The 288,358-nt window shown below is 38.9% G+C and overlaps 14 protein-coding genes across 18 annotated transcripts; 6 read left to right on the forward strand and 8 right to left on the reverse strand.

Annotated features, from left to right (window-relative positions):
• Positions 1-392: 392 nt before the first annotated feature.
• LOC127648159 (delphilin-like) lies at positions 393-31,256 on the reverse strand. The gene is made up of 23 exons (XM_052132748.1): positions 31,214-31,256; positions 29,146-29,399; positions 28,416-28,748; positions 26,637-26,791; positions 19,869-20,144; positions 18,065-18,150; positions 17,351-17,420; positions 16,286-16,573; positions 15,763-15,914; positions 15,460-15,600; positions 14,709-14,809; positions 14,418-14,592; positions 13,523-13,884; positions 11,629-13,314; positions 11,120-11,207; positions 10,178-10,267; positions 7,711-7,907; positions 7,346-7,501; positions 7,165-7,251; positions 6,906-7,035; positions 6,652-6,770; positions 5,976-6,140; positions 393-4,154 (listed from the first exon to the last, which is right to left on the reverse strand). The coding sequence occupies exons 1-23, from the start codon at positions 31,254-31,256 to the stop codon at positions 4,071-4,073; spliced, it is 5,238 nt and encodes a 1,745-aa protein (XP_051988708.1). The 3' UTR covers positions 393-4,070.
• Positions 31,257-36,265: 5,009 nt separating this feature from the next.
• On the reverse strand, positions 36,266-47,359 carry LOC127647736 (transcription factor E4F1-like). The gene is made up of 14 exons (XM_052132179.1): positions 47,232-47,359; positions 45,776-45,885; positions 45,421-45,511; positions 44,752-44,861; positions 44,103-44,223; positions 43,822-43,974; positions 43,524-43,639; positions 42,264-42,488; positions 41,968-42,082; positions 40,934-41,151; positions 40,658-40,856; positions 39,282-39,448; positions 37,273-37,335; positions 36,266-37,156 (listed from the first exon to the last, which is right to left on the reverse strand). Exons 1-14 carry the CDS (start codon positions 47,317-47,319, stop codon positions 36,806-36,808), a joined length of 2,127 nt encoding a protein of 708 aa, XP_051988139.1. The 5' UTR covers positions 47,320-47,359; the 3' UTR covers positions 36,266-36,805.
• Positions 47,360-51,612: 4,253 nt separating this feature from the next.
• LOC127648160 (putative nuclease HARBI1) lies at positions 51,613-52,750 on the reverse strand. The gene is made up of 2 exons (XM_052132749.1): positions 51,858-52,750; positions 51,613-51,739 (listed from the first exon to the last, which is right to left on the reverse strand). The coding sequence occupies exons 1-2, from the start codon at positions 52,748-52,750 to the stop codon at positions 51,613-51,615; spliced, it is 1,020 nt and encodes a 339-aa protein (XP_051988709.1).
• Positions 52,751-53,061: 311 nt separating this feature from the next.
• LOC127647147 (hexosaminidase D-like) lies at positions 53,062-73,473 on the reverse strand. Its single transcript, XM_052131226.1, has 14 exons — positions 73,266-73,473; positions 72,745-72,876; positions 72,351-72,624; positions 72,148-72,257; positions 71,925-72,012; positions 69,787-69,951; positions 65,673-65,856; positions 64,525-64,596; positions 61,860-62,064; positions 60,039-60,121; positions 59,843-59,918; positions 55,859-55,954; positions 54,088-54,177; positions 53,062-53,982 (listed from the first exon to the last, which is right to left on the reverse strand). Exons 2-14 carry the CDS (start codon positions 72,822-72,824, stop codon positions 53,784-53,786), a joined length of 1,722 nt encoding a protein of 573 aa, XP_051987186.1. The 5' UTR covers positions 72,825-72,876; positions 73,266-73,473; the 3' UTR covers positions 53,062-53,783.
• Positions 73,474-75,841: 2,368 nt separating this feature from the next.
• Positions 75,842-87,735, forward strand: LOC127648394 (cytosolic Fe-S cluster assembly factor narfl). 2 transcript variants are annotated; one of them, XM_052133057.1, is made up of 11 exons: positions 75,842-75,944; positions 76,282-76,377; positions 76,661-76,804; positions 80,339-80,474; positions 80,585-80,719; positions 81,709-81,827; positions 82,317-82,446; positions 83,116-83,188; positions 84,253-84,390; positions 84,769-84,926; positions 86,862-87,735. In XM_052133057.1, exons 1-11 carry the CDS (start codon positions 75,879-75,881, stop codon positions 87,101-87,103), a joined length of 1,437 nt encoding a protein of 478 aa, XP_051989017.1. In that variant the 5' UTR covers positions 75,842-75,878; the 3' UTR covers positions 87,104-87,735. The 2 variants fall into 2 exon arrangements, with proteins under 2 accessions (XP_051989017.1, XP_051989018.1); XM_052133058.1 differs by having other exon boundaries at positions 80,342-80,474.
• Positions 87,736-87,921: 186 nt separating this feature from the next.
• On the reverse strand, positions 87,922-96,304 carry LOC127647734 (hydroxyacylglutathione hydrolase, mitochondrial-like). Of its 2 annotated transcripts, none has more exons than XM_052132175.1 (9): positions 96,169-96,304; positions 93,073-93,205; positions 92,934-92,998; positions 92,718-92,835; positions 91,252-91,360; positions 90,954-91,057; positions 90,260-90,361; positions 90,089-90,168; positions 87,922-88,954 (listed from the first exon to the last, which is right to left on the reverse strand). In XM_052132175.1, exons 2-9 carry the CDS (start codon positions 93,175-93,177, stop codon positions 88,855-88,857), a joined length of 783 nt encoding a protein of 260 aa, XP_051988135.1. In that variant the 5' UTR covers positions 93,178-93,205; positions 96,169-96,304; the 3' UTR covers positions 87,922-88,854. The 2 variants fall into 2 exon arrangements, with proteins under 2 accessions (XP_051988135.1, XP_051988134.1); XM_052132174.1 differs by having other exon boundaries at positions 93,073-93,236; positions 96,169-96,279.
• Positions 96,305-97,237: 933 nt separating this feature from the next.
• LOC127648011 (acylpyruvase FAHD1, mitochondrial-like) lies at positions 97,238-98,312 on the forward strand. The gene has a single exon (XM_052132568.1). It carries the CDS (start codon positions 97,459-97,461, stop codon positions 98,116-98,118), a length of 660 nt encoding a protein of 219 aa, XP_051988528.1. The 5' UTR covers positions 97,238-97,458; the 3' UTR covers positions 98,119-98,312.
• Positions 98,313-99,999: 1,687 nt separating this feature from the next.
• Positions 100,000-107,177, forward strand: LOC127648387 (NADH dehydrogenase [ubiquinone] 1 beta subcomplex subunit 10-like). Its single transcript, XM_052133051.1, has 4 exons — positions 100,000-100,206; positions 101,122-101,257; positions 104,966-105,105; positions 105,393-107,177. The coding sequence occupies exons 1-4, from the start codon at positions 100,059-100,061 to the stop codon at positions 105,476-105,478; spliced, it is 510 nt and encodes a 169-aa protein (XP_051989011.1). The 5' UTR covers positions 100,000-100,058; the 3' UTR covers positions 105,479-107,177.
• On the reverse strand, positions 107,051-110,734 carry LOC127648386 (40S ribosomal protein S2-like). The gene is made up of 7 exons (XM_052133050.1): positions 110,574-110,734; positions 108,166-108,255; positions 107,972-108,079; positions 107,696-107,869; positions 107,461-107,620; positions 107,253-107,344; positions 107,051-107,174 (listed from the first exon to the last, which is right to left on the reverse strand). The coding sequence occupies exons 1-7, from the start codon at positions 110,706-110,708 to the stop codon at positions 107,094-107,096; spliced, it is 840 nt and encodes a 279-aa protein (XP_051989010.1). The 5' UTR covers positions 110,709-110,734; the 3' UTR covers positions 107,051-107,093.
• Positions 110,735-111,662: 928 nt separating this feature from the next.
• si:ch211-139g16.8 (immunoglobulin superfamily member 6) lies at positions 111,663-117,088 on the reverse strand. Its single transcript, XM_052132433.1, has 6 exons — positions 116,959-117,088; positions 116,332-116,676; positions 115,921-116,018; positions 115,436-115,489; positions 113,604-113,705; positions 111,663-113,440 (listed from the first exon to the last, which is right to left on the reverse strand). Exons 1-6 carry the CDS (start codon positions 117,029-117,031, stop codon positions 113,387-113,389), a joined length of 726 nt encoding a protein of 241 aa, XP_051988393.1. The 5' UTR covers positions 117,032-117,088; the 3' UTR covers positions 111,663-113,386.
• Positions 117,089-118,662: 1,574 nt separating this feature from the next.
• On the forward strand, positions 118,663-122,643 carry kdelr2a (KDEL endoplasmic reticulum protein retention receptor 2a). The gene is made up of 5 exons (XM_052131870.1): positions 118,663-118,882; positions 119,686-119,786; positions 119,934-120,092; positions 121,710-121,962; positions 122,266-122,643. The coding sequence occupies exons 1-5, from the start codon at positions 118,792-118,794 to the stop codon at positions 122,298-122,300; spliced, it is 639 nt and encodes a 212-aa protein (XP_051987830.1). The 5' UTR covers positions 118,663-118,791; the 3' UTR covers positions 122,301-122,643.
• A 2,740-nt stretch (positions 122,644-125,383) lies between these two features.
• Positions 125,384-165,121, forward strand: LOC127647562 (C-Jun-amino-terminal kinase-interacting protein 4-like). 3 transcript variants are annotated; one of them, XM_052131866.1, is made up of 31 exons: positions 125,384-125,892; positions 128,744-128,864; positions 134,264-134,334; positions 134,447-134,538; positions 135,035-135,185; positions 138,774-138,854; positions 140,873-141,032; positions 141,837-141,930; positions 142,389-142,510; positions 146,278-146,335; positions 147,442-147,594; positions 147,873-147,927; positions 150,363-150,493; positions 150,796-150,852; positions 150,990-151,151; positions 151,660-151,789; positions 151,960-152,049; positions 152,276-152,386; positions 153,898-154,069; positions 154,219-154,440; positions 154,717-154,903; positions 155,043-155,165; positions 155,394-155,474; positions 156,677-156,744; positions 156,835-156,983; positions 157,106-157,277; positions 157,359-157,472; positions 158,751-158,783; positions 160,159-160,338; positions 160,594-160,713; positions 162,749-165,121. In XM_052131866.1, the coding sequence occupies exons 1-31, from the start codon at positions 125,593-125,595 to the stop codon at positions 162,880-162,882; spliced, it is 3,894 nt and encodes a 1,297-aa protein (XP_051987826.1). In that variant the 5' UTR covers positions 125,384-125,592; the 3' UTR covers positions 162,883-165,121. The 3 variants fall into 3 exon arrangements, with proteins under 3 accessions (XP_051987826.1, XP_051987829.1, XP_051987827.1); XM_052131869.1 differs by lacking the exon at positions 158,751-158,783 and having other exon boundaries at positions 160,162-160,338; XM_052131867.1 differs by lacking the exon at positions 158,751-158,783 and having other exon boundaries at positions 162,749-165,120.
• A 63,140-nt stretch (positions 165,122-228,261) lies between these two features.
• LOC127647802 (protein Tob1-like) lies at positions 228,262-233,132 on the forward strand. Its single transcript, XM_052132271.1, has 2 exons — positions 228,262-228,531; positions 231,132-233,132. Exon 2 carries the CDS (start codon positions 231,318-231,320, stop codon positions 232,290-232,292), a length of 975 nt encoding a protein of 324 aa, XP_051988231.1. The 5' UTR covers positions 228,262-228,531; positions 231,132-231,317; the 3' UTR covers positions 232,293-233,132.
• A 48,790-nt stretch (positions 233,133-281,922) lies between these two features.
• On the reverse strand, positions 281,923-285,419 carry wfikkn2a (info WAP, follistatin/kazal, immunoglobulin, kunitz and netrin domain containing 2a). Its single transcript, XM_052132264.1, has 2 exons — positions 284,678-285,419; positions 281,923-283,437 (listed from the first exon to the last, which is right to left on the reverse strand). The coding sequence occupies exons 1-2, from the start codon at positions 284,882-284,884 to the stop codon at positions 281,923-281,925; spliced, it is 1,722 nt and encodes a 573-aa protein (XP_051988224.1). The 5' UTR covers positions 284,885-285,419.
• Positions 285,420-288,358: the final 2,939 nt, after the last annotated feature.

Here is a 288,358-nt window from a genome sequence, read left to right on the forward strand (position 1 = left end):
CTCAAACACTTTTTCAAAGAGTAAAAGTGGAGTAAAATTACTGGCAAATGTACAATAAGGCCATCATTGATTAATCAACAGAGAAATATAAGTGAGATAGACTAAAAAGAAAGACTCACCTGTATAATGGGTCAGCCAGGGATATAAAAGTCTTTATGCTTTTTTATGGTCCATTCAAACAGTATTGTAGGATCTCTTCATTAAAAGAGACTCGGCTCTTTCAAAATTGTAGTGATGGTCCGTCTCAGATCATAAGGATCAAACTCCACTCTCACTTTATGTGAGATTACACACGCTGGTTAAAATGTAAGGGTGTTTACCAAACAGTTATGACAGAGAACAACGTTGCAACATCATTTATACAGTTACTTATTAGAGGTGTCAACATTTATTAAACATGACACATTACGAAAGGAAAAATGTGTAATCTCTAAAATAACCTTTATGCAGTTTCTCAAATGAATGAATAATAGTAAAAATGCTGCACTGCCCAATAAGTTGTGTTTTTATTTATGAATTTATTTTTGCATTCATCAGCGGCAAACACTAATTTGTCATCTGTGGCCGTTTCAAGTTAAGTTAGATGTTCAAGATGTTCTCAGTTCTTTTGGCCATCACATTCAATATACTGTGAGAACACACATGAAGTGATCATTAACATTGTTGATCACTTCCTTAACAAAAGAAAAAAAGGAGAAGGTAAAGCACATACAGTAAGGCAATACGGAGTATATAATAATCAGTAAATCAATCATTTATAGAAGTTTGGACAGTATGAAAAATGCTAATAAAAATAAAAATGTGTGATTTGTAAATTATATTCACCCTTTGCTACATTGAAAGCACCAGAACTACACATTATATGATGTTTGACCTTGTGAATAATTTTTTTCTTTTAAATTTACAGTAATTTCAAATCAGATGATTGCAACACGCTAATAAAACGTTGGGACAGTCGAGTGTTTTCCACTGTGAAACATCACCATTTCTTCTAATAACACTTTGAATAAGCATTTGGGCACTGAAGACACAAGTTTATTAAGTTTAGAAAGTGGAATTTCCCCCGTTCATCCGTTATATGCAGGTCTTCAGCTGCACAATTGTATGATGTCTTCATTGTGCATAATGCACCACACATTCACAATTGGAGATGGTCAGGACTGCAGGCAAGCCAATCTAGCACCCGCACCCTCGGTTTACACAGCCATGCACTTGAAATCTGGGCAGTATATGGCTTGCAGTTGTCACTGGACATGTGCTGGATGGCAGTATATTTAAATACAATATATACATTTTGTACATATCTTTCTGCATTAATGGTGCCCTAACAGATGTGCTAGTTACCCACTGACACACCCCTGGCCCATACAGACACTGGCTTTTGGAGCTGGCGCTAATAACAGCTTGGATGGTCCTTTTCCTCTTTGAACTGGAGAACACAACAGCTGTGTTTTTAAAAAAACTTTTTGAAATGTGACTCTTCAGACCAAAAACTCTGTTCCACTGTTCTACTTCCCATCTAAGATGAGATCGAGCCCAGAGAGATGATGTACGGCTTCTCCTTTGCATAGTAATGTCTTAACTTGCATCTGTGGATGCAGCAGTGAGTGATGTTGACTAACAAAGATTTACTAAAGTAATCCCAATCCCATGTTCATGATATCCATTACAGGTGAATGATGTTTTTTAAGACGGTGACGTCTGAGGAATCAGAGATCACAAACATTCAGAAGTGGTTTTCGTCTGGCCCTTTATGCACCTGAGATTTGACCAGATTTCTTGAATCTTTTAACTATATTGTGCACTGTAGAGGGTAAAATGCCCCAAATCCTTCCAATTTGTCTTTGGGGATCATTGTTCTTAAAGTCCTGGATTATTTGCTGAAGCATCTGTTGGCAAATTGACAAGTCTCAAATGATCATTGCTCTTGAAGAACTGGGCTGTTTTTGGAGGCTCCTTATATACTATAACTTGATTGCCTCACCTGTTTAACATCTCATTGTAAAGGGATTAAAGGGAAAGGAGGTGGTGAGAACCGGCTTGAGAATATAAATAATATTTTAATAAGCAACTTAAACAAAAAGACACAAAGGTGTCGGACAGCTGCCCGTAAATCTCTCTCTCTCTGTCCCACTGCAGTCTCCAGTCGGCCTTTATCCCTCTCTGAGGCTTGATTGGACTGATTAGGGGCCGGGTGTGTCGAATCACAAACAGGCCCGCCCTCCGCCCTGCCACACTCCTGTTTCACATCGCCTTGTTATTTCAACTCGTCAAATTGTTAATAGTCTTAAATTGTCCCCGTCATTATTTTTTTAATTTCTGTACATTTTCATAAAAACATTAAAATTCACAAGTTAAAACATCATATTAAGTGTAGTTGTGGTGTTCAATATAGCAAAGGGTGAATATAATTTACAAATCACACATTTTTGTTTTCATTAGCATTTTTCATCCTGATCCAACTTTTTGTTCAGAATTGGGGTTGTAATTTACAAGCCCCTGGGTCTTTAAATTTGATTGTAAAATCCTCAAAATACAAAATCAAAGATGTGAAAATAATCAAAGATGTGAAAAAAATTAAATACATTGATTCACATGATAAATATTACCATATCAAGATTTGTCACATATGGGAAACCAATCAGCACTTCAACACTGTAGATGATATTTTCATCATTTTTACATTCGGATGGTTTAATACACAATCATATGGAAAGTCCCAAATAATCTTTTAAACATACTTGTGCAATAAACTCACAAGTACAAGAATATACTATGGTAATATTCACTATGGTAAAAAAATAAATAGAAGCAGGTTAGAAGCATAAAAGGTACAGTTACTTAAAAATAGCAAAAACATGTAGTAAATTCATCTATTTTATGTTCACGTTAATTAGGCTATGTTTGCCCACAACTAGCAAAGCAAATTAAGATATATCTATCTATTCCAGTTATTTATTAGAGTTCTTAATTTTGTAATATATTGCACTACATTGTATCAGTTGGTTACCATGTTTATTCAAATAATTAGTTGCTCAGTGATGCAACATTTTAACAACACCAGTGAATAAATCTAAACCCACATTCTGTTTAAAGACATTAAAGATGCGTTTTTAAACAAAGCACCTTTCCCTTTAACAACATGTATATTCATATTGTGATTTCAGTTCAATTGGGTCCCTTTTGACATGGACATGACTGTCTAAAAAGTGGCCAAATTTACCTGAATTCACCCTATGCCAATTTTGTTGAAATCCGATACTTATAGACCTAATTACATTTAATAGTATATATAAAATACTGTTTATTATCTAAATGCACTTATTAGGTTTACAAAATCCACGGAAAAAAATATGGTGGCAATTTGTGCCCCAACTTTTACCCTGGACATTTGCGAGTGGCAAAAAAAGTTCCAGGTTTTGCAGTGCCACAAACAATCATCTGCAGTTCATCCTGTAAGTGCAGTAATTCCTCAGACCATTTAACTGAACCTGAACAAGAGGAAACTTATGTTCTTTTTGGCTTTAAAAACATTTGTGCTGTTTCCGTGTAGCATTGATCCAACTATAGAAGCAGTCCAGTTTGTTAGCCGTTTCCAGAAATTACCACATCATCTCTAAATCCTTGTGGACTACCATATATTGGAGTGTATGTAAGTGAGCATTTGTGCACGTTGTGAACTTTTTAATAATAAGTGTGTGTGTGTGTGTGTGTGTGTGTGTGTGTGTGTGTGTCCAGGTATTCCCTACATTGTGGGGAACAAATGTCCCCACAAGGATAGTAAAACCTGAAATCATTAACTTTTTGGGGACAATCAGTCGGTCCCCATGAGGAAAACAGCTTATAAATCATACTAAATTATGTTTTTTGAAAATGTAAAAATGCAGAAAGTTTTCTGTGAGGGTTAGGTTTAGGGGTAGGGTTAGGTTTAGGGGATAGAATATAAAGTTTGTACAGTATAAAAACCATTATGTATATGGAGAGTCCTCATAAAACATGGAAACCCAACGTGTGTGTGTGTGTGTGTGTGTGTGTGTGTGTGTGCGTTGGACAGACGTGGGGGGATTTCTTCACCAGGCTAAAGGAGAGGCCGTGTGGTGACTCCTGGGACTGCGTGGAGGGTTTTCTGTGTTCTGGATGTCATTCAGAGCTCTCTAAATAAAACAAACACACAACATAAGGTCACCTTAGAAACACACTTCGATATATGCATACAATTGTTTGAATCCAACATCTTAAAGTCTATTTTTATTTTTACATGAGATCAGTTAAAAAAATATCCGTTTATGGATCTTGACCATGAAATCTGCCACTATAAACCACATTATGTTCATGTAAACTGCCTGAAGCAGTGTGGCTTTCTTTTTATGTGGCAGCTTTTCATTGTGCATGTTTATTTAGCAAGAAGTGCTTCAGTGTGTTGTAAACCTGAGGGCCAATTGCAGCTAGAATTACTAAAAAGTTAATGAATGTTAACCCTTAAATGCATGGGTGTGTCACCAAACATTATTACATAGTCAGATCTTTAGCGACCCGGCACGTATATCTATCACAAATGGATCTACACTTTGCCCAGATAGTCCAATTTTTAAAATATTTTCAATACGATTAGAAAATAATCAAATATATTCTGACATATTTTGATGTTTTATTTTTCATATATCAAAGAGAAGATGCAACAAATAAAGAACAGGATTAATTACTTCATTACTGAAATCTCACAAGACGCAACTGTCCGTCAAACACATATTGAGTTATATTATACACATAACACATAAACTACACATAAGCTACACATATGTATTTTCTCATGCACTTTTGAGTCTAAATAGACGCACAACTGACATAATTTCAGCAGTACACCCAAATAACAATAGCCAAATACCGTTCATGTGTTACACTTGCTATAGTTTACTTCCACGTTGCTTCTTTGTCGAATAGCAATGTCAAATGTAAACCAATTCAACCACTGAAACATCAGTACCACCTTGAGTAAGAAATAGCATGTATGTGTACACGCATATGGGACATTGATGATTCACCATCGTCACACAGAAAATAAACGTGATTTAATAGTCATTTGTATGAATATAGGACTCATCTGTCTTGTAATAAACAAAGATATAGATTTCCTGTGATAGTAAACTATGTGTATAAAAAAATATGATTTACGGAAGCGCAAAAAAAGTAACACTATTACATTTTTCAGGTCTTTAATGACTCTATACACATTTGGTAACTAATAAGTTATAAAATATATATATATATATATGACATTTTTTTATGCGATTTAGAAGAGAAAGGTGGAGGAATATTAATGAGGTGTGGGCATAGCTCCAAAAAATGCATAAGGTACAGGGGTTGGAATGAGGTCCCAGGTCTCTAAAGACCCGAGTTATGCATTAAAGGGTTAAAGGTGGAGTTTGTCATTTCTGTGCTACTATTGTCACAAAACAGATTTGCAAAAAAAAAAAACTGGTTTCCTTAACACTCCTTCAGTCATCGATTTGTCAGAAAAACTGTTAGTCCTACCCCAAACTCGCACTATTGGTTTAGCAAATGTTGGTGTGTCGGGCTGGTCGGTAAGCTCAGAGAGGTCATGTTTGGAGTGCAAAAGAGCCACAGGAATCAACCTATGAATGGTTTACTTAGTTGTCTCTGCATATTAAACTGGGATAAAAGAAAGTATTGTAGCATCAAAAAGAAAATTGCACACAGCACCAGATCATTTTTGACACTGTAATGGACATTGAAAGGTTTGCTGTGTTAAGAGAGTATGAGTGTACAGAAACAGATGTTTCTCAAAAGAGAGCTCAAATGAGATAAAAAAAAAATAAATGATGAAAGGAGTAACCTATTTTTGCCACCTGACTATCTTAAAAGCCTCAAAAATGTCTCTACTATCATTCGCCTCATTACTAGATTGTCCTACAAATTGAAACTAAAATAACATTATCTTAAAAAAATAAACATACCTCAAATTTATCAATGAACTCCGCAAAGATCCCGAAGAAGCTCTCTGTGGTGATGGCATTTCCATCCTCACCGAAGAAGGATGCAACTTTACCGAACTCTTCCATCGCTCTCTGCTGTACAGACTCTAGAGACTGCACTGCAGGGTGACTGTTTTCCAGAAAACCCTACATATAACTGTTAAGGTAGTTTGTGATAACTTCAGCAAAAAATATGAAGTGTTACCTGTATCTACTTTCGAAAGGTCTTTATTTATTTTGAAATGATGTGAAAGACCGTGTGACATAAACTTACAGTGCAAAGAACCTGTCGGGCCCCTTTTCTCTTCTGGTCATTTTCGTCTTTCCGGGGAAGAATGTCCCTCCTCTGTTGTTTTTCTTAACATGTCCGGCCAGAGACTGTTTTTGTGGTTCCTGTTTGGTTGGCCGTCACAGGCCCCTTCTCAGCCCAAGCCCTAGGGTGGCTTCCCACCCTGCCCTCCCTGTAGTTACACCACTGGAAGACCCAAGTGTAAATAATATAAATACTTATATACAAACAATTGCATATAAGTATTGTATATCTTGTATATAAGTGCCATCCATACTACAGTATGGTAGTGGAATGGCATAGTAACACTCCGTATAAGTAAATCTTCAGATCAAATATAGCCTTGTTGAAATTTTGGTTGAAGGATACACCCATAACAACAGCAAAACGATCCTCAGCAGTGGCTGGTATCTTCAGGCAGGCTAAACGAATGTCCTGGATTGTGGCATGTAGGTCATTAAAGTCAGAGATTATGTTTTTCTTATTCACTGTAGACAGATAAACAAAGAACTGATTCGGAAAAATATTGTGCTATATTGCATAGAAACATCGTATTAAATTTGAATTCATTCATTCATGGATACAATGGGAATCTGTGAAACTGAACTCAGGCAGATCTTCACCTTTGGCAGCTTGTCGCACTGTCATAAGCTCCTCGCCAAAGTCCAGAACCTCAGGAAAGTGCTGGCACAATGATTTTACCAGGATGTGAAGAAATGTTGACTTTCCATCTACTGTTTTGGTGGTGCTGAGCTACAAGCAGAATTCGGATAATGGAAGATTAAGTTTGCATAATGTAACAAGTAACTTTTATATTACCTAACTAAACATCATGAACTCTAATGTATCTACAAAAGATGTTTACGAAGCAAGGAGACCTACTTCAGTAAGAAAATTGATCTTAAAGCCAGTTGTTTTATTGGTCTTTGGTTGGCCATTGTTCAGGTAATTCCCCATGGCAAGTACAAACTAAAAAAACAAAACAAAAGAAAGTTAAGGTGGATGGGCACTTAATTTACTGAAGGACAACTTGAGACTGAACAATCTGCAAATAAAGTCATACCTCCAGAATCTTGGCTAGTTTTCTGCTGTTTTTCAGCTCCAGCGAAGCCTTGAAAACACAGTCATAGGCTCCTCTCATCTCTTCGGTTTTCTCTTGTAATGTAGTCTTAAAATGGAGACTTTTCAATCGAGTTTTATACTCTGGCACCGAAAGCATCTGAACACACACAAATAATGAGCAAGAACTTCCAAGTAACGGTATTCATATAGATATAAATTAATCTAAAATAATAATATAATAATTGTATCCAACTACATACCATTCATCATTTTCATCCATAACAATGAATAGCCGACTACATCAAAATTATTATTGATCATTTGTCAAATTCTGTACATTGAATACGCTTCTTATTTGTCCTTTACCTGAAGGACAAACTGGTCAGGCTCACTGAGTTTCCTCGGATCATCTCTGTACTGCTCATATTGTCTAACCTCATCATCATCTGGTGCATACAGCAGCAACTGTTTAATGTGTGGAGGCTCCAAATGCTCGCTTGACATCGTCATCAATACCTGCCGCAGCTCGCCTGGTGACAGCTTCAGATGGGCAATCAGGATTGCTGTGGAAAAAGGTAGAAGAATCACAGGGCAAGAAATTGTGTGGTCAGATACTTACAGGTTAACAGCTAATGATGAAAAGATCACAGCAGAAGCTCATAGGCTCACAACTAATGGTGAAAAGATCACAGCAGAAGCTCATAGGCTCACAACTAATGGTGAAAAGATCACAGCAGAAGCTCATAGTCTCACAACTAATGGTGAAAAGATCACAGCAGAAGCTCATAGGCTCACAACTAATGGTGAAAAGATCACAGCAGAAGCTCCAAGGCTCACAACTAATGGTGAAAAGATCACAGCAGAAGCTCATAGGCTCACAACTAATGGTAAAAGATCACAGCAGAAGCTCATAGGCTCACAACTAATGGTAAAAGATCACAGCAGAAGCTCAAAGGCTCAAACCTAATGGTAAAAGATCACAGCAGAAGCTCATAGGCTCACAACTAATGGTAAAAGATCACAGCAGAAGCTCATAGGCTCACAACTAATGGTAAAAGATCACAGCAGAAGCTCATAGGCTCACAACTAATGGTGAAAAGATCACAGCAGAAGCTCATAGGCTCACAACTAATGGTGAAAAGATCACAGCAGAAGCTCATAGGCTCACAACTAATGGTGAAAAGATCACAGCAGAAGCTCAAAGGCTCAAACCTAATGGTAAAAGATCACAGCAGAAGCTCAAAAGGCTCACAACTAATGGTAAAAAGATCACAGCAGAAGCTCAAAAGGCTCACAACTAATGGTAAAAGATCACAGCAGAAGCTCAAAAGGCTCACAACTAATGGTAAAAGATCACAGCAGAAGCTCAAAAGGCTCACAACTAATGGTAAAAGATCACAGCAGAAGCTCATAGGCTAACAACTAATGGTAAAAGATCACAGCAGAAGCTCATAGGCTAACAACTAATGGTAAAAGATCACAGCAGAAGCTCATAGGCTAACAACTAATGGTAAAAGATCACAGCAGAAGCTCATAGGCTAACAACTAATGGTAAAAGATCACAGCAGAAGCTCATAGGCTAACTACTAATGGTAAAAGATCACAGCAGAAGCTCATAGGCTCACAACTAATGGTAAAAGATCACAGCAGAAGCTCATAGGCTCACAACTAATGGTAAAAGATCACAGCAGAAGCTCATAGGCTCACAACTAATGGTAAAAGATCACAGCAGAAGCTCATAGGCTCACAACTAATGGTAAAAGATCACAGCAGAAGCTCATAGGCTCACAACTAATGGTAAAATGATCACAGCAGAAGCTCATAGGCTCACAACTAATGGTAAAAGATCACAGCAGAAGCTCATAGGCTCACAACTAATGGTAAAAGATCACAGCAGAAGCTCATAGGCTCACAACTAATGGTAAAAGATCACAGCAGAAGCTCATAGGCTCACAACTAATGGTAAAAGATCACAGCAGAAGCTCATAGGCTAACTACTAATGGTAAAAGATCACAGCAGAAGCTCATAGGCTCACAACTAATGGTAAAAGATCACAGCAGAAGCTCATAGGCTAACAACTAATGGTAAAAGATCACAGCAGAAGCTCATAGGCTCACAACTAATGGTAAAAGATCACAGCAGAAGCTCATAGGCTCACAACTAATGGTAAAAGATCACAGCAGAAGCTCATAGGCTAACTACTAATGGTAAAAGATCACAGCAGAAGCTCATAGGCTCACATCTAATGGTAAAAGATCACAGCAGAAGCTCATAGGCTCACAACTAATGGTAAAATGATCACAGCAGAAGCTCATAGGCTCACAACTAATGGTAAAAGATCACAGCAGAAGCTCATAGGCTCACAACTAATGGTAAAATGATCACAGCAGAAGCTCATAGGCTCACAACTAATGGTAAAAGATCACAGCAGAAGCTCATAGGCTCACAACTAATGGTAAAATGATCACAGCAGAAGCTCATAGGCTCACAACTAATGGTAAAAGATCACAGCAGAAGCTCATAGGCTCACAACTAATGGTAAAAGATCACAGCAGAAGCTCATAGGCTAACAACTAATGGTAAAAGATCACAGCAGAAGCTCATAGGCTAACAACTAATGGTAAAAGATCACAGCAGAAGCTCATAGGCTCACATCTAATGGTAAAAATATCATAGCAGAAACTCATATCAGCCAAACAATTAATGGCAAAAACATCATAAAAGTAGCTTATAGGCTAATAGCTAATTACAAAAAGATCATAGCAGAGGTTCATAGGCTAACAGTTGGGATAGTTAGCCAAAGGATCACACTAAACAAGGTCATTTACTCACAAGCATTGTAGGCCTTCTTATGGGAGAGAATCTCTACAACGTCTTTCTTTTTGAACGTCTCTGTCTGAGGTGAGGGCTCTGGAAAAGAAACTGAGACATTGAACCACAGAATGAGGGTGCTGTCTTGTGACTAGAAAGATTCTTTTGAAGGATGAAAGGACAGAGAGTTTCTAGCACCTAAAAGATGAAACAGCATGACTTGCAAGACAATTACAGCATGGATTAATATCCCTATATATTTCTTTATAATGTGATCAACTGATGAAAACTAAAATCTACAATTTCAAAAAACAATTCAAGTCATTCCACAGAAACTTAAATTGATTGCAGTCTGGGCTTTGGTCACTGCAGAACATTTAATCCTTTGGTTTTCAACCACTGTTTGTCTTTGCTGACCTGCTGTCACAGGTCATTGACAAACATACAGCATACTGTTGTAGCACTTAGCAGGGAGGCCCAGAATCTACCTCACCAGGCCTTAAAATCTTCTTTTAACTGTTTAATCTTTCACAATATGTGATATATAGATGTTATCTCAAGATCTCACAAGTTTTTTCCCCAACAAAGACATTCTTTCTGCAACCCTTCAGTACAAGGTAGATTAAATAAATTTTTTGTGCTATTGTTGTCTCAGACACAGTTTCTCCATGCCATGGAGGACTGCAACTCCTGTAAATCGGTCACAGGCAACTTGGTGTCCTCTTTTAAAATGGCTCTTTTTGTGCAGGCACTAAGTTTTGGAGGACAGCCAGTTCTAGGCAGATTCACAGTTGTTCCAATTTTCTTGCCTTTTTGATAATGGATTGCACTGTGCTTTCAAATATACATCTTCCATAAAGTATCAAATTATTGTAATTTTCTTTTGCAATCCTAACATGTGACAATGTTTGCGCTCATCTAAATAATTTGCTGAATTATAGTTATTTCTCACAGTTCACTCACCAGGGTTCTTTTGTGTCCCAAAATGAAGCTCCAAGTCGAGATATTTCACCATGTCACTCAACTTATCATAATCAGATTCTTCTTCCAACTGTAGTGAGAAAACATATCTATCCTTACACACTGCCTGATAATGGCTTAAGACAGACTCACAAGTTCTTGAAGGACAACATGAGATGATCAGAAGTGCACCATTCCACCATTTTTACATACCTCAAAATATTTCTATAAAATGTCTTAAACTGTTAGAGGAGGATTTTGTAGTCCAGCTCTCTCAGCAACCTAACATGAGAGTGCCTTATGCACACTGATCTGGCTAAAATTGCAAATATACTGTGCATCTTTGACTGAGATCTCCTTTGGCTAAAGCTAAGCAGAGCTAATGAAAACATTGTCTAAAATAGGATCATTGAGACTAAAACAGGTGCTAGAATTTGAGCCATTTGAGACACAAACTACTCTGAACCACACACAGAGCTCTGCAAATGTTTTAACTGTGTCAAACTCCTCACCTGTCCCCAAATGGTTCCCTCTGAGTTTTCCACCTGTTCCCAGCGTAACCTCTTTACACTCATATGACTGGAATCCAATTTTGGTTGCAAGGCCTTTGGGAGTGGAGGAAGCACGCAAGGTGGGGGTAAAGGTGGAGGAGGAGGTGGCTCTACAGTGGACTCTTCGATGAGGTGGTGGCTTTGAGGTCGGTTTGTACTTGGTTGTTGCACTTGGTACTGGGCTTCGTGATGGCCATGATGGTGGTGATGATGGCGATGTTCGTGGTACATGGGTTGAGGGCTCTGTCTGGCCTGTGCAATGGAGGGAGAGGAGCGGTGTTGCTGCTGCTGAATATGTTGTTGCTGCTGCTGCTGAATTTGCTGTTGAATCTGCTGTTGTTGAAGTTTATGCTGCTGTTGCTGTTGAAGCTGTTGTTGCTGCTGAATCTGCTCCTGCTCCTGTTGAATCTGATGCTGCTGCTTCATCTGCTGCTGAAGCTGCTGTTGTTCCTGTTGTGAAGGATGGGGCTGGAAGGTGGACAGAATCTGTTGGGTCTGGAGAGGTTGGTGGGGTTGATGGATCTGGTGGTACTGAGGAGCAGTCTGAATGGGCTGAACCTGGTGTATGTGTTCAATCTGGTGAATGTGGCAAGTTGGTTTTGGAGGCTGGGTTGGTGGGTAGACTTGATGAATCTGATGCGTCAGGTGGTGGTACTGTTGTTGAGTCTGATGAGGCTGCTGAGATGGATGAATAGCTTGAGAAATAGCTTGAGCCATGCGCCTCCCGTGCATTTGTCGGTCCGCTCTTTCCAGTCTCTCAATCTGCTCCATATGCTCCGAACACTGCATCTGTTCCAATCTGTCAAGCCTGTCCATGGAACTCGATAGGTAAGCCTGATGACTCTGATATGCATGGTGAATCTCTTGATCTGGATGCAAGGGTTGAGGCTGCATCTCATAGGTATGTCTATCTGAGCGTTCCTTTTGTTCAATCCTATCAAGTCTATCCATGGAGCTAGAGAGTTGAGTAGGAATAGTCTTGTGTGTGCGTTGACTTTGGTGCATTTGATGACTTGACTGAGATTGGTGACTTGGTTTATTTTGATGACCTTGAAGCATCTGATGACTCTGGTGGTGTTGATGAAGCTGGCGAGTTGGAAGAACCTGATGGTGCATCTCATACACTCTGCGGCCAGGGATGCATGTATCTGGAGAGGGTAAAGGGGGCAAAGACTGGTGCATCTGCTGCTTGGGTTGCTGGGAGTAGCAACCAGTGGGTTGTACTGGAAGTGAGTGATGTTCCTTAAGGTCTTGGTGCTGGGTGATCATCGTGTCACAGGTGGGCAACACCTTGTGAACGGACTGCCGTTTGGGTGGCAGGTTAGCCCTTGGCGGAGGTGGTGGTGGAGGTCCAGGGTGGCGATGGAAGGTGAGTTGATTGGGTGCATGGTCAGGGGTGAAGCCAGAAGGTGGAGGAGTTTCATTATATTGAATGGGGGGAGGGGGAGGAGAAGTCAGAGGGGGTGGAGGAATGTGCTCGGAGCTGGAGGAGTAGGTAAGAGAGCTGGCATCCTCACTGCTGCTATGCACTTCGCTCGGACTGCTTAGCTCTGGATGCATGTACAGACCCTCTTCCTCCTCCTCCTCCTCTTCCACATCCTCCTCTACCTCCTCTTCCTCATTTTGGAAGGTCATCTGGACAACATCCTGGTGTTAATTAAAAGCAAACATGCAAATTCCATTCAGTTAATGCAATAGTCCATGGAAAATTAGGCACTGTACATCTGTGTAATACTCTTATTGCTTACTAATAGTAACTTCTAGCCAATATAGCATGCCCAACATGCAAAAAAACACACAATTGTGAAGCAAATATCAATATACCTAAATCAAATACACTTTCTAACATGAATACCTCTTCATAGTCATTCTCAGGTGACAGAAAGTCATCCACAGATAACTGCTGTCCCAGCTGCTCATTCAGGGCCTCCATGAACAGATCTGTGTCTGGGGTATGGGGTGGCCGTGAGAAGGTGTAGCGCTTCTTGCGAATGTGTGGACTAGGGGGATAATCGGGAGGAGAGGGTGGAGAGTGAGGTGGGTTGTCCAAACTGATGTAAGGGTTGGACTCAGCACTTGATTGGGAGGGAAGAAGTGGAGGGTAACCGGGGCACTGGGGACTGAGGGGCAACTCCTCTGTCCAAGATTCATGCTGGGGAGGAGGTGGTGGGGGTGGATGAGGAAGTGCAGACTGCGCTGATGTACATTTGCGGCTACCTGGGAGATGAAAGGGGGAAGCCCAGAACATGCTTAACAAAACAAATAACAAGAATGTCTCTCTGGCATTAGTCACAGCTCTTACGACTTTCCCATGGACCATTTAAGGACTGATTTTTAAATATTGCATTACATACCGTTTTTTTTCCTTCGTTTTAATTCTTTATTTATCTTATTTGTTCTTAATATGTTTGATGTTGTACAGCAAAGTGGCCAATTACTGTTGTTATAATTGTGCTATTATATAATTAGGTTTGTGATATTGAATTATTAGAAGATATTCAGATATTTTATGCCGACAGTCAAACGTCTGGTTATGTGAAACTAGAGAAACTTTCAATCATTCAAGACTCTTTGATAGTGGTAAACTGATTGCCGAGGGCAGTAGCTTTAAGTATGTGATATACACCATCCAGTTACTTCTCATCTCTATCCCAAAGTGAATCAATTTACTACAACTAACTAATATTAATTCACACATTATGAAACTTTTCTTTATTCCCATTCAGAATTTCAGAACACCATTTGTGTACCTGAAGTGGCTCGAACAGATGGAGAGGATGAGTGAGCTCTTATGGACTGTGAGGAAGATTGTGGAAAGACATCCACATTAACCAGAGTGTCAGGTGCCAGAGGGGATCGACTCTTCAGGGATTTGGACCTTTTACCAACATAGACATTCTCCAGCTCCGAATATACTGCTGACAGCTAGATAGAGCACAAGGGCTGGGTTGTTAATATAAACCAAATAGTTGAGAATAACCTTGCATCATTTCCCAATCGTTTTATGTGTGCAAATCTGTATGAAACTGGAGAGTGCTCACATGATTGTTGACTGTCTCTGGTAAAGAAGTTCCATCCCCTGATTGCCTATTTCCAGGAGTTAGTCTCATAGGGACCACTTCCACCGGCTCAGTGCAAATCCCTCATGCATGGAGATATCACACTTTTATTCCAACATGCTCAGAAAGCTGTCTTTATTTAACTGATGGAACACAGGCTCTTATTAACTGTTAAAAATGTTTTTTTAGTGATATAAAGGCTTATAATGCTGTTTTTACTAATGTACAGGCTTTTATGTATGTGTACTCCAATGTGGAGCCCTGTGGATCCATATTACTGGATGTGTCCACAGCACATGTCAAGTATGTTGTCACCCAAAATTAGACACTATAACCTGTATATTGTACTAGGCTAGATGTGCAACGTGACTTAGCTTTAGCACAATGGAGCAAGTTGGACAAGTTCCTGTACCAGCATCCTTTGTTGGTCCTGGAACAACATTCTTCCCTTTCCCTAACATAAAAGCAACCATAATCCACCCCTAAAATCTGAGACAAATGATAGGTTGATAAGAATGATGAATGAAGCCCCTCACCTTTGCCCTCAGGCCCAAATCTAACCATTTGAATGGTTTGTTGAATGTTGTTCCAACACCAGCAAGGATGTTGATCTAGGATAATTTCCTACTTTATGAGACTGTGACAATAGTAGTATTATAGTACAAACATTACTTTAGAACAGCATAACTTTATGCACAGTGGAGCAACAACATATTGTTTGAAGATGACCTACCCATTCCCAGGTGCGTGCCGATAACAAGATCATCTGAGCTGCGTCCCCTCACACTGCTCCTGTTGGTGGTTCCTGTGACCTTCATAGAGCTGCTGCGCCGGGGAGGCTCATGGGCTGGATGTTCAGGTTCTGATGCTGGCACTGACCATAATGCATACAGTACTTAAATATCTTCATATATATCTGCATACATACTGTACATAGGCACAAAATCTTATGGTGCACTCAAGTCTTTTTTGAGTAACCATTTTTCAGGTATTGACATTTTTCAAAAGTACTTCAGAAAGTTTGTTTGTGACTCACGTGTGACTTTATAGCCAAGGAAGCGCGAGATCTTTTTCTGGCAGTGGTCCTGCTCCTCATAGGTGAGCAGTTGGTAAACAAACTGCCAGATCACCTGCTTTGCTGGGGTATCCAACACAGGAAACACATCCACAATCAAAGTATCTACATTTCTAAGAACAAGGAATAAAAGGAATTCAATCAGGTTCTGTTATCAGCAACAACAACGTTCTGGAATTTTCTCAGAGAAGCGATGAAAAACAATTCAGTTGAGAATATAGGCAACAACACTGTCAATGAAGATATCTGTTACAACCATTATATCCAATTATGTGCATTGTTGATTAGTGCTGTTCATTTTCAACTCAGTTTATGCAACAAAATCAAGAGTAATCTAATTGGAACATAAATCCATTCATCCATCTTATTCTTCTCCTACAAAACCAATAATGCTCCAATGGTAACAGCCATTCCTCCCCATTATTTTTCTCCAACTTGAAATGCATCATCAACTAAACTAAACTGTTACAGGCTTGTCCTCCACCTGTGCTGGAAGAATGCCTCCAGAGCTTTGCAGATGGTGTATCTCTCCTGGAGGGTAAGGAGGTGCTCAAGCTGCTGGCTGAAAGTGCGGCCATGTACTCGGATACTGGGCGGCAAGATCTCAGCAACCCACTGAAGAGAGCTGAGCACAGGAGCACAGGATCGAGGAGACACCTCTACCTGCTTGGTTTCGTTCATAGTGAAGGCCGGTGGTTCATCCTCAACCACTAGGCTGGGCATTGCTCCACTGCCCTGTAGCATGGACACCACCTTTTCATGTGAACAGCTCCTGGGAGGACATACAGTACATAAACACAAACAAATCAAGTTTACCATGATAACATTGACCGATAATTACGGGTGTTTTTGTGTGATAGGGTAACTTTACCAAACTTTTTACAATGAATGCTTGACCCTTACTAACCCCCACTTTGGTAAATTTCCATGAGTTTAATCTACAAGATATCAAGAAGTAACTAATTATATAGTTTTATGAAAGCTTAAGGCTCGGTCATACTCACTGTTGCACTGCGAAATTCTGCGGGCGAAATACAGTTTCAACGGCAATTGGCACGATCGAGAATTTTGCCTGATGGACTTCCGGGTGCGAAGAAATTTCCCCATGCATTTTTTTCCCCTTTGGCAGTGACCCCTTGTGTGCAGTCCTTTGTATTTATCTCATGCGGGATTCACTTTCGCTTCTTATCAGCCCACGCCTTCTTCGCCTGCAAAATTTCATACTGCAAGGGTGAATATGACCAAGCCTTTAGAAATGGTAACCAGCCTGATTAATCTTAAAAACACACACAAAAAAGTCTGGCTTGGATCTAGTTTGTAAGAAAGCATATATTTACATTTCCTGAAGAAAATGTGAGTGGTCCTTGCCCATTTAAAACTCACCACCCCAATGCTAGGCTGTCATGGGTGGTGACCAGGGCATTTCTATGTGGTTGCTCGGCGGCCTTAACGTGCGAGTTACAAGCCTAAATGTAATGCTAAGGGTCAGGGGTTTGTTCAAATCCCTAACGTCAATTATGAGCAACAGTGCTTGTGATGCAATCATCACCTCATATCCAACCCGTTGAGAAACAGGATGCGATCTCCAGGTTTGAGACCCGCCTTCTCAGCAGGGCTGCCTGCAGGGAGGATGGAACCAAACCAAGCAGAAAGTAACTATTGACAGCAAATCATATGGGCTCCAACTGAGATTAAGCTGTGCTCATGAGAGCCCATTTGGAATGACGTTAAATCTATAAAGGCACTCCAGCCCGATTGTTTGCCATATCTTGTCCAAGAATGGATGCCTCCTTTAGGCTTATGAGGGCTGGTAGTGGGAAAAGTGTGAATCTAATGAGATTTGCAGGGATAAAAACAAAGCTCTACCACCTGCGCCCCCTCTGACTCAGCCTGCGGTGACTGTTCCTGCAGTGTCTTCTCATTTCTCTCCCTCTCTGCCTTCTGCTGTTATTGCATACTGCCAGTATTTGCTGCATAACTTTTTAAATGCCCAATGAGTCAGATTTGACTTTCACCTCATCTTCTTTAGTCTTATAATTGACTCCGCGTCAATGGTTTCATGTCCAAAATATATGTTCTCGTCTTTCTGAAATTGTTTTACTCCAAAATAAAAATACTGGGAAAGACATGCCATCCCATAATGAAGAGGAGAGAATATGTTTGATGAATCTGACAACAAATAAAAAGAGGTAGCTTTATCTCAGCAAATTATCAATCTCACTAATATATGGAAACCATGTTGTTTTGAGTGTTTATTGTATACCTGGTATAACAGAGTCAATCCAGACTGGAGCATGACCACGAAGAGTGAACCCGAAACTCTGGTTCCCTTTGTACACACGTACTGTCCTATGGAAACACAACAGTGAAAAAGTAAAGAATACTGAGAACAAGGGGTAACAAACAAAATGTAGTTAGGCAAGAAGCAATATTATATGATTATGAAATATATCTTATTTCACAGCTCTCTAGAATCCTTCATTCTGGTCAACTTTGCTATCTGTGGTCAAATATTGGTCTATAATGACCACTAAACTCTAATAAAATAATTTAAAATAAATGCAATATTTTAATATACCTAATAATGTATTTGTTTGTAAAAATGCGGTGTACAGTCGAGGTCCTGATCATCCAGTCAGGGTTTATTTAGCAAAAATGACAGATGACATCATTATTCCTAATTAAACCTCATAACAAGGCATACTGTATTTAATCTATAATGAATGCAATATGAAACATCATAATACACAGACGAAAATACCTCTATTTGTGTCTGCTGTCATTATGTAAATAGCTACCAATTTTCCCATTCAATAAACAATACATTCAGCTTCATATAAACACCCATGTTTCACTGAAGTTAAATTATTTTGAAAAGGAACTACACCTGTATTCCTTGAGCCATATCATTAAGCTTGCCTTTATAGCACTAGTGATTGACAGCACTGTATTTTACCAGAAAATGATGGATCTCGCATCCCCCACCATTTATCTGTAAGTCTGTCTGTCTGTCTGTCTGTCTCTCTGTCTGCCTGCTTGCCTGATGTCTGTCCATCCATCCATCCATCTATCTGCAAGTCTGTCTGTCTATCTATCTATCTATCTATCTGTAAGTCTGTCTGTCTGTCCGTCCGTCCGTCTGCCTGCTTTCCTGATGTCTATCTGTAAGTCTGTCTATCTATCTGTCTATCTATCTGTCTGCCTGCCTGACGTCTGTCTGTCTATCTGTCTATCTATCTGTCTATCTATCTGTCTGCCTGCCTGACGTCTGTCTGTCTGTCTGTCTATCTATCTGTCTGTCTGTCTATCTGTAAGTCTGTCTGTCTGTCCGTCCATCCGTCTGCCTGCTTTCCTGACGTCTATCTGTAAGTCTGTCTATCTGTCTATCTATCTGTCTGCCTGCCTGACGTCTGTCTGTCTGTCTATCTATCTGTCTGTCTGTCTGTCCATCTATCTATCTATCTATCTGTCTATCTATCTGTCTCTCTGTCTGTCTGCCTGCCTGATGTCTGTCTGTCTGTCTGTCTGTCTGTCTATCTGTAAGTCTGTCTGTCTGTCATTCCATTCATCCATCTGTCAGTCTGTACATCTGTCTGTCCGTCCGTCCCTCCATCCATCCCTCCATCCATCCGTCAATCTTTAAGTCTGTCCATCCGTCCATCCATCCATCCATCCATCCATCCATCCATCTGTCTGTAAGTCTGTCTGTCTGTCCATCCATCCATCTATCTGTAAGTCTGTCTGTCTGTCCGTCCGTCCGTCAATCTTTAAGTCTGTCCGTCCGTCCGTCCGTCCGTCCATCCATTCATCAATCAACTTATTTATCTAAATACCTTCTCTTTTCCTGATTAAATATTAATGGGCACCAAATCAAATAAGATGACAGCATTTATATTGGTCTTATATTATAACTCAAAAAGAAAAATATTAAAACATTGTACATTTGAAAATTGTCAAAATATGAATTATGAAATCAAATAGCAAACTACGAAATAAGTTCCTATATCAATATTAAACCAATAAAGGACTGAAATCTTCTCAGAATGAAACTAGCTTCCATCACTGACCTGCGAGTTGAGAAAGAGCTGGAATGTCCTGCAATGAGCGAGGTGGTTTTGCGGTGCCCACGGGCAGGGGGCATCACCACTTCCTCATTGGCGGTCCGTGGAACGGAGCTAGCTCGAGTGGACACAGACAGCAGATGTTCATGGTGGTCTTCACTCCGGCTGCGACGAAGCTGATTGTTCCTGTGCTCGCTGAAACTTCGACCCCTTAACCGACTGATCAGACTCTTAGAGACCATCTCGTCAAAATGCCGCCTGTGCTTCTTAGGGATGAAGATCCTGACAAACATGGCACACAATAAGCAGACAGGCGTGTGTACATGCCTGCTGAGAGAGACCAGATAAAGATACACAGGCAGAGGAGGAGGAAAGAGAGAGAGCTATGAGAAAGTAGGCTATAATTACACTGGATTGCTGAAAAGTTTGTGTCCTGATATAAAGGAAAGAGATTTTGCAATGAAGCAATGAAGTGATTTTTCCTGTCCTGTGAAGAAGGAAAGGTACAAATATCCTGTTTCATCAGCTACTAAAGCTGACAGGTAAGCAGTCGATTTCTGAAGTCTAATGGGAATTTTGAAGTAGTCCGCGGATGAACGAGATAAAGACAGAAATCTTTTTGACCCCTTCATGAGATAAACTCCCTCTGAATGTGCCCATTTTTCATTCTCACCATGAGTCAACGTGACACCAAAATAGACCCTTATTTACTTCCTTACTGCACGTTCCTGGTGTTACCGAGAATAAGTAATCTGTGTATGTTATTCCTTTAAAAAAAAACATTTTCTCTTTTTATTTTTGGATCTGAATGTAATAATTTGCTTCGACTCTACAATGACTTCCCTTTGTCTAATGTCACCAAGCCCAAATTTTTCAACTGGCTCCATTCTGGCATGTAACACCCACTTTTCAAAACCCAATCAAGTCCCAGTGGATATAATGAAGTCTCATCTTATATTTTTCTTATTGTTTATCCTATTGCTCTCTGAAATGCATCTAAATATGAAAAACTAAATATGGGTTTCGAGTAGCGTTACTAAAACAATCACCCTTATTTTCTTACATGCACACAACTAAAGCGGCGCCTTGATTTTTCTGTATGAAATCACATCGTAAATACAGGTAAAACAATCAACAAGGTTAAGGTCGCTAAAACATACCTGGGCAGATTGCAAACCAAAATCAAAAGAGAAACTTTTACCCAATTTTTACCTTTTTTTTTTTTGGTTCTTTTTTGCTTCTTGCATTTGGAAATTTTGAGACGATTAAGCACATTGTGAGGTTTCATATATAGCCCAGTTCTTATTATTCTCCATGATGATTCACAATTTTTATGACTGTAATCTTGACATAAGACAGCAGCAGAAGGGCAGCACATCCACAACAGCACAAGCAAAAGCCAGATTAAGGACTAACCCTGCAGCTGCAATGCTCAGCTGAAACTTCTGAGCCTCTAGGAAACTCACATTGACCCTGTATTTACTTTGTTAATGAACATTCCTAGTCTATTTGTGAATGATTCATCATTGCGCATTATTCCAAAGAAAAAAAGTCAAATGTCTTTGTAATCTTTTGTTAATATGAACTGAAAATTGTAATACCGTTAAATTGACTTTAATAATTTGAGAGGGTAAACTCGTTCCCTCAACTAAACTGAGTAATGGCGTCTCCAAATCTTGTCTAATTAAGTTAACTTAACTTGGTGTTCATTTAGAAGGAACTTAACTATTTAAGTTAAGCTAACTAGATGCAAGTAGACTTAACTCAGATTTCCTTTTTTAAATGTTGTTATTTCTATACTCAAATTTAGATCATACAATAACACAGATCAAATAAAAGAAACATTTTACTGATTAAATAGTGTTAAAGGAATATTCCGGGTTCAAAACAACCTGGAATATTCCTTTAACAGGGTCCAATTTGACCAAAGGGGACACAGATCCCCTAATGGTGACATCACACGAAACTATATGCAACAAAACAACATAAATAATACTACAAAAGAACTAAAACCTCTATGAATTCTTAATAACAACTATTTAAATGCTCTCATAAGTGCCCTTGGTGGCACAACCGCATATGTTTTTCTCTACAAAACTAATTACAAACATTTAATCATACGCCTTCAGATCAAAAGATTTTTAAGACCATGAGAAACATTTCAGTCGTGTTTCAGAACTTTTGCCCTGTAGTGTATGTATTTGATCTATGAGACCAAAACTTAACATTTCAAGTAATGTTTATTTAAGTCAACTTGATTTTTACAATAATAACAACATTTTAGGTATTTTACGGTGTGTAATAACTTGCTCCGCCACTGAAAAAATGTTTTATATTCAGCTGACATCACCAAGCCCTGTTACTTTTCAACCACCTGTCATGTAGAAACCACTTTTTACAACCCAATGAATTCCCGATGAATAAAATCAAGGCCTGCTATACATTTCGTTAAATGCAAAGCAATTTATTTTACAAACTGACAGCACATGCTTGCACAGTTCCTCCAAACACTCTTGATGCAAGTCGATTCCCAATTTCTTTCAGAGTTAACTTTTATTTAGTTCAGGATGCCCTCAATTAGAAAGAGGTCACAGGAAATCTAAATTTAAATCAAAGTCAATAGGGGATGGAGACACAGTTCAAGGACACACTTAGCAAAATGAATGAAGGTAATTGCAAATGGAGAGCGAACTAGAAGTATCTTCATTGTCAGAGAAACCCATTAACACAAGTATGATCTCTAAACTGGTGTGAAGCAGTTTCCATTCCTCTTTGTGGTCGTCTAATAACATAAACAAAGCATGCAATGTGCTACACAAAATAATTAACATCCCTTTAGAAGAAATTCTGAAAGAGCTAAAACTAATGACATCAATTTAAATGACAGAATGTCCATTATGAAAGAAAGTGGTTTCCATGTAAACTGTCAACAATAAACAAAAAGAATTTAGCAAAAACTCTCTAAAAACTACGTATATAGAGGATTAGAATTTCCTCTAGATGTTTAATCAAACCTTAGCCTCTGAAGCATGATCCTAGAAGATCCATCTTACCGAAAACGCCTGGAGATACTCCTGTCGCGCCCCATGCCTCCTTTAAACCTCAAACAAGATAAAGAGATGTTCTTTGTGTACGCACAATGCAGGAGTCTTCATAAAGTTGGAATAGTCATTGACTAAACGCACCCACACAATCAAAAAAGCCATTATCTCCTGCATTCCAGATGAGAACTTCATAGTGCCAACCTGAGGACCAATGACGCCGTTCGGCCAAAGAAGGAATCTTGAGGTCGCGGCATTACTGAGTCAGCTTTGTTACTGTCGCCTTATCTCCATGCTGGGTTACTACCTCAGGTAGTCTACATTGAGAACTGTACACCATATCCCATCAACTGCAGGGAAAAGGTAATGTTACAGCTGCTTCAGAGGTGGAGAGAGAGAATAGAATGGAAGAGTTGAGCAGGAACGGAGAGAAAGAACAGAGAGCGTCCCACTGGAAATCGAAGGCAGGTCACCATGTAGGAGACCCAGAAAAAAGATCCACATGCTCACTTTGAGTTAGAAGCTCCTTGGAATATTCAAGTTCACTACACGAGAACAATGGGCGAAACCTATTGAGTTTTGAGCACACCTGATGCCAACTAGTTAAAGCCTAGTTCAATGCAAAATCTGATGCCACAAATAATCGGTTTTCTTTCAAACGAAAGGTAAGATATCAATCCATGTTAGGTGCTTCTTTATACCTCGGCTGGAAACTCATAACTTTACATCAGGAAAGTTGTCATGTGGATTTTGTGCAAACTTCTGGTGCATCACCGACCTAAGAGAGCCTAAATGTAGGCTGCTTAAAAATAGGGTGGCTCCATGGGAGTACTGGGCAAATTTTGCAAAGAGGAGCACGGCTTAGAAGCTGTTCAACATTCGAGTGGAATGAAGGACAGTGAAAATTCAATGATGCATATCAAAATGCAAGTGATATCATTGATGCAAATGGGGATATAAGGTCATGCTGTCAACTGTATGGTGGTGGCGTAGTCGGCTAAAGCACATATCTGTTAATCAGAAGGTTGCTGGTTCGAGCCCCACAGCCACCACCATTGTGTCCTTGAGCAAGACACTTAATCCAGGTTGCTCCGGGGGGATTGTCCCTGTAATAAGTGCACTGTAAGTCACTTTGGATAAAAGTATCTGCCAAATGCATAAATGTATTTATGATAAAAATTGTATTAATTATTATTTACCTGTTATACTGCAAAAGAGGACAGTGGAAGAATTTGGAGAGGGTAAAAAGATTGGCTATTACAGGAGGTGGTTATATAAGATTCTTCGACCATTTAGTTATTTTTATTATAAATAACAGCTTATCAACTGACTTGCTATAGCTAGTAAACAGTGTTGAAACAAACATTCAGTAGACTTTCAGTAGCCTGTATATAGATCTCTATTAATGACCTCCTTACATTATTGTTGAACATCAGTTCATTAAAAGGTCATTAATAAAGATTTATATACAGGCTACTGAAAGTCTACTGGATGTTTGTTGAAACACAGTTAGCTAGCTATAGCAAGTCAGTAAATAAGCTGCTATTTGGCTGCTGTTATACAGGCTATAAACCCACAGCCTAACCTGAAATGTCGATACAATAACTGTTAATACTAGTCATGATATGTGTGCCACATGATAAATATGATTAGTAATACTTGCATTCTCTAATTTAACAGAGCCTACATCCAAATCCTGACGCGAAACACAATTTCCATGCATATAAAAGGAGAGCGTCACTAGAAAAATGCCTGACATTCAACAAAGATGCAGTTAATGCACAAAAGAACACAAGTCCATGTTTTATTCTTCTAATTCATAGCAGAAAAAACACATTTACACTAGAAACTTCTTATGAATGTGCTCTCTTTGTTTATATCACTGAAGCTTGGCAGGGAATTTATATAATATATAATAGGATGCAGATGGTTTAATAAATTAAATTGGACTTAACCAAGAATATTACAGCATTGCACGCACAATTTTGCCAAACCCCTTTGTGCCAAGACTTATCACATGCTTGCAAGAAAAACAAAACTTCATGGCCATTCCCACTGACTTATCACATAGAGCTGCACTTAGCACTAGCGGTCTTATAAGCGAGGTTTATAAGAGTGTCTTATAGAGGTTATGTCCCTTTCTTGTTGGTGCCAAGAAATAGGGGGAAATTATGTCAATATAATTAAAAGATTATTTGAGGTCAAAAAGATAATAACCCTTAGCTAACCCTTACTATCCAAACAGAAGGAAAAAATTACACTGAAAAATGTTACGATTTATAAATTGTAATGTGTTATGACTGCAAACTAAATGTCAGAGTCCTAAATTGTATGACATTTTATTAAACTCCCATATTAGATATACACTCACTGACAAGGCCACCACTGGCCAAATTGATGCCCTACGACTGGGGGGGTTTGGGTTCGCATGACATGAGCGTGAAGCAATCATCCGTGATCCACAACTGCTTTCGGGTCCTTGATTAACATATAACGTGAGAGTAAGGGCAGCCAGTAGACTTATTGGTGGCCTCCTAGGGTAAGATGGTGCCCCCCTAGGGAGTTGGTGCCCTACGCAGACTGCGTAATATGCGTGTAGGGAGTGGCGGTACTGCTCACTGAGCACTTTATTAGGAACAATATACTAATACTGATAAGGGCATGGATTCCACAAGTTGTTGGAAACATTCCTTTGAGATTCTGGTCCATGTTGACTTGATTGCATCACGCAGTTTCTGCAAGTACATTACCTAGATTATGTAGTAACAGCACTGCGTCATATACGACTGAATGCATGACCTAATAACAAATGAATGATTTGAAAATGTCAAGAAGTTGCCAATATTCAGTGGAATTAGATGCTATTCTGCTCACTACAATTATACAAAGGTTATCTAATTTACTGTAGTCTTTCTGTCAGCTCAAACCAGTCCGGCCATTCTCTGTTGACCTCTCTCATCAACAAGGCATTTCCGTCCACAGAACTGACACTCACTGGATGTTTTTTGTTCTTGGCACCATTCTGAGTAAACTCCAGAGACTGTTGTGCATGAAAATCCCAGGAGATCAGCAGTTATAGAAACTACTCCAACCAGCCTGTCTGGCACCAACAATCATGCCACGGTCCAAATCACTGAGATCACATTTTTCCCCATTCTGATGGTTGATGTGAACATTGAGGGTCCTGACCCATATCTGCATGATTTTATGCATTGCACTGCTGCCACACGATTGGCTGATAAGGTAATTGCATGAATAAGTCGGTGTGCAGGTGTTCCTAAATAAGTACTCGGTATTTGTACAACCATAAATAAGCCAATGTAAAAGAAAATACAAGCCATTAACACTTAGAGCTGAAGTGTGTATTAGCACCACCGAAAGACATTGCAAAAATAGACATGGTTTTTTTTTTACAATATGACACCCATCTCCTGTTGATCAAACAAACAGATAATCCCGCCCCCAACTCACACCATTGGTTGAGTCAATGTTATTGAGTCGGGCCACTCAAACAAACAAACAAAATTATATAGAGAAACAGAGACACCGATAAATGACACAGAGAAATTTAATTTACAAATGGCTTACTTATAATTCTACATATTCTGCTGGGATAGGAGAGAGTATTTTAACACTGAAAAGGTTACACTCTTCAGTTTTAAAAATCAACATTTGAAACAGTGAAGATGAGAGACACTGGCCCTTAAGAGTATTCATGAAAGCTCGTTGGTACCTGATGCTGTCAATCAGTTGTTGATGGTCCTCAGTGAGCAGTATTTCTGGAAGCGTGGATGCCAGCCCCTCAACATCCCTCTCACTTGCATACTGCTTCAGCAAATCAAAAAGTCTCTCTTTCACTTCAGGCTCCTCCCCTAAAATCTCCTCGACCTATTAAAATGCAGAGAACATTCATTGCAAGGACAACCACAGCAACTTTACTGTTGACTCTTTGTGCTGTGAAAGTAATTTTAGCACAGCTATCTATCAGCTGGCCACCATTACACTCACCCCCATGCTGGTCACGGTACCATTGTGACGCTCCTTGTCTACCCGCTCCATACTGGACATGAACCGGCGTCTCTGGCATGGGTGGTGGGTGTGCTAACAATGAGGCTAAAGGCTACAGCTGGTGCACCTCTTGAGGTCAGGAGAGTGAGGTTTATACACATTGCACAGCTCTCTCTCTCTCTATAAGCTGGCCACCGTTACATAGGCTTACCCAAAATTTAGTTTTATTGTTATGCATTCGGTCTCAGACATTTGGCTTATTGGTCGCTTCCACCTGAAAGAGCCCCTCCCTGGTTTTGTATTGAACAGGATGCCCCTATTTTACCATTGCAAAGTCTTTCTATCAAACTCATCGGAGAAGTTAAGTTACACCCCGTTATCTTGCATTTGTATTCGGTATGGACAAAAGTGTCCAGAGTGTTAAAATCAGATCTTTATTTAAATGTTGCCTCGAACATATGGTTGAACCCCAAATTATGTATTAATAAGTCCCCTTTCTGCTGGTCAGAGTGGATTGTGAGGGGGGTTAATACACTCGGTGACCCATATGAGAGTGGAGTGTTGAGATCCTTTGAAAATTTGGTTCAACATTTTGGGACTCCCAGATCTCAGTTCTATAGGTATTTACAGCTGTGCCACCTGCTCTGTACTATTTTTGGGAGTAGCACAGACTCCCCTAAAGTGGCAGATACCCTAGGAGAGGTAATTACAGCTTTTGGAAAAGGTCACGAGGCATCAGTTTATTACACCCTGCTAATTCAGAGTCTGGGTGACGGAGCTTTAACTTCTATCAAGACATTATGGGAGAAAGATTTAAACTTGGTATTGGAGGAAGGAGTGTTGGCTAGGATTCCAAAAATCAAGTCTGTATCTAGAGATGCAAGGGTGCGCCTTATGCAATTCAAGATTTTTCATAGATTCAACATTGGACCCCCTCTAGATTGTATAGGCTTGGTATTAATGACACACCCACCTGCTGGCGATGCCAATTAGAAGATGGAGACACAACCCATATTTTTTGGTGGTGAGTTAAGATCCAAGAATTTTGGTTGAAGGTTTTAATTGTGACATATTTGGTACTCAAATTTAATTTTGCCCCAGACACTGTATTTTGGGCGATGGGGTGGTCATCAATATGGGCAGGGCTGGACTGGGAAGAGAAATCGGCCCGGGATTTTACATGGCAACTACATGGATAAACACGTAAAAAATAAGGTTCTGAATATTATTTTAAGGGGATGGAAGCCAGCTGGATCAATCCACCACACCAAACAACGATGATTTGCTAGGTGGTTGCAGGGGGAGGGACATTCTTACTCTCGAGAGGATTATATTGAACACAAATCTGTGTAGTCCAACATGAGTCATCCATATTTGAGAGAAAAGAAAGACTGTAAATATCTGGTTAAAGTTTGAGTGTCTTGCTTTAAGGAGTACACTAACATACTTGAAAGCCATAAAACTCACAATTTTTATTCACAGGAAATATAATCTTGAAACTAACCTTCTTGTTGAACTCCAGAGCTTTGTGCTTGCGGTCCTGTTTGACGATGTCTCCACTCTTAAAGGTCTCTTTCATACTGCTGCTGGTGCGTTTCTGCCAGCGGTTTATGTGGAGCACGCCCAGACGCAACATACGTCCCTGAGAGGCCTTGATCATGGCGGCTGCCGTCTCGTGCTGTTTCACTGGAATCCCATTCACCTCCATCACATAGTCACCTGCTTGCAGTCCACTTCGTCCTGCTGGAGAGCTGGGCATACAGTCCTCCACCAACAGGGGGCCATCTCCCATTATGGTGAAGCCAAAACGGCCATCAGGTCCCGGGGCAATGTCCATCTGTGGTGGTAAAGTGGACAAGGGTTATTGACCTGGTTTTCATGGTTGGAGCAAGGGGAAATGAAGAGAGATATGAACTTCTTGAAAACAACAAGGGCACCTTGAACAAATACATTGATGAATGCAACAACAACAAAAAATTAAATGAGAAAAAAATGCAACATGTAATGCAAAAAGTGGTCTCTGACTTCTGGACCATACATTATATAATAGATCTGAATTAAGGTAATTTATGACAACTGTTAAGTATTCCTTGTTAAAGTGGCATCTCTAGGTATTCATCAACTGAATTCCCCAACAACTGAAATTTACTTGCGAATTAGGTCAATTGCAATAGAACTGATGTCAGTTTTGTTGGTAACAGTAAATTACATGACCCCCATCAAGATTAAGTGACCTGTTCAATTCTTGACACGACTCCGATGCTGGGCGGCACCGTCTTGAGGGTCTGGGCCAAAGCAATGAGAGCTTTAGTGCTAAAAGAGGAGACGTTCTGTCCGTCGATCTCCAGAACCTGATCGCCTGGCTGCAGCCCGGCCATGAACGCACTGCTGCCCTCCACCACTGAGAGGATGTAACTGGGTCCATCTCCACCCAGTTTAAAGCCGAAGTCTTCTGGCCAGCCCTGGTTATTTGCAGGCAGGGCCAACTCTTTATAAAATCAATAAACAAAACCATTACTGTGAGAGATGTTTGAAAGAGCCTTTGAGCTTTTATTTTAAATCTGTCCGTCCATCCATCAATCTATCTATCTATCTATCTATCTATCTATCTATCTATCTATCTATCTATCTATCTATCTATCTATCTATCTATCAGTCCATCTATCTATCTATCTATCTATCTATCTATCTATCTATCTATCTATCTATCTATCTATCTATCTATCTATCTATATGTCTGTCTATCTATCTATCTATCTGTCCGTCCGTCCATCAATCTATCTATCTCTCTGTCCGTCCATCAATCTATCTATCTATCTGTCTGTCCATCAATCCATTTACCATCTATCTATCTATCTATCTATCTATCTATCTATATATCTATCTATCTATCTATCTATCTATCTGTCTGTATATATGTCTGTCTATCCATCTGTCTGTCTATCTATCTATCTATCTATCTATCTGTCTGTCTGTCTATCCATCTGTCTGTCTGTCTGTCTATCTAGCTATCTATCTATATATGTCTGTCTATCCATCTGTCTGTCTATCCATATATCTCTCTGTCCGTCCGTCCATCAATCCTTTACCATCTATCCATCCATCTATCTATCCATCCATCTATCTATCCATCTATCTGTTTGTCTGTCTGTCTGTATATATGTCTGTCTATCCATCTGTCTGTCTATCATCTATCTGTCCATCCATCCATCTGTATATTTGTCTGTCTACCCATCTATCTATCTATCCATCCATTCATCCATCTATCTGTCCATCTGTCCGTATATGTCTGTCTATTCATCTATCTGTCTGTATATCTGTCTGTCTCATCCATCCATCCATCCATCTATATATGCATCCAACCATCTTTCTGTCCATCCATCCATCCATCTATGCATCCAACCATCTTTCTGTCCATCCATCCATCCATCCATCCATACACCTGTCTGTTTTTGCATCCGTCCATCATAATGGAGGAATGGGAAAATGAATCTAGCTATGAAGGAATCGAAAAATGCCTAATCTAATCTCTATTTAAAACAAAGCTACACCCTTGCCCTTGAAATATAAGAGAACCTGAAAAGTACATAACCTAGATTATGTAGTAACTGCACTGCATCACATACAACCGAATGCATGACCTAATAACAAATGAATGATTCGGAATGGTCAAGCAGTTGCTAATACTTGCCAATATTCAGTGGAATTTCTCTCAATATGTTGGTGTTTGAGTCTGTGGAATTGGAGAAACATCATGAATTCTTATGTAGTGTATACCACACACACACACACACACACACACACACACACACACACACACACACAATGATTGTGCAGAATATGACAGTATATAAACAATGATATCTCATGCAAATATTTACTTGTACATTATTTTAATCTTAATAATTATTTATCTAAATAACAGTAATTACATAATAATACAAATTATTTGCCTTAATAGTTAATAAAAAAAAACTGTTTCGAAAGATTTTATATGATATTAATCCAAAAAAATTATCTTAACATCAAAAGATTAATATTATATATAATTGTAACTACAGGATAAAAATAACACTAGACAATAATGCACATCAATGGTACTGACAATATGAAACTTACAGAAGTCTTTGGAGGCACTTTGGGATCCCGAACGGCTTTGGCGAAGGGAGAAACGGCCCTTCTGGCTCTTCAAAAACCTTCTCATCATGGCTTCAGAGTCATCTAGTAGTGTCTACATCAAATTGTACGGAGTCAAGTTCCAAGGTCACCTCAGGTCAGCACCTCATCATCCCCTTGCTTCACCTCTTTCAATGACGCAATCAGTCCAGCAGGTCTTTAACTCCATTGATGATCTTTCAATGAGCAGATCTAGATCAAGAGAATTCTATCAGGCTCTCTGTAGCCGTGTGCACTACATCTCCACTTAGCATGGTTCTGCCCTAACCCTGTTGCAGAGCCCTGAGAAGAAATCTGGGACAAGTTAGCTGGGTCCTTAAATGATTCTTTTTCAAGGAAAAGGTACAGTGAAGCCCCATTTTTCTATAAATACCTCCCTCTTCCCCACTCACTCTCTCTCTCTCTCTCTGATGCTGGTGAATCGGGCCTCTCTACGGGCATAAGAGTGACCCAGAAGCTGCCTGTCACAAAAGCAAAGGACAACGCTCTGATTACAGATCCTCAGAGACCCTGTGGTAAAGTTAGATGTCTTTTAATTCCAGTTCTGCTTCTACGCTTCCAATCTAGGATCCTTCTTCCAACCTTTTCTTCCTTATGCAAATAAAACTGTCTCAGAACACCAAAAACAGTTAACATTTAGTGAGGTGAAAGTTTTACTGTAATATGATATTAATTGTATTATAGCACGTCATGAGAAGGTAATGGGGAGGGCCGTAGTTCTGGTAGCCAGAAGGTTGCTTGTTCAATCCCTGCAAAGTACCACCAATAGGCCATCAACATTTTGCCCTTGAGCAAGACACTTTCCCAAAGGATACTTCAAATAAGGTCCTTGTAAAAATATTCTGTCACTTTGAAAATTAAAATAAAAATATCTCACTAAACCTGTTAAAGGAATAGTTCACCCAAAAGTGAAGATTCTCTCATCATTTACTCACCCTCATGCCATCCCAGATGTTTATGACTTTCTTTCTTCTGCAGAACACAAATTAATATTTTTAGAAGAATATCTCAGATCTGTAGGTCCATACAATGTAAGTGAATGGGTGCCAGAATTTTGCTGCTCCAAATAGCACATAAAAGCAGCATAAAAGTATTTTAGTAAATAAAATCAATTTTTTTTTCTTCTAGAAATTCTTCTCCCTGCCCAGTAGGGGATGATATGCACGAAGAATGTGAATCACAAAAACAGAAGAAGAATGTGAACTTTAAAGTGGAGATTGACTGGGCAGAGAGAAGACTTTATAGTATAAAAAGGACTTAAATATTGATCTGTTTCTCACACACACCTATCAAATCGCATCTGAAGAAATGGATTTAAGCACTGGAGTCTTGCAGATTACTTTTAAGCTGCCTTCTGTGATTTTTGGAGCTTCAAACTTTTGGCACCCATTCAGTGGCATTATATGGACCAAAAGTGCTGAGAAATTCTTCTAAAAATCTTCATTTGTGTTCAGCAGATGAAAGACACTCAAACACATCTGGGATGGCATGAGGGTGAGTAAATGATGAGAGAATTTTTATTTTTTGGTGAACTTTCCCTTTAAGACAATGCCAGTGTTTTAAATATCACATTTAGTATATTTCCATGGCCCTCAATTCCAATTACTGTAATGCAAAACATATCTCGTTCTTTTTACTGTGATGCAAAAAATACTTAACGATACACTTTTGAAATGGCTAACTATTATACATTGACAGTATTTGTTGCAATTATGCTTTTATGCTATTGAGTCAGGATAACATGAAAATGAAGACAGTTTTTTTCAATGAAACTCTTTCAGGAGGGGAAAAGTTTGAATGTTTAAAAACATAACATGTTTTTTTTCCACTCATTTCTGTCACATCTTCTGCTGTCTCTTCTCCCATCCGGTTCAAACGATCTTCATCCCCTGAATACTAAATCCCTCACTGAACTACAACTCCCATCATGCATTGCATTCTGCCATTTTCTCTCATACCGGTTCATTATTTGCTAAATATCTGTGTATTTAAGCCCTGAGGTTCTACCACTCAGTGTGAAGGTCTTGCCAGTTCGGTCTCAGTCTGCAATTCAAAGCGTTTATCCTGTTTTTGCCTGTTTGGAATTTAACCTTTGCCTGATTAACGTGTATATTGCCTCAGTGTTTCCCCTGTTGGATTTGTCTGCCTTGCTATACTGTTTTCTGGATTTTTTGACCCTCTGCCTGCTTGACTACTCTATTAAATCTGCATATGGATCCTACATCTGCCTCTCAGTCTGGTCTGTCACAATTTAATTTTGAGGTGAAATATGACCTGGACATTTGTTGGTAAGACTCACCCAACTTTATGCAATAATGAGTGTCTTAAATGTCCTATGGCATTTGATACTACTAATAAGTAAATCTAGGTTTTCATCTTTAAGATAAATCTGAAAGATATCAAACCAGATGTGAATTACTCTAAATGGATCAGTAGCAAGTCAGGTCAGGGATTCATTTTAGTAGAAACGTGTAATAATATGGAGTAATATGGGCATATGTAAAGGCCTAAAGGGTAAAAATCAAGGCACTGCATCCATTGAAACAGCATGTGTAGTGATGACCTGACAGGGGGACAGAGGTGAGCAGAGCTCCATTATGGTCCAGATCTGCCAGAAAGATGCTTCTACAGCCACTGTCTATCGCCGAGAGCATGACTGGACAGGTGGACAGTAGAAAAATATGGCATCAATTTCCCACCTAAAGTATTGCTGTTGCAGATCAAAAAATAATAAACAAGAATCAAAAAATGTAAAACCCATTTAAAAATACAGTAAACTGCAAAAAAAAAAAAAAAAACAGAAAATCGGAAGCAAAATCATCAGAATTGCAAACCAAATAATTCCTTGGTTATTTTACTTTTTCTCTCTCTCTGACAGTTTTGCTCTTATTTAAAACATGTTATATGCTTTCACTGTGTTTTACTTCGCTCACGTTTCCAAGTTCGTTCACTTGCACTTCCAAATTTTGCAGGTAGAGTTTCATACAAAATAGTGCTGGGTTTAGCGTCACTATTGGTCCACTAGTTCTACATTCCCTAATGGAAGATCCAGCTTGCTGGTTGCTTTGTTTTGGAACATGGTAGCTGGTCATTAGCTGGTCCAAACTGGGAGACCAGCTTAGACCGGCTACCAACTTGTCATTCCATCAAGGAGGTCAAGCATTTATTTGGTAGATGGTTGCTGGTCGACCAGCTAAGGACCAGCTCGTGACACCAACACATTACTGTTCCGCAGAGACCTAAACTTGGAAAAGACCAGCTAAAACCAGCCTAAACTGGTCGCCCGGGCTGGTCAGGCTGGAAGACTGAGAAAAAAGTGCTAAAATCTCTTCTAAAACCAGGTTAGCTGGTCTTTTCAGCAGGGTAGCTTACAAGCTAAAAAAGATATCTGGCCGTGTCGTTTGATGTTCCTGGCATTAATCAGTCAGCGGTTTTAATCTTAGTTTCTGAACTGGTCTACATCATGGGAAATACCTGTTTGTGTCATAAAACATAGATCTTTAATGCTACAGTACATGTATGATCAAAATGCCTGACTTGACTGTCTAGAAGCTGGTGCCTGTATAAAACATGAATCACAATTTCAAAGGATCCGCTGAAGAACACATACGTATTAATACCTTAAATGTATTCATTAATTACCTGCTATGGCAATATTGGTCTACACATTGTTTATTTTAAAGAATTTATTTCAGTAAGGTATAGTTATGAATTTCAAAGATATATTTTGTTTTAGCCCTTTTGTGTACTTGTTATGGCACACCCTTAATGATCTTTTTCAGATGTTTGACATGTATTAAAAAAGCACATGGGGACAAAGATCTTACTATTTGGAGAAATGTCCTCTGGTCAAATGAAACAAAAATGTTATTGTTTGGCCATAATGACCATCGTTATGTTTGGAGGAAAAGGGTGAGGCTTGCAAGCCGAAGAACACCGTCCCAACCGTGAAGCATGGGGGCAGCAGCATCATGTTGTGGGGGTGCTTTGCTGCAGGAGGGACTGGTGCACTTCACTAAATAGATGAGCATCATGAGGAAAGAAGATTATGTAGATATATTGGTTAAAGCTCTGTAGCAAATGGGTCTTCCAAATGGACAATGGCCCCAAGCATACCCCCAAAGTTGTGGCAAAATGGCTAAAGGACAACAAAGTCAAGGTATTGGAGTGGCCATCACAAAGCCCTGACCACAATCCAAAAAATATGTGGGCAGAACTGATAAAGCATGTGCAAGCAAGGAGGCCTACAAACCTGACTCAGTTACACCAGTTCTGTCTGGAGGAATGGGCCAAAATTCCAGAAACTTATTGTGAGAAGCTTGTGGAAGAATACCCAAAATGTTTGACCCAAGTTAAAGGCAATGTTACCAAATACTTCTCTACTATTATTCTGAAATTTCACATTATTAAAATATAGTGATCCTAACTGACCTAAGACATGGTTTTCTAGTTTTGTACAATTAAATGTCAGGAATTGTGAAAAACTGAGTTTAAATGTATTTTGGTTAAGGTGTATGTAAACATCTGGCTTCAAACTGTACACTGATCAGCCACAACATTAAAACCACCTGCCTAATATTATTGACATGCTGCCAAAACTGTGCCAACCTGCATCTCAGAATAGCACTCTGAGATTATATTCTCACAATTGTACAGAGTGGTTATCTGAGTTACCGTATACATTGTCAGTTCGAACCAGTCTGGCCATTCTCTGTTGACCTCTCTCATCAACAAGGTGTTTCCGTCCACAGAACTGCCGCTCACTGGATGTTTTTTGTTTTTGGCACCATTCAGAGTAAATTCTAGAGACTGAGAAATACTCAAACCAGCCCGTTTGGCACCAACACTCACCCATGCAATTATCTAATCAGCCAATCGTGTGGCAGCAGCATAGTGCATAAAATCATGCAGATACAGGTCAGGAGCTTCAGTTAATGTTCACATTAACCATGAGAATGTGAAAACATTTTATCTTAGTTATTTTGATCCTGGCATGATTGTTGGTGCCAGATGGGCTGGTTTGAGTATTTCTGTAACTGCTGATCTCCTGGGATTTTCTCACACAACAGTCTCTAGAATTGACTCAGAATGGTGCCAAAAACAAAAAACATCCAGTGAGCGGCAGTTCTGTGGACGGAAACACCTTGTTGATGAGAGAGGTCAACAGAGAATGGCCAGACTGGTTCGAATTGATAATGTCTACGGTAACTCAGATAACCACTCTGTACAATTGTGAGAAGAATATCATCTCTGAATGCAATTTGGCACTGTTTTGGCGGCACGATGGGGACCTACACAATATTAGGCAGGTGGTTTTAATGTTGTGGCTGATCGGTGTATAAGTATATGCAAATCAACCTGACAGGAATTTGTTATGGGAGAGTCATTAAAATGACAGTTCAGTTGTACACAGAAGTTTATATATAATGACTGAAAATATATCAATAGAACAAACACATTAATTAGGTTTTACTATCTGTTGCAAACTACAATATGCTTATTTAGAAAAACATGTAGCCCATTTAAAACCCAAAGACAACCTTATTAATACTGACATTTTCCCCAAGCACAATTTACAAGACAAATGGGCTTCCACTTGCTTGTTTGAAGTCCAAAATATGTGTAGCACTATGAAGAATAAGGCCTCAAAAGAACTGAAATGCTTCACCCTGGCTGTTGACCTACCAAAAAAATAAAACCTTTTAGTTGTATGCCATCTTAGACCACTACCTCAGTCTGAATTTCCATTTCATCCGGCAAAGCAATGATGTATTGCTCCTCCTGTTCAATTGTCTCAATGTTCTCGCTCGCTACGATGGTAACTGTGGTCTGCGGAGTCTCATCAGTGCCCTCTGCGGTAGTGGTAAGAATGGTGCCTTCACTGATGGCATTAGCCAGGGTCATGGCCACCTGTTCAGTCAAGCTCTCCGGTGTGGCTATGGTGATGGTGTCTCCGCAGTCGGATATGCCGGGGGTTTCGTCGGGGGACACGTTACGCACGATGATCTGGTGGCCTCCATGTGATTGGCTCATGATCTGTTGCACCACCTTCATGATGTTGCTGTCCAACTGAGTTCAGACACAATCAACCAATCAGATAACAATACTGCAGTCACTTTATCTAGGTAGCATTTTATTTGGTTTGATGTGGACAAATCTGAAGAAAGAAATTATAATAAATTTACCGGCTGCTGATTGTCTTGGATTATTGCTACGGCCTCCTCATGAGTTGCTTCCTCAGATGGAGCCTACAAAAAATTTATAATTTTTTTTTTGTAATATTAGTGGCTATATTTCAATAACTAATCTCCCTAAATGAGAGGTTATTTTACAGCGGCAACACCCTATGATCTAGTCTAGTGTTGTGATATTATCAATGTTCATTTAATTTCATCGATGTTATGTATGTCTCACCAGAACGTTGGAACTAACAGTTGTATGAAGGTCACACACTTTTAATTTATTAAAAACAAATGCAATTCAAACAAAACAATTACTTGAAAACACCTCTTCAATGAAGAACATGTTTTCAATTGCTGAGTTCAATGTCATACTGATATTTATTTCGTGGCTTATATTAAGAAATGTCATGCAGTGTAAAGGCCAAAATATACTTTGGCTGTCCGTGTTCATGGTGCAAATTTCGTCATCAACACAGTCTGCGCAGACTGTCTACATGCGGACCAGATGCAGTCCTCCTCTGTGCACATCATCGGCCGAGCAGGGTCTGTCCTGCAAATCTACTACAAGGAACGCCCCTACAAGATACGCCTCCCTTCAAATAACCAGAAAAATGCCCAAATCTTGCAACAGTTGGATGTCAAATTCTTACCCTATGTTTGTTGTGTTTATTTGGAGTCCAAATTCACCTACACCCATCCCTACCCCTAAACCTAACCACAAAGATTAAAAATGAAAAGTTAGTAAAATTCTTAAATGTACGAGTTCTTTTGAATAGAATCATTCCACCGTATCACTAGGTGGCGACAGTGAGGGGAAATGTGATGAAAATGAAGAGGAGAAGAAGCTAACATTGTGCTAAGTTAATAGGCTAGCGGTTAGCTTGTGAGCTATCTTTGGTTTAAAAATATGTTATGTGACATTTTAAAAGTTATACATTTTTATATTGACACCGTTAAAACAATATGAATCATGCAGCGATAGCATAGGATTTTCATAGTTCATTTAGCCAATTGAATCGCCTTATAATCCAAGGAATGCGTTACATGAGGCGGCCGTGTTGTGTAGTGGATATTCCTTGTCGTGTTCCAGGACGCAGACAGATACACTTGAATGTGTAAGCCGTTGACTTTACAAAAAGAGTATCGCAAAGCAGTCCAAGTGTGCATGCGTCATTCGTATTTGTGCGTGATTAGAAGAGTATACTTGGCAATTTGGTCGACCGGGCACGATCCGATCAGGAACGCACAAAAACAAACTATACCTTGGGTTTAACCGTCCTGAAATTCTTGAAATTGAAATGTTGGCATAAGTAGTGTGGAATAATCATATTATTATTTCTGAAGAAAAAAAAAGCACAAACGATTTTATTTTAAAATATGATTTATATTTTAAAAAAGTTTGCAAAAATCAAAGTCATGTGGTGAAACAAACATGTAGGTAGCCATTTTGCTTTTGTGTGTGTGTGTGTGTGTGTCGGTCGGGCGTGGTGCTGGCCACCCACCCCCTTGTGTACCGTTCTGGCCTTCATAGGTGCTCGCTAACAGCACTTGCCCCTACAGTCTGTTAAGGCTAAATGGGGGATCTTTGTCTTTTTTTGTGTGTGTGTGTGTGTGTGAACTGAAATGAATGTTTAAGTTATGTACACTTGCATGTATTCAAGGTGCAAGAAAATTATTTTTAATACCTTTTACTTGAAGGTGTATGACATTTTTAGTAATTAAATACATTTTTGGTGAAAAATGCTATAAATGTCTAGTATTATTATTCTTGTGAAACCAACATGGACTCAAAGACTACATTTCTATGAACTTGATACATGTTTTGAATTAGATTTTCTTTTAAAACTTCTCATTGATATCACCTTGGATAACATTATTTGTTGATAAATTAATTTGTATTGCCAATATATCGGCCATTGAAGACCCATTTCGGTCAACAATTAGATCATGTCGTAAAACTCTGTACACTTAAAGCAAACAGTAACACACTGTAAGGGTGACGTGACGTTTACCCCTATGATGTATTCCTGAGTGTCGGCCACTACTGAGGAGAATGCCACCAGGACAGCGTGAGGATCCTCTGATACTGTGGTGGTGGAGATGCTTTCTGTGGTCACCTCCTGCTCCTCAGAGCTCCCTGTGTGTTCAGAGTCCTTCTGCTGCACAGCAAAACAGCCTCCTAACCACACACACAAAAATAAACCATTATGTGGCATAACTCGATATTTCGAAATTCGCAACATTTTCTGTCCATTGATATGACCAATCAAACATCATAATCTCTTTATTGCTTGACTTGACCCCTACTGCGCTTTCTTCTACGCTGTTTACAGGGTTCTTCAAAGTCCTTGAAGTGTTTGAATTTAGCTTTTAAAAACTGAAGTTCTGGAATACCTGGGAAATTGCCTTGTTTTGATGAAAATTGCTTGAGATTAAGCGGATAGTTTTCTCCGTGTAATGCGTGTCAAAGATGACGCACATAGGATCGCATGTGTCTTAATATCCTTTCTGTTCTTTACAGTCAGATAAACAAGTAAAAATGAATATTGGATGCACTAACAAAACCGAGAGATTCTTGTTGATGTTCGCTGAACCGAAACACTGTGAGGCGCTAAATGAACCCTTAAATTGACAGTAGCCTTTATTGTATTTCTTACACAAATTAATGTAAAATACACTTTCAATACTTTTTGTTCAGTTCTATTTCTTGTTCTGCACCTGATCAGCTTGAATGTAGCCCAATATTTATGAAAGCTTATTTGGTCTGTACTAGTGCTTTTTTAAGCTTAACGGTTTTCAAAGCGCTTTACACTGTGACTCAATCACCCATTCACACACACACACACTCATACACCAATGACGGCAGAGCTGCCATGTAAGGTGCTAGCCTGCCATTGGGAGCAACTTGGGGTTCAGTGTCTTGCCCAAGGACACTTCGGCATGTGGAGTCATATGGGCCGCGAATCGAACCACCAACCCTGTGATTAGTGGCCAACCCGCTCTACCACCTGAGCCACAGCCGGCCCATTTGTTTGTGATCTTTTCTTATAGAGAAAGGTACATGAAAACTCTTATTATTTAAACTTTGAGCATTTATATTGTGTTTTAAAAAACTTTATTTTGATGAGAAATTATGAGCATTTTGCTCAAAACATTTTTCAGAAAATAAAAAAATGTCTGTAATATTTTGTCATTTAAGTGTTATTATGTGGAATCGAGATTATATCGAATAACGAACCTCATATCGTAAATCGAACAGAATAGTGAGATAACCATAATGTCCCATCCCTATAAAAAATACTTTGTTTAAGTGCAGTGGAGGTCAATCACGCACTAATTAATCATTATTCGGATTATTTATTTATTGAACAGATACATATTCACAAACCTTTAGCTCGTATGTGACGGTTAAGCGTTCCATGTTCAGCAAAGCCCCGCCCACATTTCGAGCACTTGAAGGGTTTTTCTCCCGTATGATGTCGAATGTGCCGCACCAAAGAACTCTTTTCCCGGAACCCATGGGAGCAGTGCGGACACACGTGCGGCTTTTCATCCGCATGAGTACGATGGTGCACCTGCAGAGCATTCTGGTTCACAACAGATAAGATTTAAATATGACAATGTAGGATTATCTTTGCAGCTTTAGTCTTAGATTTAGTCTCACCTTGGTCTTGTAGCTCTTGTTGCAGAAGTTGCAGTGATATGGCCGTTCATCTGAATGAGCTCTTATGTGTTCCCGCACATGTCCAATGGCTTTAAACAGTTTGCCACATTCTCCACATTTGTAGCGCCGCTCACTAACGTGCGTCTCCATGTGTTTTTTTAGAACGTAGCCTGTCAGGAACTCCTTCTGACATATTAAGCATTTGAATGGCTTGTAACCTGTAAAAAAAGCACTTCATTGTGTAGTTTAAAAATTTATTTAGTTCAGCAACTATTCCATAGTACTGGGGAAACTAACAATACCAACTGCTTCACATCTACCGGTATCTCGAATTCCAGCAGAGATTTCTGGACATGCAACTTAAAAGCTTATGGCCAAATATGTCTACAAAACAACCTACAAAACAAAACAAAATTCTCCTTTCAAGGGGGAAACAAACAAAAACAAAACCATTTAAAAAAAACAACACAAAACAAAAAGGCAAAAGCAAAACAAAACAAAACTTTTCTTTTCAAGATGAAACAAAAATTAACCAAATCATAACAAAAATACATTTAAAAAACAAAACAAAAAACACCTTTTCATTTCGAGCTGAAATTTAGTATTAGTGTGAAGGGCATCATAGGCATGCAATGTTTCGTATTGTGTTTTATCTTGCCACCAAAATATACACCTTAATAGGACTTAACCTCAGTTTTACTCATAAGCTTATGAAAGGAGTGGTGGTGGCGTAGTGGGCTAAAGCTCATAACTGTTAATCAGAAGGTCACTGGTTCGATCCCCACAGCCACCACCATTGTGTCCTTGAGTAACGCACTTAACTCCAAGTTGCTCCGGGGGGATTGTCCCTTTAATAAGGGCACTGTAAGTCGCTTTGGATAAAAGCGTCTGCCAAATGTATAAATGTAAATGTATATCAGTAAAAATGACTTTGTAAAAACTATATACATACATTACTAAGTTTGAAGTGAAAGTCTGGGGAAATGATGTTGAAATGTTTTAAACAAATAGCCTTCAATCATTTTGAAACTTACCAACATGCCCTTTCACATGAACTCGCAGGTATGCCAATGTCTTGAACATGCACTCACAGTGAGGGCATTTGTGTGATTTCGATTCAGAAGGTTCTCCTTCCTTTATGGAGGAATCCTACAGTGAATTAAAAAAAAACACACATATGACATGAAAAATGCTGTAGAAGTGTGGAATTAATCAAACTTAATTCACAAATAAAACAAAACCAAATGAAATACAGCTAACTGGTTCTGTTCATAGTCTTATCTGTGTTTTCCTGCAAATCAGATGAATTTGAATGGCCAAAGAATCTCACCAGTGTCTCCTCGGCTACTGTCTCCACACACTCTTCTGTCACATGGATCTCTGTGAGTTTAGCCACAGCATCAGGAGTCTCCAGGGCTTCTATAGGTGACTGAGCCTCTGCCTGATTGGCCACCTCTGTGGTTTCTGTTTCCAGTATTATGCCAGAGTTGATAATGGCCTGGCAGATTAGATTGTCTGCGCCAACCACAGTTGCAGTCTGAGGCTGAGACACAATCTGTTGAAGGGTAGAGTAACTACATTAAACAAGACAACAATATGATATGAGCAAGCAACAAATATCTTAAAACAATTATCCTTGTGTATTTAAGTAAAAATAAATGTTTATGATAAATGCAAACAGTTATGTTAATTTGAATTGACCTCACCAAAATTAATATCTCTATTTAAATAGAGCTAGAGTGCTTGAGTGTTTCTGGTCACTTCTACACTCCAGATAGTCTAGGGTTATTAGGCATGTAACATTAATTGGGTTATACCATTTATCGGGGTTCATCCGAGATATGAACCTGTATATAAGACGAGTTCATAGAACATGCAGGTTCATATCCCGGAGGAGTCCCCAAAAATGTAACACCCCATATTTTATATTTGAAGAAACCTCACACCAAATTCTCTTCATGGAGACATCCAGACCGGGTTACTCCAAGACCATGATTGGGAAACACTGACTTAAACACAGAAATAAATGAAATTTGTGATTATTTTAAGTTTTAAAAAAATGTAACTTTAGAGTGGGTTCTAACATTTAGGGGGCTTGTCCGGATATTAACCTATATATACTGGGAGGTCCTTGAGTATGCAGGTTGATAACCCGGACGAGCCCCCATAAATGTTAGAACCGCACAAATGTTACACCCCTAATTATTTATTTAAAGAAGTTACCACAAAATATCTCATTACAACCATGTCACAAACAGTGGCTTTCAATCTTAGTACACCCAAAACTGCCCATTTTGGATGTCTTCCTTATCTGACATACACAATTCAGGTCATGAAGTCCAGGATTGGGGAAAAACTGATTTAAATGGTGGCAGAAAAGGTGTAACATGAGTAGAGTTATAACATTTATGAACATGCATTTACAAAGACCTCCCACTATAGGCACGTTCATATCCCGGAAAAGCCCCCATCTGGAGGACGTAAAAGTTACCAGATACACTCAAGCACACTGGCTCTCTTTATAAATGTCACTGTTTAATTGATGAGACATTTTCTAGTGATATCTAGTTCAATATTGTAAGTCTCAGACCTGTTGCACTTGTCCTGTATCGTCTACAACCTGAATCTGGATGATCTCCTGGCCAGCTTCCACCACACTCAACACAGGAAGCTGCTTCTTCTCTGGGTCAGGAGGAACCTGCTGAACTTTTAGAGCAATATCCAATGGAAAGAGAATCAGAAAAACACTTACTTCCAAAGAGTTTTGTGAATTAAAATCTAAATACTAATACGCATGAATAAGACTTCTTAAAATACTGGAGCATGCAAACAATATTTAAGATGATATTTTGATGTCTTCTTTCAGCGGTCTTTGAGATCTGAATTACCTTTACGAACTCCATCTTTGCTGACAAGTATCTCTTTACATTGGCTGAAACGAATCTTCTCGGTACAAGGTGTGAGAGACTTCTGATGTCTCGTTAGAGCTCCGGACTCTCTGAACGCCAACCCACACTGATTACAGCGGTATGGACGCTCATCTGCCAAAGAAAATGACATCATGATTCCCCAAAGGACAATACTGAAAACTAAAACGGCTACAAAATTACTTTTATTATACAATATAAAGTCCATATTAAGAACGCTGCCTCGCATTGTTTGGGTTTACCTGTGTGTCGACGTTTGTGGCGGATCAATGAACCCTTGGTCCTGAACGCAGTCTCACATATTTCACACTTAAAGTCCTTCTGATCGGTGTGCGTAAACACGTGCGTTCTCAGGATATTAGTCTGAAAGACATATAAATTAAGTTCATAACTGAATACGTCTTTGAGAGAGTTTCAAATGCAAACTTCCAAAGAAGACAAACACTGCTAATTTAGCTATATTAAAGCTAAATAAGTCAATATGAAGAGATGTTCACAACCAATCTCAACACCGTGATGTATTTCCAATAGAAACTGGAAAAAAATAGGATGGGACTTGATTTTTTCCATCTGGTTGGATTGTAAAAGTGGTATCAATATGACAGATGATTTAAAAAAAAATAAATGTACAATAGAGGGCTTTGTGATGTCAGCCAAGAAGGAAATGTATTACCAAGTCAACGCAAGTAATTACATTTTGATGAATGATTACGAAGTTAAACACTTTTCTTTTAATTAGTTGCACTGATGAATCATTCACAATAAGACCAGGACCGTGAATTAAAAAAGTGAACATGGTCAATTTTGATTTCAAGCATTGTTTTACTACACTTTACAGTATGTCAACAAAATATCCATATTCAAATACATCAATAATATCTAATACTGTACCGTTTTAAAAGTCTTATCACACATGTCACAGATGTATCGTCCCTCTTTGTTTAACTTTAAAACCAGTTTGGCGCTCCCATCCTCTCTTGCCGAACGGCCTCTCTTTTTACCTCCATTGTCCATAGGAACAAAGAGATTTAAATTAATACTCAACAAAGACAGCTGGATCGCTACGTATATAACTATGATGATCAGATTGTGCTTGGACCACACAAAAGGAGACATTTTTAAGTGACATGGGGCTGTCTAGCTCCAAAAAGGACAAAAAAGTACCATAAAATTAGTAAATAGGACTCATACATAAGGGTATTCCAAGTCACCAGAAGGCAATTAATAACTTCAGATGAAATGAAAGACGTCATTCTCTTAAAATATTGCCCTCCATCATAGATTTGAAATCTCATATATGCATTCCCAAACTTGGTCAAAAGCATTATGGACAACCCTCATGGTGCTTTTTTGTCCTTTTAGAAATTGACAGCCCCTTGTCACTGTCTGATTTAACCGAAGAGCAGTGTGAACACATAATCGTAATACATCACAAATTTCGAACAAGTCACATGAACAGGTTCTCAAATAGGGGCCAACAAAACAATTCCACATCTGGTCATCCAATGTAAATTAAACTGCTATGACTTTAATAGAAAGAAAACGTAATTCAAATTTCACCTGTGTTGGATGCCCCTGTCTCATGGGATGAGCACCCATTTTCACTTAGTGTCACCTCAGTAGAAACAACTTCATCATGATCAATATTTGTCTGAGACAGGAGAAAGAGAGATGAGTACCGATGTATAAATGCTTAATAAACATTATCTTACAACTCAAATGTGCTTTTAAGCGTGGTTGGCATGCTAAGGGGTTAAAGATTTGAGCCAGTAACCCAAAGGTATAGGTTCAAATCCCAGACATACTGAACAAATGAAACAAAAACAATTGCTTTCAATTTTGCACTTCTGTAACCTGTTTTGTTCCAGATCCAGTAGCCTACTCAAGAATCAGAGATCAATATCAATCCACAAACCTGATGGTCTGGAGTAGGACGCTTGCAGCTCCTGCTGAGTTTATGTTGGACAAAAGCATCAAGAGCAGAGAACTCCTCCAGACATCTGCCACATTTATGAATATCCTCATCTGAGAGGGAAAACAGTACCATTACTATAATCAGCCTTATATGCCACACTAAATCACATAAATTGCTAAATACTGGATGATGAAACTTTACTCGTATGACACCAAAACGACACAAAGATCAACAAATATATAAATCTCACAAAACCTGTCAAGAACACATCCGGGTCATATTTCACTCCAAAATAAAAAAAAACATATTTTGCTCAATATAAATGTAAGCTAATACTGTATTACATTAGAGATAATATAGCCTTATGAGATTCACAAATGAGAATAATAAGAATTATTTAAATAATAATAATAATAATAATAATAATAATAAAGCAAACAAGCATATTACAACAGTAATGAGAATTTATGGGAGGAAATTGCTTGAAGGAATAATCCAGTTCGATACAAGTTAAGCTCAGTCAATAGGCTTTGTGGCTTAATGTTGATTACCACACACACACATACACACACACAATTCTACTCGACCCATCTTTTCTTTAAAAAAGCAAAAATCTTGGTTACAGTGAGGCACTTAGAATGGAAGTGAATGGGGCCAATTTCTGGAGGGTTTAAAGGCAGAAATGTGAACCTTATCATTTTATAATAGCACTTGCATTAATTCTTCTGTTAAAACTCAAGTATTATTTGAGCTGTAAAGAAGTTTAAATGGACATTTTTACAGTCATTTAAGGATGTTATGGGTTACTGCATTACGTCGTAATGGCAACAGAGTTGTAAAATTGGATATAACTATACTCAGGAAAAGTTACTTAGAGATTTTATGATACTAAAATCATATTAACATGCATAATGTTTACATCCTGTGACTATACTTTCGAAACAGTGAGTATTTTAAGGTTTGCAGATTGGCTCCCATTCACTTCCATTGTCAGTGACTCACTTTTACATGCTGTCGATTGAGCTTTACTTGCATTGATCCCGGAATATTCCTTTAATTGTCGTGAAAATATCGTTATAATGCACAAAACACACGTATATATAATCTCAGAATATAATAATCTCACCATAATCTTTTGATTATGGGGTGAAATGTGACCAGGACATGTCTTGGTTAGATTCACCAACATTCATAATAAAAGTGCCTTGATCAATGTGCAACAAAGTATGACAAACATTAACATTACTGCCATGCAGTTATTTTTAATGTAAACAAACAACTATTCTTGCGTGATCACTTCAACTAATGTTGATCACATTTTCAAATCCTAAACCAAAACAGATCTGCGCTAGGCAGCATTAGCAGCCTAAAATGCTCCTGTAAAATAACATTAAAGCTAATGGAGGCTGCCCGCGAGATAGAAGCAGCCAACGAGTGATCGTGTCTCAGATGAAACCTTCGTGTCCAAGTGTGGTTGGAACAGTGATGTTGCTGTGCTCCGTTTGGTAGGTAACTGTTGCTGCCGTATTATTTTCTTCAGTCATGTCGTTCAAAACCTCCGTCTCTGTCGCAACGACAGGGACAACATGGCGGATTTACGACCTCGTAGTCATAACAACAAAAGAGCGGGCAGAGGAGGTGGGGAGCTCAGCGCATTCGAAATGGATTTAAAATCAAGGCGCGCGCCAATCTGTCATGCTCACACAGTGTCGTGTTTCTAATACCCGCATACATGGGCACCGAGCGTTCTTATACTCTATATTGTATTATAATGTTGTGTTTTACACATAATAGGCCATATTGTGCATTTTCATGTGCGCACTTTCAAGTGTTCACTGTCCCCTATATGTTGCATACACTGTAGACCTACCTACAATTTCCACCAGCCCTCCCATGCGGCAATAAAATATATTCTATTTTCAAAACATGGAGCCATCATTTCAGTTCATGTTTGAACATAGTCACAAATGCATTGTTTAAATGATTTTAATAAGAATCTGGTGAATAAATTAAAGTGATATTCCGGGTTCAAAACAAGTTAAGATCAATCGACTGCATTTGTGGCATAATATTGATTACCAAAAAAATGTATTCTAACTCGCCCCTCCTTTTCTTTAAAAAAAAAAAAAAGCAACAACAATCTGGGTTACAGTGAGTCACTGATAATGAAAGTGAATGGGGGCCAATTTTCAAATGTTAAAATATTTACTTGTTCAAAAGTATCGCCAACTTTCAGCTCAAAAAATGCATGAGTTTAAACAGAATATTTAAAGGGATAGTTCACCCAAAAATGAAAGTGCTCTCATAATTTACTCACCCTCATGATATCTCAGGTATGTATGACTTTCTTTCTTCACCAGAACACGTTTGAAGAAAAATATCTTAGCTCAGTTGATCCTTAAAATGCAAGCAGATGGTGATCAGGCATTTGAAGCTCCAAAAATCACAGACAGTCAGTATAAACGTCATCCATAGGACACCAGCTGTTAATTTAATGTCTTCTCAAGCAAAACAATCACTTTTGGTGCAGAAAAGATAAATATTTAAGTACTTTTTTAACTCTAAATCAAGCTTCCAGTCAGGTAAGCGTATGTGACAGAATCGCATTTGCATTTGAACCCCCCCCCCATTAATTCTCTTATCGCGAGTCAACTGCGTGCATTTTCCACGTGCATCCACTTTCTATTTTTATTCCGATTAAACAGTTTTTTTTAACCCGTTTTCTCCTCTGTGTTACACGGATTACTGCATCGATCTCAAAGCACCGCTTATCAAGAACAACCAACAACAACAAAAAAATTGCATGAGGGATTCACATCGATCTCAAACCCTCACCGCTCAGGAACAAACAACAACAACAAACAACTGTGTTAAGTCTTGGCATCCGCTCATGTTATTGCATGTCACATGTTTACTATAGCCTCTTCCGTCAGCAGTGAGGGATTCACATATGATAAATGTAAGGAATTAGTCATGCTGACAGAGAAGTTTAATGAGTTAGAGACATGCATCTGAACACTAGTGGAGGTCAGTGAGAAAGAGAAGCCAGTAGATACTGTTTCGGATGCAGGTAGCACAGAGAGCAACACACACACTCTGGCTGTAGAGCCCATGCAGCAGGGCGTTTGGGTGACATCTTAGCAGCATACTCGCTCAGCAATGCGACACCACTCTCCCATTCCTGTAAGGGTTCCCAATCGATTCTCCCCACTCAGTGACGCACCCATTGAGAATCATGTTGAAAGAGCCCTTGTTATTGGTGATTCTATTGTAATGAACGTGGAAATAGAGACTCCAGCCACTATTGTTAAATTCATTTTGTGTGCCAGAGCGTCTGACATCAAATCAAATTTACAAGTGCTGACTAATGCTAAACGTAGATTTCCTAAAATTAGTAATTAGTCATTAATCTTACAGTTCATACAAAATCTTTGTTTAAACACTGACCCTTAACACTTACTTAGTTTAATAATTTTAAACCATGACTTGCACTATACATAAGTAATATTTACATTATATTCATGACCTTAGCCAGAGGGGAACTGCCCCCCAGTGAGTGTTACAGGGGAAGGCGGTCACAAGATGAGGATCTAAGAGCACCACGCTTTAATTTAAGTAAAAACAAAATACAAACAGGATAAACGCAGAACAGGGCAAGACCAGGAAACGAAACAAAACAATCTATAATAAACAGGACGGAAACATGTAACAACTGACAAGGAATTAAACGCATTATTTTTAAGGCATTAAATACATGATGATAAATGAGGTAATAGAAGACAGGTGAAAACAATAGGGAACAGCTGGTAGTGATTGGCCGGTTTCACAAAGATAGACTTTGACTAAGGCTTAGATATAGTAGATAGTCAGACTTCAGATAGACATCTAAATTAGAGCGTTGCACAAAGCACTTAAGACTCTGACTATCTTAAGTAGTACTACACTGCAATGCATTCTGGGTAAAATAAGACACTTTTCAAAACAAAAAACATGGCGGATCGAGTAAGTGCATTCAACCGCTCAGTGCAGTTTACACCAGCGGAAAATATGTGTTTGTTGGAGGAGTATAATATTTACAAGGACATTTTATTTGGAAAATTTAACGGAGAATGTAGCAATAAAAAAAAGTGTTTAATTTGGAAAAAGATTGCGACGACAGTAAACAGCGTTAATCCGACCGTTGAGCGGAGCGTTAAAGACGTACAGAAAAGGTACAAAAACATGGTACAAGATGCCAAAAAGAAATATTCAGGAGAAAGTATCCAAAAACGGGAGGAGGACCCCAAGAGAAACTTAAGGACACCACTGAAATGGTGATGACTATTTATGGTGGACAGTCGCCTATGTTCTGGGGGATAAGCGGAGGACGGGAAAGTGGAGTGTGTGGCGTCAACATCGACGTCACCGGCGGAGTTCCCTCAGCCACTGACAGCAGCACCCCGCCTTGTCAAGAGGAAGAGCCAGACAGTCAAGAGGAGAATACAGGTAACTGCGGGTGATTGTTTTAAAGAAATCAGTTTGTTTTATACTTTTGCTTCATTGCCGTCGATTTGATGCTAATAAAGTCAAGTTGATGTATGCTTGTGTGAACCGGTAAGCTTGCTAGCCAGCAAATAAACGTGAACAACGTATGTTCTAAGTCTGCAATTTATATAATGTAGGAATCCGATTCATGAAGCAAGTTAGTAGGGCTGGGCGATATATCGCATCACATTGATATGCGCATCTCGTCAGTAAAGCCGGTTCCTTGATTAGTAGTAAATCACCTTCACCTGCTTTCAGATGGAGCGGCAAAAAGTGATCTAATGGTGTTGGTTATATTATGACAAGCATCATTTGAACTTTATGTTTGTGATTTATGCTGTTGGTTACAGTATAACTGTGATTCTGCATAAATATCCAGAATTTTGGATATAGGCCTACTATAAAGGATTTCTTAAAAGTTGTTTAAAAAAAAAACTTTCTTTTAGGTACATGCAAATAAAAGAAAACGCGTGCAAATAGAAAAAAAGTGTGGAAATAGAAAAAAACGCATGCAAATAGATCAAGGAACCGGCTTTACTGACGAGATGCGCATAACAATGTCATGCGATATATCGCCCACCCCTACAAGTAAGGTAATGTTATGTCTGTACTTATTTTTAGTGACCCTGTCTTTGACTTGGGACCGAAGCGAGGCAGTGGAGGAGGAGCCGGGTGAGAGACGGGAGGGGACGGGAGATAAAGAGTCTGAGTCAGCGTCAGCGTCAGGATCAGCATCAGCTACAGCTGCTGGTCCCGTGGTTTGCACATCAGTGTCGAGAGGAACAACTATGTCAATGGTGCTAGACAAACAATACAGAAATCTTGAACTGGAAGAGAGGAAATTGCTGCTCGAGATTGAAGTTTTACAGCTTCAGAGAGATAAATTAAAATTAGACTTGCACAAACAGTCACTGGAGTTGTAAATATCTTGAATACTTCCAATAAGACAATGAGGTATTTTAGGCTAATTCTTTTCTGTGTTTTTTAAAGCAGTTTTAAAAGTTAATATGTTGAGTAGGCCTGCTTCTAATCTGCCTTATTAGTTTTACACAGGTTAAGAGTTTGAACGGTAGATATGTTGTACTTTTAATAACCTTGATGATTTTGATATGAATGAAATGAGACACAAACGCTGTATAATTTATTGTACTAATTTATTGAATGAACAGTATGTCACTTGAGAAAACTTCAAAAAATAAATATATATTTATTAAGTTGGTTGCTACTCATTTAAGCCTAATAGGTAAAGACAGACAACATGGTGGCCCACTTTGATGTGATTTTTGTTGTTGTTTTAGACATTGAAAATCCTGTCAACATACATCTGACGCTACATATCGACCGGTTCCATTCTGCTCCTCTAAATCTTCTCTGTCCTCCAGTTCATTGTGATTGTCATCTCTGATATCCTCTCCTTGAGGGTCAGGTAGCCGGAGATCCCTAATGATTAAGAAGTAAACAATTATGATTATAGTTGTAGAATGTGGTAAATAGTTATTCAATTAGGCCTATTGAAAATGGCTAGCAATTTAAATTGTTTGTTTTCAGGTAGGCCTACCTCGCTATGTTATGCAGCACAACAGTCGCACAGATGATGTTACACACTCTGTCAGGTGCCATTCGCAATTCCCCATGTAGACAATGGAAACGCCTCTTCAGTACACCAAATGCCCGCTCTACAGTGTTACGAGTTGAACAGTGTGCTGCGTTGTAGTTTCTCTGTGCAGGTGTAGTAGGATTCAGGAAGGGAGTTAGGAGCCAAGGTTTTAGAGGGTAGCCAGAGTCCCCCAACAGGACCCCATCGATAATGCCTTGCTCAAATGCACGGAAAAGTTGAGAATTTTGAAGAATTCGAGAGTCATGAATTGATCCAGGCCAGCGCGCCACACAGTTGAGGAACCGGAGATCAGAATCACAAACAGCCTGAATGTTTAGGCTGTGATATCCTTTTCTATTCACAAACAAATGTTCATGAGCTGTTGGAGCCTGGATTCTGACATGTGTCCCATCAATTGCTCCAACAACATTGGGAAATCTTGCTATGCTGAAGAACCCTCTTTTGACTCTGTTCAGCTCAGCCAGTTGGTTTGGAAACTGAGGGAGCTTATTTGAAAGTGCCCTTGATACCCTGTATACCACCCGTGACACAGAAGCTTTGCTGAGGCCCACTGTGTCACCAACAGCATTCAGAAACGTTCCTGTTGCATAAAATCTCAACGCAGTGCAAACCTGTAGCACTGCTGGGATGCTGTGGCTTCTTGAAGTGGCAGGGCTCAGTACTTCAGCTAATTCATCTGTCAGACTCAGTATAGCTTCCTTGGGCAAACGAAACCGACCGATAAAGTCCTCATTATTATATATTTCCAGTAGGTTACTGCGGTCCCTAAAAACCCTTTCCCTTCTCATAGCTCTCTCCATAACGTCGTCATCAAACCACAAATTATGAGCCATTTTCCCTTTTCTTTTGGCTGTTTGTAATGTAACTGATTGCTACTGTTGGTTGCCAAGGTAACATAGAGTCTTAGACCTAAGTTAGCCTGGGGGTAAGGTGTCTAATTTTTTTGGTCTAAATTAAGTCAGTCTTTACTTTTGTGAAACTGTCTAAATTGCATTAGACTAGTCTATGAGCAAATTTTAGACTTGTCTAACACTATAGACCGGTCTAAAATAGCTTTGTGAAACCGGCTGCAGGGCAGGGAATCATGGGAAGTGTAGTCCAGGGTGAAAGAGATGACAGATGCTAAACACAAAGAAAACTCTGGTTTCTTTTTTTATTGTAAATTTTCATACCCAAAAAAAACACATAAAGAAAACATATCCAGCATACTTTGTTGAGTATTTATATATTGAAATAAAGATAAAATCTAATGTATGCTCCCAAGACCAAAAGTAATGCCACCAGGTTTCAGTTTTAAAGTGTTCTGTAGTAAAAGCTTCTGCAGTTAATGGAAAATTGTTGAAACAGTACAATAAAAGTGTTTTACTTTTAACTGAGGCTCTCAGTTGTCTGTATGACATAAGTGATTGCTCTTAGAACTACAAAAGTAAGTATTTGTATATTCCTGAAAGTAAAAAATGTATAAAATACTAACATTTAAAAGCTGAAACTTCATAGCGTTCCATCATTATTATATTAACAATAGAAAGACTGTATGTACCAATTTTACTGTACTCACGTACCAGTAAGGATAATAATTAACAGTATTTTCTAAAATAATTAAACTGGAATAAATATGAAACATATCTAACAATGAGTAGTAAGGTAAGACCACTTCTTAAAGAAGTAGATCCATTATTGTAATTAGGCAGCATCTGCATTTATAGAATTCGACAAATCTAAATAATATATGCATCTTTTCCAACAATGGCTTCAGGAAAAATAGAACATCCCTAAATTGGGAAAAAAATCCCTCATATTTAGAGTTTTCAATGCAGCAATCCACTCTTGGAACTTGGAATACCCTTCCTGACCTATTCTCTTGTTTCATCTCATTTTCAAGGAATCCATTTTTGGCTGTCCATTGAGTTTAATGATTCGTTCAACATCAATCACCATTTTATGAAGTCTTTCTATGTGCTCATTGACATTCTCTTCCAACCACTCCTCTAAAGTGTCTGGGTAGAAAATAGCTTCCATGCTTCGCCTGAAAGTCAGCAAAAAGGAATCCCATTCATCCAGCAATCTGACAACGCCAAAGAAAGAAAAGAAAATATGTATCAGTTAATGCACCTGCAGACAGTGACATTCCCAAATAAACAAGTAATAATGAGAGTGCTAAAAATCCTACTTTATCAGCGAATCTCTGAAAAATCCAAGATTTCGAGGGTTTGCAAAGTTGCGTTTGCGATTATAAGAACTGAATGATCCCCTGATGTGGCTGCATGACACCAAACAAACAAAATGTTAGTCAGCAGTAAGTTCAAAACAAAGAATTTAATGAAGGAGAATAAATATCTTCCTATGCTCTATGTACAGTTGAAGTCAGAAGTTAACATACACCTTAGCCAAATATCTTTAAACATATTTTTTCACAATTCCTGACATTTAATCGTAGAAAACGTTCCCTGTTTTATGTCAGTTAGGATCACTACTTTATTTTAAGAATGTGAAATGTCAGAATAATAGTAGAGAGAATGATTTCTTTCAGCTTTTATTTCTTTCATCACATTCCCAGTGGGTCAGAAATGTACATACACTTTGTTAGTATTTGGTAACATTGCCTTTAAATAGTTTAACTTGGGTCAAACATTTTGGGTAGCCTTCCACAAGCTTCTCACAATAAGTTGCTGGAATTTTGTCCCATTCCTCCAGACAGAACTGGTGTAACGGAGTCAGGTTTGTAGGCCTTTTTCAGGAATGTGGTCAGGGCTTTGTGGTGGCCACTCCAATACCTTGACTTTGTTGTCCTTAAGCCATTTTGCCACAACTTTGGAGGTATGCTTGGGGTCATTGTCCATTTGGAAGACCCAATTGTGACTGAGCTTTAACTTTCTGGCTGATGTCTTGAGATGTTGCTTCAATATATCCACATCATTTTCCTTCCTCATGATGCCCATTTATTTTGTGAAGTGCACCAGTCCCTCCTGCAGCAAAGCACCCCCACAACCTGATCCATGCTTCACGGTTGGGATGGTGTTCTTCGGCTAGCAAGCTTCATCCCTTTTCCTCCAAACATAACGATGGTCATTATGCCCAAACAGTTCAATTTTTGTTTCATCAAACCAGAGGAAATTTCTCCAAAAGTAAGATCTTTGTCCCCATGTGTCGATATAGGACTCATTTTGCTGTGGATATAGATACTTGTCCACCTGTTTCTTCCAGCATCTTCACAAGATCCTTTGCTGTTGTTCTGGGATTGATTTGCACTTTTCGCACCAAACTACGTTCATCTCTAGGAGACAGAATGAGTCTCCTTCCTGAGCGGTATGATGGCTGTGTGGTCCCATAGTGTTTATATTTGTGTACTATTGTTTGTACAGATGAACGTGGTACCTTCAGGTGTTTGGAAATTGCTCCCAAGGATGAACTAGACTTGTGGAGGTACACACGTTTTTTTCCTTTTGATTTTCCCATGATGTCAAGCAAAGAGGCACCAAGTTTGAAGATACATCCACAGGTAGATACATTAAAATACATCCACAGGTACACCTCCAATTGACTCCAATTAGCCTATCAGAAGCTAATTGGCTAATTGTCTAAAGGTATGACAAAATTTTCTGGAATTTTCCAAGCTGTTTAAAGGCACAGTTAACTTAGTGTATATAAACTTCTGACCCACTGGAATTGTGATTTAGTCAATTAAAAGTGAAACAATCTGTCTGTAAACAATTGTTGGAAAAATTACTCATGTCATGCACAAAGTAGGTAAAACGACTTGCCAAAACTATTGTTTGCTAATATTACATCTGTGGAGAGTTAAAAAATTTGTTTTAATGACTTCAACCAAAGTGTATGTAAACGTCTGACTTCAACTGTAAATGCTGTTTGAGGGCACATTTGTCTAATGGGTTATTCACTGCAAATCATTTTCAGAGACAAACAGACTGTGAATCACTTACTAGTTTTTCATGATCTTTTCAATGGAAATCTCGAGGTTGTTGTTGATCTTGCTCACCATGTCATAAATGTCTGAGCCTGGAAAGGATGTACCTTTACTGCAGAACATCAAAAAAAGTGACTCAAACTATGAAATGCAATACATCAATCCAGTCCAACAGCTTACAGCATATATAGTATATTGATATGTAAACTTGCAGGAAATGGTGCCAGTTGTGTGTCCTCATGACTTGCTACTGACAATATTCAACATTTGACTGTTTTGCGAGTAATGCAAATGTTTTTATTTAAACCCAGACACATTTCAAATGTAACCAGGTTGACCCAAATCATGTTTTAAAAATTTAATGATTACCATTACCATTAAAAATAAGCATACCGAAATTGAGTGATACGGCTAGAATTTGGTTCAACTATTTAATACAGTAAATTCCTAACTTAAATATGATTTCTTAAAAGGTTAAGCAGTAATATTATTACATGAAATTAAAAAATATATATATTTATAAATAAACATTTTATGCACAAAAGGCCAACCTAGTCTCAGAATGAATGGTACTGTAACTATATATTTGCAAACTGACATTTACGCTTTGCGCTCCCCATTTCGTTAAAGATTCCTGGTGAAATTAATACTAGAGGCAATACAATATCAAGGTAAATCTGTTGCAAAACTCGAGAGCTAGTAGATTTTAATTTTAAAAACGTGTACTATAAATAGAGTTAAAATGAACACTCACGGCAACAACGTAAATGCTTGTAAAATAAAAAATAATAGCTGACACTTGTGATCTGCACCCAGACAAAGAACAGCGTTGGCTCTGTTGCGTGACGTCATCGCGTTCTAGGATGATCCATTTTGATTGGTCCGGCATCAGTTGTTCCAGCTCTTAATACACACCTGTACACCATCCAACTTTTGCACATGTCCAGAGTTGCACTTTAATTCATTGTCACCTGGCTGCTACCTCAATAACTGCTATGTCCATAGAACGTAGTATGTTCTCATAGTATGTTATGTTTATATTTAGCATTTTAGAAACTGTCATCTTTTTGCAATATTCATTACAAATGTGCACTGGTCTCTTACTGTGCCCATTGTCCTGTTCCTTTAGTAATTTATGGTACTGTCCCGTACTTTTTGCACACGTTTGCTCGTGCACTTTATATAGGTATGTTATTTAGTCTGTGTAGTCTCATGTGGTTCTGTGTTTGTCCTAAGTTGTTTTATGTAGCACCATGGTTCTGGAGGAACGTTGTCTCATTTCACTGTGTACTGCACTAACTGTATATGGTTGAACGACAATAAAAACCACTTGACTTGACTTGACTTGTGATTGGTCATAATTTCACTGGCCCCAGCCCTGCTCAACACCGGTAGCCTGTGCTCTATTGCTTCTGGCTTTACAACTGCACAAGTGAGTTTTGCTACAGGTTTTGCGCTAAAGTTGTTCCAAATGTCAAGGCGGGAAGATTTGAAATTGCAGTGTCAGATTTGAGAGGTTGCAACTGCCAATTTGTGGTTGTATTGTGAAAGTGAATTAAAGTACAAAAGTAACTATGTAATACAAGTCGTTATAGTTATATGAATGTCATTTTACACATTTGTGACTATTTGTCTGCAACTCTGAATTCAAAATACAGGTTTTTAATTATTGTCTACTATAGACGTTTTTAACTATCATCTTCAGATTTTTAGCTTACAAGTTTTCATATCAGGCTGTTGGAGTAAATTTCAACTAACAAAAATAAATATTTGTAGTATACAGGTGAAACTCGAAAAATTAGAATATCGTGCAAAAGTTCATTAATTTCAGTAATTCAACTTAAAAGGTGAAACTAATATATTATATAGACACATTACAAGCAAAGTAAGATATTTCAAGCCTTTATTTGATATAATTTTGATGATTATGGCTTACAGCTTATGAAAACCCCAAATTCAGAATCTCAGAAAATTAGAATATTGTGAAAAGGTTCAGTATTGTAGGCTCAAAGTGTCACACTCTAATCAGCTAAACACCTGCAAAGGGTTCCTGAGCCTTTAAATGGTCTCTCAGTCTGGTTCAGTTGAATTCACAATCATGGGGAAGACTGCTGACCTGACAGTTGTGCAGAAAACCATCATTGACACCCTCCACAAGGAGGGAAAGCCTCAAAAGGTAATTGCAAAAGAAGTTGGATGTTCTCAAAGTGCTGTATCAAAGCACATTAATAGAAAGTTAAGTGGAAGGGAAAAGTGTGGAAGAAAAAGGTGCACAAGCAGCAGGGATGACCGTAGCCTGGAGAGGATTGTCAGGAAAAGGCCATTCAAATGTGTGGGGAGCTTCACAAGGAGTGGACTGAGGCTGGAGTTACTGCATCAAGAGCCACCACACACAGACGGGTCCTGGACATGGGCTTCAAATGTCAAACGTCTTACCTGGGCTAAAGAAAAAAAGAACTGGTCTGTTGCTCAGTGGTCCAAAGTCCTCTTTTCTGATGAGAGCAAATTTTGCATCTCATTTGGAAACCAAGGTCCCAGAGTCTGGAGGAAGAATGGAGAGGCACACAATCCAAGATGCTTGAAGTCCAGTGTGAAGTTTCCACAGTCTGTGTTGGTTTGGGGAGCCATGTCATCGGCTGGTGTTGGTCCACTGTGCTTTATTAAGTCCAGAGTCAACGCAGCCGTCTACCAGGACATTTTAGAGCACTTCATGCTTCCTTCAGCAAACAAGCTTTATGGAGATGCTGACTTCATTTTTCAGCAGGACTTGGCACCTGCCCACACTGCCAAAAGTACCAAAACCTGGTTCAATGACCATGGTATTACTGTGCTTGATTGGCCAGCAAACTCGCCTGACCTGAACCCCATAGAGAATCTATGGGGCATTGCCAAGAGAAAGATGAGAGACATGAGACCAAACAATGCAGAAGAGCTGAAGGCCGCTATTGAAGCATCTTGGTCTTCCATAACACCTCAGCAGTGCCACAGGCTGATAGCATCCATGCCACGCCGCATTGAGGCAGTAATTAATGCAAAAGGGGCCCAAACCAAGTACTGAGTACATTTGCATGATTATACTTTTCAGAGGGCCGACATTTCTGTATTTAAAATCCTTTTTTTTTAATTGATTTCATGTAATATTCTAATTTTCTGAGATTCTGAATTTGGGGTTTTCATAAGCTGTAAGCCATAATCATAAAAATTATATCAAATAAAGGCTTGAAATATCTTACTTTGCTTGTAATGAGTCTATATAATATATTAGTTTCACCTTTTAAGTTGAATTACTGAAATTAATGAACTTTTGCACGATATTCTAATTTTTCGAGTTTCACCTGTAAGTCCTCAAATTCAAATCTACAAGCTCTCCAGTTCTGCAACAGATTTACCTTCGTACACAATTATTCCATTGTGATTAACTACCACGGTAGCTATCCTGATAGAGATGTTTGGACTTTGAACCCTGAAATACCCAGTTTGAGATCAGCCAAGCACGCAAGTTGACATGTGAGGCGTGTGTCAAACATGAGATGACATAGTTGCTTCAGAAAACGGTTAGGTTTAGGCGTTGGTTTAGGTCTGTTTTGTGTCTACCTCTCATTTAAATTTAGATCACTATTGGTTAAGTTTAGGCAAAAAATCTTTGGTTAGGGAGGCACATTTTACTCATTAAACCTCCATCTAATTTTCACCTGAAAAACCTTGTCGGACCACGACATATTTTCACTCGCTTTTGGCACCACCACTGGGAAACTGCGGTCAAACGTCTTATTACACATTTGACCGCAGTTTTCCAGTGGGGGGCGCCAAAAGCGAGTGAAAATCTCAGTTTGAGAGTACGTAATTTCGTTTAGCAAAAATGTTGCCATGGTCACTTAATCTTCCTGAGATCAAGCCGCCAATGGGACTGTTTCCATTACATCCCTGATCAAGACATCAAAATAATGTTTGCCACCATTGACATATAAACAGCCAAGGAAAACCAGGCACAATTTCATACCAATCGTTTGTGTCAAGTTGAATTTCGCAGCCTAGGATGCGTTGTATCTCACTCCGTGCCATTTCATTAAATGAACCTAATGCACACACAAAACACAACAGCATTATCTTACTCTATTTTATTGTACACATAAAGCAGTCGTGTAGTAACACATAGTACCCATAACCTCCTGAAGTAAAATGATGTGAACGCTCACCATATTTCAATGTCTGAAGACAAACAGCCAAAGATGGGATGGCCACTGGGAGCAGCTCACACAACACAGTGTGATGCTCATACCTTAAACATGCATTGTTTTTAATTAACTTCACGTTCAATATCAATGACCACATTCATATCTCAATATTATGAACACGATTATAAGGGCGAATCTCACAAAATACATTTTGGGGTAAAATTAAGGTGTAACTCTTTATTTAAAATGTGTGTTTATTAACATTATTAAAAGCAGTAGGTATCATACACAAACAATGACCAATGACCTTTAACTAAATGTATTAGTCTGGTTTAATGTTAATGCTGCACTATGGAAATTGGTGCTCTCTAGTGACATCCGTGGTTGAAACAATTTGTCTTTTACAAAGAGAACAGGCGGCTCTCCTCAATCACCACCAGTTACCAGTATATTTTAGTATGATTGTTCAAGTTTTTTAATGATGGACTGGTTGAATTAATGAAAAATAAAGCACACCCGAGGTGATAATGTGGCCATGACGCGCAGCGGAGCAATGTAAGCTTCAACAATGCTAACAGAAAACATATCCAAGAATTATAGCAAATAAACTTCGCCAAACAATTAACAGATCCATCCAGACAGCAGTGATGCTGCCCTGAACTGTGTGACTGACTGAACAGTGTACTGTAGTTTCCCCAGCATGAACATGTGACAGCTGGTGCTTCTTTTCTGTGCTTACGGACATATCATAAAGCCTGCGATTTCACACCAAATCTGACCAGAATGCTCAAATTACAAATGACAAATTAAATTTTTATAAGCGTAGTGAATCGGGGTAAGGTAGGAACACTGTTTTGAGCACTATTTTTTATGCACTCCATTAATAATGGCATTTTGTTCATTTTTATCCAAAAGATCTTCCGTAGCGCAGCTTTAATTTATAAATAAAGTATTGTTCATTGTTAGTTCAAGCTAATTCATAATGCATTAACTTATGTTAACATATACAACTTTTAAAGGAATATTCCGGGTTCAATACAAGTTTAATCGACAACATGTGTGGGATAATGTTGATTATCACAAAAATGCATTCAGACTCATCCCTCTTTTTCTTTAAAAAAAGCAAAAATCGAGGTTTCAGTGAGGAGCTTACAATGGAAGTGAATGGGGGACAATTTTTGGAGGGTTTAAAGGCAGAAATGTGAAGATGATAATTTTATAAAAACACTTGCATTCATTCTTTTGTTAAAACGTGTATATTATTTTAGCTGTCAAGTTGTTTAAATCAGTGTGTTTACGCTCGTTTAAGGGTTTACGGCATTGAATCTTAATGGCAACGAAGTTGTAAAATTGGCTATAACTTCACACAGAAAAGGTTAGTAAGAATTAGCTCACACTAAAATCATGTTAACATGCATATTGTTTATGTCTTGTGGCTATGCTTTTGAAACATTGAGTATTTTAATGTTTACAGATTGGCCCCCATTCACTTGCACTGTAGCGTAAGTGACTCACCGTAAGCCAGATTTTTTTATTTCTTTATTTTATTTTAAGAAAAGGAGGGAAAAGTCAAAATTATGTTTTGTGGTTAATCTCATTATGCCACAAATGCTGAAGATTTCATGTTAAAAATTAACCTTTTTGTAATGTGTTACCAAACAATGTTACCATGTCATGAATCTTAGACAAATAAATAAATACTCATTTATAATGTAACCTACTCATTTGAAAAACAATAGATAAAAAAATGTGTTTTGTAGCTCTGGTGGATGCTTAACCCATTCCCAGTTTGTGTGTTTTTAAAGATTGCGTGTTTGATGGTTAAAAAAGGACAGTACTTACCTCTGCCAGCCAGTCACTGTAATACCTTGGAAGCTAATAGACTTGTACTGCGGCATTGAAGCAATGACTTCCTGCCACTGCAGATGGTTTTTTAAGTGGTGATCTATTGGAGTCCATCTCTGGTCAATTCCAGAGGCTCCTTTAAAGGCACTAGCAAACCACACACCTTTAAATCCAGCCTGCTCATACTTGGAGATTAGGTTACCTTTAAATACAAAGTACATATGTACATTCAAAATCAAGAAATTAATTATAATATGGTTTGTTTGACAAATAAAGTATTTTAATTAATTATCTAATGAATTCTATGAAGTATAATTTTTTATAATTTAGGGAATTATTCATTATTAATTTAGGAAATAATAGTATTTTTAATATTATTAAAATATAAAAAACATTTACATATTTAAAGTCAATATGAAATGACTTTCACAGCCAATTTTCTTGTGTCATCTGATGCATTTTCCAAATAGGATATTTTGGCAAGAAAAGAAAAATAATGATGTGACTTAATTTTATCCAAAAGGAATTTATTAGATTGTGAAAAGTGGGTGTTAAGCCCAAAGTATACTTGGGTGTTGATGCGAACACTTAGCATGCGCGTACAGTCGAATGCCAGCCATTCAAAGTATACTCCATTTGCATACACAGGCAGTTCCTGCATGTGCCAACCACCAGTTTCATGAGACACAATTTCTCTTCGGGAGTTTAGACCCATATGATGTCCTTATATTCCTTCAGACTCAAGTTGTACAAATTCAGGTATTTCCTGATCTCTTCACACATGTGCTCTTCACGTGCACATCCACTGTTGTTTCCATCTTTGTCTCCTGCTGTTTACCAGCGATTGCATCTTCTTCTAGTACTTCATTGTGACAACAACAGCTCCAAAGTGAGTATTGCCACCTATAGTGGACCCACTAATTTGTGCAAATAGTTTCTCATGCGTGCGCATACTGCACGTTCAGAGTACGAGCAGTTAGAAAAATCAGGGCTCACATGTTCAGTGACAGAGCACTCTGCTGATGACAAAATTTGCATTGTGCTTTCTGTATGTATATGCCAAGCATTCGTGTCTGACTGAAGTCTACACTGATGAGCCAAAGCATTATGACCACCTGCCTAATATGATGTTGGTCCTGCACGTGCCGCCAAAACAGCGTCAACCCGCTGAGGCATAGACTCTGCAAAACCCCTGAAGATGGCCCGTAGTATCTGGCACCAAGAAATTAGCAGCAGATCCTTTAAGTCCTGTAAGTTGCGAGGTGGAGTGGTTGGACTGGTTGGTCCAGCACATCCCACAGATGCTCAGTTAGATTGAGATCTGAGGAATTTGGAGCTCAGGGCAACAGCTTGAACTATTCATCATGTTACTCAAACCATTTCTGAACATTGTGTGCAGTGGCCACTGCTATCAAGGAATACCACTGCCATGAAGGGGTGTACCTGGTCTGCAACTATGTTTAGGTAGGTCCAAATGAATGATGAGCATCACACTCCCTCCACTGGCTTGTCGTCTTCCCAAAATGCATTCTGGTACTTCCCCAGGTAAATGACGAACACGTACACGGCTGTCCACATGATGTTAAAGAAAACGGGACTCACCGGACCAAGCAACATTCTTCAACTGCTCCAAGGTCCAGTTCCGATGCTCCCGTGCCAATTGTAGGCACTTTTGACGGTGGACAGTTGTCATCATGGGCACTCTGACTGGTCTGTGTGACTTATCTTCTGACTCATTCCTCCCATAACCATCATTAAAACTTTCTGTGACTTGTGCCACAGAAGACCTTCTGTCAGTTCGGACCAGACGGGATAGCCTTCGTTGCCCTCGCGCATCGATGAGCCTAGGGTGGCCAACACCATGTCTCCAGTTTGTCCCTCCTTGAACCACTGTCGGTAGGTACTAACCACAGCTGACCGGGAGCACACCACAAGCCTTGCCCCTTCAGAGATGCTCTGACCCAGTCATCTGACCATTACAATTTGTCCCTTGTCAAAGTCGCTCAGGTCTTTACTCCTGCCCATTTCTCCTACATTCAACAAGTTGACAAGTAGAACTGATTATTTGCTTACCATCTAATCTACCCAGACCTTAACATATGGCCTTGTTAGGATATGATCAATGTTATTCACGTCCCCTGTGAGTGGTCATAATGTTTTGGCTCATCAGTGCAAAGGGGGTTGAAAAAGTAAGATGAAGGATTTATGACATCAGCCGGAAAGGAAAATAATTTCAGAGGCAGAACAAGTTATGATCAAACTGTCATATTCCCTGTTGTCTTTTGTTTTTGTGCTTTTATGTTGGAATTCTTGTTTAGTTTCCGGTGTTAGTTTTGAAGTCCTTGTAGTTTTGTTCCTTGATTGATTCTCCCTGATTGCTTCCCCAGGTGTTCCTTGTTTTCCCTTGTGTATTTAAGCCCTTGTTTTCCCTGTTTCCTTTGTCAGTTTTTGCATGTTTTGTCTGTGCTAGGTTCCCTGCGTTTTGCGTTTCCTTTTATTCTGCGTTAGCTTGTTTATTTTTAAGTTTAATAAACCTGCGTGTAGATTCCTTGCCACACAAACATTTTGATGAAAAAGTAAGAAACTTTTTTTTTTCTAATAGGTTCAATTTCTAATTCATGTTGGCTTTATAGTCATTATAATACATAAAACAAGTCCTTACCAATCTCACCCACGTCCATGTTGGGAAGGTAGTTCCAAATCATGGGGGATGCAATATTTTGCAAACCTGATTCTAAAAAGGGACCAAAAAAGCAGATACATTATTGGACTTTTTCAGCTTTTTTTGGATTTATGAAACTTTCAAGGTGCACCAAGTTACCTTTTCCACTGTAAAAAGTTTTACCCCTAAAGAAATGAGTATTACTTTGACAAATATGTTTAAAGCGATGTACACTTCCACACTCAAAAATTATTTTGCCTATTTATCAGATTTACGCATTTTAATTTCATAACCAATCAGATTGAATTGTGTGATTTTTAACAAAATTAAATAAATGAAACTTAAAATATATACATAGTTTTATTATATTTTGCTAAAGATTACTCAATTCAATTGGAAGGAAAATTGTCATGAAACTGAAATGTGTCAATTAAAAAAAAGACTAGAAAAAACTATTTGAGTATTGAACGGGTCACCCCTTCCTGACCAGCCACATATTCCTCACTTTATCTTGGTAATCTCTCCTGTTATCGGACACTTTTGATTGTAGAACAAATTAATAATTGATGACAAATACACATGCAAATGCATTCTGCATTAGCATCAATAACCGACAATATTTGCGTGATGACCATCAACCGACAGCCTGAATGTCAATATAGCACAATACAACCTATTGTCTATTTTATATATACTATTTATATTGTAAACTGTGTATTACATATAGTGTGTATGTGTATTCTATATTGTGTGTATTGTATACTTTACATTATATATTATTATTATTTGTAATGCTGAAAAACACTAAATGTCAGTATAAAATCCAAGTTGTATTGGATAGCGAAATCTGACCAAACAAATTCACTATGTGAACCTTTAAGAAAATCTTTTGTATTTAAGTATTGCAGGTTATTACACATTTGTTAGTTTAAATAAACAATGCTGAAGTCATGTTTTCTTTTACTGTAACAAGGTTTAGCATTTTACTCATTCCCATAAAGAGCACAGAAATACACACAGTAATGTGTGTAATAGCTGTAACTGTTCAGCACTAAATAATAACATGTCAGCATCACACTGGTTTCTCAGACCCCTGTGGTTTACTTAATGGCAAAAACTAACATCAAAGACAAACTGTCTTATTATACCTTGCATAGAGTTGGAGTTAAGTTTCCTAAGCATGTCATCCCACAAGATTAGCTTGATTTTTGGCCTCGTCTCTTTCATGAAACGCCCCACTGCCGTTACATGATTCAGAAACAACTTTCCCATGTCTCCATTGTTGGCTTCCAACCAGCGTTTTGAATCTTCGCTTTCACCCAGGACACGTACCTACATGTATTACATCAACAGCTGGCATACGTTTATATTTTCACATAAGGTTAAAAGGATTGTTCAACTAACTCATGTTGTTCCAAACCCAAAGTGACTTCCTCTCTTCCGTTGTTGGAGAAGGTACTTCGAAACTGTAGCTTCTCAAGCAACAAGCTACACTTATCTTAAAGTACAGTAGTTAAACAACAGTCGAGCTGCTCTTAACGTAAAGCACAGTATTTAAACAACAGTCGAGCCGCACTTAACATAAAGCACAGTAGTTAAACAACAGTCGAGCCGCTCTTAACGTAAAGCACAGTAGTTAAACAACAGTCGAGCCGCTGTTAACGTAAAGCACAGTAGTTAAACAACAGTCGAGCCGCTCTTAACGTAAAGCACAGTAGTTAAACAACAGTCGAGCCGCTCTTAACGTAAAGCACAGTAGTTAAACAACAGTCGAGCCGCTCTTAACGTAAAGCACAGTAGTTAAACAACAGTCGAGCCGCTCTTAACGTAAAGCACAGTAGTTAAACAACAGTCGAGCCGCTCTTATCTTAAAGCACAGTAGTTAAACAACAGTCGAGCCGCTCTTATCTTAAAGCACAGTAGTTAAACAACAGTCGAGCCGCTCTTATCTTAAAGCACAGTAGTTAAACAACAGTCGAGCAGCTCTTATCTTAAAGCACAGTAGTTAAACAACAGTCGAGCCGCTCTTATCTTAAAGCACAGTAGTTAAACAACAGTCGAGCCGCTCTTATCTTAAAGCACAGTAGTTAAACAACAGTCGAGCCGCTCTTATCTTAAAGCACAGTAGTTAAACAACAGTCGAGCCGCTCTTATCTTAAAGCACAGTAGTTAAACAACAGTCGAGCCGCTCTTAACTTAAAGTACAGTAGTTAAACAACAGTCGAGCCGCTCTTAACGTAAAGCACAGTATTTAAACAACAGTCGAGCCGCACTTAACGTAAAGCACAGTAGTTAAACAACAGTCGAGCCGCTCTTAACGTAAAGCACAGTAGTTAAACAACAGTCGAGCCGCTGTTAACGTAAAGCACAGTAGTTAAACAACAGTCGAGCCGCTGTTAACGTAAAGCACAGTAGTTAAACAACAGTCGAGCCGCACTTAACGTAAAGCACAGTAGTTAAACAACAGTCGAGCCGCTGTTAACGTAAAGCACAGTAGTTAAACAACAGTCGAGCCGCTGTTAACGTAAAGCACAGTAGTTAAACAACAGTCGAGCCGCTCTTAACGTAAAGCACAGTAGTTAAACAACAGTCGAGCCGCTGTTAACGTAAAGCACAGTAGTTAAACAACAGTCGAGCTGCTGTTAACGTAAAGCACAGTAGTTAAACAACAGTCGAGCCGCTCTTAACGTAAAGCACAGTAGTTAAACAACAGTCGAGCCGCTCTTAACGTAAAGCACAGTAGTTAAACAACAGTCGAGCCGCTTTTAACTTAAACTACAGTAGATAAACAACAGTCGAGCCACTCTTATCTTAAAGCACAGTAGTTAAACAACAGTCGAGCCGCTTTTAACTTAAACTACAGTAGATAAACAACAGTCGAGCCGCTTTTAACTTAAACTACAGTAGATAAACAACAGTCGAGCCGCTCTTAACTTAAAGTACAGTAGTTAAACAACAGTCGAGCCGCTGTTAACGTAAAGTACAGTAGTTAAACAACAGTCGAGCCGCTCTTAACGTAAAGCACAGTAGTTAAACAACAGTCGAGCCGCTCTTAACGTAAAGCACAGTAGTTAAACAACAGTCGAGCTGCTGTTAACGTAAAGCACAGTAGTTAAACAACAGTCGAGCTGCTCTTAACGTAAAGTACAGTAGTTAAACAACAGTCGAGCCGCTCTTAACGTAAAGCACAGTAGTTAAACAACAGTCGAGCCGCTCTTAACGTAAAGCACAGTAGTTAAACAACAGTCGAGCCGCTTTTAACTTAAACTACAGTAGATAAACAACAGTCGAGCCACTCTTATCTTAAAGCACAGTAGTTAAACAACAGTCGAGCCGCTTTTAACTTAAACTACAGTAGATAAACAACAGTCGAGCCGCTTTTAACTTAAACTACAGTAGATAAACAACAGTCGAGCCGCTCTTAACTTAAAGTACAGTAGTTAAACAACAGTCGAGCCGCTCTTATCTTAAAGCACAGTAGTTAAACAACAGTCGAGCCACTCTTATCTTAAAGCACAGTAGTTAAACAACAGTCAAGCTACTCTTTTGAAAAAGCAGTTAGCTACACTACAAGCAAATCAAAGTAGCTAACTGCATTGAAGCTATTTAAAGAAGCAAATATATCTTTAGATGTATAAAATCGGATTATATTATTTAATTCTACAATCAGTTCTGAGTTATATATTTATGTAGGCTGACATAAACAAGGGTTTTATAACAGTAACTGTAGTCTAACTATGGTATTTGGAGTAAAACCATATGTGGCAGGGCGGAGGGCGGGCCGGTCGTGATCCTACACACCCTGCAATCAACCTTTATACCTCGGAGGCTTGATCCAGGATCATGACCCGGCCACGCCCTCCCACACCATAGTAACCACAAAATGAACCATGGTTACTACAGTCGTGGTTACTACAATATTACCATAGTTACACCATGGTTTATTTTCATAAGGTTAAACAGAGTGACAAAATGAAACTGAACATAAATATAAACTTAAACACTAATAAAACACCTATTTTATATAACCGTACCAAAACACGTTTAGAAACAGCAGTAATACACTAAACATTTCTCTTAAAAAAAAAAGAAGGCAAACTCCTTTTAAAGGAACAGTTCACCCAAAAATTCTCTCATCATTTACTCACCCTCATGCCATTCCAGATGTGCATGACTTTCTTTCATCTGCAGAACACAAATGAAGATTGTTAGAAGGAAATGTCTTGGATCTTCTTATGCAAGTGTATGGTGACCAAAACTCGGAAGCTCCAAAAAGCACATAAAGGCAGCATAAAAGTAATCCAAGAGACTCCAGTGCTTAAATCGATATGAGAGGTGTGGGTGAGAAACAGATAAATATTATAAGTCCTTTTTTACTATAAATCTCCGCTTTCACTTTCACTTCTTGTATTTCTGGCAATTTGCATTCTACATGCATATCGCCACCAACTGGGCAGGGACTAAAAAAGGACTTAAATATACATTTGTTTCTTACCAACACCTATCATATCGCTTCTGAAGACGTGGATTTAACCACTGGAGTCGTATGGATTACTTTTATGCTGCCTTTATGTGCTTTTGGAGCTTGAACATTTTGGACACAACTCATTTGCATTATGAGGACCTACAGAGCTGAGATATTCTTCTAAAACTTTTAGTTTGTGTTCAGCATAATGAAGAAAGTCATAAATATCTAGCATGAGGGTGATTAAATGATGAGATCATTTACATTTTTGGGTGAACTATCCCTTTAGGTTAGTAGTGTCGCTACTTTAATTTAACTACACCCCAACACTGCTCTCTTCAATGGAACAGAGGAAGTGTTAAGGCTCAGGTATAAGTTTTTATATGTGTGCCTTTTCGTCACGCACTTGATTCAGCTTTTCAAAATAAACTCTTGACCGTGAGCGCAAATGGTGCAAATGAGGACTGTCCACTTGTCTGGACAAACTGGGTCACATGCAGACAGGCTATTCGGACTGTGCTGATGATGAAAATTGCGTACCGGAACATGGAAAACCAAAGTGTACTTTGACCTTTAGCCAGTATGATGGTTTTAGTCACCATTCACTTTTTTTGCATATTTTTTTTTCCATGCACTTAAAGTGGATGGTGACTGATTCTTTTGTGTCCCATAAAAGAAAGCTAGCCAAACAGGATTGGAACGACATGAGGGTGAGTAAATGATGACAGTTACTGCAGCACTGTAATCTAAATCACACAACCTTTGAACTGGTTTACAAAGGATAAGAATACACCAACCTCATCAGCACCGATGTGGAACCATTTTGCTTCTGGGTGCTTCCTCATAACCTGTGTTAACATTTCTTTAACAAGATCCAGGCTTCCTGGGGCCAGAGAGTTTAGGCTATTGGGATACTCAGCCACTTCTCTCAAGCTGAAATACTTCTGGTGTTTTAAGACAAACTACAGAGAAAACAGAAGTGTGAGCAGGAGTGTTAAACCTGCAAAATAAAGCTGAGTGAAAGCACATCTGAATGATTTTGTTAAAACACCTCCCACAAAAACCACTACATCTAAAAAGTAGCTAATACTGTATTTCAGGAGTTTCGGTTTTCAGGACAGTTTTACACATTAAACATATTCATGTTTAATATTGGGTTAGGTTAGGGGATGTTTAGGTTAGGGTAAGTTTGATACATGCTTCATTAATTGTTTTATAAACATCATCAATAAAGTTGATACTTTTTTCAATATATTTGAATATTTGCTTAAATTTTGGTCTGTTATAATCCGTTACATGTTTTTGTCATTTTGCACATTATCGTCAACCAAAACACGTGATTTTCGTAAAATCCATTATATGCGAATTTAGAGTAAAATGTACTTCAATGAATGAATATGACACGATAGAATATTTTAATATTTTCTCAAATTAACCCCTTAAACTCTGTATATGTGACTGTATAGTTTATTTTGTTGTCCTACTACCACAGATCGAAAGATTTTCAAAAGAATCACTCATTTATGTAACAATCACTGCTGCTGTAAGCCCCAAATAACTAAAAACTTTATATCTGATTTTACCTTAGGCTGTTTTCTAAAATATTAGCCATTTTTTTACTTGTCTGTGAGCTTGCTTGGCTGAATAATCTAATGTTATATCTTAGATGTCCAGAACAAAATATGCCATTCTGTAGGAAAAGCATCAGAAAAATTAGTTTTTGACTATTGATGATAAACTGTTATACATCATCATGTATAACAAGAGGAGCTAAGGGGAGCTTTCTAATGACACTTAAATTGAGCTTCTAGTCCACTCAGAGGCCAAGATGTTCAATGTAATATTTGAGGTGGTGCATGAACTAAAAAGTAGACTGAATGTCTATGGACGAGCACATCTGTGAGGGCTAAAATGCATTATAGAGCGCCGCCTACATTTCAGATCTGTATATTGTGATGGAGAAAAAAAAAACCTTTTCAAAGTGAGCTAAAGTGAACAGATTCAGAATTACATGTTTACAAATTCAGGACAACAGCAACTATATATGTTGAGTGGTGGTGACGTAGTGGGCTAAAGCACATAACTGGTAATCATAAGGTTGCTGGTTCAATCCCCACAGCCGCTACCATTGTGTCCTTGAGCAAGGCACTTAACTCCAGGTTGTTCCGGGGGGACTGTCCCTGTAATAAGTGCACTGTAAGTCACTTTGGATAAAAGCGTCTGCCAAATGCATAAATGTAAATGTAAATATATATCATTTTTTTAATACTATCTGTTTATCTGTTGACCAATTTTGGGCATTTAGTCCACGGTATGTGTGAATGGTGAGCTTTTAAATTTGAGTGTGAAAAATTGCGGACGTCAGTCTAAAAATTATATCAGAGTTTAATAGGTCAAAGGATATTTTTTGTCAAAAGACAAAAATAATGTGTAAAATAACCCTCTGTCTAGGTGTACAGTAGCTATACAGTAACTATAACTAGCAACTTTATTACTGGCAGTGTTGCGCAAGTTATTAAATAAATAAATTAACTAATAATTACCAATTACTACTATAAAATTGTAATCAGATTTCTGACTTTCCCGTAATCACATTACTAGTTACTTTTAAGTAATTTTTTAGTTTTTCCACTCAACATATACGTCTAAATGTACTCCTTTGTTCATTGATTTGTTACGGGGCACACACCCTTTAGCCGTCACATACTGTATACATAATTCATGTATTAAAGGTGCACTCTGTATATTTTTTGTTTGTGGTCTTGTACTTTTGCGGTTACTGAGGATAAGCGAGTACTACTCAGCTGGTCATGCGATCCTAACATGGCAGCCCCCATGAGGGGACCCTCTCCATGAGGGGATTTGTTCAAATTGCTAATCCCAAGAATGAGTTATAGTGATAGAATAGCCACAAATTAGGTTCTTCTAAACTTGCCTCCAAGTGTCCGAACACCTGCACCAGAGGAATCAGCTCAAGATGGTGCCGTTTAGCCAGAGACTTAATTTCCTCTATATCTTCCGGACTTCTCCATTAACCACAAAATAAGGGATGAATATATAAAGAGACACAATCAAACAGGGAGAAAAGAGTCATCAAAAAGTCATCAAAATTCTGAATCTATTCACAGTCAATCAGACGCTCGGATTCAGAAACACACCTGTACGCAAAGCTTGATTTGAGTATTTCAAGTTCACCCTCATATGGGAACATATCCTCATATTCCAGTAATATCCCATTAGCGCCCAGAGATGCAATCAAAGGGAAGAGCTATAAGAGAAAATGTTCACTTAATGTTAAAAAACGAAACATTCAATGAGCAGCGTGTTTACGACACACCCGTTTGCATAGATCCATCCCCACCTGTTCAAGATATTTGACTTTGGGTGGGGCACCTTTCAAATCTAAATGGACAATCTGAAATGGAGTTGCCACTGAATTATCAGGCTCTTCTTCTTGCATTGACAGGACGTCCACTGGTTTCTCCGGCTGAACATTTAAGCTGTCTGGGTTTACTTGTTGGCCTGGTTCTTTTTTTAGTGGATCAATCTGATTATCCACCGGGAAACGGTGTTGAGCCCAGAAAGCACCACCTTGTCTGATTTGTTGGCTCTTTTCCTGAGTGCCACTGCTTGAGCTACAAATAAAAGATAAATTAACTGCAATGACAAACTTTTGGGGGGACATTTAAGCTTGATTTGAGTGATGCATGGATGTGCACGTGTAGATGGAGACCCATGTTAGGTGGAATCCTCACCTGGATCTAAATAAGTATTTCACCGTGGCAACAATCACCAAGCAGCCGACAATAAACCTCATCAACTTAAGATGGTTCATGTTTGTTTCTTTGAATGGGACAAAACTAAGCCAGGCAATAAAATCTGGTGACCTGCATAATACAAGATATGCATTGAAAATCACAGCACAAAACGACATGCATAACACCTGTTGCAAAAAAAAAATAATAATAATAATATAATAATAATAATAATAATTATTATTATTATATATATATATATATATATATATATATATATATATCAGTATATTTAATGCATGTTAAAAGTTTAACTAAACAAGACAAATTTGAAAACGCCATTTTCACAAAACCTGTTGTAATGTATTACATCGACAATCAACGTAGATTATAATAATACTTGCGTTTCATGCTTGCTATTTTTAATCAGTTCTAACATGCTCATCAATAGAAGATGGGTCGCTTTATAAATGTATGCATATTGTTATTACTCAAAGACAAAGGTCGAAATGTCTACTTACTTTGATAAAGAGCATTAATCTTATGGGTTAAAGGAGTTTAAAAGGTGTAAATGTTAGCCACACATTAACGTCCGCGTGTTGTTCCTTGGTAAAACACATCATCTGTGTGGTTGCAAAGTAAATCCTGACAAGCTCAACCTGTCTAACGTGACTTCCCTAAAACATCTTGTTTGCATGTGTAATTCACGCTGAATAAAGTCGAAAGGCAGGTATAAGCACCTGTACGCGCACCTGACAGTGACAGCAACGTTCACGTCACTTTTCGAAGCTTTACGGCACTTGGTTACCGTATTCTGTTGTATATATGGTAATACAAATAAGTCTGACCTCGATTCAAGGAATACTTTCCGAAGGTTTTCACAGCTTGATAAAATCACATTGTCTTTGTTTAGACTGTAAAATTATATTTTGAAATACGACATATAACCAGAGATTTTTAACCTCTGCGTTTTTACCATTGGAGACCCTGCTGAAAAATCCAGCTAAAACCAGCCTAAGCTGGTTGGCTGGTCTTAGCTGGTTTAAGATGGAAGTAGCTGGTTTTAGTTGGTCTCCCAGCCTGGCTTAGCTGGTTTTAGCTGGTCTCCAGCCTGGCTTAGCTGGTCAAGCTGGTCTCCCAGCCTGGACAAGTTGGTGGTCAGCTGGTCTCCCAGCCTGGCTTAGCTGGTCAAGCTGGTCTCCCAGCCTGGCTTAGCTGGTTTTAGCTGGTCTCCCAGCCTGGCTTAGTTGGTCAAGCTGGTCTCCCAGCTAACTAAGACCAGCTAAAACCAACACTGACCAGCTAAGACCAGCCTGACCAGCTAAAACCAGCTAAGACCAGCCTGGCCAGCTAAGACCAGCCTGACCAGCTAAGACCAGCTAAAACCAACACTGACCAGCTAAGACCAGCCTGACCAGCTAAAACCAACACTGACCAGCTAAGACCAGCCTGACCAGCTAAAATAGTGTTCAAAACCCCTCTAAAACCAGCCTGATAAACCAGCTATGACCAGGCTGGGAGACCAGCCAAAACCAGCCTGACCATCTTAGGCTGGTTTAAGCTGGATTTTTCAGCAGGGGAGATCGTTACCAAAGTATATAGCCTACAGTTGAAGTCAGAAGTTTACATAGACTTAGGTTGAAGTAATTAAAACTATTTTTTTTTAATCATTCAACAGATTTCATATTAGCAAACAATAGTTTTAGTAAGTCGTTAGAAAAGATAAATGCCTGAATGACAATTTCCAAATGCCTGAATGTACCACGTTCATCTGTACAAACAATAGTACGCAAGTATAAACACCATGGGACCATGCAGCCATCATACCGCTCAGAAAGGAGACACAATCTGTCTCATAGAGATGAACGTAGTTTGGTGCGAAAAGTGCAAATCAATCCCAGAATAACAGCAAAGGACCTTGTGAAGATGCTGGAGGAAACAGGTGGACAAGTATCTATATCCACAGTAAAACAAGTCCTATATCAACATAACCTGAAAGGCTGCTCGGCAAGGAAGAAGTCACTGCTCCAAAACTGCCATAAAAAATCCAGAATACAGTTTGCAAGTGCACATGGGGACAAAGATCTTACTTTTTGGAGAAATGTCCTCTGGTCTGATGAAACAAAAATTGAACTGTTTGGCCATAATGACCATCGTTATGTAAGGAGGTTAAAAGGTGACGCTTACTAGCCGAAGAACACCATCCCAACCGTGAAGCATGGATCAGGTTGTGGGGGTGCTTTGCTGCCGGAGGGACTGGTGCACTTCACAAAATAGATGACATCATGACGAAGGAAAATGATGTGGATATATTGAAGCAACATCTCAAGACATCAGCCAGGAAGTTAAAGCTCAGTCACAATTGGGTCTTCCAAATGGACAATGACCTCAAGCATACCTCCAAATTTGTGGCAAAATGGCTTAAGGTCAACAATGTCAAGGTATTGGAGTGGCCATCACAAAGCCCTGACCTCATTCCTGAAAAAGGCCTACAAACCTGACTCCGTTACACCAGTTCTGTCTGGAGGAATGGGACAAAATTCCAGCAACTTATTGTGAGATGCTTGTGGAAGAATACCCAAAATGTTTGACCCAAGTTAAACAATTTAAAGGCAATGTTACTAACCAAGTGTATGTAAACTTCTGACCCACTGGGAATGTTATGAAAGAAATAAAATATGAAAAAATAATTTTATCTACTATTATTCTGACATTTCACATTCTTAAAATAAAGTAGTGATCCTAACTGACCTAAGACTGGGAATGTTTTCTACGATTAAATGTCAGACATTGTTTAATAGGTGTACGTAAACTTCTGACTTCGGCTGTATATCTGTATCGGTGTGTGTGTGTGTGTGTGTGTGTGTGTGTGTGTGTGTGTGTGTGTTATTTGTTTATTTATTTGCAACAGTTTGACCTCTGACAAGAAAGATGAACTGCGCTCGTTACATCAGCGTTATTTGTTTTCCCGCCTATATTCCGACAAGTCCCGCCTCTCGCTTGAGAAGTTTGCTGTGATTGGTCAGGGCTACTAACAGCCAGTCTGCAATTAGACAGTTGAGAAGTCAGTCACACAGTTGTACCAACCATAGCAAAGGGCGGGGCTTGTCAGAAAACAGGTAGAGAGTGTAACAATGGCGTCGCACTTCAGCGGAGTGCTGCAACTCACAGATCTGGATGATTTTATTACTCCGTCTCAGGTTAAATGTCTATTTCTGTCTTATAATATAAATAATTGACATTAGCATACATTCCAAATATTTACTTTAGCTTCGCTTGATGTGTCAGAAACAAAACAAAAACGGTGACAGAGTTCACGTGATCATACGAATTTAACATTGAGTCACGTGTTTTCCACAATTAGTTGTTAATATTGTTTGTCAGAGCAGGAATGACAATTCCTACAAAGTCAGATGGACAGAGTTTGGTTCTGTCTTTAAACCTAGTGTGCTCCTTAGCTAGAGGGCATTTCTGAGCTAATTTTGAGCCAGTGGGTCGGGTTTGGGAGTATAAATACATTTCATTTTCATTTGACAGGAATGTGTGAAACCAGTGAAGGTGGAGAAGAAACAGGGAAGATCTGTGGCCAAAATCCAAATTGAAGATGATGGCAGTTATTTTCAGGTCCAGCAGGTGAGTAGAAATCATGTGACTTTTATTTTGAGTCATTATTGTAGAGCTGTGTTGTGTCTGTTCAATTTATACCCAGAAACTTCTGAATTCATTATCCTTTTTTTAGTTGTCCTTTTAGTTTTCATTGTTGTTAAATTGATGATATCTGTCTTATCTATCTATCTCTCTCTCTCTCTCTCTCTTCATTCATATATATATATATATATATAACTGTGTCAATCTTTTGTATGTCATGTTTGTGATTTGTAATAGACATGAAATCAAATATTTGCTCCTTTCACAGGATGGGCAAAGGCAAAAGTTGGAGAAAGCAAAGATTACTCTGAACGACTGCCTCGCATGCAGTGGCTGCATTACATCAGCAGAAAGTGTCCTTATAACCCAACAGAGCCATGAGGAACTATATCGTGTGCTACGTCATAACAAGGTACATTATGTGCATCAAGTGTACATTGTTGCTCGTCATACCTGCATTTAAATTCAAACGAAACAGCATGCACAACCAGGGCCATAGCCAGGGTTTGAAAATGAGTGAGGTGTCAAGAGTTTTACCAAATGACACCTACAAATGCAACATTCTATACATCAAAATTAAAGGACAGAAACCAATAATATTGACAATAAATTGAAAATGCAAAATGTACTCATTAACTACAGAAAAACAGCAAAAGTTAATTAACAACTACTTTAACTAGGGCTATGTTAAATCTGTTTAAATCTATGTTTTCTTTTTTCCAGACTCTTAATTATTTAAAGGTACACTCAGTAATTATTTCTCATTTTAAAAAGTTTTACTCCTGAAGAAATTAATTATAAGTTTGAAGCATACAGTATGTATAAAATCATGAGCACTCATATGACTAGAGTCCTCATCTCATATTAGTCACCTTATAAAAGCTGTTTTATGCTACATGGGGCAGGGGCGCCCTCATGGGGGCTGCCATTTTAGAATCACATGATCAGCTGAATACTACTCTTAGTCTTGTTATTGGACACTTTCACTCTTGGATTAAATGAATCATGGCTGATTGTGAAAAGTGAATTTCTACAATGGCATCTGCACCTGAACACTATTGATTTTGAATGATGCTGCATCCACACCACTAGATGTCACTGTGAGACCAAGATGACATGAACAGAGTTACTGAGTGTAAGCTACCTTTTAATTCACATTTTTCAATTAAAGTTCATTAGAAGTAAACATATTTACAAAGGAGGAAAAAGTCATAACTTCATACTTAATTCATGAGTGTCCAGGCTTTAAAGCTTTTTAGTTAAATTCTGCTTTGTATTTGCCTTTATGACAACTTCCCATTGTTAGTGCATACAGAGTTTAACTATGGAATTAGTAAGATCATGTTAATCACATGTGTGTGATATATATATATGTGTATATATATATATATATATATATGTATATATATATATATATATATATATATATATATATATATATATATATATATATATATATTAATCTATGGAATTTGTAATGAAAAGCAATATCCTAAACACATGTAGAAATAATAAAAACAACCTCCATAAAAGTGACTTTTATTGCCCTAATATACAATATATCATATTTTTGTAGGCTAATAATATTAACATTTATTACAAATATATATACACTATTTCTGGCAAAATACCATAGTTACTACTGCAGTTAATGTTCCTACAGTAACATTATATTTCTATAAGGGTGCGGATTTGTGTAATGAAAAGCCTGTAATTAACCGCTGTGAATGGAACAATGTGTTCCTGTTTACCTCGTCACTGTGGTTTAATATGACGGGCTGTTTAAACTTGTTTCAGCTAGCTTCAGCACAGAGCCTTTAAGTGTCCTGTATCAGATGTGTTTATAACAGAGAATTCTGTGTCAAATTAAAATGGGTTGTACGTGACTCGCACTGTGTTAACCTCGGGACAGCATGCCGCATGCGCAGTGCAGGTTCATCAGATTAGTGAGACCGGTCCCACTTTTACTCTGCTCTGCCCCGAAAAATGTGCTGCGCTCTTGTAGTATTTGCGGACACTACAGAATTCATCCAACTGTCCAAACTAAATTATACATGCACGCAAACACTCAAAGGAGTTATCAACAGCTTTTTTTTATTTATTCAGTTGTACATGGCATCAACATTTATTTTTGAATATGAAAACATGACAGAGGTCCAGACCTTGGTGGCTTCATAGCGGGCTACGGCCATGTGCACAACATATTTTACTTCCGTAATATGCAGGGTTGAATAAGAGGTGATTTCAAAGATTACATTGATTCATATTTTATTTCTTTGCGGTAACATGCACAATAAGACCAGGAACATGTATTAAAACGATAGTTCACCCAAAAATGAAAACCTCAGAAAATCTCCATATTAGGAAGTGCAATTCACCGTGGAACATATTCAAGTACTGTTCAGCCATTCTTTATGGCAAAGTCAACCAGTTTACTTTCTTAAAGGGACAGTTCACCCAAAAATGAAAATTCTTTCATCATTGACTCGTCCTCATGCTATCCCAGATGTGAATGACTTTCTTCTGCTGAACACAAATGAAGATTTTTTTAAGAATATTTCAGCTCTGTAGGTCCACACAATGCAAGTAAATGGTGGCCAGAGATTTTAAGCTCAAAAAGCACACAAAGGCAGCATAAAAGTGATCCAAACGACTCCAGTGGTTAAATCCATTTATTCTGAAGTGATATGATAGGTGTGGCTGAGAAACAGATCAATATTTAAGCACTTTTTTCACTATAGTTCTCCTCCCTGTCCAGTAGGTGGCGATATACATGAAGAATGCGAATCGCCAAAACAAAAGAAGAAAAAAATGTGACACTGGAGATTTATAGTAAAGGACTTTAATTGTCGTTCAAAAGTTTTGAAACACATGACTGAAATGTTTCTCATGATCTTAAAAATCTTTTGATCTTAAGGCGTATGATTCGATGTTTGAAATTAGTTTAGTAGACAAAAATATAATTGTGCCACCATATTAATTTATTTCATTATACAATTAAAATTGTATTTAAAAACAAAAAAGTTTTTGAAATTGATGACTTGGACCAAATAATAAAGAAAAGCCGCCAATAAGTGCCCGACATTGATGGGAACTCCTTAAATACTGTTTAAAAGCATCCCAGAGTGAATCCTCAAGAAATTGCTTGAGAAAATGTCAAGAGTTCATGTCTGCTAATTCTAGGCAAAGGGGGAATACTGTGAAGATGCTCAAATATAACACAGTTTTGATTTATTTTGGATTGTGTTTAGTCACAACACAATTCCCAAAGTTCCATTTATGTTATTCCATAGTTTTGATGACTTTACTATTATCCTTAAATGTGATAAATAATAAAGAAGTGGAGGTGGCGTAGTGGGCTAAGGCACAAAACTGGTAATGAGACGGTTGCTGGTTCGATCCCCACAGCCACCAGGTTCAGGTTGGTCCGGGGGGGATTGTCCCTGTAACTGTAAGTCTCTTCGGATAAAAGTGTCTCCCCAATGCATAAATGTAAATTAATAAGTGACCCTAAACTTTTAAGTTGTAGTGTAAATATTGATCTGTTTCTCAGCCACACCTATAATATCACTTCTGAAGACATGGATTAAACAACTGGAGCCATATGGATTAGTTTTATGCTACATATATGTGCGCTTTTTGAGCTTCAAATCTCTGGCCACCATTCACTTGCATTGTATGGACCAACAGAGCTGAAATATTCTTAAATAAATCTTCATTTGTGTTCAGCAGAAGAAAGTAATTCACATCTGGGATAACATGTGGACGAGTCAATGATGACAATTTTCTTTTTGGGGTAAAATATTCCTTTAAGAAAGTAAACTGGTTGACTTTACCATAAAGAATGGCTGAACAGTACTTGAATATGTTCCACTGTGAATTGCACTTTATAATATGGAGATTTCCTGTCTGAAATCACTGCAGCAAAATTACATCCGTCTCTTAGCAGCAGGTTATCAGTAGTGAGCAGAAAGTGGTGGTGGTGTCTGTATCGCCGCAGTCACGAGCTTCACTCGCCGCACATTACGGTCTTGGCAGCAGCGATGTGGCCCGTAGACTCACCAGCTTCCTGAAGAACTTGGGTGAGAAGAGAAAAACCAAGAGTTTTTGTTCGGAATGGATATAACGGGTCATAAACTTGCAAAGAGATTTGTCAGATAACTTGCATGGAATCTCTATTCTGTTTTTTCAGGGGTCCATCATGTGTTCGACACTGGCTTCAGTCGGACTTTCAGTCTGTTAGAGAGCCAGAGAGAGTTTCTAGAGCGATTCAATCGGAAGGATGAGGACAAGAAGGCCTTACCGATGCTGGCCTCTGCCTGTCCAGGTAATCTTGTCTCATTCTGTATGACCTTCCATGTCATACACAAACACACACACACACACACACACACACACACACACACACACACACACACACACACACACACACACAGTGCTGTGAAAAATTGCTCCAATTGGAGAACTTGGCACAGTAGTGAACCTTCCCAGAAGTGGCTGTTCATGACTCCACTATCAGAAAGACACTGGCCAAAAATGGCATCCATGGAAGAATCACGATGCGAAACCACTGCTAACCCAGAAGAACATCAAGGCTTGTCTGGATTTTGCCAAAACACACCTTGATGATCCTCAAACCTTTTGAGAGAATGTTCTGTGGACTGATGAGTCGAAAGTGGAACTGTTTGGAAGACAGGGGTCCCGTTACATCTGGCATAAATCAAACACAGAATCCCACAAAGAGAACATCATACCGACGGTCAAGCGTGGTGGTGGTAGTGAGATGGTGTGGGGATGCTTTGCTGCTTTAGGGCGACTTTGAGGGAAACATGAATTCTGCTCTGTAAAGGAGAACGTCCGGTCATCAGTCCGTGAGTTGAAGCTCAAGCGCAGCTGGATTATGCAGCAAGACAATGACCCAAAGCATATGAGTAAGTCCACCTCTGAATGCCTCAAAATAAGCTAAATTAATGTTTTGGAGTGGCCTAGTCAAAGTCCTGATTTTAACCCGATTGAGTTGCTGTGGCAGGACCTTCAATGGGCAGTTCATGCTCGAAAATCCTCCAATGTGGCTGAACTAAAGCAGTTCTGCACAGATGAGTGAGATAAATCTCCCCCACAGCGTTGTGAAAGACTGATCTCCAGTTATCTGAAGCGTTTGGTTGCAGTTGTTGCTGCTAGGGTACTTTTTCACAGTACTGTGTGTGTGTATGTATATATATCATATGGATCTGCAAAAACTTAAACAACATTAACTTAACATATGTTCCTGCTGAGATTTTATTCTTGTTAAATGACCTTTTTATGTTCATTCAGGGTGGATTTGTTATGCTGAGAAGACTCATGGTGAATTTATCATCCCTTACATCAGTACGACCCGCTCACCTCAGCAGATGATGGGATCTGTAGTCAAGGGTTACTTCGCCACTCAGACGGTACTACAAAACTGGTCCAAAAAGCCTGATACCAATAATGAAAATGCTGCTATTTTGCTTTCCTGTATGTGCAAAAGTTTTATCACTTAATTGTCGTGGAGTGTGGAGTGTAGATTGATGTGGAAAAAACCCCCCAATAATTTAAAGCATTTTAGCATAAGGCTGCAACATAACAAAATGTGAAAACATTAAGGGGTCTGAATACTTTCTGAATGCAATGTACTACATTTAATTGTGCACATCCACACAGTTGATCGGTGGATGCACACTATGACTGCGACAAGATACTGGACCATTTCTTTTCTGCATTCAGAGTAAGTCCAGCTAAATCGGGCTGCATGCAGGTAGTGTTTCCCCTTATGCAGTGTCATGGTCCTGTACACCGATGCCAAGCGTTCATGTCTAATCGAAGAATACTTTGGGTTATAGTGTTTCCTTTTGTATCTTTACAAAATTGTATGTGTGGATATTAATCCTCTGATTTCACAGGGGGTTTCTCCACAAATGATTTACCATGTGACTGTGATGCCCTGCTATGATAAGAAACTGGAGGCTTCGAGACCAGACTTTTACCTCAGCGAGTTTGAGACCAGAGAGGTAGACTGTGTCATCACTTCAGGTGTGTGAATCTTAAAACATTAAAGGGACAGTTCACTCAAAAATTAAAGTTCTCTCATCATTTACTCACCCTCATGCCATCCCAGATGTGTATGACTTTCTTTCTTCAGCAGAACATAAATTAAGATTTTTAGAAGAATATCTCAGCTCTGTAGGTCCATACAATGCAAGTGAATGGTGACCAGACCTTTTAGTAGCTCCACAAATCACATAATGGAAATATAAAAGTAATCCTTAATACTCTAGTGGTTATATTTATATCTTCTGAAGCAATATAATAGGTGTGGGTGAAAAAGCAATTTTTTTTACTCTTAATCTTCACTTTCAGTTTCACAATTTTTTTTTATTTTTGTATAATCTGTTCCTCACCCACACTTATTTTATTGCTTCTGAAGATACGGATTTAACCACTATGTACGCTTTGGGGTTACTTTTATGTTCCCTTAATGTGATTTTTGTCGCTACAAATGTCTGATCACCATTCACTTGCATTGTATGGACCAACAGAGCTGAGATATTCTTCTAGAAATCTTCATTTGTGTTCTGTAAGTAAATGATGAGAGAATTTTCATTTTTGGGTGAACTATCCCTTTAAATATATGAACTCTGTGAAACTGTTTTTGGCTTCAAGAATGAAGCTCGGCCCCTCATCGGTGTGGTTGGTTCACAGGTGAAGTTCTGAAGATGTTGGAAGAGGAGAACGTGTCTTTGAGGGATGTGGAACCGGCACCTCTAGACACAATGTGAGTTTTTAATGTTACAACAGTTTTGACAGTGAAACCCAGCTGCCACTATATGATGAGGAATCAAATGTTCCTTTATCTTTAGAGAAGGGCTGTCGATTTAATGCATTCATTTAGTGTGATGAATTATATAAAAAAACAACGTGTTAAAAAAATTAACACAATGAATTATGCCCCATGACGCGTATGTAAATCCTGTAATAAAAGTATGGATTTTCCTACCATACGACCACTTCAAGCCTAAAGTATTTCTGTTTTTAAGTGCCTAAACAAACTGCACAATGACCTCTAATTTGAACTTGACAGCTCATTCTAAAACATTTGCCATTTATGACACTGAATACCAGTGAGACGGTCCAAATGCATCCATCTTAGGCAGGCATGTTACATAGAGCAACCATTAATAATAGCGAAGACGGAGCGCAAAAACGTGTACTGTGAGAGCAGAACAATTTGGGAAACTCGCTGCAAAACGGATTGCTAACCACTGTAGGCTTGTTCAGTGATATGAGAATAAAACAAACAATATATTGTATTCTTAAGCCACTTTTTGTATCGTCTAATCAATGCTTTAATCATCTGCCACAATTTATTTCATACTGAATTTCATAGTATATTTATAATAATGCAGTTATGCATTTTTTATTATTATGTTTATTTGGGGGGCCTTTCTCAGCAAATAATGATATATGCAATTATTTATGATTAATTCAATTAATTAATAAGTCCTGTGAATAATTTAATTAAAACAAATTAGCAATTTACAGCCCTACTTTAGAGGATAAAATAGCTTGATGACTCAGCACACAAAACCACCTCCCAGTCTAGTTGCAACAAACAATCTTTTCTGGACATTGTGACATCACAGGCGAAATAGTTCTAAACACCAGAAGAACTTATTCAGTTTCTTTCAAAGGTCAGAGAGGATGTGTTACATGGTCAGGAAAAGCTGAAATATTTGTGACCGTTATAAGTGGAAGATTTATGATATACGACCCAGTTAAGGAAGAAAATAGTAATGGGAAGACATGGGTATTTGTTGGTTTGTATGTGTGATGCTTTAGGTTCAGTAAAACATGTGGAGAGGAGTTGCTGAGTCATGAAGGAAGTGGATCGGGAGGGTATCTTCATCACATCTACAAACATGCCGCCAAACAACTCTTCGGGGTTGAAATAGAGGAACTCGCATACAAGACAATAAAGTAAGTCTGAATTGACCAATTAAGATCAAGTTACAAAGTCATTTGTCATTTTGAGGTTTTAGACATATTTTGGAATTTATAACACTTACAAAAGTTCTGTACCATTGTTGTAATATGCATGTGTCATAGTAATACCACTGTATTCTTTGAAGTACCTTGGAGTACCATTTAAATACTAATACTTAAATACGAAAAGGGTAATAATATCTGTGGTATACATTATGGTGTATCACCTGATACCATCATTGTAACATTGTAGCACTACAGTAATTTTCAAGGGAATATGATTGGGGCAATTGATTATTTTAAATGATTGTATTTAGCATGTCCTTGTCATCCTTAGCTTGTATTTGTAAATTTTTCTGTTGTGTCCAACAGAAATAAGGACTTCCAGGAAGTGACTCTAGAGAAGGACGGTACGGTTCTGTTGCGGTTTGCTGCTGTCTATGGCTTCCGGAACATTCAGAATCTGGTGCAGAAGCTGAAAAGAGGGAAATCCCCATATCACTTTGTAGAAGTGATGGCATGTCCATCAGGTGAGAAGGAATGAAAAGCTGCAAAGATCTTAAAGGGATAGTCACCCAGAAATGAAAATTCTCCCATCATTTACTCACCCTCATTTCATCCCAGATGTGAATGACTTTCTTTCTTCAGCAGAACACAAGTGAAGATTTTTAGAAGAATATCTCAGCTCTGTAGGTCCATCCAATGCAAGTGAATGGTGATCAGACCTTTTAGTAGCTCCACAAAACACATAATGGAAATATAAAAGTAATCCATAAGATTCCAGTGGTTTAATCCATGCCTTCAGAAGCAACATAATAGGTATGAGTGAGATCAGATCAATATATATATATATATATATATATATATATTTTTTTATTTATTTATTTTTTTTTTAACTATCAATCTCCACTTTTACTTTCACATCCATCTTCTTTTATGTTTGGCAATTAACCTTTTTTCTCCCCACTTTGGAATACCCAATTCCCAATGTGCTCCAAGTCCTCATGGTGGTGTAGTGACTCGCCTCAATCCAGGTGGCGTAGGACGAATCTCCGTTGCCTCGGCGTCTGGTGCGTTCAGACTAGAGGCGTCGAGAGCGTCAAATCGACCGGAAGTCATTAATTTTCTATGGCAGCCAGCATCTCTCTTGGGCGGTGTGGGCGTCAGAGGAAAGTTTAAGTGCGGGCAACATTATGGTAATGAGCTTTGACGCGGTTCAGCGGTAACCTATTGGAGTATAGAAGTGCTCCGAAGACTAAATGGAGGAGAAACTGATTATTGCCGTGGCGGGTTTTACTGTAATATTTGATCTGTCCCTGTTTGCTTAAAGGGATATCATTTTTTTTTCAAAAAACGATGCATGGGGTGAGTTGATGAAGCTGAAATTATGGTTTATATAATATTATATAATAACATATTAAAAGACTCCATGATATACGCTACTTGTGATATGTCAGCAAAAAAGATACCGGTCGACGTGTCTGGATGTTTTGCGGCCCCTTTAAATATAGTTCACAAAACCAAGCATTCTGAACGAACATTGCCGCCTATTTCAACTACGTCAGAGCGTCCACGAATCTTCCATAGCGTTGTTGGCAGGGCAGCCAGAGCGAATTTTCACTCTCTGCCTCTGGTTTGAACGCACGGTCAGACCGTCAATCCGCGCATCTATCACGTGGCATGTTGAGCGCATTACCGCGGAAAAATAGCACATGTGGAGGCTCACGCTATACTCCACGGCATCCACGCACAACTCGCTACATGCCCCATCGAGAGCGAGTACCACATTATAGCGACCACGTGGAGGTTACCCCATGTGACTCTTCCCTCCCTAACAACCGGGCCAATTTGGTTGCTTAGGAGACCTGACTGGAGTCTCTCAGCACGCCCTGGATTCAAACTTGCAACTCCAGTGGTGGTAGTCAACGTCTTTTACTCACTGAGCTATGGGTTACTTTTATGCTGCCTTTTATTTGCTTTTTGGAGCTTCAAAGTTTTGGTCACCATTCACTTGCATTAGATATTCTTCTAAAAATCTTTCTGCAGAAGAAAGTCATACACCTCTGGGATGGCATGAGGGTGAGTAAATGATGAGAGAATGTTCATAGTTGGGTGAACTATCCCTTTAAGGAAACATTATTTTAACAAAAGGTTTAGAGTTTCTGAAGTAAATGACTGGGAGTTGCCCATGCAATGTTTGCCATTGATTGCTTAGCACACTTCACCTCGAAGCACAAGTTAGCTAAGGCTTATGGATAGAGATTTAAACAAACCCGTAGCCCTAAGTATGAGCAATAATAACACACCACAAAAATAATGGTAGGACCATGCGTTCAGTGTTTGAATAATCTATTCATCCAGTTATTTTGGATGTCTATTCCAAAATTTGGATAGTGTTTATTTAGTGGGTCAGTGGCTTAAATATCTTGATCCGATTCAGTCATTCTTTCTTATGTACATTTTAGGATGCCTTAATGGTGGAGGGCAGCTCAAGCCGTCTTCAGATCAGTCCAGTAAGGAGTTGCTTCAGCAGGTAGAAGAGTTATACCGCGCTGAACGCACCTCGACACCTGAGGAGGACACACAAGTGGCTGAACTTTACCACAGCTGGTTCGAGAGTTTTGGAGAGGAGAAAGCAAGACAGTTGCTTCACACACAGTACCACGCAGTACAAAAAAACACCAATGGGCTCAGTATAAAGTGGTGAAAAGCCGAGATGTGCCGAGACACTGATTATGTTTTGTGCTGTTTGTTTAGACTCAAAAATGATTTTGCTCACCATTTTGTTGTTCAAACCCCATTTAACTTCCTTCTATGGAATGGAAAGGAAATGTTAGGCAGAAGGTTAGCCTCAGTCACCATTCACTTTCATACAATGGAAAGCAATGCTGAAAATGTCCGGTTGAGAAACACTTTTCTTTCTTTTGTGAATTCTTCAGCCATACTTGAAAAGACAAACCATTACCCTGAATTTTTTTCATGTATAATTTCTTCCCCTTGTCTTCATTGATCTTACAGGAATCTATTGTAGAATAGAATAGAAGCCTTTATTTTGGTCACACATTACACATCCATTTTTGGATATATACAGTGAAATGTGTTTGTGAGTGCAGGGTCAGCCATGATACTGCGCCCCTGGAGCCGATAGGGTCGAGGGCCGTGCTCAAGGGTCCAACAGGGGCATCTTGGCGGTACTGGGGCTTGAACCCCCCAATCTTCTGGTCAGTAACCCAGAGCCTCAACCGCTGAGCCACCACTGCAGTATTTATGATAATATTATAATTACGTGTTGCCATGTTTGTAATCATTCCATGTATATAATATTTAATGAGAAATTAAACTACATTTATTTTACTAAAACAAATGTCATGTACTTTTATGTATTTTCTGTTATCATATTTTTATATTTTTAATTATAAAATGCCTGATTTTATGTATATCTTAAATATATTGATATATACTGTACAGATACTGTAGTTTTTAGAGGCCACAGTTACACAATCCAGCCACACACATCAACCCTTAAAAATAGTTTTAATGTTTGCATCGTTTTCAGTTAGAATATTGCAAATATATATATATATATATGATATGCATTATTTATATTATATATAAACAGGTAATACATTTAAAATGTTAATAATATTCAAAACAAAAGCAAACCGCAGTCACTTTTACATTTAAGACTTTAATTTAGTTTGAACACAACTAGATCATCTCTTTTGATGACGGAAAGTGCCAGATCAGCTGAAACAACAAACAGGACGAGCCAAAACAAAACTAGACGAAAAAGCTGAAACGAGTATTTGCAGTGTTCAAAAAAACGGTCGACATTCTAAATCAACCGGAGACAATGAAAATAAAGCAATTCAATCACAAACAATCTTGAGATGGATTTGATAATACATCATATTATTTTGTAGCAACACCCTCTTATTGACAGTTGTTCATAAAACCCCATGACATCTCATCATATAAAATATTTCTTTTTGATTTACAAAATAAAACATTGCACATTAAGACAAACCTTTTTAAAATGGAACTATAATATAACAATCTAATGTTGGCTCAAACATGGCCTGGAAATTAGAACCTACATAAATCAACTGTCGCCTAGAACACAGAGCTAGTGCAGCGGAACTTCTTTTAGAACACTCAAAACATTCTAAAAAGATTTTGATTACATGTATTGCTTGCAACAATCATTTACATACATTGTACAGGTAAACACTCCTGTGTATTGCTCATTTTAGACCATTAGTTGACTTTAGAAAAAATGAATGAAGATATACAGGTCAGTAAATTTGCTTTTGCTTTAGAAAAATAGCACATAACTGCAGCTAGAGTTCCCATGTGTCTTGTGTCTGCATGAACTTCTGCTATTGTAAGTGAAATGTCGAGTAGTGATAATCGTAGTGGAGATAGTTAATGTAAAGACGAGCCTGAAATGACATGAGCTCAATCCTTCGGAACTCTAAAGCTGTCTTTTTCCTTACGGATGCGCCTCATGGTCTCAATCGGGTCTCTGGTCCCGGCGTGCTCCTGTACCGACTTCTCCCTGAAGCGCAAAACAAGGAATTGAGAAAGAAATCTATATTTATTCCAAAACAATCATTGCTTTATTATTTTTAAAAATAGATATTTTTATATATGTGTTTTTGTAGTCTTAGCATTTCAAGGTAAAACTTTACAATAACGTTCCATTTGTTAATATAAATTAACTACGGTAGTTAACATGAACAATAACATTTAGTAATCTTGGTTAACAATTGTATTTGTGTAAACTAACATTAAAAAAATTTATAAATGCTGTAAAAAAAAAAACACTATTGACAATTGATATTTCGTGGTACTTAATGCTTTAATGTTATCAAATGGAACCTTAAACAAGGAAATTTGAAAGACATAAAAATTTATTTTTTAAAACAATCAATGCTTTATTGTTTTAATAAAAAAAAATATATATATATTTTATTTTTATGTGTTTTTGTTTTAAAAAAATATCAGTTTTTGCAAATACAAGGAAATGCGAAAGTAATCAAAATTGATTTGGAAGCAATCTTTGTTCTAGTTCAAGCCAATACAAGTTTATATATATAAAAAAAAAATAACATTTCTGGGGGTCTGGGTAGATCAGCAAGTATTGACACTAACTATCACACCTGGAGTCACAAGTTCGAATTTATGGTGTGCTGAGTGACTCCAGCCAGGTCTCCTAAGCAACCAAATTGTACCAGTTGCTAGGGAGGGTAGAGTCAAATGTGGTAACCTCCTCGTGGTCGCTATAATGTGGTTCTCGCTCTTAGTGGGACATGTGGCGAGTTGTGCGTGGATGCCGCAGAGTATAGCGTGAAGGCTCCATATGCGGTACGTCTCCACGGTAACGTGCTCAACAAGCCACGTGATAAGATGCGCGGATTAACGGTCTCAGATGCGGAGGCAACTGAGATTCGTCCTCCGCCACCCAGATTGAGGCGAGTCACTACGCCACCACGAGGACTTATTGGAAATTGGGCATGCCAAATTGGGGGAAAAACAACGTCGCTAACCATTAACTCCACTTCCTTATTGCCCAAAAGCATAATTCCAAGTTCAATCAAAGTTTGTATTACTCCGCTGTCAAGATGTAAAATGCCCCGACAGGCAGTGCGAGCTGGTAATGCAATGTTAGGAATAATTGCACATGCTCTACCTCACTCTCATGAACGGGTTAAACGTGAACTCATCTGCCACCGTGGAAGGAATGGTCGGCTCTCCGTTGTCATATTTCTCCTATCCGTATAAAATAAAGGTTATTCTTTTGTACACTTTGGAATGGAAATATCTGTAAAGAAAATAATGGTCAAAGAAGAGACTTAAATACCTTGGCCCATACTAATTTTTTTCGAATGGCCTCATTATTTGGCTCAACGTGACGTGCAAATTTCAGATTGTTGATGGTGTACTCGTGACCACAGTACACACGCTGAAACAAACAAACAAAACAGAATGGTGAGAGTTTAGATATACTTTTAAGTACTTATAGTGGCATTGTTAAATAGTCATTAACATTTTATAGAACAAAAACAGTGTTTATGACACTGTTGATAGTGTAACATTAAGGGCCTGCTCGACTTGATTTTCAAGGGTATTTCTTTTTACCCTAATGAGGGTGTATGTTTTCTAATCATATGTGTGCCATCTTTATATGCCAAATGCTTCAATGTATTAATATAGCACAGAATATGAAGAAATATGTAAGATGACAAATACAATTCATTACAGAGCATTGAAGGGCAATGAGTGGTGGTGGCGTAGTGGGCTAAAGCACATAACTGGTAATCAGAAGGTTGCTGGTTCGAGCCCCACAGCCACCACCATTGTGTCCTTGAGCAAGGCACTTAACTCCAGGTTGCTCCGGGGGGATTGTCCCTGTAATAAGGGCTCTGTAAGTCGCTTTGGATAAAAGCGTCCCAAATGCACAAATGCAAATGTATTTTTGCCCCGAGCCCACTTACATTTCTGACCCTGGTGTAACAAAGTAGAGAAGCTTTCAGTTTAGGTGATGAAATCCTTACCGTTTCTGGAGGAAGACGGCCTAAAACCTCTATCAGGGCTTTGTACATCTCTTCAGCGGTTCCCTCGAAGAACTTTCCACAGCCGGCCACAAACAGAGTGTCCCCTGCGCACAAAATGTATAATGTGAACATAACAGGAAACAGAGATCATAAGTGGTGCACTACTCACATTTTCTTCAAAATATGTACAAATGCGGTCATATCAAGCAATATAAGCTCTCTTACTTCTTATTGAAGTCTTATCTGAGGTTGTGGCATTAAAATAAATACAAATTAATACAATTATTGCATGTTCTACCTGTGAACAAAGCTGGCGGTTCGGTGCGGTTTTCATTCGTAACAAAGTAGCAGATGTGACCGGTGGTGTGACATGGCGTAAACAGGCACTTAACATTCAGTGAGCCCACCTGAGATGATCAAGAATATAAGATCACGGTTTAATCAATTTGACAAATCCTATGATCTGAAACGGGCCTCCTGAACATGTTCTGGATTGAAGACCATCAAACAACATTCTTTAAAGGGATAGTTCACCTAAAACTGTATATCCTCTGTACCCATCATTTAATCACCCTCATGCCATCCCAGATGTGTATAACTGACTTTCTTCTGCAGAACACAAATTAAGATTTTTAGAAGAATATCTCAGCTCTGTATGTCCATACCATAGACTGTAAAAAAAGATGGACGACGCCCCTTCGCTCTTTTCCATTGGTGAGAACTGAAGCCGCCAGTGTCCCGATATGGCGCTGACATCTTGGGACTTGAGTCTGTGCAGTTGCGATTTCGGGACCAGACCTGCGCAGTAGTGAGCAGGGAGTAAAGCCGCGAAATCAAGGCCCCGCCCTCACTCTCGCTGAATCAATCGCAAGCACACGCCCCTGCACTTTTGACTGTGTGAAATAATTAATTATAGAAATTTTGATATTAAATTTAAAGCTCCAATCTCCTCAGTCCTCCAACGATCCCGAAAAAAAGTCAGTTGGTGCTTCAGTGACTACTTCGCTCAGAGAACCTGTCAATCACAGCTGTCAATCATGATGTCACAGCAGCGTTTTTATAACTAACTAAAAACAAACTTATTTTGAAAACAAACACTTGAAATTACATCAACGTGATAGAAACGACAGTAAATGACAGAAACTATCTTTGGAAAAAAGATATGTGAAGTGTAATTTAATTGTTTATTTGGTCTCACGTCCCATTGAATAACATGGGGAGGCGGGGTTTATGACCTATACTAGGACCAGTCACCGGGGCGATCGAGACGTTTTGGCTTCACTTTTGAGGGCTTGTGCGGCACACTTGGTCCATACGATGGTGACCAAAACTTTGAAGCGCCAAAAAGCACATAAAGGCAGCATAAAAGTACCCCATAGACTCCAGTGGTTTAATCCATGTCTTCAGAAGTGATATGATAGTTGTTGGTGAGAAACAGATCAATATTTAAGTCATTTTTTACTATAAATCTTCACCTTCACATTCTTCTTCCGTTGTTTTTTGGAGATTTGCATTCTCCGTGCATATCGCCACCTACTGGACGCTTCAAAACACATGTATTAAACCACTGGCGCCGTATGGATGCTGCCTTTATATGATATTCGGACCTACAGAGCGGAGATATTCTTCTTAAAATCTTCATTTGTGTTCTGCAGATGAAAGAAATACATACACATCTGGGATGGCGTGAGGGTGAGTAAATGATGAGAGGATATTCACTTTTGGGTGAACTGTCCCTTTAATACAGTCAGAAATCAGGCTCACCTTGAAAGTGTTGCAGTGTGTAACTTTCTGAGTTAACGCCCCAACTCTGTCATCTCCTCCATACACAGTAAGTCCTGGCATTAACTTCACTAACTTCTCATTACCTCCAGCATGATCCCTGCAAGTGATTTAGAACCATTTACATCAACTTTCCTACTGGTTTCCTAATTTGTTGCATTTAACAAGTGCATCTAGTTTATTCCAGGCCTGACTCACCAGTGATGATGAGTTGTTAGGACGGTTTTGAGTTTCACGCCATGCTTTTTGGCCGCATCTACAACCTGAGACAAAAGCCAGAGATGAGTCTATTGGGTGCAGTATGTAATGTGCAGTACACACATTTAAGCATTCTTACTTTCTGTGGCTCTACCGGATCAACAATAGCAGCTTCCTTCGTGTCCTCATCAATGAGAAGGTACATGTAATTGTCGGTGAGGGCAGGCAGCAGTTCTACCTTCATGTCGGACTGTTCCACCAGAGATGATTTCCTAAGAGCGGAGTGAAAGAAGGCTGTAGGAACTTGAAAAACAGATCAGTATCATGCTTAGTTAATGTTCTAGCTTTATAAATTAAGATAAATATGTATTATGGCAAACAGCTTCCATTGTATTGTTTATGATGGCATTAATGGATATAAATACGTTTCATTTGGGATCTTTCTGGTGATTATTCCATGTTCATGGAGCATAGTGGGAAAATGCAGTTTTCCCCAGATCTGTCACAACCCGTGGTGCATTATAAAGAAACCCCTTGGAAGAGCGCAGTTGATAATTACCAATGCGGAGACAGAGAAGGTAACAGAGGTAGGCTGGAAGTTTATCTAGTATAGCTTTATAGATAAAAATATACAAATGCTGTTGTCTGCGATTGGTCAATGATGTCCACCCCACTAAATCATAAAGAATACAGTGGTGAGGGGGTCTGGGTAGCTCAGTGAGTATTGTCGCTGACTACCACACCTGGAGTCACGAGTTTGAATCCAGGGTGTGCTGAGAGACTCCAGCCAGGTCTCCTAAGCAACCAAATTGGCCCGGTTGCTAGGGAGGGTAGAGTCAAATGGGGTAACCTCCTCGTGGTCGCTATAATGTGGTTCTCGCTCTCGGTGGGGCGTGTGGTGAGTTGTGCGTGGATGCCACGGAGAATAGTGTCAAGCCTCCACATGCACTACGTCTCCGCGGTAATGTGCTCAATAAGCCACGTGATAAGATGCGAGGATTGACGGTCTCAGACGTGGAGGCAACTGAGATTCGTCCTCCACCACCCGGATTGAGGCGAGTCACTACGCCACCACGAGGACTTGGAGTGCATTGGGAATTGGGCATGTAATGAAATGCAGAGATGCATGATGCACTGAATCAAGGCTTTGTAACATTGAGGCGGCTGCATGCATATACAATATATCACCAAAATCAATCACAGGCAGAAACGTAACTTCCGCAAGTTGTTTCTTGGCATTAAAATTAAAGCAAGATTTATTTCTAAAATAAAAGCCGATCTTTACTTTGAGCCCCCCCTAACTAGATTAGCAATATGTACATTAAATAATAGCTTGTCATTTATCCAATAATTCATCTGTTTTATTTCTTTATGTTCTAACTAGTGAAAGTGAATGTTAGCATGCTAAATACATGCTGGTTGGAAGCACTACAGAACGTAGTTTAGTAACTATGTTGTGGTTAGCACAGCATTTGGTCAAAGAAGCAAGCAATCGCTTTCATGTGCGACATCTACTTGTCCTATTCATGCAGTCCCAACTCAAATAGATCAAGTAAACTTACATTTAAATGGATATTAACACAATGAAATCAAGTTGAGAAAAAATGTTGTAGGATTGGGTTGCTTTGGCTCATTTTATTTTAGTTAATTGTACAAGCAGCAATAATAATAATAATAATAATTATATATTTTTTTTATTATATATATATATATATATATATATATATATATATATATATATATATATATATATATTTATATATATACACTTATTTTTATATATATATATATATATATTTATATATTATTATTATATATATATATATATATATATATACATATATTTATATATATATATATATATATATATACATATATTTATTATATATATATATATATATATATATATTTATTATATATATATATATATATATATATATATATATTTATTTATTTATTTTTTTTGAGTGTAGTCACTATAATAAAACTGCCCAGCAGGAAAACTCAAGCTGGTCTTTTTTTTATTATTATTAGCTGGTCAGAGCTGGGATAAACCTGGTTTATTTGGTTGATCAGCTTGACTAGCACCTTGGCTAAGCTAATGGTGACCTGGTTAAGCTGGTTATGTTCCAAAACTGGTATGATTTGGATTTTCCAGCAGGGTGTGATAACTTGGTATTAGCCAGCACTACGTATTTAAGAGAAATTAAAATTACAGACATATTCTGAAATTTTGTACACAATGTGAGGAAATCCCATTTTGATGTATTATGATTTTACAGTAATCACATTAACAGTAGTAACTACAGTATTTTAATGGAAACTATAGTTCCTATCATAGATTTGTGTAAGGGTTAATTTCGCTTGCAGATAAAAGATGTTTTAGTAGCAACGTGATCATTAAGATTATTTATTTTGGAAACATCAGCATACAGAACACATGTATTATGTTTGTTCAAGTATGGTCACTGATATAAAAAGTGACATACCTGTACATATACATATATATTATTATTATTATTATTATTTTAAATACTACAAAGTTGGCCACTTTCAAATATATAACATATATTTTCCTAAATCATATTGGAATTTGAATATGTACATAGTGTATATGCTCAAAAATGTGCATTATATTTGCATCTATGGCCATAATAAATCATATTTCTGTATAGGGTGAAACTGTGTGTTTTTAGATGTCACAAGTGAACAAGATAACACTTATCTTCTGTATTGTTTTCTGAATGTTTACCATATATGTTAGGATCATCTGTGACTATGTCGAATGCTCTGATCGTTGCTTCTAATGCAATATTGATATTGTAACATATTAAAGCCTGGTATAATTGCATTACAATGCACCAAACGAAAGAATTTGACGTCATTATGAAATTACAATTGTGTATTAAGGAACATTTGATACATGGTTTTGTAACTTTTTATTGCACCACCCATTAAACAATGGTATGTTATAATGCACGACATTTCAAGTGTTGCGTTCACGCCTATTATTATGTCATATGATCACGGTTACATGCATTAAATGCATTCAACATGCCATACTCGATGACGTGTGTCAACAGCTCTGGTCGCATAAACGACAGTTTTCTCTGGTTTCTAACAACTCTTCTAGCAGATCAAAACCAGGTGGTGTGACAGCATTGGCTGATGGTTTCACTTCGATAAATAAGCCATTGTGCCGCATGCAAGAATAAAGATATTTATGTGAACATACCGAATTTCTGCGAGACAGCTCCGAGGACACCGAGAGTGCACGCACTCGCTAGCAATGACCTGGACAACATATCACGACTTGAGCTGTCAGAGATATTACACCAGCATAGGGAGGAAGTAGGACGTGTGGTTTAAAGTGCATCGGCCCACTTTTTAACTTTGACCCCTAGTTTAACCAATCCGACCGGAGGAGTGTGAATTCTAGTTTCGAATGCGCGAATCCTACTATGGCGCAGGCTTATTTTTAATATTCATGAGCCCCGTCTTCGTCATTGGAAGGCTGACAAATAACGTCAGCAGAATCGAATTACTATTCAGGAACAAGACTTCGCCATTGGACGGCTCAACAAGCAACGTCATTAACACCCTCATTAATATTCCAGAGCGCAGCTTCCGCTGTAGAGCGGTAGACTGTTAGAAATGGACTGATCTAATGTTCCTTTTTTTGTTGTTAAGTGTAAAATACTTTATTCATAAAAACAAATTACTTGATTCTTTAACCAGTTACGAAGTCTTTTCAGTAAAAATATCACATACAATCTCTTACCCTCATAATAACACATTTCTAAAGTAGTATGACCATGTTTTTCTTTCTGACTGAGAATGTTATTTTTTATATAAATTATTAATATTAATGTACAATAAATTATATTATTTATCTATTACTCTTAATATCCCCCCAATTTTCCTGTATTTTAGTGCATTCCTAATTGTTCTCTGATTATTTAATGCACAAATAAATAAAGACCAAGTGATCATTGATGCCTTGTATGTTTACACTATTTTAATTTTTAATAATATTTTTTAATACTGTTATTATTATTATTATTATTATTATTATTACAAATACTGTCACCTTGTTTATTTATATAAATAAAATTAAAAATATTATTAATTATTATTATTATTGTAGTTATTTATTAGTTTGCTTTTGTTGAGAGTACTGATGCTTTGGCAATAATGTATGTAAACACTCATGAAAATAAAGTACTTTGAAAATAAAAATAGGAAATTCATTAATATTCATAAGCTAAGCCTTCGCCATAGTAATATTGTCGATTTCGCTCTCGGGTTTTGTGAATGTCATGTGACGACCTGCTTTAAAATCAATGATGCTTTCTGGAATTAACGACTGTAAATGTATGCCAGTCTAGGAAAATGTAGTAGCATCAGATACATTTCAGTGTTTCTTAGGACTAGATTTACATATTGCGTATTGTAGGCAATTAACGCCTCCGTGTGAAGCGATCAAAGGTCATTTATTTCCGGTTACCAGGTGTCGGACTCGAAAATGAGCGCAAGGAATATCGCTCGTTTCTGGGAATGGGGAAGGAAAATCATCTGTGTCGGAAGAAACTATGCAGACCATGCCATCGAGCTCAAAAACGCCATTCCCACCGAACCTGTGCTCTTCCTGAAACCCACTTCTGCTTACATCAGGGAAGGGTCTCCCATTCTGGTTCCCTACTACTCCAGCAATCTCCACCATGAGGTTGAGCTCGGCGTGGTCATTGGTAAAGGAGGAACGGCTATTGCCCAATCTTCAGCCATGGACCACGTGGCTGGATATGTCTTGTGCCTGGACATGACAGCTCGGGACATTCAGGAGGTATGCAAGTCCAAAGGACTTCCGTGGACCCTGGCCAAAGCGTTCAACACCTCATGTCCCATCAGTGACTTCATTCCCAAGAAGAAGATTCCAGACCCTGGGAGCATCAACCTGTGGTTAAAGGTGAACAATATCACGAGACAGAATGGGAGCACATCTCAGATGATCTTCTCTATTCCATACCTCATAAACTACATCAGTGAGATTATATCATTGGAAGAAGGTGATCTTATTCTCACCGGGACCCCCAAAGGAGTGTCAAGTGTCCAGGAGGATGATGAACTTCAAGCTGGGATTGATGGCATTGTCACCATGACTTTCAAAGTTCATAGACAAAGTTAAATTTGCCCAGAATTGACATGGCTGGAAAGGACAGTCATTGCAAATATTAATCTGATGTGTATTAACTTTAGAATGGAAATATCATATGACAATGTTCATATACAATGATTTAAGAATGGGTGCTGCTGTCGCCTGTCAAATCCAACATCTAAATAAAAGAGTTCAATGAGGCAACATAAGACCTATTATGTGTTTTTTTTCTATCTTAAATGAAATTATATATATATATATATATATATTCATTTAGTTAAAGACAACTCAATTCAATTTGATGGATTTTATTTAAATAAGTAATATAAAATTATTTTAATTAATTTAACACTGTTAAAAAAAAATGTCATAGCATGCGTTTGAGGATATAGGCCTAAAATAATAAATATAATAAATACTACTATAACAGGTATTTGTAATTGTTGTTCACTTTTAATAAAAGAGAATTCCAAGTGTTTTAAAGATCAGATGGGGTGTAAATTCCTCTTACAGTTCATGCACTTTATTTCTTTTTATTTCTGACTGATATTTGTCTTTATTTATAATCCTGCATGTCATTCTAACACACAACACACATAAAAAAAAATGCAATAATTGAATTCCTCACAAAAATCCTTAAACAGGTTCCTTTTTACTGGCAGTGACCTCTACAGACATTATAAAAGTGTCAAAAGTTACATTACATATTAATTCACGCAAGCTATTTATTTAAGTCTTTATATGTAGGTCTTTAAAGAGGAGTTCAGACTTTAAGCAGCCTCTAAAATACTTTCAAAAAGTAACAACAGAAAAATATTAGAGTTTACAGGCAATATAAGCTTATTAAACGATAGTTCAACCAAAAATGTAAATTCTCTCATCATTTACTCAGCCTCATTTCATCCCAGATGTGTGAGTTTCTTTCTTCTGCAGAACACAAATTAAGATTTTTAGAAGAATATTTCAGCTCTGTAGGTCCTCATAATGTAAGTCAACAGGGTCCAAAACTTAGAAGCTCAAAAAGCACATAAAGGCAGCATAAAAGTAATCCATAAGACTCGAGTAGTTTAATCCATGTCTTCAGAAGTGATATGATAGGTGTGGGTGAGAAACAGATCAATATTTAAGTCGTTTTTTTACTATAAATCTCTACTTTCACATTCTTTTCATTTGTTGTTGGTGATTGCAGTATGTCGCCACATACTGAGCAAGAGGAGAATTTATAAGAAAAAAAGGACTTATAATATTGATCTGTTTCTCACCCACACCTCTCATATCACCTCTGCGTTTAGTTTAGTCTAGTCTATCGCTAAACGAAATGAACACTTTTTTGCTAATCTTAAATATTTTGGAGTGAACTATGTGTTAGTTCACTACGATAAACTAGCCGTTTTATAAGAGAGGTATTTTGCGACATGCAGATGCCAGTTTACGACTCTCCCTGTTCATTTGTATCGTATCCGTAAACAGTTATTTACTGTCGTAACATGCTAGTTGACCGTTACGCGCTCTCTTATTGTTGATACGGTGCAGAACAATTAACCAGCTCTGGTTAACTAAGGTTTTAGTGCTTTCTCATCATGTTCAGTCAGCTTAGTTAAAGATGTGATGATGACAGACAAATAAATGCCTTTTGTTTTTTAGTTTTATTCAAATGCACCGTTGTACATTTATTTCATGAAATCAATGTAATGAAAACTAGTGGCAGACAAAATTGCGTGTAACCTTTTACATTTGACCTAATCATTTATCAATGAAATAAAGAATAAAAACAATATTTGACGATTTTACATATAAAACCATTACATTTACAACATAGAGCCACAAAAACAATAAAGACACGTTTTTCCTTCGCGTTAATTCATCGCTGCTGACCTTTCGCCATGTTGTATGAAGAGCGCATGCGCAATGTGGGGATTTAAGGTCGAGTAAAGGTGTTTTGAAATTTCCCTTCTAGTTTATGCCTGAAAATGCCGCGAGATTACGATAAAGATGTGTATCCCGAGCCTCCCCGTCAGACTCCAGTGGTGGATAAGCAATCGGCACTGCCAAATCCAGCGTTAATATTGTCAAAGCTCTTTTACTACTCTGTCGATCTGCCAGTAACCACATTAAGAGGTAAGATCCTCTGTGCACTTGATATTGTTTACATCGGCTTTGATCCACCCAGATGATATTGTATCGAGTATTAGTTGTACTGAAAAATGGTCCCATATAAAACGTTCTGGAAGTTTGTTTGTAAAAATAAACCCTAAACACAACCATCATAGAAGGTTCTGTGTAAACCTCCCTGCAACGTTCTAGGAACGTTAGTTTGTGGTTATTAAAAATAAAATCTAAACAACCATTATAGAATGTTCTGTGTAAACCTCCCTGCAACGTTCTGGGAACGTTAGTTTTTGGTTATAAAAATAAAACCTAAACATAACCATTATAGAATGTTCTGTGTAAACCTCCCTGCAACGTTCTGGGAACGTTAGTTTGTGGTTATAAAAATAAAACTTAAACAACCATCATAGAAGGTTCTGTGTAAACCTCCCTGCAACGTTCTGGGAACATTAGTTTGTGGTTATAAAAATAAAACCTAAACAACCATTATAGAATGTTTTGTGTAAACCTCCCTGCAACGTTCTGGGAACGTTAGTTTGTGGTTATAAAAATAAAACCTAAACAACCATTATAGAATGTTTTGTGTAAACCTCCCTGCAACGTTCTGGGAACGTTAGTTTGTGGTTATAAAAATAAAACCTAAACAACCATCATAGAAGGTTCTGTTTAAACCTCCCTGCAACGTTCTGGGAACCTACAAATTTGTGGTTATAAAAATAAAACCTAAAAATAACCATTAGAGAGCCTTCTGTATAAACCTCACTTAGTTTCACTTAATTTTTTGTTTATTGTCATTCTAGGTAATGGGCTTTATTTTATTATTTTTTTATTTGCCAGGTCCATAGTCCAAATAAATGACAGGACACCGAAAACCGGTTGTAACCCCTGATTCTTATTTTGTGATTCTGTTTCATGTGCTACCAGGTGTTATCGAGGGCATCCAGGGCAATAAGTCCCAATACTTCCATCAGAAGTTCCGTCGTGTTCCAGAGCTGACCGAATGCCAGGAAGGAGATTACCTGTGCTACTATGAAGCCGAAATGCAGTGGAGGAGAGACTAGTATGTTACATCCACAAAAATTAATATGGCTGTCCCAGGGCCATTGTGAGAACGTTTCGGGCCAGTTGATGGTTGATTGGGCCAGTACTGCGTTGTCGCTAAATGTTACTAATGTTGCAAACTCAAATATTCTGAATTCTGTTATGTATTAAACATAGTTTTGGCGAATTCTGACGATTCAAACTTCTCACCACAGGTAACCAAAGTATTTAACTGGCCATCATACAAGTTTTTGCAGAAATAATCATAATACCATTAGTAAGAATGGCCTAAAAATGACAAAAATCAATGTTCGTTTTAATAGTGGTGGGGGAAAAAATTGTTTCAGCGATGCTTCAGCTCGATTCTTTCTCAAACGATTCTGAATCGATTCTAAAAAGAATCAGAATCGATTCTGAGTTCAGTTTAAACTGCGGCAGCACAGTGACGCACGCCAGAGACCGATATATGCGTGTTAAGGGCATGCACTAATGTCTAGCGCACAAACACGACTGTTTACAGACTAGGTGTATCAAACACATGATCATTTGTGTCCGAATGAAACTACGATCCAACGGGAGAGTTTATTCATGATAGTATGCCAAAAAAAAACATGAAAAACGAGCTTGCACCAGTTATTGCACTGATTTGCACAGGCAGCGGTTCGTGAGATGTGGGTGATGTTTTCATTTTAAAACAAATTTCCGATGCCTTTCTCTACTCTTACGTGCTCTCCATTTCATTGGCTTTGAACTTGAATTACATCCAACTTGAAATAGGTCAGGTCTGGATTGGAAGGTCGGTCAGAAAAGATGAATGTATCCCCTGGATGTTATGTAGAGCATTAATAAAAAATGAAATGATGAAAAACAGCAGCAAAGATATGCTAACTGCCTTGTAGTTACAACACTAGTGGCAAACATTGATCTGATAATGAAAAGTAAACACATCAGATGACTGCTAAACATCTATTTAATGCATCGAACAGCCTGTTTACCAATCGCACTAATTACGTCTGGAGTTTGCATCGGGGCAGAACAAGTAACTTACACTAGAGAGAGGTGGTGACTCGCGTTCAGTCATGATCCCATCTTGGCACTATTTCACAGCAGACCCTTCGTCTTGTAAATGTGAATTGTGAGCTACGTTTGATTACATGCAAGCTTGATTGTTCTTTCTTAGTACCCTGAATGTCTTCGTCCAATTTACCTGAATCTGAATATAAAACCTGGCCCTGGGTAGCTCAGCAAGTAAAGACGCTGACTACAACACCTGGAGTCGCAAGTTCGAATCCAGGGCGTCCTGAATGACTCCAGTCAGGTCTCCTAAGCAAACAATTGCCCTGGTTGCTAGGGAGGGTAGAGTCACGTTGGTGTAACCTCCTCGTGGTCGCTATAATGTGGTTCTTGCTCTCAGTAGTGCGCGTGGTGGGTTGTGTGTGGATGCCGGCGGAGAATAGCGTGAAGCCTCCACGCGTACTATGTCTCCACGGTAACGCGCTCAACAAGCCACGCGATAAGATGCGCGGATTGACGGTCTCAGACGTGGAGGAAACTGGGATTCGTCCTCCGCCACTCGGATTGAGGCGAGTCACTAATTGGTAATTGGGCATTCCAAATTGGGAAGAAAAGGGGAAAAGAAACAATCTGAATTCATGCCACCTACATTTGAATTTAAATTTTGATGTAGTTCAAGTTCAAACTGCTTATTCAATTTCTAGTAAACATGTTCAAATTCAAGTCCCATTGGCACCTATTTAATTCCATACTTTTGTTTATTGCCAGTCACTCGCTTGTCAGGTCAGTGCACACACATGCTGATAAGGGTTTGAAATCCTTCATAGCGTTTGCGACAGGGTCGTGCGATCTACTCGTAGAGCAAACAGACGGAACAGTGCATACGAGACGTTTGATACATTTCTGAAGCAACAACTGCGCTATTTAAACTGCTTAACAATCACATGTGCAGGTGAGGAGAAGCTGAAAGCTGCACTCTCATAGAGATATATCTCACAGCAATGTAACCCACAATAGCTATGTTTCCATCCAAGTTGCGAATTTCATTTAAATCAAAATATTGCTAAAAAAATATGCGAATAAAACCACGTTTCTATCCCATGTGTTCAAAAGAACAAAACTGTCACTTAATAAAATACTCGCGGCTTAGATCACACAGACAAAACTTTCAAAATAACTTTTTCTCCCGTCTGGGAGCGACAGCGTGTCACACACACACACACACACACTGGGAGCACTATGTATGTGCTTTCCTCCCTTATGTCTTAACCTAATATTTTTCAAAAGTGTCAATAAACCTGCTCTTCGGCACAGTCCAAGTTTGTATTTGATTGATTTGCTTTGCAAACTCTTTGCTGGCTTTGGATGTTCAGGACACCGTTCTTTCAGGATGACCAGAGCAACGTTTCATATGTCTTGAATAGGTTTCATTCAAGCTGTCAAACCACAAAAAGACATACTTGTACTGAAAATACGTTGTGTAGGTTATATGAAAGAAACACAATATATTATCCGGTGATGGCTAGAGTAAATAATCTGTGTCCTTTGATCATTATTTGGGTCAAATTTAATGGCAAGCTATGCGATTTGTACTCCATGGCGCTGCAGAATTTTGAGCAGCCTTCAAAGTTGTAGCTAGGCGCCGCGGACAAATGGCAAGCGGCGGCGTGTGGACGTTCATATATTTTTTTTAAATGTTAGAATTCGCCATGTCGTCCACCAGACACGTCCGGTGTGCGACCCTGTTAAGTAAAACAAGACTTGTGCTGAGTATCATGACTTTCAAATATTGATGCATTCATGCATGTTTTAATTTACACAGAATTAAAAGCTGAAGTTTGACATTTCTGTGCCACCAAACGGGATTGCAAAAATAAAGGTTGTTTTCAAAAACAGCTTTCCAAAAAAAAAACCCTGTATGCCGCTGATCAAACAGACAGTACTGACCCCAACTCGCGTCGTTGGTCGAGTCAATGTTGATGTCTCTCTTGAGACGGGTCGCTAAAAAAATTACGTTTTCATAGTGCCACAGAGACACAGTGTTTACAAGAAAATGTACCTATTAATGGCTTACTTATAGTTGTCTCTGCATATAAAGCTGGGATAGGAGAAAGCATATCTGCTTTAAAGGTGCTTTTAGTGATTTTTTTCATGGAAAAGTATACAAAACAAGATATTAATGAAATAAGTGTCCTGAGATTTCTCACTGGTCTCTGTGACAGCTGTAGATTTTGTAAACAGCAAACAAGAATGTGTCTGCAGAATCACAGACATTGACGCTTTCCACCTGTCAGTCAATCAATTTGCTCGTTCTCATAGTGTTGTGTTTGAAGTGAGGCTATTATTCATGTTTGTCAGGTGAGGGCGCTATTGTGCCACTGTTGAATTTGACAGCCACAGGAAGAAACTATGCTGCTCTTTTGCTCAGTTTTGGTCTAAAATGATGTTTGGAGGGTGGGGTTTTGGAATGAGGGGGCGTGGCTAATTCAACAGGTCAGTCATGTGAAAGCTTCAGAAAGCGAAGATCGCTTACAGCACCTTTAAGCCTAAAATCTAAATTTGCCTTGCTAACACTTATATTTTGAGGAAATGCAAGCCTAGTATTAACATTAGAAGCATAGTATGACATAATCAAGTTCATATATTATGAGGTACACCTTTTCTGCACTGGCACACATGAAGTAATCTTTTATTTATTATATTGTTTCTGCAGTAAAGTGGATCAGGAGATTGTGAAGGCAATCCAGGAGCGTCTCAGGGCCTGCCAGCAGCGAGAGGGACACAGTTACAGACAGAACTGTGGCACAGAACTGCAGCAGTTTAATCAAGTTTCCAAGTCCTTTCAATCACGCTGTGAGTGTCCGCTACTATCATCCTGATACATGTAATATGCAAAACTAAGTTCTGTTTGAAACATGCAGATTTTAAAACTCTTAGAGAGCAATATTTTATACTACAGTATATTTCAAATATCACTTGAAACAGGCAAGAATTGACAGATAGTACCTGACCGTGAGAAAAGCCGTTACGGTGATTTTTCTAGAATGCTTTACAGTTGACAATGAAACAAAAATGACGTTCATGTATTTCAATGTACAGTGGCTCATTTTCAGGTTATTAACATTATTCTTGTCTTCCAGATGGGGATCTTGGTGCATACGCCAGTGCAAGAAAGTGTTTGATGAAACAGAAGGAGAGAATGATGGAAGAGACAGAAAAGGCATAACATTTCCTCTGCTTGATCTCGCTCTCATCTATGTATCAAAGTGTAAAATAAAGTTATTCAAAAGTGACTTTGTAGTGGTTGTTTTGGCTTGATATGGAAAAATGAAGTTTATTACTTTGCACTTAAGATCTGCGTTACACATTTTAGGTTGTTTTAAAGGTCAAGTCAGTGTTTTATTTTTAGATAATTGGTTAAAGGATGTAATTTTTGAAGAAATTAAATTACACACGCACTTGAGATGCAGAAAAGCTGCTTGTACCTTGTATTTTACTTTATGGATCATAATATGGACGGGACAGGCGATACTTGTATTCAAGGCAAGAACTTTTTGCCCAGCACGTTTAGATTTTTAATGATGTGAAAATGATTGTAATAAACGGGCTTCTTGTTTGAGCACCTTTAGATCAGGTTTACACTGACTATATAGTGGAGGTCCAGAATTTACACCCAGCTAATCAAACCAGAATGATCATTGCACTAAAATTGGATTGCCTATATTTCAAGTGATGTAACAGAAATTGGACAAATTATACTGCCAACATTAACTTGAAGCCATAATGCCAGCAGATGTAAAACCAGAGACTCACTAATGGTCAATCAATATATCAGTTTCACCAATTAAACTGTGCCGATAGTTGCTTTTTAGAACGATCACGTTATCTCAAATATAAACAATGATTTTTGCATTTTATTCATGTTACTTGAGTTACACTTCAGATTCTACACTATAACAGCAGCCTCTTAAAGTGAAATAAAAACACTGACGTCTCGTGGGGATTTGCTGCATCCAAATCTGTCATAATTGACATTATTCTTCCATAATTTTAACCTAACTTCAATGCACATTTTGATAAGATAATCAAGTTTTATAAATAGAAGCTTAGGGTAACATGTTTGGCAACATGCTCCATCAGCACACTGTGTCTCAGACTTGATATATTTTCAATAACAAACCTAATCAATTAAACATTTACACATTTGGCCGACGCTTTTATCCAAAGCGACTTGCAGTGCACTTATTACAGGGACAATTCCCCCGGAGCAACCTGGAGTTAAGTGCCTTGTTCAAGGACACAATGTGGCTGTGGGGATCGAACCAGCAAACTTCTGATTACCAGTTATGTGCTTTAGTCCACTACGCCACCACATAAATATATATACGCACACTAAAAGATTGTGTAGCCTCTAAATGCTCATCAGAAAAACTTGTAACATTTTATAAATAGATCTTAAAAACGATCGGCCAATTAATTGGTTATCTGCCTTCTCCACCATCTCATTTATCTGTATCAGCAAAATCCACTGTCATCCTCTACCAGAGACCACCATTGTTTTTCCCTCTCAAATGAGAGATTACCATAATCCTAAATTTTACCAATGGACAGAAAGTTGTCTGTCCATTGAGGCCATTATGCAACAAGTGAGCTTAATCAGAAATCTCATATTGAAAACTTAAAAATCCAAAACCCATTCTAGAATTATTTACTCCTAGCATATCTTTTTAAGAGAAGTTCAACATATATTTTTGATTGAAGTTGGGAAGTTTCAAACAATGGAACACGCATTCATAGATGGGTTTTCTGTCTGGACTTTATTTCAAACCATTGTACAAAGTTTAGGAGGCTGCTGGAAGATCTCCCTGGGTTCTCTGAACAGAGACCCTTGTGTGAGTCTTGGCCAGATGATCAGTAAATTCCTGAAACAAGAGAGATAAACTTTAATTCAAAGAATCAAATACACTTTGAAAACTATAAAAATGCTACAAATGTCATACCTGGTAAGGAGACTTGGCAAACACGGTCTCCTTCCAGAGATCAGGGGTCAGGTAGCTGTAAGTCTTGGAGATGGCATCGAAGGTGGCCTTGGCTGCAATGACAACACAGGAGTTGTCAACTCAGAAACAGTGGTTTATATTTAATATATTCTACTTGCTAATAAAGCAGGGAGAACCTGTACATCAGTCTTCTATAAAAGGCTCATACCAAAGTTGCCCAGGGTGGCGGTACATCCCCTTGCAGAGGTGTAGCAGTCATCGATACCAGCCATCATTAGCAGTTTTTTGGGTACAGGAGCAGACACGATACCAGTACCACGGGGGGCGGGAATGAGCCGTACCAAAACTGAACCACAGCGACCAGTCACCTAAGCAGAAACATCATGTTTAGTCAATCAGAACAAATGTTCAAATTCAAACAGAGGCTTTAACAGACATCTTACCTTGCATGGCACAGTGTGTGGTTTGCCGATCTTGTTACCCCAGTAGCCTCTTCTGACGGGAATGATGGACAACTTAGCCAGAATGATGGCTCCGCGGATAGCTGTGGCTACCTCTTTGGAGCACTTCACTCCCAGACCAACGTGGCCATTGTAGTCACCGATAGCAACAAAGGCCTGTAAAATTTGAGGAAATGTGTCAGGGCCCAAGTTTTCCAATAGACTGCAAAGTTAAATGACAAGTATTGAACATTCAATAGGGCAAAAATAGGAAGTCACCTTAAACCTGGTGCGTTGCCCAGCTCTAGTCTGTTTCTGGACGGGCATGATCTTCAGAACTTCATCCTTCAGTGCTGATCCCAGGAAGAAGTCAATGATCTCAGACTCCTATGAAAAATACAATGGCTGAGTTTCAGAAAGAGCCAAGCATCATCACAACACGTTGCGGAGTTCAAGACTTGCAAATTTAGTACCTTGATTGGCAGAGAATACAGGTAGATTTCCTCCAGGGTCTTGATTTTCATATCCTTTACCAGGCGACCAAGTTTGGTCACGGGCACCCACTAAATGAAAAACGAAAAATTGTTATCATCATAGGACATAGCCAGTGTAAATTGAAGTACAGGAATGCAACATGTTAGTAAATATGGATGGGTAAAAATATCGATTTTCTAATGGATCGCAATCTTCATTTTTAACGATCTCGATTCTTAAATCCCAAGATCAACCTTATACCCCATGCACCATACCTCCACTAAAATGCCAAGTAATCACCCAAGTTTGCAACCAAATTTTGTGCCATGTGGCTACAATGTATATATTTGACAATGAGCTGGTAAATGTTTAGATTTCCCTCACCAGTAATTGTGAAGTTTAGTTGTGAAGTATTCAGCACAGAGATCCTTTCAATGCATGTTGAATGTAAAAGTTGTAATTGAATTCCAATCATGCGTACCACAGATGAGGTAACGCAATTGCAATGGCTTACAGAGGCTATTAGAAATGCCGGTTTTCTTAAAGAGACAGTACCGATTTTAGCACGTGTTCAACAAATAATTGTAAATCCTTGTAAATGGTACACATTATCAACACCATTTTTTATTTTATTTATTGAATTCATCGATTTGCTTCTTTTTTAAAAGCCAAAATGTGACCAAAATGACAAAACAATTTGTAAAAGTTATATTTATATAGAAGGCCCCCTGTACAATTAACGGCATTAGTGGAGATAATTATTTTTTATATCTATTTCAAATCGAATAGAAAGCTTGTAAATCAGAATCAAATAATCTGTATCAATACACAGCCCTATTAGTTAGTCTAGTGCAGGGGTCGGGAACCTGTGGCTCTTTGTTAAAAAAAAAAAATCAAGTGGCTCGCTGGGTGTCTCACCATTCACACATGGATCATTTAATATAGCTTTAAATGTTGGACAAAACAGCGCAAGCGCATAAACACAGCGCGCAAGTGAATTAAAACAGTGTGAGCACCATGACACAGTTCGCACGTAAAATGTAAACCTGCAGAACTTGCAAATCCCAAACTTGAGCACAAAAAACATGATTGTGCACACAAATTAACAACTCACGAGCAGAAATAACCAAACCGCGAGTCATGATAAGTCTCACACACACGCGCGCGCGCGCAGATCTGAACATACGCTGAGCTTTTTGCTCAAGTATAATCTTAACCGCACTTATAGAGAATATAATAAAAGCAATACCGTTATTACAGTTAATCCAAAATTACATGACAGTAAATGTAATAACAAATTATTAATGATTTTTTGGATTATTATAGAGGATTGTGTGTACAAGTCCCAAATATGAATGCCTTGTCCATAGATAACCCACATTTCTAATTCATCAAATGGCCCATTTCCCCTAAAGTCAAAGAGACTCACTTTAAAATGATTTATAAAATATATCCGGTTGCTGACTTTCTTAGAAAGAGGTTTAAATTGGAAGTAGATCCCTGTGTGTATTTTGTGAGGCAGCTGATGAGACTCTGGAACACTTGTTCTTGTTATGTCCTAAGGGCAAAAGCTTCTGGTCTGATTTACTTAATTGTCTGTCATTTAAGATTGATGTGTTGATTGGGGGTGTTCACTGTACTTTTCTGCAAATCGCAGCGCCGTTTTGTTGTCCGTTCTGCATAACGCAGCTCATATATATTCAGAGGGGAACTGGCCCCCCACAGTGAGTCTGGTTTCTCCCAAGGTTATTTTTCTCCATTAACCAACATCTGATGGAGTTTTTGTTCCTTGCACAGTCGCTCGCCTTCGGCTTGCACAATGGGGTTATATATACACACACACACACACGTATTTAATTTCTATACACATTTCCCAATCATATCTAATCGAACTACACAATGATCAATCTTAAGACTTAGTAGATATTACGGTTTCATTATTTGTTTTGTTAATGCATGATTTTCTGTAAAGCTGCTATGAAACGCTGTGTACACGAATAACAATGACTTGACCCAGCACAAAAGGGAAGTGAACTTTTCATGTTCAGCTGTAAACTTCAGTAATTTTATGAAAGCCAGCACAAAACAGTAAATTATTAGTTTGTGCTATGGCACTTTCAAAAAATGCATCAACCATATTTTTTTTATTTTTTAAATTGGCTCCTTAGTGAAAAGTTCCCTACCCCTGATCTAGTGGATATCCAACATGCAAGTACAGCTGAAAACCAATAAAACCTTGCAGCTCTTAATGTGCAAACATATTCTACACTCAAGATCCTGTACTGATAATACACAGAAATTGACACTTTCAGTATAAAATGCATAAATGCATTTGCACTTTTGGCATCTGTGATGAAGTATTAACCTATGACAATTCAAAGAAATGCTAAATATGTGGACATTTTACCTCCTTATCCTCAGATTTGCCTCCCCGGGCACCGCGGCCTCTTCCACGGCCTCTGCCACGACCACGACCGCGACCCCGGCCGCCAGTGCCGAAACCTCCGCGAAAACCTCCTCTACCACCGGCGTCGTCCGCCATTTGCTAGAGACACCATAAAGAGTCTAATTAACAACTAATATATTACACAACATAAAAATACAAACGTGTTTAATATCAGATTCATGTTTAGTACAGGTTGCTAAAATAATCCCAAATTCTCAGATAACGTGACATGGCAGATAGAACGCAGCATATTCATGTATAAAAATAATTACATGTATGTAATACTACAATTAACATGAATCATATATAACGCAAATTATTAGTAATAAACGTTTGGCTTCACCGTTGCCACCATTTTCTTTAGATAATCTCTCAATAACGCCGTAAAATGTCTTTCTGCTCAATACATATATTTAATATCAGTATTAAAGTGTTACTAAACGGCACACACATAACTCCGTTATAGTTATTATGCTTTTTACTTTGAGATTGCGATGATTTAAACAGATAAAATTAAGCAATCCCTGATGCACATGATGACTTACGTGATGTATTCAGGAAGAAGAAGGCCGCACGAGAGTTCGCGAGGTGCTTATTCAGAGCGAACCCTCGCGATATTTCGTGTCAGCTGTTGTCATGACAACCTCAGAACTCGAACTCGAACTCAAAGCGTAATTTTTCACATTTAAAACATAATTAGCTCATAATTTCACACGAGAATGCCAGTAACAGCACTCATGCTTATGTTATAATGAAAGGACATAACCTCAAATTAATGTATTTGATTTAATAGGCTAAATAAAAAAATTTTTGAGAAAAGACCAACAGAAAGAAATATAGGCGGGGGATGGTACTGTTTGTATAATTAGAATATAAATACTAAATAGGCAATTTGTAAATGAGTTTTTTTTAACCATCTATGGCAATCTGGTGCATTGTATTTATCTGTATTGATCCGGAAACAAATTATGAATGTCATCAGGTTTTTACAGTAACTAGCTGGCAATATTGTTGCCAGTATGTTACTGTAGAAAGCACGGTAAGGTCTAATAGTGTATGTAACTATATCTTCGTCTCACTTTGCCAGTCTTCTTTTAAAAACTGATTTGATTTGTCCTGTCTCTCTTTTCAAAAAGTATATATTTAAAGGAAATCTTCGGGTTCAACACAAGCTAAAAAGAATTCCATCTTGGCTATCCTTTATTTGATAATAAGCAAAAATCGCATTAAAATTTTTCTCCCAATTCAATTCCCACTACTTAGCAGGTCCTCGTGGTGGCACGGTTACTCACCTCAATCTGGGTGGCAGAGGACAAGTCTCAGTTTCCGCTTCTGAGACCGTCAATCTGCACATCTTGTCCAGTGGCTCATTGTGCATGACACTGCGGAGACTCACAGCATGTGGAGACTCATGCTACTCTCCGTGATCCACTCACAACTTACCACACGCCCCACTGAGAGCGAGAACCACTAATCGTGACCATGAGGAGGTTACCCCAAGTGACTCTACCCTCCCTAGCAACCGGGCCAATGTGGTTGCTTAGGAGACCTAGCTGGAATCACTCAGCACACCCTGGATTCTAACTCGCGACTCCAGGGGTGGTCGTCAGCGTCAATCCTCGCTGTTTTCACTGTTTGAAAGGTATAGCCACAAGACATAAAGGATAAATGTGTAAACATGATTTTATCTATTACATTTACATTTATGCATTTGGCAGACGCTTTTATCCAAAGTGACTTACAGTGCACTTATTACAGGGACAATCCCCCCGGAGCAACCTGGAGTTAAGTGTCTTGCTCAAGGACACAATGGTGGTGGCCGTGGGGCTCGAACCAGTGACCTTCTGATTAACAGATATGTGCTTTAGCCCACTACGCCACCACCACTCCTGTATCCAATTTTATAACTTTGTTGCCATGACGACGTAACGCCGTAAACCCTAAAATGACAATTTAAACAACTTGCAGCTCAAATAATACACTCGTTTTACCAGAAGAATTCATGCAAGTGCTTTTATAACATTTGAAGCTTCACATTTCTGCCTTTAAACCCTCCAAAAATGTGTCCCCATTCACACTTCCATTGTAAGTGCCTCGCTGGCGCTGCAACCTCGATTTCCACTATGACCAGTCACTTTCGGTTGTTATTCGATGAAATCAGTCCTTCAAAACATGCGTAAGTACAAGTAGCTTTAAATGAAATTAAGATAAAGATGAGAGATAAGAGAAAATAAATGGGGTCACTTGTTGAATGGTTTTTTTATTACACTAAACCATCTGCCCCCCTCTCTTATGAAATAATCTTTATGCCCTTGAAGAACAGACAACACAAAATCAAAACTGAGGGGGTAAAATGCCTCCATATGAATCCGTCCCTACAAATAACAATAGCTCCAGTAGCTTTAGTTTAAATACATTACACATAACAAATGAAGTCAATTAACAATGTAGTCTCAAATTTATCAATGCAAAACAAGATGACTCACACTTTTGAGTGGAAAACTTTATGTTGTCGCCAACAGAGACATCACAACATGTAGCAATGTTGTGTTTCCCAGCCACAATTTTACAAAATGGGTTTTATTTCTTAACTAAAAATAACACACGAGTAAAAGCGTGAGCATTATTACGAAATGTCACATACAATAATGCGGTCAACTGAATTTTGGCATTGCACAGTCCTTTTTCTTGAAGTGGAAGTTTCCAGTTTTGCTTTCAAGCTGATGGTTTTGCAGATCAGGGGGACAAACATGGATCAGAGGTTTAGTTGTGTTTCACTCATCAAGATTTTGGTAAATATCTTCACTCTTGTCCTGGGTTTGAGGATACTAGGGGAGATTTGAAGCCAATTTAGATCATAGTAAGCACTTTTTGTCACATTGAACAGCAAACTTGCCAGCTAGAAATTGCACTAGGATGTGTTCAGTACAAATAAATGCATGTTTGCTAAAAAAAAATGCTTGCAGGTTATAAAAGAGTAATGTGAAAAACCTTTTCTTGCGAAACTTTGTATTGAGCCCGAATTTTGTCACTGAGGTTCCTCTTGCACAGTTCTTGCACCACACCACTGAAAATCACTTGTTTAGCTGAGTCCTGTTAACAACACGAATTAATACATTTAACACATTTTGAGACTATTATATCATTCAAGTTTAATAAAAAACACTGTTGTTAACCATTACTGTATTTAAAGGGACAGTACACCCAAAAATGAAAATCATTTCATCATTTATTCACCCTCATGCCATCCTAGATGTTTATGACTTTTTTTCTTCTGCTGATCACAAAGATTTTTAGAAGAATATCTCAGCTCTGTAGGCAAGTGAATGGTGACCAGAACTCTGAAGCTCCAAAAAGCACATAAAAGCAGCATAAATGTAATCCAGATGACTCCAGTGTTTAAATCAATGTCTTCAGAAGTGATATGATAGGTGTGGGTGTGAAAAAGATACCCATTTGTTTTTAATTTTTAACTATTAACCTCCACTTTCACTTTCAGATTTGTATACTTTGTTTTACCCGATTCACATTCTTCGTGCATATCGCCACCTACTGGGCAGGGAGGACAATTTAAAATAAAAAGGACTTAAATATTGATCTGTTACTCACCCACACCTATCATGTCACTTCTGAAGACATGGATTAAACCACTGGAGTCTTATGGATTACTTTTGTGCTGCCTTTATTTGGGGCGGCTGTGGCGCAGGTGGTAGAGCGAGTTGGCGGTTCGATTCCTGGCCCACACTACTCCATGTACCGAAGTGTCCTTGGGCAAGACACTGAACCCCAAGTTGCTCCCAATGTTAGGCTAGCACCTTACCTGACAGCTCTACCATCATTGGTGTGTGTGTGTGTGTGTGTGTGTGTGTGTGTGTGTGTGTGTGTGTGTGTGCGTGTTTTTGTGATTTACGAGGACAATTTTGTAAGTTACAAACTGGTAATTACAAGGTTATTATGCTATAAATGTGATTTATGAGGACATTTGTAGTGTCCCCATAATTCAAATCGCTTAAAAATCATACTAAACAATGTTTTATTGAAAATGTAAAAATGCAGAAAGTTTTCTGTGAGGGTTAGGTTTAGGGGCTGTGTTAGGTTTAGAGGATAGAATCTATAGTTTATACAGTATAAAAGTTATTATGTCTATGGAAAGTCCTCATAATGATAGGTAGACCAACATGTGTGTGTGTGTGTGTGTGTGTGTGTGTGTGTGTGTGTGTGTGTGTGTGTGTGTGAATATAAGTGCAGACCATTTATGTGATTTTTAGAGCTTCGAAGTTCTGGTCACCATTCACTTGCATTGTTTGGACCAAAAGAGCTGAAATATTCTTCTTAAAATCTTAATTTGTGTTCTGCAGAAGAAAGAAAGCCATACACATCTTGGATGGCTTGAGGGTGACTAAATAATGAGAGAATTTAAGTTTTTGGTTGAACTATCCCTGTAACAGGTTAAATAATTGTAAAACCAGTAAATTACTATAATATAATCGTACAGTATTTAACTGTAATATGAATTGCAACATGTGACATCACTCATTAATACCAGTAAATTATTTTTAATATAACAGTAAATTGCTGTAATTGTACATCAGTGTGGATCCCACAACGTCTTTTCCCTTTTCCAAATTACAGTAAGTTATTGTACAATTGATATTTGTACAGTATACACCTCAGCTACCAATTACAGTACTAATCAGTAAATTACTGTACACAACAATTGCAGTAGCTTACTGTTATCAGGTGTTTACAGTAATTAGCTGGCAACAGTGTTACTGTAAAAAAGCACGATAAGGTCTAATGGTGTATGTGAACTCAAACTATACCTTCATCTCGCTTTGCTGCCGTCTTCTTTTAAAGACTGATTTGATTTGTCCAGTCTGTCAATTCCAAGAAATACATTAAAGGATATGTTCCGAGTTTGAGAATAAGCAAAAATTGCAGTTACATTAAGACACTTACAATGGAAGTGAATGGGGCCAGTCCATAAATGTAAAGTTATATCCAACTTTGTTGCCATAACAACGTAATGCTGTCAACTCTTAAACCCTAAAACGACAAATGAAACAACTTCATAGCTCAAATAATACAAAAATGTACGTAAGTGCTTTTATAAAATTATAAGCTTCACATTTCTGCCTTTAAACCCACCAAAAATTGGCCTCATTCACTTCCATTGTATGTGCCCCACTGTAACCTCGTTGTTTGCTTCTTCTTCTTCTTTTATTTAAGAAAAGGAGGGACAATTTAGTGGTTGTGTTACATAGTATTGTAACATTAAAATATCCAGAAAAAGTAACTTTAAATGTACCTTTATGCAGATAAGAATGCCCAAGACGTGGAGACTGTACACAATCAGTAGGACAAGCAATGTCAATAAAAGTGCTTGACGGGTGTTAAAGCCCCTCTCTGGATACAAAGCGTCACAGTTTAATTAAAATAATTACATATATAGATACAATATCCAAACATCAATTCTAGGTATAATTTTCAAGGGGTTCTTTCCTTTCTAAAATCCAGTTTAAAGGCCTGTTTAGCATTTGATTTGAATATTTTTAAACACGTATTTGTATTTTTTAATCCTATTGATTTTATTCATTTGTCTTCCATTTTTCTCCATATCAAATCATTCCTGCATCCATAATTTCTTATTATTTTGTCTCAGCTGCCCAGCACGTGCATTCAACTCTTAAAGCTTTCTAAATAAAATAACTTGACTTACTTGACACTTTTAAAGTGGTTCCCTTTCCAATCGCCTGCGCCCCGTTATGCGCCACATCAAGCAGAGCCGCTGCACAGTAATACACACCACAGTCTTGTGTTGACAATGAGTTGATTTTCAGATTCTGATCTTCCAGTGTGTATTTGACTGAGTGGTTTGTTAAATCAAGCTGGTGCTGAGAGTCTTTCCGGAACACATACCAAGAGATGCTCAGTTTGTCCGGTCCGTGACCTGGGCAGCTTGTTATGTTCAAAGAGCAGGGAATAGAGACAAACTGTTGCTCTTTTCGCCTCATCACATTATTCGACTGTTGGACATCTACCTTGCATCCACTTATGGAAAGAACTGGAAAAATGCATCAGAATCAAAAAGATCTTTACTGGCTGAGCTGTACAAACACACAATCATTTGTTGTTGTTTACAGGAGCTCTTTTTACATAAAGTATATTATTTACAAGAAGATAAGATAAATAAACATGGAGTAAACAGAAAAAAAGTCAAATTGGGTGTAGTGTATTGCAACAGAATCAATGCATATGTACATGTTGTACTTATACATGCACATACAGTATATATATATATATATATATACAAAAGAAAAGTATAAAGTAAGACATTTTCACTCACCTGAGATAAAGATAAGAAATGTGATGGTTAAGAGGTTCCAGCTGATATCACGATATTTTGTGGGTCCTTTCATTGTTGTCTTTTCGTTTTTGTTTTGCAGTTTGTTGGATAGTCATCGGAAACAAAAATCTCAACTGAGAAATAAAAAAAGAAATGACTTATACAAAAATGAGAAGTGACATAGACCCATCCCCTCTCTGTCTTCCTTCCTATCAGATACTCTGTGTGTGACCGGTCTGTCTCCATTAGTCACATCTACTGCTTATTGTGATCTCATACATATTTATGTGTATGTCTTTGTCTTCTCAAGAGTGGTACTTGATAAAAATGCTTTAAAATGGTCCAAAATAAATGTGTATGTATATATATATATATATATATATATATATATATATATATTATACATTTATTTTGGACCATTTTAACAATAACTATTATATATATATATATATATATATATATATAATTTCTAAAATATGAATATCATTCTTAGTTTAATATAATATATATTTTTGAATGTTATGTAGGTACCCAACATTTCAGTCTAGGTTTTTAGATGACATTAAGGCGTTAAATGTTGGACAAAACAGCGCAAGCGCATAAACACAGCGCGCAAGTCAATTAAAACAGTGTGAGCACCATGACACAGTTCGCACGTAAAATGTAAACCTGCAGAACTTGCAAATCACAAACCAAAAAAATATGATTGTACACACAAATGAGCAAGTCGCGAACAGAAATAACAATGACAAGTCCCACACACGCGCGCAGATCTGATCACGCGACAGTTGGGGCGGGGCCAAATCCTTTCTGTTAACAAATGCTATTGGCTGTTGATTAAATGTCGCATCTCGTCGAATCTCCTGATTGGCTGTTGATGGACGAGGACAGACAGAAAGCGGGAACTTTTTGTTTTTTTACAAGAAAAAAATATACAAAACTATTTAGGGGAGAAATAAGAAATATACATCTTATACACTTAATCAATACAATTATTGTCAGTGTAAATGAAAGCAAAGCGTCCCCTACTCTATACTGAACAACAAAACGCAAACAACAAGTAAAGCTTAGCTAGTTTTTCTGGTCTCTGACCTGCTAAAAAATGCCCAAAAACCTCAAAAACCAGTCTGTTAGACCAGCTAAGATTGTATAAAAAAACAGCTTAAATCAATGTAAGATGGTTTGTTGGTTTTAGCTGGTTTCAGTTGGTCACCCAGCCTGGCCAAGCTTATGCTCTGCTACTTTAGCTGAGAGCTGAGAAGTGCCCTAAACCCTCTAAAACCAGTCTAGGAGATACGCTAGGAGCAGCTAAAACAGTGTAAGATGGTTTACTGGTTTAAGCTGGTCTAGCTGGTTTTGCTTAGAGGCCAGCTGATCTCCCAGCTAAAAGGGCCCAAAAACCCCTCTAAAGCAAACCAACTGACCAACCCGACCAGGCCCAAGCAGCTGCAGGCCGGGTGACCAGCTAAGACCAGACAACCAGCTTAGCCTGGTTTTATCTGTTTTATTTACTTACATGAATAATGCAATAAACTGTCAGTGGTGGCCAAAGCCATATAATATTATTATTATTTTTACAGAAACTATAGTTACCATCATGGCGATTTGTGTAAAGAGAACCAATGGGCATGGTCAACTTCACTTCCCAGCATTCATAGCGGTTTAGCTCTTGGCCACGTCACGTCCACAGGCCACGTCGCCCCTCATTCGCCATATTTCGTGGAGGAATGCGCTGGAATAGAGCGGCACTGAGCCGGTTCACAGTCATTTGAAACACCCTGTGCTCTGTTTAACCCCACAAATAAACAAAACAGCCATTGTGTGACAAACATCATGAATGTCTTTAGACTGACCGGAGATCTGTCTCATTTAGCTGCCATCATCATCTTGCTGCTCAAGATATGGAAGAGCAGATCCTGCGCAGGTGAGCTCAACTCACACAAAATATAAATGTCTTCTCACATTCTTCAAAGGCTACTTGAGCTGTTTTGAATGTCAAGAAAGCTTTTAGACTGTGTTGAGCTGTCAGGGTAAGTCTTATGAATGTATTTACCAGCATAAAGCATTTAAAACGAAGTGCAGACTGTTTGTTTATCAAGCAAGTGGGTTAGCTTCACTTGAGAGCTGCTGAATTCAATCTTGCTGTTTGATTAAAAATGCATTTAAAGTTGAAATGTGCAGATTTGTCGATATGTAGAAGGTTGTGGCATGTATATCTTAAGGATGCCTTCAAAATGCATAGCACAGGCTTCTTGCTTTCAATTAAGTCACTGAAATAGTTGAAAAGTTTAGTTATTAACTTTAGCAATTTAGGTATAGTGTACTGTACACAGCAGATTAAACGTATTCAGCAATATCTTGTAATCGAGATCATGCATTATCATGCTATTAAGCAATTTCAATATAACTTGCATGCTCAGATCTTGCATGAAAACTGATCTGAGAGTCAAAAAGGCACTAAGGATGTGTTTAAAGTGTTGTTATGCCTGCATAATGTCATGCATCCAAAGGTATTCCACCTATTATTTGCTATACATTCCTAAAATGCAATGCAATGCATTCCTTGCTTTGACGTGGCAGTGTGGCAATGCTACTGCATTGACATGGATTTTTGCCCCTACAGAGATATAGCAACTCTTTTGGAAGGTTTACTAGCTTATCTCAGTATTGTGCTGTAGTTTAAAGAATGGTTTAAAGGGCTGATTGCAAATGGTTTTTGCCCCCCAGGGATCTCTGGGAAGAGCCAGATACTCTTCGCCTTGGTTTTCACCACACGATACCTGGATCTCCTAACTTCCTTCATCTCTCTTTATAACTCATCCATGAAGGTAAGGGCTAGGAAAGAACTTTTCCACGAACAGTCTGAAACTAAACCATTGTGAATGTTTGTGTGTGTAAAGAAAACATGAATGCAATTACATATTGATACCTTGCATGGTTAATTTAGTCTTCTTGCATTTTTTTTATTAAAACAGGTTATCTACGTTGGATGTGCCTATGCCACCGTATACCTGATCTATGTCAAATTCAGAGCAACCTATGATGGAAACCATGACACTTTTAGATTGGAGTTCCTAGTGGTTCCAGTGGGAGGCCTTTCCTTTCTGGTCAACCATGACTTCTCTCCATTGGAGGTAGGAGACATTGAAAGATGCAAGCAAACTTTGAGACACTTGATCAAATTTTACTGTGCATTTGCCGCCTTTGTCTATTATAACTGTATTAAGACTATGTTAGGGATGAGGCAATAGCTTACTGTGCAATGTGCAGTATACTTTATATTCTGCCTACTACTATTATTCCACGATAAACGTTTCAGAAAGTAGTAGTATGCTGCATTGTTATGCCATGACCTCATCATGTTGCACGTGAGGGCACGTGAAAATACAAGTAACAACTGTCTTTACATTTGGCAGTCAAATCAAATATGACTTATGTTTTGGTATGCTGTTATCCAAATCAATTGGATTGCTTCAGAAGACGTGTATTAAACCACTGGATTGCCAAATTTCAGAAATGTCCTGGCTAAATCCTTTTTCTGATGAAAGATAAACATAAATAATGATGAAAGATTAGCTATTAAATGCCTGGATTGGTATTTGCTTAGTGATCCATTAATATGTAGAGGTTATTTTATTCACAGAAAAAACAGACTCCTACATTCAGCAAGGAAAGACACTGACTATCACACCTGGAGTTGCATGTTCGAATCCAGGGCGTCCTGAGTGACTCCGGTCAGGCTTTCTAAGCAACCTATTGGCCCGGGCCTATAGTCACGTTGGGTTAATCTCCTTGTGGTCGCTATAATGTGGTTCTCGCTCTCGGTGGGGTGTGTGGTGAGTTGTGTGTGGATGACCTGGAGAATAGCGTGAAGCCTCCACACGCGCTAGGTCTCCGCGGTAACGTGCTCAACAAGCAACGTGATGAGATGCTCGGATTGACGGTCTCAGACGTGGAGGCAACTGAGATTCGTCCTCCGCCACCCGGATTGAGACGAGTCACTACGCCACCATGTGGACTTGGATTGCATTGGGAATTCCAAATTGAGGAGAATAGGGGAGAAAATAATAATAATAATTTACAGATGGTATAACATTGAGAGCCCCACATCTCTGGGATTGAACCATTTAGGCATAAAGACACAAAAAGGAAAGTTTTTGTACTCTCACTATTTACATATGAAAGGAATTTGGAGTGGTGGTGGTGGTGTAGTGGTCTAAACCACATAACTGGTAAACTTGTAATCAGAAGGTCGCTGGTTCGAACCCCACAGCCACCACCATTGTGTCCTTGAGCAAGTCACTTAACTCCAGGTTGCTCTGGGGGGATTGTCCCTGTAATAAGTGCTCTGTAAGTCGCTTTGGATAAAAGTGTCTGCCAAATGCATAAACGTAAATATAAATGTACATAAAATGCAACAAGGGGCGCTGAAGTCAATTGATTTTCTGTGTAAAAATGAAATAATGCAAATAGACAAAAATGGTCATTTTGACCCACCTCTACAAAATAATAGATTATTCAGAAAATACTGATTCATGGCATGTAGGGTTGTAGCTTTCATCATATTTTTAATTTTTTCAACAGAAAAAAAAATCTGACCAAAAATAAATGTTGTGCCTGGGACCTCGGGTTGAGTTGACATGGAATGGCCTTTTTGTAATGTAATGTAATAATTATGTTATTGCTACTCTCATTGGTTACCAAATCAGGAAGTAATACATTATTTTTTTTTATCTTTATTTTGATAACAGATCCTGTGGACCTTTTCCATCTATCTTGAGTCAGTGGCCATCCTGCCTCAACTCTTTATGATTAGTAAGACCGGCGAGGCTGAGACCATCACTACCCACTATCTGTTCTGTCTGGGGGTCTACCGCGCCCTTTACCTCTTCAACTGGATCTGGAGGTTCTACTTTGAGGGTTTCTTTGACATGATCGCCATCGTGGCTGGGGTCGTCCAGACTATTCTCTATTGTGACTTCTTCTACCTTTACGTCACAAAAGGTGAGTTTATACGTGCCAAAATCTTAGTTGTGTCATGGGTGTCAAACAACATTAACTTTGTCTAATATTGACCTTCAGATAATAAAAAAGTCCATATTAAATAAACCTTAATTTTTAAAGGTGCACTCTAAACTTTACATTACAACTCTCCTAACATTAATGCCTACATTGTCTACAATTTAGGGACTTGTTTGGCATTAGTTCAGAGGATTGGCTTCCATTAAAGGTTATTTACAGTGATTAGACCAGGAAGACAAACAATCTACATGCTTCATTTTCTGACTTGTTCTATATGGTCCACAGTGTTGAAAGGAAAGAAGCTGAGTCTACCAGCTTAAGTGCCAAAGAACTGTGTCTCTATCAGACTTATAGAGGGCACAGGCCAATCATGCCACTGCAAGATGCCCAAGACAGAACGCATAACGCCAGCTCAATCACTGATTTCCTCTCCACCTGGACAGCATCAACCATCCCCTTACAGAAACGAGGACGTTTTTGCAGACTGTTCTTCTGTCTTTAGCATCTTGCAATTTTAGTTTTTTTCTTTATTGCTATAAAAAAAAAGAAAAAGAAGAAAAAACGTTTCTATATCCAAGGTGTATTGGAAAGATTGAATGGTGCATTACACACATTATCTCCAGTTATTAAATAAATCGATGTAAATTTGTCCAAGATTAGAAATGGTTCCCAGAGTGTTGAATATGTTTTTTGGTTTCTTCATGATTTAAGAGGAAAAAAATGAAATTTGTATGTTCAGAAATTCAGATGATTACATCCCACCCCCTTTTTCCAATGTACATGTGGCCATATCGCTCTTTTGCTTCAATAAGTGATTTAGCCACCAGTAAGTTTTCAAAAAGAAAACCCTCTATCAGAAATTTTGTCATTTATTTCAGATTATGTACATAACCATTTGTGTTGATACCCTCATGGAAACAAGTACAGTGCTGTGGAAAAGTATTTGCCCCCATCCTGATTTCTTCTGTTTTTGTGTATATCTCATACTAAATTGTTTAATTCTAACATAAAACAAAGGCAGACTGAGTGAACACAAAATACAGTTTTTTAAATGCTAATGTTATTTATTGAAGAACAAACGTTATACTATACCAACTGGGCCTTTGTGAAAAAGTATTTCCCCTTGATGATCTTCAAACCTTTTGGGAGAATGTTCTGTGGACTGATGAGTCGAAAGTGGAACTGTTTGGAGTGGGCTAGTCAAAGTCCAGACTTGAACCCGATTGAGATGCTGTGGCAGGACCTTCAATGGGCAGTTCATGCTCGAAAATCCTCCAATGTGGCTGAACTAAAGCATTTCTGCACAGAAGAGTGAGATAAATCTCCCCCACAGCGTTGTGAAAGACTGATCTCCAGTTATCTGAAGCGTTTGGTTGCAGTTGTTGCTGATAAAGTTGGCACAACCAGCTATTAAGTTTAAGGGGGAAGTTAGTATTTCACATGGGTGATAAAGGTGTTGGATAACTTTTTTAGCTTCAATAAAAAACATCTATATTTGAAAAATATTTTTTTTGTTTAGTCGGTTTGCCTTTGTTTTATGCTATATCTCATTTTAAGATCTAAAATCATTTAGTATGAAAAATCAGGTTGGGGGAAAGTACTTTTCCACAGCACTGTAAATAGGAGACTGTTTCATATTTCATATTTCATTCAGCACCATTATCCTTCACTTTTTTTTTGTTTTTGGGAGGTTGACAATTATCAATGATATGATGTGATATTACAGTAAGATTGTTTAAATATTCTGTCATTACCAGCCAACAGATCAACTCATTGAGATGCAGTAAGTTATGGGAAGACCATTCAATTTTGTGGTGTGGATACTGTCAAAGCACATTATGAATGACATGAGTTTTGTAGCGTAGTATTTGTTTCCCCATTATGTTCAACATCCAGGTATTTCCCCCACTGTAGTCATTCCAGTAGGGTTTACAATTATTTTTCTAGTTTGCCAATAAATATTTTAAGGGACAAGATTTTGTATGTTTTTTTTTTACTGAAAGATTTGACTTTAAATATAAAGAATTTCCTAAAACTGTTTTTTATTTATTAAACTGTACACAATTTTGTTTTTCATTAATTACAGATTTTTTTTTTTTACATCCATTTATATTAGTATTTTTATGAATGTACACATTTATATGGACTGACTACAATTTGTGCACAAATCAAAAAATATGTGGTATTGTTTTGGAGTTCAATCTGGGAATCTAGGGTCCAGAAGGCCGCTAAGGGGTCTGTTAAAATTTTCAGTGAAATTTGAATATAAGTATGTATTATATAATACTTAGGTAGATGTACTAGGTAGATAAAACGTATGTGGTCCAATAATTTCCAGAAAATATAACAATCATTTATTTTAGCTTTAGCACAATGATCATTTAAAAGCCAATATTTACAATTTTCCATCAACTTATTATTGTTATTTCACACTTACTATTTGTCTATTCCATCAAAATACATTGTCATGTGCTGTCAATATGGCAGCGACCATGAGGGGGCGACCCCTCGGCTCCATGTAAAATTAAACAGCTTTTATTGGGTTTCTGATGTGACTGGAGTCTTCATCTCATCGCGTCTCGTCTCCTTTTCAACATATTTCCAAAAAATGCAATTCATGTCTTCGTGTGTAAAATGTTTTAATTAGTAAAAACTTTCATATTGCACCTTTAAGGAGTACATTTTTAATTTGCTTGCAATACACGTTTCCCTTCGCGACCAATGGTTTGAATGTTTAAGAAACACATTTCTTGGTGGCTCAGCGAGCATTGATGGTGACTACCACCCCTGGAGTAGTGAATTTGAATCCAGGTTGTGCTGAGTGACTCCAGACAGGTCTCCTAAGCATCCAAATTGGCCCGGTTCGTTGCTAGGGAGGGTAGGGTCACATGGAGTCCTCGTGGTCGTGAATAGGAGTTCTTGCTCTCAATGGGGCACGTGGTAAGTTGTGAGTGGATCGCAGAGAGTAGCATGAGTTTCCACATGCTGTGAGTCTCCGCGTTGTCATGCACAGCCAGCCATATGATAAGATGGGTTGATTGACGATTAGTGGGAATTGTGCATTCCAAATTGAGGGAGAAAAAATAAAGAAATATAATAAAATAATAAAAGAAACAATTTTCTTAAAACACCTTGTTAGACACGTTTTCCTTTGCGACAAACGGTTTGGTTGTTTAAGAAACTATTTTCTGCAACACTGTAATCAGTCATTAAAAATAAGTACATAACAGAACAGATACTTGTACGTTTTGAGGAATAAAGGTTTAAACGGCCTGTCATACACGTTTTTAGCGTCCAAGAGTTCGAATGTTTACGATACAATTTTCTTGATTGTTCCGTCAAAGCTAATAGAACGCGTGACGTCACCGCGCTGTTGTCTGGTGTCAACAGCTCAGCTGTTGTAAGTGGGGTGACCGCGGGAAAATATTCCACGTAATACATCGGCCAGTTCCAGGGAAGGAGGGACTCTGGACTTGCGTGGGATCACCGGGAGCACGTTTCGCTATATAAAACGGAAACATATTAGCATTCATTCTTTAGAAACAAGCCAAGGACCGTTGGGTCGGAATAGAGGAGGTTTCAGTCTAGGATAGTCTTACGAGGGGCAGGAAAATGGAGCTGGATGACGGAGTTGTGTACCAGGACGACCCGATGACATCGGCGATAATGTCGGAGCGCGTCTCGGGCCTGGCCAACTCCATCTACCTCGAATTTGAGAGACTCATCCGCAAATACGACGAGGACGTGGTGAAAGAGCTCATGCCGCTGGTCGTGGCGGTACTGGAGAACCTGGACACGGTGTTCGCCGAGAACCAGGAGCACGAAGTGGAGCTTGAGCTCCTCAAGGAGGACAACGAGCAGCTGGTCACTCAGTATGAACGCGAGAAAGCGCTCAGGAAGCACGCAGAGGAGGTGAGTTAGTGCATTTATAGCAGCATCAACAGAAGGACGAGAACAAGAGGTTGGCGTCATTGTTTTGTTGCAGCATCAGAGCACGTGCACGGGCAGCTGTCTTGTTTAGCCAGAGCTGCCCTTTGATGATGAACCAGTCTTTCAATATTAAATAAATAAATAAAATCAGCATAAACAATGCATGTTTTGTGCATTATTTCAGCCCCTCGATTTATTGCGTTGCACTCTGATGCTGTCTTACCCTTGATGTTGTGTACAACTTAATGTACAAGCATATAAGCAAGCATGTGCTTGTCTAATACAGATTGTTACATGTTGGCACCATGATGTTGTTGGCAAATAACACATGCAAACAAACAATGCACACTATACTTTTGTTCTTGATCAGAATCATATATGACTGGATTTTGACAGGCAGAGAGAGTTAGTCTGTCTACACATGCAAATGTACAAAAGGCAGTGCAGGATTGTTTTCGGCAGCTATGCATTTATTTACATTGCATTAAATGCATTTAAACTGCAGTTTGTTCCCCCCTCTTTCAAAAGAGTTATGCATCCTATGTTGTTTTACTCAACTAACTTGACTAATTTGAGGGACTTATTAATGTGTAGAAACCAATTGCAGCCAATTTTTCATGAGTTAGACCCCATTTAAGATCAACATTTGTTGCTGTTATAAATTATGATTATAGAAACATTTCTAGATTGATGTGAATGAGTAAATGCTTTGATGTGGCTTTAATCTGTTTTGGAAATAAGATTAAACTGCATTGTAAAGCTCTCAGTGTGTGTAAAACCGACTTTGGACAGATCAAGGCTACTCAATGGCTGTATGTGTTTCAGGGATTATGTACAAAATGCCGGGCACAAATGAGCCATGCATGAGCTGTATTAATCCTTGTGTACTGATCTGGGATCTGGGATGCATCCTATTATCTCAGGTTACATCTACACCAAAACTGTGACCATAAGGCTGTGATAAATATTGAATAATGGGAATTGATCTGTACTCATGTTACCGTTCACTGATAAACTAGAGAAGAGCCGATTTGGGAACGTGTTGATCAGGATCACAATTTGAGTGTAATTTTTGTTTAATTGATAAATGAATGTTACAGGGTTAATACAAATTACTCTCAATCGACAGCATTTGTGGTATTATGGTGATTAACAAAAAATAATTAAATCTCGGTTTAATTCATTACCATGGTTACGGTAAGGCAATGGAAGGTTATGGGGCCAATCTGTAAATGCTAAAATACACATTGTTTTGAAAGTATAGCCTCAAACATAAACATTATACATGTTAACTTGATTTTGGTGTGATTAAAATCACTTGCTAATCTTGTCTGTGTAAAGTTATATCCAGTAATACAACTTCGTTGTCATGGTGACACAACAGATAAACCCTCTAAACTCTTAAACGCTATAACGGCGGTAAAACATTATGCCATAATAAATTAAGATAACTTAGCTTAAATATTTTTGACCCGGGAACATTCCTTTAAAAAACATTTTTTACAAGTTAGAGGATTGTGTATGACTTTCCCATATGTGTATGACTTTCTTCTGCTGAACACAAACTGAGATTTTTAGAAGAATATCTCAGCTCTGTAGGTCCACACAATGCAAGTGAATGGTGGCCAGAACTTTGAAGCTCCAAAACAGACATAAATGCAGCATAAAAATAATTCATACAACTCCAGTAGTTTAATCCATGTCTTCAGAAATTATATGACAGGTGTGAGTAAGAAACAAATACTGAAGTCTTTTTCACTATAAATTTTCCTCCCTGCCCAGTAGGTGGCGAAATGCACAAATAATGTGAATCTCCAAAAACAAAAGAAGAAGAAAGTGAAAGTGGAGATTTATAGTAAAAAAGGACATAAATATTGATCTGTTTCTCACACACACACCTATCCTATCATTTCTGAAGACATGGATTAAACCACTGGAGTTTTATGGATCACTTTTATGCTGCCTTTATGTGCTTTTTGGAGCTTCAAAGTTCTGGCCACAATTCACTTGCATTGTATGGACCTACAGAGCTGAAATATTCTTCTGAAAATCTTAATTTGTGTTCTGCAGAAAAAAGAAAGTCACACATCTGGGATGGCATGAGGGTGAGTAAATGATGAGAGAAATACAATTTTTGGGTGAACTATCCCTTTAATGTAAGCCATTTTGTGCATATCTCTTTTGCTATTAGTACATTGTTTATGTATATGCATGGAGAAAACAATTGTAGTTCAAGGCACTTCTGACTATGTCTATATTTGACAAGCCAAACTAAAATAAAGGCTTTGAAGACGTGCATGAAACATATTTCTCTACATACAATGACTGAAACCCAATGAAAGAGCACCTACTGGGACTCTTTAAAACTATAGAATGAGGTATTTTCTACCAAGTAGCTCCCCAATATTGATTTCTTCATATTAATTACACAAGTATATGCCAGTAATATCAGTCATTGGCCACCCCACTCTTTAGATATTTGCATCGGCCATTGAAAAACTCACATTTCACATTATTGATTTGGTTACAAATGTAACCAAGTTTCTAAGTTTGGATACAGACCTTTAAATGAAAACCTTTTTTGCTTAGTCTTAATGGATTTCTTCAGTCTATTAATAATTATTCCAGGCACATCTGGAAAGATTCATAAAGCTTTAGCTTTGCATTAATCCTGTTCTGGAAAACTGGTTGAAGTCAGAAAGTGCCCGAATCTTGCTTCCCTGCTGGCTTTACCCTAACCCTAACCCGAATGACTGTATTTGCAAATTTTTGGACAAATGTTTCATTCTCATGTTATACGTTGAAGTTTTCTTTGTGTGTTTGCTGTGCGCAGAGGTTCATTGAATTTGAAGATTCTCAGGAACAGGAGAAAAAAGATTTGCACAATCATCTGGAGAGTTTGGGCTCACATTCCCATCAACTGGAGCTGAAGATCAAGAACTATGCCGACCAGAGTAAGACCCACCTGCGTTTTATTCCACATTCACTCCCACAGTAGTCTTTCTCAGTAGACTGCCAGCCCTTACTAGCCTTTTCTTGCATAAGGGGATTCTCAAAAAGGAAAATTATATCATCATTGACTCACCCTCATGTAGTTCCAAACACTTATTATGTTATTTTTTTCGGTGGAAGGCAAAAGGTGATGTTAGGCAAAATGGCCAGTCTCGGTCACAATTCACTCACACTATTCAAAAAAGTTGCAATGAATGTGAATAGTGACTGAGGCTAGCGGTCCCGAACGTCTTTTGAACTGCCCTTTTTAATCCTTCTTTTCTGACCAGACTTAATAACATCGCACGTGCATATTCAATCTGTTCTAGACTGTGGTATGACTTCATTTTAGTCACATTTATCGAATGCAATGGGTAGTATGCATAGGTTTTTATACTGCAGCTGTTCGTGTGACTTACTGGTTTACACACAAGCCATAATGGAGTACCACTGTGCCATTCTGTTTCAACTCATGCTACTGACCCCATTAGCGGAGCATTGATAATGTATGGTGGCCCATTTGCACAGGAAAAATTCGACATTTTCTTTGGCTCCTTTTTAATATACAAGTGTTTGATTTCATATGGATTGTGAGTCACCGATAGGAGCATTACTTCCACTCTCATTCTGATATAATTCCCATTCCTGTTTCCATTCATAATACAGTAGTTTTAATGTTCCCAGTCCTTCAGTGATGATAGACTGAAGGCTGTTACTGTCCATATAAATGTGCCCATGACCGGTTGGTGCTGGCCCTGTTCTTTGGCCTCAAGGGTTGGCATGGAGTCATTCACATTTAGAAACTGAATATAAAGGGTTTATCAGTGGTAATATATGCCATTTAGAGCTCAACAGAAGCATCTTTACTAAAGCATCGGGACTTAATTGGATCGGCTTTGCTGTTCAACATGGGTATTATGGGGCAGTGGTGGCTCAGCGGTTGAGGCTCAGGGTTACTGACCAGAAGGTTGGGGGTTCAAGCACCAGCACCACCAAGATGCCACTGTTGGGCCCTTGAGCAAGGCCCTTTACCCTATCTGCTCCAGGGGCGCTGTATCATGGCTGACCCTGCACTCTGACGATATGTGAAAACAAATAAATTTCACTGTATATATGCAACAAACTGTGTGTTTAATGTGTGACCAAAATAAAGGATTCTATTCTATTAAGATATCAGCATAGACATAACAATGGCAGGTAATGATCCTGGATCAGAACTAGGATATTGAGGAGATATATAGAAAATACAGGTCTCACTCTTTTATCTAATGCTGTGATTTATCTGAAGGCAGTCAATAGGGATGTGACATATTTTTGATGGTTTAAATGGATGATTTTGCATCAGGATGTGTGGCAGAGCTCATTTCATGACTGCCGGTCTGAAAAGCAATTTAAAAGAAAATGACAGAAATTTGAGGCAGATTTTTAAGGTTATAAAAAAGTTAAAGTTGACTCAGTGTTTGTAAATGTTACATATGATGATTTATGATGTGAAAGTGTGCAAAAAAAATTATTTGTAGATATTTTTTTATAGAATAATTTCTCCTCTGACCCACTTTTTCCAACTCTGCCTGAAAAAAAATAAAAATAAAAAATCTGGGATTTGGTTCAAAAAAGGGTCTCCAAAGGTGGTTCGTCCCAGTATTAAGTATTTCTTCATTTTTGCTTTTGACTAAGGTAGGAGACATCCTAAGATTTCTATAAAGGTATAATGTCAGGTTATGTGGCATTTGGATCATAAACAAAAATGTGTCCCACTTTGCACATATTCACCCTACTGTGTATAAAAAACTAAAACTAAAATGAATTCAAGGTCGTTTTTATTTTAGTTAGCTTTTGGAGTTATGAAAACATAATTCAGTTGAGTTTTTTCCAATGATATCAGTTTTTATTTTTATTTCAGTTATCGAAAATGTTTTCATTGAGTTTTCGTTAACTTTAACCTTATAATTGATATTTTGTGTTGTACACATTAATGCAAATGAAGTAAAGCTAAAAAAAGTTTCTGAGTAGAAGCAATTTATTTTTATATGTCATGGTTGTTGAGCAAACAAATGTTTTTTCAGTTATTATCGAAATAAGCGTAATAAAAATAAAAATAAATGTTTCATTCCTATATTAATACCCAGTGTATTACACGTTAATTTCTTTGCAAAATACAGTTTTTGGCATATTTTACGTTTATTTATATTTATATTTAACCCCTCAAAATTCACACCCCCAATCTAATTCCGATGCGGATCTGAATATAAAACCTAGTGTATTGTTTTTGTCAATATTTTATGTTAAATTGCCCTCCAATTACATTTGAGTCTTCAGGATATATATATATATATATATATATATATATATATATATTTAAGTAATATCACACGAGCAAGAGTGTGATATGGCCCTATATCAGCACTGCTATGATTCGGCTGTAGGTAACTACAGCAGTGCTGATGTCGGGCCATAAATCACGATTGCGAGTGTGATATTGCTTATATACAACAGTTCAATGAACAAGTACATTTTTAAAAATGTGGAAAAACTGAGTACGGTCATAAAAACGCATTTGTGCATGAAACTACTTTCTTACGCGACGGATCAGAATCTGCCGTTGCTGTTCAAAACAAATGATGCGTCCAAACCTCCGTTAGTAATTCAAAAAGTTCACTTCAGAAATAATATCACAGCTTGTGCTGTTTCTAACAAGTCATTGGATAAACAAGGATGGGTCGATTGGTGTGTGTGTGTGTGTGTGAGAGAGAGAGAGAGAGAGAGAAAGAGAAAGAGATGGAGGGTGTGCGATCACATGTTGCCACACCCAAGCAGAGATGCTGTCAGCGTTCTGAAGGTCAGTTTTCTCAGTGGAAAAATAGCGTCCAAGCGGGGGTATTTCTCCCTATTTTGTGGTAGCCACGCAAGAGTCATTCACTATATAAACAGTGATATCCTCCGCCATTTTTAAACAGTGTGTATCCAATGTGGAAACTCTGTAAGCGCCTCAAGTTCTGTAATCAAACAGTCCATTGCATCTCTCAGCTGAGATGAGCCTTAATCCTGAAATTGTTCATTTAAAGCCGTTTAAAACAATGTCCTTGCTTAAGTAATGTAGTGGTAATACGAGCAATCACAGAGCGCTGTTCTATGTAAACAATGAAATTATAAAAAATGATCTTTTGCCACCACCTGCTTGCTAACATATGTAATTGCAAAAAATATATATAAACTATATATATATATATATATATATATATATATATATAAAATATTATTTTTTTATTGTACCAAAGTAATCAAATCAAACTAAACCATAACCAGAATTCAAGATGCATGACATGATTTAGTAAAGCATTCAAATCAGAACAGATACTTCCAGTCCTGGTAGTCACTGGCTTAACAGTTTATTCTGGTATGTAGTTCACTAAAGTTTGCAGTAATGTGCAATTCTTCCATTAAATCTTTTTGAATGTAGTTCGTTCATACCCTGCATAGCCTCATTCCTATTCTGTCGTTCAACAGCACAAGTAGTTGAACTAATTCAGGGACATAAACAGTCTCTTCAGACTGAACGTATGCTAGAATCACCCTGTGCTCGACAAGTTGCCCGTGGGTGATAAAGACATTAGTCAAGCACCAATGCATGCTAATTGTTGATGTCTGGTCTTTAATCTGGCACTAATAAATTCATTCTGCACTAAACAAATTAATTAATGGCATGAATACAATCATCTGAGATTTGAAATGGGTACCAGAACCTCTAATAGAGTGTGAAAATATATACTGCAAATAGCCCGTAATTTAGTTGCTCTGATGGCCGGTTGCATTGAGACGTTCTTTAAACCAGACAGCCAAAAAGTGGATTATGTCCTTGTGTCACCTCACGAATTGATCTTGTTTAATATCCTCTGTGGACTTTACAGTACTGCAAGTGCTTTTCTACAGACCTCACTGAAGCTGAGCATCAGTTTTGGCCATTCAAATTATTAACTTAAAATGGAAATCTGGTTTCAGGCCTAATTAAAGTGGCAAGGTCTCCCATTATTCTTTAACGGCACTGTTTCCAATGAATGGCAGATCTTCATTGGCCATTTGGGACATTCTAACCTGTGTTGCGACGATGACTTGGATAATTAACCTCATATTTCTGACCTCGTTTTGTTCTAGGCCCTTTAGCTGAGCTTCTACACAAGTTAAGCTTAATCGACATGCATTTGTGGCATGATAATGATTACCACAAAAATTATTTCACAAATAAATCACGATTACCATAAGGCACTTCAATGGAAGTGAATGGGACCAGAGCATAAACAGTATAACCACAAGACCAAAACATTATACGTGTTAATATATGATTTTAGTGTGATAAAATTGATTAATAACCTCATCAGTTTTAAGCTATTTCCAGGTATTGCAACTTTATTGTCATATCAACGTAACGCTGGTATGCTCTGTAATCTGGTAAATGCCCTAACGCCAGTAAATCCCCGATTTTATCTCACCAAAATCATATTAACACATAGAGGGGTGTATTCTTTAAACTTTATCAGCGCAAAAAACAGTCTTATTCAATAACCACCCGCAATCTATTTGAAACAGTCGCAATCAGTACTGAAATTGTTCTGCATCTTGATTATTTAAATTAAGTCATTGTCATCTCTTTCAGCGCAAACATGCAAATTTCGATGTAAATTAGGCTTATTATAGATTGCGCTTGATTTGAAAAAGGCCCAGCACAATTTGCATCGCGCTATTACTGTCAGGTTAAAGCAGGCGGTGAAATACATTTAATTGAAAATATATGTTTGTGTACATTTTCTATTGATCATACCAGCAGTAATTGGTAAATGTCTATAGTGCTTTTTTAACCTTAGCGGTTTTCAAAGCGCTTTACACTGTGACTCAATCACCCATTCACACACACACACACACACCAATGATGGCAGAGATGCCATGCAAGGTGCTAGCCTGCCATTGGGAGCAACTTGGGGTTCAGTGTCTTGCCCAAGGACACTTCGGCACGTGGAGTCATGTTGGCCGGTAATCGAACCACCAACCCTGCGATTAGTGGCCGACCCGCTCTACCTCCTGAGCCACAGCCGCCCCGAAATTCATCAAATAATCATCAAATGATGCAGAAGAGTGTTATAAGCTGGCAAATATCCAGATGCGTGGTCAAGGCTGTTTCTGAGTACATGGGGGTCCTGAGGTAAATCCTACATGGAGGCGTTTTTACCGGGTGCAATTCATTCTCCGTGACTTCGCCCCATAATGTTTGTGTAATGTTTATGGACTGGCCCCATTCACTTCCATTGTACAGTAAGTGCCTTACTTTAACTGCAGTTACATTCTTTCTTTCTTTCTTTGTTGTTTTTAGTAAGTCGATTAGAGGAGCGAGAGGCTGAACTCAAGAGAGAATATAATTCCCTTCATCTGCGGCACACAGAGGTTACAGAGAGCAAATGCATGATTTGAATCCAATATTCAATGGTTTTACAAACAGCTGCATGTCATACTCTTTAATACAGATTAACTCACCCTCTTGTTATTTCATCATCAGATGATCCAAAACTACATGGAACATGTTGAACGCATCAGGCTGCAGCAGACCGGAGGAGAGGCCTCTGACACGGGAACAATGGCCAGAGTTCGGTAAGAATACATGTGTAACACAGTTAAAGGATGGGCAAGGAGGAGGCGAGAACCGGCTTGTCAACATAAATGATAATTTAATTAAACTCAAAACACACAAACATCAATACACACACACACACACACATGACGGACATGCCCGTAATTCTCTCTCTCTCTTGAACCATCGTCACCGGCCGCCTTTATCCCTCGCGCGCCTCATCAGGCCGATTGGGGACCGGGCGTGCGACCCGGCGACCCGCCCCCCTCCGCTCCACAACATGTTTGACTGCATGGACCTATTCCACATTTCTTTGTCAGATGACTCCAATTAATTTTGCCTTTGTCTGCAACAGAAGTTATTTGACCTGAGTGAAAATTGGCTATTGCAAATCAGATTGTTTCCTATGTTTTACTCTTTTAGGATTTAAATAAATTTAGATGAGGACAAAGGATGAAAAACGAGGCATCTTATTTGATTGACATTGTTTTTGTTTGCATTTTACTCATGAAACAGGAAAGAGCGTCCCCTGTCTCTGGGAATCTTTCCCATGTCTGGTGGAGGCAGTTCATTGAAGCCTGATGCCCAAGGAAGAGTAGAGACTCCTGGGATGGACGGGTGGAGAATCAACCATCTCACTCATCAACGCTCCAACACTAGCCTCAAGGTAACCGTATAAACACCACATATCGTTTGTTTTTGACCATTTTTGACCTAATATTGACCTTAAGGCATGCCAGTCTATTGCGTACTGTGGCAACTCAAACACAAAGACAATGTTAAGCTTCATTTACCGTAATTTCCGGACTATTGAGCGCACCTGAATATAAGCCGCACTCACTGATTTTTAAATAAAATATTATTTTGAACATAAATAAGCCGCACCTGTCTATAAGCCGCAGGTGCCTACCGGTACATTGAAACAAATGAACTTTACTCAGGCTTTAACGAAACATGGTGTGGCAGCGGGGCGTGGTCAAGCGCCCGTCCGGAGAGAAAAGCGGTAAGGGCTTACACCTGAGCTAAATTATGTCTAACACCGTGTCTAATTTCAGTAAGCATGGGGAGAGCGGCATAAAAGGCAGCAGCCACAGAGCTGAGAAAGTGACACACGTCAGTCTAGTGTTGGCGATAGATGAATTGAGAAACTTTATAAAATTGATTGTAAACATTGCTGTGGCCATTAAAAGCCTTACCTGGAACGTCAAGTGCCCTGCTGAAAACTGTCACACTGGTGCCCGTGTGACAGTTTTCCCAAGAAGGACATGTGAAGCAGGGCACTTGAAATTAGACACCGGTGTTGGACATAATTTAGCGCAGGTGTAAGCGCTCTTACAGCTTTTCTCTCCGGACGGGCGCTTGACCACGCCCCGCTGCCACACACGGCTTGTAATAAAACATTTGCAGTAAACAGTAGCCTACCAAGAAAGTCATTGGTCACTATCTTCCTCGTCCTGTGCACTGAAACCACTGAAGTCATCTCCTTCGGTGTCGGAGTTGAATAGCCTCAGATTTAATTGTCTTTTTGCACTGAGTCAATTCCTCACGCTGCTGTTTCCAGCGTCTTATCATCGACTCATTAAGACCAAGCTCCCGTTCAGCAGCTCTATTTACTTTTCCAACAGCCAGATCAATCGCCTTCAACTTGAAAGCAGCATCATATGCGTTTCTCCATGTCTTTGCCATGGTGAGGGTGACAAAATTACTACCGTAATCAGAATGATGGGAAGTTTGAGCGCTTCGATTTAATCTAAACAGTAAACAAAAAAGTTGTTTTGACCTTAACCCGTTCGGCAATTTCATTGGTCTAATGAAAGCTTCACGCCGCCAAAAAACTGAGCACGTCACAGAATGTTTATTTTTTATTTTTTATAAAATTTGAAAGCGGGAAAAATCCATATATTAGCCGCGTCATTGTATAAGCCGCGAGGTTCAAAGCGTGGGAAAAAAGTTGCGGCTTATAGTCCGGAAATTACGGTAATGTACCAAATAGCTTTCAGCTGTGTTTGATATAATGGCAAGTGATTTTCTAGTACCAAATTAGCAATTTAATAAAAAAAGTGGCTGCTAAAAATGACTTTTTTCAAATAGTGATGGTGCTGTTTTTTCATCAGTAATGTCCTGACTATACTTTGTGATCAGTTGAATGCCACTTTATTTAATTAAAGGACCAATTTTCTTCAGGAACAGCTAAATCTATACATTATTCCAAACTTTTGGTTGCCAGTGTATATCCATCCATCCATCTGGCCAGAAACAGAGATTAAAGTGGCTAATAGAAGCTACTCTGAGAAGTTGATAAACGAGTTTTCAGCTAACGACCCAGCATCTGTATAGAGAGGCCTGAAAGTCATTACTAACTAAAAGACACCATCCCGCAACACTGTAGGGAATCAACAACTGGCTGACAACCTGAATGTGTTTTACTGTAGATTTGAAAAGCCCATTCTCAAACCCCACTTCACACAAACATTAACACCTCCTGCAATTAGCACCTCCTGCAACCCCCGTCCTGCTAATCAACCTGCACTTAAGATCAGTGAAGAGGATGTGTGCTGGGTCTTCCGGGAAAAAAAAGACGAGGAAAGCACAGGGCCCAGATGGTATGTCACCTACTTGTCTAAAATCCTTTGTTGACCAGCTGGCCCCCATCTTCAAGCATATCTTCAACAGATCACTGGAGCGGTGTGAAGTTCCCTGCTGCTTCAAATGCTCCACCGTCATCCCTGTCCCAAAGAAACTTAAAATCACAGGACTTAATGACTGCAGACCTGTCGCCCTGATGTCTGTGGTCATGAAGTCATTTGAGAGAATGATGTTGACCCACCTGAAGGACATCACTGGACCCTTTCTGGATCCCCTTCAATTTTCATATTGAGCAAACAGGTCTGTGGATGATGCAGTCAACATGGGGTTGCATCATGTCCTGCAACATCTGGACAGGCCAGGAACATATGCAAGGATCCTTTTTGTAGACTTCAGTTCGGCTTTCAACACCATCATCCCAGCTATTCCCCAGACTAAATTACACTAACTCTCTGTTCCTATCATCTGTCAGTGAATCACAGACAGCTCTCAACTGTCAAAAAAAGATATCAACCCAAAATATATATATAAGATCTTACATTCTGTATAAATGTATAGATAGACCTGACCTATATATATACTGTATACACACACACACACAGTATACAAGATCTTATATATATATTTTGGGTTGATATGTTTTTTTTTTCGTGTTGAGAGCTGTATGTCTATTTATTTTGGCAAGCCATACGTCATAGATGTTGGCTGGTGAAAAGGGAAGCCAATATGAGCTGTGGTTGGTCGACAAATGTTGCCACGGGAACGTGAGGCACTGAATAATGCATTACAAGTACTGGTCTTGTAACATTATTAAATACAAACCATTTCCCCACTGTTTCAACTTAAATAATGGTTTAAATAAGATTTTAAATATTAACAGTTACAGTTTCTGAACTAACGCCATTCATTTTCTGATTTGTTTAGTTTTTAGAATGTTTTTTAGATCACATATAAATGTAATATTAAATATCTTCAGAAATAAATGGTTTGAATTAGGCTCAGTATTATATAAAGGAATAATATCACAAATAGCTTCAGTTTAAGTACATTCAGTCACACAGAGCGATCATTCCACATCACAGCCCTGATTCAATGCTCCAATATCCATGTTCACCTCCATGCAGTAGATACTCTTCAAGTAGTAATCACAATTTTAAATGGACAGTTCACCCAAAAATGTAATTCTGTCATCATCTACTCACCCTGATGTCGTTTCAAACCCAAATGACTTCCTTAGAACACAAAGGAGATGATAGGCAGAATGTAAGGGATTTGATAGCCTCAGTCACTATTCACTTTCATTGCATCTTTGTTTTCCATACAATAAAAGTGAATGGTGACTGAGGCTGACATTCTGCCTAACATCTCCCTTTGTGTTCCACGAAAGAGAGAAAGCCATGCTGGTTTGGAACAATATGAGGGTTAGTAAACAACAATATAATTTTGGATTATCTGTTCCTTTAAGGACACTGTGGATCTCCGCTTTAAATGTTCTCATGAATCCTCATGATGCATAAACTGTATCTCTGTGCCCAGCAATGCTGGATCCCAGCTCACAGCACAAAAATGCAAATGCACATGAGAGCTGTTGTGTTTGTGTTGTGCCAGTATTGTAAAGAACAAGCAAACAAATAAAACATGCCACGTCCCAATTTTCTTGTCCAAGCAGTTGGAGTCGGAGGGCACTCAAAAGAAAAGGGAGGGTAAGGATAATCTGGAAGCTTGGGAAGCGCTGGCAAACAACTGCAAGGTAGTCGGGCTCTATGTCGACAGACAGTGTGTAGTCTAAATCACTGTTGTGCTCTAATATTCAAAAAGTCCATGTCAACATTCACAAAACATTGTTCAGAGTCTGAGCTGAATGCAACTACAAAAATATAGTGATTCCAGATTATTGATAAACTGTAATGTATAATAGAATGTTATAATTACGTCATTCATATACAAACACAATAAATGAAGTCATCCAATGTTAAAGGAATAGTTCACCCAAAAATGCCATCCAAGTGGTGTATAACTTACTTTCTTCTGCAGAACACAAACTGAGATTTTTAGAAGAATATCTCCGCTCTGTTTGCCCTCACAATGCAAGTGAATGGTGACCAGAACTTTGAAGCTCAGAAAAGCATTTGAGTAAATGATGAGATGATTTTCATTTTAGTTTGAACTATCCCTTTAAGATTTGACAGGCTGCATCTGTAGTTGCATACAGCTAGTTCATTTAGCTTTCACTGCATGTCGTTTCAGTTTCAAACTGTCATAGATTTGCTTTATTGTACTTTTACAGTTTATTTAGACTGTGGGTTTATTAAAATTGTAGCTCATAGTTTCACTCGTAGTCTTTTAATATAGTTGTTTGTTTTTAACCAGTGTTGCAGAACGTTCCTTTTAAAGTTACGTGTTACATCATTGTGTTACTTAAGTTTTAATAAAAGTTACTTTGTTACAGTGTTTTTATATATATATTGAAAGTAACGTGTTAATTAATGTTGTATTGCTTTTGCATTAAAAAGTGTGTGGGTAGGCATTTTTCTTAACTTAAAACTAAGGCAACAATTAAACCCATAAGAATGTTCCGGGTGCAACACAAGTTAAACTCAATGGACCGCATTTGTGGCATAATGTTGATTACCACAAAAATGTATTTTGACTTGTCCATCCTTTTCTTTAAAGAGAGCAGAAATCGAGGTTGCAGTGAGGCAATTACAATAGAAGTGAATGGGGCCAAATTTTTTGGAGGGTTTAAAAGCCAAAATGAGAAGCTTACATTTATAAAAGCACTTAAGTTCATTATTCTGTTAAAACTCATGTATTATTTGAGCTGTAAAGTTTTGTAAGCACACTAAAATCATGTTAACATGCACATTGTTTACAGCTTGTGACTATTCCTATAAAACGAGTATTTTAACAATTACAGATTGGCCCCATTCACTTCCAATGTAAGTGCCTCACTGTAACCCAGATTTTTGCATTTTGTTTTTAAAGAAAAGACGAGTGGAAATTCATTTTTGTGATAATAAACATTATGCCACAAATGCTGTCGATTAATCTTAAGTTGTATTGAACCTGAACAATTCCTTTTAAGTTTTAAATATTAGTGGGCTGAATATTTTTACAGTGTAAATTGAAAAATTACGAATTACTTTAAAAAGTATTGATTATGGAACGCGTTACTTGTTACCCGTTACCCCTCAACACTTGGTTTGAACGATATCCTTTCTCTAAATCACTGCATTCATTTCACTTGTGTATTTCCTGCATTCACAGTAATGTTTTTAACTTATTTTGACATTCATTCTAAATGTATATTTGCTTTGTTATTTGGGGTTTGATGTGCAAATGGAAAATATCTTTGTGTATCCATGTGTTCATCTATGTGTTTTGTAGTAGTTGTTTGTGATGTCATACACATTGTCTTCATACAGTTGCTTCAGTGAGCTATAAAGTCCTCTTTTTTTTTATTAGTCTCTTAATTTCTTTCATTCTGAAATAACAACGGATTTTGTTCTGGTTATGATTTGATACTAAATTCATAACCCCTGTCCCGTTGCATACAAGCTTGATGTCTACTATAATTTCAGCATTTATGAAGATTGTAGATTTAATTTAATTTTAATTTGTTCTCCGTGTATGTCCAGTGCTTATTGGTTTGTCAAACGTGCAGGAAAAATAATCGTACTACTTTTATGTTTTGACGTGTGCGTTCTCTTCTCTGAATATACGATTTGAGAATGTGATCTCTGACAACTGCGCATTGGATGATTTCAGGAGGAGCTGTCTGACCTCAGCCAGGGGGGCTCAAAGTCCATCACGCCAATGTCCACCACGGCCTCCGATCTGGCCCTGGACTCCCACAGAGAGGATGGTGATGGATCCTGGAAGAACACAGAGGTTCAGGCTGTTCCAGGTACCGGGAACGTCTCAGCGGGTTAGTCCTTGCTTTAATATTCAAGAAATATCTGAAGACATACAGTATCTCTTCCACATGCACCAGACCACAACCATAAAGGCACATTTAAAAAAACACTCTTTCTTCAGTCTGATAGATAACACAGTGATCTATCAATCGGAAAGTGTAAGTCGACTTCTCTTTAGAACAAAATCGGTATATACTGACCGAAAGTTAAAACACTGCCCCCAGTGGCCAAAGCATGAAGTGTTTTGGGGCGTATAGGCATGTGTGAGATCCATTTATGACCATGGAGGGGCGCCAAATGCGAGTTCTGAAGCGAGTTGTTTTTAGCTGTACAGTATGTAATACAGTAAAGGGAAATGCATATTTTATGTACTCTACCCCAAACCCGAAACCTAACCATTAGTGGAGAAAAATGAAATGGTAGAGGGGAGTGCTACCTCCGAATCGCACTTGTCACTGACTATCCAAACACGATTACTTCCTGGTTTCAACATGGAAATGAACCCGGGTCTCTCACGCAGTTGACACAACGTGCTAGTGGTTGAGACACGTGGGAAGGTGAACACATTGAAAGCGATGCAAATATGTCTCGTGAAATGCCGCATGTCATGTGTCGGCTTAGTATTGCTGATCGTAAGGTGCCAGATCCAATTTCCATTTTTAAATTGCTTTGGCTAAAAGCGTCTGCTAAATGACTAAATGTAAACGTATGACTCCTTGTAATGATCATTTGTCACCAGAGCATTTTCAGTTGTTATGTATACATAATCTGGCAGCAAACAGATGAATTAGTAATTGTCCATTGTGATTATTAAGGTCTGGCTGATGATGAAGAGAAGTCAGATGTTCAGGCTATTATTGAGTCCACACCAGAGCTGGACATGGACCTTAGTGGATACAAAGGAGCCAGGTAACCAAACGGTGCAATATAATGAAATTAATATCAAGTGAGCTGCCTACCTAGACTGTAGCTTTAGGCACCAAGGGATGTTCAACTATTCAATTTGAACTTTCAAATGCACCTACACTGTAGGAAGTCATCATCTGCAATAGTTTCCATAAGGAGCGATTACTATCTGATTGAACCCTTTAAATGTGTTTTGTTGGTGTAACCTAATGCATTCAGGTTCATTCATTAAATCAAACCAGTTAATTTCAACATCACTTCATATAGCTAGTTTTTTGTTGTTGTTACCTAAACGCCCTAGTTTTTGCTTTTACAGTGTATGTTGATGATGATGACGGTTTAAACTGAACTGATATGATTGGACAGAATGATCAATGATCTGTGATACTCTCTCAAATTGTGAGTTCTGTGCTACAATGAATGTTGATGTATATTAGCGTGTTGTTTATGATGTGCTGAAGCACTCCGACCCGAGGTATTGAGAACAAGGCGTTTGACCGGAACACAGACTCTCTGTTTGAAGAGCTGTCGTCAGCGGGCTCAGGTTTGATTGGAGATGTGGACGAGGGAGCAGACCTGTTGGGTAAGTGTGTTATTATCAGTGCTGTTTATTCTCACATGTGACAAAGAGAAACGTGTGTTACACAAACATGTTACATATTCACTAGAGGTCATGGGATGTTGGATTTTGCCGATACCAATAACTAAGGAGGTGGAAAATGCAGATAACCGATTCATTGGCTGATAGTTAAAACCGAATTATAAAATGTTACTAATTGTGCTTAGTCTTCCCTTACTCTGATGGGCACATAGAGGCTTCAAGAGCCCAAAATAAATCAAATCACAGTTTTAGTTGATTGTTCAACCAAAATCGCTCTAATAATCAGGAACAAAATATAAGATTTGGTGTATAACGTAAGTGCTTCTAACTATAAACGAGCCCGAATCACTCCGGGGACTCTTATTTTGAAATGGCTGACCTGGCTCTGTTATAATGCTCTTTATTTAAAGGTGTTATATGTAATATTGTTACTGTACTAAATCATAAAATGACCATAATATGTCATTAGCGAATTAGGAAACATGCTAATTTGAAATTCTGTTTATGTTTTGGCCTGTGTGATCCCGCCCACTGCCCACTCACCAATAGTATTTAGGCACCACCAGGTTGCCAGATTGTTTGAAGGCAACACTGCGTGCTGCAGCCATGGAAGCCAGTAAACGAACTGGATCAGAGATAACAGATTCCACCCGACCTAAAAAGCCTTGCCATCCATCTAACCATGACCAGATATAAATATTGGAGATGCCTTTGGAGGATGGAGACAGCTTAAAGCCCAGAAATCCTTTAAAACAGATGCCAAGTTGGCTAATGAGCGTGTCAACATTCTGGCAACCCGCATGAGCTTTGAGTCTGGGGGCGGGGCAGACAACTCTCAAATATTTTGAATTTGGACTGCAGTACCCATTTCAAATGCTTGTTGTCAATCTTACATATAGCACCTTTAAGGATTAACCAAATTAAGGTTTTTATAGCCATTTTATTTAGCAGATGAAGGGTTTTGTATAGTATAAATTTCACCAGATGGTTTTTAATAAAGAACATGGTTTATTATTATTGAAAATATATGAAGTCGGAGACACTGACGGGGCACGTTTCCATATAGTCACATTTATTGATTTTTTTTTTGCATGCCCTTCAATTTCGAACACTTGATTATCTAAAATAACAACATGTGCATTGAAGTGAGGCTGTCTTTAAATCTTTCATCATTGACGATATTCATCCATATTTTTAGCAAATCCCAACAAAGTGTCAGTGATTGTTTTTATTTCACCTCTAGCGGCCGCTGTTATACTCTAGAATCTGTAGTGTAACGGCAGAGTAACATGAAGGAATAAAAAAAAGCAACTATCTGCATACATTTGTGCAGATAACCGATATTTCCAAAATGCGACTGCATTCCTGGGGTCGTTCGTTTTGAACAAATCTTTTATGTGACTCAGAAGAACGAGTAGTCTCAGAGAGTGATTCGTTCATTTTGTGTTGGCAGCGCATTGCGCAACTTCCATTCGTTTGTTATGTGAAAACTGCACAGGCGTTGTACAGGAAACAGAAATGATTTGTTCACCTTTCAGCTCTTTTGGTCCGAGCCGTTCGTTCTTTGGTCGTGCTATGCACATACGGCTGTCACGTGACTCGGACAAGAAGATTGCGGAGGTGAACTAATCATTTATGTTTCTCATAATTTGTCCTTGGCTGCATTATCAATCTTTCCTTATTGGGACTATAATCAAAGTTTGCGTAAGTAGACGTGTTGACTATTGAAAATGTAACATTTTAATTTAATTCTGCTCAAATGAACGAAATGACTTGAATAAAGATTTGTTTATTTTGCTGAACGAGACTTAAAGATTCAAGTCAGTAAAACGATCCCATCACTAGCCTGTGATTTGTTCTCTGTATAAATTGCGGGTTGCCTATACAGCTGGAGTTTCACTTACTGCCCCCTGCTGAAAACAGGTGGTACTTCAAGCTTGAATTGCTCATTGCTCATTTGATTGTAGGCATATTTTATATTACGGTCTGGGGACGTGATAAATTGCATTAATTTTTTAACATGTTATATTTAAAATAATTAATCGCACTGAATTGACACGTTAAATCGACAGCCTTAATTTTAAGATTAAATTAGTTTGATTTTGTCCTTCAATATATAGTGATTAAATCATGACATTATAAACACATTTTACAGCTCAATGTTTACAATCAAATATGTATAATGTAAAAAAATAATACATTTTCCTCAGATGTGCTTTATGTGTTGTACAGCTCCATGAATCTCTGTTTGCATGTAAAACTAACCCAGATTTCTCTCTGCCTGCCCCTGTTCTGCTGTTCTTCCTCTAACCAGTGGAGTACTCCGGTGTGTATGACGGCCTTCCTTCCTCCATTCTGTCTTCCTTTTTTAATGTTAGAGATGCACAATATACTGGTTACCATATTGGTTTTTCTTCATTATCAGCAGCAGCATTAAATAGTCTTATTCAGTCTAAATAGGCAGATTTAGAAAACAGATAGCAACTCAGGGCCTATTCTTTGCATTTCTACCATACATTGTCATTTAAATACCCGAAGCATGTTTTTAACTTGACTGAAACCAGGTAATTTAGATGTTAGCACATTAAATACATTTTTGGGTTACTTGATAGAGTAGATTTATAATTATTGTCCATCATATCTGCAATCATGCAAACAAATAAATAATCGTAATTGTCTGCAATATTGATATTTATCAAATGTGTATATTGTTGCATGTCTGCTTAACATCTCAGTGCCATCAAAGTGTCTCTCTTTCTCACTTTAAGAGACTTCTCATTCTTATATCTACATCAGTGGTTCTCAAAATGAGGGGCGGGGCCTGGGGGGTGCAGAAGACTGACCTGTCCTCCAATCACTATCACTTTTACACATTCAACAAAAATAGTGATAATACACACAAGAACCAATTTATGTGAACCAAAACAATTGTGAACCACCGATCTACATGAACATATTTGTTCTTCACTCTTCCCCCTTTAACAGCAACATACAGTGGCTCATGTTACCAATATTGTGGGATAGTTCACCCAAAAATGAACATTCTATCATCACTGTATTTACTCACCTTCAAGTTGTTCCAAACCTGAATAACTTCATTCCATGGAACACAAAAGGACACGTTAGACTCAGTCACCACTCTCTTTCATTATATGGAAAAAAGATGCAATGAATGTGAATGGTGACTGAGGCTAACTCAAATTCTGCCTAACATGTGTCACACAGAAGAAAGTAAAACAGGTTTGAAACAACATCAGGGTGAGTGAATGATGATATAATATACATTGTTGGGTGAGCCATGAATCTTTTTGCCCTTTCTTAAGATATAGCACAGCTGAATTGAATATGCTTAGTCTTGCTGATCTCTCCGAAGTCTCTCCACTCTTTCCAGCATCTGTTGGTTTTTCTGTGACCTGTTAACTTTCACCTCACAGCTGCCCATTCCTGTTTCACTCTCCATGTGTCTGTCTCTCTGTCGAACACATGCAGTGCATGCGCTTTCACACCCGAGTCTGTCCGGTAAGAGCATTCATTCATACCTGACCAGCTGTCTCACCTTTACTTGTCTAACTTAAAAACACAGGGCACTTACAAATCACCTCAACTCAGTCGTGTTTTGGAATGTTTGCACATTGTGATGGGATGTTTATCATTGATTCACTGCAATGGATTATCATCATTTTACTTTCATTTTAAAGCATTTATATATATATATTTTTTTTATGTTGTTGTTGTTTTTTTTTCTCCAGGCATGAGTCGTGAGGTGGAGAACCTCATTCAGGAAAATGTGCAATTGTTAGAGACAAAGTAAGTTTTTTTTTTTTTATAGAACTTAAAGGGACAGTTCACTCAAAAAGGTAAATTCTCTCATCATTTACACGCCCTCATGCCATCCCAGATGTATGACTTTCAATCTTTTGCAGAACACAAATGAAGATTTTTAGAAGAACATTTCAGCTCTTTTGGTCTATACAATGCCAGTGAATGCTGGCCAGAACTTTGAAACTCAAAAAAGCACATAAAAGCAGCATAAAAGTAATCCATACGACTCTAGTGGTTTAATCCATGTCTTCAGAAGTGATATGATAGGTGTGGATATGAAAAATAGGAATGGTGGTGGTGTAGTAGGCTAAAGCACATAACTGTTAATCAGAAGGTCACTGGTTCGATCCCCACAGCCACCACCATTGTGTCCTTGAGCAAGGCACTTAACTCCAGGTTGCTCCGGGGGGATTGTCCCTGTAGTAAGTGCACTGTAAGTCGCTTTGGATAAAAGCATCTGCCAAATGCATAAATGTAAACGTAAAAAGATACATATTTTAGTCATTTGTTTAATATCAAACTCCACTTTTACATTCTTCTCCTTTTGTTTTTGGCGATTTACATTCTTCGTGCATAACGCCACCTACTGGACAGGGAGGACAATTTATAGTATAAAAGGACATACATATTGATCTGTTTCTCACCCACACCTATCGTGTCTCTTCAGAAGACATGGATTAAATCAATGGAGTTGAATGAATTACTTTTATGCTGCCTTTATGTGCTTTTTTTGAGCTTCAAAGATCTGGCCACCATTCACTTGCATTGCACTGACCTACAGAGCTGAAATGTTCTTCTAAATACCTTCATTTGTGTTCTGAAGAAGATAGAAAGTCATACACATCTGGGATGGCATGAGGGTGAGTAAACGATGAAAGAATCATTTCATTTTTGGGTGAACTGTCCCTTTAAATTGTTTGTGCTTTTGTTGGTGCTGTGTCATGGACTTATTCAGCTGTGGCGCTTAATGCAGGTTCAAGTTTGGTCTCAACTGATCTTGTTAATTAATCACATTTATTATACATTTTTATTGACTTAGCATCGTAGTTGAGAGTGTAACTTTGCATGTGTGTCTTGTGTTACGTGTGAAGAAATGCCCTGAACGTGGTAAAGAACGATCTGATCGCTCGTGTGGATGAGCTGTCGTGTGAGAAGGAGGTCCTCGAGGGAGAACTGGATGCCGTTCAGCAGGCCAAAGCCAAACTCGAGGAAAAGAACAAACAGCTGCAGGAAGAACTCAAAAAGTGGGTCATAATCGAGTCTCTCACCAAATAACACAAGATGCATAAGAGGTAGTTTAAATGCAGTTGTTCAGTGTCTTGTTATCAAGCCATGCAATAAGTAGCCTGATTTTAGATTAAAAGTAAAGCGTAGCTTCAGCCACAGGTCATGTTTTTAACTTACACTGTCATCAAGTACATTTGTCTTTTTCATGAGATGCTGATGCCTAATTGCACTTGTGTGTGGACAGACTGTAAATGTTCAGAAATTGAGTGACTCATAAGAATATTCTCTAATGCAGAGTGAAAGCAGAGTCAGAGGTGGCTAAACAGAATAATAATAAAGATGAAGATGAGGTGAGTATTCAAATGTAAAAACCACAGTTATGCCACCTCATACAGTGAGAGATATTTAAAGGAACAGTTCACCCGAAAACGTCAATTCTCTCATCATTTACTCACCCATATGCCGCCTCAAACTCAAACCATACGACTCGAGTGGTTTAATCTTTGTCTTTAGTAGTGTGTCCAGCACTCTGTGCATACATCAAGCATGAGAAAGTGTAATCGAGGTTCAAACGTGATCGTGCCAAGGAAACCGCAGATGTCAAGACTGACTTTTCTGCAAAGAAATGATAATAAAAACCATCATAACGGCGCTCTCTTCCATTCAGCAGTGAACGGGACGCTATTTCATGATATTTACTGCATGATTACAATGAAATTATGTAATATTGGCCACTACTGGACAGATGGTGTGGTTTAAGTAAGCTTTATCTAGCAAGATTAATCAAAATAATGACGTGTATAATACAGTCAGAAATGGGGACCTTGATAATCCATTGCCGGTCAGCTGTGGCTTGGGAATATTTGCATATAACTTGAAATGCACGGTGTTAAACCCCCTCTCTTTTTTTACTGGATGAAGCAACTGCTCCATGTTTGATGGATTTTGTCCAATGTCATCTGCAGAAACTCCTGTGAATAACACGTGGAAAAAGACTCAAGCACAATACTGAAGCCATACGGTAGCTTTGTGTGAAGAGCAGACGAGAGGTCAACCGATAATCAATGTATCAGATACCTTAACAAAGGTAGAGAAAAAGGCCGATAACGTATTAATCAGCCGATAGTTTTCAAAATCAATGTTATAGAACATTTTCTTAGTCTTTCCTCACTGTGACGGGCAAAGACATACAAAAAAAAAAAAAAAGAGTCCAAAATTTATGAAATCCTAGATCCAGTTTATTGTTCAACCAAAATCACAATAAATGGCAGAAATGTCTTTTTTTGCACAACGCAGGACTTTTAACTATACACAAGAAACACATGGAGACTTCGCTCTGCTACAATGATCTATATTGAAGTAGTTAAGCTCTTTATAGCCTATATATTCACAAGATGAAGAGATATATATATATATACGGTCACTAAGCACTTTATTAGGATCACTATGGCGACTAAGTGCCCGACGTGGTCTTCTACTGTTGTAGCACATCCGCCTCAATGTTCAACATGTTGTGCATTCTGAGATGATATTCTTCAAACTACAATTATACAAAGCGGTTATCTGAGTTACCGTATACATTGTCAGTTCGAACCAGTCTGGCCATTCTCTGTTGACCTCTCTCATCAACAAGGCGTTTCTGTCAATTTTTTGTTTTTGGCACCATTCTGAGTAAATTCTTGAGACTGCTGTGTGAGAAAATCCCAGGAGATCAACAGTTACAGAAATACTCAAACAAAACAATCATGCCACGGTCCAAATCACTGAGATAATGTTTTTCTCCATTCTGTTGGTTGATGTGAATGTTAACTGACGCTCCTGACCCGTATCTGCATGATTTTATGCATTGCACTGCTGACACATGATTGGCTGATTAGATAATCACATTAATAAGTAGGTGTACAGGTGTTCCTAATTAAGTGGTATGGAAAGTATTCGGACCCCTTTCAGACCCCTTTAAATTTTTCACTCTTTGTTATATTGCAGTCGCTGAATACTTGGGACCATGTGATATTTCAGTTTTTCTTTTTTAATAAATGTGCAAAAATGTCAACAATTCTGTGTTTTTCTGTCAATATGGGGTGCTGTGTGTACAATAATGAGGAAAAAAATGAACTTAAATGATTTTAGCAAATGGCTGCAATATAACAAAGAGTGAAAAATGTAAGGGGGTCTGAATACTTTCCATACCCACTGTATATAAATATATACAACCCCAATTCCAAAAAAGTTGGGACAGTAATAAAAACAACTTTTGTGGCGTGTGTTGCAATCAACTGATTGGAAATTTCTGTACATTTTCATAAAAACATTCAAATTCACAAGTTAAAACATCATATTAAGTGTAGTTGTGGTGTTCAATATAGCAAAGGGTGAATATAATTTACAAATCACACATTTTTGTTTTTATTAGCATTTTTCATACCGTCTCAACTTTTTCAGAATTGGGGATGTGTTTGTGTATTTTTATATATATATATATTTCACCAGATGATGTTTAATGTAGGTTAATTATTCACAAAATGTCAAGTTGGAGACACAATATATGTACTGACGGGGCACGTTTCCATTTTTCTTTGCATGCCCTCGTTCCAATTTAAAACACTTGATTAATAAATCAAAATAACAAAATATGCATTGTAGTGAGGAAACAAATATGGATGAACTACTCCTTTAAAATGTGAATTTATAATATATGATATAAAAATTATAACATCCAAAAAGAATTGTTAAAGCCTAATTTTGGTGTGTCACCTTATGTCCTTTTTTGTCGGCTTTTCCACAGAGTGATGTTCCCACAGCTCAAAGGAGAAGGTTCACACGGGTGGAGATGGCTCGAGTTTTGATGGAGAGAAACCAGTACAAAGAGAGACTGATGGAGCTGCAGGAGGCCGTCAGGTGGACCGAGATGATCCGGTAAACATTCTACTGAAAACTCTCTTCTAAAAGATGCTGCATGTGTCATTATACATTTCAGGCTGTTATCTAGATTAGGGGAAACTGATGTTTATCCAGTTATTATAGATGCAACACCACTGTCACTGTTTCAGCTGTCCTCTGTGTCTGACTAGACCGTATTTTTATGCTCAGCTTGAGCTGTTCTGATGCTAATCGCTCTCCAGGAGGCCAGTTTGTCTGGCTCGTGAATCAGGACTCCTCATAGTGACTGTCTAGTTGCTTGCAGCTCTCCTGCAGTGATGTGTCTTGTTTATCCGCAGAGCTTCAAGGGAAAACTCTGAGGTTGCCGAGAAGAAGAGGTCAAGCATCAGGCAGTTGTGAGAACTTTCATCTCATCTCAGCTCCTTCAGAAAAGCATCACACATCCATGAGAAATGTGATCTGCTCTGTGGTTGAACCTTGTCCCTTCCGTTCGGTCTGTTCACAACCAGCTGTCTGTGTGTCCTGTCCACAGCTTCAGCCGTCTGTTCAGTTCCTCCAGTTCTTCTACGTCAAGCACATCGAGGGCTCTGCCGTCCAACGTCAAGTACAACGCACCCATCGTCATGAAAAAGAGCAACACATTCTCCCAGTTCCCCAGAGAAAAGTCCAAAGCTTTTGACTTCCTCAAAGAAGAGTTAGTACTTCTCTTTTTCTCGTTTTATTGCTATTTGTCTGTCTGATCTACTTTTAAATGACCAACTCAATAAGACCCACTGGGAATGTGATGAAAGAAATTAAAAGCTGAAATAAATCATTCTCTCTACTATTATTCTGACATTTTACATACTTAAAATAAAGTAGTGATCCAAACTGACCTAAGACAGGGAATGTTCCTTAAATGTCAGGAATTTGAGTTTAAATGTATTTGGCTAAGGTGTATGTACATTTCTGACTTCAACTGTATATATTACATAAATAAACATATATAAGAATTACTTTGAGTTCAGCCCTCGAGACTAAATGGATCCAGCTTTGTGACCCCTGAACCTTTCCAAATTGAGTAGACCTGATGTAAAACTTGATATTTTGACTTTAATATAACCAGTAAATTTAGATTTTTTTAGGTTACCCGAAAATTACCAGACATTTTTTACAGTGTGTCCAAAAATTGTTCCTGTTTCTCTCCTGTCTCTCCCTCTCAGCATGGACTCGTGTGGTTCTCTGTCCCGCCGCGAGCAGAAACGAGCTCAGTACCAGCATGTAAAAGCCCACGTGCAAAAGGAAGACGGCAGGGTGACGGCTCACGGCTGGAGTGTCCCGGGCAAATACAAGGCGAGAGTCTATACATGTAACATTCGACATCTTGGTCGTCTAGTTACAAATGTTCTGTTGTGAAGGGAGCAGTGACTTTCTGCCTTCAAAACTGTTGCTGCTCAGATTTTAATTTGGGCTCTTTGTTGCCCCTAAAAGCCCAAAACGTTTCCTTCTACTGTTCTTTACAGGTTGCCAATGGAGGTCATGCACTGAACAAAATGAACTTGCCTGTTCCTGTGTGTCTCAAGCCACTGGAACAAAAAGATGCTTCTATGAAGGTGAGGACATGAAGGAAAGTGATTTAGAGAATCATAAACGACCAGAAATATTATAATGCTTCATCAGTTCTTGCTTTGAGTCAAATCTTTCTGTGCAAATTCCCCTAACTGTTTTGTTGCAATAGTTTCAATAGTCCGTTCTCAAACGTTCACGAGACCCTACGTTGCAGATGTGAAAACCTGTTGATGGTCTGTTATTGAGCTAGTTGTGATTGCCTCTGTGCAGCTCTTGTGTGCAGTCGGAGTGAATCTCTCGGGTGGATGGCCCAGTGAGGAAAGCTCCAAACAGAAGAAAGGATCTCGGAACAGTCTGGATCAACTGGAGCAGGAACCAAAGGTAAGATTTCACTGAACTTTTTAAGAGGTCATATCGTGAAAAACAGGATTTACCTTGCCGTTTTGAAGCAGAAGCGTTTGGCAGACGTACACCGATCAGCCACAACATTAAAGCCATCTGCCTAATATTGTGTAGGTCCCCCTCATGCCCCAAAACAGTGCCAACCCGCATCTCCGAATATCATTCAGAGATTATATTCTTCTCACAATTGTACAGAGCTGTTATCTGAGTTACCGAATACTTTGTCAGTTCGAACCAGTCTGGCCATTCTCTGTTGACCTCTCTCACCAACAAGGCACTCCCGTCCACAGAACTGCCCCTCACTGGATGTTTTTTGTTTTTGGCACCATTCAGAGTAAATTCTAGAGACTGTTGTGTGTGAAAATCCCAGAAATACTCAAACCAGCCCATCTAACACCAACAATCATTCATGCAATTATCCAATCAGCCTTTCGTGTGTCTGCAGTGCATAAAATCATGCAGATACGGGTCAGGCACTTCAGTAAATGTTCACATCAACCATCAGAATGGGGAAAAATTTGATCTCAGTGATTTGGAGCATGGCATGATTGTTGGAGCCAGACGAGCTGTTTTAACTATTTTGTAATCCTGAGATATTCACACACAACAGTCTTTTAAATTTACTCAGAACAAAAACATCCAGTGAGGGGCAGTTCTGTGGATGGGAGTGCCTTGTTGATGAGAGAGATCAACAGAGAATGTCCAGACTGGTTCGAACTGATAAAGTCTATGGTAACTCTGATAACCACTCTGTACAATTGTGGTGAGAAGAATATCATCTCTGAATGCTGTTCTGAGATGAAGGTTGCCGCTGTTTTGGAGGCATGAGGGGGACCTACACAATATTAGGCAGGTGGTTTTAATGTTGTAACTGATCGGTGTAAATCCACCCAAAACATGCTGCAATTCTGTGTATTCATGGGTCAGTCATTATGGTTATGACTTCACAATCATAAACAAATTAACATATGACCATCCATGCTTACATATCAGAGCCTATTTTGTAGTCGTCAACTTGGAAGGGGAATTGCTACTCATTTCACATTTGAAGAGGTTAACCAATCATGGCTCGGGATAGGGACGTTTGGGGCCCCCTGCTGGAGCAGCTGCCCCCACGACCCGACTTCGGATAAGCGGTTGAAGATGGATGGATGGATGGAACCAATCATAACAGAGGCCATTTACTGTACATGCACAATATAATTTTGCACCGGAGCAAAATGAGACTTTTAGACTGTTTCATTCTAAAGGTCAGAGAGAGGGTGTAAAACTTTGTTACGACTGCTCCTGTACAATAGTGCAGAATGTGTTCCCTTTAAAATATGTATTTAGGATCATAAAGGCCACATGAAAATGATCAAGATCAAATACACACATGCCAGTTGTAACATTTACTGTACATGTTATTAAGTTATAACTGACAGTATTTGTATCGGTCTATGTGTGTGTGTTTTCTACATGTGTGTTTAATGATGTCTCTGTGTTGACAGGATCAGGAGAGGGAACAGACAGTGCAGGTGGAGATGTCCAGTCGAGTGTGGATCTGTACGAGCACTCACTCCTCCACTAAAGTGATGATCATGGATGTGACGCAGCCCTCTGATCTGCTGGACAGCTTCTATGTCTGTAACTCATGTGTGATGTGTATCGCCAGTGTACCAGGTCAGACATCCACACCCTTGTAACACTTACTGCCGTACATTAAGATGCACGTTATACTGCTGTATGCTGGTCGAGAACTGTGCCCTGTACTTTCACTTTCCAAAACCCGGAAGCGTGAAAAGGGTCCTGACATTCTCATGTTCTTTCAGGTGTTTTTGAAACAGACTATCCTGCAGGGGAAGAGATTCCTCAGGACCTTGAGGCAGTTCCAGACGGTTTATTGGCCAGTCACAGCTCACAGGGAAGCGAGGGAGTGTTGAGTGATGTGTCAGTGGTTGGCTGCGTTGCGGAGGTGTCCAGCACAGGATCTCAGACTGGCAGCACAGGAGCCAATGAACAATCAGCAGAACACAGTCCTGTCAAAGGCAGTGGTAAGAACAGTCCGTTGAACTTTTAACTGAGAAATAATAAGTAACCAGACCAGATTTATGAGCCTTTGAATAGTTTACACTAGATTAATTTGACACTCATAATTATGCTTGTTTATAGAAATTCAAGTTCAACTTGTGTAAATAGCATTTAATACATCTATAGTTGTACACTTGCCCCATAGACTTCCATTGGAAGTGCATGACTGTCAACACATTCTTTAGTTTGTTTTTACTTTTATTATTTCATCCCACTCTCATGTAACTTTCTCTTTGTAGTAAATCTCTCTAGAGCTCCCAGTGAAGATGGAGTCCTTGCAGCAGAGGAAGCCATGGAGGCCACTGAGGAAGACCACGAGAGCCCGGGACAGGACACCAGTCAGCCTGGAATCTACACAGAACATGTGTTCACCGACCCACTGGGAACAGAGTCTTCTGGGGCTTCAACAGGCACTGATAACCAGAGGTGAGCAGCTATATATGGTTTACGTTCCAAAAAGGGCACCATTATACACAAGTTGCATGATTCATTATCAGTATCTTATCGTTGTTGAAATAAAGCCAGACTTCAATGCAAACTCATACTTGGTTTAATTCCTTTTTAGGGAGTCAGATCAGGACAGGGATGATGCGCCATCTACAGGCGACAAGACAGATCTGGCGAGAGAAGAGACCCAGCGGATGAGCAGCACACTCCCTACCATGTGGATGGGGGCCCAGAATGGCTGGTAAGAGACAATTGCATCACATTTAGGCATATTTTTAGCAGCTTAAAGTGCATTTAAGTGTACATTTATCAGTAAGAATGTGCCCTAGGGATCGAACCCATAATCTTGTGCCATGCTCTATTATTTGAGCTTCAGTAGAAGAACTCGTATAAGATATATAAGTCTTTTGTATTGCACCATTGGTAAAACTATGTGTTTAACACTTGTTTTAAATGATCTCATGTTTAGTTTGTACGTGCACTCATCCGTTGCTCGGTGGAGAAAGTGTCTCCATGCTGTCAAGCTGAAGGATTCCATCTTAAATATTGTGTAAGTGGACAATGATCCATTGTTGGTCTGCTCAGGATTTGAGTAGGAACTCAATGTAGCCAGATTATAAATGTGTTTAAAAATATATATTTTTATATTTATAATATCCTAAAAAAATATTAAAGATTATAAAAAAAAATCTAAAAATATATATTTTTTTATAATAAATACATTTGTGTTTAATTTAATAGGATTTAATTTACTGTTTTAATACATTTTAATACATATTTTTTTTTCATTTGAAAAATCTATACAAATGAATCTTGTCTGTGTTACTTTTTACTTGAGGTGAAAAACAAATGAAACCAGCTCAGCAAACATGAGTCATGTAGTGTTGTAACCCAGCTAACAATTTTGGTTCCCAGAACGTTCCGTGAACATTTGAATAAAACATAAAAATAACCATTGGCTAACATTCTATTAAAGGGCTAGTTCACCCAAAAATGGAAATACTCTCATGATTTACTCACCCTCATGCCATCCCAGATGTGACTTTCTTTCTTCAGCAAAACACAAGTGAAGATTTTTAGAAGAATATCTCAGCTCTGTTGGTCCATGCAATGCAAGTGAATGGTGACCAGACTTTTGTGTTCCAAAAATCACATAAAAGATACATAAAAGTAATCCATAAGACTCTAGTGGTATAATCCGTGTCTTCAGAAGCGCTATGAGAGGTGTGGGTAAGAAAGAACAATATTTAAGTCCATTTCTACTCTAAATCTCCTTTATCACTTTCAGATGTGAAAGTGAAAGTGGAGATTTAGAGTTAAAATGACTTCCATTTTTATCTGTTTCTCACCCACACCTCTCATAGCGCTTCTGAAGACATGGATTATACCACTAGAGTCTTATGGATTACTTTTATGTTTCCTTTGTGATTTTTGGAGCTACAAAGTTCTGGTCACCATTCATTTGCATTATATAGACCTACAGAGCTGAAATATTCTTCTAAAAATCTTAATTTGTGTTCTTCAGACAAACAAAAGTCATACACATCTGTGATTGCATGAGAGTGAGTAAATAATGAGAGAATTTTCATTTTTGGGTGAACTGTCCCTTTAAGTTCTTATTATTTGTCAAACACTAAAAACTATTTTGGGACCATTCATTTACGGTTTTTTTTTTCTAGAACAAACGGGTACCATAAGCTAATATTAGGGGAACTTTCTGTGTTTCCTTTCTTGTATTGTTTCTCTACATAGACATGTGAGGGGACGTGTTTTAGTGGCTCTTGCTGACGGTACACTGGCCATCTTCCACAGAGGTCTTGGTAAGATGCTGTCAACTTGCTGATATTCCAGATACCCCTCCTAATTTAATTTCTATTTGTATAAAACCATCTGCCATCTCTACATTACAGACAACCAATGGGATTTAACCAACTACCACCTCCTGGACCTCGGCCGACCGCATCACTCTATCCGCTGCATGACGGTGGTGCATGATAAAGTGTGGTGTGGCTACAGGAATAAGATCTATGTGATCCAGCCAAGAGCCATGAAAATAGAGGTTTGTTATTATGTCTTTTGTTGTTACTGCATTACTTGCACACTATGCGCAAAACTATGCGTTAAATGCAGTCTTTACTAGTATTAGTTGTACAGTTTTCATTGTGTGTGTGTGCGAGACAGAAGTCTTTTGACGCCCACCCACGTAAGGAGAGCCAGGTGCGTCAGCTGGCCTGGGTGGGTGATGGTATCTGGGTCTCCATCCGTCTCGACTCCACCCTCCGTCTCTTCCACGCTCACACCTTCCAGCATCTGCAAGATGTTGACATTGAGCCTTACGTCAGCAAAATGTTGGGTAAGAATACTACTTGTTTGGAAGAAATATTTCTTATACAGAAATAATAGACACTTGAATGGACTCTCTTGTTTTTGACAGGTACGGGAAAACTTGGCTTCTCCTTTGTTAGGATAACAGCTTTGATGGTGTCCTGTAACCGGCTGTGGGTGGGAACAGGAAATGGTGTCATCATCTCCATCCCACTGTCAGACTGTAAGTCAATTCAAGTAGTTTTATTTGTCTTTGCACAGCTTAAACAGTGGGCACTGAAATACTTAAAGGGATAGTTCATCCAAAAATGAATAATTTACTCACTCTCATGCCATCCCAGATGTGTGACTTACTTTCTTCTACAGAACACAAACAAGGATTTTTAAAAGAGCATTTCAGCTTTGTAGGTCCATTCAGTGCAAGTCAATGATAGCCAGAACTTTGAAGCTCCAAAAAGCGCATAAAGGAAGCATGAAAGTAATCCACACAACTCCAGTGGTTTAATCCATGTCTTCAGAAGCGACATGAGGTGTGGGTGAGAAGCAGATAAATATTTAAGTCCTTTTTTACTATAAATTCTCCTCCCCATCCAGTAGGTGTTGATATGCGTGAAGAATGTGAATCGCCAAGAAGAATGTGAAAGTGAAAGTGGAGATTTATAGTAAAAAAAAAGGACTTAAATATTGATCTGTTTCTCACCCACACCTATCTTATCACTTCTGAAGACATGGATTAAACCACTGGAGTCATATGGATTACTTTTATGCTGCCTTTATGTGCTTTTTGGAGCTTCAAAGTTCTGCCCACCATTCACTTGCATTGTATAGACCTGCAGAGATGATATTCTTTCAAAAATCTTTGTGTTTTGCACAAGAAAGAAAGTCATATACATCTGGGATTGCATGAGGGTGAGTAAATGATGAGAACTGTGGTGAATCATCTGTTATTGTTCCTTTAAGACAAGGCTCAGATTGCAGGACATTAACAATAGAGACAATTATGCAAAACAAGACATAGACATAGAGTGTGTAAACACAGATAATAAGATAAAGAATATAAGTAATAAAAGTCTTCAATATTTCAAGAGTAAATAGAAAGTACACATTTTAAATGGAATAAAATCTTCTTTATGCAAGACAGCAGTAATGGGACAGAGGACACTGAGGAACCGCAGAGGTAGAATATCAGTAGTTTTGTGTTCCTTGCCACAGTCGCCTTTGTCTTGCTCACTGGGGTTCTAAATACAATAATATTACTTAAACATGCATTAACTGAAACTGTAATATCTATCTGTAAAGCTGCTTTGAAAAGATGTGTGTTGTGAAAAGCGCTATACAAATAAAAATGACTGAATTTGGCAAAATCAAAACATACACAGTGTACTTCAATACTAGCAGCATTACTTGAGTGAAGCAGTATAGTACAGCCAGTTTTCAGTATTTGGGCTCTTTTTCTCCTTCTGTCTCCCTTATTCTTCTCTCTCCTCTCTGGTCTCTTTAGCAGTAGGTCAGTGTGGAGTTCTAGGTCAGAGGGGTGAGTGGGAAATGTAAAAGATTGATTGTCAGCTTTGTCTTTCTCAGACAAACCTGTCTCGCTTCTTTATACTTGCATCTTGCTTAGCTTTGATCAATATTTCATGTGCAAAGCCAGGCCTCCCTGCTTTGAAATTGCTAACAATTTTCACCCTGTCTGCACAAAGACGCTGTAACTGTGCTACTGGTTATACATTTTGGTCTGGGATTTTGCTTCAACCCTTGCATGGACTTATGGGTCAATTTGACCCTTTGAATTTTTAACACTAATTTACATCATGTTAACTTTAGGTTTTCGGCCTGAAACTTCATGACATCCTCCACAGAGGTGATTTTAACCTGGCAATGTAATAATAAAAATAAAAAAAACTCTTGCATTTATAAACAAAGCTACAAAAAAAGTACCTAATTTGTACCCCATTTTTTATCTTCAATTTTAAAGGCTTGTAATAAAGTCTCTTTTTGCTCTATCTCTCTACCTTCGGTCTTAAATCGTCCCTCTGTGTGGCAGCAAACACTAGAACAAATCATTGTTTCGCTATCACCTTTTATCACAATATACAGATCTGTAAGGCATGGGACGCCCCAACGCAACTTCAAATATCTTGTAATAAAAAAAGCTTGTAATAAAGGCTCTTTTGGCCCTACTTTTAGTCTTAGTGAATAAAGACAATCTCACGTTTGCTCCGAACACTGCTTCTGTAGACCTCATATAGCCACAAACCTTTTTTTATCAGCTCTTACCTTAGGTTGTTTCCTACAAATTGAATCCGTTTTTAATTTTCTGGGTAAATAATCCACTGTTATGTCTCAAATGTCCAGAATAAAACATATTTTGGCAAACCTGAGGTTCTTAGCTTTCAAATGACACCAAGATCACATTTGTAGTCCATTCAGAGGCCGGGATATTACACAAAACATGGGGAAGGGCAGGCTTCCCAAAAAATACTGGATGTCTATGGGACATTTACATTTATGCATTTGGCAGACGCTTTTATCCAAAGCGACTTACAGTGCACTTATTACAGGGACAATCCCCCCCGGAGCAACCTGGAGTTAAGTGCCTTGCTCAAGGACACAATGGTAGTGGCTATGGGAGGAGTCACAAAACACATTGGGGACCCCCTTCCTTTCAGATCTGTATATTGTGAAGGAGATGAAGAAAAAATATTTTTTCTAGTGTTTGCTGCGATCTGTTGGAAGGATCTAAGACTAAAAGTAGGGAGATCAAGCAAACAGAGCCTTTATTACAAGCTTTTGAAATTAAAGATTACAAAGGGCTCACTTTGTCCCGGCAGGTTCAAAGTATGGACTGGATTATTAAGACCATGGACAGAGTTAAACACGTGTGATTAAATGTATTTGTCTTTCTACAGCAGCTCATAAGATTGTAGGAGCGATCGCCTGTCGTCCAGGTGGGGCAGTGAGAGTGTACGGCAATGAAACTGCAGATGATGCGGTGGCGGGGTCGTATGTACCATACTGCTCCATGGCACACGCTCAGCTCTGCTTTCACGGCCATAGGGACGCTGTTAAATTTTTTGTGACTGTTCCAGGTATGACATCAGACAGTAAAACATCTCCGTGTTTAATAAACTATACAGAAACATTAGAAGCCTCATGATGATGTTGATTCAATGAATTTATGATTATTAAAAGCTCCATACTAAGTTAACATTAACAGAGAAACATTACGGACACAATTTTGTAAGTCAATTACATGTTGAATTATACAGGATGTCTACTTTGAGGATATGTAGCCTGCACAGGGGAACAAGTGGGGATTTTATAATGTATGTGTTGTGCTTCAGGTCAGGTAATTGTGCCAGGAGCTGCAGGATCGGATGGTGTGATTGAAAACTCTGATGCTTCGAATAGCAAGAACACGCTCATTATGAGTGGAGGAGAAGGATACATTGACTTCAGAATCGGTAAAACATACTGTATAGAAATGAATAGAAATGTCTTCATTACCTGTTAGCATCAGTCCTTGAGCAATAAGAGGAATATTTAGTTTAGGTTGACAGCTTAAATCCCAAAAATGTGCATGTTTTGCACCCAATTATTAAATCTTACAAGAGATACCCAATTGATTCTTAGCGGATTCTTTCTATGTAAATAGAGTCAAATATATTTTTATTTTAAGTGCACCAACAGTTTTAATTCTGTTCCCTACTATTGGGATTATGAAATCGTATCCTAACTTGTGTCCCAACTAGACATGCCGCAAGTGCGGCGGGGTTACCTCGTACTATGCATCTAAAACAAGGCTACATTCACACCGCAGCTGAATGTGGCCTAAATCTGATTTTTCTGCTTTAAATGTAGTCCATATTAGATACTGGTCCGAACAGCTGATGTTTGTTAACTGACCCACATGCATATAACACTCCCTGAGCATGCGTATAATAAACCCAGACATATTCATTATTTTAATATAATTAATTAACATATTAAAAATGTTAATGGCCGTTATTTATTCTTTTTAAGAATAGGATTGATAGAATTACTAGCTAATAAAATATCCATAAGTGATGGATATTGAAGCTCAACAATGTCATATTATGAGCGAGACATCATAAAATCGAAGGACAGCTGGACAAACTGCATTATATATATATATATATGTGTGTGTAAGGTAAGAGTTGTTATCTGTAAATATTTTAGATTTCAGATTTGACTTACATATAAAATTAATTTCAGTTTGAGAAATATAAAAAATATAGTTCCCTTTCAACTCAGTACACTTGACATTGCGTTCTGCTAACGCATGTGGGGAGTGTCCTTCTAAACTACCTAGTTGAACCCTCTCTAGAATAACGGCAATTCTAATATCGGCAATGGTGTTTGAGCCCTGCCCTTTTAGGCGCAAAGCTGTTCGCTACAAAAGCAGGCGAGCAAACAAAATAAAAATTCCTCAGAATGATCTTCTTTCAAGACAGCGATTCATCTCTCATCTTGCAGCCCTTTACTACTTCGTCCACAAGACGGCTTAATGCACTAAAATGGAATGTCTTCACTAATCGGTGCTTTTCACACGGCAAAGACGAGTGAACTGCCCCATAATTGGACGCAGGGCTCACACCGTCTGTGCTCAAAGTTTATGTGCCGATTATATCTGTGTGCTCCAGAAACTGGCACCTCTATAGCAAAACATGATTTAATCATAATTCCTAGGAGGCAACTAAATCCCCCATAGACTTGGGACTATGGTGAGTTGAGTGTGCTTTGGCTTTAAAATGTGGACCATGTTGTTCGGTGGCTGGATGCTCCCTGGATGCTCCCTGGATGCCTGGAACTAACGGAAATAAAGTGTTTTGATCTTTGAAAAAGCAACCTCAAATGGACGCATGAACCGCTGCAGTAAAGCTAGATAGCTGGATTAGTTGCTGTACTAACAACTGTAGCACACATCGTAACTTTGATAGGAGAACGACATTAATGCCAAATAATTGTGCTGAACTGCTTGCGTTTTTAGCAGCACGCACCTGAGATGTAGAACATAGGCTAAATGTCGAAAATGACTCAAAAGCTTATCATCGATATTGAGGATTTTTTCCCTGATTGTTTCATCGGTCACATTGCTATGTCCCGTAGCTGCTTGGTAGCGATCAGCTGATATATCGGCCAGGGCGAGTAATGATCGACATATGCCAATAAATACGCCCACTGTACCAGTTAACAGATGCGGTATTTCGCGTGTCACAGTCCCACAATCAATCAAATTTTCTGCTTCTTTCTGTTTATTTATGTGTATTGAGTAATTACTGGGAAAACAGATGTACGTTTGTGTAAGTCTCATTTTGCTATCATTAAATTACGTTGGCTTTATATATCGTAATCGGTCACCCAGCTCCTTCTGTATCGGTATTGGTGTCAGCCATCAAAAAAACCCATATCAGTTGAATATACGTATGTGGTATACGGACAGGATATTCAGCTATTTTATCTCTTTCTTTCTCACAGGTGATGAGGATGCTGGTTTGGGGCGAGATGAGGATGAGGACTCGGTGGAACCCACTTTGAAACTACAGTCGGCTCCTGCCAAACCTGAGCGCAGTTATGTTATAGTTTGGCAGGTGGCATTAGGCAGTGAGTGACTGACAAATCATTGCTGCGGGTTTGACAGAGAACTCGATGTCTAGGTCAGCCCCACGTGGGCTTATTATTTTACAAAATACTTTTCATCTTATTATTAATGCATCACGATGAGTTCTTCAGTATTAGTTTAAAAGTGTATTTAATTGTTTTGTTTTCATATGAATCTGGCTTTTATACTTCATGGGTCGGTGTTGAAATGAAGGAACAAAATGCTGACTTGAAGGACAACATTAAAACGCAAGTCCGTCCGTCCGTCCACAACTGCATCGCAAATGTCACTATTATTATTTGTATTTTATTTTGTTGTCTTTTTATATTGATCAGCGAAAGATGGAGAGATTTTCATTGTGTAGTTCTTGTATACAGAAACTCAGAGAGCTATTTTTGCTATCTGTACGGCATAGCTATTGTGAGCGGTGTCTCAGCACCTTAAGGCATGGTGTTTGCACCGGTATGCGTGCTCCTAGTGTGATTTCTCGCCTGCATGAGTCTTGTATCATTCCTAAAAAGAGCCCCGGAGCTCTTTTGTGTAAAATGTGTTAGACGCATAGGGCTTCCCTCATGCTAGAGCTTGCTGGCACTTTAAAGAACAAACGTAGACAAACTTTAAAATGAGCTAACATCTGGAAAGAACATCTGATAGGATTTATTTCAGTTGAGAGGATCTGCCCTTTTACCAAAGGATGACATGTAGAACAAATAACAAATACTAAACAGCCTAACTGTTGTAACTCTCATATTTTGCATTGCCAAGGCTTTTTGATCTTATGTGATTCTCTTGAATGGACACAAATGGATGAAATATGCAAAAATAAAATAAAAAAAATGACAGGGATTGTATAACATATTTGTCAAATATTCTTATCTTTTTTTTTTTTTTTAGTTAATGTCAGTCTTGTCTAAAGCCAGTGTTCCCTTGTCCATATTTGAGTGTGCGCAGTATGTACAGTGGCCCCTAAAAGTATTTTGACACTTAGGCCATGGATCAAAATGCATGAATGTCATTGCATTTGATAACAGAATGTCAAACCAAGTGGCAACATGTGGATGAATACAGTCGAGCCCCATCAAGTTCACACAGGTAAAACAATGTAGTTCATTGCATTAACTATGGACATGTTCCACTTACGTTTGACAACCATAAAGTGTCCAAATATACAGTTTGAATGGTATATCTATTGTTTTATACATTTTAAACCTTGATCTTGTTAAAAGAGTTTCATCTTCTATTTACAGTAAATGCCATTTGGTTTGATATCTCATGCAAAGTCATTTTTAACTGACCTACATGTTTGGATACTTTTTGGGGACACTATATTCTCAGTCTAATCAGAGTTTGTGCTGATTTTGTATTTGGTCTGTGAGACACTTTTATCTGTTTCTTTATGTCTTGTTGAAACGGATGCAACATATGTTAGTGTTGGAGTTTTTATGTGTATTTTTTTTGCTATTCTGACACATAAAGGGAATCTTTATATCACGGTTGCCATTCCAGTATTTATTTGTCGTAATGAACTTTGTGGTTCAGAATGTAACTTTTACATGCTTATGAAAAAGAACAATATTGTTAATTTTAATTCAGACAGGAAGCGATTATGTGGTGCTTTCATGTTGAAGGATTTTGATGAATAATGTTGACCGCATTTGACGTATAACTTCTGTGGATCATTTGGAAATCACCACTTATTGTATGAAGCTATGTGTGTTTTTTTGTTTTTTTAAAGGACACTGCAGTTTGTTTATTAAAATGTCTGTTTATTGCCACCTTTTTGGGTGGTTGGTTGTATATGTGTTTGTGCATCAGACTGGGAATTGTGAATGGATTTGTATGCGTGGGTGAGCGTGTGTTGTCGCTAATTCCCTTCAAATTTTACTGGACTTGCTGTGCGTGCCACAGCTTGTCATTACTGTGTTTTTTCTTGTAAAAATTTTGCTAAAACTGCATCATAGCCTTATTTTTTAAATCTATTAAACTCAATTTAATTGGAAATGTACATTCTTTGTTGGTTTTATTCTCAAATGTGTTTTAGATGTCTAATGATGTCCGATTCGCAAACAAGCCTTCTTAACGATTCGTTTGGACTGATTCGCAAGCAAGCCTTCTTAATGATTCGTTTGGACTGATTCGCAAACAAGCCTTCTTAATGATTCGTTTGGACTGATTCGCAAACAAGCCTTCTTAATGATTCGTTTGGACTGATTCGCAAACAAGCCTTCTTAATGATTCGTTTGGACTGATTCGCAAACAAGCCTTCTTAATGATTCGTTTGGACTGATTCGCAAGCAAGCCTCCTTAACGATTCGTTTAGACTGATTCACAAACAAGCCTTTATGATTCGTTTAGTCTGATTTGCAAAAAACCTTCTTAATGATTCGTTTAGGCTGATTCGCAAACAAGCCTTCTTAATGATTCGTTTAGGCTGATTCGCAAACAAGCCTTTTTAATGATTCGTTTAGGCTGATTCGCAAACAAGCCTTAATGATTCGTTTAGGCTGAGTCGCAAACAAGCCTTCTTAATGATTCGTTTAGGCTGATTCGCAAACAAGCCTTCTTAATGATTCGTTTAGACTGATTCACCCCATTTATAGAGCTGCATAAATATGAAATTATTATTTGGAGTTTTAGCAAAAACTATTAAAAAATTTTAGATTTTTTTTGTACGATTATTTTTACAACCTAGTTGAAAACATTGTGACTACAAAATTGAAATGTAATGCAGCACGGGTACTTGTTCTGAACACACTTCTGATTGATGACTCAAAATAATTGGTTGAACCAATTTATAGAAAGGAATCGTCCGAACTAACAAATTTACAAATGAATCGGACTTCATAATGCCAATATTGCCTTTACACGGTCGTGTAGCCATATTTTCAGGTATGGAAATGTAAAAGGACTGTAAAAGGTGAGTTGACAGACATTTGGGTAATTTTGTTTTGCCCACAGTATACATTTGCCTACCAAGTCACTTGCAAACATGTACCCCCAGTATTGAAATCACCTACTACTGACTGGACGTTTCAACATTTTAAATATATGTTTATGGTACTGTTGATTTCTTTGTGTGTAACAAATCCTGCTCAACCCGTACTGAGCAGTATTTGAACGGGTGTCAGACGCATTGGAAGGCTAAAGGCCAAAGCCCCTAGCATCAGTCGCTATTGCGCCTCTTGAGGCCAGGGGAGTGAGGTTAACACACACTGATCAGCTATCAAGTACCATTTGGCTCCCGTTATGCTCATCCCCCTAAACTTCACTCCCATCCGGGTCATGGCACCACTGTAACTGGTTCGAACCGGCGTCAGTCGGAATGGGAGGTGCACGCACTAACGAGGAGGCTAAATGCTACAGCCCCTGGCGTCAGTCGCTATTGCGCCTCTTGAGACCAGAGGAGTGATGTTTACACACACTGCATAGCTAGCACTTACCAGCTGGCTCCTGTTACATGTGAACATGTGAGTCAGTAATTAGACAAATTAGCATTGCTAAACGAAAAGGCTCAGTTCGATTCGGACAGACACGGGTTATCTCAGTCAAGAGTCGTTTGAATGATTCAGTCCTGTTCATACCACTATTCAGACGTCAGACCGATGACTCCTGTGTTGCCTGTTGGTTTGACTGATTGAAATAACAAACAAAAAAGCACACACACACACACACACACACACACATATATATATACGCAGATTGATGGGGAATGCATTCATTGAATATATTTAATGTTACATGAAATGCTTTACGTAATATTTATTAATTTTATAATGTAATATAAGTTATCAAAAAAAGTAAGTGAAAGGAAATACAATGTTTGTGGGCTCTACCAAAAAGACTGTTTAGCCCAAGACAGAGCACTTCTGTTGACCTTGAGCGCCATCTTTGATTTTTTACGGGAATGACAACGAGGCTGTGGGGGATAGACTACTGTCTCTTCAATAGACTGTACTGGAGTTTAAAGTGTTTTTGGATCATTCCGTGGACAAAACATTGAAACATATCTTTCCAAGCACATTCAGTAGGCAAAAAACTTTGTTTTTGGATTTATGGAAAATCAGATGGGATCTAGGTGCTTTAAGCCGCTTTATACTATGTGTGCCATTAAGCCGTTATCTCACAGCCTTGTTTTCATTCAAAATCAAAGATTTCGCTGCTGTGAATAAGGTCTATGGACCCTTTTCACAGACTTGTGATGATGCGTTTCTGCCTCATTTAGTGGCGTAAACCTAGCAACGTTTTTGTATATTTGCAATTTCTTTTGTATTATTTTGTGCAAATGTATAACATTGAACTTTGTATTATATTACACTGGAATTAGTTTTATAAAACAAGTTACCACAGATGCCACGAGGCTTCTAATAAAGCTGCTGAGAGATTACGAAATATGTGTCTTATTTGTCATATTTGGCTCTCTGTTTTTTTTTTTATAGTAGCGTTTTTCTTTTGATGTTGGAACAAATGGAGAAGCATAAATTATATTTGTCATGGTCTCCCATTCACCGCTATCAAGGTTTATCCTGCAGTCCTTTACTTCCATGTTCCAAACCCAAAAGTGTGAAAAGGGACCGTTAAAATAAATGGGAGAATTTGGAACCGGTGTTCTGACGATTTGTGCTGCCTTGTCGAAAAATGCTACCGTAGCGCGAATCGATCACAGAGAATATCGATTCATTCTCTAGCTACTGTTTCCATAATGATGTAAATCTCACAATATTAAGACATCGTTATTTCATTTAAAACAGGGTAAGTGTATGGGGAGCATATTTTTATATTTTAAATGAACCAGCAATTATCACATTTGACATAACAAGTAAAAATGACATTATATGAAATACAATTATAATAAAATTATAAGTTATGAGTACTGTATACTGTACCGTTTTTATTTTTTAAAACTGTGTGAAAAGTAAAAATTATCATAAAATATTCATCTTTGACCTGTCAAAGCACACCTTTCCTAACTGAAACTTTCAGTTATTCTTGTTCAGCTGGCTGACCGTACAAATATTCATATGGTAGTTAGCATTTTTTGACACATGAATATTTATGTTCACTATCATTAGAAAAAACAATACTACATAATAATGTCTTCAAGATGTAAGGAGTTGCATATTTTGATAGACCAACGTGCCCTATCAAATAATGCTCCCAGTGCAAATTCACTTTATTTAACATCACTACTCACTCCATATGCACCTTATGAATATGGAGAGTATGTTGAGATATTTTGTAATTATGCCTTCAAGATGTCAGGAGCAGCATATTCTGTAATAGCATCTTTAAGATGTCAGGAGTTGCATATTTTGATAGACCAACGTGCCCTATCAAATAATGCTCCCAGTTTTTTGAAAGTAAATAAATGATGAAAGTACTCTGAATCTGGCAAAACAGTACATTTATTTATTTATTTTAAAGCCTCACGCCATATCACACTACATGAACATTAGCACATTCTGATTTGTACACATTTCACACACTCTGGCACTTTTTGCACGTATATGTTGCACAACTATCTTTTTTATATTTGGCACATTGAAAATGTGCCCACCTACAGCACAAATCACACTGCACCTACAAAAAAATAAAAATCAGCATTAGATACATAAAACTCATTGAGGTACAATATATACGCATTTTTATGTTATACTTTACCATTTCAATCATGCTCTGATCTGCATCTTTTTCAAGCAAGGAGCATACAACGCAGTAATCATCTGCATTCCCTAGAAACAGTGGGTTTAGTTTTAGTTTCTCTTTCTGAGTAAATGAATCATGGTACTCTACAAATGTTTCATTTGTGAGTAAGAAAGAAAATACATTTCACCAAGTAGTCAAATGGATGAAAAGCGCATGTTAACAAATTACGTTTATTTTCATATGACTCGATCGCTTTATATTATGAACAGATTGAATTTAGGCTTTTATTCACATATAAACATTGATCAGCAAACATAAACAGAAGCTCAAGCGAACCTGCTTGACGCACAAGAACAAACCTCATTGGTTCTCACTGAAGCTCAAATGTGCTGCATAACGACTCGGTTACTAACGTAACCTCGGTTCCCTAAAGGTGCGTACACACTGCCAGCGACTTTATCGCTGCAGGTCGCCAGTGGCTGGCGGCGAAGTCGCTAGTGGGTGTTCCCACTACTGGTTGCCTACTAACGTTTATAAATGACATTCACGGATGTCATTCCATTGCTGTTGACAGCGAATCTCTTTTCTTGCCACTAAAAACAAACATTTTGGAGGGAAAAGACTAAATATAAATGGAATCAGTACATAAAATGCTTTATATCAAAGATGAATGAGAAACCAGGCGTGCTGTTTGCCAGAGCGGCTGTTTATCTGTGGTGAAAACTGTCTGGGTCCACAAAATCCCCGCGATCTCAGATACACCTTTCCATGCAGTATTTTTCTTAAAAATGTCCTTGTACGTGGGAAGAGACATATCATAGAGCACTGGAAAATGTCTAACAGCAAGAATTAGCCTTTCATCCATCTTTCCGCTACTGCAGGAGCTGAGAGAGAGAGAAGGATCACGTGAGCTCTCCCGTCGTCTCTCCTATTGGCTGTCGCTTCCGTTAGTCGCTCCAAAGTTGAACTTTTCTCAACTTTGTCACGTCGCAGGACACGGCCACATCTAGCGCCAACGGTCGCGACAGCTCGTGTCGCCGGAAGTCGCTGTGCTCGCATTGAAAATTAATGGTATTGAGTCGCGCGCGATGTCGCTGGCAGTGTGTACGCACCTTGAGAGGAGGGAACAAGTATTGCGTAAGTAGCTTACGCTATGGGAAAACTCAGTTTCTCGAGAAATAGTGAAGTCTTTATGTAAAACGCATTGCAGCTGCACAGCAGACAGCAATGAGTGAGGCAGCTCGGTCATTGGCTGTGCTGCAGCAACTTGCTCGAACCAATGAGTGGTCCGGCCTTTGCGAGACACGTACTCTCTCTTTTTCTTCCTATTGCTAGGAAGACTTACGAGGCTCCGGGTTCAGCACGATCTTGGGCCGAGGACCTCGTTGCTCAGGCGGCTTTCTTCGGCCAGCGGAACGCGAGCGGCGTCGAGCGTCCGTTTCAGGTCTGCTCTTTGGCTTTTGGGAGACGGGAGGGGCCGCCCTGGCTCGCTGCTGCTGCTGAGGCGGTCTCTGGTGAGACGAGCTGGAGCGCTTGGGCAGGAAGTGACGCATAGCTTGCGAATCCTTCCGGGCCTCAGTGAAGCGTTCAGCGAATTCTTTTACTGCTGATCCGAACAGGCCGCTTGGAGCGATAGGCGCGTCAAGGAATGGCGCTTGTTGTGCTGCATTGTGTGAACCATCCAATTTTCTCCCTGTTCACCACAGCCTCTCTTCAAGAAATTCCTAATTATAAAAAAAAAAGAGAAAAATAAAATAATATAACAGAGAAAGCATCAGGCAAATTCTCATACCATATGAGGCATCAAACTCTGTAAAATTGCAACGGTCAGCTTAAAATCTGATCAAGCTGTATGTTTTTAAAGCTAAAACATTCTCACAAGCACTGTTACCTCCAGTTCCGAAGTAATTTTCGCTCATAGGCACCTTCGTTTGCCAATGGATCTATCAGCAGAAGGAACTTGTCAGACATGTTGATGATCTAAAAATATTTAGGGAATTAATGTTATTCTCTCATCACATTATATGACATTTATATTTATTTAAGAGATTGTTGTTTTCAAAGCGACTATGAGCTCTGCATGTAAATAATATTGCAGTGTAGAATGAGCAATGAAAGGTAACCAAACCACTAAAATCCAGTGACTCCCAATGTTTACGGGCACATCCACTCTTCTTCCACTGGAAATTTCATCTGAGGAATGGTTTTGAAATTTGTTATAAATAAAATTTGTTATTGATAATTTATACTGCTAGATAATAACTGTGACAAATAAATTACCTTTCTGATTCCCTGGAATTTTCCAGAAAACAATGAACTAGCAACAACAGCACAGAGCTGGTGAACAGGTTTCTGTGAAAAACAATAATATTTTATTATGCAAAATTGGTAACACTTTACAATAAGGTTCATAGTTAACTACATTAGTTAACATTAACTAATAATGAACTGCACTTATACAGCATTTGTTAATCTTTGTTAATGTTAAACAGTAACAAATGTATTGCTCATGGTTAGTTCATGTTAGATAATATATTAACTAATGTTTATTAAATTAACCTTATTGTAAAGTGTTACCAAAAGTACAGTGCAAAAATATCTATAAAGTATGAAATATAATAAAGTATGAAAAATATCTAAAGCTTAATAAATACAAGTCCCACTTGCCTGTTGTTTTTTAATGAGAAGGTGCACGTATGCATCGATAACCTGCATTGAAAAAAATACATCAAACAAACGTTTAGATTTTCTCTTTTGATACATTTTCAACACTGCAGTTTGGTCTCTTACTTCATCAGCCAGCCACTCAGTCCCATGCAGTGTACGGAGAGATACATCATACAGTTTATATGGTCCAACAACTGCTTCCACCTGGCCACAATCTTTTGCAGCCCACATCCTTCTAACTGTAAACACAACGTGAATGTTAAATCACTTACATATTTGACTGATATATAGATATTACCAACAAATTTGGATTCTCTAGAATGTAAATTCACTCTGTAGCATTAAGATTGCCTAATAATGCAATGATGCTTGATGTATTTGAGAACCAGTGACCAACAGGTCAGAAGAGCCAACAGGCCAACATGAACAGTTTGAACAGGCCAAACCCTTTCAAGCAAACAATAAACTTGGGTACACTCAAAAAAATGATGTGTTGGCTTTAATTAACTTTTTTGCTGAGATTCATACGCTAAATGTTAATGTCTGTGTGTGCATACATAAAATATTTGTCATTTTTTTGACTGTAGGCCAAACAAATGACCAACGGGTCAAACTTGCTAATATAGAACTCAGTAACTGAAACCTCTTTCTTCTGCATGTTCCTTTGTATTCAGCGATGAGCCTTGTGGATGCTTCAGGATTCAAGATTGTTATTTGTTACAGTTATACAACATAGTAGTGTAAACTACATCAAGTAGTTAGCCCACCTATAGTGTAGAGATTTTGCTTTTTACCTCGTGTGTGTCATCAGGGCTCTGAATGTTTTGCTTTGTGGCAAAATGAACAACTGAAGGCCTCTGTGGAATGGAAATGTCTTTAGTCATCCTTTCCAAATCCTGTTCAGTGGTCAAAGAAGGTGGGCTACAGGAAAACGTACAGGCCATGTTCTCTTTCGGGATCTTGTGTGATTCCTGCCTGGGGACTGGGCCATCATCAGTTTTGCTCCTCCTGTATGGCTTGATGTGGTTTACATTGTACTTGCTCTTTAAAGTTACACCTTCAGAATTAGACAATGTAACAAGCTTGCCACATATAGACTCAATGGTATAGGGTCCAGTAAAATCAGGCTCAATTCTTCCTCCTTTCCTTCCCTGCTTCCTCATGTTGAATAGAAGCACCTCATCTCCAACACCATACACAGTATTTTTGTACTTCTTTTGTACTCTTTTTTTCCATAGGCCTGCTTCTGTTTTTCCTGAGACTTTGAGATGTTTTCCACAGTTGTTGTTTTTGCAGTCTCCATTGACTTTTTTTTCCAATCCAAAAATGTACCGTAAGTTTTCTCCTCAGGAAGAATTATGTTGGAAAGCTGAAATGAAAAGCATTTTTTTTTCTTCTAAAAATGTAAACCCACAGGAATTCTAAGTTATTAGGGTTGACGATTTAAAGTGTTAATTTAATTTGTTATAGAAAAATAACACAAATTAAACGATTTAATTAATTTAACGGATTCATTTATTTAATTTATTTATTTTATGGAATATAAAATATCTTTTTAAGAATGTTAATAACCAAACTGTTTTGGTCTGTAAATATATCTTCCAATTCAGATGCAGCTTCTGAAAAATAACACTTGGCAGTTGTAGCCTAAAGGTTTGTGTAATACATTCTGTTGAATCAAAATATTTCTTTCTGAAACTACTTCTTGAAATGTCTGTTTGATGCTTTTCTCATTTAACTTTAAATTATCTTTTTTGGGGTAATTTTTCAGCCAAATTTGATGTGCAATTAATTAGATAAATCGGCACATCATATATTTAATTTGATCTTTAAAAAAAATGTAACCGCTTGACAGCCCTAATATATATATATATAAACTGATTTTTATAGTTGATTTTGTAAACTAACTTTGCTAAATAATGTGCTAGAGCTCTGACAGCTTAAGAAAATGCAATTACAATTATTTTTACAATTATTTTTAAGAATTTTGCAGCAAACTTACCAGCATATCAACAGGAACCTCAGACGGGAAAACTGCCTCCCTCCCGTACATCAAAAGAAAAGGGGAGTGTTTTGTGGTGGTGTGGAACTTAGACCTTAATGAAAATAAAGTAGCATCCAAAAAGACATCCCAGTTGTTCTGCTTCTCATTGACCAACTTTGTGAGAGCTCTAAGATGTAATTAAGAAATGCAAAATAAACTAAATTAAGCCTATCCTAGGAATAATTAAAAATGTCTTTCTCCAAGCATGCACAGCATAAAACACTGACATTAATTATATAAAATAGGATATTATATACAGTGAATAAATAGTAATACATTTAATATGTGAATAATATAAATTATACATGTTTAAAAGCAACAGAGTTCTTTTACCTGAAATCGAAGTGGTATGTGAAAAGTAATGTAACAAAACAAGCCTGTATCATAAAGCTGTACTAAACGCTTGGGGAAAAAACTTGCCTCTTTATGTTGTCATTTGCTTTCTCGTCCAGGCCATTGGTTTGGGGGTGATAGGCAGCTGTGACACTTCTTTCAATCGACAACAAATTACAGAGGCTGCTGTTGAGCTGAAACATAAAACAGTTACAGAAATAAAAAAAATAAAAAAACAAGCAGAAAGGACAAATAACAATACAACAATAGTATTTGAAATATGCACATACTTCGTTCACAAATTCTCTTCCCTGGTCAGAGAGGATTCTTTTGGGACACCCATGTCTATATATAATAGAGCATATATGGCGTCCCACTTCTGCTGCTGTTTTGCTCTTTAATGGGAAAGCCTCAACCCATTTTGAAAAGTAGTCTGTGGCTGTCAGTATATATTGGAAGCCATCCACAGTCTTTGGGAGAGGTCCTGTCAAGTCGATTCCAATAAGCTCCCAGACAGCAGACACCTAAAAAGGTAAAATCAATATATTTATTCTTACATTTTCAATTTTGTTTATTAATAGCTTGTATAACATCAAGATACCACTGCAAAAATGTACCTTTATACACTCTAATGGCTGTGGAGCAACCAACGGTTTTCCAACCCTCTGACATTCACTGCATTCCAAGACCTTTACGAAACTAGCTGTTAATATTTTAGCTACACAACCGTTTAAAACACAAACATAACTCAAACACATACCCAGTTGTCAATATCGATGGACATGCCAAGCCAGTAAAATCTGGAGCTTATTGCAGTGCGTGTTTTCAGGATGCCTGAATGCCCTCCAATTGGAGAGAAGTGAAACTCTTTGAAGAGCTTTCTTGCATCTTCTTTGGACTTGATGACTCTTCTACATCCAAAGAAGAGATCTCCTTCTGCAGTGAATATTGATTCAAGAACTACAATCATTAAGGCTTTCTTACCAAGACACATTTGCCTATTTCAGAAACTGTATTTCAGATACTCACCCTATATTGTGAATTTGGATGCGTACCTCCTTAGGTTTAATTTTTGGGACTTATTATACCCAAATGGGTATTTTCCCAGAGAGACGAAATCAAACACAACTGCCCACCTTTTCTCCATAGCTGTAGATAAAAGGCTAACTTTATTATTGTATATAATCAAACTGTAGGTGATATATATATATATATATATATATATATATATATGGTATCACTTTACTTGAAGGGGTGTGCATAAGACTGACATGACACCTTCATAACCATGACATGACACATGTTATGAATATGAAGTAGGGTTTATGCATGTTTATGACAACTGTCATTAAGTGTCATTCGCTCAATAATGACATTTTAAATGCAAATATGACATTGTTTAAGATGTCTTTGTTATGACATCTTGACATAAATATAATCAAATTTATGCTGTCATCATAACCTGTCAGTGTCTTTGTCATGACAACTTAACATTAAATTAAGTTAAACTGTCATGTGGTTGGTTTTGACATTGGCTGTCATGAGGCATTATAACTGAGCTTGATAATTTTGCCAAAGTTAGGCCTTTTGCAGTACAGATATTTGATCTCTTCAGCCAGGTGGGGGTCTTTAAAGTGGCAGATGAGTTCTGGCTAGGAAGGACACCTGCCCTTAAAATGCAAAACTCTGATCTTGTGTCATAAACCTTTAAAACATAAAAGCCTTGCAGTAAACAATTAGGATAGAAAGGCTCAACAACCAACAAAAGCAGGTAAGTTCATAAGTTCATATGGTAAGTTATGTCAGGGTTTTATGATTAGCAAACTTAGTTGGACAATTTCATTCAGAGAACTGATGACTAACAGTAGAACTTAGCCTACTAGTCAACTGTTGTTTGTTAACGTTTTAGATAATGTTATTAATATGCAAATGAAACACAAACAAACAGATCCAACATTGAAATGGCTGTTTATTATTAAATCAACAAAAATTACAAGAATGCAATGCCCCAATTTGTATTTGTATTTGCATTGTATACAAAACCCAGTCTATGGCGCGGATGCATTTTTTTGGCGCCATTTGTACTACGTCATGTGCTCGCGTGAAATTGTTATGATGTGTAAATGATCCACGATTTGAATATTATTTGTCGTTTTTTTTAATCGAGACGTTCTATGAAACAAATATCACGCATTTTAAATAATGATATTCAAAATGTAAGCACATTTCAATCCTTGAAAACATACAGGTTAAAAATCAAGAATTTCCAAACTTTCAAAACTCTGAAAGAAGTAGAACACACGATGAACGTAGGTCATTCATAGCTAATTGCTATATTATGCTGAAAATAAGGTGTGCATGCTAACATTTACACGTTCACATGTCAAATTATGTAATAAAAAAAGGATTAAAGATATTGCAATGCTCACCGTCAAGTCTCACAGCAAGGATGCATAGATTTATGGGCGTGGTAACGCAGAACAAAACTGTGAGTCTGCACATGCGCATAACCAATAAGTAGCACAAATCGTCAGAACACCAGGGCTGCGTTCAGCGCCGACAAAACGTTGCACAACGTTTTGAACTTGAACGTGCCCCTGTTATATGGCTGATGTAGAAAACGAAGCCCCGCCTTACAGATAAAAGAGCCAATCACCTTTAAAATACAGACATCACCTGTCAATCAACTCAAGAACGCGCATTAGTTGGCCAGCCTGAAAATGTGACTTGTTTAGCGTGATCTGAGATAAAGAAGCACATTAGCTCGCATTTTGGGATATCGCATTAAAACTGCTGGATAGAAATATCAATGATTCAAATAAAATCAACTAATACGCTCGCTTGAGGTGGATACATTTTTATTAGGGCTGTCAATCGATTAAAATTTTTAATAGGTGTCCCGATTAATTAATCGCATTAAATATTTGCTGAGAAAGCCCATCATATAACAATAATTCAATATATAATGATTATACATATTTATATCAATATATAATTATAAATAGTTATCTTTAAATATTTAAAATTATATATATATATATATATATATATATATATATATATATATATATATATATATTCAGATAATTAAAATGCATTACATTCTTGTGGCAGAAGAATCAGTTGGAGATTTATTATGAGGGCTTGACACCTGCGTCAGACATTGTTTTTTTTATTTTTTAATGCTTACAAAACTTTTACATCTAGAGCCAAGAGGTATATTAAAACAAACAACAAGAAAAAGGAAAATAAATAAATAAACAGTTTAATAAAAATATCAAATTGTTTACATATTTCAATACACTTTACAGCTTTCTTGTTACTCAAATTGGAAATTGTTCTTAGGTGTTGCTGAACCTTAAAACTAATGGTTTATAATCACCATACTTACATTTATGAATACTAAACTTTGCCAACAAAAGCAGAACATTAATCAATTAATATTCCTTATGAAGAGATGTCATAGCTAAAAACCCCAGAATAAAACATTTTCAAAACAAAATTGAAAGCTGGGAATAATATGATCTCAAACAATCTTGCAGAAATCAGACCTAAAACAAGTCGAGTCGGGACAACTCCAAAATAAATGAAAAAATGTTTCCACCTGCAGACCACAAAATGTACAGAATATATCGACATCACAATTAAATCTCTTTACAAGGAAATAATTAGTGGGGTAGTAGTTATAAATAAGTTTGAAGAAAATTCAATTCGTGATTAAATATTTATGGGTAATTTCCAAATTTTGCACCATCTCAATTTAGCGTCAGACATGCTTGTGTAGCATTTCTGGTGCATTGCATCATAAACATAAAATGTTTAGTTCACTGTTTCAAGTTAAATATAGTTTAATACTCAATCTTTAAACACATCTTGAGATCCCTTAGTTCGCATTTGCGCTCCTTCAAGTGTTTTGAATGCAGGAACGTAATGCATGTTTGTGTTGTTTTGAAGTGTTTCTTCACTGTATAAACAGTGTGTTGCTCATACAGCTGAAGTTTCACTTACTGCCCTCTGGAGTAAACAGGTGGTACTACAAGCTTTCATTTCTCAGGACTCTTCCTCTTTCTGACCTGCGATTATTTGCGTAAATTTTTTTAACGCGTTAATTCAGTGCAATTAATTTAACAAAAAATAACGCGTTAAAAAAATTTACGCAAATAATCGACAGCCCTAATTTTTATTCATTTTAAAAACTTTTTATTAATTTTTAAAGTCATTAGGATGGACACACAGACATGAGAAGTTCTTGTCTGCGTGTCCTGAACTGCAATTATTTTATTAATAAAAGAGTCACAGTGGCTAAGATGTCTCCGGAAGTGAAGAGCTTCTTCTTTTGAACACATGGGACAGAAACGTGTCTGTATTCACGCACTATTTTTGGCGATTTTAAGGGTATTCCGCATAAAGTAAATTGAATGGAAACATAGCTAACGTTGGCAAATTTGACAGATTTCTTAAAATCTGACAATAATTGTATCAACAGTTGTGCTTCTTCACCCCAGATAATGTTAAATACACTATTTGTTTAAACTGGTCTAGCTATTGTCACGCTGCACGCGTGTTCTTGTTTATTGACAGGTGATGTCTGTATTTAAAAGATTGGTTCTTTTTCTTGTAAGGTGGGACTTCCTGTCAACATCCGCCATATTGGGTGTGCCAAATTGGCATTCACTAAAGTACAGGGGTTTCAGTACAGCGACGCACAAGGGGCGTGGCCATGACATAAAACAAATGCGCATTATAGTGCCTTCTTTCCGCGGGCTTTTCATAACAGCGACAGCAAACTGATGGAACAGCCATGGAGAATCTAAGACAAAATAGGGAAATCGGTAAATGTTTTTGTTGATGCAAATTTTGAATTAGGAGAACGCCTACACTACCACGTCACATTTTTACGCTGTACTGAAACCCCTGGAAATAATTCTCCCATACATCCTCTCTTGTTTATATACTGGAAAATGTCATAGGCTATTTTTACCAGCAGTTGGCAGCACGGTACTGTTCACATGCCCACAGCAACAAACAGTGCATTTACACATGCTGCTGAAGGTAAAATAGAGAGAGCTTGATCAACAAACAAAGCTGCAGCACTTACATAAGAGAGCCAGCAGCTGTCTGAGGCTTTTGAGTGTGTGTGTGTGTGTGTGTGTGTGTGTGTGTGTGTGTGTGTGTGTGTGTGTGTGTGTGTGTGTGTGCACGTGCATGTTTATACTACAGTGTGGGGACGAAATGTCCCCATAAGGATAGTAAAACCTGAGATCACCTAACTTGTGGAAATGGATTATTAATCATACTAAACAATGCTTTTTTGAAAATGTAAAATGCAAAGGGTTTGGGGATAGAAATTATCGTTAGACCTGTATAAAATGCATGGATGTCTATTGAGAGTCCCCACAATTATATAAAAACAAGTTTGTGTGTGTGTGTGTGTGTGTGTGTTCACCCATCTACTCATGTAAATTGCTACACAATAGAATCCCACAACCCCATCATGGTTGGTTATTTTGCCTTTGTTTTAATTTGTTTATTTTTTTATGTCACAAGTGCAAAAGTAGCAAAGTAGTAAAATAGTATATGGTGTATCATGTGAATACCATGGTATATAAATATGGTAATCATTCAGTACCATTTTATAACCATCTGAGTTACTACTCCAGGGGTGCTCAATTAAAGTTCCAAGAGGTCCGGTCTCTACATTTCCTTCCCAGCAAAGGTCGGGATAATAATACGTAGCTTACGTACTGTCATATGGCTATGAAATTATATCATATGTTTTTGAATGTTTTTTATAACCTTCCACAATGGCAGCAATAGTACTTTTAAAAATAAATAAACCCTTAAACAGTCAAAATAGTCTCTTCAAAACAAGATTAACAGTTCATTTTGAAGCTGAATGACAGCAGTCGAGTTTTTGTGTTTAAATCTTTTTGCATTCAGAATTTAGGTATGGGACGGAGCATAGGGGGACATGGAGGTTCAAGTGTGTCAAGGGCTTGATTTTAGTTTTCTGCAGTGTGCTTAAGCAAAAGATGGCAGTATCTGTAGCAGTGTCTCCACTACTGTTGTTAAAATAACCACTCGTTCAACTACGAACAGTTCAGGCTTTATGCGGCGCCTCTATAGCGGGGAGAGAGGCAACACATGCAGAGCGGGAATAAAGCAAGTTCAATGTGGAAATAAACGCTCCGTGCGCCTATGCATACGCAATTAGCTAGGTGTCAGATAACTGTTACAAAGATTTCGATATCAGTCTGTATTGAACTGTCTTTCAGTCTGGATCCGGACCAGAGACGTAAGGGTTTACCATGTGTGTTTTGATTTTACAATTTCTCCAGGTTATCTCTTTAACAACTACATATTTATGTAATAGTTTTAGAACATTTCACATTCTCTATTAAGGTCTAGGTTAGGAAGTGCCAAGTCTGTATATGTATAAATATTATAATTGCATGCTTGTAGTCTGGAAACAATGTCAGGGTTGTTGTTGTAGCTTTATCAGGAATTGTGACTCACAGGAGCTCGAGATGAGAGAGTGAGACGGTAGACCAAGGGTGTAGCCAGGAAATTACTTTTGAGTGGGCGTCAATAAAAATGCATGGGCCAAGTTTTCACCCAAATTTGTTTTGACCCAATTTTCCTGAACAACACAGAAGCGGCACATTCAAACAGTTCTTTCACACTTTCAGAAATAATAATAATGTATGCATTTAAAAAGAAAAAATATTACATTCAAATAATGATCTCTAATATTCTCAGTGGACCTGGGTCTAATTTGGGTGGACCCCGGCCCACCACAGCCCACCCTGCTCTAGACAAGTATGGAATCAGAGCATCACAAGAGATTTAAGGGGATGTCCTTCCCCTTAGGAGAGAGCTCTATACATAGAACTGCTACTATCGACCTTGTGCTTTTGTATGATGTATATTTAGGAGACATGTTCGTGTGTCTGGCCAGGGTTGTGTGCACGTGCTTGAGGAAAGAGTGTGACGGTCTCACAGCGTCATGTTCTTTATATTTATACACACACTTCAGCTCAAGTGTCACACTACAGTGCTTTGTTTATCATTGCTTGGACATTTGTGCATGTAACTGTTATTAATCAAGAAATGTGTAAAACCTTCATTCTTAGGAGTGGTGGTGGTGTAGTGGGCTAAACACATAACTGGTAATCAGAAGGTCACTGGTTAGATCCCCACAGCCACCACCATTGTGTCCTTGAGCAAGGCACTTAACTCCAGGTTGCTCCGCTGCTCCTTATATAAGAGGATATATATTTAAGGAATAGTTCACCTAAAAATGAAAATGCAGTCATCGAGCATATCTACATGCAACGATCAACGTGTGTGGTAATGTAAATGGTTTTCTAATCATTATAGGTAGTATTTTTGCTCATTACCCCAATTTTGCGTTGCATGTAAACACCTTTACCAATGTTCTTACCGGCTTATCTAATATGCAAAAGTGTTGCGAGTGTGACGCTCTTGTTCTACCCGCTCTGTACAGGACTCGAACCAACGTCTCCGGTGTGGGAGGCAGGTGCTCTAACAAGGATGCTAAAGGCTACAGCCTCTAGTGCACCTTTTGAGGTCAGGAGAGTGAGGTTTACACACTGCACAGCTATCTACCAGCTGGCTCCCGTTACACTCACCCCCCTAAACCTCACTCCCATCCGGGTCACGGCACCATTGTGACGCTCTTGTTCTACCCGCTCTGTACGGGACTCGAACCAACGTCTCTGGCATGGGAGGCAGGTGCTCTAACAAGGATGCTAAAGGCTACAGCCTCTAGCGTCAGTCGCTAGTGCACCTTTTGAGGTCAGGAGAGTGAGGTTTACACACTGCACAGCTATCTATCAGCTGGCTCCCGTTACACGAGCATGCCTGTTTACTGTTTATGAGCATAGTGAACACACTCATTGTTGCTTTTAGGTCTCATTCGTGCTTCTGCGTATTCAAACTTGGCATATCGCATCTGGTTTTATCGCGTCTGAGAATATCAGTGAATAACAACTTAAATGTCAGTCTTTTGCGTGAACAAACCCTTACAAAAATTGAGAGTTCACAGAAAATTTGACACAAACTTACCGCAAATTCGGCACAATGAGCAAATGAGCTTTGCAGAAAACTTACGGTAAATTGTCCATTGTTACCAAAGGTTTACTGGAGGTTCACCATTACAGGTGAAGAGCTACAAACTTCTGGCAAACATTTGCAATGAATCACACACTCGTTTGCATGTGGAAATAACAAGCAGCAAGTTTGATTTTTTTGGCTTTCGAAGACTTGGAATATAGCACCCAAATCATATATATACTACATTTGCTGTGCTTTTTTTGGTCCTTTTTGGATGTTGACAGCTCCTGGTCACCATTCACTTTCATTATCTGGAAAAGAGCTGTGTGAACAGTCTGCAAAACATCTTTTTGTGTTCCACGGTAGACAGAAAGTCATACAGGTTTGTAATTTGAATAGGCTAAATAATGACAGAATTTTCCATTTTGTTGAACTGTTTTAAGGCATTCAGTGCATTTCAGTTCATTGTAAATGAAGTAAATGCGACTTCATAGTCAGTTTGTTTATATGTCTCTCCATCTCATTACCATCCATCCATTGACCTATACGCCCGTTGATGTGTCTGTAATTATCAGGCCTCTAAAGGCTGTAATGATTCAGGCATTTTAATATCCCTGCACTGCAGTCCTCCAAATTTAGAGGAAGAAAGCAAGCAAGCGTGGGTGTGCGTGCGTGCGTGCATGCGTGTGTATTCAGCATGTTTTTTTGCTCGGCTCACAAAGGCGCCCCTAAATTTATCCTGACAGTCTCTGGGGGAAAGCCGAGAGAACAGCGCTTATAAACACAAAGGGGCTTGCGGAGTACCAAACTGGAACAAGAGCAGCCGAAACACTTCGCTAGAACAAAACCTGTCATGGGACATTAGAAATTACACTGAACAAATCCAGTCCTGGACATCGACAGGTCAACAGTACATAACAGTTCCAGAAGAATAAAGAAGGGTACTACAATGTCTCAGGCACGGCAACAGAATGGTTGTGTGATGACATTAGATTTTTCCTGAAGAAAATGTGAGTGTGCTGCTTACATGTGCACAACTCGTCCCCAGGATGCAAACAAGGGTGTGGTCTTTGGTTGCTGGGGAGTTGCTATGTGGTTGTTATGATGTTTTGAGTAGCTTTTAGCATGTTGCTATATGGATACTATGGTTGATGTGGTTGCTACTTACTCAGCAGATACTAAGATGGTCTGTGGGGTTTTATCACATTGCTATGTCGTTGCTAGAGTGTTTCTGGTGGTTTCTAGGTGGTTGCTCTCTGGCCCAAGTTAAAATAGTCCACCCTAAAGTCTCTATGATATTCTGGTCCCTATGGTTGCTAGGTGGTTACCTGCTGACCCAAATCAAAACAGCCCACTGTAAAGTCTGACATTCACTAGATCAGATTCTTTTTGGGTCTGTCGATTCAGGTCCTTCCTTCAATTAAATAAATTTTCACCTGTTTTGTCACAAGTCAGACTAAAAACCTACATTTTTAAGAGTAAGAGTGAGACATAATTTTGATGTGATTCATGTCTGTGGTGCAAACAACCAACAAAGTTTAAAACTTATGGTTTTGAGTAATGGAAAACTAATAGTAATGCCTGCCTTAGCAAGCACCATTAACAAAGCACAAAATGTTCCCATTAGGTTGAAATGTGTCTCGGAACATAAGACCAGTCACATGTAACCCAACGTCCTAAAAAAGCCCTCTTACATTCCGCCCTGGAGGAGAATGAAATGTAAGGTCATGACCCACTCAAACAAACCCTCAAGAAAGCATTTGAGTATCAGAAGTACCCTTGGTGCAATTTAGTGCCCCACCAGGGATATTTTTAGAGCTATTCCAGGAACGAGGGATTCCGTCGGCTGTAAATGGCAGCTGAGGTTGAGCAATCATTGTATACCCACACAGGTAGAACAATCATATAGGTTTAGGCCCTACTTCTGTGGTACAACATATTTGACAGTGCTGTCAGGACCAATCACAGAGCCGAGGTTGCCAAAGCTAACCACTTTACAAAATAAATGGGAGAAATTGCAGCATTCAATCTAGTGGCTGTAGGAATAAAAGTCCAGCCTTTCAGTTAAGAAGAGTGAAGTTATTGTTTTTTTTGCATATTCCAGCCAAGCTGGGGTCAGACATGATACAGCCAAGGGCCTTGCTCAAAGGCCCAACAGTGGCATCTTGGTGGTGCTGGGGCTTGAACCCCCAACCTTCTGGTGAGTAACCCATAGCCTTAACAGCTGTGATCTTTTTGAGTAAGATCACACTTTTTCAGCTGTCTTGGTTCTGGAAGTATTTTTCCCATTTATTTTTTCCATAGAACATTTGATAAAATCCCTAATAAATGCATGCTAAGCCATGAACCAATCCAACCAGCTCTGAGGTGAATCAAATCTTACAAACAATGCAAAATATTATTTGAAAATCTGACCAAAAGACAAAAGTGTGTACATAACATCTTTAATGAGGGAATGAACTACAGTCTCATGAAGCCTTGCGAATGATGTAATTGAATTAAAAACTACAGCAAAATATAAAGCTATTGATTTAAAGTTGTTGATTATCACTAATCCTTCTTTGGCTGACTGAAGACCAGATGCGCTGCTGCGTTCTGGACCATCTGCAGTTGTTTAATCATACTAGCTGGTAGGGTGGCCAACAGAGCATTCCAGTATTCCTGTCTTGAAATGACCAGAGCTTTAACTAGGAGTTGTGTAACATATTCAGACAGGAAAGGTCTGATTTTCCTGATGCTGTAAAGCACAATTCCGCAAGAACGGGTGGTTGATGAGATGTGGGCAGTGAAGTCAAGCTGGTCATCTACCACTGACTATTATGTCCTTTTAGAAACTTCAAAGCCTCTAGTCACTGTGTGCATTAGTTGTATGGAAAAGACAAACTTGAAGATTCTTCAGAGTGTCTTATTTTGTGTTGCACAAAATAAAGTAATGCAGGTTTGAAAAAAACCTAAGGGTTAATAAATGATGACAAAATCTTATTATGTACATTATGTATGAACTATTTCTTTAAGAGGGACATGTGTGTGCATTGGATCACTAAACATTTCCCTTTAATTTATCAACTGCATTCATCACCTGTGCACCCTGTATCCTGTTTCATGGATCACTCTGTTGGCTTTCTATGCATCTCTATCTCTCTCTTTTCAATTCCCATTTGTCTCCTCCTTTTATCAGCTCCATCCTGCTCGCTTGCTCTCTCCCACTCATTCTGATGTGCGTCACAAGCTGGGTAAACAAGTTTGCTGTGGGCAATGCTGCTCACCTGCTTTGAATTTTACATAGTGAGTGGGCTAAAAGCAGAGCAAGAAGCTGTGTGTGTGTGTGTGTGTGTGTGTGTGTGTGTGTGTGTTATATTAGCAATGATCTCCTCAGAAGCATGCAGACACATGGTTCATTAGCCATGTGTCAGAGACAGTCCTTCAAATTAAGATCAGAGATCAAGTATGTATCACTGACCAGTGCTGCTAAACACTTTCACCATCTGTTGCCACATTTTAGGATGAACTCTTTGGCAGCGTGTGACGGTTTATTTTCATTTGGGTTCTTAATAGGATGTTCCTGTATCTCATTAGACTGCCAATATGTGTTAGAAACTGTTGACCCAATGAAATCAAAATCAACGTTAGCTTTGAGGCCATGCATATGCTAGTTTAGTCCTAAAAGTTGACTAAAATGAATTTAAACAGAAATACCTGCGTTATGTGTCCTTATGGGATTGGGTCTGAGCATTGAGCTCATTCAACTGCAGCAGTATCCTCGTCACGGTTCAGGTCATTTTGTAAGAGTATTCCTAAATATTTGTACCAACAATCATGGCACGGTCCAAATCACTGAGATTACATTTTTCCCCATTCTGATGGTTGATGTGAACATTAACTGAAGCTCCTGACCCGTATCCGTGTGATTTTATGCAAAGACTGCGGTAACTCAGATACCCACTCTGTACAATTGTGTTGAGAAGAATATCGTCTCAGAGTGCTAATTTGAGATGCGGGTTGGCGCTGTTTTGGCGGCATGAGGGGGACCTTCACAATATTAGGCAGGTGCTTTTAATGTGTCAAGGGGTGGTGAATCCAGTGAGTTTAATTGTCCAGTGAGTTAAAACCTTCAGGGGAGTCAAAATGTAAACATTGGGGAAAAATACAACCTCTGAATCATGCCCTAGGAAAAGGTAAACATATTTGAACTGATGCAAAAATGTCTTATGGGAGATTGCACTTGTCGATAACTTGGGATAAAGAGGTCCATGTCAGGGTACTAGAACATTCGGCAGCAACATGTCGACTACCTGCATGATCATATTGTTTTTGGGCGACTTGCTGTCTGCCTTTAAGCGTCTACATTTAATCTCAAACTAGACGTAGAAGTACTTTAAAGCTGTACTGAAATGTAGCTTTTTACCTTTTAGGCACACATACTTTCTTTTCGTTTTTGGTGATGGCAAGAGTTCTCTGTATATGTCAGCATTGTCCTGGCTTTCACCTCTCATGTGATTTCAGCACCTTGGATAGCAGCCAAACACTGCTACGAGCAAGAGATTCACCTCTTGGTTTGCTGTGATTGGTCAGAGTCTGAGAACCTTTGTGACTCATAACTGTCCTGGAAGGGAGTGACAAAGTGAAGTCCCCAACCACGACTGAACTGGGCCTCTCAGCAGACAGCAAATATCTACCAGCACCTTTGCATCTGTATTCATATCACCACTGTCCCGATATTATCCTGCACAATTAAACTTACTTGTTGATAAAAAAAGTTGTAGGTTCAGTATGAGCATCTGTTGCATGTGCTCGATTACCACAGAAAATTATTTTACATGTCCGTCAGTTTGTAAAAATGAAACAAAAATCACATTTTCAGTAATTCACTTACAGTGGAAGTCAATGAGTGTTACACTGGAATAAACGTTAAAATACAAAATTCAAAAGTATAGCAACAATCCTTAAACATAACATGTTTTAACATGAGACCAGTGTAAAAAAAAGAACACACAAAAAAAAACGAACCTTGTCAATGCAAAGTTATATCCAATCTTTCAACTCCTGTCAGGACCATGCAAAGACTTCCATTGTGTGTGTGTGTGTGTGTGTGTGTGTGTGTGTGTGTGCATGCATGTACGTGTGTATGTGTGTGTGTGTATTTGTGTATGTATGTGTGTGTATATGTATGTGTGTGTATATGTGTGTGTGTGTGTGCGTGTATGTGTGTGTGTTTGTGTATGTATGTGTGTGTATATGTATGTGTGTGTATATGTGTGTGTGTGTGTATGTGTGTGTGTGTATTTGTGTATGTATGTGTGTGTATATGTGTGTGTGTGTATGTGTGTATTTGTGTATGTATGTGTGTGTATATGTATGTGTGTGTGTGTGTTTGTGTATGTATGTGTGTGTATATGTATGTGTGTGTATTTGTGTGTGTGTGTGTGTGTGTATTTGTGTATGTATGTGTGTGTATATGTGTGTGTGTGTATGTGTGTGTGTGTATTTGTGTATGTATGTGTGTGTATATGTATGTGTGTGTATATGTGTGTGTGTGTGTATGTGTGTGTGTGTATTTTGTATGTATGTGTGTGTATATGTATGTGTGTGTATATGTGTGTGTGTGTGTGTGCGTGTATGTGTGTGTGTTTGTGTATGTATGTGTGTGTATATGTATGTGTGTGTATATGTGTGTGTGTGTGTGTATGTGTGTGCGTGCGTGTGTGTATATGGGTGTGTGTGTATGTGTGTGTGTATACGTGTAAGTGTGTGTGTGTGTGTGTGTGTGTGTGTGTTTAATAAACCAAGTCGAAATAATTTTTTTGTGGTAATCAACAGTATACCAAAGATATTAGATCTTAACTTGTTTTGAACCCAGTACGTTTTTGCACAAAGTTTTTCAAAGTAAATCTTAATGGTATAAATGTAAATGTAAAATCTACTTAACTTCATCACATAATATTCATTAAAGTGAAATTTAACTTAATGAAAGCTACGTAGTCTGTGAAACATCATCACCTTGCATTATCTGTGACAGAAACATGGTGCTTTCTCAAAACTGGTAATTCTGAGTAGAAAATAACTTAAAACTGCACAAAACAAGGTTACCAAATTGTAACAACAAAATTAACAATACAACCGCTGTAAATAAACATGCAAACAGTAAACCCATGCAAGCTTATTTATTATTCAAGCCCAGTGCATGCTGGGAACACTGGCTTCGAAAAGCTATGTAAAATTGTATTATTATTATTTTTTTTATTTATTTTTACCAGTGAAATGTACTAAAATTTGCAAATAAATAAGAAACGTTTTCTACTTTTAGGATTGATACATGGTGACACATTGTAAAGAAAACAAACAATCATAAATAATATTAATTTATTAGCTCAAGTATAAATTTGTACATATTTAAATGGAGATTTTACTTAATATTTTCAAGTTCATGCTAAAACTAACATATTCCAAGTAGAAAGTACTTAAGATTATTTTTGCTATATTTACTTCACCACAAAAATAAATAAATAAAATAAATAAAATGTGAAGGTCTCATTGGGGCAACATTAAAAATGGTAGTATGTCCTAATTTTCGTGGTACAAATAAAGCAGATTTACATAATGAAGCCCTGGAATGAGCCCATAATGATTCATTTCTTAATTGCACAGATAATTCTTCTGAGATGTCCTCTGATTAGTTCATATTAACAGTTCATTTGCATTTTCATTGTTCAGTAATTTGTTACACTGACTGAAATAGTAAATGCATCTGTGCTTTTATAAAGAAGTGTTCCTATGACGATTCACCAAGCATACAGATTGATTTGGCTCCTAACACATCTGCCGTTTTGCCTAAGGTTGCATGTACAAACTCAAAACAGGAGGCAAAGGGTGTGAAAGAGAAATATAAAGCTGTTTTGACATTGCTGTGCCATTACTTTGTCTTTGCCGTTCTTTCAATCCGATCTAAAGTGGCTTTAGATACCGGCTGCTTTGCAATAATCAGACCACAAAATAAAATGCCGCCATTTGACATGTGGATGGTAATCAGACCCCATGGGACGTGGGCAAAAGTCTGCTTTGAATTTAAAAGTGTGTGTATTGTCTACAGTATGCATGTGGGTGTATACCAATGTGACTTTTCTTCAAGAAGCTTTATTGTTATCAGCAGACAGAGCTGACTCTTGCTTAAGGTAGTTCTGAATTAAATATGAGAAGCCTTGTGGACGAGTTTTTGCAGGACAAGCAGTTGTCAAGAGATGTATCAGCTGGTGCAACTTGCATATTTTTCATATGTTTTGAGTTGAATGGATAGAAGAAATATATATATATATATATAATATTTGAAAAGTCAGGTGGTGAAACCAACATGCCAGCGGCCATTCTGTTGTCATGTGACAAGAAATCATTAGACAATGAGGACCCTTTAGACCCACAGGACTGTGTGTGAAGTTTAAAAAAATATTTGCCACTCATTGTTTATATTCATTGATGTTAAAGTGCTTTTTATTTATTCTTTTTTATTTTTATGGTAGAAAATCTCTGAAACAACATTAACACAACTGTAACACTTCTACAAACTTGACATGTGTTTTAAACTAGATCTTTAAAAGATGTCTAATTTTTATCATCTTGGTCCACCTTGTTGCCTTCACAAGTATCTAGTTGTTGTCGTTCATCATTTTCACATGCAAATGAGCTTGTGATTCACTGCAAATGTTGGCCAGAAGTTTGCAGGTCTTCACCGGTAGTGGTGATCCTGTCCTGCAGCAAACCTTTGGCAACAATCGACAATTTGCCACAAGTTTTCCACAAAGCTCATTTGAATGTGATAATTAGCTGTGGTGAATTTGCAGAATGTTTGCATCAAATTTGCCTTGAACTCTGGATTTTTGCAAGGGGTCAACGACCTATTTATATTACAGATGACACTATAGATCAGGGGTCGGCAACCTTTAAATGGAGTGCCATTTTTTATTTTCCTGGTCAATGGCTGTTTTCTCATTTAATCGTTTAATGTAATTCTGAGAGAGACCATGGTTTAAGGACGGTGTTCTTGTATGCTAGGCTGGAAATCTCAAGGATTAATAGTGTGGTGGTGTAGTGGGCTAAAGCACATAACTGGTAATCAGAAGGACGCTGGTTTGATCCCCACAGCCACCACCATTGTGTCCTTGAGCAAGACACTTAACTCCAGGTTGCTCCGGGGGGGATTGTCCCTGTAATAAGGGCTCTGTAAGTTGCTTTGGATAAAAGCATCTGCCAAATGCATAAATATAAATACATGTTGTTCTGAAAGCAAATAGAAACAAATGAAACACTGAATGTATGCTGTCATCTGCACAACCTGACTTAAGCAAAGTGTGCATGATTAACCAAACGTGAAGTGATGTCGATGTGTGGATGGCTTGCATGTGCTGCAGGAGTCTGTTGGGTACTGCAGTCTCGTCACATTTTAACTTTAAGTTTAGCCTCCCATTCAGCTCATGAAAACACGCTGCGTGATCATGAGGAAGGATTACATCAAGATGTAGATTGGAATTGGCGGCACACGTGCCATAGGTTGCCGACCCCTGCAATATCAACAGTTTGGGAACATTCTTGGAAGCATAACCTTTGATAACATCTAAACCACACATGCTAACTAGCATGCTAATGCTGCATTACTGGTTAGATCACTGGGGCGGCTGTGGTTCAGGTGATAGAGCGGGTCGGCCGCTAATCGCAGGGTTGGCGGTTTGATTCCCGCCCACACGACTCCACATGCCAAAGTGTCCTTTGACAAGACACTGAACCCCAAGTTGCTCCCAATGGCAGGCTAGCACCTTGCATGGCAGTTCTGCCGCCATTGGTGTATGAATGTGTGTGTGAATGGGTGAATGGGACACAGTGTAAAGTGTTTTGGTAAAGCTAAGGTAAAAAAATGGTGCTATATACGTGCAGACTACCATATTTACCATCACTGAATTTTGTCTAGTAAATTCGCTATAGTCACTGCATTGTTAAAATAATATGTTAACAAATTAAATGTTCGGAATTGCATAGAACAATACTACTAGTACCATTTCTGCAATGTATAGTTTGCAAAGTTTCTGTATGCATTAAATACCCGGATGACTTATTTGCCAAATTGTGAAGCTGCACTTACACTTGAACCAAAAACAATATCAGCCATGATTTTAACTTTTTCTTGGCAATGCTTTTTTGTGAGCACTCTAGTGCCCTCTACTGGTTGGGAGTAAAACACAACATACTTGTAGTGTGTGTGTGTGTTTTTATTTTTTGATTTGTTCACAAAGTCCTGAAGATTTGTGGAGACATGTGATGGCAACACTTTCAGAAAAGAAGAAGAAAAAAAAGAGAGTGTGAGTGAGTGTTACCTCTTGTATAGTAGTAGAGTAAACTTTATTATTGCCTCTTGTGTTGACGATTTAATGAACTCAGTTGGGGATTCCTACAACCCAACTCTGCACAGATAGCAGGACAGACTGCATCTCCTTCCTTTCCTCCCTTTGTCTGTGCTCAGAGTCTGTACTGACTCTCAGGTTCCCTGGTGTTTGACGCTCCCAAACGCCTGTCGTTCTGGATCTCCTCATGTACTCTTGCCTGTGCTCTTTTCCTCTCTGCTAATGAACTCCCATGATATAAAAATATATAATACAATAACAGCTGAGAGAGGAAGAGCACATTCTTGCTCTTAGATTGTAGAGCTTAGAGACACTGGCTGGCTTCGCTGGTTCAGCTTTGTGTATTTGCAACACAGTATACATGGTTGACTTGACCTGAAGGTAAAATTTTAGCTGTAAAATGAACAGGAAGTACCAGTGTGAGGGAGTAAAGATCTTCAAGTAGCCACTAATAGCTTTACATTTTCAGCAGTGCTGTTGTGTGATAAAAGTAATCTAAATCCATTAAGTGAATTGGCTCTTTTGGACAGCTCATGTAAGTGAAACGGTTAACATAAATGATTCACTTAAATTCAGCGCTGGGAACTCCAGTTCATTTAAGTGGGTCGTTTCGTCCAGACAGTTCATATGAATGAAATAGATCAGTTTTGCCAGAACATTCTTCTTTTTTTATATTTAGTAACTTCCTGCTGTTTAATGCTTTATTTAGGTGTTTTATTAGTTTATATTTAGTAAGATTTAGTCAGATTATTTAGCAAGTTTTTGCGCACAGTTGTTTTAATATATAAAATAAAGTAAAATCTACTTGACTTCAAGAAATAATATTGGTTAAAGTTAATGAGTAAATTTAACTGAAACATTTCGGTTAATACGGCAACTTTTACTACAAATCTGATGTATATGGTTCTTAAATAAACGTTCTTAAATAAACGTAGGACATTTTAAATCTTTTATATTATGTTAGACGATTTCACATTTAAAACTTCCCATATAAACCCATTTAATCGTGTACCTCACGACATCCGGAAGCCTTCCAAAGGGAAACTTTAAGGTGCTGTGAGTGATTTTAGCATTCTGGGGCCGGATTCACAAAACGTTCTTACGAAGAAATTTCTCTTCTTAATATCTAATGTAAGAAAAAGTTACGCATAGTTTACATTCCCGTAAAAAACGTAATTAGAATGTTCTTTCAAATTTTCGAATTGAGCATTCAAATTTTCAAAAACAAACAAAAAAATAGAATTCTTTAAAATCATCGTAAATAACATCTTAAAGTCACAGTTGTCTTAAATTCTAAAAGGAAAGATGTTTAATGAGTTTACTGGGTTTTCATGTTGAGTCTAAAGTCGCAATGGGCTTTTTATGTAGAAATGTGAGTTTAGACCAAAACACGTTTCTGACATTTTTATTTTCAGCTTTCAAACCATGTAAATGTTATAACCAAATTCAAACAATAAATGTTGTTATTGAAGCTTCTTAATGTGGTGACCAATCATGCCAATGGATGCGCTGCATGTAGCGCTCTCTCTCTCTGGATCTTTAGAGTTCATAGAAACATAATAATTATAACATTAGAAAGCTGAGACTTTCTTTTTCTCCCCCATCCACATCGCTATCAGATTTGAGCACAGCGGAGACAGCCTCCACCACCACCCTTTCCCATTCACCCACCTCTTACTTTCTGATGTGATATAATTATCAAGCTTCCCAAGGAGAACTTTTCCCTTGCAGTAATTCCCTCGACAAGAACATCCAGCTCTTGTCGTTTTTGTTTCTTTTCCTTTCCTCCATGTCATATTAAATGTTAGCAAATGGTTAGCAGCAATTCAATTGTCTTATGACCGGTGTCTCACACACTTTACATAAAAAAATACTTAAAAAAATAGTGCATGCTGGGAACACCAAATTTACTCTTTAACGAATAAACACGACAAGGTCTTCTACTTTGGGATTGATTCATGATGACAGATTGTAAAGATAACAAACCATTCAAAAATCATGTTTACTTATAAGCCAGATCAATACATTTACTTGCTTGAATTGAGTACAAATGTAGAATTGAATTAACATTTTCAAGTTTACGCTTTAACTCACTTATTCAATGTTGAAGGTACTTAATAAGTTCTTTCAGTGTAGCTTTAATGTAGCTTAATTGTAAGCTACTTTTATTCAGTAACTTCTAATGTGGCTACCACTAGCAAACATCTAGCAACCACAAAAACACCCCAGATATTGCCAACTAAAACGACTCAGAAGACCTTAGCAACCGCATAGCAACACCCTTCTAACCAACCAAAACACTCTAGCAAAGGTTTTTTATGGGCAAGCGCAACTCACATTTTTTTTTCTTCTTCACGTATTTAAAAATATTCACGTACTGTTAACAAGTGATCAAGTGGCGTTATCTTGCCGGGTTGCAGGGGTCAACTGGTGAACAGGATGAGTTTGGAGTGGATTTGCGTAACGGTGGGCAGAGCGCAAGGATTTGAAGATATAAGAATAGTAGCGCTAATCAAGAGGAAGGCAAGTCTACGGACAGAATTGAAGCCACCTGAGAAGAAGATTGTCCATTGTGACCCACAGACATAGTATATGTTAAGGGATTAGGGTCAGCTTTCCCCCTTTCCCCACTTACCAAAAGTGTCATAATGTGGTGCTACTCGCTAATGTGGTCTGTATCTAGTATTAGTAAACTCTAAATATGGAATAACGAGTTTAGTTTAAGCTTTAGCATTAATTTACGCTTCAACTAATAACCACTGTCCAAACTCACCATGTGCTTGTTGGTGCATGCAAAATCGGGAGCTACAGGACATTTAATTCAACTTAAATAATGCATGGCAATGTCTTTTTATGAGATATCCTGTCATTAGAAAACCAGACCTGTTTCATATTGATTTCTTGCATTCAGTTGGACTTGTAGAGAACAGTGAGAAGCTCGTTATCCAGTGTGGACAAAACGTAAAAATTATGTTTCCAAAATGTTCTTAGCAAATGTTCTTTCAGACTTTTCAAGATTATAGATAGACAAAAAACCATCTTTAGTCCATTGACAGGATGTTTATGTCTTGTTAAAAGTCCTGGGGCGATTACTGGAAATCTAGTGAAAGTATATTGCTAACTTATAATATATTGTATACTTCCATGTTAATGCGTTTATCCTTGTCGTGCTTGCATTGAGTATTTTTATCCAGTGTTTATAGTGCAAATGACTCTAAGAGTTGTGACCAGGACATACTCCTAATTCATCCAATTATCGAATTAGGTATAAATAATTTCAAGACCAGGTTTGAATGCAAACTTCTGAAATCAACAGCACAAAACATTGTGCTTTAGTGTGTTTCATCATAGCTTGTCGTGTCATACTCCAGAATTTGTCAATCAATCTTGACACTTTGTTATGCCAACATTACGCTTATTCGATTTGACTTTGAAGCATGCACTTGAATACCGTGTGTTATTTCCACACAGTCACTAGCAAAAACTCTTGTATGCACAACAAAATGCCCACAGAAGGCCACATGATGACATAAAGTTCATGAAGTGTGGCTCTTTCATGAGCAATGACCAATAAACATGTATGCACAATGCACAGTGTCACTCACCCAAACACAAAACACCATCAGGGTAACACATGTGTAACTTGTAAATGCAATAAACATGAACTAAACTACATAAAATATAACAAAACATCCCATTGTACATATATGATGTCAAAAATAAGAAGAAAAATAACTATTTCCAAAAAATATAATAAAATGTAATGGGTCACCGAGGAACTTCTGGGAGTTCTGCATTTACAACCCCAATTCCGAACAAGTTGTGATAGTATGAAAAATTATATTCACCCTTTGCTACATTGAAAGCACTACAACTACACATGATATGATGTTTGACCATGTGAATTAATACTTTTGTGAATGTACATTAATTTCAAATCAGATGATTGCAACACGTTACAAAAACGTTGGGACGGTCGAGTGTTTTCCACTGTGAAACGTCACCATTTGTTCTAATAACACTTATTAAGCATTTGGGCACTGAAAGCACAAGTCTGTTAGGTTTAGAAAGATGAATTTTCCCCCGTTCATCCGTTATATGCAGGTCTTCAGCTGCACAATTGTACAAAGTCTTCGTTGTTCTATTGTGCGCTTCATAATGCGTCACACATTCTCAACTGGAGATGGTCAGGACTGCAGGCATGCCAATCTAGCACCCGCACCCTCTGTTATTTCGGCCAGTATGTGGTTTGAAGTGGTTGATCTGTCTGCATTAAATGTGCCCTCACAGATGTGCGAGTTACCCACTGACACACCCCTGGCCCATACAGACACTGGCTTTTGGGCCTGATGCTAATAACAACTTGGATGGTCCTTTTCCTTTTTGGCCTGGAAAACACGACGGCTGTGTTATTCAAAATGTGACTCTTCAGACCAAAAACACGGTTCCACTGTTCTACTTCCCATTTAAGATGAGATCGAGCCCAGAGAAGTCGGCAGCGCTTCTGGACAGTGTTGATGTACGGCTTCTCCTTTGCAAAGTAAAGTCTTAACTTGCATCTGCTGAAGCATCTGTTGGCAAATTGACAGGTCTCGAATGATTCTTGCTCTTGAAGGACTGGGCTGTTTTGGAGGCTCCTTATATACTATAACATGATTGCCTCACCTGTTTAACATCTCCTGTTTCACATCGCCTTGTTATTTTTAACTCATCAAATTGTTATTAGTCTTAAATTGCAATTGCAAGTGAATGGTGACCAACATTTTTAAGCTCCAAAACCACAAAAAGGCAGCATTAAAGTAATCCATACGACTCCAGTTGTTAAATCCATGTCTTCGGAAACAATATGATAAGTGCGACCAAAGTCTTTTTAGCAAGTCAGTTCACTCGGCTCCAATCTACTTGAATGGAATCATAAATTGTGCTTCTTTACCTCAGAATATGCTAATCAACACATTTTTCCCAGCTTGTATAGCTGATGCGCATGCGCGTTCTCGAGGTGATTGACAGGTGATGTCTGTCTGTAAAAGGTGATTGGTTCTTTTATCTGAAGGCGTTCCAATTTCTCACATTCAGTTTAATAGAAGGACCCGTCTCTGCTAAATAATCTCTGGTGTGACTCCTTTTTTACTATCATTCTCCACATACACTTTCACATTCTTCTTCTTTTGTTTTTGGCGATTCACATTCTTTGTGTATATCAATTCCTACTGGGCAGGGAGGAGAATTTATAGTAAAAAAGGACTTAAATATTGATCTGTTTCTCACCCACACGTATCATATCACTTCTGAAGACATGGATTAAACCACTGGAGTCACATAGATAACTTTGATATTTAGAGCTTTTGGTACCATTCACTTGCATTGTATGGATGGTGAAAATTGTGTGCACATCTGGGATGGCATGAGGGTGAGTAAATTAGAGAATTTTCTTTTTTGGGTGAACTCTCCTTTTTAACATGGGATATAAAAAGTGCTGCATACTTTTTTTATAGCACTCTACATTTTTCATACTGTGCCGCTCACTGCAATATCAACGCAACTCCCGCTGGAGAGCCAGTCAATGCAGTGCTTGTGCTGACAGGAGTTTGTCAGCCCTCCTGTCTCAAATAATATTATTTTTCCTGGCTCATTTGTCTGCTACCCAAGTGCTGTTGTCCTGGCTTTACCTTTTCCCTGCACTTAAGACTACCAATTGTCTTCTACCTTCCTTTACGTAGTCTCAATGACGACCTACACTTCCTTGAAACACAAATGTTAGGCAGAATGTTAGCCTCACCTCAGTCACCAGTCACTTTTATTGTAAGGAAAAAAGATGTAATGAAAGTGAAAGGTGACTGAGTTCTTGTCATCTTGTTTTGTGCACCATAGATGAAAGAAAGTCATAGGGGTTTCAACAGCATGAAAGTGAGTAAAGGATTACAGAATTTCTATTTTTGGTTGAACTATCCCTTTTAAAGGAGTGCTATGGCTATTATATGTCACTAGGGGGCTAAGAGAGGCTGTTTCTAGAACAGTCAAGCAAAACCAAACCAAGATCAATACCCAAAGTAATTAATTTATCCTACTCTGCTAATTCCACAGAGATGTAACATTAAATGTGAGCTAAATGCTCTAATTAAATCAGTCCACATCTTATATTCTCAATGCATATAAGCAATATTCATCGCCATTATTGACTGTTTACATGCTGTTTGCTTTCTGGTCTCTGTGTTAGAACTGGCAATCTTGTACTACCCTTCAAATATTTAAAGCCATGGAGTTGCTTGCTTAGTCAGTCTATTTAATGTCATTACTGCAAACACGTCTGACATGACAACACTTGAAGGAACATATTATAGTTAATATGGACTTTACAAAAAGTTTCCATTCATTAAAGGGAAAGTTCACCCAAAAATGAAAAATCTCTCATCATTTACTCCCCCTCATGCCATCCCAGATGTGTCTGACTTTCTTTCCTCTGCAGAACACAAACAAAGATTTTTAGAAGAATATCTCAACTCTGTCAAAGTCAATGGTGACCAAAACTTTGAAGGTACCAAAAAGCTTATAAATGTAGCATAAAAAAATCCACATGGCTCCAGTAGTTTAATCCATATCTTCAGAAGCGATATGATACATGTGGGTGAGAAACAGATCAATATTTAAGTCCTTTTTTACTATAAATCTCCACTTTCACTTTCACATTCTACTTCTTTAGTTTTTTTGGCGATTCGCATTCTTCGTGCATATTGCCACCTACTTTTTTTTAAGCTTTGAAGTGAGTCACTGTCAACAGCCATTGAATTGAAAAGATGGACCGGAATACTCATTAAAATATATCCTTTTGTGCTTTACATAAGAAAGAATGCCATATGATTTGGAACGACACGAGGGTGAGTAACCTGAACCGAACTTACATTTATGACAACTACTCTTGTTCTGTACTGTTAATATCTACCTTCACTCCTTAATGTAGCCCAGTGTCATTTTATTCCATTCATTTCAATAGCTTTGACAAAAATATGATGATACTATACTTATGATGATATCCTAATTTATGACAGTTTTGAACTAGGTGTTTGAAACCAACATACAAAACCACTGCTGAAGAAGACATGCATTTGTGTATCGTGTATTGGACTTTTGAGATATCTGTCTCTTGTGACAACTTTCCCATGTGACAACTGGGTCCAGTCTTGCCTGCATACTTTTTCCTACACATGCTTTTCCCTTTTAACCTGCCCACAAATGATTTACCACTAATTTCCCTATGTTTTGTGTGCAGGCTGCCAGCGAGGTTGTTCGAATACGTTGTGACTGTCAGGTGTGTATGCTAAATTCTTGTTGCATGAAATGCAGCTGACATTCTAATTGCACTCCAAATGCCCTTTAGATACAAGGAGCTCAAGGCCTCTTTCACTACAATCTAGTAAATGATTGCCAATGACCAGAATCCTGAGGGGTCGGAACCACACCTTGCTCCGGCTGTTTGCATTGCAAATATCTGAAAGTCCTTATCCAACTCATGTTGATTTTTCCTCCTGTACCACTCCAGAATTATCCATATACCCCCTGTGAGTAGGAACAGATGGACAGACCAGAGCAAAGGGATGGGAGGGGGTGTTTGATTTGTATGGAAAAATGAAGGAAGAGTGCACATGGTTTACATAGATCGCTGTGAATGACCCCCTGTTGAGCAGCTTCATGTTTTACTGGCTGTGATAAGATAGTGGCAACCTTTTGGTTTTATTTATTTCATATGCTTTGCCATTTAGCTGCTTAGAGAATGGCTTTCACTTCATTGTTATGCATTCCATAATGTGTTAAAGGGATAGTTCACCCACAAGCAAAACTTTTGTCATAATTTATGCACCCTTGTTTTGTTTAAAACCTGTTTGACTTTCTTTCATATGCAGAACCAAAGGGAGATATTTTCATTAATATTGCGAGCCATCTTTTCAATACAAAAGAAGTGGATAGTGAAAAAGGACCTAAAAGTATCAACACAAGATGTTGTGTAAACGTGTGCCAATTTGGACCAACTTCTCTTGAGCTTACGAAAGCACTGACATCAAGATATTAACTTTAAAATACTTAAATTTCATGTTGTTTCTCACCAAAAACTCTTTCAGCGTGCTATATTCCATGTCTTTTGAAGCCATACGATAGCTTTGTGTCATGAACAGACTGAAATTTAAGTTGCGATTCACTGATAATCTTCACTATTGTCTTGCCAGCGTCCGTGTCCAGATTAAAAGAAATGGCAGGCCGATGTCATTGATGCTGAAATGGCATTGGTTCTTGCTTGTATAGGACCAGAATGCAACACAGAATTTCTAATTGCTGGATGCAAACATGGAGTAGATGTGAGCATCTGCAGAGGTGAAGATTATCAGTGAAGTACAACTTAAAACTCTGGTCTGTTCCTCAACGCTAATGTGTGGCTTCAGAAGACATGGAAATAACAAGTTATATGGACCACTCTTAAGATATATCTGTGATGATTTTGGGGGGATTTTATGTGAACTTATCAGTCATGTGTAAAGAGATTTAGATGGGCAAGGAGGAGGCGAGAACCGGCTTGACAATATAAATAATATTTTAATGAAAAACGTAACCAAATGACACAAACACACGCATGATGGTCAGCTGACCGTAAACGATCTCTCTCTTGTCGCACCACCTTCCGCAGTCATCCTTTATCCCTCTCTGAGGCTTAATTAGCCTAATAAAGGGCCGGGTGTGTATAATCACCCTCCGCCCTGTCACTTCCTCCCTCGTAGGCTGGGGAGCCCCCGGCATGACGTATACCCCCCCCCCCCCCTTTCCCTGGGGAGGGGCGTACCTTCCGCCCCGGCTACTGGCAGGTCATCCCCATCTACCTGGATCAGGGAGGGGACAAAGGGAGGGAAAGAGAAATAATTAAAATAGGGTCTCCTAATCGACTGCCTGGAGCAGTCAGGGCCGCTACGAGGAGTCCCCTACCAGCCGCTGAAATGCGGCGGGGTCTGAGACCGCTGACCGCGAGCGGGGAGGAGCTCACTGCCGACTGCCTGGAGCGGGAGAACCGTTGCCAGGGGCGGGGGAGACCCCTTCTGTTCCCCGAGAATGCGACGGGGCATCCGTCCGCCAGGGGCTGGAGGACTGCCTCCGATCCGCCCGGGGAGGCGTGGCTGTCGTCCATTAGAGGGTGGAGAAGTGGCCGAGGACCAAGCTACGCCGTATAGGAGAACTGGCGAGTAAGACTTTTTTTTTTATCTCTCTCTCTCGTCGCACCACCTTCCGCAGTCGGCCTTTATCCCTCTCGGAGGCTTAATTGCCTAATAAGGGACCGGGTGTGTATAATCACAACCTGGCCCGCCCTGTCACACATGGTAATATGAATGGTCTTGAGGGTGAGTAAATAATGACAGATTTTTTTTTGTGAACTATTCCTTTAACTGTGACAGTGATAATTAATCATTGTGACCTTAACATGAGTAGGTGTTCCTAACAAGCGTGGCTTTTTGACTGGTTAATTTACTGGCATACATGAGTTTACTCAGCAGTTGTTGGTTTACAGAAGTTCATGTTTGCCATTTCTAGTGATCTGAAAGCCAAAGGTGGGAGTACCCCTGTGTTTTGTGAGGTCCACCAATAGAGAGGGATGTTTAATGTGTCATGCTCTGGTACAGACTTTTATCCTAGAAGATATTTTGGGATTTTCGTGTAGAGTTTGTCATAAATTTCAGCAAGACATTTAACCAATTTTTGAACAGGTTTCAGTCATACTGAACCCATTCATTCATAAACCAGGCACGTTTATTTTAAAATATTATAGATGTGAGTCAATATATGCAAAATTATTAGCTGAGATTAGATACTATATCATCATAGGAACTACTTTTACTTAAACATTAATTTTTTATATATAAAAATATAGTTCGAATTATTATTGTTGTAAGAGAAATTAATAATATTTTTAAAAAGAAATCTCTTATCCAGTACTGGTAAAAACATGACTGAACCTCGGCAGGAGTTTGTCTAAAATTCTTTCTCTTCATGGTTCTGAAATCCCTCTATGCTAAAAGTGTGGGTTCCTGCCAAATTTACAAATCTCATTGCATACTGACCTCTGCAGCATAGAGATGCTAAAAAAGGCTTAATAATTTATTTCTCCCTGTGCTTTAATCTGTTTACCCATCCATACTGGCAGCCCACACTGCTTCATGCTCCTCGATTTGTCATGTCTGCTGAGCATTGTAAAGTAAACACGGAACATTGACGGCGACACAGAAAACACGGGGCAGACAACCAGGGATCGTAAAATGTCAGAGGGAATCCCCTCTGAGGAGCGGATTCCAGACGCTCCTGAAACAGAACAAAAAATACACAAAAAACAAAACAAAATCGTCCAAGGAGTGAGTGGGGGGGCAGGCAGAACAAAGAGAGCACACGGGGAAACCAGACAGTCCAAGGGGGCACAAGGGGCAACCAGACAGTCCAAGGGGGCACAGAGGACAGACAGGCAGTCCACGGGGAGCACAAGACGGGGACTGGGTCAGGTGGCCTGGGAGCTGGCCACGGGGCAAGGACAGGTTCAGGAGGCCTGGGAGGCGCCCACAGGACAAGGACAGGTTCAGGAGGCCTGGGAGCTGGCCACAAGACAGGGACTGGGTCAGGTGGCCTGGGAGCTGGCCACGGGGCAAGGACAGGTTCAGGAGGCCTGGGAGGCGCCCACAGGGCAAGGACAGGGTCTGGAGGCCTGGGAGTCGGCCACAGGACAGGGACAGGTTCAGGAGGCCTGGGAGGCGGCCACAGGACATGTTTGGGAGGTCTGGGAGTAGGCCTCAGGACCACAGCCATGGCGAACTCCGAGGGCGGAGCCGAGGTAGGTGGGTCTTGGGCCTGGGCCAGGGGCGGACTGGAAAAGAAAAGTCGCTGACCTTTTCTACATATCGCTGCCCCCTTCTGCATACTGCGACGCCATGTTGTGGCCTGTTCTGCATAACGCGGCAGCCGATTTCAGCTTATCATGGCCCATTCCATGGGAAAAGTTCCGGTTCTCCCTATGGCCAGTCCGTTTCTGGCCTGGGCATAGGTTTGAAGATAGCTGACATTTCTCTGTAAATATTATTCCAAATGTTTTCCAGGATATATCCATTCAGATTTGTTAATTGTTTATTTCTTGTCCAGTGCATATTTCACTAGAATACCTTAATTTTTTTTTGTGCATTTGCATTGTCATTTAGCAGATACTTTTATCCAAATCTGGCTTGATGTCTGAGTGGTGTCCGGAGAATAGCATAGGATTCATAGACAATTAAAAGATGGGTACAGTTTTTGGGGAAGACCTGAACTACTAAAGAGAGATGGACTCCATCCCTTCAGGGAAGGTGCTACTCTCCTCTCTAATAATACAGCTTGATATGCTTTTGTCCTTATATGTGCTCCCCCTGGGAGACATTATCAGAAACCATGGAATTAGTTTTCACTGTTATGTCGATTATACCCAACTTTATATTTCTTTGAAACTTGATGAAATTTCACAATTTTCCAAATCAACAGAGTGTATAAATTATATCAAAGAGTAGATGGCTAGAAATGTCCTTCTACTCAATTCTGATAAAACAGACATACTAATTATTGGAACAAAAACCTAAAAAAATAATATGTATAATCTGACTCTTGATGGATGTACTGTAACATCAACTTCTACAGCAAAAAATGTAGGTGATATATTTGATAGCAATCTAACCTTTGAAAAACAAATTTCCAATATTTGTAGTACCGCATTCGTCCACCTCAGAAAATATTGCTAAGTTACGACACATGCTATCTGTTTTATCTGATGCCGAAAAACAAATTAATGCGTTCATGACCTCAAGACTAGATTATTGTAATGCATTACTAGGTGGATGCCCTGCAGGTTTAATAAATAATCGTTTTATCGGCATTACATGGGCTACCTGTTTATCCCTCAATTCATAGTTATGCTGCTTTAGTTAGGTCTGCTGGAACTGAAAATACTTCTCTTATTCTTTAACCCTGCTTTAAAGTTAATGGTATCTATGATCATTTTAATCTATTTAATTCCCTGTCTAAACCTCAGGATTATATTCCGATGTTACCAGAGCCTGCCAGATCCATCTCCAATCCTGCCTGTTGTCCGACTCCTGCTGTTAAGAGTAGCTGAGCGATGATGACCAACTGCAGCATGTGTCAGCCCGACTTTACTTCAGTCTGCTAAGACAGACATCACAGAGGATTAATTGATGCAAACTCAAAGACATGGACTTCTTCTTCTGCCACTGTCTGAAGCATGGGCTCACCAAAATTACCTGCCATAAGCTTCCAGCCGGACAGCGATGCTACTCATTGAATGATACCTATATCAACTTGGTCAAAGGAGGGTCAATGGTCTCTTAAAAAAAAAAAGAAAAAAAATAACTACTTAGAAAATGAATTAACCACCAACAAAAGCCTTCATCAGCCAAAATTAAAGGACAATACATCTATGATTAATTCTGATGCAAAATAATGTTTTTAACCATTGACACACAACACTTACTTAGTTTGCTTATTTTAACCACTAATAGTTCTAAACATAAATAACTAATATTGGCGTTAAATTAATTACATTTCTATTTTAGCATAATTTCATGTACAGCTGTGTAGAAAAAACACCTGTTGTGAATAGCGCTATACAACAACAACAACAACTTACATTTATATAGCGCTTTTCTCAAACTCAAAGCGCTTTACATAGTATAGGGGCAATCTCCTCAACCACCACCAGTGTGCAGCATCCACCTGGATGATGCGACGGCAGCCATAGTGCACCAGAACGCCCACCACACACCAGCTATTGGTGGAGAGGAGATGGTAGAGTGATGTAGCCAATTCAGGGATGGAGATTATTAGGAGGCCATGATAGATAGGGGCCAATGGGGGAATTTGGCTAGGACACCAGGGTTAAACCCCTACTCTTTACGAGAAAGTGCCCTAGGGATTTTTAATGACCACAGAGAGTCAAGACCTCAGTTTAACATCCCACCCAAAAGACAGTGCTTTTTTTTTTTTTACAGTATAGTGTCCCCGTCACTATACTGGGGCATTAGCACCCACACAGACCATAAGGTGAGAACCCCCTGCTGGCCTCCCTAATACCACTTCCAGCAGCAACCTTGGTTTTCCCCAGGAGGTCTCCCATCCAGGTACTGGCCAGGCTCAACCCTGCTTAGCTATAGTGGGCAACCAGGCAATAGCCGCAGGGTAATATGGCAGCCAATATACAAATAAATTTGACTTAACTATTTACAAAAAATTATTATTTAACAAAACCAACAAATCCAAAGGAGAACATAATACAGGTGCTAGAGAAGTGTAGGATTAGTGGATAAATATTATTTTATTTTATTTAATTTTTTTATAAATTACAACAGTAATACATGTGTGGATGCTGGATGCAGAGCAATGCCCATTGTTTTAAAACTCTCTTATCTGACTTGAAGTTCAATTAATTTTATTTCATTAAACCTACAAAATATAATTACTATTCAGAGCACTTGTTCATGCGCTGAATATTTCTTAAGGGCATTCTGTCAAAATGATGTCTGACTACTTAACAGCATGTTTAATACTGATAACACTGCACACAAAGCTTCTTATGTAATCAGTTTTTCAAATAGTATGGGACATGACAGCTTACACTTTGTGAAGAATAAATTCTCTAATGGCTTTGCAAACTAATCACTACTTACTTTTGCACTAGTAAAACCCCTTTCAAAAAAGGGAATCTGCATTGCTCCAAAAGCATATTTGGGAAAAGGGCTGTTTACAAACTGTGAACAACTGTGTTGTAACTAGGGCTGTCAATTTTATGCATTAATTCAGTGTGATTTATTCTATAAAAAATAACTCATAAAAATGTTTACACAATTAATAATTTCCCAGGTCCGTAATATAGAATAATCCTACCATCAGAGCAATTCAAGTTTGAAGTACCATATGTTTTCAACAGGGGGCAGTAAGAAAAACTCCAGCTGTATAGGCAATGTGCAGCAGTGCAGACAACAAACCACACGCATGCTTGACACTAGCGACAGTACAAGAACGCTTTCTTGCACAGACACAGCTCTCTTCAAACACAGCTGGAGAGATAGCGGGATATCAAACGTGTTTTTCTAAGTTCCGAACTACATTTTTCTTTACACAGCGACCTGAAAAAAACTGCGTTTATGATGTGATGCAACCAAAGTGAGACTCTCCAAAATCATCCATCTGACGCATGTGTACATTGACGCATATTTAGACAAGCCCTTATAATAAATCTATCTCAGACATATTGAAGAATTCAAAAGCAAAATGGATTGCTGAAGACTGTAGGCCAATGATAGGCTTAAGTTCAATAAAATGGAAATATACAATATATTGCCTTCTAAGGCTACTTTTTGCATTATCTTATCAATGCTTTTTTCGTCTGCCATAATAATGTAATGCATTTTAATTATCTGTATTATTTTTATAATATATATTGTATTTACAATTATATAAATCTAACTATTTATGACTATTTAATCATTATAGTTTGAAGAATTGTTATTTGAGGGGCTTTCTCAGCAAATATTTATGTATGCAATTAATTGCAATAAATTCCAATAATTAATTGGCATATCATGTAATTAATTTGATAACATATTTTAATCGATTAACAGCCCTAGCAGTGACCAAACAAGATGCACAATTATTAAACTTTGGTTGCATGATTATCAGTGAATAATGACTTACATTTCAGTCTGTTCCAATGCAAACCTTTCAAATGGCTTCAGAAGACTTGGAATATAGCGCACAGATCATATGGATTACATTTTTTGTTGTTGTTGCTTAACAGCCTTGGATTTCTCAGCTGTTGCTGTAAAGCAAAAGTTGAAAAGATAGAGTTTTTCTTTTTGACTGAACTATCCCTTCAGCCACTTTATCGGCCCTTAAACGTATCCATGTGTGTGTCTTTTCCATGTCTCAACATTTGCAACAGAATGCAGTAGTCTCCCCTATAGAGGATATTCCAATGATCATAACAAGTAACACTGACTTTTAAGTTCCTTTACGTCATCAGCATGTCCCCTGGTGCCCTAATTCAAGAGCTTTGAGAGGGGCGGTGCTTCAAACATAGTGACAGCCAGTCATATGGAGGGGTGGAGATTCTCTACCCAGCAACAGCTAACTGTCATTTCTCATTGCTCCATAACTCTCAGGTGGCCTTGTCTATCCCCCAGGGTACAGCACACTCATGTTTGCTTGTCTGCTTGATCTCAATGCATGACTTACAATGGGTTGAGCTGGGGCCTACAATGGTTTTAATGACAAGGCCTACAGGTGAGGGGCCTCTGTCACAGCTATGGATTTATTTTATTTTCCTTTCTTTTTATATGTCCTTCCTTCCAGCCTTCTTTTCTTGTTAACTTGAAGTACGAAATGCTATATTCTGCATTTTCATAGATTGAGCTTTTTCCTCAACATTGAACTTAAATAGTTGATGCAGGAAAAACATCATGTTGTCATTATTGACAAATTCATGCTGTCTTAATTAAACATGACTTGAAATATCAAGTTTTTGGCTCATAACTCAATATCGATGTTCCTTGAACTTATTTATCTTAAAAGTCTATAGACTTTTAGGGGTTAATAACTCAAATGATTGAGTACAAAATTGAGCCTATGGGGAATACCCACAATCCCTTGCACTTACATTTACATTTATGCATTTGGCAAACACTTTAATCCAAAGCGACTTACAGTGCACTTATTACAGGGACAATCCCCCCGGAGCAACCTGGAGTTAAGTGTCTTGCTCAAGGACACAATGGTGGTGGCTGTGGGGATCAAACCAGCAACCTTCTGATGACCAGTTATGTGCTTTAGCCCACTATGCCACCACCACACCACTTTACGCCATTGGTGTATGAGTGCAAGAGTGTGTGTGTGTGTGGATGGGTGATTGGGACACAGTGTAAAGCGCTTTGGTAACCTCTAAGGTTAAAACAATGCACTATATAAGTGCAGACCATTTACCATTTTTTACAAAGGGCACTTATGGGGCATTAAAATAGTTGTCATTAAGAGTTTATAGAGGTTTTAGCTCTTTTGTAGTATTATTAATGTTGTTTTGTTTCATGTGATGTCACCATTAGGGTGATCTGTGTCCCCTTCGGTCAAGTTGGACCCTGTTAACTTCAGTTGACCTTATGCAACTGCATTACAGGTATACTGTATATGCATTTCTGAGTTTATTTAATGATTGACCTAGAATTGGTTATAATTGTCTTTTTTGAGCTGTGTAGTCAGTACAACTAAAATGATTAACTAGAAACAACAATATTTAAATTGAAAATCTGAATTAAGTCTACTTATATATGCATATAGTTAGCATAACTTAAATAGTTAAGTTCATTCTTAATGAACCCCAAGTTAAGATAATTATTTACTCAAGGTTTGGAGATGCCATTACTCATTTCAATTGAGGGAATGAGTTTAATCAATCAGTTGAGTATAGTCAAATTATTAGGGTTTTCCATAAACATTGGAATTTTTTTGACCTACTTTGAATACATCTTCAATGAATCAGTTGGTGTAAGGATTTCATATTCAAGTATTTATAAAGTGTTTAGACCTTTACCTTGATGTCTCTTTCAAGAGTATTTCTGCAGTTTCAGTTTCAGTGGACTGAGTGGACCAAACCTCATGTTTACCACCCAGAGAGGGTCACTGGCACCTCAAACTGACCCTGGACATTATCTGATGACCCTCTACTTCCTCTTTCACAAATGTCTTGTGAAATTGAACTCTCTAAAAATTACACAATCAAAAACCACATCTTTTGTCCCCATCTTTCAAACTGACAAACACTGGTGCAACACCAACCCAGCTCTCTGCCATTCAATGTTAAGACACAACAAACAAAAAGAGACCATCTGTGCGAATATAATCCAGCACCTGCCCCTCTTACATAAACACGCCGCACAGAAATAAGCAAGTGTTTGTTTGATTTCAGCCAGGCATTTTAGGAAGCACCAGCAGCCACTTCCTGTTTGGTGAAATGCTTAGCCTGCCTATTAATAACAAGAGCATAGGGATAACGCACAGCATTAACTGTTTGGATTAGAGGGAGAGGTGCCCAGCAAATACACCCATGGCCAATAGAGGTTGTTTAGCATCTATTCATTGCACCGGGCTGGGACTCAGTCTACTCGCTCACTTGCTGTGTACACTCCAAACATGACAGTCAGTACAGGAAGCAACCATATGGTAGCTGGATGCATGTGTTATGTGAGGGATAATGTACAATCATGGAGATTGTATCAGACTAAATGTTTATTTTGCAATAATAAGCTCTTGTCTGACTATCCCAACAGCAATGCTGATGAAAAAGCTTAAACCAGCCTCCAGGTATGGTGTGGCTGGTCAGTTGGCTGGTTTTAGAGGGGTTTGGGGCACGTTTTAGCCTGTCAGAAGTGTAGACAAACTGGGAGATTAGCTAAACCCGATGAAGAAAGCAGCTAAGAACAGCAAACCAGCTTATGCTGGTTTAAAGTAGCATTCAGAGTTCAAGTTATACTCCATCAACACTGGAAGTGAATGAGGGTTTAAAGGCAGAGATGTGAAGCTTATAATATAAAAGCACCTACAGTAATTCTTCTGTTAAAACTTGTGTATGAATTGAGCTGGAAAGTTTTTTAAATGTTCATTTATATGGTTGTTGCAGGGTTTTAGAGTTTACGGCATTATGTCGTCATGGCAACAAAGTTGTAAAACTGGATATAACGTTACACAGAAAAGGTAAGTAACTGATTTTATCATGCTAAATTCATGCTAGCACGCATACTGTTTACGTCTTGTGGTATTTTAACGTTTATGGTTCACTTCCATTGTAAGTGCCTCACTGGAACCCATTAGATTTTTGTGGTAATCACCATTAGATACATTTACATTTACATTTATGCATTTGGCAGACGCTTTTATCCAAAGCGACTTACAGTGCACTTATTTCAGGGACAATCCCCCCAGAGCAACCTGGAGTTAAGTGCCTTGCTCAAGGACTCATTGGTGGTGGCTGTGGGGATCAAACCAGCAACCTTCTGATTACAAGTTATGTGTTTAGCCTACTATGCCACCACCACTCCATTGTATTACATTAGGCCACAAATGCTGTCGATTGAGTTTAACTTGTATTGAACCATCATGCAAGACTGCTTCCAACATGCCTAAAACAAGAATCTTAAACCAGTCAAACCAGTGCATTGTGTGAACGTACTTTATCCGCAGCTGGCTAGCTGAACATTTTTCCAAATGTGGGAGATGTTGCGAAGTTCAGTTGGCATTCCCTTAAAATATATGGAAAAAATTTAAGGGAAATGCAATTAAAGGGAATTCATTCATTCATTCTGCCACAGAAGAATGGACGGATTAGAAACAACATGAGGGTGAGTAAATGATTACTGAATCTTTAATGTTTTTAGGTGAGTTCTTCCTTAAACCCATTTCTGTCATTTCAAATTCCAAAATCAAGTGTCTTTTCTTGTCTTGGCTAAGCGGCTGAGTATGTCAGTATTGTCTACTTTCTCTGGACCATTATCTTCCATCAGCCATAATGAGAGCCGCAGAGGAATTTCATATGCACAAAGGTTCATTTCCAGGGCCGTGAATCTCAACAAGGCACACATTTTAACCAGCTTCCCATTCAATCAGCCATGATCAAAGACAAAGGCAACCCAACACTCTGCACTCACATAGTAATTACAAACCAATTGAGCCCAATTCTTTTAATGATGGGCTAGATTTGACAGGTTTCATGGGCTTGTGTGTGAGAGCAGTTTGCACTTGCCCAGTGGTTTACGCAAGGATCTCGTCTATTGAGTTTACAATGGAGTCATTATAGAAGTGAAACCAAGTTACGGCATTGTTTTGCCCACGCACATATTGTTATTCTCTAAGTATGCAATTTCTAGTTTTTAAATGGTTAGTGTTTTTCTTTTTCCTAAAGCAAGCATCGCCATTATTGTTGTGTATGCTTAGGGCTAGGGATTGAACAAACCCCTAACCTTTTATACTTCAGCTTGTAAGACTCATCATTTTTGCCTGGAAAACAATAAAAGGAAAACCAAGGGTGGACCTGAGCCAAAACTAGGGACTGGCACATCAATGAAGACTTGGGGTGTGCTCTTTTGACTTTGACCACCTAGCAACCACCTAACAGTGCCTTGGCAACCACCCACAACACCCTACCATCGTCATATAGAGTGTTTTGGGGGGCAAACAACCACACAACACTAAAAAACGAATTCCAGAAATGTCAAATTTTATTTCAGTATAATACACTGGGCATTACAATACTGGATGAATACAAATGTATTCATGTGTTATGGTTTTTCTAATCAAGAATTTTCACAGAGAGCCATTAAAGTTACATTAATCTGACCCTAGACTGACATGTCTCCATCTGTCTCCGTTAATCTCCTGCCCACCCTCCTTCTATTCATATCTGGTTCTTCTCCCAGTAATCTTACATTCTCATAATCTTTTCTTTTCACTAACAGAAGAGAAAGCAAAATCAACAAATGCATGAACAGCTTCCGGACTATGTTAATAATGATGGCAGACCAATGCTGTAAAAGCTTGGATATTAGTTTGACCTTTAAATCTGATTTACTCTGCATCATACCATTGAAATGTTCCCAATCCTTTGGACTTGGCTATAACTGCAAAGTATAAACTCAATTTGAATTTCCTGTAGGAAATACCAGTACTCTGAAGAAATCAAAAGTATAGTGTTAAGGCCGGAACATACACAATGCAAGAATGTCAACGCAGACCCATCAAAGCAAGCTCGATTTTGCATGTTGTTGTGCTCCAAAATGGCGTCAGTCCACAATTGAGATCGGGTTGCATTCTCAAGGGGCGCTTTACTGGATGTTAGTAATCACTGCACATCTATGGTGAGTTTTCTCTTTCAAGTCAACTTCTGAGCACTTTTATGGGCATGTTTTAATAAGCCTACAATATGTGTGGTCATGTAAAAGCATTACACGGCTTTCCTTTATCAGTGTAACAATTGATCACAAACGGCAAACAAATAAACCATTACCATATCGCGTCAGAAGGTTTGGATTTAACAACCAGAGTCGTCTGGAGTACTTTTACGTTGCCCTTATGTGGATTTTGGAGCTTAAAAATTTTGCCACCCTTTTACTTAAATTGTATGGACCTACAGAACTGAGAAATTCTTCTAATCTAAAAATCTTAATTTGTGTTATGAAAGAAAGTCATACACATCTGGGACGGCATGAGGGTGAGTCAACACATTTTTGGGTGAACTATCCCTCTAATTTTTGATAAACCAAATTTTTTTGTTACCCAAAGGAAACACTGGTCAACCTGACAACACATTTGCAGTGTTTTAACATCACTACAAGACCCTATTTGGCGGGCAAGTTTCTAAGGAACAGATGCAGACTTTAGAGGCAATGTTGACTGATCTGGATTAAAAAAGGAGATTTGATGACATGCTTTATTGGATTATCATTCTCTCACGGCTCAATTATTTAATGATCTCAGAGTACGGACAGCATCATCCACATCCGTTATCAAGAGATATGTGGGTGTTATTAATTCGTCATAGAGACCATGCTCTATAAATAGCCATCGTATTGCGTAATATGCGTGTCTGTAGCGAATCAATAGAGGATCTCCTGACAATCAACAGTGGTTGTGTGTGGTGTTGCATGCTGATGTTGGCTGCAGTGTTTTGGGTGGCAAAGCAATTGTGAGCAAAGAAAGTGGCATGCAGATAGATGCCTTTTAGCTGTTTGTGTGATTCAGAGCTGCTGGTGTAAAATAAATTAAAATGTTATTGCCTGTTCTTCTATTCATCTGATAAACACACTGATAAATGTACTAGATCAGTGGTTCCCAACCCTAGAGGCCTCCCAACACTACACATTTTGGATATCTCCCTAATCAAACACACCTGATTCAACTCATCAGCTCATTAGTAGAGACTCCAAGACCTGAATTGGTTGTTTCAGAAAAGGGAGATATACAAAATGTGCAGTGTTGGGGGCCCTCTAGGAACAGGGTTGGGATTCACTGTACTAGATTAACCTAATAAACCTAGTGTAGGAAGATGTGCACGAGTCAGGTGTTGTTTTGACAAAATGTTTCTGGCATCTGGCTGTGAGAGTAGGCACTATCATATTTACATTTCCACTTTCTCTCTGCCTCATCTAAATGTTGTTTTAGCTCATTTTAGATCATTTTTAAGGTTAGACCACACTCTAAATGCTGAATGGGGGCCAAGCAAGGAAAAGTCAGTCTGCATTTTCACACTTTCACTGTGGAAAGTCTTGTTGTTCATGCTCAATCTCCTTGTGACCCAACACCTATTACCATGGTGATCGCACTTATCCATAATTTTTTCTTCTTTCAGCTCCTGTTCATTGAATTTCCATTAATCACAGAGGACAAAGGGAAACAGCAAGGCTATGTTTAAAGGGATAGTTCACCCAATAATGAAAGAGAAAAATAATTGACTTACTGTATCCTAGTCCAAACCGGAGAGCAACAGCAAAGTGGAAAATTGGCGGTGACTTCAATTTCAGTCTGTTCCTCAAACAAAACAGTCAAATGGTCTTCAGAAGTGTTGTTAAATATTATGCACGAGTCATTTGTACCAATTTATTCTTATACTTATGGGGCAGCTGTGGCTCAGGTGATACAGCGGGTCGGCTGCCAATCGCAGTGTTGGTGGTTTGATTCCCGGCCCACATGACTGCAGAAGTGTCCTTGGGAAGACACTGAACCCCAAGTTGCTCCCAATGGCAGGCTAGCGCCTTGCATGGCAGCTCTGCCGCCATTGGTGTGTGAATGTGAGTGTGGATGGGTGATTGGGACACAGTGTAAAGTGCTTTGGTAACCTCTAAGACCATCTACTTATGAACTTTTCATTGCTTTTTTTGTGTGCAGCATTAGTACCCATTCCCTCTCATTATATGGAAAAAAGCAGCTTGGACATTGTGCCAGTTTCACAATGGCATTGCCACAATGTTCTATACAACCCCCCCCCACACACACACACAAACCCCACTTGAACCCCACAGACCCCCGCAATAGGTCAGGTTATTCTTCTTGTGTGTCATTAACCCCAGCAGAGTAATGCCTAGAGCATTAACTGTGACAAAAAGATATTGCACTTGAATGTCACATGAACAGAGCCAGAGAGGGGAGAATGAATGCAGAGGCATAATTTCTAAGAGCAGTTGCCATGGTGACTTTGACATCACCTCTTCCAAACAGGATTGGAGTTTTTTTGGCCGGAATATGTGTTGATGGCAGAGCCCGGAAAAGTGTAAATAGCCATGTAGAGCGACTGATACAGATGGGACATCTCCTATTACACTTTGAGAATTTGAAATCCAAACATTAACAATGAACTCAGCATTATGAGTGATCTTGATATCTTTCAACTTTACACTAAAAACACACCCTGCGCTTGAGGTTTGTGGTGTTTTTTTGCATTATGGATGACAAACTGTTGATCTGTATTAACGTATTAAGCCTTATTAACCTCCCTACCTAAACCTTAAACCTAACCGATAGTGTCAAAAGTGAGATAAAAAATGCAATTGCTGATGCAACTACATCATTTTGTGGTGTTTCTCTGACACTTTTGGCTCATGCGTTGACTCAAGACCCCCAGTTCTTTTCATTGAAAGTGCAATGCTCTATCAATTTAATCATGTTTTAACAAGCTTGTATATGTAGTTGCTTATGTAATACAAAGGTTAAAATGTGTGGCCTAACAAGTCTTTCCCCATAGTAAAGGTGTTTACGTGTCATAAGATAGCATTGTGTCAGGAAAAGGGCAAAAGTAAGTGTTTATGAACGTATAATCTGCCGTTTTACTCTTGATTTGTGTGAAAGGGAATACAAGTCTTTGTTGTTGTAGCGCCTCTGGTGTTCATTTCACAAGGAAAGGCAGCGATACTTACTACGAGTCATGTATAAATCTTTCACACGAAAAAGCAATTCTGCTAGCATGTATTGAGCTGTGCTGTTTTGCATTGACTGATGCAAATAAGATCCAGGCAAAGAAAGCCTAGATTCAGTTGACATAAACTCTTTGTTCTGTTATGGTGGTGAGATCTTACTGACAGAAAAGATAACTTTTCTTGAAATGGGAATCTCCCTGTTTAAGGGAAACACTGCTGAATGTTGTTTAGCATGCTATCATTGCGGTTTTGGTGGAATGTCATAGTGACAGGACAGAGGGTTGGGAGGGTCACTGGAAGGTTTGTTTGGACAATGACCATCTAACATGATTGACAAGAAAGCTGAACAGAGACGTTGACTTATCTCTGGGGTCAGGCACCATGGCAGGGTCTAAAGGCCAATGTGTAATTCAGTTGTCGACGTTGATGATCGATCCGCACACAGTATGTGTGATTTTCGTCATCAGCACAGTCCGCACGCGGCCCAGATTTGCTCAAGATGGACCATCCTCGCCTGTGCGAATCGTCGCGCATACAGCTGCCGTTGACTGTACTAAAAAAGTATCACAAAGCAGTCGTAGTGGTATTTGCTTGAGGTCAGAAGAATATACTTTGAAAGGGAATGCAGTTGAGCATGCACAATTTGATCTGGAATGAACCAGGGCCTTAATGTGGGGCTAGATTTTCCTTCTGACTACCCCCAGAAGGTGGACCAACCCAGCAAAATGATCAAGGAGGAACACCCCCCAGTCTGACAAAGAGATAAACAGGTGCCCACGCTAAAGACCAAAATTCAACCTCCACTCCCCCTGAAAAATCATGTCCTAGTAATGCCCCTACCAGGCACCCCCTAAATGTCATATGGTCACCATCCAGGTGACAACATACTAGTATACAACTTCCCAGTGTTCACTACAACAGGCTTCAACTGCCCTGAACTATCACAGAGTATCATAGTCAGGGCCCAAAATGAGCTCTCTGCCAATGGCGGGTGAACTGAGAAAATGTAAGTGGTGGTGGTGTAGTGGGCTAAAGCACACAACTGTTAATCAGAAGGTTGCTGGTTCAATCCCCACAGCCACCACCAATGAGTCCTTAAGCAAGGCACTTAACTCCAGGTTGCTCCGGGGGGGATTGTCCCTGTAATATGTGCACTGTAAGTCGCTTTGGATAAAAGCATCTGCCAAATGCATAAATGTAAAAAGTCTGCACTTATAAAGTGCATTTTTTAACCTTAGAGGTTACCAAAGTGCCCAATCACCTATTTACACACACCAATGGCAGCAGAGTTGCCATGCAAGGCACTAGCCTGCCATTGGGAGCAACTTGGGGTTCAGTGTCTTGCCCAAGGACACTTTGGCCTGTGGAGTCATGTGGGCCAGGAATCAAACCGCCAACCCTGCAATTAGCAGCCGACCCGCTCTACCACCTGAGCCCCGTACCAACAGTGAAACCACCCATTTTGCATGATTTTTTTTATTAAAAAAGTCATCTGTCAAGGTGACAATTGAATTACTTAGCTGTTGCATATTTGTGATAGTGCAAATGTCGTTGTGCCACTTCCAGCAATATATTGAGTACAGTTTCTCTGTACCTCTATAAAAAACATGATGATCCATCATGACTTGTTCCTCTTATTTTTGCTTTGGCAACTTAATGCAACAGTAATATTCCTCATATGTGAGCTCTCAGATAAGCCTTCTTAGATAAGCTTCGAATAATAAATGTTCCACGGAAATAAAAGTCGTTAGAAGATGCACCAGATGTTGTGACAGATGTTTATGTTAGTAGATGGTTATGCACTGTATATGTGAATCGTTAGCATTACATCAGCAAGGATCGGATTATTAATTCTGCTTAAACCATGTAATGTTATAGTTCTTTGTAAATTTATACCAGCCAACTGTCAATTTTATTTAGTAGCCTGAGCCAATTTTCATAAGCATTTGGTGTTTGGCAAGTTAATGTTAGACTCAGATTAAAGTGCTGGCAAAGCTTTACTTTTCACACTGTTCCATAAACCAGAGCAGCACATTTTTATTTAAATAGTAAAATTCTGATATTCATCCTGAATTATCATAAATGCAACCTTGAATAAAATAATATGCATCCTCTGAGTGGAGTTCCCCAAAGTTTTATGTTAGCACACTAAATTTAGTTACAGTGTTGTTAGATAAGTGTATCCAATTTGGATTGAATTACTCATTGTACCATGATGGGTTGAGTTCATCAATACTGTTGCCCCATAAATGACTATAATGATTTCACAATTATCAGACATGGAATAGAGTCTGTGCCTAATGCATAGGACAGTCTTGCGAAAAAACCCAGTCTCAGCTTTCACGACTAGAAAAATATTGAATAGGAAAGAAGGAACATGCAAAACCACATGTTTGTATTCTCACGCTGGTCGATGTGAACACATCTTTGCAGGACATGTCCCAGAGAGCTGGGAAAGTATCTGTTTACTTAATGTATTAGTTTTCCAAAATACATCTTATGTTTACTTTGCTTGCAGCTTTTGTTTGTAGGCTAGTGTTATGCAGATAATATAAGCCATTGAGAAATTAATTCAGGTATCAACAGCAGGGTAAGAGCAGGAAAGGTCACCGTTTTGATAGAAATAGAGGTATTTGTGCTTGAGAGCTATTATGAGACTCTGCAGAAGGGACCAGGGTGGCTCATGACATTTCTCATGTTAATCTGACCTCAGAACAGTGGGGAAATTTGTTAGAATGCCATGTAGGCTTGTTACGGTGTGTAAATGTCTTGCAAATGGTGTGCTCCAACACAATAAATGTCAAGCCAAACAAAGTATGTGCCCTACATCAAAGCTTGCATATGAAAACGGTCTTTCTTTCATGACTTCAAAAGAAAATGGAAATAAATATCCAGTGATTAGTCAAAGTGGTTGATAGCATGTTAAATTGAATGACACCCAGATCTTTTCTTGCATCATCAAACATAAGAAATGAGTTAAATAACATATATAGGCGCAATGTTGGTGTGGCTATCCTTATGAGGACGTTCTGAAGACATAATGATTTTTATACTGTAATAAATTCTATCCCCTACCCCTAAACCTAACCCTCCCAGAAAACTTGCTGCATTTTTACATTTTCAAAAAAAAACATTGTTTAGATAGTCTTTTAAGCTATTTGAATTATGGGGACACTAGAAATGTCCTCATAAACCACATGATAGCATAATACCCTTGTAATTACCGGTTTGTAATCTAAAAAAATGGCCTCGTAAACCACCCAAACCCGCCCACACAGACATACACACACACACACTCCAGCTTCAGACTTTGAAGCAGGAAATTAGAGATGCATTTTAAATGAGGTGGGATATGTGAAAGTTGAGACGCATTTGGTTTCCTTGGATTTTTCTTCTTTCTTGAATACTGAGGAGCTTTTCAGTCCTGATGCGAACTTAAGATCCTCCCTCCCTAGTCTATTGTCTTTGAGTGTCTGTTCTTGTCTCTCTCTCTCTCTCTCTCTCTCTCTCGAGGACTGCTGTCTTCCATTCCAGCTTTAAGTTTTTCCTTTGACTATGGTCAAACTGACTTCACTTTTTCTTCATTGCTTCCATAAGTTACTTTTCAAGTTTTGAGATGTATTACACTATTACCCCTTTTCCAACACAAATGTTGCTGGATCTCACATCAGAAGTGGGTGCTTGGCCGGGGGAACTGCAAACCGCCAAACTGGCACACATTTCCACTAAATCGAGAGCAGAAAGTTGATGTAACGGACGGAGTTTTGAGAACATACAACATCCAAATTCAGACCCTTAATGCCATCACAAACAGGCTTTGATGTAAGCAACAGTATATAAATGTATGATGTATAAAATTACATACATGAATTGATTGATCTGATAAAATAAAGGGTCTGCAGCATGACTTACATGGAACAAGGAACACGTACAGTCACAATCTGTCGCATTATGCACTTCCAGTATAGATAGCTTTATTGATTTTATTGCAACCTGGTCTCATCGAATCACATTACCCAACACTTTTTCAAGTTTTATACATAGACATACTTTATGCCCTTTTCCTGTCGCAATGCTTTCTTTTGACATCTAAACACCTTTACTATAGTTCATGACTTGTAAGGCGCTACATTTTAAAGTTTGCATTACATAATAAACTAGATTTACAAGCTTGTTCAAACTTAATTAAATTGCACAGATTCTCGACACATGAGCCAAAAGTGTGAAGAAGCACTACAAAATGACATTTTCAAATCACATTAGCTTTTTATGAGACTATAGATTAGGTTAATTTTGTTTCTTTAAATTTCGATACAGCATTAAGCCTTAAAAACTTCATCTGTTTTAACCTTAAAATCTCAAACACCTTTACTATAGTGCATGACTTGTAAGACGAAACATTTGAAAGTTTGCATTACATAACAAACTACATATACAAGCTGGTTTGAGTGTGATCAAATAACTGAGAGTGTTGCACTTGCATTGCAAATGAATGGGATATGCATCCTGAAGAGTATGCGAGTTGGCATGTGAGGCGAGAAGAGAAGATTAGTAGAAGCACAAAATGATGTGGTTATTAAGCAATTGTGTTTTCCATCTCAAATTTGAACTTAAATGACACCACTGGTAAGGTTTAGGTTTAAGGTAGGGTGGTAGGCTTTGTACATTTTAAACTTGATAAAGTGTTAACCTAAAGCCCGATTCACACCGCAGGTTCCTACTGCTGCCGCCGCTCTAAACATTATTGTTGGACTACACAACTGGCCACAGTAGCATTTGAAATGCTATTTACAGATACACAGCCGATAAAACTAAGACATCATACTAATTTGACAAGAAATCAGTTCTTTTGCCTTAAACAATGCACATTCTGCAGGGGAGAGCTTTATACCAATACAAGGGCGTAGATTTGGCATGAAATTTGGGGGGTGCAACATGAAGCATTATCTATGCATATGTGACGAGGCAGGCAAGGAATGAGGATCTACACGCAGCTTTATTAAACTGAAAAATAAACACGCTAACTCAGAATAAAAGGAAAAGCAAAACACAGGGAACCTAGCACAGAGCAGACAAAAACATGCAAAGACTGACACACAACCAAGGAAAACAAGGGTTTAAATACACCAGGGAAAACCAGGAACACCTGGGGAAACAATCAGGGAATGAGGAACACCTGGGGAAACAATAAGGGAGAACCAATCATGAAATAAAACTACAAAAGGAATACAAAACAAACAGGAAACAGGAATGTGGGAACTAAACAAGAATTTCAACTTAAAAGTCTAGACAAATACAAGGAATATATGACAGAGCCCCCCTTTAAGGAGCGGATTCCAGACGCTCCACACAAAAAAAAGCAAACTGTCCATGGAGTGTAGGGGAAAACAGGCAGTTCAAGGGGGCACAAGGGGCAAGGAGAGCAGAGGAACATAGCAAAGACAGGGAGCAGATCAGGTGGGTGGCAATGGTGCTGAACAGACGAGGGTATTCGATTATAGGGAGGTTCGCTCAGCTCAACCGGATGAAGACCGCTGCTAGATCCATTTCGGAGGTTTTCTGTGACGAGGCAGGCAAGGAATGAAGATCTCAACATATACCTCGATATATGACAGTATAGAACACTAGGCCATATCTATGTATGTGATTACAGACAAATGATATAGAACAGTGAAATCACTCACAGAAACATTTAACTTCTCCATCTTGCCTGCACTTGAGTCAACTTCAGTATTTCACACTCACCCTTCCTGGGGATGGATGACGTAAGCTATTCTGTCTTCACTCTCATTGATAGGGATGTCCCGATACCACTTTTTCCACTTCCGATCTGATTCCGATAACGGAAATGTCAGTATTGGCCGATACCGATCCCGATCCGATACCAGTGTTGTTTTTTTGCATAATCAGTTTATAATATCTTTACATTATTGTGTGGAAATAATTGGGTGTACTCTTTAATATGTAAAGAAACACAAACCTTTAACTTCACATTATTTCAATATAAATGTATAGCTTATTAAGAAACACTTTATTATTAACTAGCATAGCCTACTGGATACTGGTACTCCCCGAGTTCTGATTACACGCACATGCATATCATTAGTGGCTAATCAATGACTGCATAAATACCCCGCTTTCTCACCAGCGCGCGCAAACACACTCTCTCTCTCTCTCTCACTTTCACACTCTGTGCCTGTTCTCATCGATAGTAGAAAGTTCTGGAGTCTCAGAAATACTATGTCAAACATGTGTCTTCATTATTGCCTGCAAGTATCATAAAATTGTTGTAAGTTATCTCTTTCATCGTGTCTATACGCTGTCTGGATATTACTTACCTGCTGTTTGCCACTCTGCTTAACTGAATTTACTCACAATGTTTACATCACTGTTTCAATCCTCTGCTCAATAAACCCTGCAGAGTTCATATCTCTGCCTCTCCGTGACAGCTTTAACTTTTAAACCCTCACACTTTTTATTCATAGTTTAATTCGCTTCTTATTTAAATTCTGGTTAAATGCACCTCCAGTGCCGTTCTAAGTCATATTATAAGTGAACCGAACTGCTGAGCATCTACATCTGAGATGTTCGTTTGTAGCGCTCAAATATTGTGCACGTGTGAAGGCTATAAATAGCCGCACAAGTGTGTGTAAACCGAAGCACCATTCACTAACGGGCTGAAGCTGCGCGTGCATTTATATGTTTACTTATTAAACACAGCCTATTGCAATTCACAGAGCTATCGCATGTCTTCAAGTGGCTTTGAATAAAATGCACGAGTCATATGAACTGCTTTAATGGTGTTTTAACAGTTCTTTTATGTCATTTTTTAAGCTTGACAGTAACGAACATGACTAACACAGAGTATCGGATTTGGGTCGGGCTCGTCAGACCGATACCCGATCCGTCTAAAAACGTCAGTATCGAAGCAGATACCGATCTAGGTATCGGATCGGGACATCCCTACTCATTGATTTACATTTACATTTGGCAGACGGTTTTATCCAAAGCGACTTACAGTGCACTTATTACAGGGACAATCCCCCCAGAGCAACCTGGAGTTAAATGCCTTACTCAAGGACACAATGGTGGTGGCCGTGGGGATCGAACCAGCAACCTTCTGATTACCAGTTATGTGCTTTAGCCCACTACGCCACCACCACACGGATTGATATCGTCATTTGCATAAAGTTGAAATTTTCTTGTCTAACTTGTCATGTTGCTACCCATGGTGATCTCTGTCACCAACGGTCGCAACAGCTTGTGTCACCAGAAGTCGCTGTGCTATCGTTTAAAAGGAATGAGACTGTGTCACTTCGTCACGCGATGCCGCTTGCGGTGTGAACGGGACTATAACCTCATCTGTTTGGGAGAACATTTAACTCGCTTTTAGTCTCCACACAGTGGACATTTTGGCTCAGAACTGCTGCGATATCTTATATTCAAACCTCATAATATCGGTTTGCAAAAATGTTGTCACAGTCACATATTTTTTACTTGGATCAGGCTGTTTTAATGGGAGGCATCTAATTTTGAGTTAAATGCTATGTTGCTGATGTTCAGCTGCCTTTTCTCTGGTGGAAGAGAGCAAAACAGAGCCAAATTGTCCACCAGCTCTGGTAACCTATTTGTGGAAATGTGGTAAAAGTACCACTATTTGGCCATTTATGCCCCTCTCAGTTTCCATTATTCTCCGAACTTCTCCTATGTCTCAAACATATAAGCAATCTTAAAATTTCAGCTTGTGTCCAGTGCTGATTTGAGATGTGTGGAATGCTGAAAAGGATGCTTATGTGCTATCCTCTCCCAGCCAACACAGCAGGTCCAAGCCAAATGGGCCTGGTCTGCATTGCCACCTAATCTAGGGTCAACCATCCCCTCTTTATCTCACACCTTTCCTTTTATTTCTTCTCTGCCCCTTCACACTCTCTCTGCCAATTCCAACCTCAATGGTGCCTCAGGGCTAGCAACTTGCAAACTCAGTAAAGACAAAGCCACATTGAAGTCACAGATGTGCCAAAAACATGTTTCTGTTGTATCATTGAGATTCTCTTCTGGGACAGAAAACATTTTCAATTCAAACAGTGTTCATAAAACTCTAACTGTATTGAAACACAGCTGTTATACTTAAAACTACATTGTCACTTGTAGCACTGGGAATCTGCAGAATGGATTGAATATAATAAATGGTTTCAACCCAAGCTTAGAAGATACACTCATATTGTAACTGAAGGTAAGTATTAAACAAACACGCAAGGAACAAAAGATAGGTGTTCGAGTTCTGCGTGCACAGAGTCTATCTAGGCTTGTTGATTTTTAGGCTACAATGTAACTGACTGGATATTCCTCTTTCTTGTTGTCAAGATAATACATCATAAATTATTCCACACAGACCCTGGCAAAGCTGACATGTCTGGACATGTCACGCTCAGTCATGTGCTATTTGCTGTCTGGGTGCGATTGTGTGAGGTTTAGTGGCAGTATGTGTAAGTGGGTGTGTTTTTAGCATTTTAGGATATTTTTTCTAACTCAAGGGCAGCTGACCAGTCAAAGCTAAAATGTCAAAGTTAGCTGAGCTAAAATGTCATCACTACCCTCTGATTAAACTGTAACTGAAATTACATTTGGTGTCTTGAGACACCCTTTAGTATTGGAAATAGGCCTGAATTAAAGAGGCATTACATAGTCTCAATCTTTTCTCCAAACAAACGACTAGCTTTATGACGTTAAACAACAACAACAAAAGCGTTCTAATATATATGTGAATAATTAAATCATTACATAAGTGTGGCGGTAATAGCTTTAAAGTCTCATGATCAAACCTAGGTAGATGTGGCCCGTAAAATACATTTGTCACTTAATATAAAAAATGCATCAAGCTGAAATCAATACATTCTGGAGCCTCCCAAAAAAAGTGTAATAGAAGGTTTTGCCCCATTCTTCTTTTGAGCTTTCATCAAATGTCAATAACCTTTACCGTTTAAATACAGTCTCTACTGGGCTGAATTTTGTAATATGCTATGTTAATTAAATGCAGTAGTTTTGGAAATACTACTGGTGTAGCACACATGATGGAAAATCAATTATCTACAATGTTGACACACACTACCCTAAATGTGCTAGTCCATACATGAAGTAAAGCTGAGGCTATATTTTGCACTTGTGGGTGGGTGGTTTAACAAGTAACTAAATCACATATCGTACTGCTGGAGAAGAGAAGCTGGATAAATATGATTTGGTTTATGTAATAGATCTATTTCCTGTAATTGCAAAGGCATTTGTGAAACATCATAATCTAAACTGTCTAAAGTGAAAGAAAATCCACAGTCATTTTTTTGCTTTTGGCGTCTTTAAAATAATTTAACATTTGCTTGAAGGAAGCTGCAAAACCACTTGGTTGACAGCATATATAATTTAGCTCCCATCCAATGCCTCTGGATCAGTTAGCCGATGTTGTAACTGTGGCTTAAAGCCTATTTAAAGAGAAGATAAGGTCAGTGTAACAGGTCAGTGTCAACTTTGTAATCCTTAGAAACAATGCAAAGGCAATACACAGTATAAAACAATTCAGATTTCTAAAGAGCCTAATACATATTGATGTCGTGTAATGGAAAAGATGATAGTAAATACTGTATATACCAGTTTTTGTATTAGGAGATACAATACTTTACAAGACTGTTTTTTAAAGCACTGCACAGTGATTAGAGATCTGACACCTTCCTCCTACTTCTGTTTAACGTTCGCATTTTTCACAACCCCCTCACAGCAGCTGACATCAAAGAACATCTGTTTGTTGTGCAAACCCACTTCTGAGCTCCATGTTAAGTAATAGCAATCAGCAATGTCAAAACTTCATCCAAGACCGGTAGCTAAAAGGGAGGTAGAGAAAAAGAGGGTGGATGAACCCAGGTGTGGCTGCAGGGACAGAGTGTACGTTCTGAATTTCTGTGTGTATGTTTGACTTTCATATGAAAAACCAGCAGTGCATCCAATCAGGGAACAATTGGGCTTTGTCTTTCCCGAGAAATTAGGCTGCTTTCTCCTAGCTGCAATGGGGCATAAAAACCACAAGCCATTAGGCACAGAAACACATGATCACTATATGCTACAGTATACAGTTCCTCATTAGAGGAATGTCCTCTCATAGTAATACTGGATTTAGTGAGTTTACATGTAGAAGAGTAAAATCAAAGCATACCATCATCTAGAACAAGACACACAAAACAGGTATAGCAGCCTGTTTTTAAAGGGCACATTTTCAGTCTTCCTTTATTATTCTTTTTCTCTTTTCTGCTCTAGATTGGTAGATCACCCTTTTAAGTGCAGTCATAGAAACTGTATCAAACCAAACTGATATTGCAGTGAAATTACAAACTTTAGCTAAAATCAGTCTGTGCTTACTGAAATGCGCAACACTGCACCCCGTGGCCAAAGTGGGAAGTATTGTTAGGTGTATGGGGACATGTGAGTGGCATTTTCCAGGTGTAATGTCCACGGAGGGGTGCCAAAAGTGATTTGTTTTCAGCTGCACAGGTTGTAAAACTGTGAACCCCCTAACCCAAATCTCAAACCTAAACCTAACCATCAGTGGAGTACAAATGTAGTATTACATGGAAAATTGCAATGTCTGAATTGTGCTTGTCATCAGAGGCACATGAACACACAGGCTAACACAGGCTAAAGCCAAGGGGCCTACAACTCCCAAAGAGCCCAGCTCACGCCGTCCTCCACCCCATTTTTCCCTATCCATGTTCGTGGGAGGAGTGTGTCTAATAAGGGAGATGCTGTTGTTGACACAGAGACAGTGCGCAACTGTGAAAGTCTGTGTAGTGCATATTCATCACACAGCAGTTCCACCCAACTCCTCGGTCAACAACTGGAAGGGGGCCTCAACAGAACAGCGAGCCCATGGGCCAATAGGTCAGTTAAAGCACCCCTGCTTGTCACTGATTATGCAAATGCCATTACTTCCTGTATTCAGAACCTAGGTGGCCCAACACGCTGCTGACACAACACACTTCTGGTCACACCACAGGGGAAGATAAACATACTATGCTGATGCAAGAATTTCTGATAGGAGGAGGCACTTGTCAGTGAGTCGGCATAATGTGGCTGATCCTAGGTTTCCATAACTCTTGGAAACAACATGCCCCTGGACTTCCCCTTGTGATCATATTCATCAAACATGTTTAAATCTAATTTAATCTCAATAACATATAAAGCTAGTGGGAAATACCATTATGAACAGGAGCTCTGAAACGGACAGCAGAAAGAGTAAAGATTAATTTACATATCATTTGGAGTCTGAAGTACACAGTGACAAGCACATGCAAATCTTTATGGCCTTTCATGCTACAATCCTGGCCAGACAAACACTTGACTTTTGGTTGCTTATTTGCTGTATAAACAACAGGGAGTGCACTGTCAGAGCTGTGTCTAACTGAATCATACCCCTGGTCCATTCTTTTCTTATCATGTACATACCCATCATTAAGACTTGGTTGCCTGGGGCAGTTAAAAATGTGATGTGTGATCCTAGTTTGAATTGCACTCATAAGCTAACAGTGACGTCAGCTAAATTGGTTACACTTTTATTAAATAGTCCATGGATAAATCATCATCAATACGACTAAATAATAATTAATAAATTAACTTAAATGTACTTGGCAGTAAATATCAACCATTAAATTGTTTCTTTGGCTTAACACAGCATTTTACCATGTGCCATCTTCCACTTTAACGTTTAATAGTATCTAAGCGAGGCAATTATCAGGGCAAAGTTTTCCCAGTTCAAGAGGAGCTGTGCGCTCCTCAGGTTACTCGCAGAGGATTAACGCGTTCAACTCAAGACCGAAGAGACCGCATTTAAATTTTTAATGTCGCTGTTTTCACAATTGCAGCATAATAATCTCTAGGGGTGGGTAAAAAAAAATTGTTTTAATCACAATCTTCATTTGAACGTCTCGATATCGATTCTTAAATCCCAAGATTCGAAAAATTATGATGCTGGCAATGTTTACTCAAAAACATAGACTCGATTAAAATTAAAACATCATTACTCGTTAAGAAAACATAGTAGTTTATTGTTAGGTCAACTAAATAACTGGTTTTGATTGCTACACCGATAATGTTTATAAGTTAGTAGTACTGTTTGTGTTTAAAGTGCACTGAACATTACAGTGAGACACAGAACATAAAACAAGTATAAATAGACATACAAATAATAGAACATATAACAGAATGGCATACATATGGTAATGTATGTGTAAGGTAGGGGTATGTAGTTATTTGATTAAATATATGAAAAAATATTTCCACATTGGTTCTGTATTGTTTACATTTATTCAGTTTCCCATTTTAAGACGTCAAATACTTAGCCAAACATCTATTCATTTTTTCAGAATAAAACTATTTGTTTGCAAAGCATTGTTTTTATGTAGCCTAGAGCAAGGGTCTTCAATAGGGGGTCCGGTGCCACATGGGGTCCATAAATTACTGTTTGATCCACCACTCGTAATAATCACTCACACGCGAGTGAGAGACAGTACCGCCATTCCCTATAAGCATATTACGCAGTCTGCCTAGGGCACCAACTCCCTAGGGGGCACCAGAAACTTCACCAGCTGCCCTTACTCGCACATTATATGTTATTTAAGGTCCCGGCAGTAGTTGCAGAACACAACCGATTGCCTCACGCTTGCATTTTATCCTCACGCTCCCACGTCCCTGGCGAGAGAGGAGTGTGTATTTTAGTCCATCCACATTCTGAAGCCCCTCGATCCTGCATGCCAAATCTTCCTCTTGCAGTAATCCTTCCTCATATTCGTGCATCCTGTTTTATTTTGATATGGACTAAACAGAACGGCGAACATTGTTAAAGTTTGACGATATTAGCCCATCGCCCATGCGCATTACGAGCCGCTCATAACGCAACACATATCATGTTAAGCAGCGCTGCAGTAGAGGTTAGCGTAAGTAAACGCATCTGCTTTACATTTTTTGTGGTGTGTGAATGTCAGTCTACAGTTTCTTTAATTATTAGTCGCTTTTTGCTTTCAGAACAATAGCTTATACTTACTTAATATACAGTATAGACCTATGTATATTTAATATGTCTAAATATATAGTTACCACTGAGGGTGACTGTCAAATCAACATAATTAAAGGTACATATAGTCATTTTGTTCTCATTACAATGTTTTCCTCCTACAGAAATCAACAGTAATTTTGAAACATATGTATAAAATTGACTAACATGAGATGAAAGCTCCAGGTATAGGCCTATCAGTAACCTTATTAAAGTTTTTTTTTAATCTTGCATGGACAGTGTGTCTTTAAGTTTGTCTGTTTATCTGTCTATTTTTGTTTTCTTTTTTGGAGGGGGGTGTGGCACAGTGATTAAAAAGGAAAATTAAAAAATAGCACTTCATGTCAAACAGGTTGCAGACCTCTGCTATACTTCATTTAATGATTATTTTAATGGCTTTGCAATGAAAACATCATCAAATATGTACGTTTTTATAGGCATAAAATGCAACACTCAATTTTCACTATTTAATGGGGGTCCCTGCTCAATCTCTCAAGGGGTCCTTGGCCTGAAAATGGTTGAAGAACCCTGGCCAAGTGAATTAATTTCTATAGTGAATAAAATGATTTTATTCATTGTTTTACCTCCAAAGGCATAAGCACGGCATTTTCTGCTAGCTCGTCAAATGAAAAATGCTTCCCCCCTCCCTCCCCTCGAAAATGGCAACCTCTGTCTGTTTAAATCATACCAAACTCTGCGAAACATATTATCTACAGTTGAGTCACAGGCTACGCTATTGTGACATGTCCGCTCACTACTTACTTACAATTTATATTTATTCAGTCATTTGATCTACTTAGGGGCATAAATGCCACTTTAACAGTCATGTTTGCGAAATATGAACATGGAAATGATAAACGATACCTCTATGAATAGCTCGTCTTTCTTGTGGTACTAGGTAACGCGTGACGTCAAAGACTCTTTACGACGAGTCCAACGTAAGTGCATTACAACGCACGTCATTAACTGATGGTCAAAGGAGCCAATGGGCTTGAAGAACTACTAAAGCAGGACCCGCCCCCACCGCTCAAGCCTGACCAATCATATGTGGGGATTCGACGTTCGTATTGTTGTGACCTCTGGAACCGCATCTCCGCCCCACCGCGTGCCCGTGGCGGAGGAAAACTATAAATACAGGCGGATGACAGTAGTTGGGGACGAAATTGTAAAACACCCAGATCGACGGGGTGAAAAGGAGCTTATTGGGAAAGTGAACCTGAAGAAAAAAAAAAGAAGAATAAGAAGAAAAACCTCTCAGAGGAAGATAAGAAAATTAAACATTTCAAAAGTCTACCAACTGGAATACGTTTTGTGTTAAATAACTCGATGCGAAGGAAGTATTTATATATGCAATTGTGTGTTTATTTGCACTAGTTAAGGCTGCTACAACTACTGAATATCTTTATTTAATAAGACGCAAGTAAGTATTATTGCATTACTGTTTGATGCATTGCTATATTGTGATTGGCCATTATGCCCGAGTATTGATCGTTAGTGTCTATTTTAGGTCAGTAAAACCTTAAGAGAATTTAAATGAAGGCAGCTTGCTGCGTCAGTCGTGGGCCGTAGACATAAAGACCTGAGAAGGATTGCTAACTATGATAATAAATAACGATATCAAAAACATTTAAATCAAATTATACATTTTCACATGTCATTGAATAGGATATACGTTTGGTTTGCCTGTATAGTCGTTTGTATTTCTTAGAATGCTCTACATCCATCCAGCGTCTCTTATATTTTAAATGATATGCTTTTTCTTCATAGATTACTTCACAGATATCTGTTCTTAAACTGTACATTTTGTTCCCATGGTCTCTTTAATCTGTCCCGTGCACTGGGTGTGAGCGAAGATACGACTTGTGACGGCTTATGCTCCCTTCAAATGTTCTAACGGAACCAATTTAGCTTATGCATTCTTGTATTTAACGCTTAATGTGAACCTTTTATTCGTTTGGTTGAATAGTCAAGCGTATCTTCTATTTATTCGCTCGTTCGACGATCATACCCGTGAATGTGCGCGCGATGACTAGATTCTATCGCTCCGCGTGACGCGACGCATTTTAACGAAAATGGATAACGAGCTACATATAAAGTTCGATTATGACGACAGCAGTGGATTGGTTACGGTTGTGCAGGGTCTAGTCAGGGCATGTTAGTTATTACATAACACTATCAGCTCCGCGAGCCCCAGTGCATCCTTCCTGAGTCTGTATGCAATCATACACCGATCAGCCACAACATTACAACCACCTGCCTAATATTGTGTAGGTCCCAGCTAAAACAGTGCCAGCATCTTAGAACAGCATTCCGAGATGATATTCTTCTCAGCACAATTGTACAGAGTGGGTGAGATATCATAGACTTTGTCAGTTCGAAGGAGTCTGGCCATTCTCTGTTGACCTCTCTCAACAACAAGGTGTTTCTGTCTGCAGAACCGCCCCTCACTGGAGCAGTTTTTTGTTTTTGGCACCATTCAGAGTTTATTCTAGAGACTGTTGTGTGAGAAAATCCCAGGAGATCAGCAGAAATACTCAAACCAGCCCATCTGACACCAACAATCATGCCAGGGTCCAAATCACCGAGATCACATTTTTTCCCCATTCTGATGGTTGATGTGAACATTAACTGAAGCTCCTGACCCATATCTGCATGATTTTATTGATTTTATGCACTACGCTGCTGCCACACATTTGGCTGATTAGATAATTGCATGGATGATTGTTGGTTCCAGTTGGGCTGGTTTGAGTATTTCTGGGATTTTCACACACAACAGTCTCTAGAATTTACTCTGAATGGTGCCATAAACAAAAAACATCCAGTGGGCGGCAGTTCTGTGGACAGGCCGAGTGCCTTGTTGGTGAGAGAGGTCAACAGAGAATGGCCAGACTGGTTTGAACTGACAAAGTCTACGATATCTCACCCACTCTGTACAATTGTGGTGAGAAGAATATCATCTCTGAATGCTAATTTGAGATGCGGGTTGGTGCTGTTTTGGCGGCACGAGAGGGACCTTCACAATATTAGGCAGGTGGTTTTAAAGTTGTGTCTGATCGGTGTTTAATTACATTGTGTGCATGTCATATGCTAAAATAGTAATGAAGTAATTTTGTCTTGAATTTAAGTTGATTAAATAGTTTAGCCAATGCATATCTTCTTTAAAGCAGTGAAGCATGATGTTTAAGCTGCTGTTCAGGGTGTGGGGTAGTTTGTCTAGATGTGTAGCTATGTAAAACAAAATTTTACTTTCCTTGTCCGGGGTTACCTCAAGTAGAATTTGCGAGTCATCCTATGAATACACAAAGGTTGCTTCCAGTTAAAAAAAGTGTAAACCTAAAAGGGTTTTACAGCCTGAATTTTTCTGTAATCTATGTACCGGTGCTTTAAATATATATTACAGGTTAAATACAAGTTAAGTTCAATCAACAGCATTTGTGGCATTATGGTGATTACCACCAAAAACTATTTTGACATGTCCCACCTTATCTTTAAAAAAAAAAAAAAGAAGCAAAAATGGACTAGAGAGGCACTTACAATGTAAGTGAATGGGGACAATTTTTGACCAAAAAAAAAAGCACTTACATTAATTCTTCTGGTAACACTTGGGTATTGTTAGAGCTGTAAAGTTGTTTAAATCGTCATTTTATGGTTGTTTTAGGGTTTGCGGCATACGTTGTCATGGCAACGAATTAAAACTGGATATAACTTTACACGAAAAGATTAGTGAGCAATTTTATGTTCGTTGCTTACGTCTAGTGGCTATACTTTTTGAGTATTTTAATGTTTACAAATTGCTCCCATTTATTTCTATTGTAAGTGCCTCACTGCAACCCAGATTTTTTCTTTTCTTTACTTTTAAAGAAAAGGAGGGACGAGTCCAAAATAAATTTAGTAGAAATCGACATGTCATAAATGTTGTCCATTGAGCTTAACTTGTATTGAACATGGAATATTCCTTTAAGCATCCCATGAACCAATGAGCCAGAGTTATTCATGCTACTTGTTTTTTCTTCTCTCCAGGAACTAGATCAGTCGTTTGTGGATTGAGACGTTCCCTCTGCAACCAGCACTTTGCTTTCAACCATTTCCCCCAGGTTTCTGTTTATTTGCCTGGCTCCAGGCGAGCTTTGCCCCCCTGGTGGCTTAGAAGACAACACGAGAATTCAAAACAGTCAACGGTAATAACTTCAGGGTGGCACAGCAGCTATGCAGCTTGAAATCCAAGTAGCACTCAACTTCATCATTTCATACCTGTACAATAAGCTGCCCCGGCGACGCGTCAACATTTTCGGCGAGGAGTTGGAACGACAGCTGAAACAGAAATATGAGGGTCATTGGTACCCGGACAAGCCATACAAAGGGTCTGGATTCAGGTGTATACATGTCGGAGAGAAAGTGGACCCAGTTGTGGAGAAAGCAGCCAAAGAAAGCGGGTTGGACATTGAGGATGTCCGCAACAACCTGCCTCAGGACCTCAGTGTCTGGATCGATCCTTTCGAGGTGTCTTATCAGATCGGAGAGAAGGGACCCGTCAAGGTGCTCTATGTGGATGACAGTAATGAGAACGGGCTGGAGTTGGACAAGGAGATCAAAAACAGCTTTAACCCCGAAGCCCAGGTCTTCATGCCAGTTAGCGAACCCGTGGGCATGTCTCCCACCTCCAGTTCCCCGTCCCCGCCTTTTGGCCAATCGGCAGCGGTTAGCCCCACCTTCATGCGCCGTTCCACACAACATTTAACTTTCACCACTGCCTCCTTCGCTGCCACCAAGTTCGGCTCTACTAAAATGAAAACCAATGGGCGGAACGCAAACAAGGTGGCCCAAACCTCCCCCATCAATCTGGGCCTAAATGTAAACAACCTTCTGAAGCAGAAAGCCATGTCTACATCAATGCATTCGCTCTACGGCGTCGGCTTAGGCGGGCAACAGCAGAAGCCCTCCGCCCTGTCTCCAAACGCCAAGGAGTTTGTGTTCCCCAACCTCCAGGGTCCGGGCAGCCCAAGTGCATTGTTCCCTGGGGAGACCTCACTGAGTCTCAGCCCTCTCCCGTACAACAATGCCTTTGATGTGTTCGCGGCCTACGGGGGCCTTAACGAGAAGTCCCTTATGGACAGTCTGAATTTCAGCTTGAGCAGCATGCAGTATTCGAACCAGCAATTCCAGCCAGTGATGGCCAACTAGACAACAAGAGTACTACTAATGACCAGAGATATGTGATGGGATGGTGGGGAACACATATTTGGAAAGTGCGAAAAAGAAAATGGAAAAGCAACACTTCAAATGTAAAGTCCCAGTGAATGAGTCAAAAGATTACGAGCCCGAGGGTGAACTACTGTGTTCCCTTGAGTACTTTTGTCATTATTTTTTATTATTAAGCTTGTTTTACAATCAAGCTTAGTTATCTAAAGTCATATATTTTTTTTTCTTTTGCTAACCAAGCACAAAATTATTTTTACTGACTGTTTTAAGATATCTTTATGAAGAAGACAACAACAAATCAAGGCCTCTAATAGTATTCAGCATATAGCGACATAGCCAATTTTCCATTGGCCTGAATACTGAATGAGGATCTTTTTTCTAAATGTACAATTAATTTAGTAGAGAGTTTGTAAAATATCAGAGTATATATATTGTTTCTATGACATTTTGCATTTATATCTTTTTACTACTCCAGTGATCTGTGATGGCTGCAGCAGCTTTTGTTATATTTTTTTTAATTGAAATTGTAAAATGAATCCATCTACTATAAAAACATCTACTATTCTAAAGATTGTGTACAGAATATTACATTGTGTTGGGATTATATAAAAAATATAAATGATAAAAAAAACAAGAGTTGTATTTTCTGTTAAGAGTTCAAAGATTTTTGCTATACTATGGACATAATGTAATCGTATATTAATTTTGTACCAATATTGTGCAATACTTGACAAAAACAAATAGTATAACAAAGTATTTGGAGTCAGTGTCTTACATGTAAAGAGGGACTGATAGTTTATTAAGTTTGTATTAAAATGCTTGAAATTATTCTCTGGTCTTAATGGTCTGGTCTTTTGATTCATCTACATGTGTACCAGAACTTTTAAAGGTGAAAATTAGTTTAAATATTGGTAATTATTTATATATTTATATGTATTTTCCAAAATGAAAATTATCTAATTTACTCAGCCTATATGCCATCCCAGATGTGTATGACCTTCTTTCGTCTGCTTATCTCAAATGAAGGTTTTTACAAGAAACATTCAGCTCTTTTGGTCCACACAATGCAAGTGAATGGTGACCAGAATTTTGAAGCTCCAAAAATCCCTTAAAAGTAATCCATGTGACTCCAGTGGTTAAATAAATGTCTTCAGAAGTGATATGATAGGTATGGGTGAGAAACGGATCAATATTTAAGTCCTTTTTACAATAAATTCTCCTCCCTGCTCAGTCAATCTCCACTTTCACTTTCTTCTTGTGCGTTTGGTGATTCACAGTCTTCATGCATATCGCCACCTACTGGGCAGAGAGAAGAATTTCTATCAAAAAAAGGCCTTCAATATTGATCTGTTTCTCACACCTATCATATCACTCCTGAAGACATGGATTAAACCACTGGAGTCTTATGGATTACTTTTATGATGCATTTATGTGCTTTTTTTGAGTGTTAAAGGTTTTCCTCTTGCATTGTATGGACCTACAGAGCTCAAGTATTCTACTTAAATGTTAATTTGTGTTCAGCAGAAGAAAGAAAGTCACACACATCTGGGATGGGATTTACATTTTTGGGTGAACTGTTCCTTTAACATAGTTGCATTAATCATTATTGGACTAATTAGGCTTTTTTAAATTAATGTTTAAAAATCTGATGTTTGCCCATCTCATATTAACTTGAAAAAATATTTCCCCATGCTTAGTAGCCATGACTCATAGCTGCCAAATCAGCATGTATACATTTATTTATTTGGCAGATGCTTTTATTCAAAGTTGCGAAGTTGAAATGTATATAAAGCAGTACCTTTTGGAGATGAACACTGAAGTTTTTACCATCTGATGTGCTTGGAAACGCACATGATGCTTTGGTTATATCTGTTGTTGTCAAGGTCAATTTTGCGGTGTCCAAAATTTGGATTAGTGGTCTGATATATCACAGAGACTGATAAATCAGCCGATATTCAGACTTTTTTTTTATTATCGGCATTGGACGATAAATGTTCCCGTTTGGCCGATTTGTTACTTGAGGGTGCCAAAAATCTGCTTGCATGTGAAGAAACTGAGTCATGTAAACAACCAGTCACAGTTCGTTTTCTTGTTACATGCCATCGTGTTACTACAATAATAGGACAGTGTGCAACACAGTCTCATATACCACTATTGAAAATGCTCCTATTTTGCATTAGTTTCAAATCAATTCTTATCAGTTATGCATTATGACTTTCCTTGATTCTAAAAATAATCTAAAATTAATTTATTTCCAGTTTAAAATGATAAAATCCCAGCCGGTGCTCCAGTGAAGTCTTTTGGATTCCTCACAATGAGAGGAGTTTTGCAGCATCTTTGTTGTAATTGGCCCTCCATGTTTATCATAGTCAAAAAAACAGGTGCTGCATGGCTAAGCACTTCACAGTTTTTCTGGTTTAAGTAAGCAACACTGATCTATATTAAGTGCTCTAATTAAGTAAGTTGACTGAGCAAAGTGAATTGAGGGGGGAATTCACAGATGTGTTAACCCACAGTCTCACTTTCTGTCATATATTTAGTCTCCCTTCCCCTCATAATGTTTGTGTTCAGTAGAGCGAGCTTCCTGCCTCTTGCATCTAAATGGACCAACACCGCTGTGACTCTCGCTGTGAAAGAAATGGAAATCAGGACATAATGCAGGATGTGGTACTGCACTTTTATTAATTATTTCATTAATATTGCTTTTACAGGATCGTAATATTCTGCTGGGTTCAATTCTTAAGAATTATGTTTGTTTGTGTATCCTATTTTAATTGCTGAATTTTTTATTCTTAAGCTAAATTAAGTACTTTAGGGAGTGGTGGTGGCGTAGTGGGCTAAAGCAAATAACTGTTAATCAGAAGGTTGCTGGTTCGATCCCTACGGCCACCACCATTGTGTCCTTGAGTAAGGCACTTAACTCCAGGTTGCTCCGGGGGGATTGTCCTGGTAATAAGTGCTCTGTAAGTCGCTTTGGATAAAAGCATCTGCCAAATATATAAATATAAGTACTGTTGCTTTACAAAATGATTGATTATGGTTTATATTCCAGAACTCTGATAAAGAGTGTATAAAACCTGACCAATTTAGAGAGAATATTCTGTATACTGAGGGTTGGTCACCCTACATTTTAAGTATGTGAAATATTTTGAAACCCCAACCAACATGGGCAGTAGGATATGATATCACAATCTAGGCCCCAGCCTGATCCCAGGAACATTACATTACTATGGCAACATTTTTGCAAAAGGAAATTACTTGCTTCATTACACGTTTTTCCAGTGAAATGTCCAGCAGGGGGCACCAAAAGCGAGTGAAATGGTTTTGTAATCGCGCAAGGTTTTTAAAGTGACTATTAGATGGTGGTTTTAAAGATTAAAACGTACCTTCCCAACCTAAAACTTAAACCTAAACCTAAACAATAGTGTTCTAAGACAGCAAATGAGTAAAAAAAGTAAACAATACGGACATCCTTCTCACCCTAAACCAACACCCAAGCCTAACTGATAGTGTCCTAATAGCAGATGCGATATTAAAATCACGTTTACTGAAGCAGCTGTGTATTATTTTCGCCGCTTCTATTCCATTTTTGTATCACATAAGTGTGTCTGTAATATAAGCGTCAAAATGAGCGGTTTTTCAGATGACAGATGAAAAGAGTGTTTTAAAAGTCGTGGATGTGATTTGTATGAAAGTGAATAAAACGTACAGTTGTTGTAACACCTCTAGATTTGGTGTGATGAAACAATGTGACACATTAAAGTCAGTTTGCAAAAAATGTGTTACAGTACCTTGTTATGTAAAGCACTTTGAATTGCCATTGTGTAGAAATGTGCTATATACGGTAAATAAACTGGACTTAAGGCGTAGGCGAGGGAGGTACAGTAGGTTTTGTGAATATAAACTCAATAGAGCATAAACCTTTCAATCCTCATCTGTTTGGGAGAACATTTCACTCGCTTTTAGCTCCACACAGTGGACATTTCACCTCCGAACTGCTGCGATGCATGTAATGAATCACAGAATATCATTTTGCAAAAATGTCGCCAGTCACGTAATTTTCATAGGAACAGTCCTGGTTCATAAATCTCTCGTGCTTGCACCTGTTTGCCAGGGCTACTCCCTTTTTTCAGAGCACAACCTCAGCCCGATCTGATTACCACAAAACAGTCAAATAAACAGGCTGGTTCCCATGCTTGGCTTGTTTTGATTGTCTAAGGGGAGGTCAGGAAAATAAAGTCCTCAGAGGCCGTCTGCCTCCGCCTCTGTACTCGCACTGCCGTATGTGGGTGTTAAGTATGGCAGCTTGCTTTCAGTGAGGCTGTGAACTTCACCAGCTAAATGAGTCAGAGAATGAGTCGCAGCACATTGAGACAGGTGCAAGCGGCAGGGTGGCAGCAGGAGACACGATTACACTCTCTGTTTATGGCCGAATGCTGGGGGAATAGTACAGCAACAGATTGGGAGCACCTCAGCCTCTATCCTCAGGGGAGGGGAGATGAGATGTTGTGGGTGATGAAACAGCGGGGGATGATGGGAAAAATGAGTGCTTATTCACTAAGGGGGTTCACTTTGATATTCTTAAAAGAAAAGAAAAGTAAAAAAGTGTATTACTAAAGTTCAGGGGGAGCATGTTTATAAAATACAGCCGAATGTAAAGTTCCAGCAGCCCCCAAAAGTATTTTAAGTTGACATTTCTATTACCTTTAAAGATGAATGATTTTCATTGCTTTAGATAACAGAATATCAAACTAAGTGGTAGTGTAAGCTCACAATGCTAGTTTTTAACAACACTTTTCTGAGCCATTTTTAAGATGCTGGTCCCAAGGTCATTTAGTTCCCACAGGTGTCCTAGCAGAGTAAGCATGGGTGTAGTTCTTTACATTAACTATGAACATGTTCCACACATTTTTGACAACCATTATGACTTTCTTTCTTCTGATGAACACAAATGAAGATTTCTAGAAGAATATCTCAGCTCTGTAGGTCCTTACAATGCAAGTGAATGGTGACCAAAACTTTGAAGCTCCAAAAAGCACATAGAGGCATCATAATAGTAATCCATACGACTCCAGTGGTTTAATCCATGTCTTCTGAAGCGATCCAATCCGTTTTGAGTGAGAACAGAACCTCATAGATTTTACCACAGACATCCCCCTCCTGGACTGATAAAGAGACAACCACTTACCCACCCTAAAGATCAAAATGGCATCTTAGTATCGGTCCTGATAGGCCTATTTCTATCAGTGGTGCCTGCAGCTGAACGGCTGAGCGCTCTGACTTATTTGAGAAACATTTTCCCTGACAATCTGACAACATTTCAGCAATCATTACATGTGTAACATATTTCAGTCAGACTTGCATCATTTGCAAATCGTTGCGAATTATTCCGATTCGCTCGGACCGCTTACTCAATTAATTATTTGGATTCTTGTATGCAGTGGATATTTCCCTACAATCAATTGAAACAAAAGGACGCTTTTTTGAGAGGTAACTATGAGAAACTTTATCAAGTGCTGTCATGTGAATAAGGGGCTCTTCACACCAAATGTTTATCTGTTTTCCTATGGAAACATGCGGTAGACAAGCATAATTGGCGTGTTTTCAGCATCTCTCAATCTTTTGTAAAGTTAAATAGATCATAAATGGTTGAAAACATGTCTCCAGACACCTGCGTTCTGATGGGGTCTCTACTTTAACGATTTGCCATCCGAGCGCCCCCATTTGAGGAGCATATCTTCACTTAGGTCACTTAGAGATGACATCCTGTGGGTGCCCCTGATTTCTATAATATTTTGAGTGGAAAACCGTTAAGTGTAACACGGTTGTTCCTTTGAGATGACCCATTCCTACTAACAGTTCATCAGGAATCTCAGAATCTCCCCTTTTGTGACAACCAAAGTGATCCTTGCATCAAAGACAACTTATATAAGTATAATAAATGTCTGATATTAGTGATTGTGTCCATCCACAAATTTTTCTCTTTTAATAATTCGGTTCAAAATTCCTTTGCCAAATCGAATTCGCCCAGTTTAAATGGCCCAAATATCCCAGTGTAACCCTGGTGTCCTGGCCAAATTCCCCCCATTGACCCCTATCTATCATGGCCTTGTACTGACTCCATCCTGAATTGGCTATGCCGCTTGCACTAATCCCTACCAATAGCTGATGTGAAGTGCTTTGAGTGCCTAGCAAAGCCTACTATACAAAGTGCTTTAAGTGAATTATTATTATATATTATGTATTATTATTATTATTATTATTATTAATTACAGGAAAATTGTTGTGTTGCCTTTACTGGTAAACATACCACATGTGCTGTTCACATATACATCAGTGTGGAAATTTATAGGTAATGATACAACTTCTCATTAAGGGAAACTGGCAGAGCAAAATTTACCAGTAGTCTAATATGAAAAATGCAGGACATATTCTGGAAAAGACTGTATGTGTGAAAGGGGCTTATGATAGTGGCTGGTGTTGTTTGAAGACTTCCAGTACCACAGGAATGAAACACAATACTGTTGAAACGAGCTTGCTGACACATTGTTTTATTTTTCATAGAGAAGCAAGGAATTGTGTTTGGACTTCACTCTTCTCACAAGCTGCATGTTACTTCACCTGCATAGAGTTTTGCATCATTCTCTGCTGTTTTATTAAACAACCTTATTAAGGTTTAAAGACATGCACCCACACAAGACCCGTTCCATGTGTTCTGATGGGTTTTCCCCCCTTGTGGAACCAGTTTCAAATAAGTCAGGATACATAAGAAGAAAGAGTTACACATCTTCCATTGCCATAAATGATATTTCAAAGGTAGGATTGATGCATACTTGATGTATCACCACTTTCCTCAGTATATTTTGAATTTATGTTGTCATAAATAAAAAATATGACGACATATAAAGAGGACAGTCATGTTAGAATTATGAGTAAGGGTCAAAGGTGAAATCTGCCCATGGCGGTTTGGCTGTAACATCACAGCCTGAAGGGTTAACAAGGTTAAATGAATCAGATGTTTAATATTATATAATGTAGAAAATACACACACATATATATATATATATATAGGTATATATATATGTATAAGTTTTAGGTTGGGAAGGTACCTAAAGTTTTAGTTTTTTTTAATCTTTAAAACCACCATCTAATAGTCACCTTAAAAACCTTGTGCGATTACAAAACCATTTCACTCGCGTTTGGCGCCCCCTGCTGGACATTTCACTGGAAAACTTGTAATGAAGAAAGATATTTCCCTTTGCAAAAATGTTGCCATGGTAATGTACATTTTTGTTTTAATTTCAGAGCTGTATATAATATTGTACTTTGACTAAAAACAAAGCAAACATAATATTGCATGCACCCAGGGCTGGACTGGGAAGAGAAATTGGCCCGGGATATTACAACTGGCCCAAAACTTGTGGGTGGTGATGGTGATGTTGATGTTGATGGTGATCCGAAAGCTGTTGAGCGACCCACCGGCCCGCTCAGTTCTCCCGATGGCCAGTCCACCCCTGATCGGCCCCAAAGTGCGTCGGCCCACTTGCAAAATGCCCTGTGTGCCAGATTACCAGTCCAGCCCTGCATGCACCATTGGTAAGTGATCTTGATAATATTGGTGTGGAATGTTAAATGTAGCACATCCCCTACATGTATAATCCAGTAGAATATAAAGTTTACTTATGAACTGAGAATACTATTGTCCATTGTGGCTCTGCTTTAACTTTGACATCTTCAACATTATATATTAAACTAGAAGACAAAACTATACAAGTGCTATATAATCATTTGTCATCTCAGATTGAATTCTTGTTTGTTTAATGTAATTATTAAGCCACGTTTGAATTGAATTGCACAGATATTTGTGGAGTCCCTTTTGTCATTGTGGGAATGTGTAATTTGTTTAAGGTGGTTCTGATTTATGATATACTGTGGAGATAGCATGTGAAACAAACATTAAACCACCAAAACATGGCTAAACACCAAGTGCTTTAAATATTTTTTTTTATTTAGCTGTGCAGATAACCTGTGGCTGGGCCTAAGCTGATTGAATGAACATAGGAGGGTCTGCTTCGCTCTGCCTGCCATGGGAAGTTTGCATAACTCCTTGGATGCCACTATTTTCAACAACACGTTAATGTGGAAAAGCTGGCACACTTCCCAAATGCTATGACAGGCAATGTGCAGGTTCTCCCGAACTAGCTGTGTGTTTGGTTATTCTTCGCAAGCCTATTTGTATATACTGTATATTTTTTGTAATTATGCAAACTCCATTAAGAAAGAATTTAGATGTCATTTGAAAAAATTTGACATGCTTATTAAGATTCAGCTACTGAAATAGACTTTGCTTTGTTTTCCTTTGCTCAAAGAATCAACATGATCACCCTTACACATATAAGGGAATGAATGCAGACAGAGTGTGTCTCGCAAAGAAGCTCAGACCGCTTCCCCGAATTAATGACTCTTATGTGCAGGTTCTTTTGAATCTATGCCACAAAACATACAGTGTTTGCTACAGAACAAATAACTTATGTCACAAGTCATTCATTCATCAAGTTAGTGACACCAATGTGAGTGGTGGTGGCGTAGTGGGCTAAAGCGCATCACTGGTAATCAGAAGGTTGCTGGTTCGATACCCACGGCCACCACCATTGTGTCCTTGAGCAAGGCACTTAACTCCAGGTTGCTCCGGGGGGATTGTCCCTGTAATAAGTGCACTGTAAGTCACTTTGGATAAAAGCATCTGCCAAATGCATAATGTAAGGTTACCAAACTTCATTGCAGCAAGTACTAGTTCATTAATTGTAGTCACTTTCAAATGGTAAATATACATGAATTTGCAATACAACTGCATTTCCACAGGAACCACACACATAGTAACCATTTTCCTACTGGTCCAAGACATTGTCTATTAAATACATCAAACAATTCTAAATGTTCCTTAGCTTGACATAAAACTGGCAATCTGGAATAAGCTTCACCCCTTGTGCAGGCCAAATGTGTACCCTTGGATGGAGAGTGCACGCATACCCAATGTTATTCTGTTAATACAATCCTGTAGGCAACTTTGTAACAGCTGGAATAGGCCATTTGAAAGGGAACATTAAAACAAAGTTAGTTCTAAATAAAAATAAACTCTACTTTGGGTGGCAGTGCTGCGAAAATTATGAATATTAATAATTGTATGCACTATAAACGATATTGATCAACAGTCATTTTTTATGACCAATTCAAGCACTCAAATAGATATATTCACATAATATGGTTATTTCATCTCTACATCAGCCACTATCAGTCTTGGGATTGTGTTAGTCAGTAGATGAACACATAGATCAGCAAATTAATCAAGAACATGACTGTGGCAGGGCGTAGGGCGGGGCCGGGTCGTGATCCTACGCACCCGGTCCCGTATTAGGCTAATCAAGCCTCTGAGGTTTAAAGGTCAACTGCAGAGTATCGTGCGGGAAAGAGAGATCGTATATGGACATGTCCGTCATGTGTGTGTTTATGTTGTATTTTAAGTTTCTCATTAAAATATGATTTATATAGTCAAGCCGGTTCTCGCCTTCTCCTTTCCATTGATCCCTTTACACTGGTGCCGAAGCCCGGGAAGGAGGAGGGATACGCCGTAGTAGAGTTCTCGCCACTACCGTCCACCCCAACTGAGCAGCCGCGGCCATCTGCCGGGGGACGAGGAGCCCTGCCACAATGACTGATTGGTCTAGTGATTCATTTTTTAATCTAGTTTTTAGAGCTTCTGGTTTCTAATTCAAACAAATATAACTTTTTATTGTAATAAACCAAAATTGCATCTGTATGTCAGTGGATGGGTGTTACACTTTAAAAATAAAATGCAATAAGTGAGACGAGAGTAGAGGAAACACAGATTAGAGGAATGAGGAAGCGGGAGATGGCAAATCCAACTCAAAGGTACATTTATTTATACACAAATATGTTCCCTTTACTTTGTAATGATGAAGCTTCAGACATAAACTCAAACGATGGCTGCACTGACACACAAACATGTGCAGACTCGGCTCTTTCTCCCTCACTCTGAGGTCTGGCACCTTTTATTTCCCCTGTCTTTCACTGTGAACAAAGAAACAGCAATTACCGGCAATTCATCTCAGGTAGAAACCGTTACTGCTTCCTCTTTCCCTAGGCAAACGCTCAACCACGCCCTCACACAAACCTTCGATAATAGCCATCCATCCAGCCCCAGGAACTGTCTCACCTCCTTTTTGGTCTTGGGTATCAGGCAGGACGCAATCACTGCGGTTTTATCAATTTGGGACTGCACCTGACCATGACCCAAGTGGAACCCCAGATACCGTACCTCCACCCACCAAATTGTGCACTTCTTCGGGTTTGCCATGAGCCCCACTCATCGCAGAGATCTCAGAACGGCCCCCAGATGCTGAATGTGCCGCTGCTAATCAATACTATAATAATGATATCATCCAATAGGCAGCAGCATATGCAGCATCTGAGGACCCTGTCCATAAACACTGAAATGTAGCCGGGGCCCCAAACAAACCGAACGGAAGGGTCACAAATTGGTGTAAACCAAACAGTGTGGAGAAGGCCGTTTCTTCACAGGACACTGGCGTTAAGGGTATCTGTCAGTATCCCTTTGTTAAATCCAATGTTTAATAAATAAAATTTCGACACCGCGTTAACTTTCCTATAATCCACACAGAACTGGACCGAGCCATTGCTCTTAAGTACCGGAACCACCGGACTGGCCCAATCACTGTGGGATTCTTCAACAATTGTATTTTCATTTTGTCAGAGTGTCCTGTGTCACTCTATACAACCAATCTTTTATAATTGAAAAATATAGATATGTGAGTGCGATGCCCAGCTGGAGACATTGACATTCAATCACTTTCACTTGGTCAAACGCGTGCTTCAGGGTTTCCTCTCGGACTGCTCTAGCGGCAAATCCCCTGCTGGGAATTCCCTAAGGGCTGGGGTGGAGGACTCCTCCCCTTCCCCAGCATCAGCCTGATGCGGAGCAGCCACAGACGGCCCTGGCCATGCCTCCCCAGCGCTTCACACCTCCCACAACGATTTACTTTCTCACAAGACCCATCCACACACAACCCCTTCAATAATGATCGAATTATTAGTTCCCAAAATTAGCGGACGAGTAAGGCAAGGACTAACCACCGCCTCAAAATCATGCTTTTGTCCCCGGAATATTGCCGTGATGGTTACTATAGGATAATCATAAATATCCCTGTGCACACTTCTCACCTTCATCTGTTTATTTGCCTCCAATGCCCCGTTTTGAAACAAGAATTGGTGAATGGAGATTTGATTACAACCTGAATCCGGACTCCTTGGTCAACCCTGAAGCACGCGTTTGACCAAGTGAAAGTGATTGATTGTCAATGTCTCCAGCTGGGCATCGCACTCAAATATCTATATTTTTCAATTATAAAAGATTGGTTGTATAGAGTGACACAGGACACTCGGACACATGAAAATACAATTGTTGAAGAATCCCACAGTGATTAGGCCAGTCCGGTTTCAGGTTGTAGAGTGGTGGTGGTGTAGTGGTCTAAGCACATAACTGGTAAACTGGTAATCAGAAGGTTGCTGGTTCGATCCCCACAGCCACCACCATTGTGTCCTTGAACAAGGCACTTAACTCCAGGTTGCTCTGGGGGGATTGTCCCTGTAATAAGTGCACTGTAAGTCGCTTTGGATAAAAGCGTCTGCCAAATGCATAAATGTAAATGTAAATGTAAATGAATCCACCAAGGCTTTAAAAGTTTGAAGGAGGAAGAAGCATGATGGCGCCGATGTGTGTGACTGGCCGTCTACATTCGGGTCTCTTTGTTATGTTTGTTGTGTTTGTTATTTCTTTTTTACCTTGACATTTTTCAACCCTGTTGGTGTATGACTGTCAAATGCTCCTTGTCATCATTGAGGCTTTGCCAAACACTAAAGTGAAAGGACATCAATTCAAATTTCCATCCGCTCCCCTTCTGGCAAGCGTTCCGCAACATCTACGCCAGTCTCAGTGGCCTCACATTGGAAGAAAAAGCCAAAGAAAGAGAGGAAAGCAGGGTGTTATAGACGTTAAGCTGAAATTCCACCTTGAACTTATACCTGCCGATCCCAATTGCATGGATTACCCCGGTGATGAGTTTGTCTGCAGCCGTTTGTCTGATGGCGATCGCTGGAGTTGGCTCACCAATGGGTCTTTCCTGTGATCCAAGACTCTTTCCTTAGCGTTCCTTGGTGTCAGTCGCCACGTCTCCGTCAAGGTGAAGTAAACCACTGCAATCTTCATCCACTGTGCCGTGCAGTACAGCCGACTGGCGATGAATTCTGGGTTTACCAGAACCATCGGTTTGGTGAAAAACACGTGGGCGTGCACTGCTGCCGGGGACAAGGAGGCTGCCCCCTCCTGGGGAACTAAGGTCCACAGCACCTGCCAGTCCTCATCCTGGGCTGTAAGAGCCCTATTGAGTCTATCCCTCACAGTCTCGCTGCCATTCCTGTCAAAAATGAAAGATGTCGCTACTGTAAATAAGGTCCATGGGTTGTTATTTGGTGACTGAGCCTATCACTCCCTAACATCTCCTTGTGAAAGAAAAGAAAGAAAATAATCTACATAAATTACAACAACATTTTAATTTTGGGTGAGCTATCCCTTTAATCAAGTAAGAATTTTTATGTGTTCACAACTTTGACTCTTCTCATTGGAAGGTAATATTAGTCAGTTCAATAGAGTTTGTCAGGTCATCATGTGGTTGTCCTCTCTCAGATTCGGTTAATGATGGTCTAGTGGGAAAATGAGTGCAAAAGAGAGTGAAAAAACAAAGAGCGAGAGAGAGAGAGAGAGAGAGAGAGAGAGAGAGAGAGAGAGAGAGAGAGAGAGAGAGGATGTGAGGTTTGGTGTCTACGTGTCACTTTGCCTCATTACCATATGTGACTGTTTATGGCAAGATGTGTAATTGTCCATATATGTTCAGCGTTTCTGTGTGTGTGTGGCCACTGCGTGCAACAGTGTATCAGATAGTTATGTGAAATCTTCCCCATTAATTAAACTGCTTATGCAAGTAACTACTTTGTTTAATTGTGGAATATCTCTGAAGTATCCTGATGTGCAATATACAGCATGTGGTCCATCTTCATACGTACATTGGGACCTGACAGTCTGAGATCACATTGAAAAATTGGGATTTTATTCTCATTTAAACCTCGAAAGGAAATAAAAGAAAGCTTTGGGAATAATAATAATAATAATAACAAAATATACAAATAAAAGTTATAAAATAATTATGAGATATTGGCCATGTTAAATCATTTATCCAAAAGGTCAGATTTTCTTGATTCTCAAATCATGATGGGATAACATCGCTCATCAGGTTTTAGCGCAAACGTGTGAAGAATCACTTTCATTAGTTGTTTCAGACTTTTTGCCCATTCGGTTCATTATAAACATGTTTATATAACTTTGTTTGAATACACTTAGTACTGACTCAATATGTAGTAGCTGTACAACCACACTAAGTGTGTGAGCTTTTCATACCAATACTGGTAAGACTCAGTGTTTGGCAGCAATGATAGATTTTTATTAGTAGCTGGTGTGATTTACTGGCTGAAGCCCATAGTTGGCTTCAGTCGATGTCAGCATCGGGGACCGCCAGTTTTAGCAGGGGAGGGTGTAAACACAGGCTGCTCTCAGTGAGATGAACAGAGGAATGCCAAACCACATCACTGAACCTACATTTACAACTAGAGCACTCTCTAGCCCTCAAGGGAGCTGCTGTAGGCTTAATTATGTAGGATGTTAACTGCACATCCAGGAGATGCATTATCTTATGCCGTTAGGTTATATAATGTAAAATTCAAGAATAATGAGTGTGAAAAGAACTGGTTAATGGTGAAGCCAGCCAGGGGTATGGTCTAACGATAATAATTATAAACCATGGTCAAATCTTTTTGACTGTCTAATTAGTCTAGGGGAGCATTCTGAACCCTGCTGTAAAAGCTAGCTAAAACCAGGTTTTGATGGTAGCTGGTTTGGCATGATCTGGTCGCTGGTCCAATCTGGTCATTTATGGTCATTAGTTGGTCCAATCTACAGTAGTCTACATGAACAATCAGCTAAAATACCAGCTGGTGGACCTGGTTTAGATCATTTTGCTTAAATTGTATCAAGCCCAATGCATGTTCCAGTTAATGTTCAGATTGTGTATCAAATGTTTGATTTATATGAAGCATATGCAAAGAAGCTCATCTCAAGCGCAAACATAATTATTGAAAGAAAAGAGGAAGTTGGGTAGAGTCTATAGACCTTTATTGCTGTGATAGGTTGAATTATACGTGCAAGCTCAAATTGAACGTTCATTGGGAACTCCATTAAAGTGTAGTAGTGTGATTCATTCTAGGTGCTCAATACTCAACCATTGAGTGACATTTTGCCCAGAGCTCCAAATGACCCCTCTCTTAATAAGGTCAGCTACAACCTCCATTGCCCATATCAAACTGAGACCTTGACCCAACCATACACTCCATCCCCTAAGATAGAAACACACAAATCATTCCTTTGTCAGCTGTCAAATACAGCATGTGAGTATAAATAGCTATGGATTGGAATCTCATCTCTTATCTCTGCCATAGCCAAAGACACATCAGAGAGCCCCAAATCACAGTCATGTCCTCCTACAAAACCTGCTCTGTTGACCTTTCTTTCCAACTGAGTGTATGTTTGTGGGTGGATATACTGTATATATATACAGTAAATACTGCCTCATCTATTCTCACAGTCTATTCCTGTGTTGACGGTTGTATTCAGTGGCTTTGAGACCTGTGTTAAAGTGTAGTAGTTGTTTGAAGCTTTGCATGCAAGTTTTAGTGGACAGAAAAAGAGGCTCTTGAGCAGGGATGGGAACTGGAAGGAATTTAACAATTTCGGTTCTGGTTCACTTGACGATTACAGTTCCATAAAGGGTTATAAGTGCTTTTAGTACTTTTGAGGAGGAAAATATTTGGAAATAATGGAATAAATTTGGAATAATAATCATATGGTCACATGAGTGGTCACATGACCACTCCACATACAATAAAACAGCTTTAATTACGTTACTGATATGACTGGAGTCGTCATCTCATGTGAGTGTACATGTTTTTAAAGAGATAGTTCACCCAATAATGACAATTCTCTCATCATTTTCTCACCCTCATGATATCTCAGGTGTGTATGACTTTCTTTCTTCAGCAGAACACATTTAAAAATACAGAATATAAAAATATCTCAGCTCAGTAGGTCAGTGGATGGTGATCCGACTTTTGAAGCTCCAAAATCCCAGACAGGCAGCATAAATATCATTGATAGGACTCTAGCAGTAATTCATGTCTTCTAAAGCGATAGGATCTCTTTAGGTGCGAAAAAGATCAATATTTATGTACTTTTTAACTATAAAACATTGCTTCCGGTCAGCAGCAGTATACGCATTCACAAGAGCGCAGAGTTCACACGGTTTCCCGTGTGACGAAATTCTGTTGGCATGTTACGGAAGTAATCTCACGTTCTTCTTTCGGATGAGACATCCAGGATAAGCACACAAACACACCATTGTGAGTAAACGTACAGATACAAATACAGATCTAAATGAAAACCAATGAAGCTTCTGTACAGAGTTCCTCCTTTTCAGTTGGTAACAGCACTTCTCTTCTGGGTGTTTCGCATGCACTTGCCTCAATTCTCGCGTGTTTCAAGTGGCAAAGCGATTAAATCACACGCGCATAATGCTGCTGACCAGAAGTAATGCTTTATAGTTAAAAAGTACTTAAATATTCATGTTTTTTGCACCAAAAGTGATTATGTCTGTGGAGCGGAGGGGGGCGGGGCCGGGTCGGAATATCGAACGCCCGGTCCCCAATCGGCCTGATGAGGCGCACGACGGTACATCAGAGAACCGGTGAGTGAGCTTTTTATCTCTCTCCTCTCTCTCGAACCATCGTCACCGGCCGCCTTTATCCCTCGCGCGCCTCATCAGGCCGAATGGGGACCGGGCGCGCGATTTTCCGACCTGGCCCCGCCCCCGTCCGCTCCACAGTGTCACTTTAGAAAACATTAATTTAACCGCTGAGTCATATGGATGATGTTTATGCTGACTCTCTGTGATTTTTGGAGCTTCAAAAGACTGATCACCATCCGCTTACATTTTAAGGACCAACTAAGCTGAGATATACACATCTGGGATATCACGAGGGTGAGTAAAAGATGAGAGAATTAAAATTTTGGGGTGAACTATCCCTTTCAGCATATTTTCTAAAGTGCTATTTATTTGTTTGTGTAAAACTTTTTTTACCGAGCAATTTTTTGGGGTGGACCTTAAACAGTTGTTACATCTGGTGTAGGCTAGGGTTGTAACTGAAATCACTGCAAGAGGTGAAACATAAATATCCAATTGTGTTCTTGAGTAACACTCTGTGGAGGCAAGGGTGTTGTCGAGCGCCCGTCTGGGGAGAGAGAAAGCGGTAAGGAGTCTCACCTGAGATGAATTGCTATTAATGACTCTTTCTGTGTGTGCAGGGAGAGATGGGGGAGTAAAAAGGGCCCGGTCCGCAGTGGGAGGAGAGAAGAGTGACACACCAGTGACTGCGATCAGAGAGTGTTCATGTCAGTGGCGGCTGCTGGTCTTTCAAAGAGGGGAAGCTCATTTTCGGCCTACATTATAAACTTATTTAAAAGTAAATTCTGCCCTACGTTCCTTTTCGAGAAAATGCACTGTGACTCTGTCGTACCAACTAGGCGTCTTTTCCAGTGACTTGACCAGTGTCTTCTCAATGGCCAGCAGAGCTAGGCTGCTTAAACGACCTTGGCCCATTGTGTTACTTGGCCCTTGTTGGATGATTCACTACTCTCATCATGTCCCCTAAATGACAGCTCCTGTCGGCCAAGCAAGGATGTTACATCAATAAGGCGGTTTAGGAAGGCCCTGTTTTGTTTGACTGTTTCATTATGTTTAGTCACTTGAATGCGAGCACCTTCATTGATTGCATGCTCAACCCTGATCCTGCCCATGCAACTTAATCTTGCACATGCACTCACATGTTCATTGCTCTTTTCATGTCTTTTATATGCCCTGTCAAAGTTAGACAGATCTCCAAACCCCACTTTTGACCAAACAACACATCCGTGAGATGGTTTCATCAAGAGGCATGGCCAGCAGTACATTTTATTTGTCACAGCACTTCCAGTCAGCCAGCTAACTTTGTCATACCAGGAGAGCTGAAAAGACCTGTTATTTTTCCCTATTTTTTGCACTAAATCAATCTTAGGTGTTGATCTGCCCTGCTGTTTAATACTAATTTTTTCCTCGTAAGGAAGACTTTCAAATGGCTTTGCCAAAATCAGGTCGACAATATTAGCACCGTCTGCCATCGTGTGCAGTTTCACCCGTACGACGCTAGCCTAGCCTACTGTATGAATGAATGAATGAACGAACGAACGCTCTAAAACAAAATATATTAAACTTGGTAAAACTGAAACAAGGAATGTGGTGTATAATTGTGTGAAATGTATTATGCAAATTGACTAGCAATTTCACCAAACAAATATAAAGAAATAGGTTGCAGCAGTTTGTCTTTCGACTACACTTGAGAAATCCGCGATGGGACTGAGCCTGAAATAGCTTCAGTGACTTCTTATAGTACAGATTCAGCTGTCAATCAAAAGGAGATGCAGTCTTTCGACAGATCCTCCAATCATCACGCGAAGCCCGGAGTCCGGGCCAGCCCACTCCTCATTCACCCCCAGAGACGCTGAGCGTCCGTGGGCGGGACATAATCGCAGCATTTATCCAATGACCGTCTATTTTCGAGCACTGAAAAAAACTGTTCAGAGCAGCCCCATTGAAGTCAATGGACGCTCGGCTTCAACAGGGAAATGTACTGACGCTACGGGAATGTATGAGAAGTAAATCGAGTCAGCCGACCTGCTATATGTAATGTAGCTGATTCTGAACGAACTCGTCTTCGAGATGAACGTGTTCTAACGCATTTTTAGTCAATAAATTGTTTACACAATAGTACATATTTGACCATAATTTTTTTGACATTATAGGGGAAGCTGAGCTTCCCTTGCAGTCTTAAAGAAATCCCCACTGGTTCATGTATGTTGCTGAAAAGCTGGATTTGTTTCAATGTATGTCTTATTTTGTTTGATACAAGCTGGAAAGCGATTTCTGTTAATTCTAATAAAATCTGACTCCCGGTTAAACACACTTAACCTCTGTTTGCTCTATTTAGCTTGCCGCAAGTCACCTTGGATAAAAGCTTCTGCTAAATGACAAATGTATGTCCTCAATCGTCACCAAATGAGAATATTACAGGACACTAATATAAAGGTGGTCACTGGTGAAGTCAAAGGTCTGCATGTATCACTTATTTTCATCAATGGAAGTCCAATTGGTTCATTGGTTCAATCATCAATTTAGTTTTTTTTGTTATAAAAATGAAAATGCTCTTTCGAACTCTCTCAATTCTGATATTATTGCTGGTTTGACACAAAATATCAGACTAAACAATCGAAGAAATCCTTAAAGTTATTTCCTTTCTATGCACGTGTGTTTGTTGCATATTTGAATGTTGCTTTGCAGACGTTTGTGTCATTTCTGTCCATTCCCACACACACAACAGAGAAGCACTTTAGTATAATGTGAGGGTGCCCTTGCTGATACAGGCCTCCCTTTATGTTGTGTGTAATCTGAGCTTTCAGTGCCAGCACGGACTCTCTCCCCCTGAATGGATCGCTGTGGTCTGGGCTGCTGTTTCCTGTGCTTTTACTGTGCTTAGCTCGGCACTACGATTATAGTAAATCCAGGGGTGGAACGAACACTTTTGTGCTGAGGAGACAGGGTCTCTCTCTCTCTCTCTCTCTCTCTCTCTCTCTCTCTCACACACACACACACACACACACACACACACTGTTATGCGGTCTTTAAGTGCTTGTTGAAGCTTCAAAGGTCTGGTCACCATTCACTTGCAGTGTTGGGGAGTAACGGAATACATATTTAAAATACAAAATATAAGTAACTGTATTCCACTACAGTTACAATTTAAATCATTGGTATTTAGAATACAGTTACATTCTAAAAGTATTTTGATTACTGAAGAGATTACTTTGCATTTTATTGTCATTTGTTTCATTTAATATTTCGTCCTTTCAGATGGAAAACATTTATACATATAAATGATGTGATCCAAAGTGCATTTGAACAGCGGCGAAACACTTTCTTATGATGTGTTACATTCATACGAGCAGACAGAGAAGTACGTTTGGAGCGGAAGAAATAGAAATAAAATAAATTGTCAGCTTTACACTAAGCTAAAATGCTATTTCTAGCCATTTCACATGCACATGTTACCAGACATGATCATATTATTTATCAAGAAAATTTACGTTGTGTCATAATGTCTTTTTTTCAAGCAAGAACTTTGATATTAGGGCACAAATCGTATTCTTTATAATAATTTTTGTTTTCCTGTAAAAATATCTAAAAATCCTTAAACAAGATCAATTTGCTTAATCTTGTTTTAGAAGCAACACTGTATAAGATATTTGGGTTTTTCAGGGAATGTATTTTTAACATGTGTATTTGGAGTTTTTATAGTCAAAACAAGTGAAAAAATCTACCAGTGCTGAAGAAGTAATCCAAAGTATATACAATACATTACTGACCTTGAGTAATCTAACGGAATACATTACAGATTACATTTTACAGCATGTAATCTGTAGTGGAATACATTTCAAAAGTAACCCTCCCAACCCTGTTCACTTGCATTGTATGGACCTACAGAGCTGAAATATTCTTCTAAACATCTTCATTTTTGTTCTACAGAAGAAAGTAAGTCACACACATCTGGGATGGCATGGGGGTGAGCAAATGAGAGAATGTTCTTTTTTTTGGGTGAGCTATCCCTTTAATTTAGTTCACTAAAAAAAGGAAAATAAATCTCCAGTACACTAAAGTGGTTGATGTGTGTTTGTTTTTAGAGTCTCTGTCCTAAAGTCATGATCTCTCACATAATCTGCACTCACATAGATATCCACCTTCATCCCCAATCTCTCTCTGTCCATCCTGATCGCAATATCAAATAACCTCAGACATCTCTCATTTTGCATAGTCAAGCGTTATTACACTGCGTTAAATTTGAATGTTTTTCCTATATATGTTTACGTAGCTTCTTCTCTTCATTTTGGTTCTCTTCATACAATAACACCAGTTAGAGGAAAACGGAACTGTTCTGTGGTCAGTATGTGAAGTCTAACAACATGTGACATCCTGCGCCAAACACTTAAATTGCACCAATATGAAGTGTTTTAAAACTCTGACATTATATTTGTGCTAGTATATCTCAACAATTGTGTGTCAATGTGTTTGATGCTGGTGATCAGGAATATATATATATATATATATATATATATATATATATATATATATATATATATATATATATATATATATATATATAATTTGTTTAAAGAGATTTTTGAAGACTCCTCTGCAAACAGTTGAAACATAAGTGAACCATAAACAATACTGCAAGCAGTATAGGCCTTGAAAACACATTTTTAAGGCAGTATGTGTGTTTACCCTTGTTCCAAATTTCAGACCAAAAGCTTTTGGAGAATTAGTTGGATAAACATCAAGTGTTTTTTGTAATTCACGTGACGTAAGCGTCATATACTACAGTCTGCATAACTACGACCACAACACATTCTACACTTACTCAAGTTCATGGACAATATCAGATGCAGACATCAAAGATGCCAGGATGAGCCAGTCGTCGAGGTAGTTGAGTATGCGGATGCCCGAAGCCGGCAAGTACTGCCTCTGCAACCTTCGTAAAGACGCGAGGGGACAGGGACATGCCGAAGGGGAGGACCTTGTACTGATACGCCTGGCCGTTGAACGCGAACCGTAGGAAGGGTCAATGTCGAGGCAATATTGAGACGTGGAAGTACGCGTCCTTCAGGTCTACTGCTGTGATCCAATCTAGATTTTGAACGGGAGTTTGTGCAAGGCCCGGTTGAAAACTCGCAAGTCCAAGATCCGGTCGAAAGCCGCCGCCTTTCTTGTGTACGATGAAGTCAGGGCTGTAGAAACCCTTCTTCATCTCAGTTGGAGGGACAGGCTCTATCGCATCTTTGAGTGAGAGAGTCACGATTTCCGTGTGCAAGATTTTGGCATGTTCGCCGTGAACTGCGGTAAAGCGGACGGCAATTTGAATTGCGTAACCGAGTCGAAAGGTCCTGGCCAGCCAGCGTGATGGATTGAGAAGTGATAGCCATGCATCCAAACTCCGAGCAAGGTGCACTAAGGGGAAGGTTATTTTTGACGTACCCGGCGGGGCTTTGCAGCGGGGCGGAGCAGGTAATGTTGCATCGGGAAGCAAGGATGCGTCCCGAGGCTCTGTTGCTGAGAGAAGACTCGAATCACTTACCTTGCTCTGCACACCCGCAGGGGGCGGGTTAGTGACTGAGGAGGAGGTCCCGTAGAGGTGTCCTCTGGACTCGTCAGAACCGGCCGGCCGGGGAACAGTCGTGGGGCTGAAGGCAAAAGGTCCACGTCCAGCGTGACGGGACTGTTGAGGTGTGGCGGCAGAGTGCCGTGAGAATGGCATTTGCAGGCCAGGTGACCCAGAGACAAAGGAAATAGGTATTTTATTGAGAATGTGGGTACCGCAGCCCGAAGGGGGTGAAGCAAATTAAATAAATTCAACAAAGGATTCTCCTCCCGGCCCTCCACCGGGGGACGGAGTGGACTTCTTACCAGCTCCGGAGTGAACGTCTTGGTCTCTGGGTCAGGTGTCTCAAGACCGCTTGGGAGCCTTCCGGGTCCTTAAAGGGGTCCGGGAGACAGGGGGGCGTGCGCTTCCTGCGGGGTGCTCGACGCAGGGACTGAGAGCTGGGCCCGGGTTGAGGTGTAGCTGCATGTTTCTTAGCCGCAGGAAGAACCCCTCGGTGAGCAGACGGGGCATGGCCCGTGGCGGCAGGTCTGCGGCAGGACAGGATGTGTGAGAAGGCCTCCGTCTTCTTTTTCACCTCGGAGAACTGCTGGGTGAAGTCCTTGACGGTTTCACCGAAAAGGCCGAACTGGGAGACCGGTGTGTCGAGGAAGCGTGTCTTGTTCACTTCGCGCATCTAGACCAGGTCCAGCCACAGATGTCGTTCCTGAACCACAAGAGTGGCAATCGCCTGCCCGAGTGACCGCTCTGTGACCCTGAGTTTAGGTCAGTCGCTGAGTGCAGTTCCTGCAGCACGTCGGGATCAGGACTACCCAAGTGCAGATCTTTAAGTGCCTTGGCCTGGTGGACTTGCAGGAGGGCCATGGCATGCAGGGCGGAAGTCCAGTGGCACTGTAGGCTCTAGAGGTCAGTGAACATCTTGGCGTCAGCCTCAAACTGGGCGTGCTGGCCCGAAGGCGGCAGCCCAGTCGAGTAATCTACGTCAGACGCTGGACCGCTCTCCGATGCAGCGGCGAGCTCATCCAGCTCGGGGGGCTCAAGAGGATAGGCAGGCTGGCCATGAGGTGAGCCGCTGTTGCCTCGAGCCCGGACGGAAGTCAACGAGCGTACCGGGGGCGGGTGGTTCGTGGGGGCGTACCCGGTGGAACCGAGCCAGCTGCCATCCCCAGATTGCCTCCATTGCCAGCTGGGTCGTCCTCAATCCCATGAGAAGAAGGAACGACGCAGGGGGCGGCTGGAGTGGCGTTTCTTCTGTTGAAGGAAAGCCGCGACCGCAACATTGCCATGGTCATGTTCTCGCAGTGAGAACATGAGCCATCCACAAACGCTGCCTCGGTGTGATCGCAGCCCAGACACACGAGACAGCTCCTGTGGCCGTCAGAAGCGGAGAGCACTCTACCGCATCCAGGAACTACACAGGTGTGGAAAGACATCTTTATAAAGACGCGTCCTGAAAAGGACGTTCAACGCCAGCTGTGTTATTGCTCTTTTAGCGAAATAACTCTTTTAGAGAAATAAACTCTTTTAGTTGCGCTGTCTAAGTGCCCAGGGGCAAACTGCACTGCTGTGCAGAGAAGGGAGAAAGCCGCTGATATGCGCCGTAGATCCAACAGCAATCACTCAGAGATGAGAGGAACAGTGTGTGACTCGCGGCTCGCTGCATACACAACCATCGGCTCCGAAAAAAAATTCTGAATGAAACCGATGCATTTCCCCTCCTTTATACCCGTATGTCTCATTGGCCTTTTCTCATAGATCAGAGATGCAAAAGGTGCTCAACACAACGTCGAAGTGAGCGACAGACGGGGAAAGATAGATCTATACACTTTTTGATTTCTTCTTACTCACTGATTTTCTTTATTTTTATTTCTCACTCCCTGGTTTTGAATTGGGTCTTTTTTGGGTCATTATAGGTAGGTATAACTAAACTTAATTACCATCCTATAAGTCAAATTAGAGACATGAGTAAAGAAAAGAGAAAACCAGATAAACCATAATCTCATTTTGCACTGAGGTTTGAGTGGTTACCACAGGGGAGAGAGAGAGAGAGAGAGAGAGAGAGAGAGAGAGCGCAATACATTGGGACAAATGGTTGTCTGGCTTGCTTACAAACATCACAGTGTTTTTTTTATCTTGGCTTAAAGACAGATGTGGCATGACACCTTTTAAACACAAAGATATTTTTAAAACGCAATTGAGCCTATTAGTTTTTTAATTATCAGAAGTACAGTTTTCACCTTAAGGAAAATAATCTTGAAGGAGGGTATCCAAGCTATAATATTATAGAGACTTGAGGGTGTACTCTTTTGACTTGGTCCATTAAGCAAATATTGTATACAGCCTAGTATCACCCAGAACACCCTAGCAACCGCATAGCAACGTAGTAAAAATCACTCTGAAAGCCTTACCAACTATGTAGCAACCACCTTAGCATCATGGTGGCAACTTCTGAATATAGGCAAGCACCACTCAGATTTTCTTAAAAAACATTGTTTATAGTATAAATAATATATATGCATTACCATAAAAAGAAGGGGGCATTTCAGGACACATGGCTCACACAATGCTAAATAAGCTGTAATGGTTTGTTCTGTAAACACTTTGACAAAACCCACTAAATCAAGGCCTGTTCTAGAAATGTGTTGACAAAGACAGGCCTTCCTCTGTGACAGCCCACTTGCATACTGGCTATTGGCATTGTTATGCGATGCAGAGATGTGTGTGTGTGTGTGTGTGTGTGTGTGTGTGTGATGGGTGAGGTCAGAACCAGAGGTCCTGCAGGCAAGCTGCCCAATACTCAAAGTAAAGAAGCAGGCATTGTCAAGGCAGCATTTGTTATCTCTGCATTGCACAATAGAATTAAAAGACAGAGAGTGAGAGAGACCTTTTTACAATAGTTCAAAAGACTGAAGTGTGCTATTCCAAACTATACGCAGTAGTTAAAGGGATATTTTCCCCCAAAATTATAATTTTTTCATCATTTACGCAACTTCATGTTGTCTCAAGCCCATATGACTTTCTTCCATGGAACACAAATTAGGTATTTTGCAGAATGTCCTCGCTGTTATTTTCAATACTATGAAACTGAATGACGATGGATTCCGTCAAGCTCCGGAAATTAAAAAACAGCACCATAAAGGTAGTCTGTAAGATCCGTGCACATTCCAAGTCTTCTGATGTCATACATAGCTTTGTGAAGTCTGATCGCACTGTGAGCTCGAAAGTTCTGATGATTAAATTTACCTTTCGCTAAGCTCCACCCCTTGGTTACAGTTGCTCGCTCTGACAAGCTCTGCAGAACTTCCCATAGGAATGAATGGGAGATTGCCATGAACGGCGTGGTTTTTGTCAAAATGTGCTCATAAACACACCTATCATTTTATAACACTTACACACCAGATAACATTAGCCTTATCAAAGTCAAAAGAACTGCTCATAATGTCTCATAACACACTCATTTTGATGCTGTAAACGGTTTATTTACTATAGCATTTACTATGACCTAAATCAATGCGTAAAGGAATTAACGTTCAATTATTAGCTTTAATGTACCTTGGAGTAAATGTAGGTGTTGTTGCAGATGTTAGTCATGTTCATTTGGGAATGATATCCATATTATGGTCTTCTCAACATTTATTTAAAGATTTATTTTTTAAGAAAGAAAAAACACTGCATGTATCCTCTCTGGGTGACTCGTGTCACTATTACAAGTGACCCAGCAACAATGTGTTTTACAGTTTTTGGATCATTTGATAAAATCCCATTTAAACACACATTACTCCTCTAGACTCTCATTGGAAAATAGCAAACGCATGTGTAATGGTGGGCAGCTGATAAATAGCTGTGCAATGTGTATAAACCTCACTCTCCTGACCTCAAGAGGTGCACTAGTGACTGATGCTAGGTTTGATCCCCGTACGGAGCGGGTAGAACTGGAGCATCACAATGGTGCCGTGACCCGGATGGGAGATAAGTTTAGTGGGGTGAGTGTAATGGTGGCCAGCTGATAGATAGCTGTGCAATGTGTATAAACCTCACTCTCCTGAGCTCAAGAGGTGCACTAGTGACTGATGCTAGGTTCGAGCCCCGTACGGAGTGGATAGAACTGGAGCATCACAATGGTGCCGTGACCCGGGTGGGAGATAAGTTTAGTGGGGTGAGTGTAATGGTGGCCAGCTGATAGATAGCTGTGCAATGTGTATAAACCTCCCTCTCCTGACGTCAAGAGGTGCACAAGCAACTGACACTAGGTTCGAGCCCCGTACAGAGCGGGAAGAACTGGAGAGTCACAATGGTGCCGTGACCCGTATGGGAGATAAGTTTAGTGGGGTGAGTGTAATGGTGGGCAGCTGATAGATAGCTGTGCAATGTGTATAAACCTCACTCTCCTGACGTCAAGAGATGCAATAGCGACTGACGCTAGAGGTTGTAGCCTTTAGCCTCCTTGTTAGTGCACCCACCTCCCATGCCAGAGACGCCAGTTCGAGTTCCATACAGAGCGGGTAGAACAGGGTAGAACAGGAGTGTCACACTTGTCAGAGAAATGGTGGCCCAGCAACAGCTGCTAAGACAGGATTGGTCAGAATCGGTTTTAGTCCCAGTGCAGACTTCATGATGAGGAAAGTCCTCATCTTTGCACATTGTCAGCGCCTGCGCTTGCTGTTGACTGTACAAAAGAGTATCACAAACCATTCATAGTGCACATATGTTCGTGTTCTTATTCGCTCGTGGTCACAAGAGTATACTTTGAAAGACTGAGCGCGTGCGAGATGACCCGGAACACAGAAAATCACAGTATACCCGAGCCTTAATACAGTCAACAAGAATTAAGGCCGTAATCACGTCTTGAACATTGGGGGGACCAAACCATTTGGGGAGTGGGGGGTCCCGGGTGTTGAGGCCACAAATATAATGCTCCTCTTTGGTCCTTTAATACAGTAAAGGCGCTGAATGCAATACTTTTCTGAATAAAGGCTTGAAATGCGATAAAGGCCCAAAAATGTATCATTTTTGGTTTAAAAGATACATGTCTGTGACAGGGCGGAGGGCGTGGCCTGGTCGTGATTCTACACACCTGGTCCCTTATCGGGCTAATCAAGCCTCCTAGAGGGATAAAGGCCGACTGCGGACGGTGCAGCGACAGAGAGAGAGTGTTTACGGGCAGCTGTTCGTCTTATGTGTGTGTTTGTGTCTTTTGGTTTAAGTTCTTTATTAAAAATATTATTTATATTGTCAAGACGGTTCTCCCCTCCTCCTTTCCCTTAATGCCTTTACAATTTATTTTTAAAGTTCACACAGTACAAGACAAACACTGTGTCTGTATTGCTTGCAATTGGCCTGTTTCAATCATTTTTTCTCACTTTTTTGGGCTGTCTCAAAGACAAAATTAATATAATTTGAAATTCTTTTCATCACTGATGTATCTGTAAAATGACATGACTGTCAGCTGGCAAGCAAAAAGAAAATACACAAAATTACTGTTACTGTCCTTAAGTTGTCCCTCATAGTGTTTTTTCCTCTTTATGTTCCAAGAAAAAGCCTGGCAAATGGGTTTTGAACAATACAATGGTGAGTTTGTTTTTAAGCTGAACTACTCTTTTAACTGGTGCCTCATTTTTCTGTAGCATAAACCTGACAAGACATACTCAAAATAAAATGGTCACTTATAAAAGAAGACTCTTAGGAGATGATGTACAAAATTCCTAATGAATTAAAGATCGTAAATTGATTTTAAATGAGTACCAAATAATATTTGCATGAAGAATATATGACACTGTCCTTGCCAAAACCTAAATGCGCAATAGATGTCACGAGTCACAGGTCTTACCATGCTCTAGTTCTAATCTGAGGGGGAAAACTATCTACTTTTTAATTTTCTAAAAAGCTACTTCAAAAGCCAGCCAGATTACCACATTCATTCAACTCCTTTACATTATACGCTCATTCGCTTGGTTTTAATACCGACATGCTGAAAACTCCTCCGTTAAGGTTTTCACATTCACAATTATGAATGACATACGAATCACGTACTATACATGAAATATTTGAAATTCAAAATGGCGAATTTCGCCAAATGGTGTATAGTTTACACCTTTGGAAATTAATGTCAGTCGGCACAACCTTTCAATCATAAAAAGTGGTAAAATATTGCACCTTTAGTAAGATACATCTCACATGACACAAACGCTGGGATAATCCACGAGGTTCCCGCTTAGAGTCTTAAACTTGAGTCCTGCCTTCATCGATTTGATTGGCTAATGATGAGCAGTGTTAGACTACTGAGCATGCTAAAAATGTAACTATATTTAAACCTTATTATAACTTACATAATGGTATTCCTGCAACAACTTAATGAAAATCATACAGCGGTGCATAATGAACTGCAACAAGGACAACAACAGCAACAGCAACAAAGATGGGGGAAATGGGAAAATGCATCCTCAGAATCGCACTCACCGTTGTTTATGTGAACGCAATTACTTCGTGGCTTTCATGGGACCGGGACCTGTGTCTCAAAGGTTGCTCGTGCAGCACACTATCAACAGCGCAACAGGAAATGGCGAAAATGTAAAAATGTCTGATGGGGATAGGCGTCGCTTGTCAGTAATTGGAAAAAATATATTAAATTTCTGGGTACATTTGAAAGCAATGAGATTTGACTTAATTGCAGAATGTCAAAGACACATAAGAACCAATTATGTTTGATGTGATTTTATGGAAAAGAGCAGCTGGCATGCAAAATCATTTATTTTGTGTTACATAGAAGAAAGAAGGTCATTCAGTGTCATTGGATCAATCTGGAGATAAGTGTCTTGCTCAAGGGTACAATGGTGATTGAACCAGCAGCCTTGCGCTTCTCAGCCCTGAACATTAACCACTATGACCCCCCCCCAACCCCCCCAAGCCATATTACAGTTATCAATAAATATGATATACTCTGCCAGCATCGGGAAAATTACATGTCATGCAGTCACTGTTCCATGTTTTACGTGGGTGTGTGTCACTGTTTCCTGGTATTTATAAGTCAGCAGGGTTCTCCTAACACCTGGTCTCTGCCATACCTCTCAACTTTGGTAAAACACACTGCTAATGAGCTTTCTCTCAGAATCCTTCTTCCTAAGTGCCAAGCCAACCCGAGTTTGCACTGACAGAAGATATCAGAAGAAATCCAATCAATTGTTAGCCCTTGCACACACTTTGGTATGCTGGGCAGTTGTCATGGTGACGTGAATTCGTAAGACTGTGCTTGGTGAATTTGTCCTGTGTTCTTGTGTGCTGGTTATGGGGACTGATTTGACCTGTAATTGGAGCCGGATAGTCCTAATGGCTTTGGCTGCGTCTAAAATGAACTCTCCAAGGAAATGCAAAGCTATTTTAGAGTTAGGTGGGCTGTTGGGTGCACAGCAAATCCACCAACATGTTTGGTACCACACTTTGGCAAGTCAATGGTGCAAAAAATGCATGAATTGAGAATAAGGGCATAGGAACCATTTGGGAAGCAGTGGAGGGACTACTGCACATAAAGGCATGGTTCTTAATAAGTACTGATTATTTCCTCCCAAAATCAGGAAAAGGGTGTAAACATCATATTAACATAAATATTATTTTCTATTTCTCTTTCAAAAAAGTAATGTGGGGGTACATATGGTACAGTGGGGGAATCAGATGGTAATACCACAGTACTTTGATATATACCATAGAACTGATTGCGTACCATATTAATGTACCATGGTATTTACATGGATGTGAATTAAAAAAATTATAATATTATATTACCATAGTGCATGGTATTCACGTTTTCACCATAATAATTACAGAAATATTTCCAAACCTCTCTTCTTATTGACAAATTTAACCAGATCTGACAAGAGCCCTTAAAGGGATTGTTCACCCCAAAATATAAATTATCTCATCGTTTATTCACCCTCATGCAACCCCAGATGTGTATGAATTTCTTTCTTCTGCAGAACACAAATAAAGATTTTTAGAAAAATATTTCAGATCTTTTGGTTCATTAAATGCAAGTGAATGAGTGCCAACATTTTAAAGCTAAAAAAATAAACGAAATAAGACAGCATAAAGGTAATCCATATGACTCCAGTGGTTAAATCAACATCTTCAGATGCGATAAGTGTGGATGAGAAACAGATCACTTTCACATTCTTTTTGTGTTTTTGGTGATTCACACCAGTACACCACCACCACCAGCCTGGACTGTTGACACAAGGACTGATCCATGGATCCACACCCTATCATCTGTGTGCATCAGACCAGGCTACGTTTTTCCAGTCTTCACCTGTCCAGTTTTGGTGAGCCTATGCCCACTGCTGCCTCAGCTCTCTTTTCTAGGCTGACATAAGTGGAACCCGACATGGTCTTCTGCTGTTGTAGCCCATCCGCCTAAAGGTTCAACCTGTTGTACATTCTGAGACGCTGTTCAGTTCTACAATTGTACAGAGTGGTTATCTGAGTTAGAGTAACATTTCTGTCGACTCGAACCAGTCTGGCAATTCTCTGTTGACTCTCATTTTCGTCCACAGAACAGTCGCTTACTTGATGTTTTTTGTTTTTGGCACCCTTCTGAGTATAAAAATCCAAGGAGATCAGCAGTTACCTAAATACTCAAATCAGCCCGAATTGCACCAACAATCAAGCCATGGAAGAAATAACTGAGATCAATTTTTTTCCCCATTCTGATGGTTGATGTGAACATTAACTAAAGCTCCTAACCCATATCTGCATACCATGGGTTGTTGGAAAAATGTATTTCGCCATGGTACCAAACAAATTTCGCTATACATGGTACTTTATATAAGTGTTATAAGTTCTTGAAAAATGACAATGGCTTCAGGCAATTTCAAAAATAATTTGAAATTATTTACGTTTATTTGCATTGCTTTGTTTAGCATGTGTAGGACCTAAAATACTGTACATGTGGCGCCTTTTCACTATGTGGTGTCTTTAATTCCTGTCCCAGGAACAGCTTGTCCTTTTTGGCCTCTCTTTCATTTCCCCTCAGGCAGCTTTGAAATGAAAAACAGATAGTGGTAATGTGCAGTGAGGTGCTCTTCATGACAGATGGTTGGTAGGTTGCGTGCCAAAGCGTAGTGCGATTCTCTGCTATACTTATCCTTTCAGTTTCATCTGTGCGGGATATTGCCCTGGGATCCTCTCAAGAGCTCAAACCTTCAGTTCCCCTGTAATATGTTTGTCTTTTAACTATGAGATTAATGCATGGAGCCACATCCCTCCTTCAATGTAAGCCTATGACATTTTCACAGCAAAACTAGTACACCTCTCTTCAGTGAAACAATTTGAGGTTTCATGTCCTTAGCACAAACAGTGTGGGATAAATTACACAGTGCAGTTTTTGGGGTTAAGAGTTTGTTCAAAGTATGTCTACCTGCTTTTGCCTCACCTTTATGGTCATAAGAAAAACCCAGCACACTGTTGACCACCAGGGCCCTGTGGTACCAAACATGGCCAGGGCAGCGTCACATTTACTCAAGGACTAATAATAGCCCAGCTGCCTCATCCAGCACAGCCCAGAATGTACGGGTGCTGCCAGGGAACACTTTGTACTCACGTTCCACACATTTCTCTATGCTGACATCCCAGCAAAGGCTCCTAATTACTTATCCTGGCACCTCACCACTGCACATATATCCACACATGGGCGTAGCAGTCATTTTAAAAGTGTGTGTGTATGTGTGTATGTGTGTGTGTGTGTGGGGGAGGGGCGGTGGGGGGCAGCTGTACAGACCCAACACTTACAGTGCATTATTAAGTATATACATTACATTAGTATACATTAATAAGTATGATATAAGTATTATATTAATTTATATGTATTATTTACTTTTAATATTTGTAGTATTTTAAAGATTCAAGTATTGCAAAATAATTGCAAAAGTAACTAAAAATAAAGGGCATCTTATGGAGCTTTCACGCAACAATAAAAGACTGAGCACAAGCTGGTACTGAATAAATAATTTAATCAATTACAATAATGACAAATGTGCATGTGCACAATTTTATTTTTTACTCTGTGCATTGTGGGATTTAAATGTATCCAAGTGGCTCGAGTGTTTTGACTACGTTCAACAAAATTAGTTCAGATCCATTTAATAATTCAGTGACCATTTCTGGTGATGCCAGAAGGTGACAAATGAGTGTCTTGTGTGAAATGAGTTAGTCACCGAATCAATGATCAAAAGAACATTTTAATGCTTGTATTTGCATGTCAACAGACCTACAAAGAGACTTGAGTTTAAGCATTATAAGAACAAAGCAAATCTATCTTTTTTCCTACAGTTTGTCGACTGCACACCAACATAGAGGTAAAAAACAGGAGCTGATTTTAAAAATAGCTTTACATATTTAACACAGATCTAGTAATCAAACTGTTACCTCACAAACATAATGTAAAAAGCAGAACTTAATGAAGACTCGTGCGCTGATATAAACTCCACTTACAGTGTGTGCTTAAATGAAGGATTGCCCTTTGTTTCTTTTTCTGCCGTGCATTTCATGTAATGCTGCCAATCAAGAACGATATGCCGATAAATAACTCTCGTTTGTGTGTTCCACATCTCTAAATTATTAATTTAGATCAACATCAATGCGGATAAAAAATATGCATAAATAAGCATTGTTGAAAGCAGCTTTGTAGAAATGAACGGAGCCACGTTGATAAGACTGTCTGGCCGACGACCTTTTACATAAGGGTTGTTTTTGGCTCAACTTTTTAAAGAGTGCGGGGGACGTGTCCTCCACATCCCCTGTGGCTGCTATGCCCTTGCGCACACATCAGTGTTTGTGGATGTTAAAAACACTATGACAGCATTACTGAGTTAAAGCATTTTTGTAAAAAGAAAATGCAACACTGAAAATGCAACAAAAAGAAGTGTACTATGACTACCAAAATGATGCACTTTTTCAACCATCAAAACGTAGTATTTATTGTTGGACACTTCATGCACTTAGCACTCAGGGCTTACCGTAAGTAGGAGAAGAGGCGGAGTTGCCTGGCTGCATTGCTGGTCTGACAAAACAGATGTAAATAATGGAGAATATAGCAAAATGTGAAACTTCAGTGAAGACAGCATCTATCAATTGCAAGTTAAATGCTTTACCATCACCCCACGCTATATGAATATGTACATAGTTTGAGATACAAGCGTTGAACTGAGGTTGGCTAATGTGCTAAATTGCATGTGTTTGAAAGGTCACTTCCATCAGCTGTTAAACGGCGAATGCTTCCGTGTAGTAAAACACTTAACGTGTTCCACTTGGGATGATACTACATTGTGCAAAGTGTATTGTGTAAGTGCAGAGTGAACAGGGGGTAATTTGGGCGCACAGCTTCAAAGTGGGGTTTGTTGCCAATGCAGCTGGAGTTTCGCTTACTGCCCCCTGCTGATAACAGGCGGTACTTCAAACTTGAATTGCTCCGATGGTTGGGATATTCCTTAGTACAGTCCGGGGATAATAACTGCACAATTTTTGACACAGTTAATTGCACTGAATTAACATGTTTAATCCACAGCCCTAAATGGTACACAATGATTTAAAATGTTTTTATGTCAAAACCCTTGATGAAGATGCGTTTCTGCCTTATTTAACACTATAAAGTTAGCTAATTTTTTTTAATGATTATTTTCAGCTTTTAATTATTTAAATGGACATTTATAACAGTATTGCACTTTGTGTTATATTAGGCTGACAGTCAGTTTTGAAATAAATAAATAAATAAATAATTGTTACACCACAGCTGGGATGGGATGTTAAATACAGCTCATGAGGAAGTGACAGTAAATTTGGCTTCTTTCTCTCTTCTGAATGCTATAAACCAGCTCTCTCTATTCTTTTCCCTCTTTTTGAATGTCATGGAAATGTAATGGATTTATTCTTTTCCTTTTGCCATGGTTACTTAAAAAATAATAATTGCTACAGTCTCCCATTCAGCACTATACATTTACCCCACAATACTTCCACATTCCAAACCCGGAAATGTGAAATGGGTCCATACAGGCTATGTTCAAAAACCTAGAGAGCTGCCTCCCTAAACAGCATTTTAAAAGCATCACATGTATGATGTGAAGGATGTCATTGTCTATTCTCAAAAAACAACTGACTATGTCCTCATTTGGCAGGACACAATCACAGAAAACCATTAATTCAGCATGTGTGCAACTCAGCAGACGAATTGAATGAAATAATTCAGCCGAGAATTACATTTCTGTCATCATTTTCTCACCCTCATGTCATCCAAAACCAGGCATGGCTGGCCATTGGGAAGGTCGGGAATTTTCTCAGTACCCCATGAACCCCCCCGTCCCCCGGTGGGCTGGTTTCTATGTAAAGTCTCGGGCCGATATCTCTTCCCAGACCGCCCCATCTCACTCACTCTCTTCCATGGAAGACAAATGGTAATTTTTTGACTATTTATTTAAATGCAAACATACTCTCTATCTTCCCTTCATTCTATCTTCTCTCTCTTACCACATAAAACTTGAATGTAGCATTGCTGTTTCTTTGCCTTGATTTATTCAGTCTGAGCTGGGATGAGGAGCTCTGTTTGTTTCCTGATAATGCAAAATATTTGTAAAGCTCAGTAAAAATGTATCCAAAGGATTAAAATAATTCAGACCAGACACCCCTTTAGATCTGTCTCCTTTTGCCTGTGTTTTTAATATGCTGGTCAGGCTGGAAGGGAATTCTTGTCTAAGCAGTTTGAAAGGTTTTTTATCAAATATGCGAACATGTTGTGGATGTTGAACGGCAACCTTCTTGCAACATTTAAATTCTGTTGCAGTGAGCTTTTTTGTTTCTTTCTATAAAGTCTATAAAGCATTTTCCACCTTGCCTTGTTTAATTGGATGCAGTAAATTCACTAAATTTATGACTTTTCTGTTCTCAGCTCGTAGCACAAAAGGACAGAGCAGAGGCACAGTAATTCACATAGGGGTGTAGAGCGAACACCTCTCCACAGAACTGCCTTTTGTTCAGCGTCTGGGTGGTGGATCGGAACACCCTCAGAATGATGCTCCCTCGAACTCCACAAAAACTCCTTACTTTTTTGTGGCTGCCTGAAAATGAATACAATAAATGTTTTTTTTTTGGTCTGAGAAAATGTTTAGAATTCCCCTTTAAATGGAGTTCTCAGGAATTCTCAATGGTTTATGTGAATGGATAGGGGTTGGCGGTTCAGTTGCTCATAGATAAGAGCTTTAGCCATTTCAGCTATACTAGAATTGCTTTATGTAAGAGATGTGGGAAAGACAAAAATCTTTGAAATTCTGTGCCAACACGAAATGGTTTCATAGTGATACATTTACATGTAAATTGCCTATTAGTCTCCCACTACTAGCAATACCAATCAGTCATAAATGTGTGTGTGTGTGTGTGTGTGTGTGTGTGTGCGTGTGAGCGTGTATTTATCACTTTGTGGGGACCTAATGTCCCCATAAGGATTGTAAAACCCTACATTTTTGACCTTGTGGGGACATTTTGTCGGTCCCCATGAGGAAAACAGCTTATACATCATACTAAATTATGTTTTTTGAAAATGTAAAAATGCAGAAAGTTCTCTGTGAGGGTTAGGTTTAGGGTTAGGGGATAGACTATATAGTTTATACAGTATAAAAACCATTATGTCTATGGAAAGTCCCCATAAAACATGGAAACAGTGAGTGGTGGTGGTGTAGTGGGCTAAAGCATATAACTGTTAATCAGGGCTCTCTCTCTCGCCTGCTGCTGGTCCAGAATTCAGCTGCTAGGCTTTTAACTGGAACAAGGAAAAGAGAGCATATTACCCCAGTATTGATTTCACTGCATTGGTTACCGATCCATTACAGAATACAAGTACAAAGTGTTGCTGTATGTATTTAAGGCTCTCCATGGTCTTGCACCAGAGTACATCTCTGCTTTAATAAGCTTGCATCAACCTTCAAGGTCTCGCCTCTCTGGTGATCAGCTGTGTCTGTCAGTTCCTCGATCTCGCCTAAAAACTCAAGGTGAAAGCTTTTGTGGTGGAAGCCCTTAGACTTTGGAATGAGCTTCCATTGGTCATAAAATCACCCTTAAAAACGGGATACTAAGGACATGGATTACTGGAACCATGTCCTGTGGTCTGATGAGACCAAGATAAACGTATTTGGTTCAGATGGCGTCAAGCGTGTGTGACGGAAAAAAGGTGAGGAGTACAAAGACAAGTGTACCTTGCCTACAGTCAATCATGGTGGTGGGAGTGTCATGGTCTGGGGCTGAATGAGTGCTGCCAGCCCTGGGGAGCCACTGGGGAGCATTGAGGGAACCATGAATGCCAACATGTACTGTGACATACTGAAGCAGAGCATGATCCCCTCCCTTTGGAGACTGGGCCGCAGGGCAGTATTCCAGCATGATAACGACCCCAAACACACCTCCAAGATGACCACTGCCTTGCTAAAGAAGTTGAGGGTGAAGGTGATGGACTGGCCAAGCATGTCTCCAGACCTAAACCCTATTGAGCATCTGTGGGGCATCCTCAAACAGAAGGTGGAGGAGTGCAAGGTCTCTAACCTCCACCAGCTCAGTGATGTCGTCATGGAGGAGTGGAAAAGGACTCCAGTGGCAACCTGTGAAACTCTGGTGAACTCCATGCCCAAGAGGGTTAAAGCAGTGCTGGAAAATAATGGTGGCCACACAAAATATTGACACTTTGGGCCCATTTTGGACATTTTCACTTAGGGCTGTACTCACTTTTGTTGCCAGCGGTTTAGACATTAATGGCTGTGTGTCAAGTTATTTTGAGGGGACAGCAAATTTACACTTATACAAGCTGTACACTCACTACTTTACATTGTAGCAAAGTGTCATTTCTTCAGTGTTGTCACATGAAAAGATATAATCAAATATTTACAAACATGTGAGGGGTGTACTCACTTTTGTGAGATACTGTATATATATATATATATATATATATTCGATTTTTTTAATATATGTGCTGTAAATGCATATTGTATTTATTTATAAATACGATATAAATATAGTTAAATATTAATAATTTGGTCAGTTTGGCACATGGCAGTTTTGCTCCATCATATTTTTTTATAATTTATGATATATTTGACCAAATTGATATTCAATTTGGTCAAATGGTTGATATATATGGTGCTAGCAGTGTTGCTAGTGTGTTCTGAATGGTTGCTAGGTGGTTGCTTACTGGCCCAAGTGAAATGTGCCCACCCCTAACTCTCTATTATTCTGATATTCTGGTCCCTATATATGGCTTGGGTCCCTCCTTCCATGTAAATCTATGTGATTTTTTTTTATCCATTTTATCATCTGCCGTGCACTCATTCATGTACATAGCATAAATGTGTGGAACGTGTTACGCACCTGACCCGGGTAAGACTTTGGGTTGGAATCCCCAACAGTATGAACAGTATGAACAGTATGAGCAATAGTAGTAGTGATGCTTACAGAAACAAGCACCACTAAAAATAAGCCTGCATAGTTATGATGTCGTTTCCATCTGAGAATATTCTCACACCTATTTACTACCATACCCAAAGGGAGAACGTGCCCCCTTGCCTGGAGCTTTACTCTGAAAGGGAAACATACACCAATAGACACCCCTAATAAATAATGTCTCTAAGTGAGACTTGACAGCCAGTTCATTTTGCACAGCCAACCGTATCTTTAAGGGAATTGGCTCCATGTCATGCTGTGAAGCAAATGCAAAAAATATTACATGTGTGTTTGGAGAGCAGAGTTATTTATGATAGCATCAGCTGATGGGGTCAGTAGAACGTCGGAGTTATGTATTAAATGGAAAAGCCAGGATCCATATCAAATGTTCAAAGCCTAACAATGCCAGGGTGAGCGAACATGTATTCTGGCATCTGAATCAATGAAGGATCTGATTTATGCTGTTGATAATTCACTAGATTACTCCCTCGCACTGATTATTACAGTTTGTGTGTGCAAGTCTCTTGTCGCTTGCTACTGTCTCAAAGTAATTATAAAGTAGTGATGTGATGACTGCCAAGGAAGATCATCCAGTTATAGAGAGGAGTTTGCTGGCCATCTGTGCTATTTGTTTAGCATTACAAAGAGAGAGAGAGAGAGAGAGAGAGAGAGAGAGAGACTCGTGGAAAACAACCAGGGTCAGTGAACATTGGCCTCTACCGTACAAAACAAACAATACAAATCTTTCTCTTTCTGCGCCACTATATCGTCACCAAACAGAACTGCTAAAAAATAGATTGGTAAAACTTGGATGTTGGCTTGACAATGCCTTATCTGAAAGTTAAGATTAGTTTGACATTGATGGTTAGAAAGACATTAGAGTAAGACAAGAAGCTAGTCAGCTACACTGAATATATATTAAAATATATGCATAGTATTTTTGCATCACACTTTTTAAGTAAATGCAACTTATGTTTAGATACACACAAATTAATCAGTTTGTTCAACTTTAATTACTTTAAAAATGATGTCAGTTCTAACATCTAATAGCAAGCTGTTTCAAATGAACAGTTACCATATATACACTGTTTCAAATTTATTTAACTGGCTTTAAAGAAAATATTAACTGAGGTCAGTCATTAAAGGTGTGATTCAGAAACCCTTGTTATTAATGACACCTGTGGCTGTTAAGTAAACTGCAGCCAGCAGCTGCCTGTTGCTCGTGCACACTCCATAGGGACGCGATCATCAGCCAAAACAATGACGCAACGTACCAAGAGACTGAACGTGATTCACCGACATCATGCTGACAGATGAGGTTGCATAATTAAAATGACACAGTTATGATAGTTTTACTAGAAACTTTGAAACTGTATATTATATTTGACTCCCCAGTGCTGGAACAGGGCTAAAACAAACAAAGTGTGGAGGTTGGTCTGACTATGCGAGACTGTAGTTTGAAGTAATCACTTTTCTTTGCATGATACATTGACTGCATTTGTACAATAGCCTATGTCGGCGTTAGCTAACTAGCCAGCTTTATCAATAGCTGCTAGCTAAATTTGGTGGATGATGACAGTAGATGTTTATAAAATAGACTGTACATTATAAATATGTGACACAATTCAGTATTGCTGTGATTCCATCACAATTGCCATTTTAATACAGGTCCTTCTCAAAAAATTAGCATATTGTGATAAAGTTCATTATTTTCCATAATGGAATGATAAAAATTAAACTTTCATATATTTTAGATTCATTGCACACCAACTGAAATATTTCAGGTCTTTTATTGTTTTAATACTGATGATTTTGGCATACAGCTCATGAAAACCCAAAATTCCTATCTCAAAAAATTAGCATATCATGAAAAGGGTCTCTAAACGAGCTATTAACCTAATCATCTGAATCAACTAATTAACTCTAAACACCTGCAAAAGATTCCTGAGGCTTTTAAAAACTCCCAGCCTGTTTCATTACTCAAAACCGCAATCATGGGTAAGACTGCCGACCTGACTGCTGTCCAGAAGGCCATCATTGACACCCTCAAGCAAGAGGGTAAGACACAGAAAGAAATTTCTGAACAAATAGGCTGTTCCCTGAGTGCTGTATCAAGGCACCTCAGTGGGAAGTCTGTGGGAAGGAAAAAGTGTGGCAAAAACGCTGCACAACGAGAAGAGGTGACCGGACCCTGAGGAAGATTGTGGAGAAGGACCGATTCCAGACCTTGGGGACCTGCGGAAGCAGTGGACTGAGTCTGGAGTAGAAACATCCAGAGCCACTGTGCACAGGCACCAGAAACAGCGGCAGAAGCGCCTGACCTGGGCTACAGAGAAGCAGCACTGGACTGTTGCTCAGTGGTCCAAAGTACTTTTTTCGGATGAAAGCAAATTTTGCATGTCATTCGAAATCAAGGTGCCAGAGTCTGGAGGAAGACTGGGGAGAAGGAAATGCCAAAATGCCTGAAGTCCAGTGTCAAGTACCCACAGTCAGTGATGGTCTGGGGTGCCATGTCAGCTGCTGGTGTTGGTCCACTGTGTTTTATCAAGGGCAGGGTCAATGCAGCTAGCTATCAGGAGATTTTGGAGCACTTCATGCTTCCATCTGCTGAAAAGCTTATGGAGATGAAGATTTCATTTTCAGCACCTGGCACCTGCTCACAGTGCCAAAACCACTGGTAAATGGTTTACTGACCATGGTATTACTGTGCTCAATTGGCCTGCCAACTCTCCTGACCTGAACCCCATAGAGAATCTGTGGGATATTGTGAAGAGAAAGTTGAGAGACGCAAGACCCAACACTCTGGATGAGCTTAAGGCCGCTATCGAAGCATCCTGGGCCTCCATAACACCTCAGCAGTGCCACAGGCTGATTGCCTCCAGTGCCACGCCGCATTGAAGCAGTCATTTCTGCAAAAGGATTCCCGACCAAGTATTGAGTGCATAACTGAACATAATTATTTGAAGGTTGACTTTTTTGTATTAAAAACACTTCTTTATTGGTGGATGAAATATGCTAATTTTTTGAGATAGGAATTTTGGGTTTTCATGAGCTGTATGCCAAAATCATCAGTATTAAAACAATAAAAGACCTGAAATATTTCAGTTGGTGTGCAATGAATCTAAAATATATGAAAGTTTAATTTTTATCATTCCATTATGGAAAATAATGAACTTTATCACAATATGCTAATTTTTTGAAAAGGACCTGTATATTGATGCGCTATTGTTTTATAATTATAGAACGTATATATATTCGATATAAACAAGTTACGTTACACTAATGAATGGAGCTTTTTGCATTATCTTGAACATTGTCAAGCATTCATTGAATGATTTATTGTAGTTTACCTTGCTGAATATTTACAGATTAACATTGTTTATGACAGTTACTGTGCAGGCAAGATCAAGTAAGCTAAAATTACACAGATCAGTCCTTATGGCACTATATTTCACATGCTTTGCAGTTATGTAAGCTTACCTGTCCAATAAAAGAACGCCAATTCAGGGTCGGTTTTGATCCCCGAAATCAAATGCCCTGCCAATGTTCACTCTAGTTTTCGCTCGACCACAATCATGTTCCCACTTAACCAGACGGGATTCAGTAGATAATTTTTTGTTGTTGTACTTTTTCAGTAAATGCAACTTATGGTTAGATACACACAAATTAATCAGTTTGTTCAATTTTAACTTTAATTACTTTAATTATGTCAGTTCTAACAACTAATAGCAATTGTTTGCTTTGGCTTACTCTGAGATTGTGTAGGAGTCGGTTTTGTGCTGGGAGCTGGACGTTTGCTGGATTGCATCTCTAAGATAACGTTACCTAGTGTTGCAGTTTGTTGTCGCTGTTGAATAGCGGAAGAGAAGCTATAAGTGTCTGAGGCAAGGCTCTAGGGAGTGCACATAAATGTCACATTCTTTGGATTTTCCCAGCAAAAGCGACCTACACCCTTCACATGAAAATCAATCTACAGGCTTTAATAGGCAACCTAGGAGGTCCGGGAAGGGCTCATCTCTTAAGTCGCGTTACAAGCCATTCACACATTGGTAAAAAAAAACAAAGGCGAATATATCATGGAAATTGTTACATATGGCACCTTTAAATTGTATTCCCCAAAGAATTACATATAACACTGAACTTTAGCAATGCACACTCAAATGCTCAAAAGGAAAAATACATGGATTAAAGAGGATCCAAGTTGACCATTAATGGAACACTAATCACCCTAATGGTGACTTACCCTATAACAGCTATTTACAGTAAAACAACATAAATACAACTAAAAATAGCTAAAATATCTAAGAATTCTAAATAACATTTAATTAAATGCCCACATAAGTTCCTTTTGTCCAAACAAACATCCTTGAATAATTCATGGCTTATGGGTATTCCTCACAACCTCAGTTTTGGGGTACTTAGATGTTTGAGTTAGTCACACTAAAAATCTTAATTTTATGGATTCGCAAGCTAACAGATAGATAGATCTATAGGGAGCTTTGAGATGTGATCTTCCTGCTGTGCAATTACCCATCCCAGCACATTTGTAGCCAGTAAGAGAACAACTGGCATTATCACACCATTGACAGCATTAATATCATAAGTGAGGTTTTGCAGGACTAGTTACATGTTAAAAGAATAAACACTTGTTTCCTCCATATGTATATTACTTTATTAAAATCATGCCCAACAAAATAACAAATGTTGATGGAATATAACGATTCACAAGTGCCGCCAGACTTTTGCAAGCTTACAGTGGGAAAACACAATGACAAATGTAATTCGTCTGCCACACAAGTCACCATCCAATGCATCCTCGATATACGGCCTGATCAAGATCACATCCAGGTAATTTTATGCATTCTCAACACTTGCATTCATAAATATTGGAATTGAACTTTGCCAATAGACGCTGACTTCTAATGAGTCCATGAGAATGTAAGAACACGCATTGATAAACAGCCAGTGAGAAAAGAGAGAGAGCAACTTAAAGCAGATTAAAAGGACTTTTGTGTGTTTGTTTATACTTGATTTTTTTGACAATTGGAGTTGAATTAACAAGCATTCTGTCTGTCTTACATTTCGTAATGTAAGTCTATGGGATTTTTCTGATTTTGAAGTCTGGTCATAGTGATAGCACACTATTAAAGCAATATCACATGAGCAAGGGTGCTGTATGTCCATCTGTCAGCACGGCTGTGATTCGGTCATATGTATGAAGACATGCTGTCCCAGAACAATCTGAAGGTCTGTACCAAATTTGGTGGATGTTGCTTGAAAGATTTAGGAGTTAATGGTGAAAATATTGGGCTTGGTTTCGACCAAGTTTGTCGAAAAACAGTCCATCCAATGTCTTTTCTGCCATTGGTTGGACAACCATATATTCGTGTCCCATATTCACACCATTTGCTGAGCCAACATCACTATTTCAGGCAGATGTTTCTCATTGGGACCTTATTTCCAAATCGCATTAAAATACAAATACATAGCCATTATATATACATGCACAGTACAGTGCAAACAATCTTTTAACAACTGCTTTTAACAACAGGCTTCATTTATTAAAGCAAAATGTGATTTATTGTTTCTTTTTAGATTTGGATTGAAATATGAATCAGACATTTTCATATATTCTCAGGTTTCGTGACATTCATCTACAGTAGCAGTATATAGACGTGTTTAAGGCATGTAGTTATGACTCTTAAAAGACTTTACAATTTGATTTCAGGAATCGAGACATGTGTATCATGTTCTAGCATTCAGGCTCTCCACTCCAACCAGCTTTCTATATGAATTACCGCTGACCCTTTTAACTTGCACATAAATTATTCCCTATTGATGAATCAACCATTGAACCAGAGGCCCCGTTTGAAAAAAAGACTGCAGCGTGTTAATGTCCTATTACTCTGTTCACTCAACTGTGATATCTCTGCATTACATTGGGGTATTAGTGATAGGTCTGAAATCTAGTAAGGAAGTGATTATGGCAGTGTGAATTATCCATTCATACCTTAATTTCTTCATTCATCAAATTAAAAACACTAGACTCTGTATGCTGATATGCATTGCATAATTTAGGGAAAAGGGAAACCTATGCCATGAGAAAGCAATAGAGACTGGTCTGTTAATGCAACATTAGCCCTGGTGCAATACCGCCCCCCAGTGGAGAGTAGAATGCAGTGGCTCTGAAATCCTGGTTTGATGTTTTGATCCATTATCCTCTGAACGCATAACCCCAACAACTGCTAGACAAACCATAAAACTAACCTCAGATCACTTACAATGAGGAAAACATGGAATCGAAATTCACAACACTAGGACATAAAAATAACCTGTAAGCAACACTTTTAAAATGCTTTTTCTAGTAATACTATTTTCTGCCAGGTAACATAATCTTGACTGTTGAGTCAGACATTGGTAGCCTCAAGAATGACATTGATTGGACAGATATAGAGGAGCTGACTATGAACTTTGTGAACAATGAACTGAACTGGGCTGCGTTTACCAAAAGCATCTCAAGCTTAAGTTGATTGTAGAGGCCATTGGCGCCAATGGTTTCAACAATCTACCTAGCCTATGATGCTTTTGGGAAACGCAGACCTGACTGTGGCAAATAAAGGTTGAAGAGAGGATTTCGTAACAGTAAGGGGCCATTCACACAGAACGTGTTCTTGTGACAAAAAAGCAACATGAACAGAACTCTTAAGGCTGAAACATACTTCACGTACGATCTTGTGTTGCTCTGGTGGTTTCAAACCTCACACCACAAGGAGACGATAGATTTATTTTAGGCGCCACGAAACCGAATCACGAAAACTTTACTCTGTGGTCTATGTTTTATTAAGTCAAAAAGCCATCCCAACATGTCCAAAATGACTGGATATCCATAGCTAGTTGCGGCATCTCCTATGCCGACGCCTTTCCATTTCTTCCTGGCTCTGACAAATCAGTCCCGTAGTTGTTTCCATTTTCTCTTTACAGTGCCGTTAGCAGAATTTAGGGAAGCTGAAATTTCTTGCCAAGCATTTTCAATCGCTGTTTAATTTGAATGGATAGAGGATGAGGGGTTGTAAATATGTTTGTATAATCTAACTTGTTCAGTAAGACTCTCCTCAAATTGCTGCTCCACCATGACAGTTGTTGACTGAAAACAGAAAATCTGCTCTAGCGCCACTTGCGGCAATGCAGAGAATGCATGACTTATGAACTGAGCGCTGATGCATTTCTCTACGCAACGATGTGTGGAATCGAGCTTGCATAGCAAGGTGCATCTGCGTTCGCACACTTGGTTGCAGTATGTTTGGGCTTTTAAACACAGCGCTCATGCGCAAATTGCAAAATATACAGTAAGATGCGGCAAAACGGTAATAATACATTATAATAGTAATTATAAATAAATACATTTATAAAATAGAACAGATGAACATAAAAACGTTTTGTGTGAATGCCCCCTAAAGCAGAAGGCAATGTTTGGAAAAGGGTTGGGGAGTAGGCCTAACTAAAAGTAGCTACGCTAATACAATTTTTCAGTAGCGTGGCAGTAGTACAGCTATTTTAGCTTTTACAGTAACAAGCTACTTTTTCCAACCATCTTTTTTTTGTCACATAAAACACACTCACCTTAAACTAAACCATCCTCTCTCTTTCTCTCATAGAGTGGAAAAGTTAAAAACATTGAAGTGAATCAGTTTGTTCAAACAGTTCATGTGAATGAACCAGTAAAAATAAACAATTTACTGATGTAGTGTTGTGAAGACAACAGGTGCATCTCAAACCGCCTTCTGCACTACTCTATGCCACTTTGTAATGCAAGTAGTACAAGTAATATGTTAACACTGAAACTGCAACAAAAAGAAGTGTACTATGAGTACCTGGATGATTTCCTTAACTGTCAAACAGGAGTGGTGGTGGTGTAGTGGTCTAAAGAACATAACTGGTAAACTGGTAATCAGATGGTTGCTGGTTGGATCCCCACAACCACCACCATTGTGTCCTTGAGCAAGGCACTTAACTCCAGGTTGCTCCGGGGGGATTGTCCCTGTAATAAGTGCACTGGAAGTCGCTTTAGATAAAAGCGTCTGCCAAATGCATACATGTAAATGTCAAAACGAAGTGTGGAATGTTCCTGCACTCAGCACTCTTGGCTTGCCGTAGTGGAAGGGCAGAGTTACCTGGCTGCCATTTTGGTCTGACAAAACAATTTTAAATAATTAAGAATGTAGCAGCAAGCAAAACTTCAGTGAAGACCTTAAAAATGTAAGTTGAATGCTTTACCAGCACCACACGCTGTATAAATATGGTATGTAGGCTATGTTGTTTTGTGATAAAAGTGAGGAACTGATGTTGGCTAATATGCTAAAGCTAGCATCAACACGTTAGGTGTGTTCGAGTTCGACTGCCCTTGCCTCACCGGTCGGTGAGATTTGATGGTTGCAGTCGGAGTTGAAAAGAGAGCCGTCAAGCTGGACACTTTGGGCTTCCAGTCCAGTTTCAGTTCCAGTTGAAGTTTGCTTTCTTTATTGCAGATGTGGAATTCAGATAGACAGCTGTTTAAATTTTACATAAAAATAACCAGACAACAACCAGTGTTAATTTCAAGTTTATGTGCTGCTAAGTACAGTGCCTGCTTTGTGTACAAGAAGAAAATCATTTAAAAAAAAGTTATGAATAAACATAATATTACGAGGACAAATATAATATAGCATGATGTACTGTTATAAATACACAGAGTTGTAAGAGTTTTTGCTGAATGGTAATGGCATACGACCACACTGCTCTTATTTCTGCTATAGACTGACATAGCAGTCTATCTCGAATCGCTCTCGCGGTAATTTGATGGCATACGTAACGGTGACGCGGTGGAGGCGCCGGTTCAAGTCAGACAAATTTTCGAACTAAAAGCGAGTATTTTCTGATGAATTTGTTTATTTTTCTTGCCAAGTTTTTTATACATAAGTGTACATTTGTCTATAAAGCCCACATTTGCACTTTTTTGTAAAGACTTTATTTGTAAAGACTTAATGTAAAGACATTATTTAAATACTCTTTGTGCCTCCAACAACTCCAAAGCATTGAAAACCATTACACTATGTAATGAATATAATGTCTTTGCATTATTGTAAAATATTATCTGTAGTATTGTGTACTATGTATACCCCAGGCTTGTTTTTAATAATAAAAATACAAATAAAAATTCTAACTGACATGCACTGCTTCAAGTCCAGCGCCGATCGGTCGCAGCGCTGCATGAAGTCGTAATATGTGCTTTTGAAAGGTCAAATCTTAAACGGCCAATGCTTCTGTGTAATAAATTCGGATTCGTTAATGGTTCATGTAAATGAGTAATTTCAAATAAACGATTAATTGATTCATTTGAGGCCCTGTGATGAAGTCGCCGTGTCTTATATATGGACATTTTGAACATTTACATTTATGCATTTGGCAGGCGCTTTTATCCAATGCGATTCTCAGTGCACTTATTACAGGGACAATCCCCCCCGGAGCAACCTGGAGTTAAGTGCCTTGCTCAAGGACACAATGGTGGTGGCTGTGGGATCGAACCAGCAACCTTCTGATTACCAGTTATGTGCTTTAGCCCACTACGCCACCCCCACTCACATATATTTCTTATTGCTGCTGTTTATTACAATGTTTTCGACTCATTTATCTAAAATATGGTGTATTTAGTATACCGTTATTCGTGTTCCAAGTTTTGGATAACTTGTAAGACCTTCTTCATTAAAACAAAGGAATGCATTGGCCAGCAACTGGTCTTGGTTATCAGATATTTTAATAATGTACATCGGTTCAAAAAGTCTCTCATTGTGGAGACTCCCACGCCTTCGGGACATCACCAGACTCCTAAACGTTGTGGGAATCTCATGTGTGAATGGACCACATATGCACGCCCACTGCTGCATACAAAATTAGACATTTAGTTTGCATAATTTACTCCGAGAAGAACCGAATGCCCTTGTCAGAGCACACAAATCAATGGAGGCCAAAGAAAAATGCCTGAGAGCGACTTAAATAGTATCCTGGATCAATCTGCAGTAGAAGTACTTGAACACTGTCAAGTGCATGGGGCCCACTAAGGTGAGACTGCGGGGTCAAGATGCTTCGACAAGTCGCTGATGCAATGACTTAAAGCTGAACATCCCAACATCAGATTAATAAATAAATAGTACATTTGTATTTTGATTGAATTTGACCCGATATTCCACTATGATAAAACTATTCATACTGTTTGTACAAAAAGCAGTCGCTTCTGATGCTGACCAGTAGATGTCAGTGCTTCTTCCAAACAGTCATTTGGTTGCAAAAAAATGCACCATGGCAACCATAGTTTCTGCTAATATACTATTATTACAACTACAGTGATATAACTTGGTATTAAAGGAATATAGCTTCTTGACAAGCTTCTTTCAATGACTGAATAAGATCCAATAATTATTTAGGTTTTATGATACATTTCAAAGGCCTTTCATACTGAGGTAAAACATTGAACTGTTAATTGTTCATAACATTTTTATTGATACAAATGTATTTCCTACCCTTTGATTATGTTGATTACCTTTGTGGCATATTCTGTATCTAAAAAACCCTAAAACAAACATGAGATCTTAAAAGCGATGTAATTTCCTCATTTACAGCGATTGGCCCTTGAGCTTGGTTTAATCACAATTTAAAGATCATACTGAGACCTTATTAAGCTTGAGATACTTATCAATAGGGCATAACCACCAAAGACTTTGAGGCGGATACGTGGACACCCAAGATGGATGAGTGGTCGATGATATGTTTTTTCATTGGCCAATATTTAGAGGGTTAGTTTGCTTTGGCCATTTACTCAAGAAACCTTTATGACACACAAAAGATGACTCTTAAGTCAGAATGACAGCCTCAGTCAACTTTCACTTTTATAGTATGGCAAAAAGATGAAATGAAACTAGGTTATTCTGTTTTACTGATTCTTTTGTGTTCCACCAAGGAAAGAGAGTCACACAGGTTTTGAAGGACTTTACATTTTTGGGTGACCATTCTTTCAAACATTATATGTGGTCCCCCCAATTCTGAATATGCTTCTAAAGTCCTGCCTTGCCAACATTCATAGCAAGTGATTATCAGACTAGAAAACATAAAAAAATTGCCAGAATTTTATTGCCCGCTGAACTTGAGCATGAGTGCTTCACTTGACACTTGTCAACAGTTTTAATGAAACTTCCCCAATCCACATTCCTAGCATCCTCCCCCAAGCTAATCCTATCTCTGATTCTCTCCCCCTCTCTTTTCATTCTTTTCATTAGCCTCTTACAGGGTCATGGATGAGGCCCTGTCAGCCAGGCTGAGGTAGCAGCCATCGGAGGCCCACCCTAGGGAAAAAGCATGTGTTATCCCTCTCCCTCCCATCCAGCCCCAGTCAAAAGTTCAAAGCCGTGCCTTTAAAACAGAGAGTGGTGTGTGTGCTGGCTCCCCTTCCATGCAGGGTCACAGCTTGGCTGGAGATGGAGCTGGGGAGATGAGAGGACCGGGCGGCTGAGGGGGAGGCAGAGGTTCTCACATGAAAGGTCTGCGGGCATGGAGAGAGAACCAGATCCAGACACAACACAAGGGATCAGACTGGCCCCCCATCCCCCTTAGTCGCAACACTTCCCACCAAAGAACAGCTGGAATGTGACCTGTTCCAGAACGAAGGCCAGGACTGACTGACAATAGAATCCATCGGGGTGGGGGGTGGGACCACTGTTCTATCATAAAGTATGTCGCCCCCTTATCAAAGCACATTCAAAAACGCCTCATGAAGTTTTGAAATCCAATCTAAGCCTGCATGTTTTCTACTTGTTCTCATGAAATGTGATCTTAAAGAACAAGAATGGTATTTGATTGGAAATGTCTTTAATCGCCTCTCTGGTGGTGTTCCATAAACATTTAATACAATTTCAACTGCTCATAAAATAATAGTTATAGTCCCATTATATGTTTGCCATTTTATGGTTTGACAAAAAAACAACATATATTGTAACGCATGTACATAGTTATAAAAACTACCTTTATTTTTACATTTATGGTAGTAACATAATGGTATGGTGTTAAAATAAATAGATGGAACAAAGTAAAATGATTACAGTACGAAAGACTATGAATTAAAATAAGGTGCAAGAGAATTTAACATGTCATATTTTTTTAGTTAAAGTATGACATGGCTTTCATATGCAATGAAATCTTCATGAAGTATAAATAGAGTTTTTAGGTTAGTAAAGTTTAACCACCTGTTTCATCGTTCAACCGAAGATTCGAATTTGTTCTGATACAGGAAAAGATAGTCTGGTTTAATACAACATTCGTGGCTTTTTAGTCAAACTAAAATGTGATGTAAATAAGGTAATACTTTGTATGAATTCATCTAGTATATATATATGTATGTCTATGTGTCATTTGCACATTGCAATCCATAAATTGTCTCTTAATGGATAATTCAAGCAGCTCCAAGCTGCGGAAGAAGAACCAGTATGATATATGATTGTAGAATCTACAAATCGCTTTTTGCAAAACAGCAAAAATCAGTGAGTCTGCTTCGTGAAGAAAAGCAGGTGAGAGGCAGGCACGTTGGCTTAAGATGTCCAGAGAGTAATGTTGGTGTTGCATCTGAAGCCTCCTAGTACTTTGTGCTACTGAACTCCTTCAGAACGTCACAAGTCTTTTTGTTGATAACCTCGCGGAATTTGCGAACTCGCCGCACACTGGATGTGGCCACGAAGCTGTCAGGCTGCAGCACCGCCATGCCGTTGTGAACGTCCCCCATGATGATCATTTGCCCCTCTGCTCTTGTTATGTTCGGACAAGGACAGTTCCAATCCATGTTGAGCAGCGTCACTTCCAGAGGTTCCTGCCCGAAGAACCGTAGCCCCATTTTCTCATCCTTCAAGATCTCCTCTACCGTAATGAGTGCATGGCCAGAATCATGTTCCTCTGTCAACTCTGAGATTCGACCCAAGACCACAAAGTCACTCTTGCAGAAGCTGGGGACCATCTTCTGCCGGGGTTTGCACACCTTACAGTTGTGGGTCTTGGGGAAGAGGCACATTTCCTCACAAGCTTCTTTGCTCTCAAAGTTGTTCTCATTTCCACCGCAGCCTCCATAAACGAATGACTGGCATTTCTTGAGTGCATGGCTATAAACCCAACGTGGTTTGTAAGCCTTGCAGGGTCCTTGCACGCTGGGCAAGGAGCAAAGTGTCGCTAGTTCAGCTCCACACGATAGCATGCATGACTCGTATGTATTGAAATGGTTTTTGTTTTTGTTGCACTGGCTGTATGTGAAGGTAAAGCAGTTGTTGCGTTTGGCTTCATAGTACCAGCTAATACTCTCCTCCCCGCAGTCACCGATATCAGGTGTTTTCAGGCACTCTTCGGCTGGTAGACGTGTGGAATTCATCAATGGCTGGTTTTTGGACTGCTCCCTTGGAACCACAGAGAGCGGGAAATGAGCCTGAACAGACCCGCCCTGGTTGTGGGCAGTGCAGGTGTAGATGCCGGCATCCTGGATCTGGGCGTTGTATATGACCAGCTGGCCAATGTTGGTAACCACTATGTTTCCTTGCACGTGGTTTGGTCGCATTACAGTGTTCTCCTTGCCTTCAATCTGTTTCTCCCAGGTAATCGCTGGCTTGGGCTTGCCCGTCACCTCACACAGAAAGCTAGCCGTTTCACCCACAAAGACAAAGTGGTGTACTGGATTGCTGACCATGATGGGACGTTGAACGTCCATGGGCGTGGTCTCAAGATGGGCAGTAGTGGGTCGGACCGTGGTCTCCTCTGGGAGAGGGCTGGTGTTGGACAAGCTGAAGTGATACCTACATGTGACCTCAGAGAGGGTGACGCCCCTGGTGCACGCCTCGGCGTCCATGTAGCATTTGTTGTAGTAGGTCATACCATCTGAGGCGCAAGTGAACATGGGTTCCCGTCCACAACGGTCCCGGCATTTGCACACCGGCTGGCCGTCCCAGATGTCACACTCAGAACCCTGTTGAGTGCACATGAATTTGTCACAGGTCACTCCTTTGGGCATCCCCACCGGACCTTTCCGACCTTGAATGTCCACATAGCGAGCAGCCACACAGCTTTTAAGTCCGCAAACATTTGAACAGCATTTCTCAAATGGCTCACAGTCCTGGAGAAACAAAAGAGTAACATCAATTGGAGTGTGCTCAATGCTTGAATTAGTTGAGTTATTTACTTGCCCTCACCATGTTCCAAACCCGTATAACTTTAAATCTTCCTTGGAACTCAAATGGAGATTTTAGGCAGATATTAGGCAATCTCAGTCACCATTAACTTAATGTATACACATTGTATGGAAACAAATATGCAGTGAAAGTGAATGGTGACCTAGGCTCTCAGTCCCTGACATTCTGCCTAACATCTCCTTTTGTGTTCCATGGAAAAAGTAAGTAATCCAGGTATGAAATATCATGACGGTAGATAAATGATGAAAGAGAATCAACTTTAGGAAACAATACAAACATGTTTAAAGCTCATATATGACTGCAGGTAAAGAAGTCATTTTAAAGACAGAACAGGCTAATGACAATGTTGAAAGAATTAGACAATCTACTGTCATAAAAGGCATGTGGTTGCTTAGGGATTGATGCACATGCCTTGTAAATCATCTATCAATCATTTATGTCTTGTCTGGTGTCATGGTGAAATGAATAATTTAATCTAAATGTAATGAAATATGGATGCATGGTAATATTCAAGACTTTTTAGGCTCCTTCATCATGAAATCACTTGATCTGAAGAGTCAGTTATATACTACAGTGGTATGTTGAGCTAAAAAAACATGCAGCAAGCCTGCACATACAGAAATGACTATGATACCATAATTTTGGCCAAAACAGCATGGCTACTGCAATCATTGTTACTACAGTGAGATAATAAATTAATACTGAATCAATGTTGTATAAGCATTCAAATCTTTTTCTTTTTAACGTATTATTGAGTAACAATAGTTGTAGAAACTTTAATTACCATAGTATATTTATGTTTTTCTTGCAATATGGTTAACACGGTATATATTTTTCAAGACAGACAGTCCCTTTTAGAAAAAAAGATACCATGCTAACTATATTTTTCACCAACATACCATAGTTACAAAGTTATTATAATTACTGTAAACTCATGAATGGGACTCCTTGCAACTTTCAGAATACTTTTGTCATTATTTATGGCAGTTGTGGCAAATACCAAGTTACCACCGTTTTATTTTTAGTATCGATAACTATAGTATATTTGCGGAAACTATGTTTACCATGGTACATATTACGATGCATATGGCCATAGGACGCAAAACAGACATGAGACTGATTGGAAGCTGATGCGCGTGCACAAAATGAGACTGTTGAACTCACCTGATCGGACTCGCACTCTCGCATGCAGGTGCTCATGGCATCCACCCACAGGTTCGGGTTCATCTCGTTCGGACACATTCCCGCGTGAGAATAAACCACTTTGGACATTGGCATCATTGGCATCGCTCGCGCGCGTAAGTCCAAACGCAAGACGCACAACTGTCCCAATAAAAACCATATCCATCTGGGAAAGAGCATCCACCACATATCCACGCGATAGAAAGTGCGTTCAAAAATATAAACGACCCAAGAGTGAAAAACTACGCAGTGTCCGCCAAAATAACGCGTAAAATAGGGCAGAGAGAAGTGGGGACCTTGGATAAAGTGTGAAGGACGTCCGATCCGTTCAAGAGGCTCGTGGAGTGGAGGAGAGGTCAATGCGCCGCGCTACGTTCGCTACGGAGATTATAGGTTGAGGGTTCATCCCAATGACTTAACATTTAATATACTTGGTTAAAACGCGTATCCACGCTATTTATTTGCAAATATATCCATGGCAGGTGCAGTTAAGAGCACACTAACTTCTCAAATCTCTTTGACATTTAAGAAGCATAGTGGCACCTGCATGACGCGCAGAATACATTTACACTACCCGACCAAAAGTCTGGCTATGGACTGGAATAATAACGCACTGCTTCAGACATACTGATAACACTTTATAGGTTACTATTTTTAAGTATGGGAAGCAGTACGCAATGATAAACACGTTACATGATCTCTCCGTGTTGCATGTTTAATTTAGCCAGTGGCATCCAGTTATTTCATACATAAATAATTATGTTGAATATTTAATCCCCCAAAAAAAAAACATTTAAAAAAGCCCTTAAGTCTATAAGTTAAAAATCTAAATTGATCCTATTTACTTTCTTAATTCACTTTGCTGGTCTTACTGTGCATGATTCCTCTGAGAATGTTATTCCGGACAAAAAGTAATCTTTTAGCAAAATGTAACTACTTGTCTCTTAAATGACTTGTCACAGATTTCTCTTGCTTTCTAACCCTCCCCTCCAACCGCCTGGCTCCATTCTGGTATGTAACACCCACTTTTCACAATCCAATAAATTCCGGATGGATAAAATCAAGTCCCGCCCTACATTTTTTCTTGTGGAATATCCTGTTTCACATAGAATTACCTCAGATTACGGAAGTAAAATGGGTTGCAAATGATATTTCATGTTGACTTGAAATGTTGGCAGTGCTTTTAAATAATGAGTCTTAAAAAACGCAGTTAGAATTCATTCTGGTCTGTTCATCACTGGACTGGAACATCAATATGAGCTTCATTATCTGAGATACAGTATTGCATTGAATATGCTTTGTTGTATACTGCACATTTTGCCAAATGTAGTGTATCATGTTGCAGAATAAATAGAATGGAATCATTTAAATTTTGAACATAAACATTGTTGAAACACAGTGTATCTAAATGTCACACAAAAAGTTGAAGTTTTATAATATCTAAGTTTTAATAGTTCAATAAAATAATGTCAGTTATAATACATGTCAGTAACATACTCATCCAATAGTTAATTTATTTTCCCTCTGAGTTTAGCAGACATGGGAAAGTTGACTCCAGCTGTGCGGTATAGTGTAGAGGTCATGTGGTTCAAAGATGCTGTCAGCAGACAGGGCACTAAAGACCAGACTTACATGCAAAACTGTCATACAACATGCTTTCCCCTTTTATTTTGCAGTCTTTCTATATTCTCATCAGCATCACTCTGATAGCAGATACTGTTATTATTTATTTTTCATTGGAGATATATATTGTATAGATATATATTGAGTTATATAGTTAGTGTATTCAACCTTAAGTAGCCACAATGAAAAAACAAACTTCTTTTTTTTTTTTTTAACAAACTATTAAGCCTTGACTGTAGGTTGCTCTGACATGAAATCACCTAACAGGCACATTGTTAAAAATCTTAAAATCAACATAAAACAATGTTTGTAACCCATTTTGCTTCCTTAATGTGACATATTTCAGGTGCAAGAGATCCATTGGGAATTGATTGGATTGTAAAAAGTGAGCATTTGTAAAAAGGGGAGGAGTTGAAAAAGGAGAGGGCTTGGTGACATCAGCTGAAAAATGATTGTTTCAGTGGCAGAGCAACATACGCCAAATGACCATTTTGAACAATACACTTATACAAATACAAATCTACAGTAAAGACAATTAAACATTTGCACAGCGTTCATTCTCCTGTAAACAATGGCGTGCTTCCTGCCGCCTCCTCCACGTGACGCGTGACCTTACCAACGAGCTTAAGTCATACCTCTCATGAGCGTGCATCATTTGTAGTTAAAATTTATTGTTTTGTTTCTAAAAACAATCAATCATTTGGGTTCAGAAGAACTTTATTTGTCGACTGGAGTCGTGTGGATTCTTTTGATGCACCCTAAATATGCATTTTGGACCGGCAAAAATTTAGTACATTCACTTGCATTGTTTAAAGGAGGCCTGAAATGAAATCCTAAAAATCTTTTTGATGAAGAAAGAAACTCAGATACATCTTGGATGGCCTGAGGGTGAGCAAATTTTCATTATTGTGGAAATTATTCCTTTATAAACTGTATTATTTGAGCTTTAAAATGGTTAAAATAATTTTTGCAGTCGTTTTAAGGTTGTTGTGTTACGTTGTCATGGCAACGAAGTTGTAAAATTGTATATAACTTTACAAAAAGTGAAATTTAGAGTAAAAAAGGACTTTTTTTATTTTGATCCGTTTCTCATTCACACCTATAATATAAAATCTTGGTTTGTCTTCTACTGAAGAAAGAAAGTCATACACATATGCGATGGCATGAGGGTGAGTAAAGAATGAGCGAATTTTCATTTATGGGTGAACTATCTGTCAGTCTGGGTTTTTGTGTGACAGGATCATGACATCATTGTTCTGTCTGTCTTGTTTCAGTTTCTGCCTTTGTGTGAGCGCATGGCTTCGGGTGTGGTTTCCCTGCTGTCAGGGCTGGACTGGGAAGAGAAATCGGCCCGGGATTTTACATGGCAACTGGGGGGAGGGGGCAGTGTTCGTTGTCTTTTTTTTCTCCGTTTTGTGGTCCGTTCTGCATAACGCGGCCGCACATTGTAGCTTATTCGGCCCATTTGCGGCAGATCCACAGGGCTGCTCGGTTCTCCAGATGGCAAGTCCAGACCTGATTGGCCCCAAAGAGTGTCGGCCCACTGGGAAAATGCCCGTTATGCCAGATTACTGTCCAGCTCTGCCTTCTGTCCAACCTGTCTTTTTTCATGTCTGGAGCATGGTGTCTGGATCCTGACTTCACTGTCTCGTTCGGTTACGGTTTTGATGATGGGATCTGAACACTCATGCTCCATGTCTTGTCTTATATTGGTGCATTGAGCTTATGCCATCTAGGCGGCATGCACTCGCACCAATAGATTGTGTCTGTCTCTCAAAACCGTGAATGATCTTCGTGTTGCGCTCGCTTTGCGCCTGGGTCTCGATCTGTCTTCACATTGTGCTGAGGTTCATTGCGTGTGCTGTCCAGTGGCAGTTTGTCTTGTTTTGGGTCTTTCTTGTTCCTATTTCCTGTGCCTAGTCTGTCCTGTAAGTTCTGGTCGGTCCTGGAGACAGTTCATCTGCCCCCAGCCCAGCTTCAGTGGGCTTCCAGGATTGTACTGTGTTTTCCCAGACGGGGTAGTTTATGTTTGTTTTTTCT

Source organism: Xyrauchen texanus, chromosome 8, assembly GCF_025860055.1.
Source record: "Xyrauchen texanus isolate HMW12.3.18 chromosome 8, RBS_HiC_50CHRs, whole genome shotgun sequence".
NCBI lineage: Eukaryota > Metazoa > Chordata > Actinopteri > Cypriniformes > Catostomidae > Xyrauchen > Xyrauchen texanus.

Coding starts and splice junctions, on each gene's coding strand:
- LOC127648159 (XM_052132748.1), bottom strand. CDS start 31,256: ATGGAGTTAAAGACCTGCTGGACTGATTGCGTCATTGAAAGAG. Junction 17,421..18,064: donor GATTGACTCTGTTATACCAG/GTATACAATAAA, acceptor TCCTCCCTGCAG/GCAGCCCTGCTGAGAAGGCG. Junction 15,915..16,285: donor GAGGCATTCTTCCAGCACAG/GTGGAGGACAAG, acceptor CCTTGTTCTTAG/AAATGTAGATACTTTGATTG.
- LOC127647736 (XM_052132179.1), bottom strand. CDS start 47,319: ATGACTGAAGAAAATAATACGGCAGCAACAGTTACCTACCAAACGGAG. Junction 44,862..45,420: donor GACAGGGGCATCCAACACAG/GTGAAATTTGAA, acceptor TGGACAATGGAG/GTAAAAAGAGAGGCCGTTCG. Junction 41,152..41,967: donor TCATGTGAAAGGGCATGTTG/GTAAGTTTCAAA, acceptor CTTTTTTTACAG/GTTACAAGCCATTCAAATGC.
- LOC127648160 (XM_052132749.1), bottom strand. CDS start 52,750: ATGGCTCATAATTTGTGGTTTGATGACGACGTTATGGAGAGAGCTATG. Junction 51,740..51,857: donor GTGCTGCATAACATAGCGAG/GTAGGCCTACCT, acceptor CTTAATCATTAG/GGATCTCCGGCTACCTGACC.
- LOC127647147 (XM_052131226.1), bottom strand. CDS start 72,824: ATGAACCATCTTAAGTTGATGAGGTTTATTGTCGGCTGCTTGGTGATT. Junction 60,122..61,859: donor ACAGTGACTGGCTGGCAGAG/GTAAGTACTGTC, acceptor TGCATGTTTAAG/GTATGAGCATCACACTGTGT. Junction 55,955..59,842: donor CAACTTGACACAAACGATTG/GTATGAAATTGT, acceptor GATGTTCTGCAG/TAAAGGTACATCCTTTCCAG.
- LOC127648394 (XM_052133057.1), top strand. CDS start 75,879: ATGGCGTCGCACTTCAGCGGAGTGCTGCAACTCACAGATCTGGATGAT. Junction 75,945..76,281: donor ATTTTATTACTCCGTCTCAG/GTTAAATGTCTA, acceptor TTCATTTGACAG/GAATGTGTGAAACCAGTGAA. Junction 76,805..80,338: donor GTGTGCTACGTCATAACAAG/GTACATTATGTG, acceptor TCCGTCTCTTAG/CAGCAGGTTATCAGTAGTGA.
- LOC127647734 (XM_052132174.1), bottom strand. CDS start 96,238: ATGTTGTCCAGGTCATTGCTAGCGAGTGCGTGCACTCTCGGTGTCCTC. Junction 92,999..93,072: donor ATCCGGTAGAGCCACAGAAA/GTAAGAATGCTT, acceptor CTTTTGTCTCAG/GTTGTAGATGCGGCCAAAAA. Junction 88,955..90,088: donor AACCCGTTCATGAGAGTGAG/GTAGAGCATGTG, acceptor TTTGCGCTTCAG/GGAGAAGTCGGTACAGGAGC.
- LOC127648011 (XM_052132568.1), top strand. CDS start 97,459: ATGAGCGCAAGGAATATCGCTCGTTTCTGGGAATGGGGAAGGAAAATC.
- LOC127648387 (XM_052133051.1), top strand. CDS start 100,059: ATGCCGCGAGATTACGATAAAGATGTGTATCCCGAGCCTCCCCGTCAG. Junction 101,258..104,965: donor ATGCAGTGGAGGAGAGACTA/GTATGTTACATC, acceptor TTGTTTCTGCAG/TAAAGTGGATCAGGAGATTG. Junction 105,106..105,392: donor CAAGTCCTTTCAATCACGCT/GTGAGTGTCCGC, acceptor CTTGTCTTCCAG/ATGGGGATCTTGGTGCATAC.
- LOC127648386 (XM_052133050.1), bottom strand. CDS start 110,708: ATGGCGGACGACGCCGGTGGTAGAGGAGGTTTTCGCGGAGGTTTCGGC. Junction 107,345..107,460: donor CGCCACCCTGGGCAACTTTG/GTATGAGCCTTT, acceptor TTGTCATTGCAG/CCAAGGCCACCTTCGATGCC. Junction 107,175..107,252: donor TTGCCAAGTCTCCTTACCAG/GTATGACATTTG, acceptor CTCTTGTTTCAG/GAATTTACTGATCATCTGGC.
- si:ch211-139g16.8 (XM_052132433.1), bottom strand. CDS start 117,031: ATGAAAGGACCCACAAAATATCGTGATATCAGCTGGAACCTCTTAACC. Junction 116,019..116,331: donor AACCACTTTAAAAGTGTCAA/GTAAGTCAAGTT, acceptor CTTTGTATCCAG/AGAGGGGCTTTAACACCCGT. Junction 115,490..115,920: donor GCATTCTTATCTGCATAAAG/GTACATTTAAAG, acceptor TGGAATTGACAG/ACTGGACAAATCAAATCAGT.
- kdelr2a (XM_052131870.1), top strand. CDS start 118,792: ATGAATGTCTTTAGACTGACCGGAGATCTGTCTCATTTAGCTGCCATC. Junction 118,883..119,685: donor GAAGAGCAGATCCTGCGCAG/GTGAGCTCAACT, acceptor TTTGCCCCCCAG/GGATCTCTGGGAAGAGCCAG. Junction 119,787..119,933: donor TTTATAACTCATCCATGAAG/GTAAGGGCTAGG, acceptor TTATTAAAACAG/GTTATCTACGTTGGATGTGC.
- LOC127647562 (XM_052131866.1), top strand. CDS start 125,593: ATGGAGCTGGATGACGGAGTTGTGTACCAGGACGACCCGATGACATCG. Junction 152,050..152,275: donor AAAAAGATGCTTCTATGAAG/GTGAGGACATGA, acceptor GCCTCTGTGCAG/CTCTTGTGTGCAGTCGGAGT. Junction 154,441..154,716: donor CAGTCCTGTCAAAGGCAGTG/GTAAGAACAGTC, acceptor TTCTCTTTGTAG/TAAATCTCTCTAGAGCTCCC.
- LOC127647802 (XM_052132271.1), top strand. CDS start 231,318: ATGCAGCTTGAAATCCAAGTAGCACTCAACTTCATCATTTCATACCTG.
- wfikkn2a (XM_052132264.1), bottom strand. CDS start 284,884: ATGTGGTGGATGCTCTTTCCCAGATGGATATGGTTTTTATTGGGACAG. Junction 283,438..284,677: donor GAGAGTGCGAGTCCGATCAG/GTGAGTTCAACA, acceptor TTGTTTCTCCAG/GACTGTGAGCCATTTGAGAA.